The following is a 288,358-nucleotide window of genomic DNA, read 5'->3' as shown; positions in this document are numbered from 1 at the left end:
ACTACATTTGACCCCAAAGCATACAATTGTAGGGTCTTCAGAAGGAAAAACGGGCTAAACTGTCAGAAGAATTACTTTTTGTCCCTAATATTCTGGAACAGATGGAGCATGTCAACTTCTCCATGACAAAAGCACACAAGCATGACTGTATTTGTGCCTTCATATATAATACATCCCTAAACAGTAAGATGGTTTATTCAGTTCAGCAAATATTCCTGCCCTGGCCAAGTACTCACTTGGTTGAAGCATTGTCCCAATACACCAAGGTTGCAGGTTCGATCCCCAGTCAGGGCACATACAAGAATTGACCAATGAATACATAAATAAGTGGAACAACAAAAAAATCTCTCTCACTCTATCTCTCTCTCTCTTCCCCCTTCTGCTCTCTCTCTCTCTAAAATAAATAAATCAAAAATTTTTTTAAATTAAAGATATAGCTGACATCTGATCCAGTAATTCTACTTCTGGGTATTTATCCAAAGAAAACAAAAGATTTTACTTCGGGTGGCGGGCACACAATGCAATATACAGATGACATATTATAGAATTGTACACTTGAAACCTACATAATTTCATTAACCAATGTCACTACAATAAATTTAATTTAAAAATTTAAAAATATATTTAAAAAAGGAACGCAAACAGAAGGCTTCTCCAAGTCCTTCACAGATATCCTCACAGCAGGCAGGCTGGCTTCCCCCACAGCATGTGATACAAGAGACCAAAACTTAAGCTGTAATACACGTTTCTGACAGAGCCTTGGAAGTCACACTATCACTTCTGTGTCCTGTCAGTCACACAGACCAGTCCTGATTCAAAGCGCAAGGGGTTACAAAAGAAGTTACAAGGTTCAGCGGAGCTCTTGGGGGCTTTCTTGGGTATTTTGTGTGTAGACCTTGGCGCCAATTCCCATGGTGAGGCAGTGTAGTGTCCTCACCCAGACACCTGACTGTCCAACACCAGAGCTGAGTTAGGAGAAGCCATGCCGCTGAAACTCACGAGGTTCAGTGACCTGAGTCAGATCCATCTAGAAGTCTCAGTTCGTTTACTTCACTAAATACTTACTAAGCACTTACTATATGCTGGGCACATTTCTAGTACTTGGAATACATCAGTAAGCAAAACTCAACACCAGGGAAACAGGGAAGTGTATTAATTCATCATCCGTCTCCTTTCTAGACTTTGAAAAGAAGAGAGTGGTAGCTTCTAACTTCTGCACTTCTTGAAAGTCATTCTGTCAATTCCAGAACCTGGCCTTCCTACATGTGAAACCAAAACAACAATAACAACTATTATTCTTATGTAAATGACAGTAATATCAGTAGGACATTTACTATGTGCCAGATATATGCTAAGCAGTTTACACTTATTACATCATCTGATATTCTTAACAAATCTATGAAGTAAGTACTATTATCATCAGTATTTTTTTTTTTTTTTTGTAAATGAGGACTCTGAGGCTTAGGTGAGTAACTTGTCCAAAGTCATATAGCTGGTGAATCCAAGATCTGGGACTCTAAACCAAAAACTGTCTTACATCAAAATCTGTTTTCTTGAAGTTGCCAGGTCATCCCCTGACAGACACTGAGACGCAAACTCCTCCAGAGGCCAGGTAAGCGATGTAAGGGGAGACAACAAACGAGACGACAGGGAACAGTGAGGACACTGGTCAGCCACCAGCTCATGTCCATCTCAAGGCATAAACATTGACATTTCTCTAAACCACTGCACTGGCCAAATAAAATACATCCCAGGGCCAGATTCAGCTAGCAATACCAAGGTTCAAAGTTTAGATATCATATGTTAAATTCAATTAATTTCTCAACCACAAGAATCTGTTAACAGCTTGGTTTTCCTCCAGAGTTTATATTTAAAATATTGGTTTCTCAGAATGAATGAGACAGGGGAGGATAAACTAAGACTTCATTCTTCATTTATTCATTCAGCACATTTATTGAGAGGCTTCTATGTGCTAAGCTCTGGGGTTACAGGAGAGAATATGACTGATGTCATTTCTACGTCTTGAAAATTAGGTCTAGTTAGTGAGCTTCGCAATGATACTCACGAGGGGACACACAGTGTTCCTCAAACTTATTTTAATATTTTGCAAGACCTAATGTTCCAAGAAAAAGAGTCTGGGAAGTATTTTGTCTTAAAAGCATGAGATGCAAGATTGCAGCACATTAGCTAAGCAAATATGCTTGGCCTGGCCAGCAGTGATTTATAAAGCTTTTGGAAACATCTTCAGGAAGGGCCTGTACTCTGCTGTTGGACACAGACTCCACTATTATCTATCGGATGGCACCTGCTCTGCTTCAAACATTGTATCACCTAATGGCTCCTGAACGGATTTGCATTTACAGCCCCTTTTCGCAGCACAGGATCCCTGCTGATTTGAAATCCTCTTGGCATCTCAGGAAAACTTAAGAAAGAACGGAAATTGATGATTTAAATATTCCAGATAGAGATAAAGCCAGGGCAATGACTGGAGAGCAAGGAAGACTTGCCAAGATAGGAAAACATCAGAGACTCTGGAAAACTCTGTAGAATAGTAGGGAGCAAAAATTTTGTTATGGGAAAATGACCTGGAAGACAAATCCACGGGCAATAAAATGAGATTCCTGTTACCCAGAGTGCAGTCCAAACAGAACACCCCAAGGATAAGATTGACAGATAAAATACAGAATTCCTCACTAAATTTGAATAACAGATGAACATTAAATACAATTTTTAAGCATAAAAATGTGTCGAGTATTGCATAGGACACATTTATTTCAAGAAATTACTTGGTATTTACCTGAAACTCAAATTTAACAGGATGTCATAGATTTTTATTTGCAAAATCCAGCAATCCTACTCAGGACACAACTAGCCAGTGGCTTGGTGGCACCTTGTAGATTTCACTTTTTTTCTAATGTGAAGGTAAAGAACTAGTGGTCATTTCCCATGTTTAGATGCTGCCCTCAGGGGCCTGATTTTGATGGACACTGTACTCATTAAAAATGCAGGGAGGCTGAAGTGTACTGATTTGAGAACAGAATCAATGGCTTCGGGCCTGGGAGGGAACCTTACAAGCCATCTAGTCCCACTCCCTGCAGAAATCTTACAGAAATGGCCAAAGTAGTCAGCTGTAACCACATCTAAAATATCATTGCACAGGGGTTGGCCGTAGGTCCCTGGACTGGAATCCTGCTCCTAGACAGAAAGAAATACTCAGAGGCTAGCTCTACAGAATACCAGCCCAAATCTTGGCCAACGGCCAGAGGAAAAAAAGAAAACTGTCAGGTAGCTTTTGTCAACATCACCAAACGTTTGCTATACTTCCTTCTAGATACTTAGGGAAAAAGAAAGCTTTTTGTTCATTATTCGGTTTTACTATAAAATTACATCTGATCACACACACAAACGTCTGCACCCTCAAAAACACACTCTTGGCCCTTTCTCAGACCAGAGTTTCCCCACTGGAATGAGGGCCACTGTTGCACTTTAAAATTAAGTTGGAATTCTTTGAAGAAAATTCGCATTAAGTGATCCATCATCCTTAAGGACTTTCAAAAACAAAAAGGAGTATCACTGTGCAAAGGTTTTTTCCCCTGGACATAGCGGTATTGGAGTTACAACAGTTTTGAAAAATCAGACTTTCACCTTAGGAAATTCCAACAGGAAAGGGTGAAGGTTGTGGAGAGTTTCCAGAGCCAATTTTCCATCTCTCTTCCAGATGGAGGAAATGTATGGGACACAGGGGGCTGTGTACCTTTGATTTTCTTTCTTTGCTGATTACTTTTGCCCTGAAGCTCATCTGTGTTTTTACATGGATGAACCTGAGTTGCATAGGAGAGTGTGTGTGCACGTATGTGTGTGTGAGTACACATATGTGTGTGATGAACACATTTGGTTCTACTAGCTCATGTGATATGGAGACTTCTTCCTTTGCACTCCAGTTCCTTTGGTAATAGGGGAAAACTAACAAATATAAATATTCTTATACTTGGGACTTGATAGTTAGTTTTATGTCAACTTTGCTAGGTCATAGCACTTACATATCTGGTCAAACACCAGCTGGAGGTTGCCATGAAATGTCAGTAGACTCTGAGTAAATCACATTATCCAACACAGTGTGGGTGAGCCTCATTCAATCAGCTAAAGACCTTAAATGAAATAGACCGAGGTCCCCTGAGGAAGAGAGGCATTTTGTCAACTCTCTGCCTCGGACTTGAGCTTTAACATTTTCTCTTCCCTGAGTCTCTAGCCTACTATCCTATTCTGCAGATTTCATCTTGCCAACTTCCCAAATCATGTGCAGCAATTTCTTAAAGTAATCTCTTAGTAAATCTCCAGTTAACTACACACACACACATACACACACACACACACAGTTTTTACCCCAAATTTTGTCCAATGAGATGGCCAGATTTTATTTTATATTATGTAATCAGTTCATGAAATCCTTCTGGAATCTATTCTGTAAGTTCTGTATAGCTTTCTGGGCTGTCTTGATTTAAAAGATGCATTCAGAAGCCCACCTTTACGCTCAGCCATGGTCAGAGATTTCAAGAAACTGAATGGGTCCCCTCCTTTCTTCCCTCTGCCACTTCACTCAGAAAGAGTGAATTCACCTACAGACATGCCTTCTCCCCCCACAAGCCTGGAACTTGGATTTTAGTATCAGAGATAAGAGGAGCAGTTTATTTGAAAAGCTAGCCAAAGGCAAATGCTGCTACTCTCACTATATGTATGAATTTTTTTGCACAGCTGCAGGCTTCAAGGGAGCTTCGATGAGGGGGCGAAGAGCAGCAGGCAGGATCCCAAACTCTCCAGAAACTTCAGGGACATGAATCAGAATCCAGCTCTCAGTGCTGAATCGAAGACCCTCTGCGAGCACCATGGAGCCAGGCTAGGGGATGAGTGGGAGTCTGTGGCCAGGCATCCTTGGACGACATCGCTCTTGTCCAGATGGCATTAAACAGTTACGCTCTGCTTCAAGGGAACTCGGAATCACATGTGCCCCGGCTGTGTTAAAAATCCACCAGTAAGGTTAGCCCAAACACTTCCATTCTGCTTTCCTAGGCACGGGTATCAAAGTTAGTGCAGGCCCCTCGACACCATAATCCATTATTAAAAACTGAAAGCAGCTGCTTGGAGTTCTAAACTTTCTATACAGAGAAACGCATCTGGTCCCAGTTTGCTGCAAAGAAATCAGTTTTGTTCTTTCTCACAGACCAGCTACAGAAAGCATTGGGAGCAGCCCAGTTCCCCCAAATGAAGGGCCATCATGCCGATCTCAAGGCTTCAATCACGCTGAGGAATTTCCAGCCCATCTCCACTGCCCATGCCATTCTACCTGCAGCCTGGGGGCCTCGGCCGAGCAGGAACTCTGAAACCCCAGCAGTTCAGACAGAGGGGGTCTGAATTAGCAAAACAGCTCCAGCCCCTCAGAGAAATTTCTGCACAGATCATGTGTATGAAGAGGGGGAAAATCATTTGTAATGGATTGTCTCAGCACCAATTTTTTATGTTTGTGCAAAGCTGAAGTATCGACTAACTTTCTGTTAATTTCAAAGGCAGGGCTCAGCCATAATTTATCCCTTTGATTCCACTGACCATCAGCAGTTGTGGCCACTTTCTGCCCGGCTGTGGAGAACAGTTAAATGATGATGTCCTTACCCCTCTCTGACTTTTCTTCCAGCCTGTTTCAGCAGTCTCACCCAGGCACTTCCTGTCTCCCCAGTTCCACTGTCTGGCACTTATTTCAGACAAGTCAATATGTTTAAATTATATCTGAACTCAAGGTGATTAATCATAAAGCTTTATGCTTTGTAATGTGGTTTTTTTTTAACTTCGGGTTGGCATTCCACTGAATCACAATTAAAAAGAAAAAGCTATCTGTGATGCATTGTGAGTATCACGTGAGTGCTCAGGCTGGGAAGCCTTTCTGGACAAGCACAGGGAGCACAGTGCAAACCTCTGCTCTTTCGGGGATCTGAGAGGGTCAAGATGGCATTTCGGGAAATGTGAAGCAGATCAAAGGAAAGATCCATATGAGCTGACTGGATCCCAGCGTACAGAAACAATCTAATTCGAAAACATAAAAGTCAGGTGATGAGTTGTCTCTTTAATGCATTTTGCAAACATAGCAAAGGCTTTGAAGTTCACCACATAATTATGCCACAGGACTGTATTGGACACACGTTACTGAAGATTGATGGGTGTTTACTTCAAACGAGTTTTAATGGTGGTCTTATAGCACATGACCTTGGTATTCAGTTTCATCATTCCTATCTAGTCCAAGGCTTGTCTGAATAGGATGTAATCATTCCTGACACCCTCGGGTGTCAGTTGGCATTCAGGCTCCCATCCCTCAGTGAAGAATTCCCCACCCATGCAGTGAATGAAGAGCACTGTCAGAGACACTTCCAAAAGGCTGGAAAAGGTAAACCTAGGGTTCAGAACTAGGAGCTAAAGACACACCAAGAGATACAACTTTTCTAAAAACATGACTAACTGAGACACATTTCAGATTTTATAAAAATTACACAGTGTTGAATCAGGCTAGGAAAGAGATACTCTGGGTATGTTAAGCAGGAAGAGACTTAACGCAGGGAATGAAGGGGCTTTCGCGATCACTGGATGGGTGGAAGGGGCAGGTTCTGGGTCGGGCCTCCTGGGAGACTCCCAGAGCCATCTGGTGCAGACACGATGGGAAGGAGGAAGAGCACCGGAGCGGCCGTTGAGGGGCAGCAGCTCATCTCTTTCAACAGCATCCGGCAGCAGGATCGGTCTCACTAGCTTACAGCCGTCTTCATGCAACGGGGCCTTGATATAATAACAAAACGCAACCAAACAAAAAAATCTCGCCCTAACCCTCAGGCTGTTCTCTGTGATGTCACTCTAAGACATACAGCACAAAAAATAAAACAACTTGCATAACGTCAAAGGCAGACATTGTAGGAGGACTAACAATGTGATTACCTGGGCAGATTCTCAAAGAAGGCAAGCTCAAAATGGACAGCTGTCTACATTCAATCACAGCACTGGAGGGAGAACTAGTGAGCAAGCATTGCTTAGTCTTGGCAATGTATAATTATATTTGTGATCAAATTCTAGGGCACAGAGTATATAAAAAGTATTCTAGGGCAGGTGTGGGCAAACTATCACCCTTGCCTCTATTTTTGTCAATTAAGTTTTATTGGACACAGCTATGTCTAGTTGTTTACCTGTTATACTTTTATTACACATAATTTTTATTTTCATCAAATCTTTTTTTAACATTTTATTTTGATTGTTGTTCAAATACAGTTATCTGCATTTCCCCACTACCACTCTCCCCCGCCCCCCGCCCCCCCCCCCCCCCCCCGACTCCAACCATCCCCACCTCCTTCCCCTGAACCCACCCTCCCTTGGCTTTGTCCATGTGTCCTTTATAGTTGTTCCTGAAAATCCTCCCCCTTTTATTAACGGTCACTTTTGCATACCAACAGCAGGCAGAGCTGAGTAGTTGTAACAGAGAGAGTGTAGCCCACAAAACCATCTACCCCATTGGAGAAAAGTTCTCTAACCTTTGGTTTAGGGTCGCAAGGACCACGTAGACAAGTCCTAGATGCCAGTTCTCAATGTCAACACAGAGTGCCAGAAACTAGCTGCCACCACGCCACTCAAGCACTGAGTGACAATGGAGGACTATGTTTTCCACAAGCAAAAGCTGTCTGGTATTCTCCTGTTTGATAACGCAGTCCTGCTGTTCTGTTGTCTTTTGGACTGAGCAGGAAGCTCTTAAAAATGTTGCCTAACAAAAGGAAAGCTGTTGTTCAAAGGTTCTAGATTCAAAAAGGCAGGAAGTTTTCTAGATCAGAGCTTCCAGCAGAATTTTCTGCAATGACAGGAAGGTTCTATATCTGTGCATCTGATACACTTGAATATTAATTTTGATTGATTTTAATTTAAATAGTTATCTATTTCTAGTGGCTACTGTACTGGAAATCATACATGCAGTAGGAAATCATAACCTGTGTTCTCTCCTGGCTGTTTTATCAGTCATTAACACCTTGTTTAAAGATAAAAGATTTCAGTGTAATTGACAAGGATATGAACAGGCTCCCAAATCAATAAAGATCTCAAAAATATTTTATAAAAAGGGGTCCACGTAAGTCTTGTATAAATAACCTGCACTCGGAAAATACCCTCTTACTGGCGGCACATAAACTCTAAGCTGCAAAGGCAGCGGGATGGTGGAGTGAAAGCGGGGTGTTAGGCTTCAATGTCAAGGACATTTGCACTGTTTCGGAGACCCTGGTTTCTAGGGCTGTGGATCTCCTTTTGCATGAACTAGAGTTCAAGCTTTTGACTTAGTTCATAAATCTTTTAAATTACTGGTCGGTTCTAAATATTCATATTTACAACCCACATTCTCCTTTCTGGCTCACATTTTATTTATTAGTTAGGTTTGGATTTCCTATTAATTTAAATGCTGTTCTTTCTCACTCGACAGTCAATAATTTGGGGAAAGTTACTTCAAATCTGTTTCTCACCATTCACCATTATCTCAATAGAAAAAGATTTCTAGGTTTAAACAGACGATTCATTTCGATTTTTTGACATTGTATCTTTCTGCATGCGAAAGAAACAGACTGGCAACTCCCAACACACCCACTCATGACCAACTCAAAGGAATATGAGGAGCGACAACTCAGCTGCCAACTTGCCTCGTCCCAGATTCACATGTCTGTCAGATGAACAGGATATGGGCTGCATTCCCCCAGCTGGACATCTGGGCTTTGCAGCTGCCACAAGGCCCTCGTGTGGCTAGGAATGTCAGCTTAAATCTGAACCTGAGTCAAGGGAAGGAGAAATGGCAGGAGTCTGTGTAGTACCTGAGCCATCCCATGTGACCACCTCTACTTCGTACCTTTGTCACATCTCAAAGGATATAATATATACCAGAGGTGTCACTACGTCACAAAATACCAAGTCGCCATGTTCGGGAAGTGAGCAACAAAAACCTGGCCCTGTGGCATTGAATAATTGGCTCTATCCAAGTTTCAGGCCATTTATTCCCACTGAAACTCAAAATAGAAGAGAGGAAAAAATGATTTTGAGTCTGTTTGATTATGTCTCATATCCAGAAAGCTCTAGAAAGTAACACTAGAAGAGTCCTCAACAGCAACACCGTCCATAGATGTTAAACAAGGGAGATGCCTTTCCCCGCCACCTCAGCTAGAAATATGCAGGGCGCCTACCAAGCCTGCCACCGATGGTCTCCTTCAGAGAGTAGGCCGTGACTTGAAGGCAGTCAATGGTTGGTTTCACTCCACAGCAGGGTGGAGCTCATCTTAGGTGTAACAATAGCTGTGGAAAGTCAAAACCAGGAGTCCGTTCAGATTCCAATCACAAACAATATAAATGTGTGATGAGTGCACTTTCTGACTGTGACTATTTCTACAGCGGTACAAGTTTCCAGAACTTGTTGGCTGGAATTTTGGTCTAAACTGATCAGTCATGGTCCCCAAAGTCACTGTAATCAGAGTAACCAACACTCCTGTGTCCCTGCCAATGGCGCTACTGTGCAGACAAACCATGGATGATAAGATTGGCTGAGTTACAATTGGAACAGTCTCCCATGGGCTATACTGTGACATGCAAGAGCCCTTGTAATTTTTGTCAAAGCAGAGATTCTTGCTAAATGCCAGTGCTACTGTGTCTGGACATGCTTTCCCCAGACACTTACCCAGGGAAAGCCCCTCAGCCAGGGCAACTGTGGCATAAGAAAAAGGACTTAAAGTCGAAGGACCCGCAACCCATAAGCCTCTTAACCTCTCTGTGCCTCACTTTCCTTGTTTTAGGAATCAAACAAGATAACATTAATGTTCCTGTTACATGCTGCGCAATTGAAAAGCGCCACCTAAAAAATGCCATGATCTTATGATGAAACAGAAAGGCGCTATAGGACCTCAACCAAAATGCATAGCAAAACCAATTATTTTCAACTTCTCTGCTTTCTGCAGTTCTAACCGCCTCCCTTCAACCACTTCTTAGGCCCTGCATGTGATATTCATTCTGGCTGCCCCATTGTAGAGGGTGTGTGTAAAGTCAGCATTAATGCTTGTAGGGATGAGGCTTATCCCTGTGGCTCACTAGAAATTTATTTCCTGCTGTTGTTGCAGTAACTCCATTTTTCCCAAAGGGGCCATGATATAAAGGAAATCACTATGTAGCTAAATCAGCCTGCAGCTAACACAGACAAAATCCCCAGATGAACATTCAAATTCCAATCCATTATACTGCTACTTCTCCAACCAGTGCCATACCCACTTGCCCTGTGTTCTGGGCTGAGTTATGTCCTCTCCAAATTCATAGAGTTCTAACCTTCAGTACTTCAGAATGTGACCTTATTTGGAGATAGGATCGTTATAGAGGTTATCAAATTAAAATAAGGCCATTTGGGTGGGCCCTAATTCAATATAACTGGTGTTCTTATAAAAAGAGAAAATTTTGGCCCTGCCTGACCAGCGTAGCTCAGTTGGGCCACATCATCCCACAAAGCGAAAGATTGTCAGTTCAACTCCCGGTCGGGGCACATGCCTGGGTTGCAGGTCTGTCCCCAGTTGGGGCCCATGCAAGAAGCAACTGAGAGATGTTTTTCTTACACATCAATGCTTCTCCCTGTCTCTTTCTCCCTCCCTTGCCCTCTCTCTAAGAATAAATAAATACAATCAGGGGTTTATTTAAAGGAAAAGTTTAGAGACATATACATAGGGAGAATGTTATGTTAAGATGAAGGCAGAGCTTGGGGTGATACTTCCACAAGCCAAAGAATGCCAGAGATTGCCAGCAAACTACCAGGAACTAGGGGAGAGGCATGGAACTTCCTCACAGCCCTAGAAGAAACCAATCTTGTCAGCACCTCAGTCTTGGACTTCAAACCTCCAGAATTTTGTTACGGCAGCCCTAACAAACTAATATATTCTAGAAGGGTTATCTTTAACAGGGAGAGAGACAGACACACAGACAGACAGAGACGGAGACATTGATGTGAAAGAGAAACATCAATCGGTTGTGCAGCTTTGATTGCGTGGCCCAACATCAGTTTTCCAGGAAGAAAGACACCCGTCCTCAGCTCTTCCATTAGCCTTCAAAGCGGTGCTCCCATGGGGAGCTGGGTGGTAAATGAAGTAAATGGGTCAGAACAGGGCTTTGGAGTCAAAACTTAGTTCACATATCAGCTCTTCATTATAATCCAAAGGGGAAATATTTAACCACACCGAAGTTCAATTGCCTTATCTAAAAAAATATACACAGGAGGGAAGGGTTCGCAATTCAAATTCCATAGGACTAGGAAAAAAATAGTTAAACGACACATCTATGTACAGAGCATGTTGTGCCCAAAATGACAGCTGGTTCCTTGGCCTCCTCTCAGGTCTGAGCCAGAGTGGACTAGCCCCTTTCCCTCTCTGTGCCACATGTTTGACTGTAAGGTGAGGCTAATACCCTCCTCACTCTCTTACACCATGTTCCCTGTTCCCTGCTACACTTGGGCCAGGGCAGGGTGGGGACACGGGTGGGCTTGGAAGGGAAGGGGAGGAACCCCTGGGCAAATTTCTGCCTTTGTAATCTCTGTTCTGTGAAAGTAAGGAAACACAGCAAATTTACTCACGTCGGTGTTCTGCTGGCCAGGACTGAGGCACACAAAAGGAGGCGACAAGCTAGGCCTGGACCCCAGACTTTACAACACTCAGGCAGCAGCTGCAATTAACCCTGTACCCCAAATGCTCAGTTTATTTGGAACTTACTGTTGCAAAGTATGTCAAAGCATTTAGAAATACCTCTTTCCCTACACTCTACATGCCCCCCTATAAAGTCAGCCTATAAAGTAGAAGCACAACCATCCCTCCAGAGAGGGCAAACTGAGAAGTGGGAACTGCTAGGGGGTAGAGGGAGTTCGCCAAGAAACTTTTGGGAGAGTTTCAGAATGAAGCTCCTATCTCAGGACTGGGGAGGCTGAGTCATGGGCTGTCTCTTTAAGGAGCGACTGAAACCTACAAACAGATCACTCCCAAGCCTGTGCCTCTCTAGCCCTGAATAGACTTCCTTAAGCCCCAATTACACTTGGCCCCACCCTGGGTTTCCTACGCTACGAGGGACTTTAGGGATTTGGGCCCAGAGGCCACCACTCTGGGCTTTGCCCACGTGAGTCTCCACAGCAGGGAAGGAAGAGGATGTTCACCAGATGCACCATTCAGAGAGCCAACAAAACAAAGAAAATGATCACGATGCCCCACTCTGAATGGTATGGCTTGGTTTCTGGATTCAGATGATTTTAAAATTTACCAAATTTCCAATACCCAAGCATTCATTTATTTGTTCCACAAGTATTTTTTATGTACTAGGCACCACGCTGGGCATTGGAGATATAAAGGCGGATGACACAGATATGTCTCTGACCCCATAAATACTATAATCTAGGAGGTAGGAGAGGCTAGTGGAATGTTGGGGAAGTAGAAGGTAACACATCATTTACTTTGGGTTCCCCAGCAGAGAATTCTCAGTGATGGCCACAGAGCAAGAAACCACTAAATGATGAATGAATAAATGAGTGAAAGCTAACTAATATTTATTCAGTGTGTACTATGTACTAGGCACTCTTCTAAGCACCTTAAGACATTTTATACTTGTGATATATTTAATGAATTAGTGCACATCATTAAATATATGCAATTCATTAATTTAGTAAATGAGTAAATAGTATGCATTCTACTCTGGATGTGTTTTGGGTCTGTAGAAGGAAGGACAAGAACAAACAACAGTAACAGCTGAGCTTTAGGTCAAGCATCAGGAAATCTATATAGCCCTGATCAGTGTGACTCGGTTGGGAGTCAAACCTCAAACCGAAAGGTTGCTGGTTCAATTTCTGTTCAGGGAACATGCTTGGGTTGGGGGCCAGGTCCCCAGTTGGGGCAGTGTGAGAGGCAACCGATTAATGTTCCTCTCACACATCAGTGCTTCCCTGCCTCTCTTTCTCCCTCCCTTTGCCTCTCTCTAAAAATAAATAAATATTTTAAAAAAGAAATCCATATAAGCATGGAAGGAAATAGATTTTGTAACAGCCAGAAGAATAAGCTGAATTCCAATCATAACTATACGTCATAGCTGGGTAAATTTACACAACTGGCTTATGCCCTCTCAAGCCTCAAATTCCTCATCTGTGAAACAGTTACTACACACACCTCATGGGGCTCTCGTGAGAGTTACGTCTATCAGGTTCTGTATAAGAATGTCCCTGAACTGGGAGGCACCCTCAAAACAGTGGTTGCTATGTATTTAGAACTTAAGAGGCAGCAGAGCATAGTGGGAAGTTAAACTTAGAATCCAAGTCCTGGTTCTAAATCTGGGCTCCATTAGCCAATGGAAATATGTAAACAGAGGGATTAATTGAGATGATATGGGTTAAGATGCCTTAGTACAAAGCTACTGTGGTAGCAAGGGAGGGGAAAAACCAAGCCCTTCCTGGGAAATGAATCACAGAAGGCTTTCGAAGAGTTTCTAATAGTCTTTCTGAGCTAATTTAAGTGGGTTGAATGAACTGGGTGAACTCCCAGGTCCCTCCTCTCCTGTAAGCCTGTGATCCTCTCACAGGGGTATGAGAGTCACGGGTCTGACTCTGACTGCCTGAGGATGAACAGGCCCCGCCCGGTCACAGGCTCCTGGGGTCCCCCAAGGCTAACGCGAGTTACGTGTAGATGAGGAAAGCAGTGGCAGGGCAAGAGAGCAGGCAGGCCAGAGTGGCCTTTCTTCACCCTCAGAGCCGGGCATCTGCAGGTCCAGGGCGAAACATAAATCCACACTCAATTTATGACTCCTTAGGTCCAATGTCAGAGAAGTTGTAACAAACTGGAAAATATGTGTAGCAAGTAATTATTTGACTTACAGGGGAAATTGCAATGGGCCCATTTGTCTAGTATTTTAGACAAATAAAAGCTTTCTGGGGGTAGGGAATGGGTCTCTGAGTCCTGGTTTTACTGCCCTGGTCAGGTGAGAAGGGTCCTCAGAACTGTCCCTATGGGAGCAATGCAATGAGTCACCTGAGGTTGACTTTCAGATTCTGCATGCTAAAATTAAAGTCAAAACCAAACCACAGAAGTTCTAAGACCCCTCTGTGGGCCCCACAGTCCCTCATCCCATGCTGATGCTCTGTGTTACAGATTTTGTCTAATCAACTGACATTCTAAGGATTGGAAAATTCAGTAAGAATAACAGTGTGGTGACGATTTAGTCTTCCCCCCACCCCGCCCTTCATAAAAACACTATCCTCTGTTTGGTCTCCACTCAGGTCAGGACATTTCACTAATTTGCTAGTCATTAAAAATATATTTTTATACCCAGCCTGTAATATTATACTCCTGAGTGATTATGAAAGCTCCCAACAGAATTGCAGACTCGAAAATGAAGGATGGGAAGCTGAACTGCAATTATGATACTTTAAGTAATTCTACAAAAGTAATTCCACTGTTAAATAATTTATGGTCTTTGATCTTGTCACAGATCTACTGAAATCTTCACATCACTCAAGCTAAATATTTTCAAACAGAAAAAGGATAGTTAGCTTCCCGCCTACCACCCACTCATCCAGGCTGATGGTGCAGAAATAAAGTTTCCAGATGTTTGTTGTGAGAGGTCAGACCCCAGGAGGGGCGTATCTGCCAGCTTTCGGGGACCTGCCAAAATCAAACACTTTGCCTGGCATGGACTCCGCTTGTTCAATTGGTATGTCTCTAAAAGTATAACTGGGAGAAGGTGAGAGAATAAATAACTTTAAATTAAGTTAAATTCATCTGGATTTTTGCAAGGACTAGACTTGTGGCTCTCAGCGGGCAGGCTGTGTCAGAATCACCTGCAGGGCTCACGAAAGCACAGGTAGTCTGGCTCCAGTCTGCAGTGTCTGATCCAGGAGCTCTGGGGTGGGGCCCAGGAATTTGCCTTTCTGGCAAGTGCCCAGGCGACACTGATGTTGCTGGTCCTGGCAGTGCATTTAGAGGACCCAGGAGCTAGGAGGCTTCCGTTTCCTCAGACACAGTGAAATTGTGACCTGAAGGAGGCGGAGTTCTCAGACTCCATCATAGCTGTCTCAGGAAGTCAGTGTGACTGAGAAAAGGGGCAAACCTAGGTCCCCCGAGACCAAGTCTAAAGCTCATTTTAAGAAAGCAACTCCTTTTTAGAGGGCCCCCTGTCTTCGCAATGAACCCTCAACCCCGTGACCAAGAGAAGGATACTGTTCTTCACCTAGAAGGGAAGCAGTGGGGACTGAGAAGCTTTAGCATCTGGGAGAAAGGTACCTAATTGGTAAAGTCACCATACTCATTAGGAGAGCAAGGAAAAAACAAATCAGGAATAACAGGTTATGATGGTTAAGGCTCTTCCTTCTCCTGTAACTGCATTTTTTCCTAAACAACTGTCATAATTTCAGCTACTTAATGTTCACAAATAAGTTGTTTCCCAATTCAGTTTGGGTTGCCTTCATTTGCAAACTGAGGCCAGACCTTGTCTGGGAATTCATACGACGGCAATGATTGCATGGGATTTTTTTGTTAGACCTACTGTCTTTAAAAAAAAATAAATAGAGAGGAGAGGGTTCAGGCCAAAGAGATTATTTAGCTTTAGAAACAAAGAAAGCTCCAACCAGATGAAATTTCCCAGGCCCTCTGCTGATTTGTTTGCAAACCTGCGCTAAGGAATCCTTGAGAAGGGTTAGGTGATGATATCAGTTCCCTGATAATCTCCCTCAGTAATTACCCCCATTTTTTGCCTCAGGGATCTAGAGAACTCAAGCTAAAGCAGGTGGGTTATTTTGCAATCATTTTCCAGATAACTGCAGCTGAGTCTATCTGGACAGGGTAGAAAAAGAACACCTATTAGTACAGAAAATGGTGAAGCCATTTGAAGGAATTGTTCATTTATGAATAATCTCTAAAGGTAGTCGCTGCACGGAGTGGAGGGGAAAAGTAGCTGAACTGTCTTTGGCTTGTTTTTGTTTGGAAGGAAATATTCTATTTTAGCACTTCCAAACAAAAGTAAACTATGGGGAGACATCCAAAGGCTAGGAAGCTGAGCTGGTAATGGTAATAACATCAAATATTTACTAAGCACGTATCCGACCTTCCCAACAAACCCACGAGGAAGCACGGGCCTGGGGAGACTGGGTAACAAGCTCAGAATCATATGGTAGGTGGCTGAGCTGGTCTCCAGCCCTGTGATCTGCCTCTGTCTGACTCCAAAGCCCCTGGTAGGCCAGAAAGACAGAATTTGCAAAATAAAACAATTTGTTTTCTATAAAGCGTGGTTGCTACTGAGGGGAAAGGTGAGAAGATGCAAATGGAAATTCCTTTGTCCTGTCATTATATACACAGGTGGAAGCCATAAAATAAGACCTCCTGTCTCTGTGGAGAGCAAATGCCCAAGGTCAGATTCAGGGAAGCTACACGTATGGGCCCCAGAACTCAAGCCCTGCCTCGTTCCACTTGCTGTCATTTGAGCAGTCATTGTCTGTAATTCTTCCTCGCGTCATTCAATCTATTGAAGGAATCAGTGCTCTCTGCAAACCACTACTAAATGTTCTGCCTTGCTTGGAACCTTATCAAATCTTTTCCCAGACTTTAATAGCCCACATTGAGAAACCACTCAATTTATTAAAACAATAAACTCTCTTAACTCAGTAATTCTGATCATTTTCCAAAAGGCTGAAAATATGGTTAGCATATTGCAGTTATGCTACAGTTGAAGGTCTCAGGTGTCCCTCCAAACCTGGCCCTCCCATGTGTTCCCCATCTCAGCTTCTCAGTCCACAGTGTATATCACCCCTGTTGCTTTCTTTGCCCCTCTTCCTCTGCATCTGACCCACCAGCCACTCCTAAAAACTATCTCAGATTGTATCTCAGTCCCTTCCCCCCTTCTCATCTCCATCACCACCTCCCAACCCCAGAATACTGCCACCTCTCGTCCAGCTAAGTCCAACCACCTCCTACCTGGTCCCCGCACAGCAGCCGGGGCCTTGGTTTCCACCTACCCTTCAGAAAATCCTTTTTCATTTTTAAATTCAAGCAACAAGTACATAAATGTGCTGTGGGAGAGTGAAAACACCCCCCAAAGTGATCTCCATCCTCACCCTGGGCCTGTAAATGTGACACACGAGGATATGATCCTGTATCATCCAAGTGGGCTCTCAATACCCTCACCAGTGTGCGTATAAGAAAAAGTGGACAGAGATCAGATGGACACAGAAGAGGAGAAGGCGATGTGACCATGGGGGCGGCAGCTGGAGGGACACAGCAAACCAAGACCCCCAGCAGCCATCAGACGCTGGAAGAGACAGGAAGGGATACGCCTCAGACGCAGTCTTGTCAGCACCTTGACTTTGGCCTCATGAAACTCATTTCAGGCTTCTGGACTCCAGGACTGTGAGAGAATAAACGCGTACTTTTTGCCACCGAGTTAGTGGTAATTTGTTATAGCGTCTACAGAAAACTAATAATCACACGCAATCAATGTAAAATTCAAAAATTATAGATAAGGTTTAAATACTTCTTGACTATCTCCTCTCCCCCCCACCCATCAAATTTCCCTCATCTGGGGTACCACTGTCATAAATTTGGGGTTTTTATCAGTCTAGTCTTTTTTTATGTATTTATATACATGATGTACTACAGAAAGAAGCCATTTTTTTTTTGTTTTAGTGAACCCAAATTGCTTCCCAACATTTACAGCTTAGTTTTGTCTGCTTTTGAACTTCACATAAATGGAATAATGCTGTGTGTGTTCTTCTTTGACTTACTTTTTCACTCAACATTAAGGTCTTGAGATTAACCCATGCTCCCAGTACAAATGTATAGATCATTTGTTTTCCCTATTGTAGTATATGCTGTTGCATAAATACACCACAATTAATGTGTCCATTTACATCTAGAAGACTTACGTTAGGAAAGACTAGTTCCATCACAATATTCCCCGCTTGGAGCCCTCCACTGGCTTCCTACTGCAACTGTAGTACGTCCAACTCTTCCATGGCCCGTTTGCCTCTCCCACCTCATGCCATCCCACGCTCCCTGATGCTCCACCCTCTTTGGGTCCCTTGAGCACAATAAATTAGCTCCTACCTTAGGACACTAACTGTTGCCCCTCCCTGACCACAGCATTCTCAGTGATTTGCACCCCTGGCTCCTTCTTATTCAAATCTTCTCAAATCTCATCTCATCTCTGTCGTTTCTCCCCACACAGCCCAATCCAAATTAGTCCTATCCCCAGTTATTTGCTCCAAAGCCCTCAATTTATATTTCTCAGAGTAGCACCCCTTACCTGTGTGTGCCTGTGTTTTGCTTCCTGGTCTACTGTCTGCCTCCCCAAACTGAGGGTGTGACCCCATCTCATCCACCACTCTCTCTCCAGCAGCTAGAACGGAGCCCAAGCATGGAGTGGAGTGAACATTCAGCAGATTTTTGTTGGATGGATAAATGAGTGGATAAAGCTATAAAGAAATGAATATATGGAGTGGATGAGAGCTAACCAAAATTCATTTGCCTATTTATTCCTTCCACAGATACTATCAAGTGCTCATTTTTTCAGAGCCCTAAGGTGGTACAGGTGAGGAGAAGACACAGTTTGCTCACTCTGACAATTTCATGTTCTATAGACTTGGTCAACGAGGGCTGATCCACAGCTCCGTGAGGAGCTGTGAGGGTGTTTACTGAAGGGGTTTTAACTTTATCTCTAACTGTATGCTCTTCTGTGTTTCCAAGCAGGGTGGAGTGTGTACTCTCAGGGGTGACTAAGCCTCTAGCCTATTATCAGTGAAGCAGGGGTGCTGGTTACCACACCAACCAGGCCTCTCCTCAGCCAGCAAGAGAAAATGAACCCAAGCCTGTCTGATTATTTGAGCAAGATTCCAGCAGGTGGATGGAGAGGCTGTCCCCAGCTAGGTCTGCATCTGAAAGAACAAAACATCATGGAGACACCAAAGACCAGTTTAAGGATTCAAAAATAAACCAAAAAAAATTTTTAATTGCCTTATCATTTACTTCCCAAACTTTCAGAGCCTTTTATTACACTCTGTGAATTCAATTTCATAATTTGTCTAGTTTGAATTGCAGACATGTAGCATCCATAATTCTTTCTAGACAGTCCATTTCTTAGACTTTATTTCTTCATTCTTTATAGCCAGAAAAACAATAACTGAAAACTGTGCAGGAGAAAAATATAGCAAATCATTTTAGGGGTATCTCATGTTCCTTTTCTCTGGAGTGTTTTTCCTCTTGCTTAAAAAAAAGGTTTTCAACTATTAGCCTTCTTCTCTTTTAACATGAACTTCAAAATCCAAACACCAAATTAATATGACAAAGAAAAGTAAAAGAGAATGACTGTTTATAAGATTCATCAACTCTGGAGGCCTTGGGGAACAGGATGGTGCAGGAGGCTAGGCATGGACAGTGAAACCTCCCACGTCTAAACCACAAGTCTGAGGCCAAAGCTCAGCAAGCAATACCACTTGGAGGTACACATTAGGTGGCCTGGTGCATCCAGTAGGTGAGGGAGCCTGTGGGGGAGCATTTGCACTGGAGGTAGAGGAAGCTGGATTCTAGTCTTTTCAGTACAACTCACTCCATGCAGAACAGAAAAGAGGGATGACCACCAGCACAACCACATTTACCAAAAAAGTCACCCTGTCCCTAAGAGTCCCACTATAATTGCCACCAGGGACCAGACAGAAATATTCATGAGTGCAGTTGGCCAGGTTAGGACCATGCCTGTTTGGAGAGCTGATGTCCCTCCAAAGGGGATGGGGTCCCTATGACCACACAGGTATTGCTACATTGTCAAAATTTCCAAAAGAAGTCAGAAATGCAGAAATTTTCTAAAAATCTAGTTCTAATGTTTGTAGTACATTTATATCCTTTGAAATACTCTGCGGATCACATCAAATTTGTCTGTGGACTTGATTTGGCTTGTGAGCCATCAGCTTGTAACCTCTCACCAGAGAGCAGCGCCCTCAGTGGCACCATTAATTTAATCTCTGACATCCATAGTGTCCCTTTCTTATAACAAATATTTTGAAACATCTGTCTCCCTTTCCTAAGATAAAATTTACAGAGATAGCATAACCTACATATATACCTAATTCACACATTTAAATACAATGTTCTAGCTATCATGTAAAAGAGAATTAAAAGACGAGTAATGTATACAAAAAAATGTATGTACTTCAATATGTAACTGCACAACTAGGGACACAACAAGGGACACAACTACCCTGGAAGGAACAATATAATCATCAGATGCTTAGCTCTTTAGAGCAAGTCCCTGAGCATGTAATAGCTGCAAATCGCTGAGAATATATAGTATGTTGGTTAATCATATATAACTGTTTTATCTACATGAATGTCCACTATGATATTTATGAGCCATACAGGATATGGGACAATTCTCTGTAGCATAAAACTGTCCTTGCATTGCTGTTCCATTGTGACAACCAAAAAGTGCTTCCAAAACATTCCAAATGTCCCTTAGAGGCCAGTGCCACCCCTGTTAAGAAAAAATGACAGGGAGATCCAAGATGGGAGGGGAGCCAATGGAAGCTGCACAAACCTCCTCCCAGGACCAATCTGGAATTACAACTAAATTGTAGAGAAATTACCTTGAATAAGCAACTGAACACTAGCTGGAGAGAAGCCTCATAACCAAGGAAAAACAGAAGAAACCACTTCACCACAACATGACTTGTAGGGAGTGCAGAGGAGGTGTGAGAGGGCTGGCTGGGCTCTCATGGGTGGTAGCTGAGATTCCAGAGGGATATTTCAGTGGTCAGGGGGATCACCCTGAGAAGTGTGGAGTCCAAACCCCAAGCTGGGCTCCCCAGCCTATAGCACCAGAGCCAGGAAAGGAACCCTGATAACATGCAGCTGTGTTTCTATCCACCAGGGAGAGATGGCTGGAGACACAGAAAGCCTCTTAAAGGGCCAATGCACAAAATTCCATTTGCATCCACTTATCCTGGAATCCAGCAGAGAGAGGGCAGAGTAGACTACAGACATATGAGGAAAGTCTGGGGTTGGTGGCTCTGGGGAGAGAACTGAAGGAACAGCAGCCAAGATCCCTCCTGCAGAGGCCATCTTTCTCAGGCAGAGCACTCTCCTCCAAGTGGCATTAACTTGAGGAGGAGCAATAGCCCACCCACAGGAATTACTCTGTTCCACCCTAGAGCTTAAAGTGGGCTGCTGAGTCAGCTTGAGGTTATATCAGTGATTAAGTTTAACAACTAAGGCAGATCTCTGGGAGCTCTGAGACTTTAGCTGACCCTCCCTCAGGCTCAGTGCTGGTAAAAGCTGGCCTTGGTGTACAGCCTGGTTCTTTCTGCGCACAAACTGGGACAGTCATTGGCAGCATCTGAATAGACCTGCTACAGAGTCTTTGCAGATCTACGTAATACAGAGAAACAAACACAAAGAGGAAACCCAATGGGAAGACAAAGAAACAGGCCCCGAATGAAAGAACAAGAGACTCCTCCAGAAGAAGAACTAAATGAAAGGGAAGCAGGCAATTTATCAGATAAAAAGTTGAAAGTAATGATTATAAGGATATTCAACAGCATGAAAAAAGACACAGAAACTATAAAAAAAGAACCAATCAGAAATAAAGAATGCAATATCTGAAATAAATAATACACTGGAAGGAATAAACAGTAGGTTAGATGAAGCAGAGGATCAAATCAGCAATTTGGAAGACAAAGTAGAAAAAAACACCCAAGCAGAGCAGCAAAAAGAAAAAACAATTAAGAAGAATGAGGAGAGCTTAAGAAACCTTTGGGATAACATGAAGCATAATAACATCCACACCATGGGAATACCAGAAGGAGAAGAGAGTTAGCAGGGGGTTAAGAACTATTGAAGAGATAATGAGAAAACTTCCGCAGTCTGGTGAAAGGAAAAGACACAAGTCCAAGGAGCTCAGAGATCCCTAACAAGTTGGATCCAAAGAGGCCTACACCAAGACACATCATAACTAAAATGGCAAAGCTTAAAGACAGGGAGAGAATCCTAAAAGCTACAAGAGAAAAGCAGGAGGTTACCTACAAGGGGGCACCAATTAGGCTGTCATCTGATTTCTCAACAGAAACACTTCAGACCAGAAGGGATTGGTGTGAAATATTCAAGGTGATGAAATACAAGGGCCTACAACCAAGGCTACTTTACCCAGCAAGGCTAGTCATTTAAAATTGAAGGAGAAATAAAAGGCTTCCCAGACAAGAAAAAGCTAAATGAGTTTGTTAATACCAAACCAGCCCTGCAACAAATGTTAAAGGGCTTGCTTTAAGAAGAAGAAAAGGAGAAAGAGGAAAATAGTCTAACAATAAAATGGCACTAAAAACGTATCTATCAATAATCACCTTAAATGTTAATGCCTTAAATACAACAACCAAAAGTCATAGGGTTGCTGAATGGACAAGAAAATAAGACCTGTACAGATGCTGTCTCTAAGAAACCCACCTCAGATTGAAAGATATACATGGACTAAAAGTAAAGGGATGGAAAATGATATTTCATGCAAATGAAAGGGGAAAAAAAGCTGGGGTAGCAATACTTATATCCAACAAAATAGACTTTAAAACCAAGGCTATAGTAAGAGACAAGCAAGGACACTACTAATGATAAAGGGAACAATCCAACAAGTGGATATAACCCTATACAGGAGCATCTACATGTGTAAAGCAAATCTTGATGGACATAATGGGACAGAGTGACAGGAATAAAGTCAGGGATTTTAACACCCCATTGACTTCAATGGATAGATCTTTCAGGCAGAAAATCACCAAGGAAACAGCACCCTTAAAGAACACACCAGATCAAATGATTTAACTGATATCTTCAGAGCACTTCACCCCAAAGCAGCAGAATATATACATACCTTTCAAGTGCACATGGAACATTTTCTAGGATAGACCACATGTTAGGACAAAACAAGTCTCAATAAATTTAAGAAGACTGATATCATATCAAGCATTTTCTCTGACTACAATGCTATGAAACTAGAAATCAATCATAAGAACCCTGAAAAATACACAAGGACATGGAAGGTAAATAACATGTTATTAAACAGTGAATGGGTCAACAATGAAATTAAGAAAGAGATCAAAATATACCATGAAACAAATGAAAATGAGAACACAACAATCCAAAATCTGTGGGAGACAGGGAAAGCAATCCTACGAGGGAAACTCATAGCATTACAGGCCTATCTCAAAAGAACAAGAAAAAGTTCAAATAAACAATCTAACTTTAATCTTAAAGGAATGTGAGAAACAACAACAAAAAAAAGCCTAAAGTGAGTAGAAGGAAGGAAATAATAAACATCAGAGTCTAAAAGATGATACAAAACATCAATGAATCCAAGAGCTGCTTCTTTGAAAAGATAAACAAGACTGACAAACCTTTAACCAGGCTCATCAAGAAAATAAGAGAAAGGACCCAAATAAATAAAATCAGAAATGAAACAGGAGAAATAACAACTGACACCAAAGAAATACAAAGGAGTGTAAGAAAATATTATGAACAACTATCTGCCAACAAATGGGACAACCTGGACAAAGATGGACAAACTCCTAGAAGTACACATTCTTCCAGAACTAAATCAGAAAGAATCAGAGAATCTGCATAGAGAGATTACACCTAGTGAAAGTGAAGCAATAATCAAAAAACTCCCAACACACAAAAGCCCTCTTGGGTGGCTTCACAGGCAAATTTACCCAAACTGTCTGGGAAGAGCTAACACCTCTCCTTCTCAAACTATTTCCAAAAATTCAAGAGGAGGGAAAGCTGCCAAGCTCATTTTACCAGCATTATTCTGGTAAAGGCCAGAATTATCCTAATTCCAAAACCAGATAAAGACACAGAAAGAAAAAGAAAAAAGAAAACAAAAAAAGAAAACCTAGTTTTTCTTTCTCTTAAAAAAGAAAGAAAATTACAGGCCAATATCCCTGATGAACATAGATGCTACAATCCTCAACAAAATATTAGCAAATTGGATCCAGCAATACATTAAAAAGATCATACACCATGATCAAGTGGGATTTATTCCAGGGATTCAATGTTGGTACAACATTCTCTAATCAATAAATATGATTCACCACATAAACAAAATGAAGGATAAAAACCACATAATATATCAATAGATGTAGAAAAAGCATTTGATAAAATAAAGCATCCATTTATGATAAAAAAAAAAAACTCTCAGCAAAGTGAGAACAGAGGGAACATACCTAAACATAATAAAGGCCAGATATGACACACCCACTGCCAGCATCATACTCAACAGGCAAAACTATAAGCATTCCCCATATGATCAGCAACAAGACAGGGACATCCACTTTCACCTCTCTTATTCAACACAGTACTGGAAGTCCTAACCAAAGCAATCAGACAAGAAGAATTACAAGGCATCCAAATTGGAAAAAAAGAAGTAAAACTGTCTTTATTTGCAGATGACATGATATTGTACATAGAGAACCCCAAAGATTCTACCAAGAAACTACTAGAACTGATAAGTGAATTCAGTGAAATAGGATACAAAATTAATATCCAGAAATCAGTTGCATTTTTATATGCCAATAATGAACTAACAGAAAGTGAAATTAATAAAACAACCCTATTCACAATTGTTACAAAAAGAAAAAATACTTAGGAATAAATCTAACCAAGTATATAAAAAACCTGTACTCGGAAAATTATAAGATACTTAAGAAAGATATTGAACACGATACAAATAAGTGGAAATACACACAGTGTTCATAGATAGGAAGAATTAACATCATTAAAATATCCATGCTACCCAAAGCAATCTATGGATTCAACACAATGCCTATCATGATTCCAATGATGTATTTCACAGAACTAGAATATTTCAAAGACATATGTGGAACCACAAAGGCCCCACATAGCAATACCAATCCTGAGAAAGAAGAACAAAGTTGGAAAAATCATGCTACCTAATATGAAAATATACTTTAAGGCCATAGTAATCAAAACAGCATGGAACTGGCATAACAACAGACACATAGATCAATGGAACAGAATAGAGAGCCCATAAATAAACTCACACCTTTATAGTCAATTAATATTGGACAGAGGAAGCAAACACATACAATGGGCTAAAGATAGTTTATTCAATAAATGGTGCTGGGAAAATTGGACAGATAAATGCAGAAAAATGAAACTAGACCACCTTCTTATACCACATACAAGAATAAATTCAAAATGGATTAAAGACTTAAATATTAGACCCAAAACTATAAAAACCCTACAAGAAAATATAGGCAGTAAAATATCAGACACTGATCAAAGCAATATTTTATCTGATATATCTCCCCAGGCAAGGGAAACAAAAAATAAATAAATAAATGGGACTACATCAAACTAAAATGTTTTTGTATAGCAAAGGAGACCATCAACAAAATAAAAAGAAGCCCACAGAATGGAAGAACATGTTCACCAATACACCTGATAAGGGGTTAATATCGAAAATTTATAAAGAACTACAAAACTCAACACCATAAAAACAAACAACCCAATTTAAAAATGTGCAAAAAGATCTGAATAGACACTTCTACAAAGAGGACATACACATGGCCAATAGATATATGAAGAGATGCTCAACATCACCAATCATCAGAGAAATGCAAATTAAAACCACAACGAGATATCACCTCACACCTGTCAGAATGACTATCATGAATAAGTCAATGAACAACAACTGCTGGAGAGGATGTGGAGAAAAGGGAACCCTTTTGCACTGTTAGTGGGAATGCAGACTGGTGCCACCACTGTGGAAAGCAGTATGGACACCACAAAAAATTAAAAATGGATCTGCCTTTTAACCCAGGTATCCCACTTCTGGGAATATATCCAAAGAAACCCAAAAATCTAATTTGAAAGAACATAAGTGAACATAAGCCCCCATGTGCTCATTGCAGTATTATTTACAATTGCCAAGATATGGAAGCAGTCCAAGTGTCCATCAGTAGATGAGCGGATAAAATAACTATGGGACATTTATACAGTGGACTACTACTCAGTCAGCCATAAAAAAGAAGAAAATTTTACCCTTTGCAACAGCATGGATGGACCTGGAGAACATTATGCTAAGTGAAATAAGCCAGTCAGAGAAAGATAAATACCTATGATTTCACTCCTATGTGCAATCTAATGAACAAACTGAACTAACAAACAGATTAGACTCAGACTCATAGATGGAGAGCAGATGACAGCTATGGGGGGCGGGGATGCGGTTAGAGGGTGGAGGGGTCAAGCAAAAAGGAAAAAGGACTCATGGAAATGGAAAATAGCATGCTGATTGCAGGTGGGAAGTGGGTATAAGGGGGTTAAATGGTAATGGAAAAAGTACAATAAAATTTTTTTTTAAGTTTTAAAAATCTAAAAAAAGAAAAAATGACATAGACTGACCAACCAAAGGCTGACCAATAATTTTTAGTCGTTAATTGTCTGTACAACCTGGGAAAGTTTGCTTAACCTCTTCAAGTTTTCATTGGTAAAATGGGGAAACAGCGATACCTACTTCGTAAGTATTTTTGTGACAAGTAAATTCTTTAATAATTGCAAAATGCTTAGATAATCAAGCTCCAAGCAAATGTTATCTTTCTGTGTCACTACTGGGTTGATATCAGATGGTGGTAGCTCCAAGACGTACGTACTTCCAGTCTAAAGCTGTTGCTATTACTGAGTGTTCTGTAGAATTCTAGAGCGTGTTAAGGAAGCATGGAGGAAGAGGCAAGTCCTATAGAGATGCAAGGCTTTATTCATGACCCCCAACAATGTTTTCCATCATTCTGCTGACTCTAATCTAGTTAAAAGAAAGCCACGAAGATACCCACTTTCTAAATTTTTTTCCAAGTTGCTTCTGCTTCAGCACTTTCTATTTTTATATTAGAAACTATCAAGTAACACTGTTATCATACATTATGCAAAAGTGATTTTCCCAACTTGTTTCATGAACTCTTTGGGGCAAGGCACACGTGTTTTTCTTTTTCTATCACTGCATAGTAACTAACATGAAACAAAGGACAGTGGGGGCTCTCAACACATGGTGGTCACATACTGGTAGAAATTATCTACCTACCTACCTACCTAAGTAAACTTGTGGCTCAGGGCTATTTCCTGTCCTCCTCAAGATACCCACACATTTCCTGGAGTTTACGCGGCCACTTCTAGTCTGGGTGGCAGCTGCCATGGGATGATCATGCTCCATCTCAGGCAGTGCCACCTCCATGACTGCCCCATTTCCACATGCTTTGTATCAATCCTGGTTGAAAATCCAGCACCATTCTTTTTTTTTTTTTTTTTTGGATGTCTGACATGCCTTTATTCAAGGGTGGGCGATCCACACATGCTGCAAGCTGCGTGTCCCCCTGCGTGTCCCTGCGTGTCACCTGTCCCCTTTGTGCAGCACCCCAGAGTGGCCCACTGTATGTCTCTCATCATCCAGGGGGATGCCCTACCCCCCTTAAATACTAGATTATGGACAAAGCTAGCAAGGTGCCAATAGAATTATGCGACGAAGCTTCATACTATGCATGCAAGCCCACTCAAAGCTATGGGAACAGTTTTTCAGACACAGTCTCAAGGCTATGAGAACAATACTTATCAGACCCGTTCCAAGGTTATGGGAGACTGCTTCCCTTACTTGCCTGGACACCTGGGTGAGGAAGCCAGACTGCCTCCGTTTACCCTACATCTGGAGTAAGTTAAAACACAAGGAGACTTAACCATGCCTGACATCAGTTGGAAAGCCAGGAATATAGGCAGGAATGGAATTAGTTGGAAGGCAAAAAGTGGGGAGTGGATCTAGAATCATCTGTGAAGCAGGGAATGGTGGGGTGCTAACTTCTACTGGAAGGCAGGGAGATGTGGGTAAGAGAGAAGCAGAGCTAGCAATCGGTTGAAAATAGGGAAGAGGTGGGTGGAGCTGGTATCAGTTTAAGTTTGTTTTTGAATACGATGTAAGAGCATCCAGTTTTTGTTGAATATGTATATTTTGTCTTTTCAGGATGGGCTGTTGAAAAGTCTGCCCACTCTGCAGTGTATAGCTCTACGTTCTCTGACATACATCAGTTGTTCGTGTAAGTGAGGGATTAATCCTGGGCACTCTACACTCTTCCATTGTTTTATGGGTCTGTTTGTGCCAGTGCCTTTCTAGTTTGATTATTGTAGCTTTATAGTATAGTTTGAGAACAGAGAGTGATATCTATTACTTTGTTCTTTCTTCTCTAAATGTATTTGCTTATTTAAGGTATTTGTTGGTCCATATACATTTTAAGATTTTCATTTCTGAGAAGAATGTGAGTAGTAGTTTCATAGGATTTCAGCTGAACCAATTAATTGCTTTGGGAAATACCATAATTATAACAATTTAATCTCTCTAATATATAGAAATGGTTTATCTTTCCATTTTTTGTGTTATTTTCAATTTCTTTCTTCAATGTCCTATAACCTTGAGAGTACAGGCCTTTCACCTTTGTTGCTGCTAATTCAGAGGCATTTATTTCTTTTTCATGCAATTGTAAATGGGATTATTTTTTCACCTCTTCTCTGTTTTTTATTGTGTATGAATGTGACAGACTTTTATACCATCAGTACGCATTTTGTTTCTTAATGAATCATTTTATTAATTCTAGCACCACTCTTAATTGCGACAAAACCAAACCAAAACACAAAGGCCATTGTCACAAAGAATGCGTATGTGTTGGGGGTTTTACTGAAGATCTGTAGTAATGTGGAATAAAGTTTGCAGCACAGTGTTGCAAATAACGTATATTTTAATATTAAACCCCTATTTCTCTTGGAGGTGGGTTTTTTTTTTTTGTCACTATGTCATGTTGCATGACTCCCCCCTCTCCTCCCAGTCTTCCTGACATCTAGTTCCAAAAAAAAAAAAATCTTCCATTTTATTTCATTTTGCAGAATAATTCCACCTCTACAGTCTCCACCCCCTAGGCTAGACCCCTGCCACACCCACAGCCTTCTTCACACCCTGCGTTATCTGCTCCAGGCCTCACACTTTCTGGCACCCCAGTAGATCGGCTGGGGGCGGGACACAGTGTCAGTATTCTTGGTGCTGCTGGTACAAATTATGCCACCCTTTCAAAAGGCAGAAGAGGATTGAGGTTAGGGTTTAAAGACAATGCTGGCTCTAAGTAATAATATTTTTCCTTTGCTTAGAGGACATTTGTCTCTGAGGCACTATGGCTTGACCTCAGAAGTTGACCAGATGGAGACATCTCAGGTTTTCACTTTATTGTGAGTAGTTATTTAAAAGCTACTCCAGGCTAAAAACATGACAGGTTCTTAAAACATAACAAATCAGTACCCATATTAGCTCTAGATAATAATTCCATGTTTGCTTTATAGACAGAATTTGTCGATCTGACCCGGCTGTCCCTTGAAGAAGGTGACTGCTAGTGAGCCAGGCCCTGACGTTCTGTGTCTCAGGTTCTCATTCATCAGAGAGAAAGAGGGACCAGTGAGTCAAATACACCCAGGATTACAAACCGTCACGTGGTAAAGTGCAAAAAAGAGCTAAGAGGCACTAAGCATGTTTAAAAAATAGCTGCAAAAATAAAACAATTTTATCAGGACATTGTAAGGTAAAGATGTTTTGTATTTCTATATTTATATTTTCAACATTCCAGCTATTTCCTATGAGAAACTTAAATCTATCAAACTAGGTAGACAAAACTAGGGTAAAATGTAGCAAACACATTTTAGTGAACTCACCAACTAAAATATTTTTCCCCAAAAATCTAGACCCAGTGCCCTACTTGGTTCAGTTGGTATTAACCTATGTATTTTTTCTCATATTATTGAACTAGATAAATACTGACACAACAGAATACTCTGAAATAAGCCTAAAGCAAGCCAGTAGTTCATTTAGTTCAACCCAGGGATTTTCATGTTAAGAACAAACAAAAAACAAGCTACCAAACAAAAAACTTCTCTCTGACATTGAAATAGTTTTCCTCTCTAAAGTAAAGTAAACATCCGTATTTTTCTTCACTTAAATGCTGTGATCCAGTGATTAAAGGGCCAAAAGAGAATGATTTCCTTGGCCTCTAAAATGGTGATTAATCCTAACTAAAGTTTTTATTTCTCTCCACCCCCAAAAAAGAGAAGAAGGAAAGTGACACCTTTAAAAAATAACTCAAATATAGGGACTATAAACTAAAAAATTAAAAATTTGAGGTGAAAACCCAAAATAAGTAGACACAATTGACAGAACTAGACAAAAAGAAGGGTGGGGCGGGATCTCTTCCAGGCCTGTGTTCATTCTTAGTAGCACAAGAGACACTTTATATTTCTTGGCTATGTTTAAACCATTCAAGCACTATTGCTATAACATTTTTGTCACTTCATAACCTTTACTTCACAGTTTCAACTTTTAAAAGAACTTTTATTCATCACCCCGACTCAAAACCTCGTAGACACATTTTAAGTATGCTGCCACCAAGTGGCAGTTCTGTACAGTCCCCTGATTCAAACAAAAACCTTTGGTTTTGCCTACCACTTAGAAGTATGGCACTACTAGCACCTTCCTCTGTGTAGACTTATTAGGCCTCCTTACCAACTTATTTCCTCAACACTATTAAGTCAAAAACAGCTACACTTGCAGTCACCTAATAATATATTTCCATGTCCTTTAGCAAAAATTCCTTCAGAATGAGAGTACTAAGTAGAAACAGTATTGTCGTCTATATATGAAATACCAATAGCTGTGTTTAAATGGGTAACCTCAAAGATTATATTTTAGAGCAACTTTTAAAAAATAAACATCTAAGTCACAACTAAGTACCTTGTCACTAATTCTTAGCTCTTCTTTAACCTGATCTGAATTGCTAAGCTTGACATCAAAATCCCTTCTCAGCAATTTGTCCAAAACTTCTGAGTTCCCTCAGATTCAAATATCCCTCTTGGCTCTGCTAACACCCATACATTCCCTTTCTGTCTCACTAACGGATATTCTAGGTTCTCATCCAGGCTGTTGAAATGAATTCAGTGCTCAAAACCTCTTCTTTCTTTCTCTTCATGTGACAGCAGAGAGTATACAAGCCTTCTTTTTCACTCCTCTACAACTATAAGTAGCTAAGTTTCCACTTTATTCATTTTTGTCCCAACTTTCCTAATCCCCTTGCAGCTATTTCCAATGAGCATCTGGCAGAACTTGTTAAAACTAATTTCTATAGAGGACTTAATTAGTCACATCGAGCTCTCAACTACCTGAGCAATCTACTCGGATCTTTCAGCCTTGTAAGTGTCTCAATGATACTTAAAAGGCTCAGAAACTGCTTTCTGAGCACCAATATCCCTTATGCAGAGCAGGTATCTTTTATGACAAAAAAACTGTGTAATTTTTTGACAAAGATTTAACTGGTTTCATGATCGGAGAGTATTCCCAATTGCTTTAGGGTGTATTTTACAATCCATTCAAACTCAAAACAACTTTGTACATTATCTGTAGAAGAAAGTGAATATGGGATAATTATTTAAGTATTATTAATAAATTGACCACAGAGGTTCTCTTCTTCTGATACAAAATGTCTAAACCTCCCTTTTCCTCTGCTTTTACATTCTCTCCCCCCCTCCTCTGCCTCCTCCCTTTCCTCTCTTTCTCATAAACTTCCCCTCTGTGCAGCCTTTCTCAGTGCCTGGTGTTGTCTGCACTTCTGCTGACTGAGCTCAGTACCCAGACTGCTTCCACTCCTACTTCCAGGACATGAAGGCAGCCTCCATGCTCAGCATCTCCTAAAACCTCTGCCTGATCCCCGAGATTCCAGCCAGACCCGCTGACAGTCCTGCCCCATGAGAAAAAGTCCACTGAGACACAACTGTGTATTTTAATTGCAGAAGAATAAAGGTTTGATTCACCCACTAACATTTAAAATTCTTACATTTTTCGCTCTCTCCTTCACTTCCATTTCCACAGATCTAGAAAACAGGAAGATTGCCTGTGATTCGAACTTCGCCTCCCTGAAGTTTTTTTGCCTGTAACGTCAGGGGATTGGACTAGTTGAACTGTGAGGCACCTTCCAGCTTAAAATTAACAGATGCCGTCCTTAACAAAATAAATTCAAACACTTTCTGATTAAAAATAATAATATTTAATGGGATGCCATGTATGGGCTGCCTGCTGTGCACCAGACACTAACGGCCTATGTAATCACGACCATAACTAACATCGGCTGTGCGCCGGCCACGTGCACAGCGCACTTGATACGCACTGTCTCGGACCCTTCTCTGACAACAGGATGAGGCAGGTACAATTAGTACTCCCATTTTGCAGACGAGGAAACGGAGGCCCAGAGAGAAGGGAAAACTCGTTCCAGGTCACACACAATCAGTAAGTGGCAGAAATGGGATACAAGCCCAGCCTGTCTAACTTCAGCAGACAAGGTCTCAGTCACTACACCCAACTCAGAACAACGCTATGAAAGGTGGTATTATTACGACCACCCTCGTAGTGAGCAAACATTCTCATGGCGAATTACCTCCCAGAGTGTACCAACTGGTCGTTACACAGAAAGTGCAATGCTTTTCACTGTGGTTGGTTCTTAAAAACGAGAGCATCATGATCATGTGCAAATTGATATCCAAATAGCAATGTTAGAAAAAGAAAACTGTTTAGGTAAATATCATATCAATAAATGTTTCACATGAATTAAAGCCATAATAAAAATGGTATAAAACATGTTATAACATGTATAAAATGTTAAAATGTTATCTGTAAGAATAGTCATTAGGATATAATCAATTTTTATTTCTAGATATTCTTTTTACCAATCTGCCTGCTCTTTATTCATATTTTACTTCATCTTATGAAACATGAGTCTATAATCTGATCTTTCCAAACCCTGAAGGTTTTTTAAGGTCTTATTTTGCTATCTGTTGGTTCTATTGTTGGTTCTTGTTAATGCTGTCTTATTTCTTTATATGTTTAATGATTTTTTCCATACCAAAAAGCAAATAATCCTTAGAGTTTACCTGTGGAAAATTTTTGAGGCCTAACAAGGAAGGTGAGTTCCTCAAGAAGAGGTTACCATTCGCTTCTGCCAATGAGTGCGTACATTACCAATACTAGTACCAATGCTGTAAAACTTTGAAGAAATTTATCAGCTTAACATATGTGAATTTGGTCTGCAAAGCTTCTTAAGAGGTGGTTTGTGGTTATCGATTTTAAAGGACATTTTTCCCCATTAGTTCATTGCCAAGGTTTGGAAAGTTTTCACTGAGGTCCCCCGAGTGGACAGAGATAATGTTAGCTTTATTTTAATTCACCTTTGCACTACAGGGGTAGCTCCCACGGGGTTCCAGCTTTCTGGAGGGTCTGCTATTAGATTCCCTACCTTAGGTGAACCCTGAGCTTTGTCTTTCAAACCCCAAGCCTCACAAGGTCTTGAAAAATGATGATTATATTTACCCAGAAAATTCCCTCATGGCTGTGCCTGATTCCAACCCTCATCCAGTCCTATGCCTGGGTATGCTTTATTTTCCTGTAAGCTCATGCACAAATGATAAAAAGATTTCTTAAAATTTTATTTATCGCATTTAGTTGTTTTCAGGGGAAGGTCAGTCCGGGCACTTGTCCATCATTTCGCCATCTGGGCAGGTTATTATATGTCATTGAAACACAATCTCCATATACATAAGATGGGTTCAATGTCAATAACAAATCCATAGCTTGTTATTAAGGTTGAATGAGATTTGCTATGTGAAAAGCACTTTGAAAATTGTCAGATCCTACATAAATATTAGCCATATTGCTATCCCTTCCTTTACTCCTTCACAATAACTTAAAAAAAAACTCCTACTGTGTATCAGACACCACTCTAGATGCAAATGGCTTAGCAGAGATAGAGAAAAGAAAGAGGAAAAGATAGGGTAAAGAAAAGGGCAGATACAAAGTTACAGCACATCTCAGTATGTTAAAGTTTCTGAGGCCCAACCCACATGAGGAAAGCAAGAACCACATATTCTGGTTCAACCCCACTGGTGTCCCTGGGCCAGGCAGGCCTTGGGTAGACCTCCTGAGAGCATCGCCATAGAACAGGATGTTCTGTGAACTGGCATGGGCAACACCAGAGTCAAACAGAAAAAAACACCTGGAGAGCTAGGGTGAGAATGAATGGAGGATGACTGCTTTTCATCACAAGTTGTCTGAACTATGACTTCTTACTGTGTATATACAGAGATGGGCAAGAGTGGGCTTATAGTTGTCAGTTCCTGAAACAGTTAATTCTTGTATCATTATTTGTGAATTACTGTATTATTTATTTGTACGACAGCTGTAAATGTACTTTTGTCTACCCCTACATATTGCTTTAATAGAAAATAGTAAGAAAAAACTCCTACAGTCATACTCTTAATGTATGGCTAATGAATTCTAATGAGTAACATGCACCGGGAGACATTGCAAGTTCCTTTTCAGACCATGTAATAAACTGAGTATCACAATAAAATGAGTTGTGATCTTTTGGCTGGCGGAGGCTTCAGCTGTCATTTTGTAAAAAACACACCTGTGTGCCTGTAGAGTTATTTGTGAATGAGTAAGTGATTCACTCGATGAATGAATGAAATAAAGTCATGTTAGAAAGGCAGTAGGTAGTGCTTAAGGCTAGGACACACACAGTAGGTTATTACACAGGAGTTACTGACACACCCCCCTCTGGGAGCATAGAGCTCTGTGTCAGGGTGGAGCCTTGGTAAACTGAGCCCGGGCTGCTCCCAACAGCCCTTTTTTTATCTTTTAAAAGATTTTTATATAATTTTAGAGAGAGGGGAAGGGAGGAAGAAAGAGAGAGAGAGAAACATCATTGTGTGGTTGTCTCTCCCTGCCCCCTACTGGGGACATGGCCTGCAACCCTGCTGGCATGTGCCCTGACTGGGACTCGAACCTGCAACCCTTTGGTTCACAGGCCAGCACTCAATCCACTGAGCCACACCAGCCAGGGCCCAACAGCCCTCTTGACTGGACCCCCTTCTGCAGTGAAAAGCCTGCTTACTTCTACAGGCAACTCTGAGTTAAAAGCGCAGGTTTGGAACCAGATGTGGGGGTGCAAATTTTATCTCCTCTTCCTATTAACACTATGACTTTAGACAAGCAATTAAGCCTCTAGTTTCCCTGTAAGTAATGTAGAGACTGGAGTACCTGCCAAAGAGGCTTGTTATGAAGCTCTACTGAGTGAGTACAAGCAATACAGCACTGAGAATATTGTTTTTAGACAGTAATTGGTCAGTCGATGTTTGCCATGTTCCTGCATCACTCAGTTTGGGCACATTTGCAAAATGGGTTTCAGTGTGTACAATGCCTTAGCTCTAGTGTTTATTTGGGTTTCACAGTCCTGTGGACAAAGCACTGAAGGTGGAGACTGAAAACTTCTTTCTCAGGGACCACCCCACCATACATCAATATCAAGTAACTTGGAGCAGGTCACTTCACCTTCTTGAGTCTCAAGCTTCTTTGGCTCTTAAACCAGAATATTAATGCCTCACCGCCTTGCTCTGAAGGTGAAATGAGATTATGCACGTAAAAGCGTTTCCTCTTCACTGTGAAGTACTACACTATCAGAAGGTACTGGAAGTAACTGCAGAGCATAAAACATAAATCCATTCCTACTTTTCTCCTATACCCATAGACACAGGAGGCATTCAGTAGATTTCTCTGAGTTAACAAATAAAGTTGTCAATAAATGAGTGTTTTTCAAAAGGATTTATGAGTCACCTGCATCAATATTACCTGGGGACATTGTTTTAAAAACATCCTGGGGAGTGGGCTACATCAGTAGTTCTCAACCTTCACTGCACACTGAGCTGACCTGAGGAACTTAAAAAAATACTGAGGTCTGCCCTGGCTGGTGTGGCTCAGTGGATTGAGTGCCAGCCTGTGAACCAAAGGGTCACCAGTTCGATTCCCAGTCAGGGCACATGCCTGGGTTGTGGGCCAGGTCCCCAGGGTGGGGCATGCAAGAGGCAACCACACACTGATGTTTCTCTCCCTGTTTTTCTTCCTTCCTTCCCCTCTTTCTAAAAATAAATAAATAAAACTGAGGCCTGTGTCCCAACCCCAGAGATCTGGGTGAAATTGTTCTGGGGTATATTGGGCTTCAGGATTTTTAAGGTCCCTTGGCTAATTCTAACATGTGGCCAAGGTTGAGAATCACTACTCTAATTAAATGAGTCTTAAGTAAGGCAGACACTGATATTTTGCAACCCAAAAGTCATCTCCAAACCCCTTCTCCCTTGCCACTCCCCTCCTGAAGGCTGGAAGGAGAAATAACTCATTTTCTGAACTCTCACTAAAATTAGGAATGACCATGGGCCCAGGTCTGAGCCAAAGTCAGAGGTCTGCTGGGTCAGAGGAAGAGGCTTCTCTAGTGCTTTTCTTGTTCTAATAAAAAGAGATGAATGTACCTAAGGCTTCCTGCTTCACCCTCTTCCTGCCTTGAACAGCCACGTGTGACTGGACCTGTCGCAAACCATAAGAAAAAGGCTAACCGAGAGAACCCAGAGATGTCAGCCTCGACATTGCTGAGCCTCTCTCTGAATCAATTTCAGCACTCGCTTACCTCTGACCTTGTTATGGGAGAAAAACAAACTCGTAGTTTGTTTAAGCCACCAAAATCCAGCTTTCTGTAGCATGCAGATAAACACAATTCTAACTGACAGAAAGCCATTCTGTCTAATTTTTTTTGTCCCAATCTTCAGAGAAGACGCTAACATATTAAATGCTTTTATGGAAAAGTGTCTACAAGCTTGTTTACAGAGTAAGGACTTTGCCTGGGAAGGAATCTGAAGAGAGGCTTACTTGAAGGTGTGGCCTCCTCTAATTAAAAACTCAGAGATTGTCCTACCTGTTGAAACACCCATGATGTAAGAGGGAGAAGGGGCTTTCATTGAATGATTTTCTGGAGAGTTCTCTTCCTTAATTGTTCCTTTACAGAATTGCACAACATGTAGATGAAGCACAGGCATTAGAGAAAAAGTGTGCCCTCCCCTCCCAACTTTGGGAGGCTGCTGTAGGAGAATACAGGCAGACCTCGTTTTATTGAGCTAAACTTCACCACAAGGCTCTCTTCCAGAAAAAGATTACAGCTCACTTTACTGCAGTAATTGCTGTATTGTGGTGGTGTGGAACTGAACCCACAGTATCTCTAAGGTACCCCTGCACCTAGGTTCACCCCTGGCTGAGTCTGGCAGCTCTTTGTGCACTGCCTGGTAGGAGCTAGCTAGTCTGGGGGTGTTTTCCGCTCTCAGCTGTCTCATCTTCCCTCAGAGTCCCAGGGTTCTATCAGCACAGGTATGTCACTCCTCTGAGCAGCTGACACTGCCTGCAAGATGTCTGTCGCCTCTAGCAGGGTACCCTCATGAGAGCAAAAGGCCCCATTCTCATAATCTTGGTCAGAGGCTCCCCAATCCAAAAATTCCTATAAAAAGGGGGAGAAATAGGAGAGCAGAATTCCTCTGCCAGAGCACAACTCGTAGTGTCCAACTGGGCCCAGTCCCCGTAGGTCTCTCTGTGGGATGGCAAATGAAAGCAGCTGTGCTCATCCCACTGGGGACCCCCTGCCTGTAAGTTCCAACCTGCATCTTACAACATTTGCAGTTCATTCTTGGGCTCTTCACTCCACCGTAAACCAAAAGGTTCCTGGCACTGATTCGGGCTATCCAGGCTTCTTTCTCCCCGATCCCACCTCTTCCCTTAGGATCTCTATTAGGCTAGTCACTCAAACTCTGTTGCAAAATAATATATTATCTTAGATGTCCCCTACTCAAAAGAGTTTAAAGGTACTCTCACACTTATAAAATTCAAACCTTGTGAACTGGCGTGGAAGGCTCACCATATTGTGAACCCTAACAACCCTGTCCTCACTCCCCCCACCACTCTCCAGTGAGGCAAACACAGTTTGCAAATCCCAACAAGATTCTTTAAATCAAGATAAAGCGCAGTACTTGACAAAATTGTTTAATTATTGGCATTACCTGGGGCAGTTGTTTAAAGTAGTTTCCCAGCATCTACTCCCAGAAAACTTGATCCTTTAGCTCTGGGATAAAATTGGGAGATTCGCCTTTTCACAACTATGAACTGATTTTAATAGCTCAAGCAAGTTGTGAAATACGATTACCAGTCAAGTGGAAGCAATACCCTTCTCCTGCCCCGCTGTGTTCAAAGCCTACCTGTCCTTCAGAGCCTGACTCTCAGTTCTCGCCTCCCAGGCCCTCAGACCCCTGCAGTCTGTGGCGCTCTCACCTCACCTGGCACACACCTTCACCTGGCACACACCTTCGCTTGGCACTAGGCCAACTTTCCTATGGCCCGTGTTTCTGTTTAACCTTTCATGTGACTGTGTACATTGTCTCATTAATCCAGGGGTCCTCAAACCGAGGTCTGTATCAGAATTACCTAGGGAAGTGTTTTCAAACTACAAACGTCAGGATGGCTTTGCTCCTGTTGACTTTATCTAGAAGACATAAGTGATGCCAAGGCAACTGTATTTTGAGAAAGCTGTCCAGATAATTCTGTTGAGTCCCCACCCCTCCTTTACCCCACCTCATGCCACACTTCTCTGGGGATTCTTTCACTGACCGTACTGAGATCCTTGAGGGCAAGGACGGTATCTGGTACTTCTTTCGAGTTTTCACATGGTTTACCTTACCACCTGGAGTTTGGTGAAATGAGTGTTCAATCAAGATGCATGGCCTGTATTAATGATTGATGATTGGCTGAAAAGGGTAAAAAATGGCATCTGTAGAGGCCAATAGTTACTTTCCATTCGTCTTCTGTTCCTAGTCCATGTATTCACACTAAACCTATCTGCTACAAATTCTGAAGTGTCTGACAAATCTACTCGTTCCATTGGTGGGAATAATCACCAACACTCAAAAATCATTAAGAGGAGGCATATACATTAGAAAGATGAACAGCCTCTCACTTCTCCCAGAGCACCAAATCAAGGGCACCTCTACCCGTCCCCAATGTCACGCACATTGGAAAATCTGAGGCCATATCCAGAGGCATTGTCAATGTGGGCATCCAACCACCATGGGGCTACCTCAAACGCTGTACTGACATCCTTCAAAAAATCTTTCTAGCTAAATTGGAATTTATTTGGCATTTATTGGAATTTATTTTAGCAAGCTAAATTGGAATTTCTTTGACTCTTCCATCCAACAAGTAACAAATCCAGCAAAGAACAGCGCATTGTGGGTTCCGTCCTAGTAATCAGACAGGATAATATGGCAGCCCAAATGGTACACCCTGAACTCCAACATCGTGGGGAGGGAGGTCTGTGCGTGCTGAAAGCCTCTTCTCTCCTGGATTGTCAAGGGCCCTGTTGCAGTAGCTCCTGGATTGTCAAGGGCCCTGTTGCAGTAGCTCCCTAAATGTGAAGTTTGCGTTGTTAACAAACAGCAACCGGGCATAAAATCTCATGGCGATTGATTTGGCATGTTGGTTTTAGGGAAACCATCAGAGCTTGCAGGGAAAGCGGGGTAAGACAAGTAAGTTTTGACTGACTAGGAGACACTGGCAAGGACTGATTAAGGCATGCCAGTGAGGGTTCTGGCTGGCAACACGAAAAGGCTGAGAACCAGAGAGAGTGAGGGGAGGGGAAGGTGCTGAAAGAAAGTGATTTAAGAGTTGGAGGGACATTAAGCTGACTCTGGTTGTCATCATTTCAAAAAGGATTGGGCACACGGATGTGACGTGTTTGAGATTATGAAAGTGGTGTTCTAGGAAACTGTGTAAATCAAATTCCCAAGATCTAAAAGGGACCAGCCAGTGTAAATCACCAGAAAGAAACAAAGTCTGATTCTTATTCAGAAACTACTAGTTTAAGTCACATAGGCAGACCATCCACCACAGACAGGGGGCATCCAGCCTGCTTGCTTCACTCCAAACATCTGCACTCACTCACTCACTCACTCACTCGTCTGCACTACCAGGACGCGACACCAGTGGACCCTCTCATGATTAGACTTTATTCCTCAGTAGACCCACGTCAGCAGTTCAACCTTTCACTGGGCTGAACTCGCATCATGGAAACCGCTTATGTAGGGGACAAATTGTTTTTCAATACCGACTTATTAAAAATAATACATCCTTGAAAAGCCAATGAAATAAAGAAAGGAGGAAAGAGAAAGAGAGAGGAGAGACAGATACCGAGAGAGAGAAGGAGGAGAAAAGGAGAGAGGGAGGGTTAGAGGGAGAGATGTGAGGAGGAGGAAGAGAAGAAGGAACCCAATGCTTCAGTCATCGTGTCTGTAGGGTCCTGGAAGTCTCCGTGGGGAGGTGTGGCCCGAAGGGAGTAGAAACTGATAGTAAGAGCCAAGAGGCAGAAAGACACTGATGGATGCTGTCTTTCTCGTGGCCACTCTCAGGTTCTAGCCTTGAGTGCCTTCCCCTAAGTCAAACAGCCTCTCTTCCAGTGCTCAGCAGCTCTGGCGGCTACTGCCAGGGCACTACCCTGTCAGCAAGGTCCTCAGAGTGCTATGTGCTTGGAATCTGCCGGGGGGTGCGGGAAATCTACGACTCCAGCAGTAGTTCATGTTTTAACAGAAACGAGAATCCTCTGTGAATCCCAACTTCCCAGTCAAAGGAGGATGCTATGTAAGCTACTATATTTATGTAGCTATATCAGGTCTCTTCCAAAGAGAGCCAGAGTGAGTTAAGAGTTCTGCAAGAGTAAAACTTGGGGCCTCTGAGGGTTATTTCTAGGAGGAAAAGCTCCCAGGGGGATGAGAAAGAATTGCATATTTTTATTTTCTTTCTTTATGTCTATATAAAGGGTTCTAACTGTGCTAATCTCTCATTGTGCAAATCTCTACAATTCTTGCCTTTAAAGCAGTCCCTTCACCTACTTACTATCATGATTGGGCACATATATTTTGAGGTGTAAGTCCTGTAAATTAACAATAAAATTAAAAAGCAAACTGTGCGGCCCATTTTACCCAGGAGCTTTGTAACACACAATGGAGCAGTTCCGTCTTCAGGGTCACTGGATGTGAGTCTGAGCCCACGCTCCGTGGTTAAGCAGCCACATAGCAGAGGGAAAGTGCTATAAGGTAGCCAACCCTCAGTTCCTCATCCAGACAATGAGAGTATTAAAGAGCTGCCTTACAGGGTTGTTTTGGGAATTAATCATTTAAGTGATACTTATTATCATGGTGACTATTAAGTCTTGCCAGCTCTTGGAAGCCCCTGTATTAGGCTTGGCCAGGAGGCTAAAAGCCTAGGTTTCATGTGAGTTCTACCATAAATGAGCTATGTGGCCTTCATTTTGTCTTTTCACCCCCTAGGTTTTCGTTTCCCCATCTGTTAAATAAAAGCGTTCAACTAGCTGATGCTGGGCTAGCTAACTGGAAATACATTGGTTCTTCTGTGGAATATATTTTTTTTGACAGTTGGAGAAAGCTGATCACCACAGAGAGGTCACGTGAGGGAAGTGATGCCTCCCAGGAATCTCAAATAAATATGATCTTGATGACTTTCTTAAAAGCTCAGTTACACTGAGTTAGACACTCCTAAACTTGGCTGAAAGAAGTCTTAAACATGGTACTTGCAAGACGTGAACTCCATGTCCACCGCACTTGCTGGGCCCTTGACAGACCCTCCCAATTTGCTAAAAATGTTGGTATACCACCACCTGCCTGCCCCCCATCCTCTTGTCCCGTCCCCACCTCCCAAACCCATTCCAATGAGCCAAGACCTCCTGCAGAACTGGTTCAGTGAAGTTGCTGGGTGGGGAAGTTCATTACAAAATTAACACTAGATGGTTCAAGGAAATCACTCAGGTCTAGCATTAGGTGAAAAGTAAAGGCACTTAAAAAAAGAACCTGATTTGGACAGAATTTCAAAACAGACACAAACATCATATTTCTCAATGATGAGAAAAATGTGAAATCAGAATCCCACTGGGTGTGGTAGTATGAGGAGGGAGAGACAGGTACTTTCTCTGAGGCTAGGAGCTCTAGAAAGCTGGTACAGGGTGTGACCCCAAAAGCAGACTCTTCAGACCTGTAGCGTAGGTGCTCGGCAGATGCCTACCGAGCAGAGTTCAGAGCCAGAAAATTTGGATCTCTCTAAAAAAGCATACAAGGGGAGATAGTTCAGCAGTGACAGTTTTTACAGAATTCAAGAAAACTGTAGTAAAAATGTATCCTGGTATGTGTTCATACTTGTTTTAATCTTCCTGACCATAACAAAATCAAAGATCAAGAACTGGCAGGTACTTCACGTGTTATTCTGTCCAAAGCTCAGCCTCCCTATAGGCAAAGTCTTACCCTCATTTACCCATGAATAACCAAGACCCTGAAAACATTAAGTTGAAGTTATGTGGTCACACCTGTAGTTAATAATGAATAGGACGGGGAGCAGAAGGTACAAGGGTTGATGTTTTATAAAGGCTCTTTCTGTAGACTTTTTGCAATCATTTTGGTAATCACCTGAAAGAAATCAGTATCAGTTTAGTTCTTTTGGGCACTAGCCCAGATCAGTGCTTCTCAAACTTGAGGGTGCATCAATCACCTGAAGGACCTGGGAACCCACAGACTGATGGGCCCCAACCCCAGAGATTCTGACTCAGCAGATCTGGGGTGGGGCCTGAGAATTTGTAATTCTAACAATTTCCCAGGTGATGCTGATGCAGCAGATCTGGGAATGGCCGAGATCATTTCTTGGCCTCTGTTTCCTTAGATCACTTCTTGGGGTCTGATTTTTTTAACTGGCGGCTGCCTTGGTCCAACTTACACTATCCAGGGCAGAGAGAGGAGCACTTCCCACACAGGCTGAGGAATGTGGTAACAAATCTGCGGCCAGAAGGAAGAGGACCATGGCATGATGGTGTAAGCAGAGGTAGGGGAACAATTCAAGTTAAACACATCACAAGAGCTGAGGAAACGACGCATGTGTTTATCTGCTTTCAGAACTCCAAAAACTCTACAAACAGGCTTTGCCTCCCTCCACCCTGTGCTGAACCCTATGGGGCTTGGAGTGGGTACTATTTGTATCTTAGAAATATACAAGGTTTCTACAAATGTCTCCCTCCCTCCTTTACTTCTGGAATCACTGAGTTAAATTTTTTTTAAACTAAATTAAAGTGACAAAATACAAGCTGGAACTCACATCAAGCCCTTTCCCCCTGAAGGCCACCACTCTGCTTTTCCTGAGCATTTTCCTAATGGAAAGGAATGGAGGCCCATCTTGGAATTTTCCCAGGTGTTCCTTAGAGGGGTGGACTCCTGCAGTTCGGGCCCCAGCTCCACCCTGTCATCAAGTAGGATCTTAGTGTCTGGCCAGCACAAAGACAAGGACAGTTGTGAAAGTCGAAGTGGGGGACCCATCCATCTCACCGTCAATGGCATGCATCACTCAGATGCTTCAAGCCCTATATACACACATCATTTTGTGTGATTTATGGCCCTAATTAGATCCCAGTGGCAGCATTCCATCAGCTAACAATGCATATCCTAATCACCTTTTCTTCATACAAATGATTTCCTTAACTTTGCATGCATAACTTAACAGCTTTTATTTTAAAAACTCATGTTAACAGCTTTCCTATAGTAACCAGTAGGGGTGCTATGATAAGAATCTAATTTGCTGTAAAAATGACTCATTTGTCAAATAAGCATTAAAATAATTGTTCCCCTTTTGACTGTTACCCTGCTGTTTCCAGTCATTTTCCAAAACTAAATTATTTACTCATTTGAAAGTTCAGCTGTGCATATTTTAATTGATATTCCCTCATAGGACTCATATTGTTAATGACAATAATTAACCCGAAAAGGCTGCTAAATAATTATGCTGGAAAGATATGAAGTATTTGCACAGAAAGTATAATCAGCATTTGAAAAACTATCAAAATGTAAAACTTTCATATTTTATGGCAAAGCACAGTAATAGTTCATAATCAAATTAAAGAGAGGAAGGGAAACTGTAGATTGTATGATTTGATGCAGAATACTTTATGTTTTCAATATAGAAGAGTAGTCTAGCTAACAAGAGTACTCTGTCATCTCAGTAATCTCCCAATATTACTACTCTAGCTGGCAATATAAATTGTGCTTCCGCACTTAGCATTGCCTGGAATGGGAGCAAACTAGCTCTTAATAATAATACCTATCACATATGCACCGCCTCTCTTTTAGATAAGTCTCCCTCTGATGGGCTCAACCAGATGCACACACTTCCAACAGAGACCCAAGAAGTAGACAGATTGTGCCTCTTCCCCAAGAAGGCAGCTGCCTCTCAACTTGGGAAGTTCTCAGCAGAAGTGGCAAGTCGTTCATTCTCTGCGACCCAAAGAGAGCAAAATTCCGAAGAATGAGCTATTATCTCTGCAACCTTGGCAAATTAGACAAAGAGGGGCCACAGAGAGTCTTAGACTTATTAATGTGCTGTCTTCCCTCATCAGTATATTAGGGTTCCAGCCCCTAAACCCCCACAAGGTTGACAATGCCACAGAGATGGCTGGAGACGATTCACCCAAGTGGACAGCTGGGACTTCGACACACCTTGGAGTCTTAAAAGAGGGGTCAGGACCTGGCTACTTATGTTCCACAATGCTTTTGAACTAAAGCATAAAAAGGCTTTATAAAACCAGGGGCGTGCCACAGCTTCAGTTGAGGCCTCCATGGATATACGAGGTTTGGCAAAAGTAGGTTTACAGTTGTGCGGACACAAAACAGTTTATTCTTGTATCATTATTTATTAATCATTGTATTATTTTCCATACAAATAACTATAATCCTACTTTCCCCACCTTGTATTGGTGGGGGGAGGGGGCAAACTGGACATCAAGAAATGCCTTTGTCATTGCTTCATCCCTTTATTTTTACCTTGCAGTTGGTACCACGGATAACATAATAATGTTGTAATAAAAGTGATGCTAATACCTGACATTTATATAGTTCTATTTATTTTTGCTCACAGGTGCAAAGACTAATGCTAATGGGAGGCAGAAGAATAATTTACAAATACACGATGGCGCCTGACTTCCACAAATACCTCCTGTAAGCAGTGAGCACATGGAATAAATGGATGGGTGAGTGGTGCTCATTATGCTTGTCATCAAATAAAATTGCAACTTGCATAAAGAACAAGTGATTTTAATGTATATCTAGATTGTTCATTTGTCATTATCTGCATCATATCTTCAATGATTATTTTTTTAAGTAAATATTAATTATGCAGCTGTTTTGTGCTTATCACCGTCAATATAGTGGCCAACAGGATAGACAGGGACCCTACCTTCAAGTTGCTTGCATTCTGGCAGTTAATCCAAAGGGTATATAAGTAAATTTATTTCTAGTCAAGCAACAGGGACGTTTTTTATGCAATCCCTCTCTCCAAATATGTAGAAATAACACAAAGTCATTATTAAGCTAACAGTTAAACATTCATGAACTAGAAATGCAAACAGGTGAGCTTGGCTGGAGCAACTGGCCAACTGGGCTCCAGGTCTGGAAACAAGCATTGAAGCCAGGAATTCAGCTCCATATAAAATGAAAGCTTGAAATTAGAAACTGAGCTGAGGCTCCCATATTGACAAAATAAAACCTAGAGTGGGAATGGGAGACTACAGCCCTATTTTGCCTAGCTTCATAGCTGTGGATATAAGAAGAATAGAGGCATACTCTGCTTCACAAACAAGAACTGAGTTAAGTCATCCATCTAGCCAGTTGCTTAGATCTGCCATATTTCTAATATCATCTTAAAGAGGAGTAAAAAATGCTATTATAAGATCTGATCCTGAACTTGGGGCAGAGGGAAGAAAGGGTAAGATAGAGGTAACCATAAACCCTCTAGACAAGGAGAGATGACCACTGAAGGACAGAAACACAGTTAAAGGTCCCCACTCAATACAAGACTCTAACAAAATTCCAAAATACATGTGATAGTGTAGCACTAAGAAAGATGAAAAATTAACTATAAAGGACACATGGAGAAAATCAAGGGGGGATGGAGGCAGGCAGGGGGGAGGTGGGTTCGGCTGGGGTGGGGTGGAGGGATGGGGAGAAAATGCAGATAACTGTAATTAAATAACAATAAAAAAATTTAAAAAAAAAGGTTAAAAAAGATGAAAAATTAGCACGAGGAATGTGAATTCATGCCAGACAAACTTGATTCTACGGAACAGCATAACAAAGAGTTTAAAATAAGTATATTTAAGGTGAAATAAGTATATTTATACTTATATTGAAAATGAAATAACAGTCTTTGTTTAAAAGAGGGCAAGACATTGTGAAGCAAGAACACATTTCACAACATAAGAACAGGTGAGTCTGAAAAAGAACCAATTAGAAATACTGGAAATAAAAACACATAGTCATTAAAATTATAAAATGAAATTAGATGGACAGATTAAAATCTAGACTGGCAACAATCAAGAGAAGGATTCTGGACTTGGAGGATATGATGAAGGAATTTGTCCATAACGAGGCGCCGAGAGGTAACAACACGAAAGGATAGCTAAGAGATACGGATTACAGACCAAGGTGCTCTGACACAGGAGCCAGCAAACAAGGGCCCAAAGGCCAAATCCATCCCTGCCTCTCTCTGCACATACAGCCTGTGAGCCAGAGTGCTCTTTCAGTTCTTAATAGTTGGAACAGAATAAAAAGAACAGTATTTTGTGACCCACAAAAATTTAGTTTTCAGAACCCGTAAGTGAAGCTTTGTGGGAACACAGCCACACTGGTCTGCTTTTGTATCTGGTGTGGCTGCTTTTGGACTACAGTGGTAGGAGCAGCTGCAACAAGAACAGAATGGCCTGCACAGCCTATTAACATTTACAACCTGGCCTTTTACAGGCAAGTCTGCACATCCCTACGCTAACATCCCAGGAAGGAGGAAAACAGGAAAAGGCACAGAAGCTATGTTTGAAGAGACGGTAAGTGAGAGTTTTCCAGAATTAAAGAAATCCTTGGTGGTGAGAGAGATTTAATACTCTGCTTCTTAATTCTTCTTTATTTTAAGAATATTAAAGGGCATTTATTGGGCCATCACTGAGCTTTATAATCTAAGGTTCACAGCCAATTATACTATTTCATTGAACTGACCAATTAATCAGACACATTGTCAATCCAGTCAACCATCTGCTGTTGGTTCACTGAAATGATTGTTAAATTTTGCTCAATGGCATCTGGAAGCTCGAATTCTATAAATCTCAAAAATTCTCTAGGCTTTTACCCATCCATTTCACTAAATTCCTGTCCTCTCTTGAGACATTATTTCATGAGTTATCTCACTCACTCAACTCCTTCTGCCAGACATGCCCTTCCCACAGTTCTTCACACTACTATCCTTCATAATTCACCTAAGGCATTATCTTGTTCATCCAATATTAGTTCTTCAAATATTTATTGTCTGCCATGTACCAGGCGCCCTTTTAAGTGCTAAGGAAACAAAGGTAAATGAGTAGTAATCCCTGCCTTCAAGGATCTTACTGTAGTTTACACTCAAGCGGATAAGTAAAACACACAATAAGAAGTGTGTAAAATCAGGAGCAGAAGAACATATGAAGAGTACATAATACTTTGGGCTTGGTGAAGTCAGAGAAATTTTCTCAAGAAAGATCCTAGTTGGGGCATTAAAAATGAGTCAGCATTAGCTGGACAGGGGTGGGGAGGGGTGGAAGAGAGAGAATTCTAAGCAGAAGGCCTATCATGTGCAAAAGCAAAGAGGTAGAAGAATGCATAGAACTTGATGAAGTGTGTGCAGTTGGAAAGCAGACACTGAAGTGGAAACAGTGCTTTAGTACTAAATGAAGCTAGAAAGGCAAACGAGCTAGATCGCTAAGAACCATTTTAAGTCATACCAAGAGACCTGGAGATTTTCCACAGACAGAAGGGAAGGTTTGGGAAAGCATCAGGCAGAAAGAAGTGGTCATATTTTAACTTTAAGAAGATAGAAAGATTCCTCTGGCAGCAGTGAGGAGGAAGGCTTAGTGGCGGCGAGATAGGCACGGTGCAGGCTGGTAAGTCGGGCTGCAGGAAGCTGAAGGACTTCTACCCTATACATTCCATTTCTGTGAAGTCAGACAGAAGGTCACCCAAATGAGAAGACGGTTGCCTAGGATGTGCAAAGATGGTAGAGGAGCCTTGCCATAGCTGTCATGAAAAACGGGAGAAAGGGATAAAAAGCTGACTGGGAAAAGAGAAGGAGGACTGCCAAGCACATTTATGTTAGAGGCCTTGAACTTTTAGCAGCCCCATCACACAGCAGCCTAGCACAGAGACGACAGTGAGTCACAAATCACGATCCCATGGTTGAGGACATTACTTGCAAATATGGTAAGAGGATAATGAGCCTAAAGAATTCAAGAGAGTAGTTGAAAGTGGCCCATGGGACCAGGATGAGTAGGACACCAAAGTCCTACTTCAAAGAGCAGCTATGGGAGTAGATGGATGACACCAAGTGGGAGCTAAAACAGGGAGTGAAGTGGTGAGGCAACTGAGCAGCCGGGTGGTACTGTGTGATCATGTGGATGACATTTCCACCCTGGATGGTGGAAAATCATAACTTGAGGATAGAGAAGATTGAGCCAGATGCCAGTGTATTCAATAATAAAGAAGGAACGAAACAGATGGTGAAAAATTACAATAAGGAGAAGAAGGGGCAGTATAATTGGATGGTGTTGAGCCTCAAATGAGGAAAAATGATTATATGTATGATATATGTGATATATACAAGTGATATATATTACATATAATATATACATGAGTATGTGTATGTACACACATATATGTGATATTTCCAAAAGGTATCCAGCCATGTAATATGAAAAGTTGAGACATTTGTTGAAGATACAAGATACAAGAAATGTACATAGGACAATGACGCCCCAGTCCCCTTCACTTGGGCACTTGGGACCTCACACAGTTCTCCCAATTGCCATCAGTTGCCCCATCCTATTTTCCTGAATCTCATCAACAGTCTGAAGCCTCTTCCCTTTCAAAGGTGATTTTAGTTTTGGGAAAAGCCAGGAGTCACAGGGCTCTAAATCTGGGCTGTAGCAGGGCTGGGTCACCTGGGTGATTTGATGTTTCACCAAAAAAACTCTGCATGAGACATGTTGCATGAGTGGGCACATTGTCATGATGAAGCTGCCAATCACCAGTCACCCATAGCTGCAGCCTTCTGAGTCATCTGAATAATTTCCACAGAGGAATGTGCAAGCTTAACCCAAAATCTGATGCAGATTCATTGCTCTACTTGCTCAGTCATTTCGAATGCAACAGCCACACAGTACACATGCTCCCCCAACAATATCTACTGCCCCCCACTGACTAGTACAATGAAATCATCATTGTTCATGTATGTGCATTCCAGTCCACTCTCCTTGGCTGCCAGGTTACATTGATACCACACACACTGGTATGATAATATTAACAATGGCTGGACTTTTTCCAGACAGACCTTGTATATCATTCATTCAACAAATGGTCATAGAGCCTTCCAAGTACCATGTGCTTGGTGCTGGGGACATATAAATGGAGAAGACATGGACTCTCTCTTGACGGCACTCTTTACCCATTCATCATAAGCTATGTTGGGACTCTTTCCAAGCACTGTCCCTGCAACCCCATGGTGGATGCTGAGACGACTGGGGAGACTTCCAAGAGGATACTGAGGTTCACTACTAGTCTCTGAGTGAAGACATAGGACAGTGGAGGCACTGACTTCATGAGTCTCCTACAAGGGTTCTAGGGCACTCAGATAAATAAAGTAGTGCGGTCTGCTGCCAACTCTCTGTGCAAATGCAAGAGAAAGGGAATCCCACACACGGTGCCCCAACATCTACCTTTGCCAAATCCTTTTTCCAAGGTGCCAACAATAAGCAAAATGAAGAAGTGTGATTAAAAGTTCCTCAGAAGTAGTAAGTAGTAGTGTCTTTTTTTTCTGTACCTAGCTGCACTTAGCGCAGTGCCTGGCACATAGTAGATACTCAATAAGCATGTGTTGAGCTGAAATGAACCCAACAACTGATACTTCTATGACATTTAACAGCTGACCAGGTAACTCACTCTAATCATCCCAGGATTATATAATCTCTGCAAGGTAATCATTCTCATAACTACTTTCTTGAATGTTTAGAGTCAAGATAATTAGAATCTACCAGTTAGGATCAATATAATTATTTCCCTCACTTAACAGGTAGGAAATGTGAGATACAAAGTTAAGTGACTTGCCATGGGTTACACAACTAGCTTCTGGTGGAGCCCTGACTTGTGTGGCTCAGTTGCTTGGCCATTGTCCTGCAATGAAGGGGTTGCTGGTTTGATTCCCGGTCAAGGCACATACCTGGGTTGCTGGTTCAGTCCCCAGCTGGGGCATGTATAGGAGGGAACTAATTGATGTTTCTCTCACATCAATGTTTTTCTCCCTCTCCTTCTCCCTCCCCACCCTTCTATCTAATGAATAAAAAAATAAATAAAAATCTTAAAAAAAAACAAACAACTAGCTAGCTACTAGTGGAGACAGGACTAGAACCCACCAAATTGTGGGCAATTTCTGTCACAAAAGGTTGTAGTCCACAGAGCATAAACTCCTTCATGGTGAGTGTGAGAAAGAAGTAATGATCATAATGTTATGTGCTATAATAGTATTGATGGGATAGTGATGATAACATATTCATCATCATCATCATCATCATTATCATCACTAACTGCCCTTCTATCCTGTGCCAGGCTTTATCTATACAATGCTTAATGAAAAAAAACCACACCAAACCCGTAGGGTTCCTATCATCATTCCCACTTTATAGATGAAGAAACTGAGAATCAGAGAGGCTAATTAATTTGCCTAAGGTCACAGAGCAAGAGACAGATTCCAGCTCCAAACTCAGTTCTGTCTGTGACCAAAGTCTAAATTATTTCTCATTCTGTTCTGCCTCACAAATCATCCCAAGTCTGCCTCTGAGTGCTATGTTGCCTGAGTCTTTATCCTAAGTGTTCTGAAGTTCATGGCCAGATAGAATTTTGGTAGTTGTGTCATATCAGTGCTGAAAGTTAACCGTACTTACTGACCATTACTCATCATTACTTGGGGAATAAATAAGACAATGAACAGAAAACAGAAAGAGAAAATACTCATTCAGTGTTTCTGTCTTTCTCTAAATATTTTGTGAGTTTTCACCTTGTGCTGGTTCCTGTTCTAGGCACTGGGGATGAAAACAGGCAAAACCCCCATCCTCACAGAACGTCCATTCCAGCAAGTCCTTGGCTCTGTGGTCCAGGCTCTAGTCACAGGAACCCCCTTCACTCATCCAGGGATGTTTCCACTTCCACAAAGGATGCTCATGCTCTCAGCCCCAAGATCCTGAGGAGAAGCAGGCCATCTTGTAATCAGAGCCCGCACAAGGATGTCCAGGGACTGCATTTTACAGAGCCTAGAAAATTGTACCCACACAGCCACTTGAGAGAATCTGCGGCCATCATTTCCATGACTCAGAGGGGTGTGCATGAACGTGAAGAAAGCAGATGGCGAGCAAGCCTCAAAACACCAAGGCTGAATCACACATGCTCTAAAGATCCACTGTTCTACCAACCTCAGCCCCAAGCTTACTGTGCGCTGAACTAAGGGTTATGTTGAGATCGTGCCTCTCAACCTCAGTCATCTGAAACGGTTGTGTTTCCTTTTAAAAGGCTTTTGTAATGCTGCCCACTCCTCCTCCCACAAGGCAGTCCTCCTCTTTGCCAAGCCTATTTTTATGGTCCGTTTCCAAAACAAGTGCAAAATAGTATTGGCCTCAGATGAGCTCTCCCTCTCGCTGGCCACTGGAACACCATCTGCAAGTTGAGTGGGAACAGTAAACACTGTAGGTTAAGTAACTCATTACTAATATTTTCCTTGAGCTCTGAAACTTTTTAAACAAACAACAACAACAATTGTATCATAATAACCTTCCAGAGGTTAACTGCCGGCAGGTGGTCCAGCTCAGTTGAAATGCAAACCAGACAGCTGTTTGATTATAAACTGTTGATTCTTATGGATATCTGGGGAAAACTTCTTGCCCAAAAAGGGTCTTCCCTTAAAGATCCCTAATGAAACAACACATAAATGTCAAAATGACAAAAATAAGGAAGTGTGTCATAGACTAAGCATTTTAATGTCCTTTCTGGCTTCCTCCAGAGTGTACTCTGGATCTAGCCACATTTAATGGCACAGAGTCTTAAAGAGGTGGTGCACAGCGTGAATTTTTATGACCCAAATAAAACTTGGAGAGGGTCACTTTCTCTGCCATAGTCAGTGTCCTCAGCAGATGTGTGGAAGGCTCACGTTTCAAACCAGCCACCCGCGCCAGCATTTCACCTGGACCCGGAGGCTTGCACTCGGGAAGATGTAAGGAAACCCTGAGGTGTATAGCATTATCCTGTCCGTCTCCAAGCCATTAAGACATTGCGGGGATTCCCCTGGGAAGCCTTCGCAAAGCTAGAGAAAATTCCAAGGGCTGATAAAATGGTCCGAGAGTGGCGGATAAAAAGTTTCTAATCAAAACCTTACATTAGCACCACAGGGCCCCAGAGATTGATGGCTGTGACTGTTTTCTTCCCTTGATGATGAAATGGTACAAAAGGAAATCACTCCCTAAATCAGTATTTAATTACTGGTCTATTATATTACAATCTGAAATGTTTCAGAGAGCTCAGAAAAGAAAACAAAGTTGAACCTTTTTATACTGAAATCTGCAGCAAGTAGTAAAATACAGAACCTTAGAGTTAGGATTCTAAGGAAAAGCAGGGAGGCAATGGCAACCTCCTATTTTTTTTAAATAAAAGAGACATAAGGAACCACAACAAAAAGTGTGGAAGAGAGAATTTCACAGCTCCAAGTTCAGTTGTGCAATAAGTCAGCAGCAGTATGAGATCAGAGTGTGTCGGGGTGGAAACTTTTTCGTTTGACCCATATTTGATGGGGTTTTCCTGACACAACCAATAAGAAGTGGCTCTGAGCCAAATCCCCAAAGAAAGAAATGAGCAGCAAATAAAATTTTTTTAAACAAGTTTAGAAAAAAGAAGCACCCAAGATGTTTACCAAGCCCTTGATATTTTCTGCTAGTTTGTATAAGGATAGTAGTGCTTCATTCAAAATAGAGTCCAAAGCCTTTTGCGGGCTTTCCGTACAACACTGGAATCAGCCTATGGCTACTTTTAAAGTCCTGGAGGCTCTGAAGATGAGACAAATGTAATTTGATAACTATTTACTGGAGGTCAACATGCAGTACATACTCTGCTTGGCCATGTGGAGGTACAAAAATCAAGACAATTTTGACCTCAAAGCTTTCCATCCCCAAAGAAAGAAAAACACCTGAATAACTAGAAGAGAAAATATAAAAACGTAAAGGCATGAAGACTTTCTCTGTACTTCATTAGCATGTTTGTTATATTTATTATTTAATTAGGGAGCTTCCAGGAATTCTACATGGGGGAAAGAAACTTTGAGCTTAACTTGAGAGTTTGAGAAGAATTTCAATCACGAAGGTTAATTCCAGAGTAAGCTCAGAAGTGTAAGAGCAGAGAGTAAAAATGGATACAGAATTTACCTAGTCATTGCACATTTCTTCACATTGCTATTATTTTTTTAAAATTCTAAATATAATTAGTGCCTCTGTATTTTTTTTTATTTTAAAGAGTGTTTACTTTTTAAACACGTTCACATGGCTTTCTCTCTGAAGTTACCTACCCTAGAACTAAGCTGCCGCAGGCCTATTAGCTAGCTATAGTTACTGATGATGTAGCCATAACCCTACCCGCAGAGGTTATGCCCCACAATTTGCATTCCACATGTGGAATATAAATGTACGGTTCAATCCTCGCTGGTACACAAAGGTGATATTTGCATTTTTGGCATTCCCTTTCAGTACCTTCCTCACACGGCCCGGTGAGCACGAGGGCTCCACACTGCTTCGCTCTTGTTTGTTTTGCCTCTTCTGCCCTCACCACCTTCTAGCTCCTCCCACCCCATGGCTTACCTCCCATTTCATCAGGGCCATTCTCTCATTGAGAATTGTTAACTCTTGAGATTAGAAAGACTTCAAGGAAAGTTCTGCTGCCGACCCAAGTAAATGCACCTGTATTAGTATTTTAGGGCTGCCATAACAAAGAGCCACAGATTGGGTGGCTTCAACAAAAGAAAGTTCTTTTTCTCACAGTTCTGGAAGCTACAAGCCCCAGATCAAGGTGTTGGCAGGATTGGTTTCGTCTCTGCTTGACTTGGAGATAGATATCTTGTTTGCCTTCGCAGGGTCTTCCTTCTATGTACGTCTCTTTCTTCATCTCCCCTAAGGAGGACATCAGTCATATTGGATTGCCACTCGAAACAGGTACGAGGGGTTATGACTTCAACATCTAAATTTGGGAAGGGGGGATACAATTCAGCCCATAACAGTTCCCGAGTCACTGAATTTCTCTGATTATCCATTCTCATCCCTGTAGAAAGAGCGGATGTCCTAGGCATTTTTCAGTTCTGCAAAGACATGGGTAGAGACCATTACATTCCTACTGCGTGTTCCCCTGGCTACTTCCTGTGGATATCACCAGTTTGTTTCAGGGCCTGATATCATTATCCAGTAAAGCATGGAACTCCCCACTTGACACCAATGAGGGATTTGAGATTCAGAATGGCCAAGTGATCTGATAAAATCATCTCACTTAATTGAAAACGATGGGATTTTTCTGACTTCTAACGTAGCATCACAAATAAATGGGTGAAAATAAGCCAAGTTAAATGTCATCCCTCAGGCTAAAAATAATAAATTTTAACATCAATTTTCTAGATATAATTAACCCTAAAAAAATAACCCTAAGGGTGATAATTTAAGGCAGATCTTGGCAAACGGGTATCTTCATGATGTTTTCATGACGGCCAGGAAGGATCTGCTGCTCGAGAATTTAACTCCCTTACTTGCTGTAAGACGGCTAGAAGTTAGCCTTAGAACACAAGTCCTCCAAGTAAATACTTGGTTTTGTTTAGTTTTATTCGTTTTGATTACGGAAATTCTCAAACAAATACAACAGCAGAGAGATTATATAATGAGCCACCACGTGCCGTCACCCAGCTGCAGCAATGATCGGTGCAAGGTCAGCCTGACTTCGTCTCTCCCAGCAGCGCCTTCCTTCATGGGTAACTTTGAAGCTACTCCCAGATGTCATACACATAAATATTCCAGTATGTGTATCTTTAAAAATTATATAACCAAAATATCATGCCTTAAAAAATTAGCAATAATTTTTATATAAACATTAAGCTTTTAAAAGTGTACCTTAGATTTCTAATAACAATTCTTTAATAACATCAAATATCCATTCAGTGCTCACATTTCCCCTATTATATCAAAATTTTTTGACAATTTGCTTAAATTGTTTCCAAGTAAGTTTCAATGTATTAGTTATCTACTGCCGCATTATAAACCATTCCAAATCCTGGTGGCTTAAAACAACCATACATTAGTTGCATTGTTTTTTATAATGTTTGAGTGATTCTTTTCCTGGTTCATGCAGCTGTATTCAGCTGGCATCTTGCCTGAGCTAGAATAACCAAGGCTTTACTCTCATGCTGACGGTCTTGATGAGGACATCTCTCTCTCTCTCTCTCTCTCTCTCTCTCTCTCTCTCTCCCCTCACCCCCCCCATGTACTCTCTCCAACAGGGTAGCTCTACTTCTTCATTGGTGGCTCAGAGTTCTAAGACAGCAAAAGCAGATGATGCTGAGCCTCCTAAGACTCTGGCCCAGGACAGTGTAATTGGTAAAAGTAAGTTAGGGTCACTCCACATTCAAAAGGAGGAGAAAGAGACACCATCTCTTGAAAGGAGGAGGACACAATTTTACAGAGATGAAAGAAATTGTTGGGACCATCTTTATAGGAAAACAACCCCATTCACCCACTGAAATTATTTGAGATGTTTTTTGAATCATTTTTAATCTATATGTTACTCCATATTACTTTTCCTCTTGCCATTATTTTAAGAAATTAGTTTTTTGTTCTCTAGTTTCCCAGAGCATGGATTTTGCTGATTGCCTCTCCCTGGTTTTTCTAATATATTCCCTCTATTTCTTTTATTCCCTGAAAACTGGTAGTTAAATATAGAGGTTTGATCAGATTTTGGTTTGGTTGTCTTATTTTCAAGATAGAGCTGTGTACCTCCATTAGGAGGCACATAACCTAATTGTCACGTTTACTGTGATGTTAACAGACACTGACGATCACGATGTGGATCACGGGTCTGCAAACTACAGCTCATAGGCAACCCCAGCCAGTGCACCCTGTATTTACAAATAAAGTTTAACTGGAACAGACTCATGTCCACGTGTTTACGTATTGCCCATGGCTGCTTTCACGCACCAGCTGTAGACTTGAGTAGTTCCAACAGACTAAAATATTTGGCCCATAAAGCTTAAAATATTTGCTATCTAATTCTTTACAGAGAAAGTTGGTTGACCCCTGCTCTAAATTCACTCAGATTGCAAAATTGTATTTGAATTCTATAATTTCTCCTTTTTATTAATTGAAATATTCCTATAAAGAGAAACTTCTCAACTATCTGGTTATCTAAGGTACAGATAGTACAGGAAAGTCAGGATGCATGCTGGATTCTTTCCCTCTGCTGAAGCAGTTTTGAATATGAGGTAGTTCCCTACTGTTCCTGAAATGTGACATATGAGGTGTGGAGGTTTAGGGTTTGTTTGGGGGTTGGGTTTTTTTTGGTGTTTTTGTTTGTTTGTTTTAAAGTATCATTATAAACCCATAGCTTTAACATATTCCTCTGCATAAATCACTGCATTCAATTCAATTCTTATTAATTGTTCAAACTGCACCATCTTTTCTAAGGGTTTTAATTGTCTTCTGAGTCCTTTTAAAATAACCCCCATATTATTGAGAGTTTTATTAGTACCCGACCAAAAAGATGTTCCCGGCTTATCTAGATCTCCTTCCCCACACATGGAATTGTCCGTTTCTCCAGGGAGATGTGGTCTCTTGATGAGATCTGGTATTTAGTGAGCAGAATCCAGATGCATGGGGTATGCATTTCCACTGCCGTGGTTACTGTTTATAACTCTTTTCTGACGCTGAAGATTGAAACTATTTATTTAAAAAATATTATGAATTTACACTGATTCTTCTGATTCAAATTCAGAACTACAGGATTTTTACTTTATCTCCTTGATCTTACATCTTTATTTTCTTAAAACACTCTGAAAAATCCCAATTCCAAACAAGGCAAAACGAATACTCGTGTGAATTACCCCGTAGACACAAACAACCATTACAGGACAGCAACATCAGGACCAATAACACGATTGCCAAAAAGTTGAAGATTTTTGTTTGTTTGTTTGCTCCCTCAATCCATTTATTTAATTCTATGGTATCCAAAGGTAAAATGACACATCCCTGATAAGTGAATTTGCAGCGCTTCTAACACAATTAACATTTAAAAATAATACCATCTGTTATTATAATTATTAATCTACCACTTATGAAACACCAATTAGGACTCAGTAGAGGCCTGAAGAAAAGCTCAATAGTTTGCATCCCTCACAAGCTTTCTTTTTGAAAGGTGGATAGATTCCCTGTGATATGTAATGTAGCTGTAGAGTCACAGTATTTTTCTTTCTTTTTCCATTGTGTTTTCTTTTCACCCATCTGTCATCCCTCTCCCCTTTGGCAACCATCAACTTGTTCTCTGTATCTATGAGTCTGTTTCTGTTGTGTTTTGTTTATTCATTTGTTTTGTTTTTTGAGATTCCACATATAAATGAAATCATAAGATACTTGTCTTTCTCAGTCTGACTTATCTCACTTAGCATAATACCCTCTAGTTCTATCCATGTTGTCGCAAATAGCAAGATTATCTTGGCTACTGCTAGTAATGCTGCAATGAACATAGAAGTACATATACCTCTTTGAATTGGGGTTTTTGTTTTCTTCCAATAAATACCCAGAAGTGGTACTGCTGGGTTGTATGACAGTTCTATTTTTAATTTTGTGAAGAATTTCTATTCTGTTTTCCAAAGTGACTGTGCTAATCTACAATCCCATCAACAGTGAATGAGGGTTCCCTTTTTTCCACATCCTCACCAGCACTTGTTTATTGATTTATTGATGATAGCCATTCTAATAGGTGTGGGATGATATCTCATTGTGATTTTGATTTGTATTTCTCTGATAATTAGTAATGTTATGCATCTCTTCATATGTCTGTTGACCATCTGTATGTCCTTTTTGGAGAAATATCTATTCCTGTTCTCTGCCCATTTTTTAAAAAATATTTATTTTTTAGAGAGAAGAGAAGGGCAGGAGAAAGAGAGGGAGAGAAATATCAATGTGTGGTTGCCTCTCATGCATCCCCTACTGGGGACCTGGCCTGCAACCCAGGCATGTGCCCTGACTGGGAATCAAACCAGCGACCTTTGGTTCACAGACTGGCACTCAATCCACTGAGCTACACCAACCAGGTCTGCCCATTTTTAAATTGGATTGTATGTTGTTTTCTTTTGGTGTTAAGTTGTATGTATTCTTTATATATCTTAGATATTAATCCCTTATCAGATATACCATTTGCGAATATCTTCTCCCATTCAGTATGTTGTCTTTTCGTTTTGTTGATGGTTTTAGTTTAAGATACATTTTGGAAGTTATATGCTTTTTATTAGAGTATATTCCACTGAGATTATTTAACCAAATCATTCTGTTAAAAAGTTAAGCTAATTTTTTTTAAATGAAATAGGACATTTTGACATGATCATTTCAAAACAACTCAAACTGTTGAAGCATTGTTTTTATTACCAAGTAATACTTGAAACAGAAACCAGGGATCCTCACCCCATCTCTGAACCACACCCAAGACAGGATTAGGAATGGGGTGAGGCTTAGAAATGAGGTGTGTACATTGCATATTGTTAAAAAAAACCCTATTTCTTAGAAGACATTATTATGTTCTTTCATTTCATTTTATTTTCAAGATGCAAATTCCTTTAGAAGAAGTAATAATCGGAGCTATTACTAGTAATTTACCTTTTCATATGAATGGGCTGTGATAGGAACAGGGGAAGAAGTGTGAAGTTACTATCTACCCAAGGAAAGGGGAGTTAAAAAAGAATGTGAAGGAAAAGGGGTAGGGCATGAAGATCCTCAGATTTTAACTCAAAAGTCTTTCCTTCCTCCTCCTTTTCCCAAGGGTCACCCATGATAAGGCAACCAGAGAAAAGGCTGAGAGAAATTTAATGGTATTCAGCACTCTTGAGCCTCCTTTAAATCACTGAATTGCTTTTGAGAGACATGACTTCTCTCCTCACAGGTTCATTTCTGTTTCCTTCCTTTTTCTCTTTCCCTTTCCCCATTTCCTCCCCCTATGGTTTGAACTAGGGGTTGGCAAACTATAACCAATGGCCAAACCCAACATCTTTCATTGTAAATAAAGTTTTACTAGACCCCAGTCAGGCCCATTTGTCTATGTGTTGTCAATTGTAGATTGCAAGTGCTAACGGCAAAACTGAATAGCTGAAAAAGAGACTGTATGAATCTAAAGTATTTATTATTTGACTCTTTACAAGAAAAGTTTGCCGACATCTGCTCTTAGCTATGGGACCCTAACTTCAACCTTCCAGGATATGACTAAACCTTTATGAGCTCAAAAGATTGCTAAGCTTCCATTTAAACTTGCCAATCAGAATAAGCCCACTACCTAAACAGGATAGAATATGAATTCTAGAAATTGAACTAAACACAGGTTCAAGAGCAGTGCCTGCTGGGAGTGATCCAAAGTCATAAATTCCATTTGTAATTTTTTGAGCATTCTGAAATGATCTAAAAATTGTCTTTATCTCAAGATACCCAAATATCTCAATTAAGGATGATAATGACTACTATCATTATATACTTTTCATGTGCTAGGCACTATGCTAACACTTTACAGGTAATGTATTGTCTTCCTTAATTCTTATATCAAGCTTAGGAGGTGGGCACTATGATTATCCCCATTTTATAGTTGAGGAAACAGAAAGAATAAGAAAGTTGCCTAGGGCCACAAAGCTGAAGAGCAATGGAACTGAAATGCAAATGAAAGCCTTTTCAAATAGAGTCCACGCTTTAAAGCACAGGTGGCAAACACAAGGCCCTCGGGCTGAATCCGCCCTCCACCTTGTTTCATCCGGCCCAGCACCTTGTTTCTACCAGGCGGCGGCTGAACTCCTTGCCCCTAGTTAAGGAGTAGTTACATTTATACCGTCCTAAAATTACATTCCACCCTTTGAAAGCAACCGGTGAAATTGAGTTTGACACCCCTGCTAAAGCCACTAAGCAATGCCACTCCTATGCCAGGACACTGGAGTTGGCCATAGTCTCAAGTCTAGAATCTGAAGGGCTCCTGAGAAAGAACCAATCTTTCTTGACCAGGGCTCAGACTGCCTAGAAAGAGAACTGTTGTGAAAGACACAGGAAGGGGAAGAATCTGTCAACAAAACAAGGAGGTAACTTCTTTCATTAAAGAGTCTTCCAGTTAAATATGGCAGCCTGACCACAGATGTATAACTTTTCTTCCTCCTGAGTCCCCACTAAAATGATAATAAAGGAATAAAAAAGATAGATATTCTCAAAAACAACGAAGAAGGAGAAGAGACTTACCAGATGACAAATTTGTTACATTTTGGAAGGAAAACATATCAAGAAGGAGTGGTGACCAATTTAGCTGAGCAGGGAAAGCTAGAACCAGATGTCCCTACAAAGGGAGACAACACAATGGGAGGAGCATAACGATCCCCTACAGAATCCCCAAGAAACCCAGGAACCAATAGTGCTGCAAACTATACAAGGCAGGGGTCAGGCTCAAGTCTAAATACAGACTTAGATTTGGGGTGGCAAAGTCTTCATATAAAATGATGACCTTCCTAAATTCCTTTCCTCATACCACATACTCTACAGGCAGGAGAGTATAAGTGTATCCTTCTTAAAGGAACAAACTAGAGAGGCTCCAACTATAGCAAAGGAATTGAGTAGGATGAAGAAGTAAAAACTGGGAGATTAAGAAAGCTCTGTGGGCCTGTCAACTAGCCTCCTTTATTTGTCCTGTCTTAAGAACTCTTACAGCAACGTGTGCACCCCACCCTCAGTGCGCCCACTGTCGGATGCTTTGCTGGGGATGGCGAATAGCCCAGACTTCCGCATGCTGACATGTGGGTCATTCTCTGATGAAAATGCCACTATCTATGCAATAACGTCACAGTGAAGCCCACCTGTGAACAGGCCCACAAAGCTTCCCACCACCCCATTCTTAAATAAGAACATGTACCCAAGGATTACCAGATTTGAGGAAAATCTCTAACATAAAAGATAAAAACAAACCAAGATAGAAGAAGGGACCAAGATGAAGCATAGATAATGTAAAAACAAAACAAAGTTTTACAAACTATAATTAATAACCTCAGAGAGATAAGGGAATATTATATGATTAAATAATAATTAGATGCTATAGAGGAGGAAAAATTAGAGAAAAAGAAGAATCCTTGAAAACTAAATTATGATAAATAAGCCTCTTTTGAAAACTCAGTAGATTTGGAAAGTAAAATCATGCAAACCTCCTAAAAGAAAATAAAAGAAGATGAAATTATGGTGAATAGGAGAGAAACAAAGAAACATAGAAGATAAATATGGTTAATCCAACATCTAATTTGTAAAACTTCCATAAAAAGAAAACAAGAATGGTGAGATAGAAATTATCAAATAGATAGTGTAAGAAAATTTTTCCAAACAAAAATTATAAATCTTTTGATGGCCCCATACTTTTAAAACTCCAGGTGAACATAAAATATCCAAGAAGAAATCATTTTAAAGACCTATACTCAGGCACATAATTGTGAAATTTCAGAGTAAGAGTGAAATAAAAAATTCCAAAAAGATTCCACTCAAAATACCCAGTTCATGTGCAGATATAAGAATCAGAATGACATAGGACTTCTCAGCCACAATAAAATGCAGAATGACAATGAACTAATTCCTTTAAAATGCTTAGTCAGAAGTGATTTCTAATCCAGAATTTTTTTTCATAGTCAAATTAAAATTGAGGTGAAAGAGGAGGGAAGACTTCTATGAAAGACTCAGCTATAACTTTCCCATGTTTTAAAGACCCCCATACCCTTTTTAGGATGCTACTGAAATAGGACCCTGCTGATGAAAAGGAATATACTAAGGAAACATATTTAAGGAGATCTCAACGTAGGGGATCCAACCCAGAAGAATGGCAAAAGGAAGTCTCCATTATGGTAGCTATGCAAGAGCTGAGCAGGAGATCTCCAATCTTTTACAATGGAATGAATTAAATAAATTTAAACATTTGGAGCAAACAAATAGTTAAGAGATGTATAACAGATCTGACAGACCAATTTGGGGGAAAAATAAGATTCGGTGCTAATCTAAAATGCTTTTCACCAAATATTTGCAGCACTCTACCTTTCGGACACGTGGTAGAACTGTTCTTCAAAGGCATCTTTGGTTGGTGGAGCCATGTGACTAGTGCAGAGCAACAAGCTGTAAGCCGAAGTGATGTGCATCACATCTGTGCCAGATCACTGAGAGCTGCTTTGTGACCCTCCGGAGCACTCTTCTCTCTTTCACAGAGACTAAGTTCCAGAGAATGGTTGCCCCAAGGGCCTTGGACTCTTAGAGACTGTAGTGAGCAGGGTCCCTACCCAACCCCCTTTGCTAGCCCACAGTGGACAAACAATGTGAGCAAGAAGGAACCTCTACTGAGCCACTAAGATGTCAGGGTCATTACTCAACAGAATCTAGCCCATTCTGAATCCAGCCCAAAGAGCCCTGCTTTGATTTACCCTATTTTGATAATAGGGTAACAACAGGGAAATTATTAGAATCATAGTATACTACTAATCCCACAGTGCAATATACTTATCATTGTGATCATGGAAATTCTGACTATTTAATTAAAATTTTTGATATGACTATATTGAGAGGAAATAAGTGAGGTGGTGATTTAGGAGACCTAAATCATTACCTATTATAAATGCAGGGCCAAAGATAAAGTATAAAATTGATAAATTAAAATATAGTATATAAAGAATATTATTTTAGCAATGTGTAGATAAACACAAGAAAAAACAGTTTAGAGTATTGAAAGACATATGCCTGGGTAACGGAAGTGAGATTGGGGTCAGGGGCTGCTCTGTTATCTAGAACCATTTGATTTGAACTGTGTGCCTATATCACTTAGAAAAAAAGAAACTTTAATAGTGACTCTAAGCACTATTACAAATAGTTGAGTATTAGTTGGGTTCCTCCCTCTTTGATTAAATTTGTGCCACAGAAGGCAAAGTTGTACTTTTCCAACCCTATCTCTTAAGCCTTCTCCTGGACTGCCCTGTGGTTCCAAGGCCCTGGGGTGGGGATAGGGGCCTCTATGTCAAGCCTGAGCAAAGGTGTCTGGCTCCTTTCGGAGGGGAACAGTGTCATGAAGTCTGACTCATCTAAAAAAATAAACCCCTTGCTGAGCCAAGCCTGGTATTGCTGCTGGGGAGAAGCAGGAAGCAGCCAAATGCTTTTCTGGATGGATTCTAATCCCTGGCAACGCAGCAAACACTGGTCTGAAATTAACCCCTGATCTGTGAGTTCCATCATTGTTCATAAGTTTACTCATAAGTAAATATAAGGTTGGTCAAGATAGGGTTTCAACAAGACCCACCCTTTCAGTGAGCTTATCTCCAGTGAGGTAAAACCCCAAGGTTCAAAGAGCTCAAAGTAACCTGCAAGGTTGTAAGAACAACCTTCTCAAGCTGCCCCTTGGTCTAGGTTCAGTGCCTGCAAGAGAAGAGTGCCTACCCATGTGAGTGAAAAGAGCAGGGCTCCACAGGCCACCCCAATTCATGGCTGGAAACACTCCAAGAATGAGAGATGGTCAGAATGGATGTTATTTCTCCAGAAATTACTAAAAAAAGAAATACTAGCCTTACTGAGGGCTAGAAACAGTTCTAAGTGCTTTATGCATTATCTCATGCAGTTGGTATTATTCTGATCGTCATTTTACGGATAAGGAGACTGAGACACAGAAAGGTTAAGTATCTTGCCCAAGGTTGCAGGACTAGTAAGGTGCAGAGGTATAACTCAAATCCAGCTATGTCACTGGATCTAGGGTCTCAAGTGAATCACAAGTAATATTTTGAGGAAAAAAATCATTTGCCAAAATTCCACATCAAAGTTTTGCACCAGATGGGGGGGAGCTGCTTTTCAGGTATGCTGTTGCTACTCCCACTTCCACAAAGCATGGATGCATATGTGAAACAATCATTCCCCCGACTGCTCAGGTCTACTATTTATATGAAGCTATTTAACTTAATTACAAATAATTTAGGCTACAGATGGGAGCAAAGCAACATTAAGGATCTTGATTTTGAAACCGTTCTAAAATAGCTTTTAAAATCGAGGAGGCAAATTGTCTTTCCAAATGGAAATGAACGTGTGACGCAGTGAAGTCTTAAAGTTATTAGCATCTTCTGCTGAGCCCCATCTAGTCCCTTTGTCATTTACACGACGTACAGTCTTTAATTTCAGCCCCATGATCAAAGAGATGAAACTCGAGAAGCTCGCTATTAAAATCAATGGTTGTATTTGGCGAGAGAACAGCAGCAACATGATGCCTGCTTCTCACCTATAACAAGGGGAGACCAGACTCTCTTAATGGTTTCAGGCAGAGATGCCCAGCCCAATTTTTAAAGGAGGAGTGTGAAGTCACTCACACACACACACACACACACACACACACACACACACACACAGTTCAAGAGAGCTCAGCCTTGCCCATCCCATTCCATCGTACCTGTGAGGGCTCCATTGCTGAATGCAATGCCAGGAAACATGTTTTTAGGAATTCAAAGTATCACATTTCATAATTTGATTTAAATCAATTATCCCATCCCTCCCTGGAACAGACACAAGCTCCAAAAATACAAAATGTAAATGGAACCAGCTGCAGCAAAAGCCTTTTTTGCCAGGATGGATTTCAGTCAACGTAATCAGCCTCCTTTTGGAAGTACGTTATTGTTGAGAACCCGAGATTGCGTGAAACACTTCCAGTGTCCTGGGAGGGACCAGAAAGGAACCAAGTATGGGAGGGGAGAAATATAAGGAGCTAATCTTCTCGTCCTGGCCTGCCTTTGCCCCAAACTCTTAGGAAGAATTAATTCACTCCTCTGGGGGTTACTGGGAGACTGAGGATACTGGCAGCCTTCAAACACTATCCTTAATTTATGGATATTTACTAAACCACATAATCACCCCAAGTTATCCCATTACAGGGCTCGGCAGAGCTGAGGTCTGCAGCTCTGAGGTGAAGGCCACTTGTGAAAGGTTTTGTGAGTGTGTGAGTGTTTATTAAAGAAGGCATGAGCACACCCCATAATTATTTAGGCTCTCAACATGCTGCCCACCATAGGGTTTGGCATCCTTCCCTTGAAATCCTTCCCCTTAATTGATTTACAATAATTCAATTAAAATAATTATTCTAATCAAACTTCCTATTTTTTTGGCAGGGTCTATGGGGGCCTCTGCCCTCAATCTTATTTTAACATTTTCTTTATTTGTTTTCTCACCAGACTGATTTTGGCTCTCTGAGTCTTTGGAAAATTTTAGGTCATTGAGTAATCATGGCACCTTTCTGGAGCTTTCCACTCAAGACAGAGGGAATGAGGGCAAGAAAGATATCTAGGAGACGTTATATTTTGAATTTTAGCCGAGTGGGGGCCAAGAAACGACCGAAGATCACGTATGGTCTTCTCACCCACCTATTCACCCAGAAGGCTGGCCAGTGTGCTAAAGCCGTAAGGGGAGGATGGGTGGTAGTCTCCTCCCTCAACTCTGGTCTTTTTTTGATGTCCTCACTTTTTTTCCGGTAACTGTTACACTCTTGAAGAGTATAACAGTTGTATTAGGTCACAAGAATTCTCATGTAACTCTTCTAATTTTTTCAAATATCAGTGTAACAGTTATGTTATTCCTTCTACACAACTAGATTGGAAGCTAGGTAGGGCCGATCCTCTCAGGCCCATTTTAAAGATGAGGAAAAGCAACACAGTGGTAGAGCCCGAAAATAAAAAGAAGGAATGAGGACTAAATGGTAATGGAAAAAATACACAATAAACATTAAATTTTTTTTTTAATTTTTAAAAAGAAAAGAAGGAAAGAGTTGCGGCCCACGGAGCCTGAGTGGAAATCCAGGAAAACAAGCTATGCAAGGACTGGGACTCTGGGTCATGGACTCTGGCTACTTGTTTGTGGTGCTTCTCTGTAAATCCTGCTCTGGGTAGAGCCCAGCTCAGGATTTATATTAAAAGCCACATGGAAAAATCAAAGGAAGAAAAAGAGGCTTTGGGAGAGATCATTAAAACGTCATTCAAAAGGAAAGGAGGCAGAGAGAAAGTTTCTTCCAAATCTCATTCTTTTCCAAATTTTTCTATGCAGGATTATGCATCTCAGGTGAGCCATCTTCCAGAGGGAACCCCTTTGCACATACACACTTCCTCCATCAGATTTGTATGAACTGCAAACAAATTATATGTATATATTGCATGGGAACAAATTTTAGGTACATATTTACCTATGACCCAGCCCAAACTGCAACTTCAGAGAAACAAGCATTTTATAAAGTGTACCATTCTTTCTTTTATTCCTTTTAGATGTTATTTTAGGGGTCTAGAAAGATAAAAATAACATCAAAAACAAAAAACTTTTATGAAAGTAACTGAAGGAAATGGAACTAAATCATCTCCTAAAGCCATTTTTATGCACAAAGCCTACTCAAACACAGTAATGGTTTCTGCTGTAGGAAGACATCTGACCAGCTGACCCATTAAATTGGGGGTATGAGTATTACCTGGCAAATGTGCAGAACATGCGGAGTCCTAGATGGTCCTGCAGGTATTCTGATTCAGTGGTTCTGAGGAGAAGCCTAGGAATATGCATTTAAATAACAAATCAGGCTAATTCTGGTAGCACATGACCCACAGACCAGATTTTCAGAAACACTGCCTTGGACAGTTTCCCCTGAAGACTATTTTTCTCTTTCTTTTAAAAAAATCCTTACCTGAGGATATGTTTTTCTGATTTCGGAGAGGGAGGGAAGGTGGGAGAGAGGAACACTGATGTGACAGAGAACACCAGCTGGTTGCCTCCCATGTGTGCCCCGACACAGGATCGAACCCGCAACCTTTGGGTACACAGGACGACACTCCAACCGACTGAGTCACATGGCCAGGGTGGGACTCTAACTTATTAATAATCATGAAGTTTATTGGGAGTGCTGTCACCTATCAGGGCTTCTTAGATTAGACTTTAATAGAATACTGATTTAAAGAATAAAGCACTGGACTACAAGGCCAAAAGGCCCAGATTATATTCTCAATTCTATCACCAAAGAGCTGGATGGCCTCAACTCTCTTGTAGTAAAATGAGCTAATAAATGCAGTTGTCATTATTATATGGGGTGATTAACATTACGGAAGTGAAATCTATATTCTTCTTTCCTGAACAAAAATCAGCAGCAAGTACTATGAGACAGATTCCTGGTGTGGTGCTCAGTCTGGGTCTGGCATTGGTTTACCTGCTAGATATTAGGAGGACATATCCAAATCTGTTTAATGCAAATGGAATTTCTCATATACCCATTCTGAGCCAAACCAAAACACTGAGCAAGGAATGAAAGAAATAAGACATGCACCCTTGCCTTTCCTAGAGAGTTAATGTGTAAGCTCACAGAATTCATTCTATACTAGAACTCTATTAGAATTAGGAATCACTCCATATTAGAGATAGGCAAAACCCACACGGGACCGAGAAACAGAGCAGAGAAACAATGTTCAGCATGGGAGGACTGTGTCTGGGAGAGCTCTGTGGAGAAAGTAAGTGATGATGGGTAAGGTGTTTACAAGACATGATCTTTGAGTTCATCAGAATGAAAGAGTCTTGAATTCTGGCTGTTGACTAAACTTGGGCAGACTTCCTGCGGCCATGGGGCATAATAATTTGTCCCTCCTAAACTGGACAGGATCTTTTTTCTCTCCTAGATTATCTTCCCAAACTGGGCTGATGCCAAGTTTAAGCGCACATACATGCACGCACACAACCACCATCCCTTCAATGGTTTGTTCTTCCTAGCACGGACTGTGCTTTTTTCACTGGAGATAAAAAATAGGATGAAGCCATGGCATGGCTCTCAAAGTGTCCAGGAGAACCACACAGTTCAGCTGTGAGAATTTCACAATAGCTACATGTGTAGCCCAGTGAGCTCAGATTAAGTAACCCAGGAAGATTCCATGTCTTTATACTTCTCTTTTTTTCCAAATTTACTCATTCTGCCCAGTGGGAGAGTGATTGGAGAGGATTAGCACAGTATTAACAGAGTATTATGATTTTGGTGGAGATCCTGGAGTTCAACTGTCTGTTGGGAATCCTGGTGCTAAGTAACTCATAAACCACTGGCAGCTGTGTGATCCTGGAAACTCTATAGAACTTTGCCTGCCCTCAGCTTCTCATCTGTAAAATGGGAACAACAAATTAATACATGTTAATACATTAACGCACGGAGAACAGTGCCTGTAAGCTCCATATGGGCACCATGTAAGTGTTCACTATCAAGAGATCTCCTCCTCCCATACCAGTTGTCAGATGCTTGAGAGCAGGAAATCCGTAACCCCCAACCCTATCACAGATGGGCACCCTCAAGAGCATCTACTACGTGCAACACGTTCAATATGTGCATTTGTATGTGGGCTTGCCTGGGAGTGCTTCCTTTAAACAAATCTGCATTTCCTTCTGGCCCGAGGTCTGCTGTCTTCAGTGAGATGGAGAACAGCTGGTGAACACCCTTTTCTATTGCCCTTGGCACTTCATGACCATTCTCAGGTTACCCATCAGGCTCTTCCTTTCCATGTGAATCCATGCTTCAGCACTGCCACACACAGATGCCTTCCCAGCCCTGTAATGATCTCCTTTCCTGGCCCAGAACCTGCCCCAATTCTCTGGGTTCACGTTGCCCAGGAGAGCTCCAAACAGGACAAGCACACACTTTTCTCCAAAACACCTTTTCCAGTTTTGGTCTGGAAAGTGCTCTGGTGCATATACACTGAAATACTTCTGAAAACACGATTCCATATACTTTCTTACTATTTCCTGAACCTTAACCTGATGGATTAAGGTGCCCCAGATAGAAAGGAGCAGGCTGTGCTCATAACTGAGAAAAGATACGTGAGCTGATAAATATCTTTGCCCACTACAACTTATATCAGAGCTAGAAAGCAGGCTTCATTTCATTCTCCTTTTCACTCTTTATTGTCTGTTCTCTTTCCAGATTCTGAGGTTATGCGCAAATTCAGTAAGAAATGGGTACTAATCAAATTGTGGTGTGTGCCATGGGCTCAGGAGTTGGGAACAGTTTTGATATTTATTAGACCTGCCCTGGATCTTTCTGTCAGTCTGCATACTAACCTGGTAAACTTGTAACATGCTGCTGTGCACATATTCTCACTTTAAAAATGCAGTAAGCATTTCAGGTCAAATATTTTCTCAATTATTTTGATTTCTCAATAATGACTTTTAGGATTAAAATTATTCAATAAGGCTGCAATTAGTCTTAAAATGTGTTTCTTGGAAGGAATGACCTAAGATATTATCAGCTTATCTATCACTATTCAACATTAGAATAACTAACTGGTCACTTAGCAAGAGCCTAAGGGAATCCAAGATGGTAAGTTTTGACTTGGAAGATGAAAAAGAAAGGAATTTGGAGTACAGTAGGTTCCTATTTAATGTCAGGAGGCTCTTCAAACTGCAACTGTCAACAAAATGACATATAACAAAACCAATTTCACCAAAAGCTAATTGATACAAACAAGAGTTAAGTTCCTAAGGCATATTTCTGCTTACACAAATATCACCAAAATTCTAAATAAAAACCTAAGACGCTATTAATGTTAAACACTGAAATAAATGTGAGCTATACACGCATCTGAGAAAGATGAATAAACACAAGAGAATTATTTTCCAACCACTTAGTGCAGTTCAGGGTCGCGGGGGCAGGAGCCACCTGGAACAGGACGCCCTTCCAGCACGGGGAGCACCCTCGCCCACACTCACTCGGACTGGGACGATCAGACACGCCAGGTCCCCTCACATGCATATCTTTGGGATGTGGGAGGAGACCAGAGTCCCCAGAGGAAACACACACACACACACACACACGAAAGAATACACACACACGAAAGAATGTGCCAGCTCCACACAGATAGTGGCCCCAGCCCGGAATTGATTTTTTTCCTCACTGTTAGAAGAAAATGATGTTGAACAAAATGAATTTATTCGAGGACTTGTACTTTCCCAACAAACACACGTGGACAGAGTTACACAGTGTAGTCTGGACAGTTATTATGGGATGTGAGGGCACTCGATATTGGAGAGAATAACAAATGGAGTGTCACAAAAACGAATTAGTTTTAGCAAGATAGAGATATCTAAAAAGTATACATCATCTGTTTCACAAATTTTCTCATTCCTGAGCTTAGGGAATAATTCTAAGTTTCCAAAGTACGTAAAAGCTACGCAAGAGGCCAAAGTCACTAACCAACCAGATGAAGCAAACCAGCTAGCGTCTACGTGGCCTGCTAAAGAGAAACCCAAGGAAGTGCAGGCGTTCAGCTCAGTATTTTGGTGAAGGGAACTGAATGAAGGATTGGCTGTCTTTCTTCCTTCTGGGATTTGTAGATCTTTCATTACTGTATTTTGCCTGCCCTAAGGATGTTCACATATTAACATCTCTAACATTAGGATGCATCTTACAATCAATGGCACATCATAGTTTAATTGACAATTTGTTTTTCCTTTCATAACAGAACATAAAATAATGCCATCTATTACATTCGATGACACCTTAGATGTAATGAAATATGGTATATTGGAAGGGGGATTAATACATGGGAATATAAAAGAACCCTCTGCCATCTCTTCTCTGGGCTTCAGCCACATCGGCACAGCCCTCCAAGCCTTTGTCTTAAACCCATCAAGTGTTTGGAGAGCCTATGACTTCCAGGCACAGTGATTATGCTTGTGTGGCTACATGAAAAATCTTGTCAGAAAGGGAAAAGGCAAGCTGGCCCTATTTATTTTAGTATGTCTTCAGCTATTTTAAAGGGTTTTTTCTTACTTGCATGTTGGAGGTCTTTCTACCAGTTTGGAAAAGTGCTTCCCTTCCTCAATTCCCCAAACACACCAGTTAAATGTTAAAGCTTCGGGGTTTTCTATGTGGCCCTCTGTTTCTGTTAGATCAGGGAACAGCCACTGAGGAAGGAAGGAATGCTTTCAGAGTGTCACTTACACCCCAGAGGCTCCGTACCACCCACGGTCTTCCCTCTCTGCCTCTCGAGTGAATCAGAGCAGAATTAAATATCAAAACTCACTCAGACACTCCCAGTTTCTCCAGGCCTTCGGTCCAGCCTTTGCCACCTGGTGGGGAATATGGCTTAGCTGAGCTGTGGGAATATAAAATAGAGTTGCTCTTGGTGCCTTGTCAATCAGCATCCAATCCCACGCAAAGGCAGATAGTGCAGCCATGTGCCTGCCACATGTAAAATGTTACTCAGCCACCCTGGAGGGAGGGAACCACTCCTCCAGGGAAATTCTAATAGCCCAGGCATTTGACTCAGGGATTCAAGTTGGGGAAGAGAGGAGAGGTGGATCAGCAATGAATCCACGGCGAGTATTAATGTTCCTCCGGCTTCTCCTGTCTTGACCATCCAGCTCTGCATGGGGAAGAAAAAGAAGGAAAAAGGACATACAACAAAAAGTAAAAAGGACAGAAGAGGGGAAAGGTGTTCTCTTCGGGAAGCATAGACAGGAAGCAAGGGGAGCACATTCTCTCAAAGTCACACTTCTAAAAATAAAATCTTAAGGTACTCTGTTGACATCACTAGAGCTAAAAAAATACAGGAGAAAAGACAACAATGTGAAAGCAAGAAGCTAAGAGAAACCTTCTATGAGAAAACCTGGAAGTAGAGAGTGGGCTTTTCTCTTTCCCGTAAAGAATGCCACATGGATGCCACGACTCTGTTTAGGGAAGTGGCTTAGTCAGGAGCCATGAGATGGAGATAGGAAGAAGCTAAGCTACAGTCATTCAGGTGGACTTCAAGGAGTTCAAGCTCAGTCACAGAGAAAAATTAAAAATCTATTAGCTACATTAACTAGCTAACAGAAAAAAAAACATTCATACCTATGTGTGTGCCCAGTGAATGTAATAGGTGTCTCTGTGTCTGTTTGCCTGGGAAAGCCCTAAAGGAGGATGATACCTTCCTGAAATCCTCCCTCCCCATGTTATTTCCCTTTAAATTACATTTGGTAATACCTACAGAGTATTAAGACACTCGCTGATTTATCGAAGGAACTCACAGGAATGAAACCATCTTCAAACTGAGACTTCAACCGAATTGACAGGTGCTGTAGTTCCCTGTGGAAGAGCTCAGACATGCAAAGGAGCTTGGCTATCGTTGTCCTAAATTATCTGGAATAAACTGTCCAAGTTCCCCCACTTTAGGATATGAACACATCTCTTCCTCTGGGGATTGTGCGAGAAGCAAACACACCTTTACTTGTCTAATCTACTGCTTTGTGGTTTTAAGGAGGGGAGAACAAGTAATGCATCCTCGTCAAAAAGAGTATTTTTCTTCTCTAATTGAAAAAGCTTAAGAAGAAATCCTTACATGTGTAGAGAACCTTCTACTATTCTAAGTACTCTCAGCTGTTAGCACATTTGATGCTCACAGGCTTTATTAAAGCCCATAAATGAGATGTGCATTTACAGTTATCTTAATACCACCAAGCAAACCAGCAATAGTTCTAAAACTATCACATACCACTTGCTCACAGCCTCAAGTGATCTTTCCATCCACTATCCTCCCCTTCCCTAACGCCTTTTTCCCCTCCTGGTCAGTTCTGCCTCTTTTACTTTTTTTTAAAGCCCTGATTGTATTTATTTTATTTTTTTAATCCTCACCTGAGGATATGTTTATTGAAAGAGAGAGAGAGAAACATCAATATGAGAAACAATGATCAGTTGCTTCTGGTATGTGCCTTAACTAGGGATCAAACCCACAACCGGGATCAAACCTGCAGCCTTTTGGTTAACCCAGGGTTCTCTTTTACAACTTTTACAACTTTTATTATTGTTGTTATACATACAGGTATTTGCATTTCTGTTGCCTCTGAAGATCTTTATCCATAAGATGGTAAATCGCCCCCTCTCCTCTCCTCGCTTCCCCTCTCCCCTCTCTCTTCTCCCCTTCCTTCCTTCCTTTTCTTCCTTCTTTCCTTCCAACTCTCTCTTTTGTACTTCCATAACGCTGATCAAATGATGCCCACATATTTCACAACACATTTTGTCTTGTTTCCCTTTCATGACCTCCTGCTTTTGGCCTTACTCTTTGGTACTTATTCCTGTTTTCCCCGTGATTTTTTGTACAATGTTTACTTGCACTTCCTCGCCCTGGTTCTATTTCTGCTGTCACAAAGATAAGTTGATGTTAGTCTCAAATCATCAACTTCAAAATGGAAATTACTTATTTGTACAGAGAATCATTCCACAATGTTTCTTCTTACAACTCAGCCTTTACTCATCACCCCTGCCACAGGATTTTAAAGTTGAAAAAGACCTATGAAATCTAATCCAACTATCTCACTTACAGATGAGTAGAATGATCTGAACTCAGATCTCATCATCTTTGGTCTTTGCAACATATACTGATATCTCGCCCAGTCACATCTCCTATCTGAATTTTACACTTGACATTGTCACCTAGTGGCCCAAATGTACTCTGAACTCATTCAAATTCCTTCACTGAGTTCCTCCCCCTTCCTAACTCCCCCTCACTCCAAACCCTGCTGCTCCTCCTTAGTCCATATACTACCATCCATTACATGTCATCCTTGACTTGGCATCTTCCTGATTCCTCTCCCTTCTCTCTCCATCCCCAGCTCATCTCTTGATCTGTCCCCTTCTCTCAACCTTCATCACTAGCCTAGTTCAGGCCACCAACATCTCTTACCTGAATAACCACAACAGCCTCCTAAGTTCCATGCTCCCCTCTTGTCCATGTCCAATGGCAACCTCACCTCCTTGCAGCAGCTAGAGGCAATTCTCTAAAATAAAAACCTGATTATGTCACTATACTGATTAAAACTATGAATGAACCCCATTGCCAGTAAGGGAAAGTCCAGACTCTCAGCTGGGGTACAAGGTGGTCTGCATTGTGGCCTCTCCTCATCTCTAATTTCTGCATCTTTGATTGAAAAACTAGAATGAATCCAAAGCCTTGCCCCTTCTCCTGTACTTTTTCTGAAAACATTTACATAAGGAATTCCTTTCTCTCACATGATTCCACTCCAGGAAGACAAACAACTCAATTAAAAAAATGGACAAAGGACCTGAACAGACACTTCTCCAAGGAAGACATACAGAGGGCCCAGAGACATGTGAAAGATGATCAGCACCACTAACCATCAGAGAGATGAAAATTAAAACCACAATGAGGTACCATCTCACACTGGTCAGAGTGGCCAACATAAACAAATCAACAAACAAATGTTGGACAGGATGAGGAGAAAAGAGAACTCTAGTACATTGTTGGTGGGAATGCAGATTGGTGCGGCCACTGTGGAAAACAGTATGGAATTTCCTCAGAAAACTAAAAATTGAACTGCCTTTTGACCCAGCAATTCCACTGCTGGGATTATACCCTAAGAACCCTGAAACACCAATCCAAAAGAACCTATGCACCCCAATGTTCATAGCAGCACAATTTACAATAGCCAAATACTGGAAACAACCTAAGTGCCCATCAGCAAATGAGCGGATCAAAAAACTATGGTACATTTACACAATGGAATTCTACGCAGCAGAGAGAAAGAAGGAGCTTATACCCTTTGCAACAGCATGGATATAACTGGAGAGCATTATGCTAAGTGAAATAAGCCAGGCGGTGAGGGACAAATACCATATGATCTCACCTTTAACTGGAACATAATCAACAGAAGAAAAAAGCAAACAAAATATAACCAGAGACATTGAAGTTAAGAACAATCTAACAATAGCCAGAGGGGAGGAAGAAGGGATAGTGGAAGAAGGGTTTTCAGGAACTACTATAAAGGACACATGGATAAAACCAAGGGGGAGGGTGGAAGCAGGGGAGGGAGGTGGGTTTGGCTGGGGTGGGGTAGAGAGATGGGGACAAAATGCAGACAACTGTAATTGAACAACAATAAAATAATGTAAAAATTGAAAAAAAAAACCGAAAAACCTATGGTACATTTACACAATGGCATACTACGCAGCAGAAAGAAAGAAGGAGCTCCTACCCTTTGTGGCAGCATGGATGGAGCTGGAGAGCATTATGCTAAGTGAAATAAGCCAGGTGGTGAAAGACAAATACCATATGATCTCACTTGTAAGGGGAACCTAATCAACAAAGCAAACAAACCAACAAAATATAATGAGAGACACTGAAATAAAGAACTGACAGCAACCAGAGGGGAGGGAGGAAAAGGGTAATGGAGGAAAATAGGGGGAGGGCCATCAAGGAACATGTATAAAGGACTCACGGACAAAGTCAAAGGGGTTCAAGGGTGTGAGGTGGGGATGGCTGGGGCGGGGCACTGGTGGGGTGAAAATGGAGACAACTGTACTTGAACAACAATTAAAACAATAAAATGAATTTAAAAAGAGAACTCCTGTTCTCTTCTGTGTCTCTCATGCACCATGTCGTTGCTCCCCCCGCGCTTTGTGTGGGTAGCGTCATTATCCTCCTCTGGCCTCTAGTCCCTCATCACTCGCACAGTATCGATATAGCATCTTCTCTGATTTATACTATTTTTCCTCAGCTTTTTATCTCTTAGAGATATCTCTTATCACTTTTATCTCATAGAGATTATTTGCTTTCTATTCTGGGTTTCCTCTGCACCTTCCCATTAATGATTTGAGATGCCTGCCCACTAGACTGAAGTTTAAAGGCCTCACTTTTCTTTCCTTTTTGATACAAGGGCCTGTACTCACCCACATAACATTTGCTCACCCCTCTCTCAGCACCCCCCGGCCAAGCTGATCAACCAGCACTGGCAGTGACCTGCTGTCTTATGTGCAAGAACACAGAAAGGCGCCTGCTCCAGCCAGGAAATTAGAATTCATCCAGAGCAGGGAGGTCCCCGGATCTGTCCATTCACATCGAGCCTCAGTTCCTTCCTACTGATGTTTGTTCTTCCTTTTACAGCCCCAGCATCATTCCTTTTGGCAGAAGAGATGAATGTAAAATAGGACTGATGTTTTCACTGCACTGGTCATTCATCAACAGTGCCCTGGTGCTGCCAAGCACCCGGCCAAAATGGTTTCTTTTCTTCTTATTCCATGCTTAGTTTTAAACCCTTTTCCCTCTGCTAAGCATTTTTGAAAGCCTCTGTTCACTTTGAGCTTCAGCTTTCTGGCTTTAAAGTTCTTTTTCTTTTCATTTTTTTCATTTTCTTTTTCATGCTAGACATTTTCTTTTATGCATCCCCAGTTTCAGGTTTATTCTTTTGAATTTTGTACATCTTTAAAAATCTAAGTTCATTGGAGAATGACCTGCGGAGCCAACCCGGACTCTGTGGGTTTCTTTTCTTTTTCGATCTCACTTAGATCCACTCCTCTGAAATCATCAGAGCAATACCAGGGTGGAATCAAGGCTAATTTAGCATGGAGCTGTTTTTCATTTACTTTTAAGGTACTCATTGTAAACTTGGTTCATAAGCCATTGTAGAAAATACAGAAAGTCAAAAAGAAAAAGACTAACTGTATTCAGAAGTTGGTCAACTAGGAGTAATCATCACTGATATTTTGGAGTACATACATGAAGGGTTTTTTTTTTCCCTGTGATTAGCAAAACAATAGGACCGTTTGTTCACCCCATTTTACTGCTTGCTACATTCACTTAACATTCTACTGTGCACATCTTTCTGTGTCAGTGAATATTGTTCTACAACATCAATTTGAAAGACTATGTAGAACTGCGTAATATATACAAGCTATTATCGAATCAACAAATACCTCTATGAGACTTAGGTTGTTTTCAACATCTGGTGTTTAGAAACAACTGTATAACAAACATTGTTGTGCATTGTTTGTGCATATCAGTAACTATTTCTTTATGATTCATTCCCAGAAATGGAACTGCTCGGGCAAGGGTATATGAATCAAATTTTGGAGGTATAAATCAAAATCACTTTCCAAATGGGCTTTCCATTCTCTGTAAATTTACAATTTACATTCTCCAGAGGTGAGCGTGTGTACTTCCCACATCCAGGATAATAATAGGTATTAAAATTTTTTAAAACTTATCCAGTTTTACAGGTGATATATTATTTGTTGTTTTAATTGCATGTATTTACTAGTAGGTAATAATATTGTCATATTTATTGACTCTATTTTTCTGCTTTTGTGAAATATCTGTTCATATCCTTTGCAAATATTCTTACTGGAGTCCTTGTCTTTTTCTTAAAATACAGGCATTCTTTATAGGATATAAGTAGACCTATCTTTATAAATATTTTATTCCTAGTTTTCACTTACTTGCAAATTTTCATTATTCTTTATGAAAAGTATTTTTTATTTAATAAATGAAATTTATTATTCTTTTCTTAAATATAATCTACCTTTGGTACTATGACTTACATGTCTTCACCACCAAAAGATGATTTTTTTAAAGCATCCATATTTTCTTCTTGTACTTTTATGAATTCTTTTTTCTAATTAACTATAGAATTCATATGGAACTTAATTTTGTATTTGGCATGAGGTCAGAGAGATTAATTTTTGCCCCAAATGGGTAGCCATATGTTTCAAAACCATTTATTAAATGATCTTTGCCTCCACAGTGATTTTAAGTACCATACTTATACACAAATTAATATATTTAGTTAGGTCTATTTTTGAATATTTTATCCTGTAGTGTTGAAAAAAATTATCACTTTTAAATCTTATTCAGAAATGAGGTAAGATATTGTTTCTCAATAAGTTTGCTGTTTCTCTCAAATAAGTCTTTACATTTCTCATTAAGTTTGTGTGAACACATTTTACATTTCCGGTTGCTCTTATCAATGGGGTTGTCTTTCTCGGCGCATTTTTACTGGGTCATCGCCAGCACACAGGATCTAACTGCGCTGGCTGTTGTGCTTCGCAGCTCGGACCCTCCCGCCTGGTTCGTGCACTCCTTTCCTGAACTGCTGGGTGTTGATGGGTGACAGGTGGAAGCTAAGTCCCTCTCTGGAACTTCCCTTAGCAGGACAAAGCTGCTGCCCAAAGTCACATTCCTCCCCCAGACAGCCCATGCCTAATGATTGATAGGTTAGGGGTATCAAGGTCTAGACTCCTTGATTCAAAGAAGGGAGACTCTCAAGAACCACTCCAGCTCCAGAGCCCCCCACAGAAGTGGATGTAGTTCTTGTGGCAACTGCATCACAGTCTAAAACCTCCTACACGTCCCCTAAGGTATTGATACTAAGAGCACTCACCAATAAAGTTCCAGTATGTAAGCCTCTGTCTCAGAGTCTATTTCCCAGGCCACAGGTCAGTCCTAAGAGAGTTGTTGTCAGGAGTGATCTGAGAAAGAAGACTGAATGCAGTTGTGATGCAGTTTTGGAAGGGGATCACCTGCTCACCAGCTGGCAATGAGGACCCCATGCCCGGTGGTAGGTGGAGCACTGAAAACTACAGGCTTGCTCTAGCAGTGCAATTGCTGAAACTTCTCACTAGTGACAACCTGGGATAGGATATCCTGGGAAGAAAATGCACTGGCAGGTGTGGTAGCTTAAGGTTGGAGAGGTTCTGAGGAAGTATTAATTATAAGGACAATGGAATCTAATGGCTTGCTGAGTGGCTCTGAGGCACTGGAGAAAGACAAGAAAAGGCTGAGGGTAATTAATCACTAATTGAAGGCTAAGTGTAAAAATCAGAGGACCTCCCTGGCAGCATGTAAAGAGGCTCTGATTTCTGATCTCCTGGGGGAGGCGGGGGTTAAGGATCAACTCCAAGACTTAATTATAAGAGTAGCAAAGCTCAAAAGAAAGTTGAATTCGCAGCCCTGGTAAAGATCGCTTTGCCAAGGTCAGGGCCCTGATTGGTTAGGAGTGGGAACCTGAAATTTGAAATGTATCATTTGAGTCAATACACCTGAAAGCCGTTACACTCCAGATCTTCCTGACCTCTCTGGACCTACAGAAGTGGCCCATTGCTTCATATTTTCTAGAGCACCCCTTCATTAAAGAAGACACAGAGGCCCCTGTCCTATAAAGCAACATATATCCTCCCCCGCCTTCCCTGCTGGGAGAGAGAATAATACTCAGGGTTAAGTCACAGGTAACCTAAATGATGCTGTGCTAGACCTTCAAAGGAAGGAGAGAAACTATCTCCCCAAAATGCTGTAAGACCCAGCCGACTTATACTCATAGGACCTGGGATGCCAAGGGCTCTGGAGCGAGAGTAAATGCAGAACATAAAGTTGGGCAAGGGAGAGTCTTTCCGTATGGGGCCACTATACTATAACACAGGATCTAACTTAATATCCTGGCCCAGGAAATCACACTAATGCATTGCGAAGATTCTTCTTGGAAGATCAGAGAAAGAAAGAACCCAAACTAAATGAGGTAGAAATGCCAAAACTGCCTTAACAGATGGCAGATGGTTTAAAAGCCCAGGGAAGCAGGCATGCTACTGTGAATATACCATGTAGGGCCAGAAAGTTCACCTGTTGACTATGTTCTGCATTAGGGTCCAGAGGACACCCCATTCACAAAACAATAAGGCAGTAAAGCATGGGCCCATGAGAGGGGCTGTCCATTGTAGGCCAGAGCAGAGGAAAGGAGAAGTTGTTTAAAATCTGGGCTCAGTCATCTACAGACTCACAGAGATCAGGCTGACAGCTCTGAGGGGGGCAGTTAGAGGGTAGAAGGGTCAAGGAAAAAGGACTCGTGGACATGGACAACAGGGTGGTGATTGCAGGGGTGAAGTTATAAGGGAGACAAATGATAATGGAAGAAAACACAATAAAAATAAATTTTAAAAAACTGGGCTCACTGGTAGCCATTAAGATGAGAGAACCAAACTACAGAGGCCTGGTAGTGACACTTAACCATCAAATGCAAGAAGGGTACATGAACACAGTGAGTTTAAAGGTCCACGTGGCAGCCAGGAGGGTCCGACTCATGCAGAGCTATGTAGATGGCATCCCTATGAGCACAACAAACCAGCAGCCAGTAAGGGCAGTGCTCAATATAAACAACCTAAGAAATCGTGGATGGATGACCAGGAGGCCTAGGGCAGATACCTTCCATAAAAAGGCATGATCCCTTGCCCAGTTACTGAGCTTGAGTTACTTTTCTAACTCAGAAGCCATTAACTCAAGGAGAGGCTAGCCACTCAGAAGGAAGGACCCTGCCACACCAAGGCAAGTAGGCATAATAATTTCCCCAATCCTTTTCTAGAGAGACGGATAGCCACTTACTCTGGTAACCATATACTGCGGGAAGTGAAATAAACTATCACTCAAGGACTTCTGAGCTGAGGGTCTGAGCTGATGTCTGGGCCCACAGAGTATCCTTACGGCCCCGTTAGAGTGGGAGCTCTCGGGAGCCAAGTAATAAATGTAGTCCTGGGTCCAATCTCGTTTACAGGCCCAGTGGGTCCACAAATCCACCCCGTGAAAATGTCCTTGGATGCCAAGTGTACAAATGAAATGGACACGCTTGGCAACTGGCAGAGTCCTTACATGGGTTCCTTGGCCTTTGAGATAAGAGCTGTTAGAGTAGGAAAAGTCAAGTAGAAGCCTCTGAAACTTCCCCTTTGCAGCCAAAAATTATAAATAAAAACCACTATCATATGCCAGGTAAAACAGCAAAGATTATTGCCACTCTAAAGACTTCATTATATCTAGGATGTGGGGGCTGGGGGTAGTGCCCATTGTACCTATTTAATTCACCAGTCTAGCTGCTATAGAAACTAGACAGATCCTGGGGATGATGGTGGGTGACATCGAACTTTGTAGCTCCAATTACAGCTGCTGTGCCAGATGTGGTACCTTTTCCAGAACAGACTGACATGGCCTCAAATATGTTGATACACAGCCATTCATCTGAGAATCCCTATTTCCATCCCTACCACCAAAGAATGATCATAAATAGTTCTCTTTCACTTTGGAACAGACAACAGAATACATTAACCATCCTGCCCTGTCGTGCTGTAACATTAGGAGACTGGATCTACTGGACATTTTTCAGAATATCACACTGATCCATATTGATCAGCATGAGTAAGAAGTAACAAGCATGTCGGAAGCCTTAGAAAAACACCTCTCCAGAGGGTGGGAGATAAACGAAGATACAGGGACTTAGCCATATCAGTGAATTGTTTAGAGATCCAGGGATGCCAATTCATGCCTTCCAAAATAAAAGACAAAATTCTGCATCTCACACCTCCTATCAATAATGAGGAAGTGCAATGTCTGGTAGTCGAGGTTCTGGAGGCAGCATTTTCCATATTTGAAAATATTGCTCTGATCCCCCTATTGGGTGACATGATAAGCTACCAGTCCGGAGTAGATCCCAGAGCAGAAAAGGGCTGTGGCAAGGCAGAACAAGTTGTAATGAAAGCAGGCCTGCCAGACCCTGTGGAATGAGAGGTATCGGTGTGGAGGAAAGATGCTCTATAGAGATTATGGTAGGCCCCAATGAAAGAACCACAGAACAGGCCCCTAGGGTTCTGGAACAAGGACATGCCACCTAGAGTGGTGAAGTGATGTCAATTGAAAAACGGTTCCTGTGTGCTACTGGCTTCTGGTAGAGCGAACTACTGGCCATCCAATAACAGTGTAGCCAGAGCTGCTCATGATGTCCAATAATCAGGCATTGCACCATTGGCCAGAATTGCTCAACATGAACTAAGCTCTGTCAAACCTAGCAAGTAATAAAGTCAGGGAGGCCCAGCAGCAAGGCCTAGTAAGGTGAATGTTGTCCTACAAGCAGGGCCAGAGAACACAAGCAAGCAGCACAAGCAGGTGGCCTAAACCCCCAATTCATTCACTGCTATTATACCAGTGCCTCACCTTCAGCTCAAATGTATGGTCATGTGGGCAGAGTCCTTTAACACTCTCCCCTGGGACCAAATGACAAGGGGGGAAAATGCTGAGCTGGGGTCACAGGGTGAAAATGGACAGGACTATACAACAGCCCCACTCAGAGGTTGTCTAAAATGTCAATAGTACAAAAAATCCTCCCAAGGGGCAGAACTTCAGAAGATGCACCTGGTAATTTGTGTAGAATGAGAAGTGGGTCAAGAAAACAACGTATGTGGACTTAAGGCCAAGGTGAATGGCTTATCTGGTGTGTCAGGAGTCTGAGGGAGAGAAATTGAAAACTAATGGACAAGAAAAGTTCAGGAAAAAGCATGAAGATGAATTTATAGAAGCAGGTATGAAATGTGAAGGCCTTTCCCTCTCATGTTAACTAACCCACTAAACAAGCAGGCAAGCAGGATGCCCTGTCCAACTGATGCTATAGCCAGCCTCTGCATCAGCCACTCCAAAGCTGGCAGAATGTGTGTAGAAACAAAGTAGCCACGGAAACAGGGAGATAAGGGCTGTGCCTGGGCCTGAGGGCATGAACTCCCAAATTCAGAACTGATACAGCTACTGCTGCCACCAAATGTCGAATCTACCAACAATAGAGACCAAAGCAGAGTTTCTGAAATGGCACCATTTCAGACAACCAATGATTACATTGTATCCCTTCTATCCTAGAAAGTGACCGACCTTGATTATAACTGAAACACATTCTAGGTACCCATTTGCCTTTCCTGTCCACAGGCCTCAGCCAGCACCACAATTTTCGGGTAGACTATTTGATCTGCTGACCTATATCCTACAAATACTACTTCACAGCAAAGGAAGCACAACGATGGGTACATGGTCATTAGATCCAGTAGTCCTATAACATATCACATCAGCCAGAAGCTGTCAGCCTGACAGAGCAGTGGGATGGCCTTTTGAAAGTGTAATCGAGGTGCCAGTTGGAGATGACATTCTGTGAGAATGGGGCACCCTCTCCAGCAGGTAATAGTTACCCTAAATCTATGCACATTATACAGTGCTGCATCCCCGCAGACAGCGTATATAGGTTCAGGGAAAAAATAGCTGGAAACAAAAGTAGAACCACTTACCATCGTTCACAGTGACTCGCTTGAGGGAATTTGTGACTCCTGCTCCTGAGCTCTATAGATTTGGTAACCCTGGGTCCCAGGGGAAAACTTCCAAGGTGACACAGCAAGAATCCCATTAAACTCTACGCTATGACTTCCATATGGATGGTCACCTCAGGATCCTCCTGCCAAGAAACCACCAGCCAATGAATCACTAGGGAAGTGACCTAATCATCAGGAGGAAACAGGGCAGCTGATATACATTGGGCCACGAAGTAATGTTCTTGGAGCCCAAGTGGTCTACTGGGGTATCTCCCGGCAGCACCTTGTTCAATTTTGGCAGTAAGTGGACATGCACACAGCTATTGCCTGAGAAGACCATGATGACCAGGGGCTCTGCCCACTCGGACATGCAGGTCTTATCCACAGTAAACACCTAGACCAGCAGAGGTGCTGGACAATGGCGAGGTGAAGCTAAGGTGGGTAGTAGAGAAGGACGGTGGATATCAGTTGCCGTCTTGAAACCAGCTACAGAAGTAAGGGTTGTAATTCACTCCACTTACCTACCTCTCCTAAGCCTGTCTTTTCTTTTTCATTAAAATCTTCTTTTATATTTATTGATTTCTTTTTAAGATTATAGTGTATTTTTCTTTCTTTAGCTGAATACTTGGCTTATTTATTTTAGTCTTTCTTATTTATTAATTAAAACACTTAAGATTACACATTTTTCTTTGGTAATAGCTTTGGCTATATTCCATGAGTTTTTGTGTGTGTGCAAAGTATTCTCATTTCATGTGTAAATAATCTGGAATTATACTTTTATTTCTCTTTGAACTAAATTTAAGAGTGCTTAATTTCATTTTTGTTATTTAACTAAAAATTTCTCTGATATATATTTTCATAGGGTACCTTTCTCAAATGTTTATATAAATTCAGTAATCTAGTATCTTTGATTTCTACAGCCAAAACACTTGACTTAGTGGCACATTGCTACACACAAGTGATTTCTTAGATCGTATTTTCACCTTATAGAATATTCTTGGTCTAGCCATGATTTCCTTCTCCATCCTTAAAAGAAAAATTCTGGCAGGTGTTATAAACCGTCCTCCAACTTGCTACAGCCCAACTTCCCATTCACACTGCCAAGTTCAAACCTCAAACCAAGCTGCTTTACTGGAACTGTTACCACAAGCAAAATGCCTCCTAAACAAACTTTCAGTGTTTTCTATACTTTCCCTTTCATTCATGAATATAACAAATAGAGCCTCTGACCCTGGTCTGCACGTGTAAAACCCGCCACGTTCTTCTAGCGGTCCTTTCCTCCTGCTAGAACCTTCATGCCAAATCCAGTTCCTCTGTGGCTCTGAACTTTACATTGAACTCCTTGCCTTCAGAAATATGGAGTACTTAACTAGCACCCTCTCACTGAATTCATAACCAGGGTTCCCACAATATATTGTCTATGGGCAGCTGCTTTGTGCCTCAGGAGAGAGACCCAAGATTGAAATCCAGTATGTGACCCACAGATTTATCCCTGTTGCTTCTTCCCCTTCCAGGAGCTGCACAAATTCTCTTTTCTTCTGAAAACAGAAAAACAAGCAATGCCAGCAATGCCCCCATATATTTTGCTTTCCCCCTCTGCCCACATTCCTTATCCCCTTCCCATTTTGTACCATGACACAATACTAGAACATTTCATTTTCAAAGGTCCAATATGAATGATCACTAGCACTCCTATGTTGCCACAACAAAAGACAGATAAGAAAAATCTCAGGTATCCAGCTAAATTCCTGTAGTTCTGCATTTTGAGTCCTCCCCCACCCTAAGGAAAAAAAAGTTGAGACCAGCCCAGGCCCCAGCAAACAGGTGACTGCCGAGACTTTAGTACAAGGCAACCCACCATGATGAGTCCAAGGTGAATTCCTGCAAGGTGCAAGCAGAGCCAAACTGAGAAGCACATTAAAATGGAAAGAAAGGCCCAAAACAGAACAGTGGTTTCCAGGGAACACACAGAAGAAGCAGTTGTCACAAAGCTGGCACAAAGAAATGAGGGTCTGACAGAACTACTCTGTACCCAGCTGTGGTGGTGGATACATAGATCTACAAATGTATCAATATCCATAGAGTGGTTCACCAAAAATAATGAGTTTTACCATTTAAAAAAAGGTAAAATAAATGGCAAGGCCGGAATACAGAAGCAGAGCCAGAGTTCAAATGTACTGGACTGGAATGGGGATACATCAGCAAAAATGACCACTAATGTCACTGAGTATCTCCTACTTCCCTCTGCTGATCAGTGTGGATGGCGAGTTGACGCAGAGTGGTATTATCTGCATCTGCCTGCTAACAGAGACGCATTTTTTTGTGTCAGATTCTGCATGTCTTATAGCCCCACTGCTTTTCCCAGCCACCTCCATTTCCTGATGTATTCTATTGGCACCACTGAGGAATCTCACAGTTTACCACTCATACATTTGGAGGTTCTCTTGGCTGGCTTCATCTCAGTATGTGCTGCTCATTCTCAGGCAGAGCTCATCTTATAAGAATGAGGTGAAGTATGTAGAGTAGATATTGTGCCCATCTTACAGATGAGGAAATAGAGGCATTAAGATATTAAGTGACTTGTCCTAAATTAGTGACAGGGAAGCATCTGGACTAGAATTTGTATCTTATAACTCATCCAATTAGTTATCTTAGAATTACGCTGAAGTAGGTAGACTTGTATTCATTCTCAATGGAGCGTCAAATGGAAAGCAGTAGATGTCTAGGCTTCAGTACTTACATAGTTTGCACAGACAGAAACTCACCACCATTTCAAATCAGATACGCGCATCCTGTAGTCATGCAGCCGAGGGCCACCAGTACAGTCCCTTGTCAATATCAGATGACTGTTCTTAGTTTTATCCTGTTTTGCCTTCAACCAGCAACATACCCAGTTCTGTAACCTAGAGCTTCTTTTGATCCTCATTAGCTTTTCCAGTGTAAATATTAAATGGGTAAAGTTCAATAATTCTTATAGATGAGAAACAGCTGCCAGAGCCCCTAGAAACAACAGCCTTGCTCTATTCTCTGTTCAAACCCACGGGCCCCTTATTCCCTCCAATATTAACCAAGTTCCAGGGTGTTGTGCGATGGCACTACTTAGAAGGGAGAAATTGCTTCTAAAGTTAAGGACACAAGGATATAAAGGAGACAGATCAAGCTTTGGTGTTGATCTCTCTTGTGGTTCAGCAGTATTTTATAACCACGTCTATACACAGCTCAAATGCTTTGGCAGGGCTACCTGCAGATGAAATGCTCTGCACCTTTGTACATACAGCAAGGATGTGTGAAAATGCACACTTCCCGACATGTCAGACCACTTGGACTCCTTCTGCCACAGGACAGCTGCAGGCCTCAGGGATGCACGGCAACCTCTGATGACACACCCATGATTGTGGCTACACCCACCAAGAAACGTGCACTTTCTACCAGTTTTTCTGGGGCATACAAGCATCAGTCAAGGCGGTTCCCAGCTTTGAAGGCTTCTTGGGAGAATCCATTCTAGAGCAGTTCACCTGAGACACTAATCCTAAAGTCACCCACTGAGCTTCCATGAGGAAGAAACAACACAGAAAGCTTTTATTTGACAATGTTCGAAAATAAGAAGCCCAACCTCCAGGAACTTATGAGCAATAGAGACAACTGAGATACAGACATGTGAAAACTGCGCGTTTTGGAAATCAGGATGAAGAGAATCCTTCTGTCTGTAACCGCAGGCACAAATGTGCACACACACACTCACACAGGGGCTCTAGTGTTTCTCTAACACAGCCATCCTAAACACTGCTGTTTATCCATGACACTTCCCAATGCCATGTCCTTCATATGCTCTATGAATTTGCGGAACTCCCATTGCCTAGCAAGTAGAAGGTGGTAGTGTTCTCCTCCTACGTCCTCCTATTTGACTGTAGTGCTCTTACCTGCTGAACCCTACCTTACTCTGACATTCCTGAGACGCAGTGGTCCAGACAACCACTACCAATAGATCTTCATTGGCAAGGGAGTAGAACCCTGCTTAAAAGTTAACTGCCCACATTTTGCTTTTTCTCTACTTAGCATTAATATATTGATTCAGTCATTCGTTGATTCAACATATGTTGAACTACTATTACATACCGTCCACCGTGGGGATAAGGGAACAAAAATGAAGTGAAAAAGCCCAGGTAGGAGGCCATATCAGGTGAATGTGGGCAGGGAGACATGGGCATGATTTGAGAGTAAAAATATAAGTGGATGATCAGGTTTAGAAAGAAATTGATGACTATGGGATTGGGCATTTCTTGTTGGAAATTTCTTTATAATAATTAAGTAGACATATCTATTGGGCATTTGGATAAAAAAGGAGAAACGTATGGGTTTCATCTATAGATCAGGGAGCCATCAGAGAAATTGGGCTGAGAAGGCTGCCAAGACCAAACAAACCTGGAGGCATGCCAGACCATGCGGACTGAGGACACGGTGAGGACGCTGAGGAAGGTCAGGCAATTGGAGGAGGAACTGAGAGAACATGGAGCCAGGGCACCTAAAAGAGCAGAGGTTTCCCTTTTTAGAAGATGCAAGACATAAAACATTCTTATTTTAATTCAAAAATTTTCTCAATGAAACAATTCAAAATATTCGTTGAGGGTATACCTTAAAGGAATAACTAATTTTACAAGGGACTGTCCTCACCTTCTCACCTTCAAGAATCCTGCGTCTGAGGGACGTGTGCACATTAACAGACATTATATGCAAGCATCTTGTTTCTCACCAACAGTGAGTAATGACTGTGGATTGATTACAAATTATTCAAGTTACTGGCATAATGAACAATACAGGAGTAATGCATTTGCATTAGGATTTTGATCTTTTAGTCTTTAAATATATGTGTTTCTCTACCTTAGCATGATGTGAAGTTAAAGGTAGCATTACCTCCTTGAAAGCAGACACTGAGGCTTAAGTTTCTAGAATATGGTCAGGACCAGATGGAGTGTTTGGGAAAGACAGCTGAAAGCAATATAATAGGACAGAGTCTGAACTGTGGTCAAAGAAGGGGAAAAAGGTCAAACCTAGAGCAGCAGTGCCTGACAATTAGGTCAATGGGATGGAGCAAGGCCATCAAGGGATTAGAAATCATGAAAAGGACAAATAGGCCAGGAAGCAGAATGAATACAGGATGCAAAGGGGACCTTAGCAAGGGTGAAGGAAGAAGGCAAAATTGCCAAATATGGGCTGAGTGTGGGAGAGATTCATGGCTCAGGAATATAACTAAAGACCCAAAGGAATGACGGGATTAGATCGAAGGGCTAAAACACACCAGAGCCTGAAGTTCCAGCTACAGCAAAGTCTTGATGAAAGAAGACAACTCCGTGTCTGACTGGCAACCAACTCCACCTGCCAGGTGGCAGCACCCCATTTACCCCCTTTGGAGACGCACATTGACTTGTGATTGAGCCTGACTGTGACCAGGGGTAGACCGTTTCCCTTTGTCCACTAGGCTGCAGTCACTGTTGAAGACTAGGTGTGGATGATATATTTGTAAATGTGTAATAGAATGTTAAGTGACTGGCATTTATCTATATAATTAGATAAGTAAATGAATGAAATAAACCAACACTAATCAGGGCAGCTGAAATCCAGGGTCATTAGAAAATGTTTCTTATTAAGAGAGAGGCACGAAAAAGGGGAGGATAGAGAAGACTCTCCATGGCTTTCCCCTTCTATTCCTTTCATTTACTTTTAATTTTTTTCCTTTCAGGTTAAAGCTGACTCCACATCTTAAGGGACCGACACAAGCCATCAAGTTAAATGATGTCCCTGATAGCTCTGTGGATCAATAGTTATATAGGCCTATTCCTCATCCGAGCTCTGTCAGGGCCCAAATTATACACTGTACATGAAAACCACCTCCTGGATTTACTGCCCCTACACCACCCAGCCATGGCAGGTGGCTTACTGCCCTGCTCTTATTTCTTTTAAGCTTTAACTAAGTCTTTGCTACAGATTTTTCAGCATTTTCAAAGTGATAGGGCTGCAGTTAACCGAGTTCTCCTTCCTTCCACAAAACAGTAGTCATTTCCTTGGCTTCCCAAGAAAGTACTTAATGTCATAGTTCTCTCATGGAGGTATGAGAAATCCTCACGTGCACACACAATTGGCAGAGACTGAAACAGAAAGGCAGCGGATGAGAACTTGGCCATCTACAGTGTTTTTGATGCTCCTAGGATAATCCACTAGAATCTGGACCATTAGCATTTGTGGGAGAGTGACAGAGGAACTGACACCTCTAGTTCTACTTCTGACAGGTGCTAAATCACTTCATCTCTCCACACCTTGGTCCTTCTCTCTCTTGACTGGGAATGATTCCACTTCCCCACATTACCTCACGGAGAGGACAGTCACCTAAATCAACTAGAGTATAGGTAAAAACATTTCATACTCTTGGGAGGGAAGTTGTCCTATAAATTCCAGGTTCTATTATTATTTAATATTTCTCTATCTCAGATTGATCTGGTCTCATGAATCACTTTCTAACAAAATGGACTTGAGCGATATTGAACTGTTTCTGAGCTTCCTAATCTCCCGATTGTGTCAGATGTCTGGAATTATAGCCCTCTGAAATAACGTGTGAAGCGTGCTTCAAGAAACCCAGACTAGCTCTTGTCTGTGGTTAGGCAACGACATCAAACGACCTTCTAATCAGAGTCCAGGGCAAAGAGGTTCTCCAGAGGTCAGCCTAGTAGCCAGATTAATGAGTGCCCTTGTCTCCCTGAACTATGATCTTCAAACGTGTCTCAGTTTGACCCATCTTCCTCATCTTCTTGTGTGTATTTTTGGAACATCTCTGTTTGGTGAATAGCAGTAATATCCACTAATTATTTTTAAAATAAATAAACAAGAGACCCTGTTTTCTGTCGGTCCTGTATGTGGATATGGTTTCAATGTACATTCTCCCCATGTTTTGTGAAGTTGGAAATATTTTATTTTATACTATAGTTCCCCACTACCCACTTGCTGACTCAGTCATAATCTGTCTTGATAGCATTAGCTGTTTAACAATAAGTAAAAGTGATGCAGTCCTCTAATCTCCAGCATAATTCTCATTAGCTACCGTGCTCTTGCATCCAAACATACCAACCCAATGTTTTCCACACCATCCTATTCCAAGTTCCTATAAGCAAACATTTCATTGTGACCTGTCATTTTTAGCTCATTTTAACCAACATTTACTTAGCTAATTAGAAACAGTTGAGTACCCTCAATTTCTAAATCTGACTCAGCTATAAAACTGTGGGGAAGTGGTCGGTGCCGCTTTTGTATTTCCAGGCCCAGACCACAGTTTTGTGGCCCTGGGTACAGGTCAATTTCTGAATGTTTGAGTTTAATCAGCATTCAATTTTGCAATCTGTGCAGAAAATGAATTGCAGACTTTCATTGACTCTCATGCCCGTAGGACAGAGGGATGCTTCCCATTGTTACTCACAGAGTCAACTCCGATCATTTTCCCAGGACTTGCTGGCACTGCCTGGGTACCTCGAGGTCTGGAATGGGTCATTGGGTCTCTGGTGTATTCTCCATTGAGTGTTAGCACAGAGCAATGGCCCTCGCCTTATTCCCTGTTTTATGTTGAATGCATTCCTCTTTTCCCTCTACCTCCCTGGACTGCTGTAAAATTCAAATGAAGTAATAGAATAACTAGCATATACAGCTTTATAGAATTGAAGATTTCTTTTCTTATAAATGGGAGGGAAACGCCTCAAAATTTTAAGTTCGTTTTTAATAATAATGGTAAATGAATGTTTTATTCGGTTTTCTTCTATTGCTGTGGGGTAGGTTCTTCGGAAATACTGGCACACCCAAGATGTTAACGGGTTCTCCACTAGTCCTCTAAGTTCAAACTATTTCAGTTTTATGACCACGACCCAGCCATCAAAATAGAATCTCTTTTCATCATGTGGACTGATTCGCATTCATTGATACCCCACTCCAACTGTACATCTTCTCTAAGTTTCTTATTCTGCTTGTAGCTACATCGCTATGCTTTTGAGTTGGCAGCCAGTTCAAAGTTACCCATGCACAGCAAATGGCTTACGAAGTAATATTGGTCTTGATGTCTAATCTTAAACCCAAAGTCGGTGCTATTTAGTTTTATCCTTTAGGGATTCAGTCCACAAGCAGGATTATAACAGACCAAGCAAGTCTTCCTGAAACAGTCACTGCTTTAGGAGTATAGCCTTTAATTTGAAGGTACTTTCCCCAGCTGAAAGCTATAATAATGTTTCATTCCACTTGGCAACAAAACAAAGAGCTAGAGGATTTATAAAGTGAAAGATCCTCTAATAACTGAGTGAGAGATCAAATTTGCATTATTTTATGTGACTGGGTGACACATCTCATCACCTATTCTGACTTTGGGACCTTATTAATAGCCAATTTGCACATACAAAATTGACATGATGACCCAAATCAATCATAACCATGATGGGAAATGCTCCGCAGGACAATGACAAAATCCATCAGCACCCAGGTTGCACAGATATGGCAGGCTGTGAAGGTAACCTACCTGAACATCTCCTATTTCTGAAGATTAACTCAGCTACTCTGACAAAGAGATTTGTGCCCTTCCTCACGGGTCTACAAACATCTCTGACACAGCACCCTGGTAAATAAAGGGAATGACTCCCCCAAGTAGAGAGGGACAGCACACAAAAGCCAAAGGTACTTGTGGTTGGTTTAAAAGGATTCATGGAAAGGCCGTGGCGATAAAATGAGTTCCAAAAGAAACGAGTTTTGAGCCCATCAGACCACGGGTGCTTTGTAGACGTGCACATCAATCCCCGTGCTCACACGTAAAGAGACATTCACTAGATGAAAACTCTGGTCTCACAGGTCACCCTTTACTCATGTACCGTCACAGATGAAAGATAAAAAACACTGGCCTGCTTCTGTTATGAAAGAGCCCTGAGAATTTTGTTTCTTTTTCTTCCCTCTTCCTTGGACCAGAGTAATGATGCAATCCTAGATGAGAATATTTGCTTTAAAAGTGCTAATTTGCATTTAAATGGGCGAGCTTAGGGTCTACACTGGGGGTCGGGCAGCAAAGCGTGTTAGCAAGCCCATTTGGTTTCCATGTGACTGACTCCTCTACTGATTTTCAGTTGGCTCTAAATTCAGGCAGAGAGAGGGGTATTATTTATGGGTTCCTTCAAATTCCAGAATCTTCATTTGATCTCCACAGAACTCATTTAACACACTTACCCCGACCTTTCACTAGCTTGGAGAAATAAACTCATGTAGCAGCTCAATTTAGCAGTTGAGTGGCTATCCTCCAAGGAGTAAATCAAGGGCCTGGCTCCTTCCCTGCTCAGGTTCTGTTATCTTCAACATGTGATTTCCAAAGCCACCATAAAAGTCAATGCCATTCTAGCAAGTCAGAGAACAAGGGATCTTGGAAGATGTACCTAGGAGGATTTTGAGAGCCAGGCCTGGAAGTGGTGCATACCGCTCCTCTTCACACTCCTCCAGCTAGAACACAGTTACATGGGCACAAAAGGAAGGCTGGGAAATGCATTAGAAACATGCTCAGGAAGAAGAGGAAATGGATTTGGTGAGCATCTAGCTGTCTCTGCTACAGTGACAGTCTTGAATTAACAAAAGGCCAATTGGTCAGGTTTCCCATCGTATCAAGATAGTTGCATTTGGATGGAGACGCCTCAAGAACAAACGGTATGAGAATTTTCAAAATAAAATACAGCCAACACTGTTATCACGCAACCAATCAAATGGTATAAAGACTTGCTAGAGGACAATCTTGGGACTTACACTGTCTATCACAATGACGCATTCTGAGCCCACTAACCACTTCTGTGTCATGCCACCACCCTGCCTTTTTCTTGGGTGCCAGCTTTTTCCCACCTTGCACTCCACTTCCCACCCCAATCCTGACTTCCCAGCTCTTGAATTCTTTCTTCATTCTTGCCCATGGTATTACCCCTAGGTATCCCCTAGGCTCTGACACTTACACTGTTCTTCTGTTCATTAACAAGTCCTGATGATCAGCACTCATTCCTCAGGCTGAGGTTTCTGGCCACAGAAGCTGACTACTCAGCCCATTTCTGGTCTGAATCAATGAGCTCAGACTCAACACCAGCGCACAAGCCTGCAGAGGTTTTCCCACTTTCTACAGAAGAAACAGGACAGGTATGCTTTAGGAAAATATATTGTTCCTGACTTATAAAATTCCCCACCCAGGAAGATTTTGAATTTTCGCTGTCAGAAAGCATTCTAAATACAGTATGGGATTTTACTCTGATCCAAACCTTATAATAATTCCAAAGATGTTGGACCATTTTCATCCCCATTTTAACAATGAGGGAAATAAGACTTAGTGAAGCACACTATCTTACAAACATCACATCGAAGGGCTTCTGTTTAACGCGGTTACTCCTGACTCCTAAGTTTAAGCTCTGGAAAAAAAGCTATGTGTGTGATTAGCAGTGACTAATGTTTGAAATGAAACAGAAGTACTCAGGGTTAATAGCAGGTTTCTGGGTGGTAACTTTGGATGTCGATCTGGTCCCGGGCCTTTGGTTTCTCCCCAAAGAGACAACTATTAAAGAGCAGTATTGTAGGCCAGCTCATTGACAAGGAACCCCAGGCCCCATCATTTCTGATTAACCACAATCACATTCTCAGATGGTTCTAATGGACTTCACTGTCCTTGACCTTTTCTGGGGTATAGTTGTTACTTCTTGGTCCAAGTTATAACATACTTTCTGTTTATTAGTCATGACCTGATTTTTCTGATAATGTGAGAAAATTTTGCTCAGCCCCAAATGTCTGCCAGTGATTTACGAATGGCAGATAAGTATATTATCAGGCTATATTTAACACAATTTGAAATTCCATTTTCTTTCAGTAAAAGGCAGCTGTTTCCAGATGTGAGGAATCGACCTCTATGTCTGACTGATGTGGTGTTTGCAGGATACATCTTGTAATACTATTACGTCTTTTTGGAGCTTCTTGAACTAGATTATTTGCAAGTCAGACCCTGCAGCTTTCTAGTGAATTGTTATGTGTATGGCTTCAATCACCTTCAGTTCGGGTATGACAATAGGTTGACCATCCATGGTTCATCTGCCCCATATGGTTCTCTCACTACCTCAATGCTGCAGCCACTTGGTATTAGGAATCTTGCAAACATTTGCCAACAATTCAATCACACATCGTATTTGAGGAACACAGTGAGAGTTAATTGGTGCTACTGTCAGTCCAAGAACATTTTATTTGGTTTTCCTGGAATTACTTATCTTAATTTTTAAAATCCTGAATTTCCTTCTATTTCTGTAATGTTTTGAATACTGAGTTAATTTTTGTGTGCATTTGTCAATTATTCCTATCAACTTATCTTCACTTAAGTCACTCAATGTAAGATACTAATTAGCTGAGCAATTTTATTGTTTAGTCTGTCAGATCCATGGTTATTTTTATACCACATAAGTCTTCCCAGGCTTTTGGTAGCTTTGCCAAATTTCTGTCCCTCTGTTTGACTACATTTCAATCCATTTACCCCTTTGCTGCTATGATATGAGTTAATCTAAGTAATTTTTCCTACTGCTGTAACAATCCAATAGTAAATGCTTTATGCACTTACTTCAGGCCTGACACGTCATTTGGCTATTGAGGTAAGGTATAATGGCCTAATTATTGTAGAGTAGAAAATTTTGGAAACGTGATATCTTTCATTAGGTCAGAGCATAAAAGAAATTTAAAGCCACAGTGTAATTCCTATAAACAATCTTTAGGTGTCTTGGTTTTCAAAACCTATGAGAATTCAGTTCAAAATTTATACCTTCCTTTCCTTTTTTTCAACGCTCTCTACAATTATCCAAATTTCCATTCAGTGTACCCAGAACTGAGTGTTCACATCTGATAGTATATCCATTTCTGATTCAATAACTAGGTATCTCTTTACCATGACTAGTTTCAGATTTACCACATTTTACTCACTTAGCCTGGCTGTCAGTTCAAGACATTTGGTAATAAAATTTGGCCGCCTTGTAGGTCTGCACATCGTCCCCTCCATTCTCAATAGAGAGGTCTCCACTAACCACGCACTTACTGATCTTCCGTTAATGCCCCCTCAGCAATCTGGCTTGAGCGGATGACTGACTCTGTCGACCATAACACTTCGGACAGTCACAGCTCGCTGGGCTTGGGTGTGCCTTTCATCTCTGGTTCCAGACCATCAGGCCCAGACGGCTTCTTGCAAGTATTTCCAGAGTGTGTGGCCATTCCTGAGTGAAAAGACCATCAGTCTCTCCACGGCATCACCTCTAATTCTCCTTTCTCTGACAGAGAGACTAGTCTAGCCTCATGATGAGCTACTAAAACCTTTATGGGGTATCCGAGCCCAATGAAGAGACTGTGGCACAGCTTGCCTCTCACGCACAAGGACACTGAGCTGGGTTTTGAGAGGCTTATAATTAGTATAATTATTTTATTTTGATTGCTGAGGTTAACAACATGGGCAATGCCCAAGTATATTATCATCATCAATTGATGAGTTGGAGTTTTAAAAATCTGATTACATGACGTGTGCTCAGCCATACCACCCTGTGTGTTGCTCTTGGGGAATAACTAATACCTTGTTCCTTAAGATGCTTAAATAATTTTGCCCCCAACACTGTGCCAGGTGTGCGCATATCTGAAGACATGAGCTCCACGATCATTCTTCATGTGGGTGTGTCTGTGCCGGCATGAGTGCCATTTTTGGGGGCATCCAGGAGAGCAGGAAGCTCCCCATTCAGTCGATCAGGAGTGTTCCAGCAGGGCGAAAACATCCCTGCAACACAGACGGCTCTTCCCTACGGTACTCTCCAGAGGGAACCGATAAACAAGTAGTTCTCAACTTGGGTCATTTTGGTAATGTCAAAATTTGACAAAATTTTGATAATCAGTTTTGGGTGTCACAACTAGGGGTGGGTGAAGTATGCTACTTATAGCTAGCGGATAGAGGCCAGGGACACTGATTAAGCTTCCTATAATGCAGGAATAGCATCCCCTCCCCCACAAGAGAGAATTATTTGGCTCAAAATGTCAATAAAGGCAAGGCTAAGAAACCCTGTTAGACCAAAGAAGAAGACTTTACAAGGTTAAGTAAAGTGCATAGGATTATCCAAAAATAATAAGCTTAAATAATTCAACCATTCTGAACTATTCAACAAGGACTATAAAAAACAGTAAGCTTCATTTGTTGAAGTATCTAAAAACTTAAAAGATCTCAGCTTGCCTTTTAAAAGTTAAACATTTTAGGCATATTGAAAACTCCCTGAAATTAGGACTGGAGATTCAAATGAACAATCTGCCTTTATCACGGTACCAAAGGTTCTTTCTCTCATAAAGAAAGATGGGACGATGAATCCTCTCCACTCCCACCCACATTATTCCACACTTATACCAGGAACTCCTCGGTGAAACCACGCTGTGTGTGAGATAGCCAAAATGCAGAATTTTATTTAAAGATGATCATTCCCCAAGGTTGTAAAACACAATCCCTACTCAGGGTAATCAAAAATGAAGGGCTAGCCTTGTATTGCAAATTGACATATGGTTTATGTTAAAATAGGCTACTGTGGCCTGAATTCTGACTCTTCCCAAAATTATTCCCTTCCACGTTCACTGTAGATCAAATACATGAAATAAAAATTAAGGTTAATTCTTGACCATCTAAAATTAACACTACTTTCAGGAGTAGATTTTTAGTCATTCAGATCTTAGCACGAGGAAGTTACAAAAGTTTTCTAGGTTTCTTACACCTACTTCCAATGATCATGGGGAAGACAAAGAGATGAAGCTGCAGATGAACACATCCCATAATCATCTAATCTTCAAAAATTAAGGTGTCTGTTCAAGGAGGCTCGGGGGTCCCAAAGCCCAGTTTCAGCTAACCATGCCACACTGGAAGGAATCCAGAGACATATTTGCACAGAGGACAACAGTGAGGACATTTGTCCTTTGTTAGCAGCCTGGGCTTTGGTCCCAAACCCCAAGGTGGATCTCAATCCCTGGTGAGATCTACTGCCTGACAGACATCTTCTTGGTGAGATGAGACAGGCTAAATGAAGTAGCTTTCTTCCCTCTGAATATTATCCTAATTTCCACTTAGCTTTTTAAAGGATATGGGAAGAGGGGCATCTATTCCATAGTGGAGAGGGGGCATCTTTTACCTCCAGTCTTTTAAAGGACTGAGCATGAAAGAATAGGCTATACAGGGAGAAAGAGAAACAGACAGATGGGGCTTACCAGGCTTTCCTCTAAGCGGACAGTCTTCACACAGCCCTGCCTTACCCCTCCAGACCCTAAGAAGGAGCTGTATCCAGAAAGACAAATGGGGCAGTTGCCATGAGGTGGGCTTATTTACTTTATTCTGGATAAGACTGTACTTCGTAGAAAATGAGACTCAGTGAATGCCCTCAAGCCTCAATAAACCAAGCACAGCCAAAATCCTCCTGTTTGGAAGTGGAATCCAAGTGAGATAAGGGAACTGTAACGTCTTTTAAGCACCGTCATTGAAATGATTAACAGGGACTTAAATTAAAGTGTGTAGGAATGAGGAATCAAGTAATTCTGGGTTTGTGGGTTTTAAGAACAAACAAGCCAAATGGAGAAGAAGCATAACCAGGAGACAACCTGAAAGTTCAGAGCATCAGGAAAAAGGAATCAAGGGGTCAAAAAGGAGGGTAGAAAGTGGCTGTGAGAGAACCAACAGCAAACAGCTTTTTCAAAATCTTACTTAGACCAACCTCATGTCTGAAGGTCTTTTCACAACGATGGCTCTGTCACCAAGGTAGAGCTGCTCTGCAGGGATGACTCCTCACCCAATCAGATTTCTTACAGACATGTGCACCCACATCCAGAACTTCTTACCCAAGCACCAGTAGTTCAAGGTGCACCTCAGGCAAATGTAAACCATGGCATTGTATATTACAGCTCCCGTCTGTCACCTATGGAAGATTCTGGGCTGCAAAGCAGAGACTGCTGAGACATTAGGACAACCCGTAAGACAACCTCAATGTGGATTTACGGCCAAGCGTCAGGAATTAAGATTGGCTGCAGCAAAAGGTAGGTAGTTTAAATAGGTTGACAGTTTCTGGAAACATTCAGAACAATTACTTGGGGTTAACTGTACAATTATGAGACCCCACTTCAACATGATGTAAAGGCGAATGGTGGAGAGGACATCCACGTTTGTTTATTATTTCCAACGGTGCCACGCTTGGTTGGGTAGTGGAAGAAGGACCACGGTGTGTAAGCATAGCTTTTCTTATATACCAAAAATTTATTTCCAGTTACTCTTGTTTGGTCCCAAAGTGGACAAGCCTGCTGTTGGACTGATTTGAGATTCATAAGTACTCTGCTAATGAGGACAGGGAGAATGAAATGGAGTCAGAAAAAATGGCAGAAATGTGAAAAACAAGGGGCTTAGAGAATCTACCTAGAATATACCCAGCAAATGCTCCATTCTGTCTTTATCGTTGAGGATTTTTGCCTCACATGAGCTTAATCGGACCAATGTACCTTTCCAGTATGTCCTTGAAAGAGACAGTCATGGGGGAAGGTCAGCCAATATTAAATGGGACTTGCAGAATTACTGCATGCAGGCTGGGAAGAGTTAATTTCAAATGCTTTAGGTAAAGGAGTTTGCTAAGGACAGCAGTTGGGGAAAACGCTTCCGAAGTAAATTTGCCCTTGGTACGAGGACACAAATGCGAGGCTGGCTGCTACTCAACAGGAAAGTAACTTGAGCTCTTATCATCATTCCTTCAAATTGAGGTCAGTCCTAAGGATGTGTCCGCAGCTCTAAAGATACACATTTGGGACACCAATTGTATGGGGCACCTTGCTGGCAAGCCATAAAAGTAACTGGGCACCCAGCAGATCTTGTCTCTGGATTCCGGAACCTGCCTTTACCCTTCTGGCCCTCCTCCCCACCGCTATTTTCTGTCTCATCCTAGTTAACCGCTCCTCTTCCTCTTTTCTCCTCTGTGTGTCTTGCACCCTTCCCTGTGGGGCTGATTTGACAACGGCAGCCAAGCTTTAGCATCTTAATTTGGTTCACTTGGAGTTTTCCATTAGAAAGCTTTCAGGAATTTCATCTCACATTTTAATTCTGATCAAACGGCTCCCGCTTTGCCTCCCTCCTAGACTTGCTATAATATGCCAGAGGAGTGTTGGGTTCTTCACGTCTGTAACAGGCCCAGAACTCCACAGAGGGAGGTTTTATATTTAAGACAACAGAATAACTCTCATTACATAAATAATAAAGGAAAAATGAGGCTCCCCATGCAGAATCTCAATAAGCCTCCAGTATATTAAACATTCAGGAAAGAGATTTGCTGCAGACGTAGCCTGGGAAGCAGATGACACTAGGTGAAGTTCAGAGCTGCCAGTGGCCACAGCAACTTAAAATATCTCCAGCAGCATTCTCATTCCTATGTTAAGAAACAGCATTCTCAAAGCAGATCAGCTTCCCTCTGACAACCACACTCTAACTCACTGACCTTCCCTCTATTAGGTGTAGGGCTTGGGGAGGCACTTCTAAGATATCCATTATCTTACTTAATCTTAAGCTTGCTCTAATTTGGGCATTTTTTCCAAACAATAATGTAGCTCTGAAATGAGGCAGACCCTGGTTTGAATCTAGCCTCTGTCTATTGTGCTATTTCACAGTGATTCTAGCCAAGCTGCTTAAATTCTTAGAACCTCAGCATCTATTCTTAGAGAAATTAGGATTGTGTGTTAGTCAGTTTTTGCTGGATAACAAATAATAACAAAAACTCCATGTTTTAAAAAAACATTGCCTCTCTTGCTCACAGTCCTACCAGTAGTTGCAGGCTGGGGTCAGCAGAGCGTGGTTCTAGGCTGTGGGTTGCATACACATTTCCTTATTCTCCTAGGACCAGCGGCAGCCCAGGGAATGTTCTCATTGCAAGCCATAGGAACACAGAGGGGCAAGCCAAACTGTGCAAGTGCATCCAAAGCCCCTATTCAGCTCATGTCTGCTGAGAGCTCCTTGGCCAAAGCAGTCACATAACCTAACATAAAGCCCAAAAGGAGGAAAATGCACTGTATCACCCCTCCTCCCGTGAAGCTTTTGTAAAGCCACAGGGGGAGTGAAAAATTGAGAGCCAATCTTCCACAATTGAAATAATGATCACACAGAGAAGTTGTAAAGATTAAATGAGATCAAAATATGTAAAGCCCAGGACAGAGTACTTGCTAAATAAATGACAGTTATTACTATGGGTTAACAACTAGTGTTTCTGATATCTGTGCCTATCGACACAAAAGTTCCAAAATGAGACAGTAGACATGACTACCCTTTAATGAATTTTATTAACTATAATTACTAAGACGTAGCCCCAGGCTTATGCTCCCTATCTCTGTGCAACTCTGGTGACACAAATAAGTCAGGACAATCTACCAGGAGGTTTACGCAAACTCAGAAGCTGAAGACATTTGTTCTTGGAACCCCAGGCTCCGTGTTCTGAGCAGCTTCCTCCAACTGCTCTGGCCCTATTTAACACTCAGTCCTTGTGTTCATTAGAAACCTCTGGAAAACTGATGGTCCCTTCTTCCTGTATCCTTATAGGGTTAACAGGAGAGCAGGTATGGTGGTGTGGTGGCTAATTTCTACCTGGTCTTTTCTCACACAAATCTCTGTCTGTCTTTAGTTTCTATAGGAAATGGCCTTTCAATGTAAGGAGACAGGGTAATCTTAGAGCCCGTCCCTCCTACCCCACTTTATATACATACTCGTATACCTCCCACCCATCCTTCACAAGGAATTTAAAACCAAATTACCTAAAAAATAGGGACAATTGGACTTAGCAGGGACCTGAGATGTTTCAGAACATCTCACAGCACTCCAGCAATGCTGAGTCTTTGGACCTGATATGACATTCCTGGGCTGAAAAGGCCATTCCATTATCCCTTTGGTGGACTCAAGACATGCTATTTGAATTCTTTAGGACTCCTATTTAGCAATTATGAAATGCAATTAAAAATACACGCCTAGAAATATCACTGATGGGGTCAGATGAGATGGTTACCACTGAGGAAATATTTACTGAGTGCTTCTGTGTGCCACATCCTAGGGGTGAAAGACTTGACCACTTCCCTCCAAAGTTTGTAAGGTGGTCCCAGGCACATAGTGGGAGCTCAGCAAACCATAACTGTTAGTATCATGTCCATGTATCTGGCAGCAATGTCCAAGTATTTAATCAGTATCATAGTACTAGAACCCTTATAGAGGAAGGAACAGCAGTCTTAGAACTGTAGCAGGTGCTGGAGGCCACGTGCTCTGCAGGATGGTGGGCAGCATGGGCAGGGTGGCCAGGAGTAATAATCAGGGAGGCTGGGGCAGCATGGCCACACAGCAAAGTCAAGGCAGCAACTATTTGCCACCCAGTAAAAGTTTTGACATTTTAACTACTGCTATGACATTATCAGAAATATTATTCTATTTTAAATAATAAATGTATATTTATCATTTAAAGTCATATCATAAAGTTTTGATATTTGTTTTCTACCTAAATGTTACAATAAAGGAATAATGCTCTCTTATATATAATGCTTTTTCTGACCAATGATGCAAGGTAAATTTACCCTGAATGAAGCTGATATTCCAGTTCCAGCTCTGAGGTGTACATGGGATCTGGCCAAGGAAGAGCCATTCTGCCACAGGCCTCAAAGGTCTCTCCCCAGCCACCACACATGGCCCAAAGCAGAATCAAGTGACTCCAAAGTCAATACTGAAGGAAGTGTCACTGTGACACGTGTTAGGGAGTCCAAGGCAGTGTGTTTGGATACTCTACCCTCCTGAAGGCCTTCTGCCCCCTGAGGACTCACTTCCTCAGCAAAGTCTAAAGTTTCTCTGAAGTCCTCCAGTCAATAAATGGCAAAGAGGGACAAGGAGAGCCAGTTGCAGGAAAGAGGAAACGCATACTGTAAGAGATCTGTTAAAGAACAGAGGAAGAACCCTCCACGGTGTTCATCCCACACACGGTAAAACAATGCCTGGCGGTGGCACCGGCCATCTGCCAGCCTCATGTGTTTACCCGGCAGCACTCACCTCTCCCCAAATTCTGATGATTACAGTAAACAAAGCAACACACTTCAGAAAATGAAGATATTCCAGTCAATGAAAGAGTGAAGAATCAGAAATTTCCCATGCATGATGGAGAAGATTCTTATAAGAATCACAGCAAGTAATGGCACATTCTTATTTAATTCAGGTTTAGGGTCATGGCACTTCAGAGCTTACAGAAATCATCTGGCCCATTTAATCTGGAAAATCAAATGCCAGTGAGGTTAAATGCCCTGTACTAACTGAGGATTCTTGATCCTCAACCCATAGGCTGGTTACATCGTGCTGACATTTCTTTCTCCAAACAGCAGAAAACAAGCGCGCACACACACACACACACAAAAGAAAGACACTGAAGAGTGATCAGTGCATCATGAGCCTGATGAGCATTCTTGGAAAAGATCTGTGATAAAATATTCTCCAAAGAATATACAAACACGGACATTAAGTTTATTATTCTAGTTTCCAAGACAACAAAGAACAAAATTAGAGAAAAATATAACCAAGAAATCTTCCCCCAAGTTTTCATCCAAACCACAATGACCACTGAGGATGAAAGACCTCTTACCTCTGAACTGTTGGCCCAAGGAAGGTACCTCTGATCACAGAAACCTGGGCTGCCTGCTATCACCAAAGTACTACAAAGCAGAAGTATTCGCCACCAGTGCACTGCAGACCAGAGTGATCTGAGGATTGATTCCATTCACATGTGCCCAGAAGATTTGTGTAGGAGGAAGCAATCCAAAGGCCAACTGCAGAGTTCATTTTAATAGCACTGAGGTTTGTGTGCATGTCTAATCGTGGGATCAGCAAATTACATGCCTGATGCAGGAACCATATAACCTTTCTGGCATTGTGGAACAATTGAGCGCATTTGGGAGAAAACCTAAGAATAGAAAACCCACCAAGCAGAAGGCCAGGTTGTGAAGCTGTTGCGCTGCTGCAATGAGCAACGTGTTTTTGAGCATCTCCTAAGCCTGGGGCTTTGAACTGGGCACTGGAGGAGAATTCATTTCCCCCCAAAGTCACTACTGAGGAAACTGCATTTTCCCCTTTAATAAATGGGCAGCCCTCATAGGACACTCAAGAGGCTCATCATCAAAGGCAGACTGGAGGATATAGCAGGGAAGCAGGTCTAGAAAGAATCTCCTTCCACCCCCAACTACCTGGAGGTGCCCCCTTCAGGCTCTCATGGAATTGAAAGGCCTTGAGACCCCTATTTAAAGGCCCTAGTCATAGACTAACATGAATTAGGTAAACTGGCAAAGCTGGCAAAGATGGTGAGTTAGAAAAGGAAGAGCTAACAGTTACTCATTATCCTGCTCTCTCTTTTGATGGCCCTGGTGTCCACTCCTCTCACCAAAACATCACCATCTCCACACATGAACACCCGTACATGCACACACACATGCACACAGAGGAAGTGCCAATTTGTGGAAATTAAAAAAGGCCTGGGCAAGATTAAATTCTAGAACTTTGGTAATAGTCTACCTTGAGAGATGTTGGAAATGACAGGAAATCAGAAGACTATACTGTCTGAGAAGCCTCTGACCTGAGTTATGGAAAAGAAGTATTAAGAGATCCTTTCTCCAACAGAATCCTCTAGAACTTAACAAAGACCTCAATATACAAACAGTGTCAGCAATACGGAAATCTTTTCTCCTCTTTTTAATACTTCTCAAGGATACACTCTGTCCTGAGGGCTAATTTTGGAACACCCGAGAAGTCAGGTTTTGTGAGCTCACTAGACTCTGAGTTCCTCAAAAGCACAGACTGTAGTTCTGTCATCCGTGGACATCAGTAGCCAACACAGAAGGGGTCTACCTAGATGCCTATTATTGGAATGGCTTACCCACTCCATGTGCCCACCTACAAAGAGGTATTCACTTCCCCAGTGCATGCTTCTGCCTTTTACCTGAGACTAGGCAGAGCTCAGTAACCCATCACTATTATCATTTACATTAACCTGGTAGCAGTGTGTGAGAGATTTAATAAGTGGAACAGGACCAGATCCCACTTATAGGGATAAATAGCAGCCTTAGAGCTGCAGTAGGGTGCTGGATGTTGCCTCCTATGCCAGTATCATCCACCCATCCACTCAACAGACACACATACACCAGGCACAATGACTGGCACAAAGATACCTCCCACCTATGTTCTCTCCCTGCAATAGGCATCCAGCCGGTCCTAACTTTGAACCAATCAGTAAATAAACACTGATGCATAGATGCTAAGCCATCAAGAACCTAACCAGTTAGTGGAGCAGCTGAGACCACACACAGCAAAGGAAAACTGGGCAAACAGCAAACTTACAAGGTCCTCAGTGAGGGGAAAAGTCACTGGATATTTTAGTGTGGAGAGCAGGGAATCTGCTATTCAGCCTGCTCCAGCCTGTTAGATCTGGGGCTTGGTTGGAGATGCTTCTCTGAAGGCAGAGAGACTTATAGCCCTGGGCAGAAACGTAAAACCGGGAAAAAGAAACAAACACTGATTGAGCATAGGGATGGGCCTTCAAAGTCCTCACTCCATGCAAGTCTCTCAGTGGCTCTTTATCATGAACTTTTGTCATTTTCTTAGGCTGTTCAGCATCCAAGCCTCTCCTCTTCTGAAAAAAACCTTCACTGTCGAGCCCCAAGCAGGCTTTAAATGTGGAGCCAGCAGCACCAAGAAAAAAGGGCCTGAGAGCCGAGCAGCGTGGGACAGCTGGGGTGTCACACAGTAGTGCGACCAGAGGTGGCAGCGCTCCGACTGCACTGTTCCCTCAGGGGCACCTTACCTGAGGTGCTGGCTGCTGGTTCCCGTGGCCTCTGCCCAATTTCCAGTCCTGGGTCCTCAGCCTTCTCCTCAATTCTATGAGTTAGCTGATATCCTTCCAATGAATTAAGTTCACTAGAGTTATGTTTGGCAGCTTACTACAAAGGACTCTAATGTACCTGGAACACAGGCATCATTTGCTTTTTTTTTACTGATAAAAGAAACCAAGGCTCTAGGAATCTAAATACATAGCCAACTAGTGATAGAGGTAGGGTTTAAGCTCAGGTCTTCTGACTTCAAACTTAGGGATGTTGTCTCTGTGAATCAGACACCCCTGGTTGCAAGTGATAGAAAAAATGACTAGTGGAGCAACAAGGATATGTATTAGCTGAATGGCTGAGCAGCGGAAAGCACGCCTGGCTCTACTCCCCAAAGGGTTCTGAGTCTATCCATTGCTGATACCTGCTCTCACCTACGTGCACTTCACTCCTAGGAATCTCTTCCACAGTGGTGGCCTCCTCCAGGCTTATATACTCATAACCACAAACTCAGTAGAAAAGGGGGAATTATTTTCCCCAAATAGGCTGACACTGGTGGAGCAACAGTTCTCAAAGAGAATCACAGCACTTTACCGGAAGAAAGGCGAATGGGTACTGAGTGGCAAAAACTGCAGATGCCTGCTGGTATCTACTACCTCTACAGTATGGGCGGCACTCATCTTCTTGGCCCTTTGCCGCACTGCAATAGATCCTTTCTCCAAAGCGAATCCTGCCACCTGCCCACCAACCACAGCTCTCTCTTCTTCCTACCAACCAAAAGCTTCTTCCCAATTCTTTTATACACATTACACATAAACTACCCAATTCCATAGCCTTTGCACTCATCTCTGGAGGCCATTCTCAAAGCTGTGTGTTGAGGGGAAACTCAGAGAGCCTCGAGAATTGACTGGTTCATCACGGCTTTACCAGTCCCCTGAAATCCTCACTTAGAGGTGGCTAACCACTCTGTGTCCAAGTCAGGAGGGACTTGGTCCTAGCATCCCACAGCAGAGGTTAAGGGGCCAAAGCGTGTCCAAGGGAGAGTGCTAAGGGTCAAACTGCTAAGGAAAATCATGTCCAAGCAGTTTATGGAGAAAGAAAGCCTTGAAGTGGGCGTTTAGAGCTGGAACTTGCAGCCAAGGGATTAGAAAGCCATGGAAAATGAGAGCAAGGAACAGTGAGAAGCACCAAGTATGGACTGATGTTGAAGATGGCAGGCAGATTAAGAGAAAAATGTCTGTGTTTCCTTTGCTGTGCAGTAGAGTGGGCTGGCTCTACATAAGGGACAGACTGAACAGAACCTTGACCTCCGTGGAAGGCCACCTTTAAGACCCTGCCCAGTTTACTCCCTGGGTCTAGACTTTTTCCTCTCTGCCCTGACTCTAAAGTTTGTCCTAGAACTGAGCCTGTGCCAAGCAGCTGATCTTTACTTGAAATTGCAAAACTTCAATATTTACCAAACACCATGTGTTAGCTAAGCCTTGGGCAAGGGGCTGGTGATACACAGATAAAGATGTAATTTTCAACCTTGGAAAATTTTTCTGAGGGTGAGAGAAGCAGCTGAGCTTTTAAAAAAATGATGACAATATTAGTTCCATAATAGAGGTTTATATAAGGCTTCCATAGGAACTCATAAATGAGCAATTAACCCAAGTGCCCTTAAGGCTGTGGGAGGAAACAGTAAGTAATGAGGGTGGAGGGAGGGCAAGTTGGACCTGATCTTGCACGGGATCACACAGCTTTGAAAGGAGAAACAACAGGAATTAAGGGCTGGATCCAAAAGAAGCCCACACCATGATCTGAAGTTCCTCCCTAGAGCACGAGCCCTCAGTTCTGTATGCTGGCTGCCTGGCGTGGGGCCTTCTACCTGGAGATGGCTCAATAAATATTTGTGAATTAAACAGTGAATGCTGTTTTGCCTTTGGAACAGAAGGTAGACCTGCAAGACCAAAGGACACTGCTTCCTAACACATTACCACAGCATTTAATTTCTCATTATGATTCTCTGAACATTTAATTAATAGTTGTTATGGGAAGAGGAGAGCAAAGTGATCATTAATAGCTATTGGCCAGAACTACTACTGAATTCAGTCCAATTATGAAATGAACTAAGTACACCCAAAAAGAAGCATGAATTCCAAAAGTGATGAGAGGCCATGATCAGCAGGGTCTCTGAGGGATATTCTTAATCTGAGCAGCTGTAAGGGAAGGTGTGTGCGAAATAGGAAGAATGGAGGAATGATAAATGTTAAATGATAAATTTGGTCTGCACTTCCTGGAAGGGCCAACATTACCATTGGGCTCTGTTTCCTCCCAACCAACAGCACAGAATAAAATAAGAACAGAAGAAGAGTAAAGGCTAGAGCCATCTTATCCAGGTGCCAAATGCCCAGGATGCCAGCAGCCCCCGGGGCTCTAGCACTTCTGAGGTCAACAAATTCCCATGACCTGACAGCTCTTGATTCCTCCTTTAAAAGGCAGCATGCTCATGCTTTCAGAAAGATGACTACGGGACTGCTTAATACATAAAGAACCTCAAAAACACTTGTTGTTTGGGCAGTTTGGGTGATGACCACTCCACTGATTCCTAGGGTTAACCTACCCATTTGCTACCACTGTTCCCACCAGGGATCCTCCTTTGCACACTCTTCCATGCACACTTAACCCCCTACACCAGCTGGCTTCTCTCCACAAACTACCTCTTGTCTACAACATGGGCCTTAGATTTTCAGTCTTTAGAAATTCCTAACACCCAAACCATTAATAAAGCTAATGTTTATGTTTTCTTTTATGAAGAGCCTTTTATGACTATAAGATCCTTGGCATTATGTAGCTAAAATTTTTTAAAATCAAATCACTTGAGACTGCAGGTTAAAGAAACTCTCAATATATAGGTTCTGATTTTTTAAAGAAAAACATGTAATTTATAAAACCTTATGCTAAAGAAGAAATTAAGAAAAGCTGGCACACAATTCCTGCAAATAATAATAGTAACTGGGAAAATAGGCTGAAGAGAAGAAAGGAAATGTTTAAAATACCCATGGTGTCTATGACTTTACTCAAGCACTGATTGGGATAATTCTATACCTTTAAAGTAGCTCCTTTAAGAAAATTCAATTTTCTACCCCCTAGGAAATGATGTTATCCTGAGAGTTATGTGATGCAAAGGTGACATTCTGTGGCTGAACCAAGGAATTGCAAGGGTTTGATGCAAATATCCTGGGATTCCCTCACCCTTCCCTTCAGGTCTTCATCCACTTGTAGGCTGAAGGGTCACAGTTAATCTAATAGACTACTGCTTTACATTTTACAGACTAAACTGCAACAAAATTCAAGTGTAAGCCTATCTGCTTTCTTTGCACCTTAAGATCTCACAGTCTACATCTGCTGTAAATTACCCCTTCATCAGAGGCACTTCATGGAGCAGAAAAGAAAGAAGGTTGGAATCAGAAAACTAAGTCCCAGCTCTGTTCTTCCTAGATGTTGTGTTGCCTTCTCTGGGTCTCTCTTTTCTCATCGGCACGTTATGCTATCCATAGACCATGGAAAGGTGTGAAGGATAGAAGGACAGGACGTGCAGTGCAGTGCTGTACCAAGACAGGTTTTCCACTTCTCAATGGAGAAGCACCTCTTCAGGCAGAGAACTCAATCCATTTGCAGTATCCGTACCTGCCAGGTAAACTCAAAGCAGGTAGACTTTCCTTGTGCCTTCCATGGGTCTCTCCAATCTTCCTTCCTCCATTACTAACATGAGTACTGGAAATGTCTCAGGCACATAATGAAAATGCTCTCTTCCTCTCAGAAAGCATGTTGCAAATACAATGTCTAGTTCATCTCCCAGGGCATAGGTTTCCAGGGTCAATACATTAACATGTCACTGGGTGGCATATAACAGCAGACTGAACTTGAATCCAGATTACTGAATTCAGCAGACTGGTTCCCCCCTACTTTATATCCCAAGTCACAGGGCAATGTTTGCATTGTCTCATCTTTTTCTTTTTGGAGGCCTGGAACTACCAGTAAGTTACTTAGCTAAGTATTTTCCAGAGTGTAGAGACTTGCTTAGTCCTCCAGCCAGTTTTATTTTGACAGGCAGAAGTTTCATTTTCCAGATGTTCTGTGGGAGCTTAGGGTTTTTCTTTTGCCCCTCTGAAGCAAAACCCAAAACCACTAATGGACTGAAACCTTAAATAGATTAACTCCCAACATTACCTGGCTCAAAGTCATCTTTGTATCACTACAGCTATCCTTTCACCCACTGCACTTCTTTTACTCTCATTGGATTTCTACCTTCCCATCAATAAACAAAGAAATAGGAAAGAGCAAAATGAGGTGGAGATTTAACATCAAAACCTATGACTTACTTTTGTCTTTTCCATTTCTTCTGTTAGAAGAAGAACACAAAGTTATATTTGGGGGGAGTACAGAAAGAGAGCAATGCATCAGTTATTACCTGCATTGAAATAGAAGTGAAAATGAGTATTTTTTTGAACACTAAAGCTAGATGAAGGTCTGGAGGGTGGGGAGAGATGACAGAATGGTGAAAATTGCTAAGAACTGGGCTGACTTTGTTCTCATCTGTTTTCATGAATACATAATTTTTGGAGTTTTCAGTTATATTGAGAAATGTTCTCCCTGTCTTCTAAAAGATTCCAAAAACTTTTGCACTTGAGGGTAAGCAAACACCTGACAACCCAGGAATTCTGACAATGCACTAAAGGAGCAGGCTCACAGCACTGTGCACGACCAAAGGGTTTCAGGTCCCCTCACACTGAGGACCAGAAAACATGTTTTTCTAAGAAGGTGGAGTTGACACTAACTTAGAATAGAATTAGACACAAGTGGCCAGTTAGAACTCATTTTATAGGAATCAGATATTAGAGAGAAGACTGGCTGCGGACAGGCCCGCAGAGTCCTGGTGCTGAGGGTATGTGCGTCCCCTGCACATGGAAGCTCTTCAGAGGCTGCCTCCTTGTGTCTGGTAAAAACCAGAAACCTGGTATTTATGCACACCCTGCTGGACATCCCTCACTGCAACAGTCATGCCTTCAAAGGTTAAAGAACGGAGCTCTGATGCTTTGTAAAATTCCAAAGGGAACTAACTTATCATGGAGTTCAAATGTATTTGGACAGGTCATTTAGGCTTTGCAGGTCATACAGTCTGTCACAATTTTTGTTGCAGAACATAAGCAGTCATGGATAATATGTAAACAAGTGAGTATGGCTATGCTCCAATAAAATTTTATTTACAAAAACAGGCAGAGGGCAGATCTTGATCCATTTGCCAAGTTTGCCAAGCCCTATGTTAGGCAGCAAAGAACTTCTCTAGAGGAGAAAAGTGTTTCTACTAAAGCAGGAGTTCCTACTGAGGACTCTTATTTGGTGCTTTACATATTCATCAGATACAGAGTCCTTTTTATCAGTTAGGAATGCCTTTGGCTGCAGGTATCAGAAAACCCAACTCAATTGACTTACACAAATAGCAATTTCTTATTTTCGTGTAACAGGAGTGCAAGGTTAGATGGATTCTGCCACCACTCTGTGTGGCCTCCCTCACTGCTTCCTTGGATGCAGGCTCCTCCTCCACCATTCTCAGCCTATCAGCTGGTCATCTCTCATCCATCAGATGGCTGATGCTCCAACAAGCATCACGTTTGACTCTGAGAAGGTAGAAAAAGAGAAGAACAAATGGGTCAACCATAATTCCCCCTCCTTTTTTTAACCAGAAAAGGAAAAGTGATTCCAGGTACACCTCTAACCCAGCTGATAAAAGATTCCTACTTATATCTCATTGGCTAGAATTATGGCATGTGGGTAGCACAAAAAGAAGGGGAATTTGGTATTTGCTTTCGTAGCCTTTGAAGCAGGAAAAGCAGAGGGGGAAAAGGTGTTGGGGTGAGAACTGAGACAGCCGAACTGCACCTCTGTGCGTAGTACTCTGTGTTGGTGGTAAGAATAGCTTCCTAAGGCAGAAGTGCAAAGGTGCGCTAACCACGGAGAGCTGTAAGAGTGATCCCTGGTGAGAAGGTTCTGCAAGTTGCCTCTGTTAGCGAAAACCTTGCCCACAATGTACTGGTGCTTTTAATGGGCTTTCCTGGTGTTGGTATTTTAGTCATATTGATAATGATCACATATCTACTAATCAATATTCCTATTACCAAAACTTGCGACTTTCCCCCACCATTGACCCAAGAAAAATATGGAAGAGGGTCTGCTGTCTATGACTGTATATAAGGCGAAAGATTTATACAATCTGAAGAGAAACCAGCATATCTATGACTGTATATGAAGAGAGCTAATATATGTAATCCTCTCAGCCACAGAAAGGCGAAGGCTAGACATAAAATACTAAACTGGTCACAGCTGAGGTTCTAGGGAGGACTTTTGGTGACTGGAAAGAAGTTATCTCAATATTGGCATAATATCAGGATTAAATTACTGATTACATTTTTGGTAAGCGGTAGCCCTGACACTGTAATGTCCACAAGAAGTCAGCACTTTGGTTTTTAGTCTTGTCTTGAAAATAGTATGACACATGACTTCAAACCACAACCTCGTAGTTTAACTCATTTCAATTTCCAGGCTTTGCTTTTCTGCTAACAGTCTAATAGTTCAGGTTCAGAGGCAACCTTCAAATTAGTGGAGTTATTCTTTTGGGGATGTTTGCTCTGTAGGAAACAAACAGAACAGTTAAATTAAGAGTAGGTAATTTTCTGAAGAGCGATGGGAAAAGAGATACCCAACCATACAACTGTGACACATGCACAGAAAACGCCCCCACATCTGAGCTGCCTCTTATTTTCAATGCAATAAAAATACAGCCATGGCCACAGGAGTTCTGCAATTTGACTACGAAATGTAGATAACCACAATTATCTGCAGCCTGTTTCGAATAATTCCTTTTACTGTCAAAGCAAGTTCATTACTATTATCTCACCTGATCTTTATGGCAAGTGTTTGGTGTCTACCTGTTTCTGTCAAAGGGGAATCCAACGCAGAGGACAATCTGCCCAAGAGCTTACACAAACTTCCTGTGCCCTTTCGTCCTATACCAATGGAGTGTGTATTATTTACTTCCAAAATACAGAAAACTGGTTCATCTCCTTTTCAAGATCACACTGCATTTCCATGTCAATTTTTTACCACTTTATGTAGCCCTTTAAAATATTTAATTAAGTGCTGAACTTGCACCTTGCTACCTAGGCCCCTGTTTTTCTCTCATTCTGTAAATGAATGTGAGTCTGAACTGGTTTTACCAGCTCTGAAATACCTCTTTTGGGTCCCCATGAAAATAATGTGCTGTCACTTTTAAAAAGAAACAAGTTGGGTCACCTCCTGGGGTTTTTCACTCTTCAGGACCCAAACTTCACAGATTAGATGAACTCTCTCCTATTTAGGGGCAAGGGGGTGGGGAGTTAACTTTCCTGTGTCAGTGCAACACCTCAGTGGAGAAATACAAAAGAAAAGGAAGAGTATCAAGTGGGTAATGAGAATAAGGTGAGGCCAGGTTTCAGGGTCCAAGCCACACCTCAGAGACAAGCTAGGCTGAACCCACCCATGACTCCTTCCTAAAACACGAAAATTGCTTAGGAGGAGCCGCCCCTCCCAATGGCAGCCACATTCCTAGGCCTCACGCTCCCAAGCCTGCCTTCCTAGCAGGGGCTTTCTCTGTGCAGCCCATCCCCTTTCTTTTGTTTTCATGATGGTCCATTTGGCCCACTAAAGCCAGCTTTTTGCATATTAAAACTTCATTTGTTTAAGGACAAACAGTTGGAGGTCTGCTTCTCAGGGGCTGAAGCACCACAACACAGGAGCTGGCTTTGGCCTTGGGGGCTGCCGATTTGGCAGGTCCCTGATGCTGAGAGACCAGCCAGAAGCTGCTCACTGTCAGGACTCCAAAAGGCATTACCCTGAGCTCCAAGGTGGAGCTGTTTACCAATACCGTGATCTCTCCCCAGATGCAGTTGCTACTGCAGCTAATTAAGAGAACAATTAAGACCAAGGCAATCAGTCAAGTACACAGACCTCAGTCATCTTCCCAGCTCTCAGATGCTGCACTGCTCCCAGAGGGCTGAACCGTATTCAGTCATTCAGAAAATGACAGGAAGAAGCTATTAAATATCTGAAAACCATAAAAATGCAATCATACCGTTCTTTAGCTGAGCCATCCACCACAGAGCAATGCCCAGCAACTTTAGAAACTTAGCAGTTCTCTCGAATTCACACACTCACAAATAAGAAGATTAATCAAAGCAGCTCAAATCAAAATTTAATTACAAGGTGGGGATGGGAGAAGCTGTGCTGGCCATTCTCCTGCTTTTTTTTTTGGTTTATGACTGATCAATACCTCTTGTATCAGCCAAATGCATGACAAAGTCCATGGGGTATCTTTAGAAAGGAAGTAACAGATTAAATATTGAGCTAAACAATTTAATCTTCTCCTGGAAGAATTTTCAGATATTTGTAAAAGTAAATCCTATTAGAGGGGAACCATCTCCATGTGCTAGACTATAGATCCTCATTGGGAGAAGTTCATAAACACAGATACACAAGCCACTAAAACAAAACGTTCCTAATAACATAGCAAATAGAGACCAGATAAAAAATTGCCCTTAAAAAGAAAAATATATCACACACACACATATGCGTCTGCCCAGAAAGTTAATATGCATTTATATGCAAAATAGAGGTATTTATTGAAGAAGATACAAGATATAATAAACATTGTACATAGGGCAATGGCGCCTCAGGCCCCTTCAAAGTAGGTACCTTAGGACCTCACACAGTTCTCCCATTCGCCATCAGCTGCCCTGTCGTATTTTCCTGAATCTCATCAACAGTCTGAAATCTCTTCCCTTTCAAAGGTAATTTTAAAGACTATACTTTCAGGGATCATTTCTATAGTTCATCAAAGGTAATTTTAGTTTTGGGAAAAGCCAGAAGTCATGGGGTGTCAAATCTGGGCTGTAGAGGAGCTGAGTCACCCAGGTGATGTGATGTTTCACTATGAACCTCTGCAAAAGACATGATGCATGAGCACACGCATTGTCATGATGAAGCTGCCAATCACCAGTTGCCCACAGCTGCAGTCTTCTGAATCACCTGAAGTTTCCACAGAGGAATGTTCAAGTTTCATGCAAAATTTGATGCAGATTCACTGCTCTACTCACTCACTTTGAATGTGACGGCCACACAGTACACATGCTCACTCAACAGCATCTACTGCCCCCACTGACTAGTACAGTGAAGTCATCATTGTTCACTCATGTGCATTCCAGTCCACCCTCCTTGGCTGCCAGGCTACATTGATGTCACATAAACCATTTTCATTATGTTAACAATGGTTGGACTTTTCCTGTACAGACCTCGTATACCATTAGTAAACTTACTGCAGAGCACTCTAATTTTCTCCTTTTGAGTACTGGCTTTATCTCTCAATAGGTAATTATTCTATTTGAACCCTCTCATAAGAAAACTGGAAATTTCTGGTGACCTGGAGCTAAGAAATGAGGCTGATCATCTTAGAAAGAAGCACCATAAGCAATGTTATCAAAACATTTTTTATTACAGACTTCTGGCCAAGATGGAGGCATAGGTAGATACACTGTGCCTCCCTGCACAACCAAAAGAAGGACGACAACAAATTTAAAAACAATAAACAAACAGAACTGACAGAAAATCGAACTATATGATAGTCCAACAACCAAGGAGTTAAAGAAGAAACATTCATCCAGACCAGTAGGAGGGGTGGAGACGGGCAGCTGGGTGGAGAGGACTCACGGCAAAGTGGCGGCTGGTGGACCCTGGTGGGCAAGGCAGCAGCTGGTGGGGCAGGCAGTCCCACATTCGCATGCAGATAAACCAGGAGGAACAACTGGGGAGCGAGACAGACCACGTAACCCAGGGTTCCAGCGTGGGAAAATAAAGCCTCAAAACCTCTGACTAAAAAAATCTGTGGGGGTTGTGGCAGTGGGAGAAACTCCCAGTCTCACAAGAGAGTTCATTGGAGACACCCACAGGGTCTTAGAATGTACACAAACCCACCCATCCTGGAATCAGCACCAGAAGGGCCCAATTTGCTTGTGGGTAGTGGTGGAAGTGCCTGAAAGCCAGTAGAGAGCTGAGCAAGCAGCACTGACCCCTCTCAGACCCCTCCCCCACATACAGCACCACAACAAGCAACTTGGGTTGCCCGGCCCTGGCAAATACCTAAGGCTCCACCCCTTATTACATAACAGATGCAACGAGACCAAAAAAAAAAAAAATGGCCCAAATGAAAGAACAGATCAAAGCTCCAGAAAAAACACAGCTAAGCAAAGAAGAGATAACCAACCTATCAGATGCACAGTTCAAAACACTGGTAATCAGGATGCTCACAGAAATGGTTCAGTATGGTCATAAAATAGAGAAAAAAGTGAAGACTATGAAAAATGAAATAAAGAAAATGTACAAGAAACCAACAGTGAAGGGAAGGAAATCATGGCTCAAATCAATGGTTTGGAGCAGAAGGAAGAAATAAACATTCAACCAGAACAGAATGAAGAAACAAGAATTCAAAAAAATGAAGAGAGGCCTAGGAACCTCCGGGACAACTTTAAACATTCCCACATCCGAATCATAGAGGTGCCAGAAGGAGAAGGAGAAGGGCAAGAAATTGAAAACTTATTTGAAAAAATAATGGAGAATTTTCCCAATCTGGCAAAGGAAATAGACTTCCAGGAAGTCCAGGAAGCTCAGAGAGTCCCAAAGAAGTTGGACCCAAGGAAGCACACACCAAGACACATCATAATTGCATTACCCAAGATTAAAGATAAGGAGAGAATCTTAAAAGCAGCAAGAGGAATGGAGACCGTTACCTACAAAGAAGTTCCCATAAGACTATCACTGACTTCTCAAAAGAAACCTTACAGGCAAGAAGGGACTGGCAAAAAGTATTCAAAGTCATGAAAGGCAAGGACCTACATCCAAGATTACTCTATCCAGCAAAGCTATCATTTAGAATGGAAGGGCAGAGAAAGTGCTTCCCAGATAAAGTCAAGTTAATGGAGTTCATCATTACCAAGCCCTTATTATATGAAACATTAAAGGGACTCATCTAAGAAACAGAAGAAGATCAAAAACTATGAACAGTAAAATAACAACAAAATCATAACTATCAATAACTAAACCTAAACACAAAAATAAAAACAAACTAAGCAAACAACTAGAACAGGAACAGAATCACATGGAGATCACATGGAGGGTTATCAACAAGGATGGGAAGGAGGAGAATGGGGGAAAAGATACAGGGAATAAGAAGCATAAATGGTAGGTACAGAATAGGCAGGGGGAGGTTAAGAATAGTATAGGAAATGTAGAAGCCAAAGAACTTATATGTATGACCCATAAACATGAACTAAGGGGGTAGAATATGGGGGGGGTGTGAAGGGCAGAGGGAGAAAAATGGAACTATAATAGTATTATCAATAAAGTATATTTTAAAAATAAATAAATAAATAATAAAACATTTTCTATTAAATATCTTTGTTCAATTCAAGTGAGTTGTCCAGACACTGCTCTTTCAATCTCCCCAACAATATCTTCATCCACGTGCACAAAACCCTTGTACTGTCTGCTATAGACCTTTGTTGGAACTGGCCAAGAACAAAAAATACCCACATCTATATACTGCTGATGGGATAACCTCAGTTTCACCACATTAGCTCTTGCCAGACTCAGCCCAATGTCACAGATAAGCTGCTGACCTACAGGTGGCCAATTGCAGGCTACTTTCCCTCCTCATTTGGTGTTAAAGACCAGAATACTCCTCTAACCTTATTACAAAATCCATCCAATGCTCAGAAACTGAATGACCAACATCCACTCAGTTCAGGGACATTTTTTTCTTTCTTTCTCCTTCTTCTTTTATTTATTTATTTATTTTTTGTGTGTTACTGTCTGCTTACAAGCACACATATACTTACATACATTTACACTAAAGAAAGCTCATGTTTTAAGCTAAATATGGTGCTACTCTTCTGAAATGTATAATAGCTGTAGAATGATATGCTACAGTCATTTCCTGATATAGAATGAAAGCCAAAATACACATTCTTTTAAGAACTAAATTCTGCAACAGCTTTATTTCTACTATGATATTTTAGTGCACCCATGTTACCATTAAAATTTTTTTAACTACCACCTCAAATATCCTTCAGCCAAACTACTACAATTGGAAAGGAATTTGTCCAATTCTTATTGCTTCTCCTTTCCTTTGAGATGGAAACCAACTGATCCAAAATCAATTGCTCAGATCTCCACAAGGAGAAGTTCAAAACTTTTCATTAATACTCCAAATTTAAGTTATGTCCACAATGGACAAAAATTGTAGGAATTCAAGGGGGAAAACAGAAGGCAATGGTTTTCAAACTCTGCATTTTTCTCTGAGTAATTCAAAATGATTTTACAATGATTTTTCCAGGCCATTAGCCCAAAATGTCTGATAACTATGACTATCTTGAAAAGGAAAAAGAAATTAAGCAGGAACCCGCCACTGAATTTACAGAGATAGTTAGGCCTTTATGTAGCAGCCTTTTCACCTTTGCCTGAATTGTAAATAGATTTTTTTTTTTCTATCAGAAGAACCACTGGTCTCTACTGGTAAGGTACAATCTTTCTAGACAGTATTTTTGACAAAAAAAAAAAATCTATCTCTACTTAAATAGGAACAACTGACCACCAAATTTTTTTGTTAACTACCATTCAATGTCAAATAAAAAGGGAAGAAGAATGCCCTCTATCAAAAAGGAAAGCATTTCATAATAGACAACAATATACCTTCCTCTCCAGAATGACAAAGATTTGTTCACTTATATTTTTTAAGCAAATTGCTTAGAAACTAGGCAGAAAAATATCAAGCTAACGAAGAATAAAATGTTCTAATAATTCTTGAAGAGCAGAGAGGAGAAAAGAAACCTTTCCCTACATATTTTCACTTATCCCCTTTCTGCCAAAAATATTCACACAGAAGCCCTCTGGGCAGCCATTCCTCTGAAAACTGAATTCTTAGCCTTCATATCACATAAAAAACCAACTTAGAGGTGAAAAATCTGAGTCCAGACTGTATTTAGGCATACTATTCATTATTTCTTTACTAACCAAACACAAACCAAGCTCATGCACTTGTTCTGAAACTATGTAAATGTTTAATTGACTGCAATTTTTCATACTTGTTTCAACATTCAGAAACCCACCGGATTTACAAAAATAATCTGAATAATTTTTGCAAAACAATTCACTTTACGTATTGTTACTAGGATATTCCTGGAAAACACTGTTTTGATATGCAGCTTGCCTTGAGTATCTCAAAAATAGGTCCAAGGAAGTTTCTACTAAAAAATAAAGAAAGAAATGTCTAAGAGGAACACTGTTATCATTACAAACCTCTGGTTTCAGAGCTTAATGATATTTGAGCAAAACTGGGTATTTTTATTAGTCAACGTGCATTTTCTGACAGTATTTAATCTGTTAACCTATCCTGCATACTCAAAATAACAAAATGAAGAGTAATGAAGGGTATGTGCCCAGTCATAGGCAATGCTATGTGAATCTCCCTTCTCCTTACGTCTCAAAACTCTCCTAGTTTTCAAATTTCCATGGCAGTTGTAAGGGTGTTTATGAAGGAAGAATCAAAGAAATCGGGAAAGCTCAGAATCGACTCAAGAGACTCTAGGATGGACCACGTAGCAACCTATGTTTTTATCCCATACATAAATTATGATCAAAATCAACTGCAAAAAAATATGTCTATCAAAGCCATTGTCTTTCCCAAGAATTGGTATTCTCTCTCAACTTTCCTATTTGGGTTAGTGTAACCATCTCTCTTCCACTTTCACAAATCGGAATCTTGAAGTCATCCCTGAAACTCCTCTCTCCACCCAACTTTGCCCTATTCCCAAGTCTCCTCATTAGTCAGTCAAGTTATTCCTCAGGTTCAGTCCTTTCTCACCATTTCCACGGCCGTCCGCTTACTCATACTTGAGCGACTAAGACAACTTCACACTTGGTTCCCAACCTTACTCCAGACTGCCACACAAATCCAGAGGCCACACCACTGTTAAACCAACTTCTAAAACCCTGTTGCCCTCAAGTTGTTCTGTCTGTAGACCAGCAAAGATCCCTGATCTAAATTCCACCTCTCCTACTATCATGTTACTCCATTCTTCCCAAGTCTGGGAGACATGACTAGCTGTCCCCCAATACTTATGCTCTTCTTCCTTTAGTAATTACAACACCCAATCATAGTTGGGCACATCGCCACCTGAATAGAAGCCAACTCTTCTACACTCCTTTGCAACCAGGTGTGCCCTTACAATCAAGTTCTGGCCAATACCATTATGAACAGAAGTATTATGAGCAATTCCAGGTTCATGCCCTCAACATGTAGTGTGTGCTGGTGACCCTTCTTTACCCTTCAAACCTAGACTGGGATGCAGGTATCATAGCAAGATCAGGAATAGCCACTTTGCACTCAGAAATGGAAGCCATACAATAAGGTATGGTAGAGACACTCTACCAGCCCTACCAGTTCTGTGTTTTCAGATTGTTAAGTAAAAAGACAATATTCACATTTTGTCTAATTCATTGTTAAGTTGTGGTTTTGCAACAACAACCTAACCCATACTCTACTTTTTACCCCAATGTACCCCCTATTGTTTGATAAAATTCAACAGTACCAATTTGGTAAACTTATTCGTAAGTATATAAAACCACAGGAACTGAAAGAATGGCCTGGATTTTTTCCATTCAAAATCACATTCACTTTTGGAACAGAGCTCAACACACACTAGCAATATGACAATGTAAACTGTTTATTAAACTCTCTGGTTGAAATAAAGAATATTCCTTTATACATATTAAACTTTCTGGTTGCAGTTGTTAGAACTTAAAGAAACTTAAGAAAAGCATGGAAAAAAACAAAAGCATGCACACAGAGGCATCTAATGGTTCTGCGGGCTCTCATGCATATAAGAGCCTCCCCCATGCCCATTTCTCAAGTTCGCTCTGCATGCCTGTTTCATTCCCCCCCCCCACCACAAACCAGCTCCCTATGCTTCCCTGTTTGAAGGTGGTATACAGCTGCCTAACGTTCCCAAGTTTTACATATTATAATCCAGGCACCCAAAGACAGAAACCCTTACTCCCTTATTGAGTTTTCCCATGTGGTAATCTAGGCAGACCCTGAAATCAGAGCTATATGAAATAAAATTGACTAACCACTGTTAGCATATTTGCTTTTTAAATAAACCTGCTGAGCCACTGAAACATGTAAAAAGAGTCCCTAATAACAATTACATTTTGTCTTGGTCAGCGGCTCAGGGATGTGCACCCATACCTGCCATAGAGCTGAGATGCTTATCAAAGAGTTCAATGCACACAAATGTATTAGAATGAAAGAGATTCACTCCCTTTCCACTGTCCCCAAGAACCATAAACTCAATGTGGAAATGCATGAAGGCAGCCAGCTAGGAGACATTAAGAGAAGCCATAAAAATGTACTTAGTGTCCTAACATCCTATTTGCTAACATACCTATGCTCCATTCTCACAACCTCAAGGGACAAGGCATTTCTTGTCACTCAAACCACAGAAAAAATGAGTGTGGGCCAAAACGGACTGTTTCGTTCAGACTCTGATGCCCTCATTATTTAATAACAGGTTTTACGGAAATGGCCGGCTATAGCAAGCTAGTTACTTATGTATAGGTTTGTTTGTTTGTTTTTGAAGGCCCTCCAGGGAAATCAAGATATAGCTGCAAAGTCATCTTTTTCTGCCTCTGATTTTATTCTTTAGGTTTTACCTAATTCCTCTTAAGCTCTAAATCTCTAGGTTCTGATGAGTGTATATGGATGCTACACAATTATGTTTAAAAATCACACTAATGGTTACCTACTTTCTCATCTAATCCTTTCAACAGATTTGAGATAGATTATCATACCATGTTTTAATCAACTTAATATTAAGATAGTTGATGCACAAAATGCATCCATTTTAATTTCACAGTTCAATGAGCTTTGAAAAATATACATCTGTATGAATATAATCAAAATCAAAATATAGAACATTTCACCACCTCCAAAAAGTTCCATTATACTCCCTTCAGGTTACACCCCCTACCAATCTCAAAAACTTTGGCCTCAGATAACAACCAGTAACTCTTTCTCCATTAGAGATTAGATTTGTTCCTGTTTCATATAAATGGTACTCTCTTATGTCTGACTTTAGTACTCTTCTGTAGGACTTTTTTTTCGCTCAGCATTATGTTTTTTGCAATTTATCAATGCTGCGTGCATCATAGTTCATTCCTCTTTATTGCTGAGTGCTATTCTGTAATATGGATATATCACAATTTTTTTACCTATTTCATCACTGAGAGATATCTGAGTTGTTATCAGTTTTAGGTATTGTGAATATAACCACTATGAAAAGCCCTGGCCAGGTAGCTCAGTCAGTTGTAATGTTGTTCTCGATATGCTAAGGTTGTGGGTTTGATCCTTGGATGGGGCATATATAAGAATCAACCAACAAATGCATAAATAAGTGGAACAACAAATCAGTGTTTCTTTCTGTCTCTCTCTCTCTCCCCCAAATCAATAAATAAAAAAATTTTGACAAACACCATGAAGATTTGTGCGGACATGTGTTTTCATTTCTCTTTGGTAATGCCTCTTAAGTGGAATTCCTGGGTCACATCATAAGGATGTGCTTGTGCAACATTTGTACGACACAGCAACACCATTTTCCAAAAATGGTTGTATTACCTGCTCTACATCCTTAGCGAGACTTAGTATTGTCAGTCTTTTTTTAAATTAAATTTATTGGGGTGACATTGGTTAATAAAATTATATAGGTTTCAAGTATACAATTCTATAATACGTCACCTGTATATTGCATTGTGTATTTACCACCCAAAGTAAAATCTCCTTCCATCACCATACATTTGACCCCCTTTATCCTTATCACCTCCTTCCCACCTCCCTTTCCCACCATACTGTTGTCTTTGTCTATGAATTTTTGTTTCTTTTTTTGTCTTTGTTCATTTGTTATTGTCAACTTTATATCCCACATATGAGTGAAGTCATATGATTCTTGACTTTTCTGTCTGAATTACTTCACATAGCATGATATTCTCAAGATCCCTCCATGTTGGCAGTATTTCATCTTTTCTTATGGCTGAGTAGTGTTCCATTGTATACATGTGCCACATTTTCTTTACCCAGTCATCATTGTTTCCATGTCTTGGCCACAGTGAATAATGCTGCAATAAACATAGGAATACATATATCTTTAAAAATAAATGTTTTCAAATTTTTCAAGTAGATACCCAGAGGAGGAGATGTTGGGTCATATTGTAACTCTATACTTAATATTTTGAGGAAACTCCATACTGTTTTCCAGAGTGGCTATACTAGTCTACATTCCCACCACTAGTGAGTGAGAGTTCCTTTTTCTCCACAGCCTCTCTAACACTGTTACTTGTCTTGTTGATAATAGCCATTCTAACAAGTGTGAAGTGATATCTCATTATAGTTTTGATTTGCATTTCCCTAGTAGCTAGAGTGAAGTTGAGCATCTTTTCATTTTGTGTGTTGGCCATTTGTATATCTTCTTGGGAGAAATGTCTGCTCAGGTCCTCTGTCTATTTTTTTAATTGATTTATTGTGTTTTAATGTTGTCATTGTTGCCAAGCTGTATGTGTTCTTTATATATTTTGGACATTAATATATGGAAGGTTCTGTTTGAAAATATCTTCTCCCATTCCATTGGTTGCCTTTTTGTTTTGTTGACAGTTTCTTTTGCTGTACAGAAGCTTTTTAGTGTGATATAGTCCTGTTCTCTTTTTTGCTTTTCTTTCCCTTCCCTTTGAAGTCAAATCCATAAAATTTTCTCTAAGACCAAGGTAAATAAGTTTAATACTTATGTTTTTTCTATATAACTTATTGTTTCAGGTCTTACATGTAGGTCTCTGATCCATTTTGAGGTCCCTTTTGTGTATAGTAACAGACAGCACTCTAGTTTCATTCTTTTGCATGTGGCTTTCCAATTTTCCCAGCACCATTAATTAAGAGGATTTCTTCCCTCCATTGTGTGTTTTTAGCTACTTTGTTGAAGATTATTTGCCTATATACATACGGGTTTATTTCTGGACTCTCAATTCTGTTCCATTGCTCTGTATGTTTGTTTTTCTGTCAATACCATGCTGTTTTGAGTATTGTCACTTTCTAGTATACTTGGAAGTCCTAGAGTATGATACCTCCAGCTTTGTTCTTTTTTCTCAGGATTGCTTTAGCTATTGGGGGTCTTTTGTGATTCCATACAAATCTGATTTTTTTCTACCATTTCTTTAAAACATGCCAATGGGATTTTGATGGGAATTACATTAAATTTGTATGCTGCTTTGAGTAATAGGGTCATCAAAACTATGTGGATTCTTCCAATCCGTGAACACTAACTATCTTTCCATTTCTTGTGTTTTATTTCATTTCTTTTAATAGTGCCTTATAGTTTTCAGTGTACAGGTACTTCGCACCCTTTCTAAGTTTATTGCTAGGTATTACAGTCTTTCTGTTGCAATTACAAAAGGACGATTTTTTTATCTTTTTCTGAAATTTCATTGTTAGTATATAGGAATGCAATGGGTTTCTGTACATTGACTTTGTATCCTGAAAGTTTACTGTATTTATTGTTTCTAATAATTTTTGTGGATTCTTTAGGGTTATCTATATAAAGAATCATGTCACTTGCAAAAAGTGACAATTTTACTTCTTCATTCCCAATGTGGATGCCTTTTATTTCTTTCTCTTCCCTGATTGATCTATCTAGGACTAGGTTAAATAATAGTGGTAAGAGCAGGCAACCTTGTCTTTTTCCTAATCTTACAGAAAAAAACTTTGTTTTTCACCACTGAGTATGGTATTAACTGAAGGTTTGTCATATATGGCCTTTATTATGTTGAGTTCTTTTCCTTCAATATACATTCTACTAAGTGTTTTAATTTTAAAAAATGGATGTTGTATCTTGTCAAATGTTTTTATGCATCTACTGATATGACCGTACAAATTTTATCCTTCATTTTATTAATGATTGATTTGCATATGTTGAACCATCCCTGTGCTCCTGGAAGGAGCCCCACTTGACAGTGATGTAAGTCTTTTTAATTTTAGCCATCCTGTGAATCTATATTAGTATGTAATTATGGGTTCACACTTCCCTAATGAATAATGATGCTAAGTATCTTTTTATGTTTTATTAGCCATTCATATGTCCCCTTTTGGAAGTATCTGTTCAAATGTTTTGCCCATTTAAAAAAATAATTTGTGCTCTTATTATTGAGTTATAACATTTTTGTGTATTCTATATACAAATGCTTTATCAAATATATAAACCTTAACTGTTTCCAAGCTGTGGTTTATCTTTTTCTTTTTAATGGTGTCATTCAAAAATCATAAATTTTTCATTTTGATGAAATCCACATTTATCATTTTTTCTTTTATTGTTCATGGTCTCCTCTATCTAAGAAATCTTTGCATAGTCCAAAGTAGAAAAAGTTTCCTATTGTTTTCTACTAAAAGTTTTATGATTTAGCTTTTTAAAATTTCCAGAATCCATGTTGGGTTAATTTTTATGTATGATGTTACAATGATCAATATTCATTTTTTCCACATGAAAATGCATTTATACCATCAAAATTTTTTGAAAATATTCTCCTTTTCCCTGTTAAATTTTCTTGGCACCTTTATCACAAATCAACTGACCATATATGTGGCGATCTATTTTTAGAATAACTGTTGTGTTTCATTGTCTGAACATGTCCATATGTCTGTCCTTATGCCAATCCCACACTGCCTTGGTTATGTATCCTTCCTGCCAGCCTTGAAATCAGGGAGTTATTCCTATGTTTCAAACTTACTTGGAATTTATTAGGTATTTTCTACTCCCATGTACATTTTAGAATCAATTTTCCATTTTCCATTTATGAAATGCATACTAAGACTTGAGATTGCATTAAGTCTATATATTGATGTAAGGAAAATTGACACCCTGACAATATTAACTCTGATCCATGAGCAAGATGGATCTATCCTTTTATTTAGGTCTTCTTCATTTTTCTGTCAGCATTTTTTCAAATACTTTGTCATTTTTCTTTTTTGTCTTTCTCTTTTCCCCCTTTGATTCTTTTTTATTTATTTTTTAAAATATTTTATTGACTATGCTATTACAGTTGTCCCAACTTTCCCCCTTTGGCCCCCTCTACCTGGTACCTCACCATTCCCTCCAGCAATCCCCCCCCTTACTTCATGTCCACGGGTCATATATATATAAGTTCTTTGGCTACTTGACTTCCTATACTGTTCTTAACATCCCAGTGTCTATTCTGTATCTACCAATTTGTGCTTCTTAATTCCTGCACCTTTCACCCCATCTTCCCTCTTCCCCCTCCCAACTGATAACCCTCCAAATGCTCTCCATGTCTATGATTCTGTTTCTGTTCAGCTTGTTTGCTGAGTTTGTTTTTAGATTCAATTGTTTATAGTTGTGAATTTATTACCATTTTAATGTTCATAGCTTTGATCTTCTTCATTTTCTTAAATAAGTCCCTTTACACTTCACATTACACCGGTACTTGCCTTATTACACCGGTTATATCAGTAAAACGTTGAAGAGAAGTGGAAACAGTTGTGATCTTAGAATGTCTTCAGTTTCTCAACATTAAAAATAATACTAATTGTATGTTTTTCACAGATGCTCTTTATCGGGTTTGGGAAGTTTCCTTTTATTTCTAGTGTTCTGAAAAATAAAACTGATTTTCAAATGTTAAACCATTTGTACATTCCTTGAGATAAATCTTACATAGTTGTGATGTATTATCATTTTTATATACTGCTCAATTGAACTTACCAAGATTTTATTAAGGAATTTTTGTCTATGTTCATGAGGGGTATTATTGGTCTATAGATTTTTTCCTCATAATGTTTTTTAGTCTTATATCAAGATAATACTGGCTTCATAAAATGAGTTGAGAGCTCTTCCCACCCTGGCTGGGTATCTCAGTTAGTTAGATCATTATCCTGATATGCCAAGACTGCAGGTGTGATCTCCAGTCAGGGAACATGCAAGAAGCAACCAACGATTGCATAAGTAAGTAGAACAACAATTTGACATTTCTCTCTCTCTCAAATCAATAAATAAAATTTTAAAAAATATTTCCACCTACCTCCTCTATTTTTTGAAAAACTTTGTGTTGAAGTAGCATTATTTCTTCCTCAAATGCTTGATGAATTTTTCAGTGAAGTTACCTGGGGCTGGAGTTTCCTTTGTAACAAGGATTGTGATTGGAATTTCAATTAACTACCAGGTATGCGGCTATTCAGATAATCAATTTCATCCTGAATCAATTTTGGTCCAGTGTGTCTTTCAAGGAACTTGTCTGTCTCCTGTAAGTTGTTGAATTTATTAATGTTTAGTTATTCATAATATTCCCTTTTATCTTTAATGCATGTAAGATTTGTAGCTACATGTTTCCTTTCATTCATGATATTGGTGATTTGCACCTTCTTTCAATTAGTCTAGTTGGAGGTTTATCAATTTTATTGATCTTCTCAGAACCAGCCATTGTCTTCATATTTTCTATTGTTTTTCTGTTATTTCGATTATTTCTATTTTTTCCTAATTTGTACTCATTTTGTGTTTAATTTGCTCTTTTTTTTGCTTCTTTAAGTAGAAACTAAAATCAGTTTTTTGAACCTTCTTCTTTTCTGACATAAACATTTAATGGTATAAATTTCCTTCTAACACTGTTAGCTGCACCCTATAAATGCTGATAGGCTGTATTTTCATTACCACTTAATTTAAAATATTTTCCAATTTCCCTTGTCATTTTTTTCTTTGACCCACAGATTTTTAGAAGTGTGTTAATTTCCAAATATTTACAAAATTCTAGCTATCTTCCTGTTAATGATTTCCAGTTTAATTCTGTTCTAGTCAGAGATTATACTCTATATCATCTCAATTCTTTTATAGCATTGGAACTTGTTTCATAGCCTAACATACCTTGGTTAATGTTCACATGTAATGCTCATACTTGAAAAGAATGTGTATTCTATTGTTACATCAATATTTTTGATGGTTTTATTCAAGTTTCCTATATTTACTGATTTTCATGTCTACTTTTTCTATCAATTACTAAGAGTAGAATGTTCAAATGTCAGCTACAATTAAGGAAAAAACCATTTCTCCTTACAATATTGTCAGGTGTTGCTTCACGTCTTTTGATGCTGTGCAATTAGGTGCATGAATGTTTATGGTTGTTTTATGTCCTTAAGGGACCAATCTCTTTAGCATTATGAAATGTTGTTATCTCTAGTAATATTTCTTTTCTGGTCTATTTTGCCTAATATTAATTAAACTACTTTTAACTTTCTTGTGATTACAGTTTACACACTATATATTGTCCCTCGTCCTTTTTTTACTTACAACATATCTGGCTTTATATTTAGAGTGTTTCTTTTACATATCACATAATTCAGCCTGAGTTTTATATTAACCTTACGACCTCTATGTGCTAATTCTAACATTAACATCATTCACACTTAATGTAATTATTAATGTGGTTGGGTTTAAGTCTACCATCTTGCTATTTTTATGTCTTCTAATTTTTGTCCTCTTTTCCCTCTTTTCCTGCTTCTTTTTATATTACTTTATTAATTCAGTGGTTTTTATTCTGTTGTATCTCTACCTCTGGCTTATTTGCTATAACTGTTTGTGGTTGTTGGCTTTTTTTTAATTTTTGGTTCTTGGGTGTGTTTTATAGATTATTCCAGGATTTTCAATAGGCATCTAACAGTTATACAGCTTACCTTCAATTGTATCACACTAATTCAAATATAACATAAGAACTTTATGGTGAATACTTCCATATCCTCTCTCACACTCTTTGCACCATTTTGTCATACATTTTACTGCTATATATTTTATAAGCCTGACAACATTTTTGCTTTAAAAAAGTCAACTATATTTGGAAGAAATTTAAATATGGGAAAAATGTGTTTTATATTCCTCATATTTTTACCATTTTGAGTGCTTTTTATTTCTTTGTGTAGAAATAAGTTTCCATCTAGCATCATTTTCTTATATCTGAAGAAATTCCTCTTACATTTTTATATCATGGAAGTCTGCTGGCAACATATCGCCTCAGCTTTTATTAGTCTGAAAATATTTTTATTTTGAATTCAATTTTGAAGGATATTTTCACTGGGTAAAGAATTCTAGGTCCACAAGTTTGGCAGGGTTTTTTTTCTTTTAGAACTTTAAAGATATTGTTACAATGGCTTTTGTAATGCATGGTTTCTGATGAGAAGTACACAGTTTTTCTTTTTCTCTGTGACCTATTTTTCTGGCTACTTATAAGATTTATTCTTTACTACTGTTTTCTTCAATTTAATTATATGTGCCTTGGTGTGATTTTCTTTGTTAAGTAGGCTTGAGTGTTAATGAACATCTTGAAACTGTAGGCTTATAGTTTTTCTCAAATTTGAAAACTTGGACCACTGTTTCTTCAAATAATTTCTTCTGCACTCCCCTCTTTCTGGGAGCCCAATTATACATATGATAAAACATTCGATATTGTACCATAGGTCACTGAACTTCTCTTCATTTCTGTTTCATTCTGCTTCTCTCTGTATTTCCTTTTAGATCATTTCTATTACTATATCTTCAAATTCATGAATGTTTTATTTTTTGTAGTATATAATCTATTAATACCACTCAGAGAAATTGTCATTTCTGATATTGTATTTTTATCTCTAGAAGTTCCATTTGCTTCTCTTAAATGGCTTCCATTTCTCTCCTTATCATATTCATAGTTTTCTTTAAAGATGTTAACCTAGTAATTACAATAATATAATCATCCCTTAGTATCAAAGAGACTTGGTTCCAGGAGCTCATACACATACAAAAATCTGGGGATGCTCAAGTCCCTTAGCTGGTCCTCTGTAGCTGTCAATTCTGCCTCCACAATTATGAAGGACAAGCTGTACTTTAATATTCTTGTCTGCTGATTCCATGTTTTCTGTTTCATTGACTGATTTTCCTTCTGGTTGTAAGTCACAACTTCCTTTATTCACATGTTAAGTAATTTTTTATTGAAAGCTGCAATTACACATTTTGCATTTTGGAGTATCTGAATATGGTTGCCTTGCTTTCAAGAAATTTAGGATTTATTCTGGAAGGCACCTAAATTACTTGCTAAGTTTGGTGCTTGTTTTTAAGGCTTTTTTAAGTGTCTCTAGAAAAGTCTTTATTCTAAAGCTATTTTAGCTCCACTACTAAGGTGTGACCTTTCCAGATCTCCAGTGAATGCCCTGAATTACCAACAAAAAACTTTTCACTCTCTCTAGTTAGAACCTGAACACCTCCAAGCCCTGGGTTACCTCCAAGAAACATTCATCTAAAAGCTTGTTTTATCAAGTCTTTTGCTCTTTTAGCAAGAAGATAAAGTTTGTCCCTCTTATTCTACCATGGCCAGAAGTAGAAGTCTGCCTTACACTTTTATTTGAATTCTTTATCATTTTGTTCTTGGATTCTAGTCTGGGACAAATGTCGATACAATAATGACTGGCTTTTTTGAGTGTTGACTACATTTGAGAAAGCAGGATTAAATTAATTGCTTTTTTGTGGTCCCTACAATAAGTATGTACTATGTAATACTCCCATTTTAAAATTAAGAAAAATGGGTCTTATGGAAGTAACTTTCCTATAGTCACATAGCTAGTAAGTAGCAAAATGACATTTGTAATCCAGCTCCTTCGAACTCTACAGCTGGACCCTTAACCAATACGTTTATCTACCCAATATTCTCACTCCATATGATAATACTCTAAGCATGTACACCATTATATGTATAAACTAACACTACATGACATTATATAATACCAAAATGTTTACACCAATGTCTGGAAATTAACTGCCATTTTTTCGGCCAAAAAAGTATATATACAAAGTGAGGCAAAAGTAGGTTTACAGTTGTGAGTACACAAAACAGTTTGTTCTTGTATTATTATTTATTAATTATTGTGTTATTTCCCGTATGAACAACTATACACCTACTTTTATCTCGCCCTGAATATTTAAAAGTAATATGTAAAGTTGGGTGTAGGTGAACTTTGTACTTATTGGTCAAGGATATCAAAATTCTTAAAACTGTTTCTGCAAATCTTAAACAATCGTAATATACTTCCTTTGTTATTAAATTCATGTTATTCTATTTTATGTCCTCCAGGAGATTGTAAATAAGCTTCAGGAGAGGAAAATCATGCCTTAGTCCTCTTTTGTACACCCTTCATTGTCTAGAACAATGCCTTCTGTATACGAGGGGGGACCAAAAAAATTACTTTCTGCAAGGCTGGCCCCTTGTAGTACAAGCTTCCCCCACTAGGTGAGTGTTCTAGGAACCCATCTACACCAGTGTACCTGTTGTGAGAGGCTATGTTCAGCTTCAGTGCATTTTTTTTGAAGACTCTTTCAACGTGTTTGCCCATTTCATGATGGGTAATTAACAAGCACACCTGCCCACACTTCTGAGTGTTCGGCAGTTTTTGACCAAAAAACAGCATGACCCCCATGCCCTACCCTCCCTACTCACCCAGTCTCGCCACGAGCAACATTTTTTTCCCCCTGGATGAAAAAAGTCCTCAAAGGTGGAAGAGGTGAAACAAAAATTGGCAGAAGCACTAAACTGCATCAAAATCGATGAGTTCAAAAACTGGTCTGAGCAGTGGGAAGAACATCTCCATAGGTACATTGCTCAAATGGGGAGTACTTTGAAGGTGACTGAAGCTTAAACATGTAAGAATAATACACAATTTTTTATAAATTCTTGGGTTTTGGCAGTACCCCTTCGTAATACATACCAAATTTTATTAATTTCTTGATTACTGATTGATCAAGATAAGCTTTTTAAAATCTGTACTGTATTTTTTCCATCACCATTTAGTCCCCTTACACCTCCCAGCCCCCAGCAATCACCACACTGTTATCCATGTCCATGAGTCCTTTTCCCGTTTTGCTCAATCCTTCTACCTCCTAAACTCCCCCACTCAACTAGCTGTCATCTGCTCTCCATCTATGAGTCTGTCTCTCTTTTGTTTGGTAGTTCAGTTTGTTCAGAAGCTTTTTAATTTAATTGGCTTGATTTGTAGTTTGCTTTTAAGTATAGATCCCAAAGGATACTTACTACTTACTATATTAGGTATTTCTTGCTAACTCTTTCTAGATTACAAGCTCCCTGAGGGCAAAGATATGTTTTACGTATCTGTGTCTCTGCTCAATACAGAGTATGGATCCAGAGAAGCTCTAATACACAGCCAATTGCTTGTACAGGCACGGGTCCTGAAACTGAAGAGCTCACTGGGCCTGTAGGCCCCTGACTAGCACAAGCTGGGCCAAGCTCAAACCATCACAGTATTCTGCGTTCCACAATTCTCTTCAGTTATGAAAGTCCTAAATAGTAATGGCGTAATCTGCTATATCTACATGTACACCATCGTTTAAAAAGCACTTTCATTTCACATGTGTTAGCCATGTTCTAGTCAAGAAAACAGAACTTGCTAGTTGTCCTACAAATAGAGGAAAGTTAATACAAGAGAATTGGTTAAATTTTATGAGGTGCAAGTTAGAAAAACAATCAGGGTCATTGAAGGAACCTTGGCATTATCAATAGCAGGAAGCCACTATCACTCTTATGTCTGGAAAGACAGTGGACGAAAGTGATGAAACAGAGCTCAGAAGTTGGAGCCATCCACCGGCTGCTGGAGTCAGGAAGGCAAGGATTACCCAGGAATGCCAGAGGGAGCTGAGAGGAAGAGGAATGCCCTGGCTTCTCTCCACCAATGCTTTCTAATACTATGCTGCTATCTCTCATTGGTCAAGTCACTCAAGAAGTCAAAGGACAGGGAAGTCTGGAAAACAAATGTAGCTTCCTATACTACAGAGCAGAACAGGGGAAGGCAGAGAAAGGACCTGAGAGCAATCAGGCCGTTGATTCCCCATCTCATCTCATTCTGTGGAAGGGAAAATGGAGATTTTGAGAACTCCACTGACTTGCTCAAGGTCACACACCCAGCAAGTTGTGGAGCTAGAATTTCTTTAACTGCAAACTAGTCCCATGCATTCTTTTTCTATAAACTATGGTTTCCTTTTACAATAGAATAAGACACAATGAAAAATGTATTTACTTTCCTGGACTGTTATAACTGCCTCTTAGCTGGTTTTGCATTTTCTATCTCATCCACTTCTCTGTTCTCACTACACAAGACTGCATTTCTCCAGAGTTTTATTTAAAGTGGTATTCACTTTGGAAGTCCTAAGCTCTACAGAGGATTATTCTCAGGACCAAGACATCCTCAGGCCCAAGCCTGCTGGTATACCCCATTCCTCCAGCCTGTCCCCTTGGCTCCCAGGGTTCCTTTTGCTTCATTCCCTCACAGCACACACTACAGTGAGCAGACATTATTTGTTGCCTGTCTCCCCTCTTAAACTTATGAGAAACAATTCTCAGTTATCTTGATACCCTAAGAAACTGACATGACATCTACTGCACTGTCAGTGCTAAGTGTCAGTGCTCTGTAAGTGCTTGAGAAGATGAATGAATGTAACCAAAGAAATCCTCCCACCAGATAGCTGAAGTTTTCAGACTGGAGGCTGCTAATCTGTTTAAGTCTGTGAAGACTGTAAAATGTTCCAGCTGACAAAAGGCTAGAGTCACTGGGAGAAAGAATGTTTATTTCTTTAGTCCCAGGGTGTTAGCTTAGTTGCCCTAACTTCACAATCATCCAGTACAAGGTTGTTGGAGTCATACCTTTTCATTTAGTCACACGGATGAGAAGAATGAGCACAAGAAACTGGCTGCATAGATTGAGAATCTATTCAGATGCTGATATAAAAATAATTGAAAAACAAAGCCTTGTTTTATCACTTTCTCTACAGTGATACACAGAGGCATTTGTGGACCCACAACAATTTTGAAAGCACAGTTCCAGGGAATAGTGCTGTGTAATCATAAAATTACTCTTGAGATAAGATTTAATTATCATTTTCACCTCTCCAACACCTTTCACAAAGTAACACTTAAAAGCTTTGCAAGACAAAATATTACCCTTAAAGTGATAACATATAACAATGAAAGGACAAGAAAGACAAACCAGCAGACCAGGCTTTCATGGGAACTTAGGTTCAGGACATTATTCAAAATTATTACAAGTGACTACCATCTAAGGGAGTTTATAAATTGGTTTCAAAGGGGGAAGCTATTGGGAAAAATAAATGAACCCTGTTTCCTAAAAGAGGTATTTTCTTTTCTCCAGAGAGCTAATGCAAGCTGCTGGCTACCACAAGAAGCAGTCGCTGATCACAACGTAAGAAACATGTCCTCAAAATCATCCTATTTTCACTATAAATCACAGTACATTCAACATTATCGCTGAAAGAGATGTGCAAGGTAGAGGGTGGGAGCAAGTGGAGGCCCTGATCTGTTTTCTAAGGGAGGGGACCTGTACAATGACAACAGATATTTGTCAATATTCTTAACCATCCCGCATAGAAATATAAGATTATATGTGATGCCTTATTTGCACTCATAAATTTCCAGCTCATTTTAAAAGTGACGAGCAAACTGCTAAGGTCATGTAAAATAGGTAAAATCTAAGAAACTGTCACTGATTGAAGGATAGTGAGGACATATAATGAGTAAATGCAATATGCTATCCTAGATTGTACCCTGCATCAGAATAAGGGTATTAGGGGGAAAACAGGTGAAATCCAAATGAAGCCTCGTGTTTAGTTCATAGGAGTACGCCAACTTAACACTGGAGTAAACTGGATGAAAAGCATGTGGAACCCTACACTCAATCTGCAACTTGTCTTAAATCTAAAATTATTCTTTAAAAATAAGTTTTTCTCTGTAAATTAATATTTTTTAAATTTGTTATTGCTGATACCATTACAGATGTCCCTCATTTTCCCATCCTTTGCCCAACTCCACCCAGCCCCCACCATCTCCCCTCCACTGGCCTTCACCACACTATTGTCTGTGTTCATGGGCTACGCAAATGTGTTTTTTAGATAATCCCTTCATCTTCTTTCATTTTTTAATTTTTATTTATTTAATATATTTTATTGATTACGCGATTACAGTTGTCCCATTTTTTCCTCCCCTTTATTCCCCTAAAAAACAAAAACAAAAATGAACTAAGCAAACAACTAGAACAGGAACAGAATCACAGAATTGGAGATCACATGGAGGGTTATCAGCAGAGAGGGGGTGGGGGGAGAATGGGGGAAAAGGTACAGGGAATGATAAGCATAAAAGGTAGGTAGAAAATAGACAGGGGTGTGTTAAGAGTAGTGTAGAAAATGGAGAGGCCAAAGAACTTATATGTACGACCCATGGATAAAAATAAGTTTATTTTTTTAAACAAGCAGTAAGCAAAGTCCACTGGCTATTCTGGTGGTTTTCTCACTTTGATAATGACAAACTGAATACTTCTTTCTAGCTTCCAACTTTCCAAATACGGGGAAGTGGATCCACCAGACAACATGGAATATGAAAGGAACAGGGCAAGAGTTAGCTCATGAATGACCTGTAAGTTGGAAGGAGAATCTGCCACCATTAACTTCTGAGTGATGCCCTTAGTTGAGGGATTTAGCTAGCCTGGGGCTCTTGATGGACTTCCTAATTTGCTGATCAATTCAAACGACAACCAGGCTGTACTTAGAAATGAAATAAAAATATTTCGTAATTCATTTGCATACGTATAAATATACACTTTTTCAATGTAATGATAATCCACACCATGGCTTTATGTGCTCACTCTCTTTTCTCAGAATACTGAAGAACAAGCTGCTAAGAGGTATGTCCCCAAGTTTTGACAGGGTGTTTCATCTTGAGGTTTAAAGGGGAAGGCTGAGATTGAATTATAGAGGCACACAGGTCCTGGTAGGAAATATATGGCATCATTAAATTGAGGACATTTTAATAAAAGACTGATTCCCAAGGTATGGACAAAATTTAGAGAAATCAGCAAGAAACAGTGCAGCATCTTGGAGCCAGCAGTTGTGAAGAGCTTTTAAGACAGCTCTTGGGAAGACATCTTTAACCTGAAGGCAAAAGGGGAGGACAAGTTACTGGAAACTGTGAGATGAATATATCTAGGTGGCCACCTATAGAGCACCCACTAGACACAAGCCAAAGGAGTTACTACGCTGACCATACTCTCCTCCTGCCCTGATTCTCTGCTGATGCCTCCCATTGGCAAATCTAACTAGAAACCAGAGCACCAAATAGCCCACGGCAACGCCCCACACAGGATAGTCTTCTGAAGGCTCAGAACAAGCTGGAGAAGAGGGGAGACCAGATATGGAGGGGCAATTGTATCCAGACTATTGACTCTGTTGCCTGCCTTGTCCTGAATTTTCATTGCTATTGCACCTGTTAATAATAATGCTAATCTACTCATTGCTCAGGTGCAGAATTTTTCTGAATTCAATGTGGCCAAATGATTTTGCATTTTTTAAACTCTTTGATGGAGGTCACACCACACTCTGACAAAATGCAGTCCCCTCTGCAGGAAAAGGCATTATTTGCCAAATAACTCAGGCTAGCAAATCGCAGAGACTGCTGTATTCTTTCAGAAATAAAGTAGACTTGGAAAGTACCCAGATTCCCTCTGTGGCCTCACCTGGCTTCAAATAATAGTCTTCTTCCCTCTTTTAAGTCTGTCTTTTATACTCCCTTTATCTATGAAACCCTTTAAAGAAGCCAGTAGCAAAGACTTCTCCCTGGAGACAAAAAGGAGATGGGGCAGAGGAACTGTGAAAGCATCACTGGAACACAGAAGAAACAAGTGCCAGTAACTGCAGACTTCTGGCACTTAGAGATTCACCAGGGTTTGGATGGTCTTTTCTACTATAAGCTTTAGATTTTGAACTATGTGTAAGAAAAACTCCGAAGTGGACAAATACATATATAACACAGAAGAGAGAGAAGTGGGACCCATGACCTGAACTTGGTAACTGAGCTAAGGAAAATATGTCTAAGGAAAAAAAAAACTGGGTGGGATCAAGAGAGAGGTGAAGTCAAGCCTCATTTTGGATGTGGGGTAATCACATTCTCCCCATCAGGGGCAGTGAGGTATGGGAAGATGTGTGCCAATGAGCCGGCCAAGTGGTCAGACTGCTGTTCCCAATACACAGGCAGACAGAAAACACATGTAACAGGTATGCACTGCTTCAATACTTAGATACCAAGAAAGTCACATGTCCTTAATGTTCACATGCAGTCACTCCAATGCTAACCTAACCATCCCGGGTTAATAGTGTTTCTCTTTCCCGGACATTCCTAAGAACACACAGGACGCTCAATCCATAATGTTAGTCTTGGCTTTTTCATCTCACAGCAGAATCTGTATTCATTCTATCACTCACTTATTCATTCATCCGATAAATATTTATTGTGCACCTGCTTTGCATCAGGCACTGCTGCGAATACTGAGAGTGCAGCAGAGGAAACAGGAAAACAAGATCACTTACTCTCATGGTCCAAACATTCTAGCGGAATGAGGTAGGCCAAACAAACAGAAAATGGACAAGATACGTTCAAAGATTAAAACACCTGTGAAGGAATTAAAGTGGGATGGACTGTTAAAGAAGGTCTGCTAGTGGGAAGGAGATTACTCTAGATTGAGTGGCCTCAGAAAGCGTCAGTGACGAGGTGGCATTTGCGCTGAGATCATAAATGACAAAAAGGAATCAGTCAAGCAACAAACTGAGGCATGACTATGGGGAGCTCATGCCTGGAACAGCAAGTGCAAAGGCCGGACCAATCCCCATTAGGACGCAAATTTTAATGGACTCAGATAACCCTGACAATGGCCACCTGGGAGAGAAGGATCATGTCCTTGGAAAAGAAGTTTTACCTCTTCCCGCCACAGTGCAAGAGGGGAAATTTGCTATACTTCTGGGGAACTAATTTCATTTTGAAGATATTTTTTGCAAAACAAAGGCGGCTGATAATGAAGTTATTTGACCCCTCCACTGGTAAAAACTAGACCGTCCACAAAGCCTCAAATGGCTGCTCTCTTAAAATAAAGAACTTTGGTGTGCCCGGTGTGGTTCTCCCCAGGCAGGGAAGGAGAGGTAGAAAACTAGCCGCAGCTCCTGGACACAGACATCACGGGACCTTCACTGGTACCAGCGGAAAGTGATGAGATCTTACAGTACTAACAAGAAATAAACATTTCGATGCAGAGCAGGTCACAGTCAGCAATGGGGTGGCTTTAAAATGTCAACAAGTCCTTTGATACAACTGTCTTCACAAAATGGAGCCTAATTCCTATTCCCTTGAGTGTAAACTGAACTTGGTGACCTGAGGAACAGAATGTGGTGGAAGAGAAGTAGCATGACTCCTAGGGCGAGAGGACACAAAAGGCAGTGTGGCTCACTGCTTGCTCTCTCTCTGATCACTCGCTCTGGGGAAACCCAGCTGCCACGTCATAAGGACACTCCAGCAGCCATTTGGAAAGGCCCATGTGACAAGTAACTGAGTCCTCCTGCCAAGAGCCAGGCGAGTGAGCCATTTTGGAAGCTGACCCTCTAGTCCCAAACTCTAAGATGACCGCAACCTCAAATGATATGTGATTATAATCTCATGAGACACCCCGAACCAACGAGCTAAACCACTCTCAAATTCCTCACCCACAGAAAACTGCATTTTCTGAGGTAATCGATGTTTGTTGTTTTAGCCACTAAGTTCTTAGGTAATTTGTTATGTGGCAGCACAAGCAGTGAGGTCTGGAAGCATTTGTATGGGGCTCTACAGGAAGGCACCAAGCCTCAGAAAAAGGCTGTGCTAGTGATTAGGACTCAGAATCTATCCCCAAGCTGGCACGGCCCGGGGCCACATCTACTATACAGAAAAGCAAGGGGAAACATATCTGGAGTTATCAAATGTGTCTCACATATAGAAAGCACCACGTTTTTTTCCTATTTGGAACTGTTAATTATCATACCATGCTTATATTTTTATTGTGTTTTATTTTTTCACACAATACAAGAGGCAACTTATTAGTCAGTTGATGGGGACAAGAAAACAACTCTAATATCAAATCTGTCACAAGATTAGGGGAGGTGAATGTAAAAAATTCAACTGTGAGTAAAAGACATCACCCCTGGGGCAGAGAACTTCAGTACCTTCAATTCAAGCTTGTTCGTCTGGTGGCAGATAGAATCCTGCCATTTTGAATCATCGGATTTACTAGCACTAGATGACATCTCTGCATGTGCCAATGTCTTTCTGTAGGTTAAAAAAGTAAGAGAATGCAAACAAGCAATATTATTTTGGAACCAAGAGATGTTATTATCAAGCTTAAACTTCTTTACCCTCATCACATCTGCTTCCCAAAATATCAAAAATATCAAAAATCAGGAACTGTCAAAGGCAAATCAACTCAGATGCGCCTATTCCGAGACTAGCATGTCAACAGTGTTTATACCCCTTCTTACACCACACAGTCTAATTACATCTGATTATATATTTAAGGAAACTTCCATGCACTGTAAACACTACAAAAATATATCCCTTCAGGTTCATGGTTCCTCCATCTGGCAGAGACTAGGAGTCCCCCAGTCACCTAAAGTCCTTGACTAGGACACTTCACCTATGAATAAAGGGATAGGAAATAAATAACAACAACAATCACTTATGAGCCATGTATATTTCTCTCTTTTTTTAATCTCACAAACTTTGTAGGAGAAATTTTATTTTTGTTGCAAGCCCCCCCCGTCCCCAACTCCACAGTAGTGTTAAAGCAATTTGCCCACCTCTCCATACTCTGAAAACCTCCAGCCTAGGAGAGGTGTAATGGCAACCTGAAAATCCAGATGGCACCTGCACTACCAAATACGGCCTCCCCACAAACAACTGGGGTAACCAGCGATGCCACGATCCTTTGCCAGATTCAAAGGCAACTGTTAAGGGTGGAAAAACTACAGCCAAAGAAATAAGTGAGCTGAGTGTTGACTCTAATATGGCCCTTTGTAAAGAATTTTTTGGCTTTTGAGTTTTTTCCCCTTCTTCCTTAGGTAGCTTTCCAGTGAGTCTTAAGAAATTCTTGCAATTCAGATTCTAATCCATTTTTCCCTGTGTTCCTATCACCAGAGTCTTGGAGTCAAGTGGTTTAAATTCCCAATTGGCAAGCTCCAACCATTTCAGCTTGGGTTTTTATTCCCAGAAAGACTAGGCTTCAAAATCACCCAGTAAACAAGAGCAGCATTCTTAGAGGGCTTCTCTCATGGGAGAGTTCATGATTAAAGAGTAGAGCCACTGGGGAGAGCTGGGGATCTCAGGGAGTTTAAGGAAAAGGCAAAATATCTGCAGAGGAATGTTATATTTTTATACAGAGAGAGACTTTCCTTAGAGTCCTCTCTAACAAAACAGAGAGAAATGATTGTCATTTTTCTAATATTTAAATGAAGCGTATGATAAGCCCAGCAGTGAATTCAGTATTTCAAGAACACAATAAAAAAAAGACAACTGACACTGGTTCCCAAGATGGTTTTTACCTTCCACTCAGTAATAATGAATTATCAAATCACATGCCCATGTGTTTGTACATTTATTCATTTATTAGAGCATCTTTTACATTCCAGGCACTATGCTAGATGGTAAGTGAGCACTGTTGAACAAAGAAAAAGACATGACTCCTGTACTGATGAAGTTTACAGTCTAGAAGGGGAGACAGAAATTAAATGGATATGTGGGAGAAGAAACAAAAAGAAGAAAAACTGATGACTAGACACACGTATATTAAAATGGTACAATTGACCCAGTCAGGGAAGCCAAGGAAAGTATCCATGAAGGAAGGCTGATTGAACTCACTTCTGAAGAAAGAATACATGAGTTTCCTGACAGTTAAAGAGGGGAGATAACATACCAGATAAAGGGAGAGCATGTACAATGGACCTGTGGTAGAAAAAAAGAACAGCACATTCAAGAAACTAAGTGTTGATTGGCGTTGCATTGCAAAGACCAAGAAGAAGCCTAGTGTCAGAAAATGCTAAACAGATGAACAAGGGACAAACCACACAGGGCCTTTGAGACCATGTATGCAAAGGATTAGGTTCATGCCCTAATATAAATGGGAATCTATTGGAGGCTTTTAAGCAAAGTGACACAATTAGATTTTTGTTTTAAGGGTATAGCCTTCTGGCTATAACACAGAGAACAGACGGCAGAAAAGGCCAGGAAAGATGTAAGAAAACTAGTTGGTACTACTACTGTTCAAGCAGTAGTTGTTCGAGTGAGATGGATGTTTGTGCCAGCATGGTCTGTGGGCTCCAATGCCAATATTGACCTGTTGTCTCTCAGCCCCATACCTGCCTTTAAATACTGTGAACTAATCCGCTGAGCTGGGAATCTGGGGAACCACACTGCCCAGGTTCCCTTGTCTACCACCATTTTGTTCGGTTCTGCCAATAGGAGGCAGTGGCAGGAGGACAAAGGATAAAAGAAAGAAAAGATTCCCACTCTGGCTCTGACGAGGTGGACATTGCCATCGGTTGCAAGTGGTTGCTGTTGTGGCAGCAAGGATGGGGTAATTCTGCCTGCAGCAGTCTGGGCTGAGGCAACATCCTTTCGGGAGTTGCAGGCCTGGTTAATGCACCTCTTCTTCAACACATCCAGACTGACTGCCAAATGTCTCCCACAGAGCAGCGGAAGATGCAGATTTAGGGGCTTTACCCTGGGACATCAGCAGCTTCTTATGTTTGAGTGTCACCCCCTCTTGCTTTAGCTTCTTCCAGGCCGCCTCTCTACCTCCTTTTGCTCTTCCAACCTTCTCTACAAACTTATAATCAATTCCCTTAGTTTTAAATACCTAGGGAGGATCTAAGATGGCGGTGCACTCACCTCCCCCCAGGACCAAACTAGAATCACAATTAAAATAGAAAGCGATCAACCTGAATAACAAACTGAAGACTAGCTCAACAGTGCCTTGTAACCAAAGATTTACAGAAGCCACATCAAGATTGGTAGGAAGGGCAGAGACACAAAAAGGGCTGGCCCCACTCCCAAGAGCAGCAGCTGAGATCTTGGAGGGATATCTCAATAGCAAAGGTTTCCCCTGAGGAATATGAAGTCACAACCCCACACTGGGCTCCCCAGCCCAGAGCATCAGAGCCCAGAAGAAATGCTCATGTAACATCTGGCTTTGAAAGTGAGTGGAAATTCTGTCCACCAGGGAGGAACACGAGTCTGCTAGAAACACAGGTGACCTCTTAAAGGACCAACACACAAAATCTTGCTGACAGCCTCTCACCCTGGGCTCCGGTGGAGGGAGGATAGAACTGACTAGAGTCATGTCAGGAGAGACTGGGGTTTGTGGTTCTTGGAAGAGAGCTGAAGGGACAGCCACCAGGATCCCTGTGCTGAGTCCCTTTCTCATACCACAGATGCTGTTTTTCTTGGATAGAGCACTCTCCTCCTTACAGCATCAGCCTGGGGAAATGCAATAGCCCCACCCACTGGACTCCCTGTCCCCTACCCTGTGTACTACCCTGTGGAACTCTTGCCCTGCTGAGGAGTCAGCTGCCTAGACCAGGGTATAGAAGTCTGAGAAAACTGAGGGAGTGTCAGTAACTGAGTTGTGTGGCTTTGGAATGAGGCCATTCCCCCCATCTTCCCACGAATCTGACCAGCTGTGCCTCACCTACAAGTGAGATCTGCCAGCCCCACCCTCTGAGCTCCTGGTAGCCCCACCCCACTGAACTCAGACTGCTGGACACACTGAGTGTGTGGCTCTAGGACAGGGGCCATTTTTACCTCTCACGTCCAACCTCTGCAGAGACTCCCCTTCACACAGCCAAATCTTTGTCTGCTTGGGTCTCATAAACTCTGCTGGACTCACCAGGATGACTCTCAAAAACCCTGCCCCACCACAAAGGTCTATGGGCACCCATCAGGGGCAGCAGGACTCAGTATGTCCTGGGACATTTGCTAAGTGGCCTCAAATCCAGCACTAATATCAAGTTTAAATCTATATCAATCTGGTGAACACCATTCACCCCTTACCTGGCGACTCACTGGGAACCTACCTCATGCAACTCAAATACCACCACAGCATCTTTCAGTGCCTGAGCCTAATAAGCAGGTGGCAAGTGAAGACAGGCAGAGGTGGATATTGGGGCACTGTGGGCCTTTTGTTGACCTGCCCCCAGACTTGGTGCTAGCGGAAGCCAGCCTTGGTACACAGATTGGTCCTCCCCACACACATCCAGGCTCAGAAGAGGCAGCCACAAACTGTGGATCACTTTGTAGCTCCAAAAAGGTGGCCCAGGGCCAGTCACAGACAGTGTCTGGCCTTGACTTTCACCAGAGTCCCTCACAAGACACCCCCAAACCAACACACCCAGTGGCCAGCTTAAGGCAACATCAAAGCAGGACTTAATTAGTTTCACAAGCAGCATATTCAAAGGGAGATCATACCCTGGGGGGGAGAGGGGGAAGGGTTGTCAGGAACATGTGTAAAGGGCACATGGACAAAACCAAAGGGGGGTAGGATCAAGGGAGGGAAGTGGAGATAGCTGAGGTGTGGAGGGAGTTGGGGGGGGGGTGGGGAATAGAGACAACTATACTTCAACAACAATAAAAAAAATTTGGAAGAAAAATAAATAAAAAAATATATTTATGTTATTTCATCAATCTATCCAAATAAAAATTCATGAATAAAAAAAAAAGATACAGTAGCTAAATGGATAAGAAAACAAGACCCATATATATGCTGTCTACAAGAGACCCGCTTCAGGTAGAAAGATACACACAGACTAAAATTTAAGGGATGGAAAAAATATTTCATGCAAATGGAAAAGGAAAAAAGCTGGGGTAGCGATAGTTATATCTGATAAAATGGACTTTAAAACAAAGGCTATAATAGAGCCAGAGACACTACAGAATATATGTTCTTTTCAAATGCACAGGGAACATTATCTAGGATAAATTACACTTTAAGACAAAAAAACAAATCTCAATGAATTTAAGAAGACTGAAATCATATCAAGCATCTTCTCTGACCATAATGGGATGAGACTAGAATTCAATCATAAGGAAAAAAACTGAAAAATACACAAATACATGGAAGCTAAATAACATGTTATTAAACAATGAACGGGCTAACAATGAGATCGAGGAAGAAATCAAAAGATACCTTGAAACAAATGAAAATGAGAACACAACAACCCAGAATCTATGGGACACGGCATGAGCGGTCCTAAGAGAAAAATTCATAGTATTATAAGACTACTTCAAGAAACAAGAAAAAATCTGAAATAAACATTCTAACTTTACACATAAAGGTTCTAGAAAAAAATAAAACACAAAGTGAGTAGAAGAAAAAGTATTAAAGATCAGAACATAAACAAAATAATCTAAAAAAATACAAAAGACCAATGAAACCAAAAGCAGTTTCTTTGAAAAGATAAACAAGATTGATAAACCTTTACCAGACTTATCAAGAAAACAAAGAGGACAAGTAAATAAAATCACAAGTGAAAAAGGAGAAGGAACAACTAACACTACAGAAATAGAAAAATTGTAACAAAATATTACAAACAATTGTATAGACAATCTGGACAAAATGGATAAATTCCTTGAAACATACAATCTCCCAAAACTGAATCAGAAAGAATCAGAAAACCTGCGTAGACCAATTACAATTCATGAAATTGAAGCAATTAAAAAAAAAACTCCCAACAAACAGAAGTTCTGGACAGAATGACTTCACAGGTGAAATTTACCAAACATTGAAAGAACTACCTACACCTGCCCTTCTCACTGTTCCAAAAAATCAAGACAAGGAAGGACAACTAAGTTCATTTTCTGAGGCCAGCATTCCTAATCCCAAAACCAGATAAAGACACTTCAAACAAAGAAAACTATAGGCCAATATCCCTGATAAACAGAGATGTTAAAATCCTCAACAAAATGTTAGCAAACCAGATCCAGCAAATTAAGAACAAACTGACAGTAACCAGAGGGGAGGTGGAAGGGATAATGGGGTAAAAAGGGGGAAGGGTTTTCAGGAACATCTATAAAGGACACATGGATGAAACCAAAGAGGGGTAGGATCAAGGGTGGGAAGTGGGGATGGCTCGGGTGGGGGGAGTGGTGGGGGGTGCAGTGGAGACAACGGTACTTGAACAACAATAAAAAATAAGTTAAAAAATATATATCTGAAAAAAATAATAAAACCATACCCTAAAACTCAAAAAAAAAATCATACACCATGATCAAGTGGGATTTGTTCTGAGGATGCAAAGTTGATACAATGTCCACATCAATAAATGTGATACAACACATAACAAAATGAAGGATAAAAGTCACATAATCATATCAATAGATGCAGAAAAAGCATTTGATAAAATCCAGTACCCATTTATGATTTAAAAAAAAAACAAACCTCTCAGCAAAGTGGGAATAGAAGGAACAGACCTCAACATAATACAGGCTTTATAGGACAAACCCACCGCCAACATCATACTCGATGGACAAAAACTAAAAGCATTTCCCTCAAGATCAGGAACAAGACAAGGATGTCTGCTTTTACCACTCCTATTCAACATAGTACTGGAAGTCCTAGTCACACCAATCAGACAAGAAGAAGAAATAAAAGGCACCCAAAGTGGAAAGGAAGAAGTAAAACTGTCATTATTTGTAGATGACATGATACTGTATATAGAAAACCAAAAAATTTCAACTAATAAATGAATACAGTAAAGTAGCAGCATACAAAGTTAATATCCTGAAATTGGTTGCATTTTTATACACCAATAATGAACTATCAAAAAGGGAAACAAAAAAATCCCATTTACAATTGCATGAAAAAATACCTAGAAATAAATTTAATAGAGGATGTAAAAGACCTGTAATGGAAAATTATAAGACACTGAAGAAGACACAAACAAGTAGAAGCATATACCATGTTTGTGGAAAGAATTAACATTGTTCAAATGTCCATACTATCCAAAGCAATCTATAGATTCAGTGCAATCCTATCAAGATTCCAATGATGTATTTCACAGAACTAGAACGAATATTAATATCCTAAAAATTTATATGAAATCACAAAAGGCCTTAAATAGCCACAGCAAACTTGAAAAAGAAGAACAAAGTTGGAGAATCATGCTACCTGATACCAGACTATAAGGCCACAGTAATCAAATAGTATGTTAGTGGCATAAAAACAGATTTTATATGTATATATAAAATGATATCTCAATGGAACAGAATAGTAGTCCAGAAGTAAACCGATGTTTTTATGGTTAATTAATATTTGACAAAGGAGACAAGAACATACAATAGGGTAAAGACAGTCTATTCAATAAATGGTGTTTATAAAATGGGACATATACATGCAAAAATGAAACCAGACCACCTTCTTACACTATACACAAGAATAAACTCAAAATGAATTAAAGACTTAAATGTAAGACCTGAAACCATAAAAATCTTAGAAGAAAACATAGGCAGTAAAATCTCAGGCATTGCTCATGGCAACATTTTATCTGATATATCTCCTCAGGCAAGAGAAACAAAAGAAAAAATAAACAAATGGGACTACATCAAACTAAAAAGGTTTTGCACAGCAAAGAAAACATCAATAAAATGAAAAGACAACCCACTGAATGAGAGAACATATTCGCCAATAATACATCTGATAAGGGGTTAATACACAAAATTTATAAAGAACTTACAAAACTCAGGACAAAACAATAAACAGCCCAATTAAAAGGTAGGCAAAGGACCTGAATAGACACTTCTCCATACAGAACATACAGATGGCCAATAGGCATATGAAAAGATGCTCAATGTCACTAATCATCAGAGAGATGCAAATTAAAACCACAGTGAGATATTTAATCACATCTATCAGAATGTCTATCACCAATAAATCAACAAGCAACAAGTGAGGATGTGGAGAGGAAACCCTAGTGCACTGCTGGTGGGAATGCAGACTGGTGCAGCCATTTTGAAAAAGTTTGGACATTCCTCGAAAAATTAAAAATGGAACTGCGTTATGGCCCAGCAATTCCCATTATGGGAATATAACCAAGGAAACCTGAAACACTAGTTTGAAAGAATATATGTGATATATGTACCCCTATGTTCACTGCAGCATTATTTATAACAGCCAAGATTTGGAAGCAGCCCAAGTGCCCATCAGCAGATGAATGGATAAAAAAGCTGTGGTACATTTACACAATACTATTCAGCTACAAAAACCTTTTGTGACAGCATGGATAGGCCTGGAGAGTATTATGCTAAGTGAAATAAACCAGTCAGAGAAAAACTAATACCGTATAATTTCATTTATATGTGGGATCTAATGAACAAAATAAACTAACAAAATAGAAACAGACTCATGGATACCGAGAACAGACTTACAGCTGTCAGAGGGGAGGAGGGCTGGTGGGGCTGGTGAAAAAGGTGAAGGGATTAAACAAACAAAAAACTCACAGACACAGACAATAGTATGGTGATTACCAGAGGGAAAGGGGGAGGAGGTAGAAGACAGTAAAGGGGGGATCAAGGGTGACAGAAGGAGACTTGACTTTTGCTGGTGAACACACAATATACAGATGATGTATTATAGAACTGTACACTTAAAACCTATACAATTTTATTAACCAATGTCCCCCCAGTAAATTCAATAAACATTTTTAAGAGAACACCCAGCCCCCTACCAAAAAATAAAATACTACAATGCTTATTTTTTCCCTAACACAGCTCAGAAATTTAAAAGTGGAACAAATATATCAAATTCAACCTTATTCAAATTTACTTATTTAACCTATTATAATCACATCAACCTTCCTAACAGAAGGCTACCTACTTGAGCCTATTTAGAGAATTTCATTGATAATACACTACTTACTAGGGGTACACATCATTGACAGTAATCTCTATTATTTAGTCTTCTTGAGAATGCCCCAAATCTGCCTATCCATTCACTGTAGACCAATCACTAGGAGCTATTCAGCATGAGGCCCTAATGTACCTGACACTCCTTCAGTTAAGTAACAATAGGAATCATGACTCCTTATATGTAATTATCTTCTCTGACATGCCTAGACACCCCCAGCATCTCCAACAATTTCTTATGATTTCTGAATTCCTCACTTACTTTGGCATGATCCTCTTAATTTTATTTTACCCACCAAACTTTATCTAAATGAAATTGTATATAGTAGACCTCTGTGAAGGTAGAACTGCTCTTGAAGAGCTGGGAATCTTGAGATCCATCCTATCCTGACCTACCAGTATCTCACCTACTGGCGAGGCCCTGGAGACACCTCCCCCAAACCTCTATTACTCCAGTACATTAATTTCCTCATAATACGGCATCCTCCTGGAATAGTGATGGGGTATGAATGGTACAGAGTTCAGTGGGATCACTCTGGATCCAAACACACTACAAAATAATGAAGCCTAAGAACGAATCAGATTTTGTTTTTGATTTTTTGTTTTGGGGAGTTGTTTTATTCTTGGCTCTTAATATTCAACAAAGAGATTTTGAATGTATGTTATATATCATAATCCTGAGAAGAATTAAAGAAAGAGAAGAAGGAAGAGGAGGATAAGAAGGAAAGGGAGAATAGGGCATTGTCCTGTCCTAAAAGAACTTAACAACTAGTTGAAGAAATTATATAAAAGCCATAGAGGATTATGAATCTTTGCAATCAGTAAACATTGAGGACTATGTAAGTAGTATAAGCAATGCATTATATTGGCACTCAAGGTAGGAATAGATTGCTTAATTGTGGGATAAACAAGGAAAGCTTCAGCAAGTAATAACATTTGAACTTAGTCTTTTAAGATGAACAAAACTTAAACATGTGGAAAAGTGTAGGAAAAGTATGTCTACCTAGAAGAATGATGTCATTTATTTAGTCACTGATTTATTTTTCAAATATTTATTAGTAATTTTACATAATCTTAGCTCTATGCTAAGTCCTGAGAAATACTGTCCAAAGGTCTAGATATTCAAGGACTTTATTATCTAATAAGCAAACATGTAGAGGAAGGAGAATATGACTTTTTGTGGGGACAAAAAATAAGGTATTTGGATTTTTTTAGCCATGAGTTCATAAAGGAATAGTGGAAAAAGAGAATGGAAGGGTAGTCTGGGACTACAGTAAAGGGAAATCTTTAACATCAGATTAATATCTGGAGTTTCAACCTTTTGTTCCAATGACTATGGCTGTGTTACAAATTAATCTAAAATTTATTGCTATGAAACAGTCAATTAAGCTCATGGCTTCCATGGGTCAGAAATGCAGACAAAACACAGTGGGGACAGCTTGTCTCTGCTCCGTGATGTCTGGGCCTCACCTAGAAGATTCAAAAGCTGAGACCTGGAATCACCTAAGTCTCATTCATCCACATTCTGGAAGTTGATGCTGATTGTTGGCTGAGGGTTTCAGTTCCTGCCCACAAGGGCCTCTCCAGGTGGGCTACTTCAGGCTTCCTTATAGCACAGGCCTGAGCTCCAAGGGAAAGCACTGAACAAGAGGGAGATGGAGATGGAGGTGATGGAAATGGAGATGATGAAGATGAAAGCAGAGACAGAGATAGAGGGAGAGGGAGGGAGGGGAAGAAGAGGGAGAGAGAAGTTGTATCTTTTTATGACCTAACATTAAAAGTCACACATATTTTCATCATATAATTTTGGTTGAAGCAGTTACAAGCCCCCTCCCATTTTCAAGGGGAGGCTTCACATCTTAGTTGGAGGAGTGTTGTCACAATGTAAAAAGAACATATGGGAGAAGTATCAGTCAATAAGAAGAAAACAGATGACTGATTGACAGACAGACAGACATAGAAATATGAAAGATTAATCTTTGAAAAATACTGTCTACCACAGCTTTAGATAACTCAAAATCATTTGAAGAGAAGAACAATCTAAAAAAATTGTATTTTATTCAATATGAAGATTAATCTGACATCAAGCACAGAAACAATGAAACAATGACCAAAGTAGAACTTAAGGAAAATTTGGCATCTTGGCTTCTCACGCATGAAGTCCATTATTCTGAGTTTCATTCCTTTTCTGCCCACCAGTCTCTGTCGGTAATCTTAGTAGTATATGCTCCAAAAGGCTTCCTGTGGATATCAGTCCCAGAAGATTCTCCTACAAAAGGACTCTGTGTTCAGAAGGAGGCAGACACACTGCTTACTTAATCTCCCTCTTGGAAATTCTCAAGGTATCTTAACATATTAAAACCTCTCAGAAAGTCAGGAGTAAAAAAAAAAAAAAAAAATCTGTTTAACATTGTTTTATCCAGCATGTCTCCAACCTCTTTGACACTGACCTTTTTTTTTGCTTTTCACTAATTAATATCCTATGAAATGGGCCTAAGGTCACCATCCTGGCTGCCCCTAGGTGGAACAGCGAAAAGCCTGGCAACTAATCAATCAATAAGTACTCATCAAATGCCTGATTAAAAATAAGACTCTGAAAACAAAGGGAACATGTATTACATTAATAATAATTTTAATCCAATAAAGTAAAATTTTAAAATAATAAAAGCAATGGAAACTTTGAAGTTGTTTCAAGAACGTCTAAGAAAGGTCTGAAAGAAAGACACAAGATTTCGTTGAGAATTTAGTTTTGTTTGTTGAATGTTTTCATACCTGTCAGACCTCAAGGGAGGTTAAATTGTTGGTAAAATCTATTATTTTTAAATGAAAGATGAAAAAGTATTTCTTCTCCAAAAGTCACTTTGTTGACATATAACCATTGTTTGCACACAAAGAAAATTTCAAAAGAAAGTCTGCCACCAGCAAAGAAGCCCAGGCACAGTGGAGTGAACTGCCAAGGTGGTAGGAGACCTTCCGACAAATCACCATCTGCGTCTCCTCATGGGGCTTCAGCTGGCAGAATGGCGATGTTTTGGAAGGGCGAGGCTGTGTTGCAGGCCTCTGTGCGAGTGGGATTGATCCCGGACAGAATCAGCAGCTTTCCTTTGCGAAAGCTTCCTTTCTTCTGACCTGTTCCCTTTCACCTTTGCCTCCTCACTCCTTTCCAAGGCCCTTCCTTCTGGCATTCTCAAAAAAATACTTCTGTCTGAAGAAGGTAAACCCACTCAAAACTTAATATCTCCTGGCTTGCCAATGTGCCAAGCAAACATCTAGAACTCAGACTGCTATTGCTGAATGAAAAAAAAAAATGAAAAATGAAAACTCTACAGAAATTAATTCTTGTTTTTCAATCTCAATGAGTATTTTTAATCTATTTTGCCTCAGGCTTTTATACCCCCCCCTTAGCCTCTCTTCTAACAGCCTCAACTCTATACACAATCTTCAAACTACTTACCTATCTGCAGTCTCATTTCTTTTGCATCTTTAGCTGTTTTTCCAAATCCATTCTGATCAATGCAAGACTCCACCTCTCCTGAGCCTACATACAGCACTGCTACAATGATGAAAGCCACCACAAACTCTGATCCCAGATGTACAGGGGCCAAACCTCCAGCCTCCAATACTACCCTTGTCCTCGGTTCCCCCATTCACTTCAGTGACTGTTACAAAATTCCCCACTCTCCTTACCACCTCTACGGCACCTACAACACACCCTGAGTCTTAAGGGAGACTGAATTCTCCCCTTCAGAAAATCAAGCTACCACGTGGAAATTCCTGAACCTACAATCACCCTGCATCTGTGATTCTGTATCTGTGTATCTACTCTAATTACATGCTACTCTATAGTCTGCCTACTATGGCCTGGCCACACTACTCTTTCTGTTCCTTGCACAGGACAAGCCCAATCCCACCTCAGAGCCTTTGCTCCGGCTGTTCTCTGTTTGGAATGTGCATGCTGGCTCCTCTTTGATATTCAGATATTTGCTTAAATGTCTTCTCAATGAGGATTCTTCAAACCAATTTATATAAAGTAGTCAGCCGGACCCTCTGTCAATTTACCCAAAATCCCCTGCATAGCTCTTAGTTAACAGATCTGATATTTACTTGTCTATCATCTGTTTGCTACCTTAAATGGAAACTCCAGGAAAAATGGTATTTTTCAGCTGTGTTCACTGATCTGTCTCTGGCACCTGTAACTGTGCCACACATCGAGTTAATGCTCACCAAATGGATCTTGAATGAATTAATGAAATAATCACTTGGAGACTGTGAGCATGCGTACACTACTAAGGAAGTGTAGCAGATGGTAGGGCAGTGTTGAGTAACCATTCAAGATGTGTTCTCATGTATCAAAGGTATGGCCAGGTGTTGTTCTCCTGCTTGTTAGTTGCTTAGGTGCAACGATGGGACAGACAGACAGGCAGTCAATAATAGGTAGATGGTATTAAGAATGGTTAGGGTTTTGCCAGATGAGTATCAAGGAGTGAGAGAGAAACCAGGGAGTAAGGTCTTCACAAAGAAGGGCTTGTGATATTGGATTGTGGAATCTGTGCTGGGAAAGGAAGGAATTATGACAAGGCGGGGGGGGGGGGGAGTGAAAGAGTGGAATATGGACAAATAAATTAGGGGTCCAGAGGAGGATGAAAGGCTGATGGATTAGGAGGTACTGCTCATAGAATGGCAGGTTTGACAAACAGCTTTCAGAGAAACTGTGATTACTCAGTGGAGGAAGAAAGAAAAGGGGCAACCATGTTGTGGCCTGAGAGTGGAACATCTACAAGGCCGTAACACTTTACCTGGCCACCACTGACCACCTCTTGGCATACCTCCTGTGCATTTTTATGCCCAAAGGGTCTTTGTCCCATGTTTTGCCTTAGTTGCATCACTGAAGGCTCCTTCTGTTTGTCTAACTTTGGAACATGCCAGGCCCACCAAGAAAGGAAGAGGTAAAGAGGTAAAGGAAGAAAAATGGCATCTTACTGAGTATCCAGTAAGATGCAGGTTATTTGTCTCCTTCTCAATGAAACTTCTTCCTGACACCTCTCTCTACTCTGTAATCAGGATTAGAGAATTTTGCTTATGCATTAGAAAGTTCAGGACATTTTCTCTATCACGTCTAGATCCACTGCTTCAAAACATCTACGTATGGGATTGTTTTCGCCACTAGACTCTGAGGGCAGGTTTTGCCAGATAAGTACCATGTTTCCCAGCACAGAGCCTAGGGCTCAGCGTATAGTAGGCAATCATCCACTTTAGTTGAATAATGAATGGATAAACAAGTGCATAAATTATTTCAGGGAACAGCAGACTGGCATGAATGCTCTGACCCGTGCCAGGCAGACTCCTGGAGCATTTGGTCTCCTGTAAGGACCAGGAGCCATGATGCTTCCTCGTCACCCCTGCTCCATGACACCAACCCTGCACACCCCTGAATGTGAAACAGAAATGAAAGGCCCCTCTGAGATGGTCCGGACAACATGCTCACAGAAGCCACCTCCAAAAACTGTGAGGCCTTTGGCATACACCATCTATGAACACAGCTATTATTGATGAACTGGTATTTGCTCAGTTCTCAAAGGTCCTTGGAGAAAACAAACTCTAGGAAAGTTCAAAGTACGACTGAGCTCCATGGGAGGCAGCCCTGTTTGTTTCTCTAGAAATAGGTCTGCTGCTCCTACTTGCAGTTTGACTTAGAATTGCCAAATCATTACTTCCAGTTATGAGCATTTATTGTGAAAACTAATGAGGTGCCTCCAAAAAAATATTTTCACAACTTGTTTTTGAACATTCTGAGAAGTTCTCTCCTGGAAGCTACAATTGGGGTCTTTGTGAGAGGACCTGCCTCCTGCCCCGGCCAGGTGTGCCCGGCCAGCTTCACGCTGACGGGAGCACCGGCCGTTTACCAAGGGAGATCATCTTCTTTCTGGGCCTGAAAGGAGCCCTAGGAAAAGCAGAGCCAGCACGCAACCCCTTTGCTTAGACAGGGGAAGACTTGCCTCACTGTTCTCAGGAAACTCAGCCTCTGCTACAGTTCCCCGGGATGAACATGAGTGGTCAAGTCAAGCGGAATTGGCCCTCTTAGGGCTTCTTACACACTCCAGATGCTTTCCAGATCTCTCTTCCCCGCAAGGGTACCCACACTCCGTGGTGAGATGAATGCCTGGGCCAAAAACCGAGAATGTGTGCTCTGTTTCTCAACCCAGAGGTGGCAATGCTAGCAAAACCTAGGGAACTTTTAAAAATGTACAAGTCTGGACTCCCTCCCAAAGATTCCAACGCACTGTCTTCTCATGCTGGTAACTATAGACACAGTCATCCACCCTTACCTGAGGTTTCACTTCCCCAGGCATCAGTTACCTGTGGTCAATCTTAGTCCAAAAATATTAATATGAAATTCCAGAAATAAACAACTCCTCAGTTTTTTATTGGATATAGCTCCCTAGGCAAGGGAAACAAAAGAAAAAATAAATGGAACTACATCAAACTAAAAAGTTTTTGCACAGCAAAGGAAAATCATTACAAAATAAAAAGACAAGCCACAGAATGGGAGAATATATTTGCCAATAGATCTGATAAGAGGTTAATATCTAAAATTTATAAAGAACTTACAAAACTCAACACCAAAAAAAAAACAACCTTATTAAAAAATGGACAAAGGACCTGAATAGACACTTCTCCAAAGAGGACATACAGATGGCCAATAGACATATGAAAAGATGCTCAGTGTCACTAGCCATCAGAGAGATGCAAATTAAAACCACAATGATACCATCTCACACCTGTCAGAATGGCTATCATCAATGAATCAACAAATGCTGGCATGGATATGGAGAAAGCAGAACCCTTTTGCACTGTTGGTGGGAGGCAGACTGGTGCAGCCACTGTGGAAAGCAGTATGGAGATACCTCAAAAAATTAAAAATCCATCTGCGTCTCGACCCAGCAATCCCACTTCTGGGGATATGTCTGAAGAAACCCAAAACACTAATTTGAAAGAACATAAGCACCCCTATGTTCATTGCAGCGTTATTTACAATCACCAAGATATGGAAGCAACCCAAGTGTCCATAAGTAGATGAGTGGATAAAACAACTATGGGACATTTACACAGTGGACTACTACTCAGCCATAATAAAAAAAGAAGAAAATTTTACCCTTTGTGACAGCATAGATGGACCTTGAGAACATTATGCTAAGTAAATAAGCCAGTCAGAGAAAGACAAATGCCATATGATTTCACTCACATGTGGAATTTAGTGAACAAACTAAACTAACAAGGAAAATGGGAACAGACTCAGAGAGAGAGAGAGAGCAGGATGACAGTGAGTAGGGAAGGCGGTTTAGGGGGTGGAGGGACTGAGCAAAAAGGAAAAAGGACTCATGGACATGGACAACAGTGTGGTGACTGCTTGGGGAGGGGGATGTAAGGGACTCAATGGTACTGAAAAAATAAAGATTAAATTTAAAAAATAACAATTCATAAGCTTTACATTTCCACTATTCTGAATACTATGATGGAGTCTCATGCCATCCCACTCCCTCCTGCCCTGGACGTGAATCATGTTTTTGTCTGGCATGTCCATGCTGCGTATGCTCCCCGCCCGTCAGTCACTTAGTAGCCCTCTGGGTTATCGAATTGACTGCATCACAGTGCTTGTGTTCAGGTAACCCTAATCTTACTTAAGAATGCCCGAAGAGTAACAGTAGTAGTGCTCGCAATGCAGATATGCCAAAGAGAAGCTGTAAAGTGCTTCCTGTAAGGGAAAAGGGAAAAGTTCTCAACTTAATTAAGGAAAGAAAAAAAGTCACATGCTGAGGCTGCTAAGATCTACAGTAAGAACAAATCTATCCATGAAATCATGAAAAAGGACATAGAAAATTCATGCTAGTTTTGCTGTCACACCTCCAACTGCAAACACCTGTCATTGCAAAGACATTGTACCATCTCACACCATCACAACAAGAAGGGTGAGTACAGTACAATAAGGTATTTTGAGAGATATCACATTCATGTAACTTTTATTATAGTATATTGTTATAACTGTTCTATTTTATTAGTGGTTTCTGTTTTTAATCTATTCCTGTGCCTAATTTATAAATTAAACTTGATCATAGGTATGTAGGTACAGGAAAAAGCATAGTATATCTAGGGGCTGGTATTACCCAGGTTTCAGGCATCCACTGGAGGGTCTTGGAACATATCCCTCACAGATAAGGGGGGACTACTATATTCTCTTATGTTCCTGTTATATTTGTCATGCTAATATGAAGAGTAAAGCACGAGCACTTTAAATTATTTTAAAGTTTATGGTGGGCACAGTAAAGGCAGCTGTCAGCAGAAAATTATTCTGATTGGTTGGAGATGACAAAGGTTATATTCATGGGTCAATTCCAGTACTCAGCAGTGGCTGCCACGAACTGAGAAGGACCCTGGGGCCATATCCAAATGTAACATGAAAAAAATGCCAGGTCCAATTATTGACGTCTGCTGTGGCTTAGGGAAGGGACAGTGATGGCACATGTGCCTCAACAACTAGATCCTCTGAGAAGCCAGAAGCAAGGCTCAGGTCTCCAGCCTCTGCATTCCAAGTAAATTCCCTTCCACAAAGCCAGAAACAAGTTTGAGTGATTCATCTGCTGGACAATACTTATTTAAAGATATAATGGATAGGGCTGAAATAAAATTTAAAAACAAATTCAAACCATGTACTTCCCCCAATACCAAGCAGAAAATACCCTCACAATGAGGAAAAGGCAGGTTTCCTAGCAGAAACACAGCTAGGATGTACAAGAGAGTGTTAGCAAAATGATGTCTGCCAGTTCACAGGATTTTCTTTGCATTGCTCAAGGGTAAAGTGAAAATAACAACAGCGTTTTGAACAAGTTTAGATGTTCTGTTACCGGAGGGAGCTACAGAAAGCCTGCATTCTCTGAAATGGAAAGGAAAGAACAAAAAGGCACGCTGTGCATTTTGCTTACTCTCAGTTACTTCACAGCATTTCTTAAACATCTGAGGTGCAACCTGGCGGGGAGGGGTTGCTGAATATCATTTTAAATGAAGGCAGTTTTCAGGTTTAAAAAAAAATACCTTCAAATAAAGGTTACTGGGGACACCCCAAGGTCAATATCAGAAATTGGTCCTCTGAGGTCTTCGCTCATTCTGAGTTGGCTGGACCAGCGGCAGCAATGAGTGACCAACTGCACCCACCTTTTCTCCAGGCGGGCACTTCTGAGGACCCATCCTTTCTAGAGTTTTCCCTCCAGCATCTAGCAGCTTCTCCGTGTGAAATTACACCCATTCTGGCATCTCCTTTGGGGGCACTGGTGCACATTTATTGGCAGCTCTGCTGTGCTGTGAGGCAGTGAGACCGCTTCGAGTGAGGCGGTCTGAGCCAGGACGCAGCTCCCAGCACTCTACCTAATCATTTAACCACCCGCACTCAGTTGCTTCATCTGAAAGTGGGGATATCAGCACCTTCTTCACAGGCTGTTGTGTGAGAACTGAATGACATGTTAAAGCGCTCTGTGCATAAAAAGCAAATGCAAAGCATCCAATGCTGAATTTCCCCAGCTCGTTAACTGCAATCTCAGCTCCATCATCATCTCCTCAGAGAGGTCATCCCTGACCACACTACAAAAATGTTTACTCCTCTCCCTCTCTGTTACCTTCCCCTGCTTTCCTGTTTACTACTTACTACTCCTTGACATTTTAAGTTGGATTGTTAGTTGGTTATTTGTTTACTGTCTGGCTCTCCCACCAGAAATTCATGGACAAGGACTTCTGTCTTGTCACCGACTATGACTCCAGGCCCCAGAACTGCACCTGACCTACCAGGCATTCAGTAAATACTTTTTGAACAGGTAAGTGGCTCTTTTCACTTTAGGCCACCTAGCAGATGAGGACAGGGGCATATAACTCTTCTTAGTGCCATATCCCACCTAGCCATCAGGAAAAAAGTAGACACCTACTCAAAGATAGAAGCAATGATTTTATTTAACTCTAATGTATCTGGAACATTTTCATATAACAAGGAAACATGATCAAAAATTCACCTGAATAAATCCTAAAATGGATGTATTTTAGTGTGCCAAGAAGTTCTAAGTTAACAGCTATAAAATCAAAGAAATTTCTCCCTAGGAGTTTTAAGTAGAACCCAATCTGTTTATAAATTTGTTACACAGGGAAAATTCACTAAGAATGTAACCTAGATCAAGCTCAATTTAAATAATGGCTAAACTCTTTTATAATACTTGACTGAATCTGGCCTCAACTGGTCCTTATAGATGTCAGCCTCATAGATAATAGCCCTGTAGAAGTCAGAAAACATGACATCAGAGAGCCTGCTAATCACTTACTGACGTCAACTACTTCTTACTCATGCCAAGGAAATAACTCTGTTCACAGTGCCAAGGCCCACTAAAAGTCTTCATAATGTCCCACCAGCCATTCTGAGTTCATAATTAAATATGTTCAGCTTAGAGAACAGATGCATTTTAGTCAGGGAACCTGGGAAGCAAAATGGTACAAATACAGTTATCTTCAGAAACCACTGTGCCAACAATTACCTTCTAATTGGCCTACCACAAATGAAAAAGAAGATGACAAATGTAGTCAATTTTCTACAAAACTCAAAGGACATTCCCTCCTTTGAGTTTTGAGAGAAGCAACAGCTATTACTTCACATATCTTATTTTAAATGAATGTTCCAGGATTCAAAAGAGCCCATTTGAATCACTCCTGAAATATTTACCAAGCTCAATCACAACTCTTAGAGAAGTGCCCATCCTTAAGTATTGGTCCTGGCCGACATGAGAGCGGAAATAGAGAGGATAAAAACAAGTGTCATATTGTACTGACTGTAAGGAGGTAAAGTTCCCCTTGGGCTAAGCCGGAACCATCACAATATACCCACAGACCTCTAACTGGATCTTCAATTCCCCAGAGAGACACTCAAAGTCCACCCCTTTTCACACCTGCAGTATCACCGTATGAGACGTCGAAGCACCACTAGTGCTGCGCTTCCCTTTCCAGACCTCTCTTCCAATCCACCCACGAAACGATTTCTCTCCTCTTGAAATCCACACTTCCTATTATTACCAAACCACCCTTATTCTGATTGTAGCTGTCTACTGATTGATCCTCAGGAGATCCTGCATTGCTGAGACCAACTTGTGGCTTATCGTTCTTCTCAGAGCAGCACAGGCTTGGGATAAGACTCATCTTCACAGCCTGTCTCCTGCATGTGCTACCTGGGAGACTGTGGCCACCTTGAGAGGCTTCAACCTCTCATCTGTAGTTTAGAAGGCTACCATTCCATGGCTGTTGTGGGCATTAATGCTGCAATAGATGTGAAAAACTTTTGCATACTGCCTGGCACACAGTAAGCCCTCAACAAATAGTAGTTTCTTTCCTTTCTTTTCTGCTCCCCTGCCTTTAAACCTGGTGAGTTCAGAATCCATATTGATGATCCTTTCAGCACTGACTTACTATCACCTATACATGTGGAACTTCAAAAACCTCATCCACATTCTATTTCAACACTTTCTCAGCCATATCCTCAGAGTCACAACACTGGAAACTACCCCAGCTAAAAAGTCCAAACCCCTAAAATTCCCTGCCCCTAATAGTCCTTGCTTCGCCACAAGTTCAGTCCTACTAAATGTATTTTATGCTCTTATCATCCAACCAACCATTCACCCTCTCCCTGCTCTTTTACAGCAGGGCCTCATGCCCACCAACCTACCATTCATGCCAGGCACTTCAGCCTCCTCCTCTGCAAGACCACTGAGTTCCTCAACTCCTTGATCTGCTGCTGAAAATGCCTTGCCACTCTCCAATGCCTGGGAACACTCAGCATCTACTTTCATCTAATAAAATTCTCAAACCATGCAGATTGGATTCAACACTCAATACTGTTTCACTTTAATTGGTCCCTCACTACCAATGAATCTCCCCACATGGCTCTTCTGAACTTCCTTCCACTTACAGCCCCGTTCTCATCTGCAACCCTCTAACTTCCGGCAGTGGCCTTCCCTCCTGAACATGGAGACACTCAAGTTAATATAACAGCAGCTATCACAGCCTCTCTCTAAATGGACATGCTCACTTAAGAATCCCTGGGGACCTCTAATAGCCACATCCTCGACCACTTCCCAGCACCTGATCCTATTCTTCACCACTTCCTTCCTGAAGCTCACTCTTTTCTTGTCATCCTCTACACTGTACTTAATTCCACTGTCTCTCTCCTCCTTAGTGCACTTCCTCCTCCAAACTCTAAAAGCATATATTCCCACCATTCTGAACCAAGGCCTGGACCCCTCTGCCTTTGGTACTCTCTTTAGAAATCTCATTCATCCCCATTAATTTTGCCATTACCTCCAAGAAATAACTTTCAAATTCCATGCCCTCAATTCTACCAAACTCTCCAAAGGATTCCATCAGGATATTCTGTGGGCATCTCAAATGCAACATCTTTTAAAATTTATCTTGTTCCTTTCCCCCACTACCTTTCTATTTCTATTATAACACTACCAATCTTCCATTCATTCAATCATTCTTCACTCCTCCCCTTTTCTCGTCCTTGACAATCTAAACATGTCAAATCACACCTATTCTAACTCTTGAGCCCATCACTGCCTCCTATTCCCATCTGCACCTCTTTGCTTCTAGCTCTCACCTAAAATAATATAAGAGCTTTACAACTGCTTTTCCTTCATCCTAAATATCAGGGTTCCTACCACCAGATTAAGTAGTTAACAAATTAAATCTAAATCAGAGTTTAGCTTGGAATTCCAGAACCTCCATGATGTGGCCAAAACCTAACCTTCCAGCTTAATCATTCTCTACTCTTCTCAGCGAACCTTAAACCAATCTAAAATTGTCCTCCAGTTCACTGTCCCCAAACACATGCTTACATTTCCTGCTCTGCACTTTTGTTCTCATCATTCATCCCATCCCATTTTGTTCTCATCATATTATTTCCCCAAATGTCTGGCTGGAAAAAAATCTTATGCATTTTTCCAAACTTTGCTCAAATGTCATATAAACCCTAAAGCCTTCCTTGACCTGCCATCAAACATGACTTCATCTCTTCCTAAGCAGAGCACTTTGTCCTTCCCTTGCTTATGGGATTTAAAACATTCTGTATGACTTTCTAATGTCTCCTTCTTTTAGAAGTATCACCCTCAGCAAGAGGCTCACCTTCCCCTCCAGCCAACCTGTAACGCCCTCTAAAACTGTCCCCTCTAAGCTACTGCAGCTGATTTGGACCTCCCCTTTCACTTGTCCCCTTGCCTTGCTCTGTTGCTTCTCTGCAGCCTTTCAAAGACTCCAGCCCTGATTGTCACTATCCTCCCCTTTGAATTAAAGACATAAGCTCTTCCCACCCCATGTAGTTCTAGCGTCCCTTAATTCCATTCATGCTGACCCTGGAATATGTTTGAAAATCAAAGGTATGTAAGCTAAACCATAAACCTGCTTCGAGTTCTGTTCTTCAGAGAGCTTGAAATAAGCTTACAGAATTCCTACACGGTCTTTCATACACAGTCTTTAATTTCTATCATGTCATGTCATCATTTTCTTCTTTCCTTCACAATTGAGCACTCATTTGTCTAACTTAATATTAAGGATGAAAGAGTCTAGAGTTCCCAGGTACAACATACCAAAAATGATCCAACCTGTCTAATTTACATAAACTTGATGAAACCTATGCCTTCAGTCACCAAACTAAGATTTTCATTCTCTTGTTTTAGATTACTTTTGTTTTTTAAAATAATCCAGGGGAAATTAGATAAAATATTTAAATAATTACATAGATAAATATAGGGTACAACTAGAGATTTAAAAATTGCATAAACTGTTAGAGGCTGGCAGGCAATATCAAAATTTGGAGAGATCCTACTGACCATTGTCAGAAAGCCTAAATTTGGCCCACAAAAGATACTTTAAAGGTATCAACTACAATGTGCCAAAGTGAGGGGTATACAGAAGTGGAGCCCCACTGGCGGTCCTCACCTAACACTCGGGACCATGTCTCGACACCTTGGTAATCCCACTCCTGAGTGAAGAAGGCAAAGGAAAAGCTCAGGATACCAATGGTGACAGTTCTGGGTTTTAACAGAACTGGTTTCTCACTGCATTGTTTCTACATAAAGAGCTAAAGAGTCTTTTGTTTTCTTGCCTAGGATTACAATAGTATTTTGTAAACAATAAAGTATTATATAACTGCAATGTGTTAGAACCTTGTTTATATAGAAAATTCTTTCCAAATTCCAAATGACTTCAGAATGCATTTTAAAATGTGTCTCCTTGTATGCCCATACAAGGCAGGGCACATTTCTTACTTATCTTTGTATCTTGTCTCCCACAATATTTTTAATATAAATGCTCAAAAGTTCTTATAAGCATAACTAGATGAATTGATACAAAAGAGAAGCCAGAACCAAAAGAGATCTTTAAAATGTAATCACTTGGCGAAGTGTGAGCTTCTATAAGTTACTTCAAATGGGTATTTAAATCAGACTCTTTCCAAATAAGAAACAGAAAGCCCACAGATAAGAAAACAATTGTGTACATTTACATCTTCATCAGATTATATTTCCTCTCATGCAAATCAGCAGAATCAACTTGCATGGAATTTGACAGCAAGTCTTTCAGCAAAGACAAAGGAAAATTCTTCAGCTTCCTTGGCTCAAAAGCAAACTTGGGCTGCGGCTAGAATGGGAGGAAATAAAAGGCAAGAGAAGGCATTCACAGAATGTGGGTCCCTTTCAAGTTTTCATTCACTCTCGCACACTGGCCAATATGAGAGCAGGAAAATGTTTAACTTATGCTTTAAATGGTGGTGAGTGTGCTTTCTATTCAGGGAATCACCTAGCTTGAGACCTCTGTATCCTCACTGCACGGCCAGTGTTACACACACACAGCCCATAGAAACTGCCACAACTTCCTCTGAGTCCAGAGTTGGCTCTTCTACTGAGTGAGAATCTCTTCCCTGGGAGAGACATCAATGGAGCAAGGAAATTGTCTCTACCTCTGGTTGGGTTACCAGGGTTCCCTCTTTTCAAGGCTCGCCACAGCCATGCTCTGAGAAACACTGATCTGTGCTCCCCTCATTGAACTGCCGCACCAGAAACAAGGAGCAGCAAAAGAACAGTCATTATTTGCATTTGGCAAGAAAGGCAGCCGTACAAACTGAGAGGCAGTGGGCATGGAAATGTCAAAGTGAGGGTCTGAATGAGACAGGCACAGCAAACAGAGGGGCAGTCTCAGTGGAGACGCATCCTCATTATAGACGGATAATATCTATCTACGATAGAGAAGTAAAGAGAGAGAGAGAGGGAGGGAGGGAGAAAAACGGGGTACGTCTACTACACCTAAGAGCAAACTAACTCAGGTCCAAATGCTGCTTCCTCCCCCAGAGGTATATAGCTTAATGACTGAGGACCACCCAGACTCTGGAGCAGAACGTCCACAGTTCAAATCCTGGCTCAGCCACTTGCCATTTTATGTGATTTGTATAGATAAGTTTCTTAACCTCTTTGTGGCTCCGTTTCTTCATCTGTAATCCAGTGATGATGATATGATGATGATGATGATAACTATCTAACAGAACTGTCATGAGGCTCAAATGAGCTAAATGTTCAGAGTGTTTAATGTTGGAACAGCGTCTGGCACCCAGTATGTGTGAGTCACTGTTACGATGATGATCTGGTCAAAGTCGTTTCAACACTGCCGGCTTCCTTTACTTATTTAGAAAAGAGAAGAAGCTAAAGCATTTACTTTCATCTCTAATATTCTATCATTGAACCATCAAATGTGTATTATTTGCCACATGCCTTGGGAAAACTGCCTACTCCTGCAGGTGTAGGTAACCCTGTGGGCGAAGGGCCTGCAAATCAGGACTCCTGGTGCTATTTAATACAAAGTAAGCCTCCGCCTGTCGCCAGCTCTTCCTCACACAGCAGGCATTGCCTCAGGGATCTCCAATGGACTGGATTCCGGACTGGAGGCTGAACGCCAGGCTTCAAACGAGAAAGTTCTAGGAGGAGGCATCACTCCCAAAATAGCACTCACCTTCAGTAAGCAAAAACGCTACTGCACAGGACTGTAAGCCAAAATAAAATAACTACGGTGTTTTTTTTCCTTCAAATTTGGCTTCAGGATGGGTCTTTAGCCAAATCAATTAGGTAGAATCTGTCTTCGATCAACCTTCTTTGGTACTCTACCCTGAGCCAGGTCCAGGCTGAGTTGGACTAAACATCAGGATAGGTGAGTGAGAAGTTCTGCAGGGTCACTGAAACATCACTAGAACACGTAACATTTCTACAAATGTCATGAAACGGTGAAAGATTTGCTGGTCAAAATTCTTATCTGGGATTGTACTGTTCTCCAGGGGTGTCTGGAAATGGGTGGAAGGGGGGATTTGGGTAGTCACAACTATAAGGAGAGTACTACTAGCAATTAGCATGTGATGGGTGGGACCAGGAACAATAATCTACAAATCAGAACTTTTCTGTCTAAATTGCCATTGGTTACCTTGTTGAGAAACAGCATTAAATGCTCCCAGAGGGCATGCACTTTCTAAGGATGGCGGTCCAGCTAGCCCTTGGATCCCTGTTCCTACCCGACTGCTAGTAAAATTAGCATGTCCACAGCGACCAGAGATGGACTTCCAGGTAATAGAGAGGACAAGGCTGCCACCCCCTGCACCTGGATTTCAAGGCCAAGCACCTGTTTGTGGAATGGAGGAGTGAATTTTCATCGATATGCTCTAACTTGTCCCCCATATGGTTTCACATTTAATTCTCACAGCAACTCCTTGATGATGAGATAGTCGTTTTCACAGGATCTAGAGGGCTGGGAAAGGAGAGTGAGAGCTATGTGCCACAGGTCCCACCCTGAGCTCTGGGTCCCATGCTGCACCTGAAAACTACAGGTAGCTCTGCGGAAGACCCCACTTCTTTGCATCACGAGCACCAAAGTCCCTGTGGGTGTGACTGCTGGGCAAATCAGGGTTACATATTGGTGCCCTGGTGCGAAGGGGTCTGAGAAAGCAAACAGTGAAAGACAGCCTCTGACTCCTAATAAGACTGAGGAGCTGAATTCCAGTATGAAAGAAACTCAAACACCGGACATCAGAAAGGAAAGGCAAACATGAGAACACAGGGTGGTGAGAGAACTCATCTTTAGGGCCTTGGCTGCAATCACCCCTCAAACTAAGGTGACCACATGTCTGTACACCGGGGTCTGTCTCACACCTGTTGTTGGGCTTCATTATTAATAAAATTCTTTTCACTCTTGGATGTACTACAGTTTGGACAACAAATTGTATTGTCACCCTCCCTAAGACTCACATCTTGCACTGAGCCTCAAACGAAGTGTGCAGGGATTTGCACGTGTGCGTGTGTACACATGTACACATCCCCAAACTGCTGTGAATCGTGCTGCAGAGAACAGGCACTGACGAAATGGACACTACTCCCCCACTTTTGGGAACTGCTTGGGACAATCTGAGACTCCAACTTAAGACTGATTCACAGGAACCACTTCCCTAATAACAGAATTGCCTTGACTTGGTATATGATTTGCTGCTTTGCAGTTGGAAAACTGGGAAGTGATAATTCTTGGAAAAGATTCTTTCCACTGTGTCTGTTCTGTTAAGTGCATTTCTCAGACTCCGTTATTTTATCTTGCTTCCCTCAGGATTCTGCCCTCAGCTGCCTTCCAAGTAGCAATAAAATTCACCTTTTTTGCTTTAAATTTAAAATGCCAGCATATTCTCAGTATTCTAGACTTTTGGAGATTCGTGGCTGGGGGAGAAGAAAAAAAGAAATCCAAAAAGTGTAGAAAAACAAAGTAGAGAAAAGATGGGGAATGGAGAGGAGAGGGAGAAAATTAGAAGAGAAAGGAAATAAAAAGGAAGAAGAAAATTAAATGACAGGAAAAGGAGAAGAAAGAAAAGAGATTCATCTTACACTATACATTACTGAAGTGTTTATTTCTCTTGGACTAGAACATGTGCTGGCAAAGGCCATTCATCAAGCATGGTGGTCTCAGCCTGATTCCAGCAGGTTTCTCCTACTAAACTCGCTCCCAGTGTCTGAGCCAGTAAGTGCTTCTGTCCCATGTCGCAGGACCCTGGAGCCCCCAAGAAGATCAAGAATCCATCCTGCAGACCAATGTCTAGTAGGAGGGGTGGGTATCTGGGTTTATCCAAGCTGACATTCACAATAAACCCTGAACACAGTCCCTTGTGATGGTAATCCTAAAGGGAAACATACCCAAATATCCTACCTGGGTTTTTAGTCCTAACAAAGCAAAATTAAGATACACTTTCCAAGCTACATATTACCTTTACCTGGAAATATTAACTTCTTGAGAAAATCCTTTCTCATCTCAAAAAAATCCTTAAGTCAATCCTTATGGCTTCCATTATTCTCAGTAATGGTTTATTTTTTTAATGTGAATGAATTTTATTTTTTAATTATATTTTATTCATTATGCTATCACATTTGCCCTCATTTTCCCTCTTGGCCCCCCACCACTCAGCACCCTCCACTCCCTCAGGCAATCCCTATACCATTGTTCATGTCCATGGGTGATGTGTATAAGTTCTTTGGCTACTCCATTTCCTATACTGTAATTTACATGCCCATGGCTGTTCTGTAACTACCTATTTGTACTTCCTAATCCCCTCACCTCTTCACCCATTCTCCCTTATCCCCTCCCATCTGGCAACCATCAAAACCACCTCTGTATCCATGATTCTGTCTCTGTTCTTCTTGTTTGCTTAGTTTGTTTTTTAGGTTCAATCATTGGTAGATATATATTTTGCCATTTTATTGTTCATACTTTTGATCTTCTTTTTCTTAAATAAGCCCCTTTAACATTTCATAGACTAATGGTTTGGTGATGATGAATTCATTTAGTTTTTTCTTGTCTAAGAAGCTGTTTATCTGCCCTTCGATTCTAAATAGTAGCTTTGCTGGGTAGAGCAATCTTGGCTGTAGGTCCCTGCTTTTCATGACTTTGAATGTTTTTTGCCAATCCCTTCTAGCCTGCAAAGTTTCTTTTGAGAAATCAAAAGTCCTATGGGAACTCCCTTGTAGGTAACTAACTTCTTTGTTCTTGCTGCTTTTAAGATTCCCTCTCTATCTTTAATCTCAATGAATTTTAATTATGATGTGTCTTGGAGTGGGCCTCTTTGCATCTACCTTGTTTGGGACTCTCTGTGCTTCCTGGACTTGCATGTCTATTTCCTTCACCAAATTAGGGAAGTTTTCTTTCACTATTTTTTCAAATAGATTTCTAACTTCTTGCTCTTTCTCTTCTCCTTCTGGCACCCATATGATGTGAATTTTGGACCTCTTAAAGTTGTCCCAGAAGCTGCTTATACCATCCTCATTTTTTTGGATTCTTTCTTCTTTTTGTTGTAATGTGTGGGGTTTTTTTCTTCCTTATGTTCCAAATCATTGATTTGATTCTTGGCTTCATCCACTCTACTCTTGTTTCCCTATAAATTGTTCATTTCGATTAGTGTATCCTTCATTTCTGACTGGATCTTTTTTACGCTGCTGAGGTCCTCTCTAAGTTCCTTGAGCATCCTTATGAACAGTGTTTTGAACTCTGCATCTGATAAAATTGCTCATCTCAATTTCATATAGCTCTTTTTCTGGAATTTTGATCTGTTCTTCCATTTGGGCCATATCTCTTTGTCTCCTTGTTTTGGTAGCCTCCCTGTGTGTATTTCTATGTATTAGGTAGAGCTGCTTTGACTCCATGTCTTGGTAGCATGGCCTAATGTAGTAGGTGTCCTTTAGGGTCCAGTGACACAGCCTCCTCTATCACCCAAGTCGGGTACTCGAGGTGTGCCTTTCATGTAGGCTGAGTATACCTCCTCTTCTAATTGAGCCTTGGTTGCTGTTGGAAGATAAGCGGAAGGGATTTACACCCAGGCCAGTCAGCTGCAAGGACTGGCTGTGACCACTTACCACCAACCTCCAGCCTCCATGGAAGATGCGCTGTACAGGAGACAGGGTGGTGGTGCTCCTATATGGTCTGTAGTTGTCCACTGGGTGTTTCCTGGGTGGTATAGGCCAAGGTCCACCCCCACCTGTGTTTTGCCTGGGGCCACCCTGCCTGAGCTATAAAGCAGTCTGAGGTGGTTGGTACTTGTTCTGGACTTGGAGATTCCCGGGCAAAGCCAAGCTGTAAATCTAAGCTGTCTACTACTAGTGCCAGGCCTGGGGCTCACTGAAGCCAGCTCTGGCTTGTTTGGGAGGATTTAGGAAGTTGTGAAGCATAAGCCATGACCAGTAATTCATATGGAAAAGCAGCTTGGTTGGGCCTCTAAGTTGGGTGGGTTGGAGTCTCTGGGGATCTCTGAGGCAGGTCAAACAGTGTTAGCTAGGTTGATGGAGTCTCTGATACAGCTGCAGCTTGCTGGCTCTGTGGCTCAGGGTGGGAGAGGCGTTAGAAAAGGGACAATGCTCTCTGTTGTCTTGATGCCAGGCATCTCAGTTTCTCCTAGTATGTCACTGGTACCTTTCAGGCTGCTACCCTGGTGCTGGAGCTTAGAGACAGTGCGTCTAAGTAGGTGAGTACATGTGTGGTTTCTTTAAGAGGAACTGCTTGGGGACTCCAGAAGTTTCTCCAGTGACTCAATCCCTGCTGGTTTTTGCAGTCAGAAGGTGTGGCGACTTATCTTCTTGGCACTGGAACACTGGGCTGAGGGGACTGGTGTGGGGCTGGGACTCCTCGCTTCCGAGATATCCCTCCCCAATTTTATTCATCACGCATCGGTGGAATCAGCCAGTCCTGCATCTGCACCCCTCCTACCAATCTGGATGGATGTGCTTCCTTTAATTCTGTAGTTGTCAGACTTCCGTTCAACTCTATTCGTGATGGTTCCGAGTGACGGCTGTTCTATATTTTAGTTGTGGTTAAACGAAGAGACAAGCTATGTCTGCCTATACTGCCACCATGACTGGAAGTCTTCTCAGCAATGTTTTAAAACAATGGAACCCAAATACATAATCCTAAACTAACAGAGGGGAAGTCACACTTCACACATGAAGACAATGCTACTTCTGGGCAGGCGGTGGGGGGACTGGGTGAAAAGGTGAAGGGATTAAGCAAAAAAAAAAAAATCTCATAGACATAGACAACAGTATAGTGATTACCAGAGGAAAAGAGGGAGTGGGGGTGGGAGAGGGGATGGGGGGATAAATGGAGATGGAAGGAGACTTGACTTTGGGTGGTGAGCACAAAACAATATACAGATGATATATTATCGAATTGTACATTTGAAACCTGTAATTTTATTAACCAATGTTACCCCAATAAATTAATAAAAATTAAAAGAAAAAAAGACAATGGCACTTCTCAAAATAAAACACACCCTATAACCCTGCTATGTTACCAGGTGGCAGAACAGCATTTTCTCTTCCTGGTTACAGGTGATTTAGACCCTGAAGCATGTTATGATCACTAAATATTGAAAGATTTTTTAAAGCTTCTGTTTTAACCCACAACCACATTTTGATTTGTACATGTCTACAAGGATAGAGAAAGAGAAAATATCACTTTCTTTTGAATGATCCAACCTCACAATTAATAATTGAGAATCTCTTTTTCTCTTTCTCCCTTGCCTTTTTTTCTCTCTGAACTAGAGTGCACTCTTCAGCTTGTTAAGCTCAGCTCACTCCCACTGATAATTCACTAGAGATCATAATTTATGGACAATTGAAGCTGCAGAAACATCTCTTAGAAGGAATAGAGCAGATCCATAGCAACAATTCTTCAGGGGAATATTAATCCCCGGCTTTATGTAGTGCTAAGTGTACAATAGTAATCAGAACTTGAGTAGAAGCTGCTAATCATTGAGGGAAAAGGCTGTATAAAGAATTCATAATGGAATTAGCCTGCGGCAAACAAAGAAAGACAAAATTAAATCAGCCATCAAATTGCACCAAGGAATTTTAATTTACAGGTTAATGTAGGATTATGTAACTAATCACAGCTAACATTTTCAATGAACAACCAATAAAATCCTGCTCTTTTTTCCTCTCTAATCTTGCTAATGGTATTCCAATAACATGCTTTTATTACCCAGTAATATGTTAGAAATGATTCTCAGAAATTTTAAAAGTCTTCCCAATTGTCAGAATTAGTATAAAATCATAGCTTTGAAATAGTCAAAAGTGTGGATCTAGGAAGATCCACTCCTCAGTTCAGTCCAGACCCAATAATATCTGGGTGAGTTTGCATAAAGCAGATTTACATAACCATATAGCTTTAAAGTATATGCATGTTTTTCATGCAGTGCAGGGAGCTAAAATGGGACAAAAGAGACTAAATTAAATATGTGAAACTAATTTGGAGCACAAAGTATATCAGTTAATTCTAAATAAAACCACTGCCATAGATTTATGTGTCAATATTGCAGACATATCCAATGACATACACACCAAGGACCGCTCTAACGGAGTTTTCACGGTTTATAAATGTGAACATCATAAAAAGAAATAAGGTTTCTAGGATAAAAAGTTGATTAGCATTTCCCAAGGGAGGGGGGGTGGACTCTTGTATCCTCCCCAGTTATATTTTGATATCAACCAATGCATGACAAAGACAGAAAAAAAAACCCTCTACACAATTTGAAAAATTATATGAAACCCGCTGCTTCATAAATATAAATATATTAAAAAAAGATAGCATAACTCTTTGCACATTGGCAAGGAGAAACTCCAAAATTATACTGTATGCTTAAAAAGACATCAGTTTAATCAAAAAGATCTTTTTCCAACATATGGCAGAAGGAAAATTATTATAAATGGAGTAAAAAGTATGTTCATAAGCTTTACTTCATGAGGGAAGAATGCTGGGAAGAAAGGCGACGGCATTCTTCTTGCATATGTTTTTCTTGTCGAGAACAATGTGGGAAAGTCTCATTTTCCTTTAATCTAAATGTTCATTTTATGGAAGCAGCAACATTCGGCCCAGTTATTAGCAAAGGAGTTTTGTTGCTTTATAAAGTCTAATTTTAAGATGCTCACTTCCAAAAAAACATTATGGTGTCAATTGCACTACCCTTCAGCAATCCTGTAATAACTTTATTCAACCATTTCTAATTATAATTATATTTTCAATTCCTTTTAGCTATAGAAACTCTTTATCAATCAGAGCACAAGACAGAAAATTACTTTATTACAGCTACAGCTCGTTAGGCTGAGTGCTCTTAATGAAGCAGCCTCATAATCAGATGAAAATCATGCTGGAGAAAACTTGCATCATTAGTCTGGGCCTTAATTACCAAGAAATATAGTCACTAACAATGATATTCCATTTCATGATATGGTGCATGCACCTTCTACACTAGTTGCAATTAATAATTCCACCGACTGCTACAGAATCTTTTCTATTTATTCATAACAATGGAGGGGGGAATTCTAAATTTAATTGAGCGCCTCAGATTGCACTCTCTTTCTCCCTCTCTCTCGTGTTCAGATTAAAATGTCACAAGGCTAATATTCTATCTTACAATAATTCATCATTTTAATTACATATTTTATGTATGTGAAATGTCTTTTTTCAGCTTTATAGTTGAGGTTGACATTTTGGGGGATGCATCCAGGAAAATGTGTGACTTTTTGTGAAGGTGGTCCCTCCCACCCAGGACCACATCAAATAATTTAAAAAATAAGAAACAAAGTCACTGCCGTCAGTCCGTCAACTCCAACTATGTTAGGGAAAACTGCCACAAGAACGGGGACATTCACTTAAATTAATATCGGCGTCTTCGGACAGGCCTCGGAAGGCAGGATGGCGATGTTCTGGGAGGGACGAGGCCCTGTGTCACGGGTCTCTTTGTCAGGCCTGACTGATCACAGACAGAGTCAGCCACTCTCCTTTGTGAAGGCCTCCTTTCTTCAGCCTCATTTCCTCTCACCCTTTCCTTGCCTCCCTCTCTCACCAAGATCTTTGCATTTGACCTCCTGAGAAATGCCTTCAGCCAGGGGAAGAGATCTGGTCCCTTTCCCGCCCGCTGGGTTCTGCACAGCACCAGGTCCCAGCAGAGACCCACCCATTTCTCCATCCTCTCTTCAGGCTGGTTTAATGCTGGAATTCAAGGTACTGTTGCAACTGCTGCTCTTTTTCAAATGCAAATTAGGTTACTGTGTGAGGGCAAAGAGCACTCCAGGGAGGGCAGAGGGCAATGGGCTTGGCATAGATAAATGAGATCCCCATTGACCTCAAACCTAAGTGTGCCTACCGCTGAACTTCCTGCCTGACATCGTCTTTCATAGGCATTGTTGCCAAACAGCTTATTTGATTAATCTGGGCTGCACTTTCCCCAATCATTTGCCTTATGAGCACCAAGCAGGTTGAAAAATGAAATTGATAGAAAAAGAGAATGACTTGGAAAAATCCACAAGCCACAAGACGAAGAGTTGGCTATAACACAAGAATACTAATTTTTCAAAGAACTAAGCATCCAATCTCTATACCATGAACATAAAGGTCCCCAGTTTAAACTAATTAGTGTTGAGCAAGCAGTGGCCCAGTTCCTGAGGGAGCATAAGGAGGCAAAAATTCTCCCCACCCAATTTCAGACCCCACATAAACAAATGACTGAATAAATTAATAAAGAAAGACCTGCCACAACAAAAACACCAGTCAACGATTAACTTAAAGATGGTAAAGAATTCACTGTGTTATTAGTGAATCTTTGTTTGTTTCTTCTGGCATTATTAAGGTTTGAGGGAAAGTAGTGACAGGCAGCATCGTATGTCGCATAGACTTCACAGGGAAAGAGGGCTCAGAGGAGGGATTTGGAAGATGAGAGCCAGGAGGACCAGAGAGTTGTGAGGCAGAGCAGGAAGATGTGAGCTGCTTGGAGAAGAGTGCTAGGTAGACGAGAGGAAGTGGACCTAGACCAAGGGAAAAAAAAACACAGGAAGCAGCAGGAAATGAAGGCAGGAGAAGATGGGACATTAACCGGAACCACACAAAGCACATTTCCATAGGAAAAACGACTGGCATTTTGGACAGCACAATGGCTTGCAGAGCAACCTGAGGTGGATAGGATCCCCAAAGAAAACAGGGTTGCAAGGCCCATCCTGACACCCTTAGAAGCAGCCACAGGAAAATCAAGTAAGAGTTAAGGGGAACTGGCTGGGTTTCCACATTCTCCTATTAATGCAATGTCAGGAAAAGACCTCAGCATTATTGTCCTCCCCTTCAATCACTCCTTAATGTTTCCTCCTAACAGCACTTCACTTAAGCACAGAAGTCACTGCAGGTATTTCCATCTGGCAGTGGCTACCCACATGGACACAAGAGAGACCCCAGGGGTGCTCAAGACCTTTGTCAGGGGCTGTCTCCTACTTTCTGGTGTTGCCACTCTGTGCCTGGCAATGTCCACATCCAGTTCCACAATGAGACAAGAGTACAACAGCTGGATCTGAGGAGGCTGGGGGCTTCTCGTACTTGGAGGGTCTTCAGAGGGACGCACCCAGCCCAACAGCCCAATCACCCTTCATCAGTACAGCGGCTGCAGCATGAGATCCTGGGCTCTGCCACATACTAGCTGGGTGATCTTAGGAAGGTCAGGGTGTGCCTCAGCTTCCAAATCCCCAAATAAGGGCAATAACAGCATTGGTTTCACAGGGCTGCTGCAAAGGTAACCTGAGATGAGGCACGTTAAAGTGCTCAAACACAACCCGGCACATAGGAAGTTTGAATGAATGCTACCTCTGCTCCACGGCATCAATGCCATCATGATAATCACGACTACAGACAAGAGGCGGGCGTGGCTTGCTCTGAAATGGATTTAAGGATTTCAAACAGTGGTTTTAAAATCTGTCTACACATTTGAAAAAGTCACCTTCCCTGAATTCCGCCTCCTGCCCAATTAGATCAGAATCTTCTAGTTGGCAGTCTTTGAAGCTCTTTGAACTCCAGTGTGCAAACAGGATTGAAACCTACTGATATGGAGTCTCAATGCCTATGCCTGATATTTAAACATGACATTTCTAGCTAAAAGCCCTGTATCTTGGTAAGTGGCAAAGCCCTTGTCTGGGTCTCCCAGAGAGCAATGGGAATGTTGTAGCTACACTGTGAGATGTGAGAGTTTAGAGCATTTATGGCCCATGAAGGAGCAACCACAGCCTTGGCTGAAGGAATGTGCCTGTTGGCTTTCCAGCTGGCAAAGCGGTCCATTTCCAATATACAGAACATAATGCATGCAGCCAAATGTTCCCACAGGATGGCCACCTGTGACTTCAAAACTCTTCTGTCTGGGGCCAGGACACGCACATGCCACAAGGCAAAAGGTTGCCTATGAGCACCAGGGGGAAACTGTCTTCCCCTGTGGTTTAATAAGGGCAGCCTTTGCAAAATCTGCCCAGAGAGATCATATTAAGGCTATAAGGGAGGAAATGACTACCATGCTAGTCTCTGAGAATGAAGATTAATCTGTCAGAATGGACAAAGTTAGATTCAGGCTAACCCTGAATGAATGTGACAAACCTAATTGTTTAAATCCTTAGTGATCTTGATGACTTTGGCAGCTGTTTGACACTTGCATTTACAGGATCTAGAAAAACTAAAAATTTCAACCACTTAGACTCTTGAAACCTAAATAAATCTGCCAGCCACTCAAAAGACAATCCTCTATTTATTTATTTGCTTTTAATATTTAAGACACTTCCGCCACAAAAAGACCTCCAAGACCATGCATGAAATAACAGAAAAACCACAATTAAAAAAAGCAAGAACACTGAGCAGCATCTAAACTCATCATTCATTTCAACTTATATTGTTCTTCCGGCAGGAAGGGATTTACTTAGATGGTGGTGGTTACTGGAAACCCAGGGAATCACTTTAACCCCAGGAGTACAGGTTGGCACAGCCCTCCTGCCTTTGCAGGGAGTAGGGAAGTAAGGAGGGTTCTAGTCCTCTCCCAATCGGAGACATGAAAAGCCCTTCTTTGGTTGCTTTTTCACCCTACAAAAGGATCATGGGAGAGAGACAAGCTAGAAGAGAAAATAATCAACAGTGGTTAGGAAATACTAGCAGACTCATTTACAACCCTGAGGTTTAGAATGGAAACTCAAAATAGACCGACACACCAAAGAACTTAAAATCAAACACAAAAAAGAACAAATATTGTATGATTCTACTTACATGCGGTACACAGAATAGCCAACATCATGGGCACAGGAAGTAGAATAGTAGTTATTAGGGACGTGGCAGGAGGTTGGGGGGCAGGGAGAACAGGGAGGTGGTTAATGGGCCCAGGGTTTCAGTTTGGCAAGATGAAAGAATTCTGAAGATGGATGGTGGTGATGGCTGCACATCAGTGTCAGTGAACTTAATGCCACTAAACTGTACATGTAAAAATGGTTAAAATGGCAAATTTTAAAATATCCATATTTTACCACAATAAAAAAACACTTATCTTGAGGTCCTAAGGAAATTATTTAACATTTCACTTATTTCACTTCAGTGATTAAAAGAAAAAAAAATACAAGAACTTAAGTTCTCCTTTGAAATACCAGAAATCAGAAAGGGAAGATCTGAGGTGTGGGAGAGAGACCGCCCAAGTCAGGTGCCCTGGGCTGAAGACTTCTCTGTGACCCAATGCGCTGAGTGAGTGCGGGCAAGTTACTGCATCCCTCCAGTCCTTGTCTTCCTCGTCATTAAAACCAGGGAGTTAATGATCACCAAGTCCGTGCCAACTCTACAGTCCGCAATTCTACACTTTCTTTCTGTTCCAGCATGGCAATATTTTTATAGGAAATATTTCATGGAAATATTTTTATAGGAAAACCACAACAGTCACTACAGGCGAATGTCAGTATTCTCTCTACTGGCTAAATAAAGAAAAGAGGAAAGAGCTGGGGACAATTAGATAAAGATAACAACTCCTTTGACAAATCCGCAGGTGAAGAACCCACAAAAATATGCAAACTCCAAGAGTGAATATTATTTTTTTAATGTTTCACTCCTTTATCAGGAGATATTTTTACCTGATGAAAGTGTTTTCTTTTTCCTTCATGCAGACTATCTAGGTACAAGTCCTTGGGTCTATGCCTGCCCTTGAATGAGTGGTGGGCCTGTCCCTTAAGACTCAGTAGACCAGAGTTCATACACAGACAGGTCACTGCCACAGCAGAACTGTCTCCACCATCACTGGGCTGTTTCTAAACTCTCACCATCCCTCTATCCTGCAGTTTTGGCAATCGATGCCATGGTTTCAAGGGACCCATATCCCAACCATAATTTACATTAAGTATCTTTTCATCTGACTTGGTCCCTTCTTTCCACTTTGACCCACAAAATGTCTGGAAAGCAGGAACTCCACTATGTCTCTCCTTGCTAAGCCCCTTAGCATCTAGGGGAAGATAGAGGTTAGCATCAGCTAGCCTCCTTCTAAGGGCTACTAACCATGCAATCTGCATTCCATTCTTTATGCCAGTGATTCTCAACAGAAATAATTCCACCCCCTTACCCACTCCAGGGACATCTGGCAATATGTGGACACATGTTTGGCTGTCACACTGAGGAGAGGGGAGCTACTGGACTCTACTGGGTAGGGGACAGGGATGCTGCTAAACACGCTATAATGTGCAGAATAGCCTCCACAACAAAGAATTATTCCACCCAAAATATCAATGGAGCTGAGAAACCCTGCTTTAATACAATTGAAAATTTCACAGAAATTAGTTTAAAACTAAAGCTCAAGAGATTAAGTAGCTACTCCAAAGTCACCTAGCATGGAAGTAGATGGACCAGGAATGGATCTCAAGTCTATGGGTCTAAAGAGCCACTGTCACACTTCTCCAAGGAAGACATACAGAGGGCCCAGAGACATACGAAAAGATGCTCAGCATCACTAGCCATCGGAGAGATGCAAATTAAAACCACAATGAGGTACCATCTCACACCAGTCAGAGTGGCCAACATAAACAAATCCACAAACAAATGTTGGAGAGGATGCGGAGAAAAGGGAACCCTAGTGCACTGCTGGTGGGAATGCAGACTGGTGAGGCCACTGTGGGAAACAGTATGGAATTTCCTCAGAAAACCAAAAATGGAACTGCCCTTTGACCCAGCAATTCTGCTGCTGGGATTATACCCTAAGAACCCTGAAACACCAATCCAAAAGAACCTGTGCACCCCAATGTTCATAGCAGCACAATTGACAATAGCCAAGTACTGGAAGCAACCTAAGTGCCCATCAGCAAACGAGTGGATCCAAAAACTATGGTATATTTACACAATGGAATTCTATGCAGCAGAGAGAAAGAAGGAGCTTATACCCTTTGCAACAGCATGGATGGAACTGGAGAGCATTATGCTAAGCGAAATAAGCCAGGCGGTGAGGGACAAATACCATATGATCTCACCCTTAACTGGAACATAATCAATAGAAGAAAAAAAGCAAACAAAATACAACCAGAGACACTGAAGTTAAGAACAATCTAACAATGGGCAGGGGGGAGTGGGGTGGGGACAGTGGGAAAAGGGGATTGCAAGAACTATTATAAAGGACACATGGACAAAATCGGGGGAGAGGGTGGAGGCGGGGGAGGGAGGTGGGTTCAGCTGGGTTTGGGTGGAGGGATGGGGAGAAAAGGCATACAACTGTAATTGAATAACAATAAAAATTAAAAAATAAATAAATAAAAATAAAACGGCTGGCTGTCAGGAAAAAAAAAAAAAGAGCCACTGTCTCTCTCCAAATGAAAGAATGAGCAGAGAATGAATAAAGTCAGCCCACTACTCTGTGCCAGGGAAGCCGAAGAAGGGCAGATTGCACTAGAGACAGATGCAGGCTGACCTGAGACCAACTCTGGGCATCACCGTTTATGCCGCAGGTCAGATGCTCAGGCAAGACGTGCTCATTGCCTTCACTGCTCGGGAGCGGCCCACCTCAATGGAGTGCAGACAGAGAGGTCGACCAAAAGTCCTCGCGTCTCCACGACACTGCCCAGCTCCAGGGGGGTTGGGGAGGGCACAGCTATGACTCCTCAGACTGGATCATTAGAAAACCGAGAGCTGGGGTTGCCGAGCTGCATACACAGAAACTCTAGGGCAGGGCTGGCTGCCTGGGGAGGTGGCCCCTACCTCTTGACTTGCCCTCTTGGGTCCTTTCTTTCAGGAAATGGAGATGAATGAAAGAACAGTGATTGGGAATGGTCCCCGAGTTTCCGCTTGTGGGAAAGCCACCTCTCTACTGGCTAATTGCTTTCAGTCCCTTTGAAAAGTAAGCCATTCATTAAGCAGAACCGCACACAAGATGGTGGTGGTTTTAAAAGATAACAACTCCCCCCTCCACCACTCCCCAAAGATCGATGGTGACAAGAGCCAAACTTCATGATGAAGTGAGGTGGGGAAGGCTTGCTTCTAAAGACTGGTCAATGAGGCCCCAGCTTGGGAGGCCCCTCTCCTCTCAGTGCCCCCTGCCCCCTCACATGTCCACCAGACCCTCAGGAACAACAGCCCACTGTCTAAGGCACTGCAGACTGGTGATCTGGGTGAAGTAATTAAGGGCTGCTTCTGTCAACCATTTCTGCTAAAAAGTCTTATGTATATTTAACTCCCACAGGCCCTGTGTATTAATTAAGTCATTTTTACCTGCTCTTTCAAATTTTTCTATAAACGGCCTTGTGGAGAGAGAAGGGACATTCTACGGTATGTTACACTACCAACATTAAAAACCTATCTGTCAGGGGTTTGGAAAGTGCCTCCTAGGGGCCTAGCACCTCACCCACCAGTAAGGACCACTTTCCCAGGGTACAAACCGTAGCAACAGAGATGGATATAAGCCTGCAGCAGCCTCTTAAGGACACCACAAGGGCATTGTGCTTCTAGGGTCATCCCCAAAGCACCCATGCCTAGGGGAGCTTTTCCCCCCACTCCTGAGCAGAACAAACAAAACATTAAATAATACATGAATTGTCAGTGTTGTTTACTATTAATTAAACTTATGACTTGATTTAGATTTCACTAGTTTTTCCATTCATGTTCTTTTTCTGTTCCAAGATCTAATCCAGGATAACTCACTACATTCAGTCAACTTCGGGAGTCGCCTCTTATCTATGTCACTTCCATTCTTTCCAGGCTCTTCATGACCTTGACACTTCTGAGTACTGGTCAGCTATTCTGTAGAAAGTCCCTCGATTTAGGTGTGTCTGATGTTTTTGTCATGGTTAGACAGAGGTTACATAGGCCAACAACCCTTCCCATCACACCCTAGCAGGAGGCCTTTGATATGCACACATCCGCACACCACCACTGGATATGCTCACCTTGACCACTTGGTTAAGGTGGTGTTTACCAAGTGTCTTCACTACAGACTTACTATAGGCCCCTTTCAACACTATTCTTTTAAGGCACAACACTAAATCCAGTGCACATTCAAGGAGGAGTGAGGTATTTTCAGCATTTCACCACTTTCCTGCCTTAGGACAGACTCCTCACTAAGAAATAGAAATCCATTAAAAAAAAAAAAAAAAAAAAGCACAAGCTGGAAGTCAGGATCTTGGGCTCTAGTCTCAGCTGTATGACCCAGGATGTGCCACTTTGTTGCAGGCTCCCCTCTGTGTGATTGACAGGGTGGCCCTGCCCTCCCCAGGGGGTAGTTGAGGGATCAAAAGGGCAAGATGTGGGAAATGAGTTTCAGCGGCCACACTCCACCCCATGGCCCCAAAAGTTACATTCCTGCCACCTTCCTCGTGTTTCCCCTGCAGCAGTTGCATGCTGCCCTGATATTGCCAGGCACACCCAGGGCTCTCCCACTTCTCGCCTCTGTTCCCTTTACCAGAAACATGCTTCCTTCAGTACCAAAGAACTTTCTCCCTCACTTCACCCACCTCTCCACTCAAACGTCACCTCCCCTGGAAAATCTTCCTTCACCCTGCTACTTAAAATAGCATCCCCACACACTCCATCCCTTCACCCTGCCTGGTGTTTTCTGCAGCTGTCTGCACTACCTGCCACAGTAGTCTGGTTTCTACTGTTTGTCTTTTGCTCCTTGAAGAGCAGGGGCTTGGTATGCTTTATATCCTTGCTGAATCCCAATGCCTAGAACACAGCCTGGCCCATAGTGGGCTGAGCCTCAAGAGACATTTATTGATGAAAAAAATACATGGGAAAGTTTTGTTGTTATCTTTACAGTGTTTGATGTCCTTGGAGATTCATAAACCCTTGCAATAACTCTACAACATCACACTACCTCTCACCAGGCCTAGAACTGCTCTCTGACCTATTAATGCCTCTAATTACAACTTTAGATGGAGACACCTCAGACAACAGAAAAACTACAATACAGGGATGGAACAAATGGTTTTCTCTGCCACGACTCCTGTGGTCCATGGGGATTAGCTGCCTGAAAACTGTTTTGAGAAAGATTCTGAGACCAGACCTGGGTACAGTAGGAAAATGTGCCGTGACTGATTTGTAATTTTGTAATGTCTGCTATGAATAAATAAATGGCAGCAGAGACTGACATGACATATGAATATTCCTGATCCTCAAATCACCATTGTAAGTAGGTATGGTTTTCTAATTAATATGAAATGACTGCCACTTAACCAAACTCCTGTTACGGTTATTACCTACATTAGGGATTGGCAAATTTTATATTTTATACTAAATATTTTAGGCGTCATGGACCCAACAACAGTCTCTGTAAAAACTACACAGTTCTGCCATTGTGGCAAAAAAGGAGCCATGGACAATACATGAACAGTGAGGGTAGTTGTTTCCAATAAAACTTTATTCACAGAAAACAGGCTTCAGCTATATTTGGTGGGCCACAGTTTGCCAACTCCACCTTCCATGGATTTCTCTTCAAAGAATATCTTTCACCTCCCTACTCTCCCCATCCTCCAAAGAGTAACAACACCTTTAGAGAAACCAAAATTATTATTCACCCCTTGCTAGAGCTGACTCTTTGCTCTAGAGTCCACAGAGATTATTTACACATCAACATCTTCTGGCACTTTAAGAGTTATCAAAAATGTTACCAATCACCAAATGTTTCATTAAATATTGCAAACATCTTTAGAAAAAAGAGGTTTCTTTTTCTAAAGAAACACAGCGGGTTTCTTTCACCAACGATTTATTTCAGACATAATTTCAGTTTAATTAATAGGGGATTTCATTGTGACCTGGAGGGTGTGAGAGTCAGCAGAGTCTGTGGTTTGGTTAGAAGAAAACTAGAAACCTGTCCGTGCCTGTAGAAGGAAAAATTTACAAATGAAGGAAAAAAACAAGCTGGCATTTTTTTCTGCTATGAACACCAAGCCGATACCCTCATTAAAGACACCAGTGGAGCATCTTGAAAAAGTACATTAAAAGGATGTGGAGAAGAAACCAAGACTTAAAAATTGGCGGGGGGGGGGGGGGGGGGGAGGCTTGCAAGATAAGATGCAGCTTATTTATTCCCTGAAAATAATTCTGTTTCTTAGCTGTATTGTATCTGTATCTGTGCCATATGGCCTTACAAAATCCTAAACCAGCAAAATCAACAAATCAACAGTAAGACTTACTAGACCCCTCCTGCATCCTATAGCAAAAGTCAAGAGATACAGTCCCTGCACTCAAGGAGCCAAGTCTTCCTCAAAGTGGCTTTGTTTGAACTTCCTGGCATTCTGAAAATGTATAATCACTTATGTAAGCAATAAAGCTTATTTTTGAGGGGTGCATTTGGAAGGGGAATGTTGTTTTCAATTACCAATAAGCAAAATGCCTCGTCCACATATCCCAAAACACCAGGTTACATTAGTCTCAGCTTTAGTATCCTGCCAAAGAGAAAAAAGTCCCCAAATACGAAGCAAATACAGCTGTCTAATATTGCTGTTCAAATGCCACTGCATTAAATAAAATTCCATGCTGTAAAATTTTGTAAGGTGCTAAAACAAAAATGATATAATAAATATAAAACATCTGCATTTTTTTAACAAGACATTTGGAAACCAATTTCATTTATATTTAAACTTGTTTTGAAGCATTCTTAGTTTTGAAAAACATCCTAGTTATAGTATATTACATTCCCTACCCCCCCCCAGGCAAAAGATTAAAGTGCTAACACCCAAGTCAAGGACAAGGAATGAAGGGGAGGAGAAACCACCACAGTGTCTTCCAGAATGAACCTTGTGTTTGAATCTTCAGCTGGTTTTTAGTCATTGAAACATAGGGGCGGGGGAAGCAGTGAGTGCCCTCCATCATTAGCGCTGAAAAATGGATTTTTAACACATGCACAAAAATGCATTAAAACAACATTAAGTTTCTGGCAACAACGCAGGCACATACACCGGAGGAAGTGGAGAGTTTACAGCATCTCAGCCTCTCTCCCTGTGCCTGGATGGAGTAGTTCCTAACACACCAAGAGAAGAGTAAGACCACCTACCGCTTTTGGCTCAGGCAGGCTTTGGTATGGAGGGGAAGAGCTAAAATATAGTGAGCTCTGTCTCTGTATCAGGCTGGGAAACCCAGGATCTGAGCATCTGGGCACTGGACTTAGAACAGCTCAAAAAGGTCCCATATTTCCTTTGGAAAACCAAAGAAACAAAGACCAATGACGTCTGACGGAGCGGAAGAGGGGAAAAAAACATGTGGAACCAGTTGCTACAATTTTAAGTACCTTCATTCTCTGTTGTAGAGAAAAGGATGCGTACCGAATTTTGCTGTGTATAAGGTGTACCCCCATTTTTGTGTGCATTATACACAGGATTATTATGCCCATGGTATGTACTCATCATACCCATATATAATGTGCATCCTTATTTTTCCCTCAAAAATTTGAGCAAAAAAGTGCGCATTATATGTGGCAAAATACGTAAATACCTGAATTCACAGATGGGAACTCCACCACCAGTCACCTACCCAAGCACCGTTTTATCTACGACACCCACCTTTTGACCCAAACACCTGCTATAAAGCTGCAAAATTAGGAGCCAGATCTTTGTTTATTTCATGGCTCACAGCAGTATGAATAAACTGCGCTTGGAACAATCAAGAGAAGAAAGTCTGGCCTGAGGAATGTTCATAAATGAACTTTCACTATCAATGTTAGCTAGCTTTCACTGAGCACCTTTTGTGCCAGGTGCTTACAAACACTGCCACATTTCATCCTTGTGACTACTGCTGTTGTAGGTAAGCATTACTGTCACCTTCCGAATCAGGAAGATGAGCTTCAGCGGGGCCGCATAAATTGACCTGGGTCATACAGCTGGGCTGCGGCGGAGCAGAAAACTGAACCAAAGTCGGGACAACTACAAAACCACTGCAGGACATTCCTCAGGGGCTGGGAAGTGGGGAGTGGGGTGTCGTCCACGTTTTACATAGGAAGTTTGCTCACTTCACACTAAGGACAGGACCTTTGGATGGAACAAAACCTACTTAACAGAGTATCGGAAGAGAAATGCAGTTAGTATCTCCAGGGTAAGACTGCATTTCGAACCGGGTTAACCACGCGTCAAGGAGAACTAGAACACCGTGCCTTGATGAACAGTTGGTGGTGGTTTGTGTATAACACATGACAGTGATGCATAAAAGCATCTTTCAGGGCCATTTGCAAAGAATTTGCTCTCGTCAACAACCTTTTCTATGATCTTACTTATCAATCTGTTTGGAAAACTTTCTCTTCATAATGAGTTTGAAAGTTATTTTATCCCATCCTCTACTCAATTTACATGAAAATGCTTCATGAATGTGTTCCTTCAACACCATTCCACATATAGATCTATCTACCAAAAGTTTAACTTTCTGTCCTCACTCAACCTGGGCCATGGTGTTTTTCCAATTACCTAAATAATTCAGGGTTTTGGTTTGTTTTGCTGTTATGGGGGTTTGTTATGTGACTGTGATGGACCCTGTGATTTTTCTCCTTAACATCTATTCACTGCTCCCAGTGAGGTTTGAGTGGACTGCCCAGACCCCCAGCTCCAGGAACCTGTTTCAGGTTGTCACAATAATCCCATCACTCTTGACATTGTCAACCCAGGCCTAAATCAGAAATCCCAGGGCTTGGGAGGACCCGTTCATGGTGAAGCTCAGGATTCTTGTTTGATGCTCCTGGGAGGAGACTTTCCCTCTTCCCAGATGTGAATTAGGAAGCAGGTAGCTCCATTCACAACTGTCTTGCTCTTTTGCAGTAAAGAGGGAAACCAGACTGAGAATAAACTGAGAATGAAGTCCAATCCACACACAAAGGAGCTAGCTTAGAAAACCTTAGAGAGTCAGAGTCCTGACTGAACTACATACTAAAGCTCGACCTCAGACTGAATACCTCAGTTACGTGTACTATTAAGCCCCTTCGTTGTTTAGGCCCATATCAGCTGAGTTTTGTTTTGCTTGCAGGTAGAATTCTACCTGATGCATTGGATTTTCTACAGCACTTTGAGAATGTACTAGGCAACTTCTAGCACTGGATTCTACAGCATCCACTCAATACAATGGAGTTGCATCTTAAGTCAAGAGTTTAGAATAATAAAATCCCATAAAGCAAAATTTATTATGAAAAAAAATCCCTAAAGATGCTATACAGTAATTCTCATGTACATTCAAATTTGAAACTCAATTATAGGAGAAAATGCTTACACATGCTCTATTTGACTTATTTTGCCCATGGATTAGTGTACTTCAGATTCAATATTCCTACACTGAAACCTACTCCTTAAGGAGGTATTCGAGGTCCTTCCCAATCTGACCCCATCTACCCCACTTGCCTCATCACATTTTATGCCTTCGTGCTCTTGCACATGTTGTTTCCATTGAGGTTCTTTTTACACTTCTCTTCGCCTGGTGTACTCCTACTTATACTTCAAGGCCCAGCTCAAATACCACCACCTGCCTTGAGTCTCTCTTTTCGGGAATCTTAATCATTCTTTGCTCTGGACTCTCGTGGCACTTTGTTCCCATCTCTATCAAATCACTTACCTTGTGGCATGTGTCTTAACCTGTTTACACATCTATCCAACCCACAGCCCATGAGCAATAACAGAGTGGGAACACGTCTTATTCGATGTTGTATCTCTTACTTTAGCATATAGGACTGGCTCAGAGAAGGCACTCAGTCCGCTTGCTGTGTAAATGCTCTGAATCCAGTTGACATATCCTAAATCCACCCACTCCTCTCCACCTTCACTACCCATGGTCGAATTCTATCTTACCTGGATGACAGCAACAGCCTCCAAAGTGGTCTGACTGCTGGCATTCTTACCCTTTTCAACCTCTTTAGGGCCAGAGATGCCTTTATAAAAATTAGAAAAATGCACTTGTTCCCCCAAATAGAAATGCCTAACACTTTCTTCAAAAGACAAGCTGCCTGACCTTCTGAAAAGTGTTTGAGTGCTCACATGGTTTCATATCATTTTTTTAAATGTGCTCAAAGATGCTCCTGAAATCCTGTAAAATATTGAAGAGAAAGCCTTGAGGGCAAGTCAAAAAGCAACCAACATCTTTAGATAGCTTGCCCTAGTCTAACCAAGGTTATAACTGCTTAAGAAGTAAGAAATTCTGCCAATGGTTCGTTTATTTATGACTACGGGCATATCCATTGCCCCTTCCCACTCACCCACCTCCCAACGCACACAAGGTTGGATGATTTAATAGGTCTTGTGGCATGGAGGATGGGCTTTGGGTTCTTTTCTGGGCTCTGCCACTTATTTGCTAGGTGACCTTAAGCCAGTCAGTTACCTTCCCTTGGACTCACTTTCCTCTGCTAGACAAATGGAGACAGGAACAGCCCACAGACTCTGTGAGAAGAGAATGAGAGCCCCAATTCAGAGCACCCAGCACAGCATCAGGAACACAGCAGATGTTCCAGATGTATCCATTTGCTTTCTTTTCACTGAATTAACTGTCTTTGGGAAAATCAGCCTGTTATTTTGGTATAAAATAAGGTAATTTCATTATTTCTGACTCAAAGTGTTCCCTGGCTGGTAAATTCCACGAAGTTCAGCCACCCATTGGTAGACTAAAAGTGAAGCACTACCTTGAGACTTGTTTCCCTCCCACCCTACAGCCCATCTACCAGCAAGGCCTGTTGTTATGCCCCAATAAATATCTCAATCTGACAGTCTCCCCTCCCGCCTACTTCCCTGTCCATTTCATCACCATCGCTCAGCTGGATGTTGCAACAGCCTCCTAACTTATCTCCTGCCTCCCCTCTCATCTCCCCACAGCCTCCACATAGCAACCAGAGTGACACTTCTGCTAACATCCTCCCATACCTTCCAATGATATGAATAACAATAATGATATCTATAATTTATTGAGCACTTGCCTAGTTAAACGGCACAGGTCTAAGCACTGGCACATATTATTTAATCTAAAACAACTGTCCAGTGCCCACCAATAGAGGAGCTAAAGAAAATGTGGTGTGTGTGTGAGAGAGAGAGAGAGACAGGGAGGAGCCAACCACGAGAAAGAAGAAAACCCTGCCATTTGCTCTATCACGGACAAAAGCGGAGGGCGTTATGCTACGTGTGCGAAATAAGCCAGACACAGAAAGAGAACTGCCATGTGACCACACTTATATTTGATCACACCGAGAAATCAAACTCGTAAAACCAGAATGTAGAATGGTAGCTGCCCAGGGTTGGGAGGTGGGGAGGAGAAATGGGGAAAAGTTAGTCAAAGGCACAAACCTCCAGTCAGAAGATGAGTAAGCTCTGGACCCACTGTAGAGCACGGTGGTTACAGCGGGCAATTCTGTACTGCGTACCCGAAACCTGCCAAGAGGGCAGATCTGAAGTGCTCTCACCACACACACACACACACACACACACACACACACAATGGTAACTATGTGCAGTGGTGGATGTATTACTTAGCTTGACTGTTGTAATCCTTTCACAATGTGTATGTATATTAAATCATCACATTGCATACCTCAAAAAATATCATGCTATACAACCTAAACATATACAATCTTTATTTGTCAATCATACCTCGAAAATAAATAAAACTATACAAGGTAGGTACTATCATACCCCGCCCTTTTTGTTTTTACATGTAAAGGCCATGCAATTAGTGACAGGAGCTAGGATGAGGCATAAATCCCTTTCCCTTTCTAAGAGACTCTATAAGACCTATCCTCCCGCCACTGCCTGCTTCCTCACTTTACCTTCGAACATTTCCCCTCCCTCCATGTTCCCTAAGCTCTGGAAACTCTGCTTTTTTCCTCCCTCAAATATACAACAGCTCAATCATTTCTCAGGTTCAAAGACTCTTCACTGAGGTTCTGCCTAAAAGCCATCCACTTGGAGAAGCCAGCCTTGACCACACTGATTGGCGAGATAGATACAGGCACTCCTATCACTACCATTATAACCACCGCCATCTCAGGAGTCCAGGAGGGCCTTCCTTGAGGACCTCTTATTGTTTTTGCTGCAGTTTTAAAAACACAGAGAGGATACTGAATCTCAGAGAGCTATGATTTATCATTTAGAACATCAGGTAGTTCATAAATCCCCTTGCTTCTGAGTTTGATTCTGAACAGGAAAAAGTGCGTATGAAAAGAGTGGAAAGTCCATGGAGTATTTTTGGAAATTGCTTCTTAGAACCCTGAAAGTTTTTTTTGTCTCCCAGGGAATGAACTACTCTCTGAAAAGCTCTGAACACCGAAAACTGGCTGTACTGAAAACATTTTCGCACAAAAAAGGGCTTATTTTAACTTTTCAAAAAATATTTGTGTTTCTTCAAATATTCCTACAGTTCTTTTTAAGGCAATTCAATTTGGGGGGAACATTATGACAATATGCTGCTTCATGCCAAAGAAAGCTTTTCATTGGCCTCTCTCGTGTTTCTGGCTTTCTTTTTCCAGCTGTTATATCAGATATAATCATCCAAAACTGCGATTTGTCATCTCCATCAAATCTCGTTCATAATTCTCCATGTTGCAGTTTTATGAAAACATTTATGGATTAAAACTCAGAGTAAAATGAAGATTTCACAAATTAGGGACAAGACTAATATTCCTCAAAAGGTTGAATTACAAGCCAACCTGAGAAAACACTGGAGTTTCTCCCAGATGTTGGACCCGCAGTACTGCCTGTTCTACTGAAACGGGGGGTGGGGGGGGACAGAGACCATCCGCGCTGCCAGGGCAGCCCGGGGATTTGGTTCCCTCCCATGAGTAACTGGAAGATTGCGGGACAGTAGTGTGTAAAAAACAAGTGCTTAGATCACCTGACCTGTCAATCTTAACAGAAGGATCACAGTTAGGCCCTTGATCAAAGTTGACTGAATGGTTATTATATACTTCCAACCTACGATCACTGCCCATGGCAGCAACATAATGATCACAATAGCTACCATTTATTGAGTGACTACTATGTACCAGGCAGTGCTAGGCTGTGCTATGTGCAGGCAGTATGCTAGGCAATTTGCATACCTTATTTTATTGAATAAATATCTGTTGAGTAGGTGGAGGTTCTTTTAGAATGAATTATGTGAAACTGACATTGTCGTAGGGAAAAACGTTCCAGGAGCAGCAATTTCATGCAGTTCATTCTAATACATGTTCTGTATCTCCCACCTGACCCAGCACAATGCTTATTACACACAGCAAAGTTCAGCAAGCTCTTATTTATTAACAGTGTTAAATAGAAAGAGCCTTGGGGCCGAGGGAGGCAGAGAACAGCATTATTTTATGCAAGATTCAATCCAGCCACCTCTACTGTGTTGATCTCAGCCCCACAGGTTTCATCTGAAACGTCTCAGGCCACCCACCTGCCTCCACTCCCCAACAGTGACTTAGTGAAACAGTAAAACTGGCCCATGTGCTCCCACCCTGTGTAACTACAGGGAGCGATGGGTCACTGCTGGTACAATTTCCACTCTTCCTAACTATGTCCAGGGAACCTGCTTCTCTCTCCAATATCACCATAAAAGGCATTTTATGTTTAAGTAGCTACAAAGGATCACACCGGGAGGACTGAATTTCATGCTGGGGTTAGCCTTAAAAACTACATTGTAGAACCTACATGTATATCAATTAGTAATTTTTATCTTTTTTTAAGAAATGAAATGAGATCACTAGAAATGAGTGACAAGAAAAAGATTCTACTCCTAAAGAAGTTAGGAGGAAAATAATGCTCAAAAGCCCCAACCAAAACCTTAGAAATTTAAACTATCAATAAATATGAACAGAAAAGTAGGTAAAGCCATTCGAACAAGGGGATATGAAGTTATTCCATTGTAAAATGTTGTCTGAAAGAGTGTCTTTGCTCAGTCCCTTCTCACCAAAGTCTCCACATCTTGCCCCTAACCAAGAAACAAAACTAAACAAAACCAAAACATGCCAGAATCAAGAGGCTCCATTTCACTCAAAAGATAAATTTAAAATGAAGACCAATGGCTGAAAACAGAGTATATTTCCATGCTACCCACTATCCACTTTAATAATTATAGCTCAGAATCTTAGAAGATCAAGATGACAGTCTAGATTTGGTGTGTTTTGAATGAGGAATAATTTGCCATTTGGGGTGAGGGACGTCCAGAAAGTCCCTAAGCCAATCTTTCTAGCCTGCCTGTCATGAAAGTAATAGAGTAACATCTGCTTGCCAGCTGTGAACATGAACCAAAGGATTATCTATAGACATCAGACGCCCAACTGCCCCAACCTGGTATGCAGGACTACTGGAAAAGTGAGGATGAGATAGGAAGGGAGCGGAGGGGAGGGGAGGGGAGGGGAGGGGAGGGGAGGGGAGGGGAGGGGAGTCCTTTTCAGAACCCGGAGCAAAGGAAGTTCACGTAAGGGATCGTTGTGGCCTACATATGTTTCTACCTCTTTTCTCCCCTGCCCTGCCCCACCTCCTTATCTTTATGAGTTAACCAATGAAATTAATATGTTCCAGGTTTTAGTCACTGGAATATCGAATGGGAGATATGTGTATGGGCCCAATGACAGCAATATGCATGACCAAATGATATTATATTAATTTTCTGAAAGAAAAAGAAAATGAAGCAGTTGTGGTATAAATCTATGTAGAAATGTGATACAGGTTAAAAGCTTCCTTGTATGCACTAAGTGGTACCCAAAGCACCCCACTCTCCTGTAAGGAGAGTGGCTACTCCCAGCCCAGACAGGGTTCAAGATAGTACAGATTAGAACACAGTCTCCACCAAATGGACACAGAGCCGATGCCACGCGGACATGATCAGGCTGCGAAAGGCTATGTCCTCTTGGCCAAGCACTCTGCCTTGTGAGATGGGAAGTGCCGCAGCAGGAATTGGGATACAGCAGTTCTGCACAGGGATTCTTACTGTAGCAGCTGTCTGGCACAGAAACCTGTTCGCACCTCCCCGGCTTTACAGCTTCTGAAATCTCTCAGTTATCACCTCTGAGCACATAAGTCAAGTGCAGCACCAAAAGAAATCTCATAAAAGACCATTGGCTCTTGCTCCCTTCTGCCAGCCCAACTTCATCCTGTACCGCATCCCATCCCTGGAATGGACAAGTAGTAAACATTTTATCTTAGTCTCCTCCAGGTCCAAGCAAGAAATGTATGACCTATTCTAATAATCATCAGAGAGACTAACATTGCTGTTAAGAGCATGGGCTTCGAAGACCAATTACTGGGTCAACCCCTTGCCTTAGCAAGTTACTAAACTTCCCTGTGCCTCATTTCCTCTATGTAAGACAGGGATAGTGATTGAATCTGTTAGGGTTGTTGTAAGGATTAAGTGAGGTGATCTATTTGAAGGACTTAGAGCAGTCCCTGGTACTTTGTGGGCAACAATAACTGTTAGCTGCAATCATCATCGTCGTCATTCACATTACCATCATTTTCCCAGCACCCATTTCTAAAGAAGTAAAAAACTCTGGTCTCCTGTAGTTTACAATCTGGTATGAAGTTTAAGTTGACACCAAACACAAGAACATAAAACCAACCCGAGTTAAGCCAAGCACTGATTAGGTGGCACAGACCATCCACTTTCCAGGGTCTAGATTAGGAGGGGGGAGCAGAGCAGGAAGAGCTGGGGAGGCTCATGGGGGAGGGAGGGCACTGTGAGGCCTTGCACAATGGCAGCATTTTTGATTGTTGGAAGAAAACAGAGGGAGATTGCAGAATTCATTTGCTTTGAAAGATTCTTAGGTGAGGGGGCTCCTGGTATTTATAAGAGGTGGGAATTGTTTGAAGAGCTCTTCCCTCAATTACCTCTCTGGAAAAAACTTAGTTGTGGTAAAACTGCACATTTAACACAGGCCCAACTGCAAACCACCAGGGTAAATTCCCACGAAAGCCGCTTCCCCCACCTGGTCCAGTCTACACTGTAGATAGAACTGCCACATTGGTACTGAAAAGGGTGCAAGCTCCCATGCAAACTACATATTTGATTAGGGCCTGAACTCTTTGTCGAACCATGAATTCAAAATAATTTAGGCAATACATATAAATTTAATTTCTTTGTTCAAAAACTCCACATCTGCAATGATGCCGGGCAAACGCGGAGCTCTCACGGAGGCCCACAGAATAAGTCTCCTTCTAACTCATCTCTACTGTGTGGAAATCATCTTCAAGGAAAGGAATAAACCTATTTTAAAAACAGCTGAGTCCTTTAGATCATATACCCTAACCAATTTATGGAGATAAGTGGAATTCAGTATTACAGAAATTTTCCCACTCCTCCAGAAAATGTAAATGCCAGCTACAAAATAGAAAGAAAGAAAAAGACAAAGAAATCAAGAATAAAGCAGCACAGAAAGAAAAATCAAAAAAATTCAAAGACAATTGAAGAACCCTTGACTTATTGTCCCTTCCTGCCTTACCCCCTTCACCCCCATGCCCCGCTTGACCCAAAGCAGTGGTATATGGGAACATCACAGAGTAGAGGAACCCAGGGAAAAACAACTGCTGAAGAAAACAGAAGTCTTTCTACCATCTGGACTCAGAGAAGCTATAGTTCTCTACAGAAACAAATCGCCCTCTTTCTACAGTGGGGCAGCGTCCACTGGTGGCTTTCTTTTCTGTGCCGCACACTATTTCAGTGAGTTTCATGTTAACCTGCAGCTAATTACCAGGACAGATGAAGAAAATAACAAAGGAGAAAGAGCAAGAAAGGGAAAACAAAGTAACATTGTGAGTTATTGCTTGTGTCCTATTAGTGAATACAAAATAAATGAATACAAAATACTTTTTTAAAAAAATGCATTAGGCAGATATTGGCTTATGATGGGGTCAATATCACGATTTATTTAACTCTGGGGACAATAAATCTTGATATTGACTAAAAACATAAGTCAATATGTGTACTGTTGTGTGCATTCTATTACAAAAATAGGTTTTTAACTTTAATGGCCCCTTCTTCAAAGTGGAAAAATAAAAGAACTCTCTCAAAGGCCCTCAAATCACAGCAACACCACCATCTGCTGAGCAGGGACAGATGGTCTGGCCAAGCTTCTAAGCATCATGTACCATTGGTCAGTAGATCTGTTAATATGGTAGACTGAATTGCTGATCCTGATTCTTCACTCCTCCTATATCTTTTTTTTTTAATTTTTATTGTTATTCAATTACAGTTGTATGCCTTTTCTCCCCATCCCTCCACCCCACCCCAGTCCACCCCTCCTATATCTACAACCTCTGATGTTCATCCTACACAAAACAGAGGCCACTATTAGCTTGAGCAAAACTAAGAGTTTGCCAGTTCCCAGACCAATATTTAATAGACATAGTCTGCTTGTTTTCATGTGGCTCTGTCATCACCATTATAAAACAATTCCCTTCAAGCAGATGCTATTCCTTCAATGTGAACCCTCAAGTAAGTCCACAAAGAGCAGACCAGAGCCCACGATACAATGAGGACCGAAGCTCAGCTGGACCTACAACTGAAAGCACAATCACCTATTCAAGCTCAGCCTAGATCACTGCCTCTCAAGTCAATCCACAGATATGGGAGACATAAAGGCTTACTGCAAATCCACAGGTATGGGAGACATAAAGGCTTACTACAAATGCAACTGAGATTTGGTGGTTGGTTGTTATGCAGCAATAGCTGACTGACACAGTTAGCATTCACAAAGTAATCATTATTCACAGATTCCTTACTCCCTTATAAAATCTTCAAAGAAAGCTGGAGATACATGCCCTGACTCTAAGGAACTTACAGTATGATAAGGGAAACAGAACACCCACATGGTGGACTGTCTCCCTTTAGTGTGTGTTCCAAGTAACCTAGACAAATGTCAGCTATCCCCCCACTTCCATAGCCTGGAATAATAACTTCTTCATATCCCCACATATCCAGGAGTTGAACTCAGCCTCCTAAACAGTTTCCAATATAAATACAGTCATTCCAAGTACTGGGGATATTTGTAACTTTTTCCCCCCCTGAAGATCAGGGAGACTTCAGGGTGCTATATAGGACTGCACATAACATTCTACTAAAATCTATTCTGGACATTTCATTTTCCCCAAAACCCTCCTCAGTGATATCATAACAGGGCTTCTCTCTTTTTCCTCTTCTCTGCCCCAGTAGTCGGCTTTTCTTCTTCCAAATGAAGAGCTTCAAGTTCCTCTCCTGATTTACTATGCAGAAAATTTCAACTATGCTCCAGCTACATCCCTGAACTTGTGTTACCCAAATCACTCTGTTATTAGCAAATGCTGAACCCTGCAACAAATACCACTACCCTCTTTAGAAGGCAGTTCAACTATTTGAAAAGATTCTTTGGTGTCTCAAGCCCTACCCTAAGGGACTGATCAAAGTCTTTTTCTTTTTTGAGAGAAAAATTATAAAAAATATATTTTAAAAACCCTCCAAAGTCATTTTGATAAGTTAAATTGTCCTTATATCATTAGAATAATTCATTAATTTTTTCCAATAGGTATTTATTGAGCCAGGCACTCTTCTAAAAGCTGAAAATATTGTAGTGAACAAGGGAGAGAAACTCCTTGGCCTCATGAAGTATATTCTTGAGAGCAGACACTAAGAGTTAAACTCAAAGATGAAGGTACATGAGGCAGCAGTAAGTCCTATGATGAAACTTAGTCCAGGGTGAGGGGATGCACATGCTATGCTACACGGGGCGGTCAGTGACCCGAACTGAACCTAAATCTCTGACTGCTTACTAAGTTCATCCATCCAGTAATTATTTATTGTGTACCTACTGTAGTGAAGGAATAGTGGTTAGTTGCTTAGAGGCACAGAGAAGAATCATAAGCAGATATTCTCCTTAAGGGAATTTAGTCACGTCAAAAAGATAAGATATATATTTTTAAAAGACAAACTATCATTTAAGATAGAAAGTAACATGTGCTAACTGGATAGAATATCAGGAATTTTGAAATAATGAAAAACCCCACACTGTGAGACAATGACAGGTCCTTTTAAATTTTTAAATATTTTCCTGAAGAATCTAAGGTAATTTTATCAAAGTGGAGGGATTATTCCACCTCAAATTTCCAGATGTTGTGAGATCCTTTTATATCAAGTATTTGCCATATACAGTTTTATGTGAAACCAACAATGTCCAAATCTTGGACATATAAAGAAAAGTAAACGATTTCCATATTCTTGTTCTCTCTCCTCTTGTTTATCGAGTGTTATGAGAGTGGCAGACAATTGAATAAAATAGAATTTTCAACCCTTGTTTTTAAAATTATGCTCACAATATAAACCTCTACAGTTGGAAGCACAGAATGCACCTTAGGCTGGGGATTCAGTAGAGGTGGAGCGATAACGTCTGAGAAGTCAGAGAATGTTCACTTGTCAGGCGGCAGTAGCCCTGAATGCTCACCGTGGTCTATGACTGGTTGACTGACAGACACAAAAGGTGGATGGACCACGCACAACCAATGTAGCTGCACTCTCAGTTATCTTTCTACTGATTTCCGTAGATGCCTCCTGATTTACCGTATCTCCAGCTCAGTTCCCCTGGGCCCTTCTAAGAAAAGGTTTACCTTTCCCTGCAGAATGGATTTGGAGTTTGTAGGTTATGGAGAAAGATTGAGTTTGAAGAATGTGACAGACACTGCTAATTATGTGTCAACATCCATTTTCCCAGTTTTTATTAAATAAAACTCTAGAGTTTTAGCTGAATGCATGGCTATCTAACAAAACAGTACATTTCCCAGACATTCTTTTGGCTGAATTTGGCCATGTTAACTATGCTCTGCTAATAATGACAGGTGAGCAGAAGTCATATATCCTAACTCCAGGGTGTACCCTTAAGGAAAATGAGCATGCACTCTTCCTGTTTTTTCTCCCTTCACCTCTCCCTTCCCACTGGATGGAAACGGCACAATCTTTAGAACCAGAGGTGGAAACCACATATTGAAGATGGCAAAGGTACCCTACCAAGTCCTAGATCTCTGACTATTGTGTTAGAGTGAAATAAATCTCTATCATAGTTAATCCACTACACTTAGGCATCTCTTTGATATAGCAGCTTGCTCTGTACCCTAAGTAATATAGGAGAGATAATAATATGGGGCCATCGAACCATGCAAAATAACTACCCAAGTGAACATGTTGTTGTCCAGGTTTATGAAAGTGGTGCTATCAACAGAAGAAAGATTTTGCCCAAGTCTGGACTCCGCATTAATCATCTGGCTATTTTCTCCCTTGGATGTGGCAATATGTGCCCAATTTCCACACATGACTTGATGGTGCTCATGCTATGGGCTCACTACACAGTCCTCTCCTAGCCAGAAGAACAAGTCGTTCAGCAGCACTGAATGAGGAAAGCTACATTCCGGGAGCCAGGACATGAGGGGTTAGAGACTCTAATAAAGTGGAAACCTCTCTGTTGCTTTTTGGCTCTAAAACATAATGCTTCTTGAGTTTCTTAGCTGATATGTTCATCCTATCATGTTTCCTAATACAGAAGAGGAGTTATTTTGTGAGCTGTAGTTTCACACAAACTATTTCCCTTTACATGAGGAGGAAAGCAGCAGAGAGCAACTCGGAGGAACAGAGATTTCTTTTCCTTGAAATTAGCCCCTCTATGGGGGAACCTAACAAATAGAGGGGTTTCAAACTTAATTACTGAAATTGCCCAGATGCTTTACCTAGAAATATGAACAAAGTTTTATTGCAAGAAGTGGTTATATTAGGGCTGGGGGTGAAGGGTAAAAAAATAAGAGACCTCCTGAAATCTGAGGGAAGGAAACGAAGTAGAAGTGGGAGGTGGGAAATGTGAGAGCTGGCCACAATGAGTGCTTCTAGATTCAAGGTGGTTCTCGGGACCCATCAGTACATATACTTGGGCCTTCCTTCTGCTCTTCACTATTAACCTGTCTCAGCTACTCCCACAGGACTGCCATTGTGTTTTTTCCTGCCATCAACTTGGGTTCTCAATATCCTAAAAGACCAAGAGTACAGGCAATTCCCAGAGAAAGTACACTAAGGGTGAACCATGAATCCCCAAACAATCCCACCACCCCAGAATCTGGGGGGCAACACAGATGCCTAGAATTTTCAGGATAAGTTGGGGGGCGTGTGATGAATTCTTTTTTTTTTTTTTTGAATTCTTGATCTCTTTTCTAGCTCTGTGATAAATACCTTTGGCCAAGGTCATCTACGCTAAGAGATCTTAATTCATCTATTTATTTATTCATTCAAACATTCATTCAATAAACAATTTATGAGCACTTGCTCTGTGCCATGGTCTAGGAAAACAAAGTTGAAGAATAAAGGATCTCTTTACTTCAGAAGCTCACAGGCAAACACATGAACAGTTGCTTCCCAGAGAGTTGCAATATTTGAGAAAATTGGGGGAAGAAAGTCACATATAACTCAAAATACAAATTTAAAAATAACTGGTCAAAATACAGTTTAAAATGGTTTTAATGTAAAGTGATGTTTAAACTAAATGTGAATTCATTTACATAAGTAAACTTATTTGCACAAAACCATCCACATGTCTTAAAGAGGTTCGCCAATGGCAGATAAAATGTACCAGTGTGAGCTTGCTTTTGCTAGGTAACCTCTCCTTATTGCAGACGGTATCTGCCATCTACCCACTGTGTCACTGTTACTAAGGATCTCAAATGCCAGGTTTTTAATCCTCAACATCTATTTAATATTGTTTAATATTGTAGAAGATGAATCAAGGATACCTTCTGTTCTGAAAGCACCAAAGAAACATTCTCCTTGTCCATCAGGAATAAATCCAGATGCATTCTTTATGCCCACCACCAATGGACCTAAACCAGCATTGCACCATCAAAGTTGTTATACTAGGATCATTATGTGGTTTTGCCATTTCGTTTTCAGTCAACCTCATGGATTCACTAAGAATGCAATGAAATTAATTTATCTTTTATTTTTAAAACCTTAAACCACACAATCTACAAACTGGTCAATAGAAACCTGGGTGACCAAAAATTGACAACATGGATATGACAAAGCATGTACTTAGCACTATTCCAGAACAAAGACGGGAATGGCCAGAGTCACGGGAAAGGCGGGGCTGGGTGGGACTCTGTTGGGGAGGGGCGGGTATGTGTTGAGGAAAAGCTTCATAGAAGAAGTAACTCTTGTGATGTGACTGTCATTGAAAATGAAAAAGAAACTATGCTTTTTTAAAGCCAAGGTAAGTAAGTTATAGGAGTACCTAACTGCCCTAAAACTTGAGGCTCTCTTACAAAGAAGAGAAGGTGTGCGCATGACAACCAACGTGAAGTCAGACGGCTCCTGTGTCATCCATCTGATAAGCCACGGGGTAGGCCCTGTGGTTAAGGAGTTTTCAAAACAAGATAATTATTTCCATAAACTCCCCCTTCAACCTATTATCTCTCAAAAAATACCTAGAAGTGTTGTAATAACAGATGGGCCTTCAATAAAGCAAATCCGAAGTTCCATCCAGCCAACTTTTATTGTCTCCCTATAATAACAGGATAGTATGTGATCCATAAAAGCAGTAGCTTTTAACCACAATTCAACTTAGTCAGGTACCTTTCAAGAAAAAATTAGAAGTCAAAATATTGTTGGTTCCTTTTAACAAAAATTACAAAAAATAGCCCATATAGGATTTTTTCCCAAATAACTGAAGAGAAAAGGGCAAAGCAAACAAAAAAATGAAAAAAAAAAAAAAAAAAAGCCCACCAACCCTGGCAAAAGTTTTTCTCATTTGAAGTCAGGACTGACTGGAACTGCCTTGCAGAGCATTTCGCTTCATGTACCTGTAAACAGATACAATGTGAAAAAAAACACGACACAACAGCTTGCTTATCCTCCTTATTCTTTCCCAGACACTGTAATGACCTGCGCCTAAGAGGAGGGAAGAAAGCCCTGTTTTATTATCTTTTTCATCTTTTTTCTCTTTTTCTCCCTGATAACCTTAAAAGACTTCCCTTAGAACTAATATGGGACTCATCACTTGATGATGAATTTGCATGTCGATCGGCATCCAGTGTAGCAGCCCTCAGATTAGGGACATTCCGCTGCACACTAAAAGGCACAAAGAACAAGAAGTGCATTTCCATCTGCCCTTCCTTTCCAGTCAGTGCATTCCCAGCCGTGTCTATTGATGAGTACTTGGAACAATACCAAAATGCAGTGGAAGATCAATCCTGCTGTTTACTTCGCTGAGCTAAAGGAACAAAGCACAGAAGAAAGGCCTTAAACCCAGCCATCGTAAAGAAGCACGATGAAGGATGAAAAATGGGTCTGATGGGCAGTTGCACAGAGTTAACGTATTTGGAAAAGCAGCAGCTCCAGCTGAGATAAAACCAATGATGATCTGTATTTTGTACTGTTATCTTCAGGGGATAAAAGCACTTCTATCAGATAGCATTGGAGGCAGACTTGAAACACTACGGTAAAGGGCTATGTTCCCTGCCAGGGAAGGAATAAAAACTCCCATAATTGCTGAGGAGTGTTAAATATCTGATTGTGCATGCCTCTGTCCTCCCATGGTGAGGCAACTCAACCAGGCCCTCTTTTTAACTCTACCAGCCCCTGCTAACCCAACAGTTGGCTGGGCCCTGCTGTCAACAAAGCAACAGGATGCGGGATTTTACGTGGGTAATTATAATTTGTAATTGTAATTTATGGGATTATTTGTCTATAGGCCTTTTTTAAGTTATTGCAAATGGGAACCCAGCAACTTCACTACTGCAAAAACAAGAGTTGCAGACAAGGGGGTGAATAGGGTGAAAGTAGAGAGGCAGAGTCAATGTTCAAATACAAATTATTTTTTTAGGTTTATTTATTTATTTATTTTTAGGCAGAGGGGAAGAGAGGGAGAAAAAGATCAATGAGTGGTTGCTTCTCACGTGGTCCCCACTGGGGACCCAGCCTGCAACCCAGGCATGTGCCCTGATGGGAAATGGAACATGCAACCCTTTGTTCGCAGGCTGGCACTCAGTCCACTGAGCCATACCAGCCAGGGCCAAATGCAAGTATTTTTCCGAAAGAGAAGGCAGGGTTACAGGCCATTACCGCAAAGGTGGGAGTTTTCTCTTTCTGAGTAAAGAACAGATGCAACATACAGCTTCACCGCTTGGTGAAAGCACGTGACAATGGCCAACCGCAATGAAGGGGCATTGAAGGCAGAGAGTGTTTGGGAGGCAAAGGCCAGGAATACATAGGCAGAACTGGGCACATCCCATCTGGGGTACACTCCTCAATTCTCCCAGAGCTAGATCCAGCTTATCCCTTAACCTCAAAACTCAAGTGTGGCCCAAAGACCAGCAGCAGCAGCAGCACCTGGGAGCTCGTCAGAAATGCAACATCTCAGGCCCCACTGCAGGCCTGCTGAACCAACACTCAGGAGGCAAGGCCCAGTAAGGGTTCATAACCATGGCCTTAGATTATTCCACAAAGAACCGTCCTGACTCCTTCAGCCCTCAGCAAACCCTCTCTTCTCTGAATTTTGTTTCCTTGTTGTTGTGCCAATCACATGCATTAACATATGCCTGTGAACATAGAAGTGACCCAACAAGCCTATGCTGACGTGCTTTGGTCTTGTTGCTGTTTGGTGGGTCCTGAATCACCCATTAGATGTCAAATTCTTTGAGGACAGCATCTCTTAGTCTTCTTTGAACCTTTCTCAATGAGTAGTGCACACTGGTGCTTACTCATTGTGGAAAGGTTGCTCTGGGCACTGCGCTTCCTGTTTCTATTGAGGGATATTATAATAACTGGTTTTGGGTAGATTCTTCACTGACAAGGAAAGGTCAATATCTTCATACTTTCATTACTCTGACAAAAGGACATCGTGGCCTAAAGGGAGAGTGCCTGGGCTTTCTGACTATCTTCAAGTGACTCCGTTTCCCCTCTCTGCAAATTAGGCATGGAAAACCATAAATGCATAAGTAAATATTTTGTAGAAATATTAAAAATTAACTAAAAAATTATCTTTGAGGGGGAAAAAAGTCCTGAGTAGATCTGTGAATTTGCAAAAAGTCAAATGCATCCTTTTAACTCAGCTTTTTACGAGCACATCTAACATTACATACTAAGCATCATATGGAGGCGATCTAAATTAATCCTCAAACAACTTGCTTCTATCTAAGCAAGCTAGATATAATTTACCCTAAAGTAGGGTAAGGAAACTGAGGCCCAAAGAGATTAGATAATTTGCTCAAGGCTGCGAAGTTATGCAGCAGAGTAAAATCTCTAATACTTGTAGACTCCAGAGGCCATGCCTTTTCTTTCACATCCAACTACAGAAAAGAAAAAAGAAGAATTAGATGATGCATTGAAATGCAACCTGAAGGTCATATGCAACTGTAGGCCCATGAGCTTTATCTTCCAGAAGACAGGCAGGCTCAATGCAGCAAGTTTGTAATTATATAGGGAAGTGAAAGAAATATCGTGGCATAAAACCAAGTCTATGTAATATCAAATAGCTGGATTTTTTAAAATGAAAACAGTCCACCAATCATCAAAATATTTAAATAGTGGGTCCTTGAGTTTTCCACTTTTTGCTAAATGTTTGGGAGACATAGAGACATAACTTAAAAGTCCAAAATTTCTGAAAGACATTTTCCTCCAAAGACGACATTAACAAAAAAACACATCAAGAATCTAAGATATTTCTTTGTGTTCATATTATCTGAACACGGAAAACACAGTAGACACCATACAGAACATTAAGGGAGACTCAATTTCAATCAAGAGGGCCATAATATAAATTAGAAAGACACAATCTAAATTAAATAGGCACAGGCTAAATTAGATAAACATCATCATCAGAGTTCTGATTCCTTCCCAGCAGAGATCATGGGAGAGTAAGTTTCCCAGAGTCTCTGATATACAGAAAGGTCTGCATTTTCCAAGTCTATAGGTCATTACATTTAATTTTATTATACACCAAATACTGTGTCCAAATACTATTTTTCTAAGTGAGTCTAGCATAACATGGGACAGAGATGTTAAGGATGAGAATTATACAGTTTGCCCTTCTGTTTCATGAGAATCATAGTTTTGAAGGGAACTTCACCTTGACAAAAAGTCCTACTCCTCATCCAGTTAGCCACAAAAGGCAGAACGTCCAGCCTTTCTTCTTGAACTCTGTGTTCTTCCACCAAAGAGTGAGCCCAGTGCAGATGAAAAGTGCCCTCAGTGTATTCTTCCCAGAATTAGGAGGGTGTGGTGGCCCAGATGTGTGGTACCCCAGACATCTCCACCCAAAGTGGCTTTAGGAATGAAAGTGAGACAATTAACACATTGTAACTGTATAGTTCTCCAATACTGCTTTTTCTTCCTTAGCTATGAAAGCCTCTGAACAGCCTTTGCCATAAAGCTCTAAGATGCAGAACAGTTAGATGGCTTGTTCAAGGTTACACACTGAATCAATCCAGAAGCAGGACTAAGAAAAGCTCTCTGGACACCCGATCCACTGTTCTTCCCTCTGCCCTGCCCCAAAAGTATATCCCCCTCACACAGCACTGGCCAAAGAAAATATAATGCAAGCATAAATGTGAGCCACATGTGCCATTTTACATTTTCTAGTAGCCACATTTTAAAAAATAAAAACAAAAAGTAAAACTAGTTTTAATAACAGACATTAACCCAATAAACCATCATTTCAACAAGTAATCAGTATTAAAAATTGTTAATGACATATTTCACATTCTTTTTTTGATATGAAGTCTTCAATATCTGGGGTGTGTTCACATTTTCAGCACAGCCCAATTTGGACCAACTCCATTCCAAGAGGTGGAGGGCTACATATGGCCCCCTTATTGGGCAACGTAGCGTTATGGTGTCTGCCTGAAATAGTTCAACAGTAAAGCCCTGCCAAGTCCAACCCTGGATCAGACAGCTCCTTCGCAGTCAGAACTGTTGAACTGGGACCCATCCAAGAGCCCCATTGGGAAGCGTTAGAAAGGTTCCCAGGCAGCCTCCAACCCTAAAGAGACTCATCCCCGATATAAAGCCCGGGAAGCCTATTAACCCCTCTCCTCCTTACAATACCCAGTAAAACAGCATTTTCACACAGCCACTGGCAGGCCTTTAAGGGGGCATTGTAGAGGAAAACTGCATCATAGTCTCTTGCAGATTATTTTATTAAGAAAAATAAGGAAAGTATATTTAGTGTTTCAACAAATACCTATCAAGTGACAACTATGTGTCACCAACTACAGGCATAAAGAGGACATAAAGATACAGCAGTAAACAAAACTGGCCACCTGTGGAGCTTATGTTCTTGTGGGGATGACCTGGGAAATAAATAAACACACATACAAAAAATAACTACAATCTGTGATATGCCTACAAAGGAAATGAAGAGGATACAGAGAAAATGGCACCCGGTGATTGTCCACTACATGCCAGGCATTGTACCAGTCTCCTTTACCTCTGTTAGCGCTAATCACGGCCACCATTTATTAGTGCTTAAAACACAGCAGAAAATGTTCTAGGCTATTTATATACATTACCTGTTATCTTCATAATAATTTTGCAAGTTAAATCTTCTTACCTCCATTTTACACATAAAAGCCCAATGTCCAAAGAGATAATTACCAAAGGTCACACTACCAGTAAGTGGAATAGACAGGATTCAAGCTCAGAACAAACAACACCATTCTCTCTTTATCCTACCATGCTGACGTTCATTTTTATAATGCAAATTTGTTGGATAGCAGTAAAAAATAGAAATTGAACCAATCCTGTGTGGACTAGTCAGAACCTTTAAGAACTGAACTTCAAGCATTGAAAACAGAATTTCCGTGAAGCCTTGAAATGAGAACATCAATTCAAGCATCAGGAAATTGTGGGACATGGATAACCAATGGGCTGCATCTCCCAGGCCAATTCTTGAGGCTACCTGGAAACAGTGGCAACATGTAGGCCATGATCGACTAGCGACGTACGCCATGGCTGGGGACGAGTAGAAGAGACACACTTGCTATGCATTTATCATCCCTACGTCTGACGGCAGACCCTCACAGGACCCGGAATCCTGCAATGCTTCAGTGGATTCAACCTGAGACCACACTTGGTTAAATACCGGTCAAGATCAACAAGCTCTGTCTGCCCTGACTGAGAGTACATTCAGCATCCCTGGGCTTGATCATCAGACCTGAGACCCTCACAGGACCCAGAAGCAAACCCCATGCACACTGGACTGCCTACAAGGCAATTCCAACCCCAGACCACTCCTAGCTAACATCTTACCAAAAGTCCAGTGAGGCGGGTTTACTAGTTGACAACTAAAGTACATTGCAGTTGTAACTTACTTGTAACTTGTCAATGATTTATCTACTACTAATTACTTCAGTATAAACTGTGTTTCATCTATATTAAAGTGTCCATTAATCATTTTACACTAATCATGTTGTTGTATTTTTAAAAGCCTCCAATTAAAAGCACAAGCACCTAAGCAAGAGGAACCAAATAGGTCTTTCCGTCCTATTTCTAATGCCCCTAATGGGTAGGCCTAAGAAACATCACTTTAGGCCAGCAGTGTCCACATGTGACACTGAAATGGAAACAAACTAGGTTACCAGTGTCATTTTTCTCCCCACAGGATGGTCTACCTAGAGCATATGTCCCACTAAGCCAGAGGAGAATTTCTAAAGACCAGAAGAATCACACATAATAGAAAGTAACCCGCTATGCAGCTCCTCTTCCTCCCCATCCTCTCTAATCCCAGAAAATGGCTATATTACCTTTCAATAGCAAAGAGACCACCTCAAAATCTTCTGTAACTCCTACCTCACCAACGTAAACCCTGATATTGCAATGTTTTCCACAACAGTCAGTCAAGGGAACGTGAAAATCTCTCTCCCTTCCGATCATGGCACAATCACAGAAGAACATAATCTTTGGATGAGCAAACTTCCTCTTCAAACAAAAGAATATTTCTGCCTGGGCGGCAAGAGACATTTAGCACCTCTAATATGCCCTGTTGTTGAAGGTGAGCCTTCCAGGCTTCAGTGATGGGGATAATTACAAGGGGATTTGCAGTCAGGGCCTGCAGGTGGGAAGGAGGGAGGGAGAAAGGGAGGAGAAAAAGCAAGAATTCCAACAGCTTTTTCATGTCAGTGAAGCATCGTCATGCTCAAAAGGAGCATCGCTTCTTTATGACTGACCTCTCTTTCTCAAAAGTCTTCTTGGTTATGAAAAGATGCTTGTAAGTATGATTCCCAGTTTGAAATGTTGAAACGTCTGAGAGACTTTAGCAGTTCTTGGCTAAAATCACACACAGAAGTGTGATTGCCAGGCAGGCATTCTCACAGCCTCTGCTATCTTTATTTCACATTATCATGCAAACAGCCAGGGGACGTGGAGATAGTCATTTTACAGATAGAGCTGTTCACCAAAAAGAAAAGCAGAAGACTGACTGCTTAGAGAGTTCAGGCAACCACCAGTCCATATGCTTCAACTACCAGCCACTCGGAAGCCTCATTTCAAGGACAAAACATCAGAAAAAGTGAGATGTAAAAGGCAAAAAGACAGCTCTCTCCCATCAAAGGTGAGCATCTCTGTGGACAGGCACATTTCCAGTTCAGTGATCCGAGCTAGAAACCAGGGCATGGACTGTACTAAAGAGCTTGTACAGAGCCATCTGCTCCAGTGAGCAAAGGGACACCCTGCCCTTGTCTCAGTGCACCGGGAGATCTTGTCAACCTCTCCACCACCTGGAACCTCTGCTGGGCTCGAGGAGATGGTAGGGCATAGCTCCCAACCACGAAAAGAGTGATAACGTAAAGTGGAACATTTCAGTTCCCCTAACACTACATGAATTTCAAAGTGTACTCCATCTCCGGATTCCTTTACTTTGGTTGGTTGCCTGGAAGATTAATTTAAGCCATCCTCCTCTGCATCCCATGTAACCAGATGTCAAGACCTTCCATGGGAAAAAGCAAGACAGAGCGATGATTCTTCAAAGAGTGGTATATTGAGGTTTATTATCTCGGAAATAGAGCAATGTTGAGTAATAACACGTAATGTTTTTGTGTTATGTTACTCAGAATAGATATATTTAACCTCTTTTTTGAAATGAAAAATATCTTCCCTGAACCCTGCATCTCAAAAAAGGGATTACACTTCACACCCTTCCCTGCATGCCCAGGGAACAGTCCCACTTCCAAGACAACAGGTGACTAATCCTCATGAAGTGACCAGGAGCAGAGGAGAACTGCTGCTGAACTCTGGCTATTTTATTACACACTTCAAAATACATTTCATTTTCTGTAGTTCTTTACTCAAAGTATTCACACCTACACATTGTTTAACAACACATAACTTGTACTCTCAGTTCCCTTTCACAGGGGAGTATGGTCTGAAGCACAGAGTATTTCACAGGCACAAGTAACTCATTTCCACTGTGCAAACGAAGCATCTTTGAAGAAGGGGCATTAAGAGACTTTCCAGAAACCAAACAGGCACGTCCAACACTTAGGCTCCATTTCCCCAAAATGTTTGAACTCTGACGGAAAGGAAGGAAGAGAAGATAAAGGAAGCAACAAAGAAGAAAGGAGAAAGTAGAGGATGAAGACAAGAGAGAAGAATGGTCTTTGATGCCTTGGGCACTTTTCCCACCGCCGCCCTTTTTCCACATACGTCATGAAGGAAAGGAAGCAGGGCACGAAGAGGGGAAAGACCACTGGCAAATTCAGAGCCACTCCTCCTTTCAACACATAACCTTCCCATCCACTAATGCCCTTCCTACCAAACCTTTCTTTCCTCACCTCTCTCTTTCTGTCTTTCTCTGTCTTAACATTTTCTTCTTGTGTCTACTATCCTCCTTCTTCTCTCCACATTTATACTCTTACTGAGTTTCCCTTCAATTCAATTTCCAAAATTAGTTGCTTTTTTCCAAAACTGAACACAAGACCTGTACCCAGAATAATCTTAAGAATTATGAATGCCTCTGCAGACTTTTTCTACTTTACAACGAAAGTTGCCCCCCTCTTGCCCCCCCACCCCAGGAAATCCCAAATTTCTGTGAACTGAAAGTCCACCTCCTTCCCTCCTGAGATTTCCCCACATGCCCAAGCAGGGTCCCACCACCAATCAGAGCATATGCCCCCCAGACAGGTATGGTAAACATATGCTGGGATCAAAGATGCTATTAATAATAATACCATTAAACAGGCCCTGGCAGGCTGGGGTTAATCTAGAAACATGCATGCTCATAACACATGAAGCCCATAATACATGGATAAGGGAGAATGTTTATTCTCCAGCTCACTAGCATTCATTTATATTCCTAAGTCTCCACCTCTCTCCCGATGGAATCATTCAGCACAACAGGATTTTCTCTGCTCAAACCCACCTTCACTTTAAAAGAACTGAAAAGGACGGGCTTAGCTCCTATCGCTGGCATCAAGGCTTTTCTCTTTGACAGCTGGCCCAGGGATCTACAGCTTCATCTCTTCATCTGTTTTTTCTTCCCCATACACACACGTGCAAAATTCACAGCATCCTCATTGTAAGCAATTTCAAATTCTATTATTGGGTTCACATTGACCGAGCATTCGATGCTCCTGCAAGCCAGAATGATGGCATATTAATTTTTGACTAGTCTGGGCTGAAAAAAGCTGGCATCCCCTGAGAAGGGAAACAGAGGCTGGTCTATTTCACCTCTGATTTGACTTTAATAGAAGCTGCTTCTGTGTGGAAATAAGGGTAGTGGCAAGAGTTTGGCTCCAAAGCTGCCACTCCTGCAAACAGCTACCCTTAGCTCTCCCTCCAGCCAGGAGCAACAGCCGGAAAGGGGCATGTGAGGTCTGCGTGTGTGATGTGAACAGGAGGCAAAAGCACATGCCAGACAACGAAGTAACCCAGAGCTGAACATGCTGAGCCTTCTCTGCAGCCTCTGGTTACCAAATCCAGCCTGGAACCTCCCCAAACCCAGACAGGAACATCATCTCCAAGGGGCCTGTCTACAGTACTTTCTCCAAAAGGCCACCGCCTGAAAAAAAACAAAAGTCTACATGGGACTCTACCACCCCCAGGTTACCCAGAAACATCCCCTGCCCATCACTGTTGCTTCCCAATCCTGATTTGCAACACTTCAGGTGGCTCCTCTCATCCTAAAGTATATTGAGAAATTCTTAGATATAATTCTCAAGACAAAACTTGTCCCACTCCCTTTCATTTTTGACAGTGCCTTGTACCACATTCAAGAGGAAATGGAGAGTAAACTGTGTTAAAATTAAGCAAAGCACTGCTAATACTGTTGTATCTTTCTAACTAATGATATTATTAATGTATCAAATGCAGGACAGAAGTATTCAGGTTACTGAGGAACTTCTTAACTTTAAAGAAGTTGTGGACCCCAGGGTTTTTAAGCAGGTCTTTTGCTTTGTGCCTAGAGATGAACTCTGGTGCATTAAACTACATTTCACCCAGCTCAATTCAGCCATTCCTTCACAGATGTGACCTCAAACTGGTGAGGACATCTGTGTTCCTTCCCCCAACTGGCCTCACATGCACTCGTGAAAATAGATTCGCTCCCCAGCGACATCCCCTGCCTGTGTGAAACAGCGAGCGTGTCTGGAGGTGACGTGCCATTTCAGCTTCTGTGTTCTTAAACATGCAGTGCTGCATTCATTCACCATTCAACAAAGAAATGGAGCCTGTATTCCCTACCAGTCTGGGTGCCAGATGACTGAGACACACAGGTGAGTAAGTGCAACCTGTGCCTCTGCCTGTGAAGCTAACAGTAAATCGTTAACCACATGTGAATTAAGTAATTGCACATTAGAATAAGTGACGTGAAAGACAAACAAGGGTCTAAAGTAGAAACTACAAGCTGGGACCAACTTTGAACTACCTTGGGCAGGTAACATTTAAGCAGAGACTAAAAGGATGAGAAGAAATTCACAGTGCTACAATTCAAGGCATCAACTTCCAATTATGTTCAAGGAGAGGAAAACACAAGAGCAAAAGCCCTGAGAAAGTAAAGAATTGATGAGTTCAACGATTAACAGAAGCCTAATTTGCCTGGTACATACACAGTAACTAAGGGAGAAAATAGGGCAGGACGAGATGCCATCCGCCGTCCTGTTATGGGCGTGCCCATTCCCTGTCGGAATGCAAGAGGAGGAATAAACTAGAGATGGCTTCAAAGCTACTCTAATTTGTACAAAGAAGCAATCACGAACTTTGAGACTTTACCTAATGTGGGTAATAAATTGATTGTGGCATACCTCAGTCCGGAACATACCACACCATCATCTTGAAACACCATGCTTGAAAATCTGAAGTAAAGACCACAGGCTGTGGAGTCCTGCAATGCTGGCTCCTACTCCTGGTCCCCATTCCTTAGCCTCTCTGAGGTCCTGTCTCCAGCTGACACATGAGCAAATTTACTAATGGAACTGACTTAAGAAGACACATCTTCACTAAATGCTACTGTTAGTAGTAATCCTTTGGATATTTACTTTTAAGTTGTAAACTGGTTTATACTTTAATCAAATAAATAACTGCTGCTTAATCCAGTCTTAGACCTCGCTTGCCAACCAAACACAGAAATGGATGCTCTACAGTAGTACCATCCAACAGAAACAGAATGCAAACCAAAAACGTGAGCCACTTGTATAATTTCAAATTTTCTAGTAGTCACATTAGAAAAAGGCTTTAAAACACAGAAATAATCTTAACATATTAAACTCAACATATGTGAAACATTATCATTTCAACATACAATTAATGTTCTAAGAAATATTAAGGACATATTTTATATTCCCTTGTTTTGTTCTGTCTTTAAAATTGCGTGTATGTACCACACTTGTAGCACATCTCATTGCAAACTAGCCACACTCCAAGTGCTTGGTAGCCACATGTGGCTACCGGCTAATATGCTGAGTAGTGTAGCTCCACAGAGAAAATCAGAGTTTAAGACACTCTGCTCCATGATCTGTCTTTAATATAATTGCAAGATTGATGAAGGTTAAGAAAAATAAACCAGGCGCTAAAGGTAAAGCCAATCCCATGCTTTAGAAGTCCATTCTGGTTTCTGAGTATTGATGAAAGTTTCAACTTTTCCACCTCTCTGAACTAGTCATGTGGCATTCATTAGTTCACTCAACAAACACTCACTGAGCATCTTCTATTGTCCAGGTACCAGCTGCAAGGGATGAAGACGTGAATAAGCATAATCCCTGCTTACAGGGTGCTCAAAATTTGGGTGGGAATCTTCCGGCCCAAGTCAGCACATCCTCAGGATGTCTTCCTCCCCAACTAGAATTTGGGAGCAATGCGTTCTGGTTTTGGTTCCTCTACTAACAAGTTAAGAATCCCTGAGAAAGCATTTTCCTCATCAGAGATTTTGCTTCCTTAACTGTAATATTGTGAGTTGATCTAAATAATCATGAAGCATCCTTTTGGTCTGAGATTGCGGCTTCAGCCTGAACCCCATTAGCCTGTGTTGTGTCCTAATGAGTGTGGGAACATAGGAGAGCAAGCTGAAGGGAGGCCCCCCCCTACACCTATCCCCAGAAGAAGATGCAGCTTTGTTCACTTCTGAATCCTTTTCCCTCTGGGCCTTCTGTGGCTACAGGAGTTGTCTAGCTTTGCTTTACTTTGCTTTGTTTTAATTACATTCAAAATTAGCAAAACAATCCCCATGGTCTACCTGGAAGAATAATTGGTCTATTCGGTACATCTGACTGTATGGGGAGACCACCCTTGTCATCATACCAGAGCCCCACACATATTCTGCTCCCAGGTAGATGATGTCTAAGAAACCCAGGGAGCTCATCTAGCCCATCATTAACCTCATTTTGAGACAGCCCCAGAGGCAGTCCTTTAGCCACCGGCACAGCCGGCTGTCAATTGTGTCAAGCCAGTAACATATTAGTTAGCAGGGGAGCAATCCAAAGAGGTAGTCATAGATCCAAATGCCTGAAAGATATTCTGGAATGTGGTAATTATGTCCTGCAGCTGCCAAGGGTGTCCCTCTGTGAGTTTACAGATAGTAGTTGTACCATGGAAAGAAGAGGACAGATAATAGCAGCCAAGATGTTAATAACAGACAACAGGTCTTGGTTCTAACTCACCAAGACAGTCCTCAACACTTAAGTCATGATTCATCCTCAGGTTCCTATGTCTGTTCCCAAGATACCCTGGTCCCCTTAATATGGGTACTAGGTGTCCATATACCTGAACAGAGGAGATAAGGGACAGGGGAAAGGGGGTAAAGTTAAAAGTAAATGATATGAGAAGGACAGAACACACTTGGTGGTGCTAAGTATTTTGTGGCTCTGTTTTTACAAGTGAAATGCCCTAATTTCCATGTCTTAAAAAAATGGGAAAATTCTCATATTTTATCCCAAAACAGCTTTTGCTTAGTTTGTTTTTCCACTGACAGTAAAATGGAGTAAGATGGCTTCAAATGACCCGGAGTTCCAAATTAGTGGGTTCACTAATGTGAGGGGAACCAAGGGCTCTGAAATATTGGAAAATTTGAGTAAATCCAGTAATGTTCCCCTTTCAAGAAACTTAACTGTGTTGTTCACTGAAACTCACACACCTCAGCCCCTCTGTTTGCATCAGTGTCCAGTGTGAAGTTCATCTTCCACAGCTGCGTGGGCATTTGGCTGTCAGGCCCTGCAGGCCTTCTTCCCGGTCACCACAAAAAGATTCAGATCTGCGGCACAGATGTGCGTCCTGAACCTAAGGTAGCCATTGCTACTTGATCATAGTATTTCTCATTGAGTCCATCTAGACTCAGTCTCAGAACCACTCTCAACCCAGAATCCTAGACACCACCTACTAATGGATCCGAGTTGACACGTCATCCTAGCTCAGAGTCTCTGAACTACAAACAGACCACATGTATTAGTCTCCTATTGCTGCTATAAAACATAATCATAAGTTGAGTGGCTTAAAACAATACTTTCGTTAACAGTTGTAGAGGCCTTACATGTGTGTCCACAGGGCTGCATTCCTTCACCAGGTGTTAGGGAAGAATCACTTTTCTTGCCTTTTCCAGCTGCTAGAGGTCACCTACATTCCTTGGCCTGTCTGTGGCCCCTTTCTCCTCTTCAAAGCCAGCAGCATAGCATCTTCTCTTCGTCTCTGAATTCCACCTGCAATGTCCTTTTTGCCATGTGAGGTAACATATTCACAAATTCTGGGAATTAGTGTGTGCACATCTTCTTAATGGGGCGGGGGGCACATTATTCAGCTTACTACACCATGTCTTATAGAAAGCTCCCTTGCAGAACTACAGAAAAGGCCTGCTGATAAGATTTATTTGGGGAATTTGAATATATAGCAACATGAACTAAGAAGCTGATTCACCTTAACATCTCATTAGTAATGAACCAAATTCACTAATCTTTGACCAAATGCAGAGTTAAAATATGTCTTTGGACCAATCATCCCAAAAATCTATTAAGATATCTCACTAAAATTTTTTTTTTACCTGCAGGGTATTAAGTTTGATTTTCCCTTTTTTCTGGCCTTCTGGTCTTGTATTCTATATTAGTTGTAACTGTCCCTTTAATGTGCAGCATTTGAAAAGTAAATTGAAACTGAGCCACAACTGAATGTGTTGCCTTTTGGGGCTTCAGTAACTACATGACAATTTGCCAGGACCTCAGGCAAAAGGATGCAGCCCTTACTGTGCCCCTCTCTTGTTTAGCTTTTTATGAAGATTCCTATTTTTATTACATGTAATGGAGGTCAGTTTCATTACTGCCAATCTGCAACCTGCTACAGTCACTCTGGGAGACATTAGCCTGTCACCACTGAACCAGCGGGGTCTCAGAAATCTGCAATAGGTCTCGCTCTTTAGCTTTAAGAACAAAAAATGAACCACAGAGAGCACAACATTATCTTTCAACACCATCCCCTAGAGAATGGCAGTGATAAATTGACATCATCCAGTGCCTGCGGAGGTGCAATATCATGACCAGAGGCAGACCTAAACGCACTTTCCAGACCCAAAGAAACTTGGCAGACCCAAAGAAACTTTCCAAAGAAATACCACCACAAACTTGAAGCTGGGCTGAAGTTCCCTCTAAGAAGACGCTTGTTGCACAAGAATAATTCAACATGGAAAGACATGTCCAATATTCCACTGTGGGAAAATAATGTTGCTTTTGCTTAATATATGTATAAATAATTAGAAAGGAACACCAAAATATTAATGCTGATTAGCTCAAGAAGGCTATTACAATTGCTTTTTAATTAAAATTTTTGCTTGTTTGTATTTTCTAGATTTTATGCAATGAAAACATTACTTCTGTAAAATTAAAAAGTTTTTTAAATAATAATAATCATCAATAGCATTCATCTAGGCAACAAGCTCACGGAGTCACATACAAGCCTTGAATAAATCAAAGAGGCAAGATTGTGTTTAAATTAGTGTTAAGTTTGGGTAAATTTCTTAATAATTTTGAGCTACACATTAGGCATGTACTAAGTAGTAGATACTGTTCCTAGTGATGGGAATCCACTGTTGAAAGAGGTTAGCAAAGTCCCTTGTGGGAGCAGAAGGAAGACAATAAAACACGCATTCGAATGTCAAATAGTTCTAAGACGACAATGACAAAGACAAAACAGGGTGCTGTGATAGGGAGTGTCTAGGGGCTTCTTTACGTTGGATGACCAGAGAAGGCCTCTCTGATGAGGGAACGTGGAAGCAGAGACCTCCATGAGAAGAAGGAGCAGGCCACAAGAAACGCAGGACGAACATTTCAGGCAGAGGGAACAGCCAGAGAAAAGTCGTACAATGAGAACAAGCCTGATGCGTTCATGGACAGAAAGAAGGCCAGTGTGGCCAGAGCTTCATGAGCAAGGAAGTAAGTAGGACTAAAGAAACTCAGAGAGGGAAGCAGCAGCCAGATCACAGGCGCCCTGGAGATCAGCATTAGGATTGGAATTTTATTCTAAGGGTAGGGGAAATCACTGCGGGTCTTTAACAAGAACATGATTTCCATTTTCAGAAAATCAGTCTAGCTGCTATGAGAGGATTGGATTAGAGGGTGAAAGAACACAGCAGTCTAGTTAGGAGGCTACTGCAATAATCCTGGTGATAAGTGACAGAAGTTTGTACTGAGATGGTTACAGCGGAGATGGAGAAAGTAGATGGATATTGTGAAATAGAGCTTATAGGGCTTACTAATGGATTAGATGTCAGAGAAAGAGAAAGAGAGAGAGAGAGAGAGAGATGAATCAAAGAGAACATGCATTTATTCAGCAAGTATCAATGAGTACCTAATACATGGTAAACACTCGCCTAGTAGAGCAGCTGATGAATGGTGGCCCCATTTACTGAGATGGGCAAGAGTGAGAGACAAACAGATGTGAGATATAGGGAAATGAAAGTTCTGCTTGGGGCAGGTTAAGGTTAAGATGCTATCTTCATTAAGGTAATTCCAGGTGCTCTTACAGACAAACACCAAAATTCAATGGCTTAATACAATAAGACTTTATTTCTTGCTCAGTTAAAATCCAAATCAGTTATTCTTGATTTGTAGGCAGCTGTCCTCCAAGTGGTGATTCAGAGGTCCATGTTCCTTTCTTGTTATGGCCCATCCATCTTCAACATTTGGCTTTAAAAGTCACTCGGCTCATCTGTATCCATTTGAAAGATAAAGAGTATAGACAATCACATGTGAGAGGTTTTAATGGGCCAAACCTAAAAGGGATGTACATCACTTCTGCTCACATGCCATGAGCTAGAAATCTGTCACACAGACACACCTACTGGTAAGGGAGGCTGCAATGTGCAGTCTAGGTGTGTGTTCAGGAAGAGGAAATGATTTGGGAGACCTCCCAGTAGTGTCTACTAGTCAACCAATAGAGAAGTTAAGTTGCAGTTGAATATATAAGTTCAGGGGAGTGATCTGAGATAGCAATAAAAATTTCAGCATAATCACTGTACAGATGATATTATCTAGCTATAGTGTGTGTATGTAGAGAAGTGAAAGACTTTGGTCATGCCATCCTTTGGAGGTCAAGCAGAGGAGAAGCAGCCAGCAAAAGGAGATGAAGACTGAGCTGCCAAGGTTGTGGGAGCAAGACCAGAAAGTAGCTACTGTGAAAAAGATGAGAAAAATGATTTCAAGAAGGAGGGTAGTCAGTTGTGTCATGAGCTTCTGACAAAATGTTAACCACCGGATTTTAAAATTGTAAAGGTCACTGTGACCTTGATAAGAACACTCTCAGTGGAATAGCAGAATTGGGAGCAGATTGGGGGAGAATGTGAGGTAAGGAAGTAGAGAAAGTATAAACAGCAAAAAAAAGACATTTTCTGTGAAGAGAAGCAGAGAAAATAATGCAGTACAAGTGAGCTTTTGTGTGTGTGCTAAGATAGAAAGTAGAGTATGGTTCGATGCTCATGGGAATAATCCTGTTTGAGAAATAGTTGCACAGAAAACAAGAAAATTATGGCACAAAGTTCTTTAGAAAGAGTGGGTGTGGGGTCTAGAACACACATGGATGGTTGGATTTAAATAAGGACAGAACCGTAACAAAAGGGAAGCTGGAAGATGTGAATATACAAACAGATGGGGAGAAAATGCAGATGACTGTAAATGAACAATAAAATAATTTAAAAATATAGATAGATACAGATGCACACAGATATAGGTGGCAGGAAGTAGGGAAGTTCTTAGCTGATTTGGTTTTCTTAGTAAAATGTAAGGAGATAACCAGGAGAGAATACAGGAGACCTGAGGAAAGAGGGTATTAAGTAACTTGATGGGAAAGGAAGTATTACCCTACTAGGGCAATATGGTAGGAACAACAGCTGCATGTGAGTTCATTTGAGATTTGTGGTCCTGATTTGAGTATGTAATCAGTTGGCCCAATGGTATGGTTTCTCCAAGAAGTTTTGGCTACTCAAGTGCAGACATGTAGGAGGCGACTGGATGGCATTAACCACAGCCAGGTTTTGTCAGGAGGACCCAAGTCAGAGAGAGGCAAAGGAGTCAGGGGTGATTCTAACCACGAACCAGGGAACCCTAACTGGAAAAGGTAGGAAGTGTGGATATGAGGACAAGAAAAGACAGTGAAGTGGGGGAAGTACCCCTGGCCTGGAGGTCTCGATGAAGGAGGACAGTGGTGAGGATAAGGTCGTGAGCGTGACCATGAGATTGGGCAAAGGAGTTGGAAGGATGAAAGATTTTGAAGGTGAAGGGGTAAAACAACTGAGAGGCCACAATGCTCGTGGATCAAATACCTGAATACTTAAGTCACTACCTCCAATAACAGAAAGAGGACTAAAGGAGGGAAGAAGAGGAATAAATGCATCAAGAAATTTGGTAGATGTATGAGATAGTTTCCATTTGCACTGCTACCCCACCACCTTGGAATATTTATCCCCTTTGCTCCATTGTTCCAGGATTGCTGAACACCAACCTCATCCCTTAACGGACTCAACTCCTGTTGACAGCATCATCAAACAGCCCTCTCCATCCCCCCCCCCCCAATCACGCCTTCCCCTCTCTCTTCAGTCTTAAGACTTGTAACAATGGAGCTCCACTGTTACTAGCCCCAGGCACCCTATGCTTGGGATTTCTCTTACCCTAACCACCCTTTTGTAAATAGTGCCTTTATTAAACTATTCACAAATTATCCTAATTTGAGTAGGCCATCTGTTTCCTTCTGGGAGCCTACTGAGAGCAATATGAATACCTACCTTATAGGGCAGTTGTAAAGATTATGGAAAATGTACGCAGGCATCTAGCATAGCATCTGGCCCATTGCAGACACTCAACTAACAGTGGGGTAGTGGGGGAGAGCAGTCGTTTTCGTTGTTATTAGCATGAAACTATATACTCAGGTCCAGGTAGGTCCTCTAATTCATAACTAGTCATCAATTCACAGTTAAGCACCTGGTTTCTGGTAGTACCAAGGAACTCTCAGCCAGCCAAGTCATTCATAGCAATTATGTGAACAAACATATAACCCCCCCAAAAAAGAAGGAAGATTTCAACAAAGCAGTTGGCTTCTAGAGTGATCTCTGCAGACAGGCCAGCTGGCATCATGGTAAACACGTCTTCATCCTGTGCAAGTTGGAGAAGTCTGGAGAATAAGAAAAAAAGAAACCCCGTACCTTGCATCTCACACACACCTCCCCACTTCTGCACTCTGCAGCTCACTCTCGTTCCAGGGACCAACAGTGGAATGGCCACCTTACCATCATTTAGTAATAGATTTTATTTTAATCACAATGCAACGTAAATGAAATTGTCTATTGAGGAACCAACAAAATTTCTAAATTTTGTTAGAACAAGGGACCCAGGGCCAAGAACAGAGGTGGGCTTCAAAAAAGTAGACAGCATGGATTAGCTGGTTTTACAGATGCTGTCCAGAAGCTGACTTCACAGATGGACAGCTGCCCCCTTCAAAGCTGGCGTTCCACCTCTGGAATAGGGAAGGTAGAAACCACTAGCTCAGGACTTTTAAGTGCAAAGCTCAGTCTAGAGACTCCTCATTTTGGTGACACATTTGGACAGTTTGAGGAAAAACAGATCAAGAGAGCAAGAGGAAACTCAGAAGGAATTCAACTCATTTACCTATTTTACAACACAAACGGAATCATGTTCAGTGTAAATCAAAACGTACAAGATTGATTTCTTTCTGTGGCCCACCTGATCCACACTCCTCTGCTTACAACCCTCAGTGGCTCACCATTGCCTTCTGGCAGAAACCCAAATCCTTCACGTTGCCTCAGCCTGCCTCACTCTTCGTGGCCTACCCACACGTGACTTCATTTGGTTTTCAGTTCCTCTCGGACTTCCTCTCCTCAGTAGTCTCTCTCTGGCACCAGAGCACTGCACTTTGCACGTGCTATTTCCTATTACTGCCCCCCTTACCTATCATGCCACTTACCACTAGGTAACTTTTATTTATACTTTAGGACTCAGTGTATTTTATTTCCTCCAGAAAGCCTTCCATGGCTAATTATGTCAGCCCGTAATTGGCTCCTCAAGCACTCTGTACTTACAAAAATAAAGCATTCTTTAATTACTTTTTGATGTCTGTCTTCTGCATTAGAATATTCCATGAGGGCAAAGAATGTGATTGCCTTGTTCTAAACTATATCCCAAGTATGTGGTACATAGTAGTCCCTCAGTAAACATTTGTTACATAAATGGATGCGAGAATAATGCATATAGAAAAACATTATGCAGAACTGTGAAAAATATGCAAATCCTCAACCATGTCCTTTAAAAACAGTATGATGTAATCCAGAGTAGACAATATTGGAAATTGCTTCTTTGTTTCCAATTTAGGTAAATTTGTTGGTCTGTAAACAGATCATTTCATTTACTATACAATGTGATTTAAAAATAAAGTCCATTACTAAACAATGGACTTAGTAAGAGAGTCCTCAAGAAATAAACTGGTGAATACTGGAATCCAAAGGATTCACCGACAACAAAGCATTCCACATCAATCCTTTATTTTTTAATGAGGTTAATGAATGGTATTGCAGAAAAACGTTACAGAATTCAGAAGGCATTTTATTTATTCAACAAGTATTTATTGAGCCTTCACTGTGCATCAGAAGCTGGGAATATGGCAGTGAGCAAGAGCTCTGCCTTTATGTAGCCCACAAATGCTCTCCTATATGTAGCACCAAATGGAGAAAGGAAGACGGAATGATAGTACATTGAGTTGAATCTGTCATGGCTGATTCAATAAATAATAACTAGGTAGAAGACCTAGATGGTTGTCACATTTCTGGTAAAAGTGAGTTTTAGAAAGCATTGCATTTTAACAATCATAAAAGCACTTCTTATCTTTGACCTAGTAATTTGACCCTTGAAATTTATAATAGATCTTTACCACGGGAAAATACAAAAGAAGTAAAAATATGCAAATTATATCACTGTTGTAGCATTTTTATAACAACTAATGGAGAAAACCATCTGACTGTACAACAACAGAATAACGTGTGGTATACCATGGCATGGCCGTGACATGGGATATTCTGCAACTGCTTTACGTATTCATTTTGAAGATTGTTGCAATCTGATGTGTTCTTTTACAATCAGACTACAAATGTCTGTCTCATGATTACAAAAGCAAGGCTTATCATATTTGTGGTGAACACAATCGGGATTCAAAAAGAAAAGTATGATTAAGACTTATTAAGGATTAAACTCTTACTGGCATTCAAAACATTGAACTCTAGTTCTATATAAAGACAGAGAAGTGGTTACCTGTCACTGATATGAAAAAAGACCTGAAGTTTTCATTCTTGCAGGTTTACGATCAGCAAACAGTGCAAGGTGGCTATTAACCTGACAATAAGCAGAGTGTGCTAATAAAGCTCTTTGGAATGACTTTGTCCCCTGCATTCCCTGACAATCAGACCGCACTTGGGGAAGGCTCTAGCTTTCTGTGTCATGCCTGCGCACGCTCTGACAAACCAGATTAGTTCCAGGGGACAGACCAAGATGAGGGGAGGTCTGCAAACACCTCCCTTTCAATATAAAGCATTGTTGAGGGAAGAGGGGAATATTAACTTGGAGATGTCATATTTTCATGATTCTCATCTTGTGGATGGAAGTTTTATTTAAAGGTACTTTTTTCATCCAGTTAAAAATGAGGAGGGATGAATACCTTTTCTTTTAGTCAAAAAGCTTAATTTCATCAAAGTAATTGTAGCACATCCCCACCTCTATGAAAATTCAGAATGTTCAAAACTAGACTCTACCCTCCCTGGCTGCAGGCTGTTACCCCCTCTCTGTATCCCACCCCTCGTCAATGTGCATGCACAGCACAGTCTCTCCAAGCCACTCACAGATCCTCAAATGCACACTACTCTTCCAGGCCTCCCTGCTCTTCCCATTCTCCAGAACTTCCCCCACTGCCTTGCTGATTCCTTCTTCCTGACTCACTTCCCCCACCACCCAGGAGTGCTTAGCCCTTCCTTCTCTTCACTCCCATAGTACCTGGTATGTGCCTCCACTGCAAATTATCACTTTATAATGGAGTGATCTGGTTAATCACCCACCTTCCCCACTGACTGTGAGTTTCCTGCAGTCAGGAGCCTGCCAATTCAGTCTCAGCCCCGGTACTTGGCACACTGTCTCATACTGAATAGATGCTCCATTACAACTAGTCAATGAATTAAACCCCTCTTCCTTTGCAAAATCCACTTTAACCATTTCCCTCATGATGTCTCTAATTGCAGAATACCTCGGACAAATATTGAAAAAGCACTACTTTTGTTAGTGCTTTTGTAGAGATCAAGTATAAGATGGTCTCTTCCTCCTCCCCTTTTTACTCCTTCAGCAAGAGTCCCGCCAATGGCACAGCCCCTGAAACCACTACAAACGGGTGTAACTCCCATAGGCTTAAAACACAAAACATAGGCAGGCAGTTTGACTCACTCTATGAGCTCTGCCATTGTCGGGTTGTTGGTTTAAAAAAAATACCATTCCATCTGCCATAAATCTACATTTCCCCGAAATGAAATATAATACCCCCACTTTCCTCTAGCAGTCAGATAATCATCTCCTTGTTTTACGGGAAATGATTTAGAAGAGAAAAGAATTGGTCTGACAGTCTCATAAGTTTCAGAAAGTGCTTACCCTGACGGTCCCTTTCTTGCTTGTGCTATTTCTTCTCATTTCTCTATATACACACAGAGATGCACACACTCACACAGTGCACACTCTCACACACATGCATGCACACAACTACACATGTTCACAGTGCAATCTAGGTCTGTCATATTAAGCCAAGACTGGAATCATGCCATTAATAGCCTGTGTTAGACCTCAGCATATTCTTCTATCTCTAAATTGCTTCCTGACTATTATTCTTTGTCTTCTATTTTTCCAGCTCTCCAGCTCTGACTCAAGTCCACGAAAATAAATACTTTGAATATTATACAGCCCTTCAACCCTGACAGTAGAAAACACTTACCTGGTACTTTTACTATGTTTGAAAGGCAGGGGAACCCACCTTCTTACTCTGTTTTAACCCTTCCTTCAATATTTCCCCCCGGAGGCCACAGACACAATTGTCCATCTGCCTCCCGGCCAACATAGCACATCTATTTCTAATGAGAGGTAGTCGTTTCTGGAACACTCTCCCAAACCCGCCTTTACCTGGTGCTTAGCAATGTTCACCTTGAGAAGGCAGGAGACAGCACCAGGTAGGTGATGGGAACATGACAGAGGCCACCACTACTCATCATTTCCCCGACATGGAAAACGCCTCGGGGTACTCAAGAGAATAAGAAACTTTTTTCTCTACCACTGATGTTTATTGATTTGTCCAGTTCATTGGGAGCATCCCTTAATGTTCTGCTTTCATGTTTCTGCTTTGTTGCAGGGGCAGAAAAGAATACTGCAAATTGATCTGTCTTCCCAGCCTTTGTTGGGAATGGACTCCTATTACTTTACTTTCTCAGGCCTGTCATCGCATGCTCACATTCCAAGGCATAGGTAATCAGCCTGCCTGAACACTGAGAGCCAAGCTGATTAATTTCCAGCATTCTCGCCCGAGTCCATTGACGACATGCCTGTTTGATGATCTCTGCAATAGATGGCCACTTCTGATTGTTTGACCTTTGCCCTTCACCCCGGAGCAGCCTATTTTAGCCCTGTTTAAGTTGCCAGCAGGTACACTGTGTCTACACCATGCTTGAAGAAAACCGTAAAGTCTTGGTGCCATGAAAGCCTAGAAGAGCTTTTAAGAGAAACCCATCTCCATTACCAGTTGAACAGCATTCGAGAACCAATCATATATCCATTAAACAAAAAGACAAGACAGTATCCATAACCTGCAATATTACTCCTGTAATCTACCCATTCATTCTGATTTAGCTTATGTGCTAATTATGATCAATGGATTTCCACAAGAACATAAAACTATATCACAGCTTTTAATTTCTCATTCCACCATTTCCCAGAATTCTGTTATTTTAATTACTTTATACTCTACTTACTTCTAATAGCTCAGAACAAAAGGGTCATCATGACCGTCACCAATATATCTCTCTACATGTATAATTTTAGGCACATTGCCCCCATTATTAGGTTAGATGGGTTTTATTTTTAGTTTTTATTACAGAAGGGGAGCCTTTTTAACAATTTCAGAGATGTATTTCATTTATCCCAAAAAACCTTTGGTTTTAAGATAGGTTGGGGTCTATTTATAGAACTAAGTCCTCAAAAATGCACATAATTTACATCATTGTTCACTAGGAACCACGTAGTTAGAGAGCTAATGCAGGTTCACTTGGAAGCCATTTTTTAAGATCACACTAACTCTCTTCCATTCCACAGGAAAATGGAAGGTTATGAGAACACCAAGGTCACCCAAGGACAAGTCACATATGCATTTAATTCAATGAATCAAAAATGTGTCCAGATTGAGTGTGCATTGAATAGCAAACTGAAGTGAGAAAAGTCTTGAGAAGAAATGTAAATACACTGAACATTCCATACACTACTAGAGGTCAGCATAGAGAGGTGGGCATATAATTGTACCAAATTACAAGTATGTCTCCTTTCCAAAATGGCACAGAAAGGAGCATGTGTTGTTTTTGCAGAAACACAGAATTTAAGAGCTTTGATGGACTGTTGAGACCACAGCCCATCCCCCGATTAATAAATGAGAAACAGGGACACAGAGGGAAGAGCTGAGATGAGTCCAGGCCTACTGCCTCCCAATGCTGATGCCAGCGCGGTGTTCTTGTCATTGAACCGAGACATCACCTTTTCCCCATTGCCTGAGCCACTCCTCTTACTCCAGCTCTCTTCATAATTCTTTCCACATTTCAACATAGAAATATTACACACTGCAAGTTTACAACCCTTTGTTCAAGCTATCTCCTTGAGAGACAATATAAGGAGCTTATGGATCAGTTTCTGAAATCTGGGCATCATTGAAACATAAATACATTTTCTTTCAGTTTGTGGTCAACCTGATTAGTGAGATTCACTAATTATGTTAAATAATGATTCCAAGGAAAAATGTTTAATAGCTTAGTTGTTAGCTTTATTCTGTCACAGGGAGATTTTTTAATATATTTTATTGATTATGCTATTATAGTCTCCTTTTTTTCTCCCCTTTATTTCCCCCCCCAACGTACCCTCTTCCCACCATCATTTCCCCACCTTAGTTCATGTCCATGGGTCATACATACAAGTTCTTTGGAGAAGCCACTTGCCACAATGTCATTATCTGAAAATAATTTTACATTTTACAATATGAATAACCACTTGCCTTAGCATCATTACCTGATCATCATATATGAAGATAGTTGACATACAACTTCTGTCAAAGTCAAGTATCTACAAATGTGTGGGCCTGTTCTGTGGCCTCCCTTCTATTCCACTGATCTGTTCGTCTTTATGTCCATACCACACCATCTTATTATTAGAGTTTATAATAATTCTGGATACAAGAGGCAATGTCTCCCTCCTTTATTCCTCTTTTTGAATTGTCTTTGACAGATGTAGAATTTTATTCCTCCCTATAAATTTTAGTATCACATAATCAAGTTCCATCAAAATCCCTGACAGAATTTTGTAATAGCATTAAATTTACACATTAATTTAGAATAAATTATGATTTCTATTATATTAAACTTTCCCATCCCTAAACATGGTATAATCCCACATTTACTCAGGTCTTAGATAATGTTTGGTAAAATTCTCCATAAAAGTCATTTTTGTTAATTCCTATATATTTACATTTATATTTGTTCTTAGCTTACAGATATTGTTGCTTTTGTAACTAGGAGCATTTCCCTATTATACCTTGTAATTGGTACTACAGCTTGATGATCTCTACAATACATGGCCTCTTCTGACTGATTTTTGCCCTTTAGTACAGAACTGTCTCTTCCAGTACCTGTTTAAGTCTACAGAAACTACACTGTTTCTACAATGCCTTTAAGAGAAACCATAGTATCTTTCAATGTAACAGAATAGAGAGCCCAGAAATAAACCCATGTCTCTATGGTCAAGTAATATTCAACCAAGGGGAGAGAAGCATAAAATGGAGTAAAAAGAGTCTCTTCAACAAATGATGTTGGGAGATCTGGACAGTTACATGCAGAAAAATGAAGCTGGACCACCAACTTATACCACACGCAAAAATAAACTCAAGGGGAATAAAAGATTTAAATATAAGTCACATTATATAAGTCCTAGAGGAGAACATAGGAGAAAAATCTCAGATATTCCTCGCAGCAATATTTTCACTGATATGTCCCCTAGAGCAAGAGACATAAAGGAAAGAATAAACAAATGGGATCTCATCAAATAAAAAGCTTCTGCATGGCTAACAAAAACATCAGCAAAATTAAAAGGGAACAAACCATAAGAGAAAATGTATTTGCAAATGATACCTCAGACAAGGGTTTGATCTCCAAAATATATAAAGAACTCACACGACTCCACTCCAGGAAGACAAACAACCCAATTAAAAAATAGGCAAAGGACCTGAACAGACACTTCTCCAAGGAGGACATACAGAGGGTCCAGGACACATAAAAGGATGCTCAGCATCACTAGCCATCAGAGAGATGCAAATTAAAGCCACAATGAGATACCACTTCACACGGATCAGAATGGCCATCATAAACAAATCAACAAACAAGTGCTGGTGAGGTTGTGAAGAAAAGGGAACCTAGTGCACTGTTGGTGGGAATGCAGACTGGTGCAGCCACTTGGAAAACAGTATGGAATTTCCTCAAAAAACAAAAAAATGGAACTGTCTTTTGACCCAGCAATTCCACCACTGGGATTATACCCTAAGAATCCTGAAGCACCAATTCAAAAGAACCTATGCACCCCGATGTTCATAGCAGCACAATTTACAATAGCCAAGTGCTAGAAGCAGCCTAAGTGCCCATCATTAAATGAGTGGATAAAAAAACTGGGGTACATTTACACAATGGAATACTACATAGCAGAAAGAAAAAAAGGAGCTCCTACCCTTTATAACTGCACAGATTGAACTGGAGAGCATTATGCTAAGTGAAATAAGCCAGGCAGTGAAAGACAAATAGCATATGATCTCACCTATAAGTGGAACCTAATCAACAAAACAAACAAGCAAGCCAAATAGAACCAGAGACATTGAAATAAAGAACAAATGGACGGACAGTAACCAGAGGCGAAAGGGGAGGGGGATAACGGGGGAAAGAGAGGGAAGGGTCATCAAGGAACATGTATAAAGGACCCACGGACAAAACCAAAGGGGTGTAGGATTGAGGGTGGGAGGTGCTGGTGGGTGGGGCAGGGGAAAGTGGTGGTGGGAAAATGGAGACAAGTGTACTTGAACAACAATTTAAAGAAAGAAAGAAAAGTCACCCTTGAAAATAAAACAATGCTAAATGAATGAATGAATGAATGAATGAAGAGAAACCATAGTATCTTAGCTCTATGAAAGTCCAGGAAAGGATTAACTTTATAAACAGTGTTGATTTTGTGTATTGATTTGTGATCCAACAATTCTGTTAAATTCTCAATGGTCTGCATATTGTCTCAAGTTTTCAACATAAGCAATCACATTGCCTAGAAATATCATAGTTTTATTTTTTCCTTTTTAGATCATTTTTTTCTTTTTCTTGTTTTATTGCACTGGTTATGATTCCACCACAATGTTAACAGAAGCCACAAAGTAGACATCACTGCCTTCTTCCTGACTTTGATGGAGATATTTCTAAAGTTTTACCATTAGATACTAGATTTACTGTGAGTTGTTTTTTTAGTTTGGTTTTGTTCTTGTTTTGTTTTGTTTGCTATATATGTATTTAATACAGAATGGATGAAAAAAACCATCAAGGATACAGGTGCCAGACAAAAACTCTGTATGAGATTTAGGGTGATCTCCCTTCTTCCTAACTTTTTTAGAATTCTCATCATAAATGAATATTGAATTAACTTATATGAAGCAGACTAATTTTTCTATGATGATTATTTTCATATCAATACAAACCTTAGTCAAGATGCATTATTTCTTAAAGATTCTGTTAAATTCAATTTGGAAAAAAATGCTTCTATATTCTTTGAAAAAATGGTCTACAACTCTACAATTTTATTATGTCCTCATCCATTTGGTGCCAGCAATGATTTCCAAATGCATTCAACAGCATTCCCTTTTTTATAGCATTACCCATATTAGGTAAAGATCATCCAGTCCTTAGAGATATGCTGAAGTTTATCTCTGAAACCATTTGGGTCTACACCTGTTAAAAAGCAATGCTCACAATAATTACTGATTTATTTGGACTTTTTTAAATACAAATTTTCATTTACACTTTTCTAAAAATTATCCATTTTTCTAAGTCTATAATTCACTGTCAAAAATTGTTCACAGTACTCTCATATCTTAAATCTCCACTATATCTGTAGTAATAGTTCTTTTCATTCTCCACTTATCCTTTTATCTTTCCTTTTTTTTAGCAGAGGCCTGAGAGAAGTTTATAAGTACCATTGGGCTTCAGTCCTAGCACCAAATAAATCATTTGATTTTGTTGATGATCTCTTTTATTTCCTATTTCATCAATTTATGCTCTTATCTTTAGTATATCTCTCACTCTATTGTCTTTAGGTTTCCTCTGTTCTTTATCAAGCTTTTAGAGGTGATTACTTATCTCACATATTTTCAATACTTCTTGGTAGCTAATTAATGTTTTGAAAACTCAAAATTTACCTCTATATACAAATATTGCTATGGCCCACAAATGTCACATGTAGTACTTTCCTTGTCCTTCATATGTATTACTATTGGCTTTAAAATTGTCTCTTTGAAATATGAGTTATTAAGACAGAATTTCATTGTTGCTATTTTTGTTATATAATTTCTAGTTTAATTTTATTGAGATAAGAGAACATAATCTATTATTAACTCATTGATATTTGTTGAGTTCCTTAGAAATATAGTACATACTTGATTTTTTATTTATTTTTTCTTTATTTTTCAATTGCACTTAACATTGAATATTATTTATATTAGTTTCAGGTATACAGCATAGCAGTTAGACATTTATATAATTTACAAAGTGTTTTTCCCAATAATTGTGGTACCCACCTGGCATCATAGTTATTATAATTATTGACTATATTTCCTATGTTGTACTTTATATACCCATCACTATTCCTAACTACCAATTTGTACTTCTTAATCCCTTTACCCAGCCCTCCAAGCCCCTCCCACCTGTCAACCATCAGTTTTGTTCTCTGTTTCTATGAGTGAGTTTTTGTTTTGTTTTAGAACATAGCAATTTTTGTAAATGCTTGAAACTACTTGAAAATAATGCATATTCTCTGTTTGGACACAATTTACTGTTCAAACTTTTTATATTCATGTTACTATTGTGTACACAATAGATAAATGTGGGATAAAATGTGTAGAAATCCCCTACAATAACTGCAGATCCAATTTCTCTCATATTTCCATTAACTTTTGCTTCATATATTATAGTACTATATTGTTCAGTAACACAAATTCATGATTACTATGATTTCTTGGTGTTTGTTCATTTTATTATTCTGCAGTTTTCATAATTACACCCATTAGTGCTTTTTTCTTAGATTCTACTTCATTACTGATACTGCTGTACGAGATTTCTTTTGGTTAGTATTTGCCTGGTATATAATTTTCCCGTCTCTCTTTCAACAATTCTATATGGCTTTACTTTAGGTTTCATACATCTGAATATTAGTTTTGTTTCATTTGGTTTTTATTCTAAGCTCATGTGTAACTACAAAATATTTTTAACAAATTTCTCTCCCATTCCCAAACACATAGACCTTAGCTTTATGTCGCCCAGAGTTCTGCTTTGACCTGTTTTAACATACACATACACAGATGCATACATACACACACACAAAGTGAGGATTTTGAGTCAACAGCTATGTAAATTTACTAATACATTTTATCGATCTCTGTATCAATCACTGTTCTTCCAGTCTATGTCTTTCCTCTAGCATATTTTCTGTCTCAAAGTGCAACCTTCAATATTCTATGAGTATCAACTTTTCTTAGCTTTGGTCTATGTGTGAAATGTCCCTGTTTTGTTTTCACACTGAATGACATTTTAGCTGTATATAAAATTATAGATGGGAAGATATCTTCCCTGAGCACTTTGAATTCAGTAAGTATCCTCTAGCTCCGAATTTTCCTGATGATAAATGCTCCTTTAGACTAATTGTCCTTTCTTCAAATTTAATATTTCTTCTCTTCCTCGTAGTTTCTAAAATATTCTTTAAATCCTTGATGTTGTAAAGAGTGAAGATGTGCCTAGATGCATATTTATTCATATAGCTCAGCTCCTGGGAGTCTATTTTGATCTGAGTATTCCTGTCTTTGTTCAGTATGGAAAATTATCAGCTATCATCTCTTCAAATAATGCTTCCCCAGCATTTCTTCCATTTTTTTCTTCTGGAAATCTGATCAGATGTTATGTTAAACTTACAAATCCACCTTTTATGTCTCTCTTCTGCTTTTTTTTTAAAGATTTTTAACTTCTTGTTTTTCTTTGCTACATTTTGGGTAATCACCTCTGTATTGACTTCCAATATACTAATTCCCCCATCATCTGTCTTATCTAGAGCTCACCTCATCTACCCAGGGTCTTATTCTGATGGTGATGGGTTTACTTCCAAGATTTACTTCTAATTTTGGAACTTATTCCTTTTCACATGCAACCTTTAGGGCTTTGTTTCTGCCTATTCTTTTTATGGCTATTATTTCTTTCCTAATTAATATAAGCTCTCTAAAATTACTTATTTAAAGTTATTCTGGCTATAAAAGTTACTTTTATTTGAATAAATTACTTTTCTGATTTTTGGTTTTGTAGGCAATCTTCTTTGTCCCTCAGTTTCTTGGTGTGATTTAAAATTTAACTTTGGAGGCTTATGTAAGTGAGAGGATATTTGTAATTACTTTGTGCTCACTCCCCTCCTGACTTCATCCCTTTCTGTGTTTACCTGTATCTAGCCTCCTATAGCCACAGTCCAGGGCTTGGCTTGACAAAAACAGTTTGAGATTCCTGCTCCTCGATGATTTAAGGGAATCAGCCAAAAAGCAGTTTGATTTAGTTCAGTGTTCGAGACTCTAAGCCCCCTCTCTCTCCTAGGCTTGTAGATACTTTTAAGCTGTGGTTCTACCAGCAGTAGTAAACCTGGATCCAATTCCCCATCCTTCAACTGAGCTCTTTTAGTCTAGCTGGAGCCAAATCCTCAGTCACCTCCACTTACTTCTCAGCCTAAAGTCCAGCATGAGTTTCATTCAGCCCTATATACTACCTTAGGTAGCTGTTCTATCTCTGATCTATAAGGTTGTTTGCCTTCTTTTTGAGATTAACTATGTCTTTTTCGGATTTGTCTTATATAGTTTACATATAATGGTTATGAGGATGGGTCAAAGTATGAATTCCACCTGCCATCTTGGCCTGTGGTTCCAGCTTCAGGTTTATAACCCTCTCCAAAGTACACAACCTGCAGGCAGGGCCCCTAGCTGACTGACCCACTACTGGATCCCTCACAATAGGTGCTCAAAAAGGGTATGTTAAATAAATGAATGAACACAAGTCATTTTCCAAGGCCTTTGGATAGCATGTTTCGGTTTTCTCAGTACAAGCTCCTGAGGACAGAACCCATGTCTGACCTATCGTACTGCCTAGTTTAGTGCCCAGCGTATTGCAAATGGCCCATAAATTATTTCAAAGGGCCAACACATTCCTCCTGTCGACCTTCCACGTGGCAAAGGTGGTGATGCCCAGGTACACATAGTATTGCTTTAGAGGGCTAAAATTACCGTCTTCCAAATTGTTTTATAAGATATTTGTTCTTCCTTGTACATTATACTTTTTAAAAAAGGATGCTTCTTAATGAAAAACTAAGAATAGTTTTCTTAGTTTCATCTAAGAATAGAGCAGGTCAGGTGACTGTGGGATATTTTCACTAGAATAATATAAAAGTGGGACATGTCTAACTTTAATTAATCAAGAAATCAAATTTAAAAACAAAAAAACCTTGCCCTGCTATCTCACAACAATATCAGGGACCAAATGCAGAGAGAATACTAAGCAAACACAAGTTCTCTAGCTGAAATAACATTTTTCATACCACAGACCAAAGGACAAGGGGACAAAGAAGATGTCCTTCTTGATTAATTACCTTTGGAACCAGGCCCAGCATGAGGAAAGACTATAGTCCGGTGATAAAGCTGCAGGTCTAATTTTTGTCCCCTCTGCCCTCCCAAGAAACAATTCTCTGTTTTTCTGAGAGACAAACTCACTTAAGCGCTTTAGACCATGATATCCATAAAGAAGAGGCATTTCCATAAATTTTCAAAATGAATTCACAACCACCCAGTTGACAACCATTTCATTCTGTACACACTGAGCAACTACTGTAAGCCAGGCCCTCTGGCAGTTCCAGATGGTGGGAAAACAACCCATGAAGGGGAACAAGCTATATTCAGACAAACCCTTCCACACAGGCTGCACCTGCGTAAGTGCTGCAGGCAAGTCAGAGAGGAGCAGATCTGCAGGGGCCAATGGATACCACAGACTTTATAAGGGAACCTGAAATGCAACAGGCCTTGAAGGTTGGATAGGATTCCTGTGGGAGACTCTTAACTTCTCTGGGCCTTGGTTTCCTTATCTGTTAAGTCAGGGATTTTGTTAAATAATTTTACTAAGATTGTTTCCAGCTGGAACATTAACTGGTACTCTTCTTTACTCATCATAACAACTGTTACCCTTTCAAGAGGCATTGCTAACTTAGTAAACAACCTCCATTGTCTAGAAACTTCTTTACAACAGAATGGGAAACTTCAGAGACATTTGCCTCCAGGCAAAGAGAAACTTTTCTACTTCAAAAGGTCTCCCACCTTGGAGTGAAGGCTAAGAGAAAAGCAGGATTACCCAGAGCTCCCTGAAGGGCTAAAAATGGGACCCCAAGGGGTCAATGAGAGAAAGAAACACAAAGCAGTGTATAAGCACACTTTGACATAAGTAGGTTGATCACTTGCTTCAATGTCTGATCCTGATATGGATGCATGGAAGGTGCCTTCTGAAGAAAAATAGCATCAAGATTGACAACTGATTAATACACAAGCTTGATTATATGCAAATCATCGCTTTCTGTTGACTTAATTGTGACCTAATGTAACATGTATAATTAACACGTGTATTTAAAATAAATGTATATTTAATTGATATGCATATTTATAAAATGAATATTTACATTTATATGTTGTCTTTTTTTTAATTGGGGGTGAATTTCTTTCCCACAGAAGTGAGAGATTAGCAGGTCCCATCGTGAACTAAGACAGAAAACAGAAAGAGACTTGAGAAGTTGCCTTCAACAAAGCCTGATTCTAGACCTGCCCTGCCTCATTGCTGACTCTCATCTCTGGGCCTGTTTCTCCGTCTGCAAAAGGAAAGATTACACAGAATATTTCTAAGTCACCTTCTAGCTCTATAATTCTATTATTTTTTTATTATTGTTCAAGTACAGTTGTCTCCATTTTCCCGCCACCACTCTCCCCCACCCTCAATCGTAGCCCACTTTGGCTTTGTCCATGGGTCCTCTATACATGTTTCTTGACAACCCTTCTCCTTCTTTCCCCAATTATCCGCCTCCCTACTCCCCTCTGGTTACGGTCAGTTTGTTCTTTATTTCAGTGTCTCTGGTTATATTTTGTTTGCTTGTTTTGTTGATTAGGTTCCACTTATAGGTGAGATCATATGGTATAAGCTCACAGGAGCACAGCATGGGTACACAGCATGAATATAACTTGTTCCCCTTCATAGACTGTTTTCAAACAATCTGAAATGATCAGAGTGCCTGACATACAGTTGGTGCTCAATATGTATAGAAACAAAATGGTTGTCAGTTGGGTGGTTGTGAATTCATTTGGAAAATGTATGGAAACCACCAAGATATGGAAACAGCCCAAGTGCCCATCAGTAGATGAGTGGATGAAACAACTATGGGACATTTACACAGTGGAATACTACTCAGTCATAAAAAGGAGGAAATTTTACCCTTTGCAACAGCACAGATGGACCTGGAGAACATTATGCTAAGTGAAATAAGCCAGTCAGAGAAAGACAAAAACCATATAATTTCACTCATATGTGGAATCTAATGAACAAACTGAGCTAACAAGGAAAATAGAGACAGACTCATAGATAAAGAGCAGGCTGACAGCTGTTGGCGGGGGAGGTAAGTGGGTGGAGGGATTAAGCAAAAAGGAAAATGGACTCATGGACATGGACAATTGCCCACGTGTGGTGATTGCAGGGGGGAGAAGAGTATAAGGGGGTTAAACAGTAATGGAAAAAACACAATAAAAATGTTTTTAAAAAGAAAATAAACATATGGAAAGGTCTCTTCTTTATGGATCTCATGGTTTAAACTGCTACAAAACATGGGTCCTGGACCACTCCCATTCTCTCACTGAGAGCAGCGCAGACATGCGGGCCAGGAATGTTCACTGGCCGGGCGTGGGCAGCCTTGGACACCAGGGCCCTGTGGACAGAGCCCCTCACACAACCAGCTGCAGTGATCTGGCAGTGCACCCTGGCTCTGGGAGAGGGAGGAAGCTGCAGCGAGACAATGGAGATGCCAGCCCCACAAGTGCGCACTTCAGAAAGAGAGAAAGCCTGGAGCTGGAGAGACGGGGACCTGTTCACATAGCAGCCTTAGCCTCCAAAAGGGCAGGTAAGAATGGAGGGGGTCTCTGGGATTTGGATTTCAGTCTTTTGTGGAACAAGGGGATTTTTCTGTGTTTTGCAGAAGAGAATGGCTTGGAGCAGGGGAGCACACACCTCCACCAAATTCAGCATCCTGGTAATAAAAAACCTTTCTCCTTCCCTACCAATTACTGTGTTATGTTTGAGTACAGCTGCAGGCAGCCAAATCCCACTTTGCCTGGTGACAAACAGAAGGCAGGACCCTCAGAAAGTGGGACCCAGGCCTGGTCCATGTTGAAGGGAAGAGAAAAGAAGGAATTGAATAAGACATTGCCCTAGAAATATTATAAAAGTAAATGGGATCTTTGATGAGTGGCTCTATGAAGGACAGCTTTAAAAGCATGCAGTGGGCAAGTGTACCACCTCCATGGGCTTCGGAAGACACAAGTGTGTTCTGCATGACACTGAGTGGGCTCCAACTCTTGGTGACTCTGCGAATAGATGATGTCACAATGTCCTGTCCTCTACAGACAAAGCTACACAGAACAAAATGAAATTCTCTTCCATCATTCGCACAAGTAAATTCTTTCCCAGTCTTTCAAAAGTAAAGTGACTTATCATAAAATATTGTATGGGCCAAATGATTAGGAATGACGCTCCCCAAAACAGCTCTCAGTATGCTATGCTTCTGGCTATTTTTTGGCAGCATGGTAGAGGAAAAGAGCCCAAAGACCTGGGTGTGCCTCTGCTCCACTCCCGGCCAGGTAGCAATCGTGAGTAAATTGCCTTTTTCCTTCCTGACCTGTCTTCCCTCCTTTAACTACTTTCCTTTTTGGAAAATGTAACTTGGCTCTCATCATGAAAATGAATCAAAAAACTGTTCCAGATTCAATGCTAGAATCTTATGCAAACAGAAAACAGCTACCTTAGCAGTATGTATGGTATTAGGGAGAGAGCGGAAGAAACGAATTAACTCACCTGGGGAGGGTCTGCTGAGAAAGTTGGGGCTTGATGAATGAGTGACTTTTTAAAGAAGGTAAGGGGCAAAATGTCGCCAGGGCACACGTAGTAGTTATTTGGTCTTCTAGACCCTACTCCTCTGCCTGTGGCGCTTCTCCAACTGACTGGGCAGCAGGCAACTTCCCTCTGCCGCAGGGCCAAACAAATCTAGAGAACTAACCGAGCCAGGGTCTCTAAAACAGCCCCCTCTGCACACCACACTAATGTCTGAAGGTATCGGACCCTCGTCCCAGCCCTTCCCTTGCTTGCTGAGATGCATCAGACTCATCAGACTCCTTAGGCTTAGACAGACGTTTTTCATGACGAATGCGGACACACCATGGAAGCTGCGTTTTAGCCACAAAGCCAGGCAACACTTAAGCCACTGTCCACGTTAGGGACACTAAGCTTAAAATCAAAAGAACCTTAATGACAAACTTTGTTGATAAGTTTAAATCTGCATGTTACTCACTCGCATAACCTCAGAAAAGAACAGCATACAAACTCATATACACACACGTGCACACATACAGCATTTTACTATTTGTTTCAACACGTGCATTTCATCTGGCAACAGTGCCTTTTGCAAGCAGATGAGGGAGAAAGAGACGTTAAAAGATGAGCTCCTATTGTTCCACCAAACAACTTAAAACTGATCAAAGCCTCAGAGGAGAGAAAAACAAAGCCAGGTCTCTGAGGCTTTCCATCTACCCCTTCAGAAAATAATTGGCATCCCAGGCCATACTTAGAAAAGTATTAAAATTTGAGCAACACTAGTTTACTTGTTTATATGCATCCCCATAGAATCCCCCACCACAGCTACAGAAGCTTCAAAGGCTCCACAATAAGACCCGTCAGGATGTGGGGAGAGGAAGAGAGAAAGACACTGTTGAGTGTTCGGAGACCCAGCCCAGGCATGCAAGGCTCTCAGGCATCTGGTTATCCCAGCCTGACACTGAGACCGCGATTTCAAACTGTTTAATTAATTCTGATAATACCACATCACAGGTGCTGCAGGAAGTATGTTAATTTAAGATCACATCTTACCAATTCCCACAGGTTTCATTCAAACCTAATAAATGAAATAATCTCCACCATGTGCGCCTTGCTTACCTAATTAGGCATAGGGCAATGAAGCAGTATCACTTGGGGTACATCAGTGCCACTGGTAACCTTCAAAAGCATAACTGTGACCTGCCTACGGGCTGCTTTCTCAGGCTTCCATCACACACAGATCAAAGTCAAGCAAATAAGGGACCACACTGCCCTTTCCCTACCAACAATCCTGTATTTTTGTTCTCTCGAACAATTTTTTTGTCTTTTTAAACACATTTATATGGCTGGATCCTGTGAAATCTCACCATGTTTAAACTAAACTTTAGTTAATTTCATATTAATGTAATAATTGCCAAAAGATTCAGATTATCTTTAACCAATAGGTTATTCCCAACCAGTGGGTTCTCTCCACATTAATGAGGAATAAAGGAAACCAATTCTATCCAGACCAGCGTGCTAGAAGCAACATAAACACCATTATGCCTCCCCCCATCTCCTCACTCCCCCCACACATACCCACTTTCGGAAACTAACGTTCTGTTGTGGGATGGGTACGAAGCTGCCTAGAATTCTCTCACTGCCACCCTGCACGTGGCTCCCCCATCACTTCCTTCATGTCCCTGCCCAAGCAAGGCCACCAGCAAGGCCCTTCCTGACCATCCAAGTAAAAGAGCAACCCTTTCCCTACAGCTGTACCCTGGCCCTGTAGCCACTCCCCCACTGTAGTTCACTTGGCCTGGCATGGGCTCCAGGCATCAGCATGTGTTAAATCTCCCCCAGATAAGAGCTGAGGATTTCTGATGCACAGAGTCCAACAGACTCAGTCAGGCCTGAGGTGTCAGTTAATGGGGATAGACTATTTTGAGCATCTACATGATCAAATAGATTAATTATTCCCTAATCATAAATAGATTAAGGCAAAAGTTATTTTCACTTCACTTTGTTCTACATAGATCCCAGTGTCAGACACCCTGCCTCCCATCCCCAGTGGAAATAATTTATCTTAATTCCCAGTGAACAATAGTGACAACTGGCCAATGAGTATTCTTCTTTGCCCTGGTGTGAAAACTGACTAGATTAAATAAATTGAGATAAGGTATAAAAATATTGCCTCCAGTACTCAGCAGCCTTGCCTCCAGCAGCCTATTCAGCAGGAGGTAAAATACAGAAAAGGAGAAGTTGCACTCAAGACTTTCTGGGTAACTTCAGATTTTGAAGCATCACTTTCTCTCAACTACTAAGACATGGCTCTCTACCCCTTGGCTCGAACTCTGATTCTCCCTACTTCTTCCCCCAGCACACCTGAAGTGGGATCTGACAGAGAAAGTCGGCCTTTACCAGATGTAGGGCCCCAAACAGTGGTTTCTCCACAGCGGAGAGGATTTGCAGAGGGGCCTCGCATGGCAGCGTCCCTCTCCCTCCTGGAGAGTGTGGTACTGGGCTTCAGCGTGGCCCACTATTCACACTGTTTACCGGAGCACTGCCGGACTGGTTCAGCTCTCAAGTTTCTAGATTCAGTTAGCTTCTCCCATTTTCCATTTTCGGAGCTTGGCTTTGAACAAAAGTTGAACAAATCTTTAAACCTCAGAAGGGAAACCCAGAAAACACTGCCAGGTTTCTCTAACCCCTGCTTGAAATAATCAAACCCCCAGCGTATGCCCAAACTCCGCCAACGCTGGCTCAGCCGCCAGCCCCAGCCTTGCTAAAAAATTCATAACCACAGAACAGCTGGGCCACAGTCTGCTTGCAGAGCAAAGCATCCACTATCAGGTTTCATCTAGGCCCTACTGAAGAACTAAGAAGTTATTCCTGACAGAGACTTGAAAGAGGAAATCTTATTGGCTGTCTGCTCAGAGTCACATGAGGACAGATTTGATGGGAATCCCATGCATATTCCAACTAGATAAAAAATATTATTCATTCCTAAAATGTCTTCAGAGACTCCATTAATGGAGAAATTCCAAGTGGCAGAAATAACCAAAAAAAATCAACTAATATCTACATACAACTGAATTAGGATGGATCGGGGGAAGGAATGCTTAATATTTAGGCCCTCCCTAAAATCATGTTTCTTTCCTTTTCATAATGAAAGATAAGAACTGGCTAGGGGAATTAACAGGGGAAAAAGGTACCCCCTGGAAAATACATGGTACCAGTTAAACACTCCTCTTCCCTAACAGGAGAGCTTTCATTAGGAAGTTGCCATATTTTGACAATTTCTATGGATACTTGTCCTGCCGTGAATTTCCTCAGTTATGACAGGCTGTAGTAAGTCCAAAAGACATCTTGTTATTATGCCATCAATATTCTATGCAGCTTAAATAGGGATATTTTAAATTTATTTAAACTTTATCCTTTCTCCAAAGATTTGGTCTAAGGAAGAAATGGAGAAGTCATCTCCATCTCCTAGACATCTCCCAGAAGTCTATTGTGCCCACTCCAATAGAGAGCCCGAATCAAGGTTCTCAGATTCAAGAAAGTCATCTTTCTGATATGAGTGGTTTTTGTTATTTTTTTAATGATGTAATTGAGGTTTTTTGCACTCACACAGTCACAACTCTCTGTTAACGAGCGCATCTGTACCTGTGTTAAGTGCAATAATAATCACTGCTCATAGTGTGCTCTTGAAGTCCTACAAGACTCTTCATAGTCATAAAATAAGATAATGCTCTATATTTTTATTGTGTCCTCAGTCTTTGAAAGCAAATTATTTAGCAATAACATATAATGTGATTCTAAGTTAATTGCTTTTATTTCCATTTTCCTTATATGCTAAATAGTGTGTCCAACAAACATACATCAGATGAACGAGTGGCTGGCTGGCTGGCTGGCTGAATGGATAGATGGATGAATGTAAGGAAGGCAGGAATGAAGTGGGCAGGCGGTGTGGGGGAGGCAGTACTACAGCCTAAAAATACACCATCTGCCTCAAACTGCTTCAAAGAAAAGCTTGGTAATTCATGGATCAGAGGTCCCACTCCTCATTTTTCATATTTCTAGTAACCCACATAAACTCATTGTCTATTTCACAATCTACAGAACAGCCCTGATAGAAATAAAAGGTGAAGAAAGCAAGGCACAAGATTTAAATTGGACCAGCCCCAGTCAGGATGCCACAGACAGTGCTTTGCATTTTGCATCAGATTTTCATGTTTCAAAACACCTTCACGAACACTACTTTGGATCCTCACCACAACCCTGTGAGAGAGATGTGGCAGGTGAATCACTGCCATTTGCAGATGAAGCAGCAGCAGAAGCCAACAGAAGGTAAATGCCTCACTCAAGTAATATGGCTAGTTTGATGTGATCAAAATTAGACCCAAGAATCTTTTCATCCCAGTAGTCTTCTCCATCCTGAGGAAGTTCTCATGTTAAGGAGAAAGTATGCCCTCTAGCCAGGAATAAAAATGATTGAACACCAGCTGAGAAGTCTACAGAACACTAGGCACACACAAAGTCTACCAATTTTCCAGAATTAGGATACTAACACTATCCGAGGCCATTGTTCTTGTTCCTTCCCTTCTGCTTCCTTCTTCCCTAGTCCTTCAACATCTTTCCTATTCTTCCATGAAGTGTTCCCACTTACTCTATCCCAACCACTTTCTCCTCCTTCAAGCTCTTACACTTACCTCTCATGGCACTTGTCACATGTAACTTGGCCACAACTCTCACCTCATCTTGAATTCTACTTTACATCTTGAATTGTCTTTTATGTAATCGTGGGTAGGCCCACAAATAAGCTGTACTTCCTCAAGCACAGAGAGGACATGGAGTGGACATCTGTTGTTTGCAGCACACAACTAATTACTTTCATCCTCACCAGCATCCAAGCCCCTGCATTGTTGAGAATCACCTCTCTCCACTCTCAGTCCCTGTGGCTTGAGGGTAGCCAAAACCTTCATTCGGCCCCAGCGATGGATGCATGATCCATCCAATCTGTGAGGCTCAATTCTGAGACTGCGGATGGCAGAGTAAAGTAGAAGCTTGATTTCTGGTGAGATTGCCAATAGGAAACATAATGTAAGTCTGGAGGTTCTGGAGTCCCATGTGGTACCCAAGTCCAAATCCAACAGAGAAAGCAAAACCAAGGGATCAGCAATTCTGGGTCCCAATGAGAACATCTGAGTCACCAGATCCAGCTAGACTCAACCCTTGGATTTCAGGAGGCACGTGAACTACGAATTCCCTTTGTTTTAAGCCAGTTAGAATTGGGTTCATTTAGGATCCCCTTATTTCTTTACGGAGGAGTCTTTGGTGGGCAATATGAGTAGCAGAGAGACTATGGAATTTTCTGGGAACTGAGTATGCAAAGCAATCTTGTTTATTACAGGTCAATAAAAATAGCAAGATTTTTTTAAATGCTTTTTTTTTTACACTTGACAAAAGGTTGAAAAACATACTGCCCACAGAAAACACAAATAATAATAATTATATAAAATTATGTTAATATGTTAGTCATAAAAATCATTATTATTACTGTTCTTCATCAATTCTTAGATGCACACTATTCTCACATTTTAACATCCCTGAAGTCAAAATGTGTCACATAATCAATGGGATCATATAATCTCTGGGCCTGAACCAAAGTCTGAATTCTTCCAGAGAGAATGTGTTCCTGCCCATCAGAGTTATCTGAGCCTACCTGAAATTAATTTCTATATCACTGGTACACCTCAGACCTGTGTGAGTACCAGCTTGTGGCTCAAATTCTGAGAGAAATTTGGGTTTTCTTCCCCCCGTAGAGTCTTGGCACTGAGACATGCAGGATTCCCGGCCAGCTGTTCCAGAGAATTTTTCTTTACCCCTCAGTCAGTGAGTTCTTTGCTGTCCTGCCTTTTTGTAGGGGTCTCCTATTAGACATCCTATCTTGGATACTTTTTTCTTTATGCAAGTCAGTACATAAAATAATGGCGCTTTTTACAACCGATGATATCTTGACTTTCATGAATTACAGTATTATTATTAGAATTGGATTCAAAAAGCAATGATGACTATGAATTGGGAAGTAGGAGAAGCCCCTTGAATTAACTAACTCCTTGATACTCCCACTGGATGTCTTTCTCTTACTAGGAGCCAGAGTCTGGGCTAATGGAGACTATGTAATAAACATGTTTCTAAACCTCAGTGAATCCCAAATAAGGCCAGGGATATCATAGTCGCTCAATAAATGTTTAGTTTCTGGATTAACTAATTTAATGCCTGATTAGAATTTTATAAGCCCAAATACAACCAAAGAAGCAGAGGGAAATGCACCAGGGCAGCTCTTGGGCTGAATGCCTTCAAAACATGAGCTCAAGAACAGCCCAATTAAATATCCCTCCATACTGTGTCACACCACTGGGAGTTCAAGTACTCACATATCTGGAGGCACTAGATGTTGCAATTAAAATGGTTTCAGTCCTTGCGTTTGAACTTTACTGGATACTCGGGTGGTCTCCTACGTACACACTTTGGTAACAGTGGTTGAAGTACCAAATAAGATTTCTTTTCATTCAATTGAACTTCCAGAAATGCCACAAAATTACTTTCCAGTATTACAGAAAATGATTTCAGAGAAGGTTGAACAAGATGCAACCTTTCACCCTCTAACTCTATTACCGCTGGGGTGAAACCTTTGTTAAATCTAGATTTATAACCCTTCTCAGTTCATATTGCCTAGTGGTTCTGCGAGCACGGAGCCTGCATTTGTCGCCAAAGAGAAAACATTTGCTCAGTGAATTCTTTTGGTCTTTATCTCCATTCTCTTGAGGATTGTTAGAAAACAGAGCATTGACTCCCGGTCTCTTTCTTTCTCTCTCTTTCCCCTCAGAGCCTCTTGCCATATAATCAGATTGTTAAAGACAAATTGCTAACCATCTCTCTCACACACACACCTCATTAAAGTGGTTGCACAATTTTCTTTCATTCTTTCTCCAGGGTTGCTGTAGGAATATAGCCATTTATAATAACTGCCACAGTTGAGTGTAACTGCTGGGCTCAGGTGAGAGTGTGTATACACTCTTTGTTTTGCAAAAGGATTTCTTTCAGGTACAAGTAATTTAGTTCTGTTTCCTTAGATGAATGATTGGCATAGTAGGAGACCTTAGGTTACCTGGGGTTCAGGATGGTTCTAATGAATCCTATTGAAATTCCAGGAACTACAGGAGAGGCTTCTGAATGGGCACATCTTGTAGGTGATTTGTTATCATCATCTTCATCTTGAGCATTATTAAAAAGCTAATGTAAAAGGACAAGAGTAGGCCTTGTCCTCACCACCTCAGTTCACCCAGTTAAAATCCCAAGTTCATTCTCTCAGAACCCAAAAGTGAGACTCCAGAAAGAGAGCACACATGTGAGGCAGGGCACGTGCCCCAAAGTCAGCAGGTCTCGAGCAAGACTTCCTTCTACTGCTCTCTTGTTTCATGGCCTTTGAGCCTCAACTTCCCTGTGTCTGAAATAAAATGCCCTCCAACCTACCTAACAGGGATCCTAAAACCATTCCAAATTTGTGTGGAAGCGCTTTCGAAAGTGTAAAGCAGCAAACATGTCGAAGAGCCCATTATAAATAAACATATTAATGGGCTCATACACAATTAGCCAAACAGCATTTTCTATATGACCTGAAGGGGCTTTTGTATGTCACTTGAAGATACAAAAAGAAGAGAGAGGGAAAAAAGCCAGTGACAATGTGTTTCCTAGGATTCTTGAGGGTCCAGAACCAAGTTCTGAACATCATAAGCCATGACATTTAGTATCCTCTGTGGAGCCAATAAAAATACCAGGTTATCAGCTGAGCCACTTACCAGGAAGGTCATGGAACCGAGAACAGTAACTACAGTTTATGAAAAGGAATAATCTCAAAACCCAAACATGGTAAATGCAGGAACCCTCGCTGATGAACATTACAATAAGAAAAACAAGAAGGGAAGCAAAGCCTCTGAGGCTCATCCCAGTAACAGGGGCCCTTGGCCATCCCCAACCTTTCCCATCAGCCAGCACCAAAGCCCTTGGATCCACCCCGTACCTGAGCCAATGTCCCCATGTCTGACAGCAATTGGCAGCCCTGCCTGACTAGCTGGTGAGATGGAGCTGCTGTGGGAGCTGAGGCAGAACACAGAGGATCAGTTTCACAGGCCCCAGTCATGAGACCATGTCACATTAGCCGCAGTTGGATGCTTTTGAAGACCTTCTCTCCACCTTTCCCCAGGGCAAATATTGTTTGCCTTTTGCAGGGGGTTAGCAAGCAACCCTCTGACATCACAAGCTCTTTCTATTCTAGTTTATCCTGTGTTCAACTCACCCACTTAAGGTCTGCTTAAGGTTGCTCACAACCTCCTTTTGCACCAAAGCTTCCAAACTCTTGCCCTGGCCCTTGCACAGTTCTACTCTCCTGACCTTTGTGCTCAAGGTTTCCACCTGAGGCCCCAAACAACCTATTCACCTTTTCTCCGACCTGCCACAATCCTATGTCTTTTGTTTCAGGCATTTGTTCCCCAAATCATCTCACTCCTTCCCATTTCCACGCCTTTCTCACACCATTTCCCATCTAGCAAACTATTTTCCTCCTCTCTACCTCTCCAGATTCTGTATTTGGATGTAGTCTATCTGTATATATCTATATGTATGTATATCTGTATGTATTGGGTCTTGAAGACCCAATACAAAACCCTCCTCCCCCATGAAGTATTCTAGGGTTGCTGTACCTACGGTTGTTGGCTATCCTCTGAATCTTTATGGCCCCAGCCTTCTGTTACTCAGTTTGGGATAAATGTCTTTTGTATAACAGTGTTACACTGTTACTCTTATAATTTTCATTATTTAATTTTTTTATATCTTAATAAAAATCTTGTCATTATTTTTTATATCTCCCAAGTGCCTAGGAACTATGCTTCAATTAGAGCAAGCCTTTAACAAATATATATTAATTACTCTATTGAAATTGTTAGCTTTATGCTTACTCTAAAAACATCCATCTATCTGTGCCAAGAAATTCTAAGGTAAGAAGCAACATAGTAGTGGTAACGAGGATCCTCTTGAGGCAGACCACCAGGATTTGAACCTGGTGGCCCCACTCACCACCTGTGTGATTTCAGGGTATTATTTAACTTCTCTATGCCTAAACCTCACCCAGGGAGCTGCTATGATGCCTAAATAAACTAACCCACATAAAGCATTTAGGTTCTTACATGCATAAGCACTTCATAAAAGATACACATATACTAAAAAAGAAAAAGATAACTATTATTAGAGTACAGGTCAAAAATACATTTGATGTTTGCAAATTTTATATCTTATATTGCACTTGTACTAAGAGCTGAGAGAACATATAAAATGTGAATAAATTTATGTTTTTTAAATGCCTAAATTAACTCAAAATTTGTTTCCTGTGTGAGCTGATGTTTTATAATTTATTGAGGATCATTAAATACGTTTTGGTTCACTCTCCAAGATTTGGGGTTAAGTTTTACCATCTTAGGATCTTTAAAAGAGCTAAAGTCCTTTGGTTGAAAAAAGAGAGAGAGAGAAAAAGGAAAAAAAGCAGTCTGCCCTCCTCCTATCCTTCAATTGTTTTCATTCCTCAAAATGGGGTTTGATTATTTTTAATAGGGAAAATGTTGCCATAGAACAATTCAAAATTGATTTATTAAAATTGACAGATTATCCAATCCTTTACCATAAAAGGATGCACCCACACTCTTTGACAAGCTTTCCACCATGAAATCTGGGGTTGTGAACGCCTTCCTAGAATGCTATCAATTTAAATGATTGAAAAAAACAAAACATAATAAGTGACAGATTTTTCAAATCAGATAAAGATGGGAACCAGATTATCTGTCTGGGGGTGATAGATTGCAGCAATAATAAATTCACTTGAAGACACTGGATCAATTTTTAATCAAGCCAAGAATTATTATTGCAGAAAGATAAAATGACCCATGAGAAGATGCCTTAATTTTCCACCAATCAAATTATAGCCTTTCTAAATAAGCTGTAATGAGATCCATGGAATATCCAGGTTACACATCCCACCTAATTACCCATGTTCCCTGTCATGTAGTGATATACTAGTGGTAAACTGACCTCTGAATTTGCCCAGATGAAAAGGTAATTAGTTTTTCCACCAGGCTGTAGTGAAAATAACAACAGTGACACATGTCATCTCCTGCCACCAAGTCACAGTCTCTGAGGTGTCTGTTCTTAAAATATACAGGATATGACCTACTGGGTAATAAACTACACAGTCATTAAGTGAAGCTTGTGTCTGACAGAAAAACAACCACCATCCCTAAGTTGAGAAAAAAGGGCCTGAAGGTAAAGCAAATCAGTCTATACTTGACACTAAACTTTATCAGCAGGGGACAATGTTCCCTTCCCCACCCTCCCCAAGGATCCACCAGTCAGGAAATGGAACTTGTAATTACTGACGATTGAGAAAACCCTGCAGAGAGATCTGTATGTTCCATCTGCCCTGCTGCTGGTTCCCATCTCTCCTTTCAGAATTTGGGATCTCTCCCAACTCGGGTTCCTTTCCTCATCCAAAAGTTGCTGTGAAGACAGAGCATCAGCATCCCTTCACCATTCACTCACTCAACAAACACTCCCCCCTTTGCTTTCTCTAGTTCTTGAAACAGATAATCCAACCTGCCTGGATCAACCTTCTTCATCAAATCTATTTGCACCTCTAGCATCGGGGTTCCTATATTAATCAGAAATTCATTCAATTTATCACTTATTTCAGTTCACTCTTAGTTTCCCACTAATGCTTATATGTGCTATAAAGAGAATTAGTAAATTAGTGACCAAGGTCATGTTTAGACTTCCAGTGTTAATGATAATTAGTTGTTGGTTTAAAAAAAAAAGTCTCTAATTTATTCCTATCATTAAATCATTTGAAGAACAGCTAACATTTCACCAAGAGTATGAGAATTGCAAAAATCTTACATTTTTAAACAGTGCAAGGCCAACCCAGAGTTTCCCATCTTAGAGCTCTCAGAAAGACAGAATCTTTTAAAATAATAAACCAACTGGGTTGGGGCAGTGGAAGAAACTGCCATTGTATAAGCAAACCCACCCACCCTGGGAACTACAACGAGGATAGCAGCTGGAGGGGCACCAGTCGCATATGGGAAGTAAGCGAAGTGAATGGGAATGTGGAGAGGGCCAAGCGTGCGCCCCATAATGCAGCCAGCAGGCATTGTCCCCTCTTTGACCCCTCACACACACACACACACGGAGCCATAGTTGCCCCACCCTGGCAAATACCCAAGATTATTCCCCATATAACTTAACAGGTGCACTAGCACAGAATCAAAGCAGCTCCACCTAGACACAGGGAGATAGCCACAACCAAGAGACAAAGAAATATGGCCCAAATGAAGAAACAGAACAGAACCCAGAAAAATAACTAAGCAATGCAGATATAGCCAACCTATCAGATGCAGACTTCAAAACACTGGTGGTCCAAATGCTCAAAGACCTCACTGAATACAGCAAAATCATAAAGGAAAAAACTGAAGGCTCTACTAATGGGAATAAAGAAAAATCCACAGGAAACCAACAGTGAAGGGAAGGAAGCCGGGACTCAAATCAATGATTTGGAACATAAGGAAGAAAAAAACATTCAACCAGACCAAAATGAAGAAGCAAGAATTTTAAAAAATGAAGACAGTTTAAGATGAGTCTGGGACATCTCCAAAAGGGACAACATGTGCATCTTAGGGATGCCAGAAGGAGAAGAGGAAGAGCAAGAAATTGAAAACTTACTTGAAAAAATAACGAAATAAAACTTGCCCTAATTTGGTAAAGGAAATAGACATACAAGTCCAGGAGCACAGAGAGTCCCAAACAAGTTGGGCCCAAAGAGGTCCACACCAAGACACATCATAATTAAAATGCAAAAGGTTAAAAATAAAGAGAGAATCTTAAAGGCAGCAGGAGAAAGGCAGAAAGTTAGTCTTTGACTTTCTCTTTGCCTCAATATGAGAACCTACAAAGGAGTTCCCATAAGACTGTCAGCTGATTTCTCCAAAGAAACTTTGCAGGCAGGAAGGGGCTGGGAAGAACTATACAAAGTGATGAAAAGCAAGGACCTGCAACCAAGATTGTGCTATCCAGTTAAGCTATTATTTAGAATTAAAGGGCAGATAAACTGATTCCCAGATAAGGTAAAGCTAAAGGAGTTCATCATCACCAAGCCCTTATTATATGAAATGTTAAAGGGACTTATTTAGGAAAAAGAAGATCAAAACTATGAACAGTAAAATGACACCAAACAATTATCAACAACTGAATCAAAAAACAAAAACAAACTAAGCAAACAACTAGAACAGGGACATAATCATACATCTGGAGATCATTTGGAGGGTTACCAGCTAGGAAAGGGGAGGAGGAGAATGGGGGAAAGGTACAGGGAATAAGAAGCATAACTGGTAGGTACAAAATAGACAGGGGAATGTTAAGAAGAGTATAGGCCATGGAGAAGCCAAAGAACTTACATGCACAACCCACGGACATGGACTAAGTAGTGAGGAGGGTCGCTGGAGGGAATGGGGGGAACCTGGCAGAGGGGAGCAAAGGGGGAAAAATTGGAACAATGGCAATAGCATAATCAATAAATTATACCTAAAAAAACAGTAATCCTTCAGGATGGGACTTACATTGGAATTCAATGAATGCATTTACTAGAAAATTTTTCCTCCACTAATGTCATTCCCCAAGTTTCTCTTTTTAAAAATAATGACAAAAAACTGCCAGTTATTCTAGATTACATTCAATTTTAGATCTCAACCCTGATAATCCCAAAATTTACTTAATAATAGCTAACAAATACTAGTTGTTTGTTATTTTTATTACTTAGCATATTACATATATTATGGACTAAAAGTTTGTGCCACCTCCAAATTCATCTGTTGAAGCCCTAATCACTAGTGTGACAGTATTTGGAGGCGGGACCTTCAGGAGGGAATTAGCTTCAAAGGTGATCATAAGAGTAGCGCCCCCAGCATAATATTAGTGACTCCCCTTACATTACAGGGAGTCAAACTCATTTTCACCAGGGACCACATCAGCCTCGCAGTTGCCTTCAAAGGGCCAAATGAAATTTTAGGACTGTATAAATGTAACTACTCCTTAACAGTTATGAGAGAGCTCGGTGCTGCCACCAGGTAGAAACAAGGTGCCGGGCTGGATAAAACAAGGTGAAGAGCCAGATTCGGCCCGCGGGCCTTGTGTTTGCCACCTGTGCCTTACAAGAAAAGGAAAAGACACCACGGCTTTCTCTCTCTCCACCTTGTGAGGATACAGCAAGATGCTGGCTGCCTGCAAGCCAGGAAAAGGACCCTTCACCAAGAATTAAATCTGCTGAGAGCTTGATCTTAGACTTCTCGGCCTCAGAAATTTGAGAAGTAAATGTCTTGTTTAAAGCATCCAGTCTATGGTATTTTGTTATAACAGCCCAAACTAAGACATAAATATAAATATATAAATAATATAGCTGTTATAGTATACATTATATTAATATATAATAACAGATAATGCATAAAATAATATAAACTAACATTTTTTCAGGCACTCTGTTAATAGTTTTGTATTTATTGCCAAAACTCAACCCAACAGCTCAAGGGGTTACTCTTCTGTTCTAATTTTACAGATAGAAAAATCAAGGTTTGAAGAGGGTAGCTTGCACCAGGCCCCATTAGGGATGAGAACCAAGACAATGTGTCTTCATACTTACCCACTAAGACATAAAATCAGCTTCCTGGGAAGTTGGTCAAGTCCATTTGCAGTTACTCTTTAACTAGGATAACTCCTGGACAACAGCCACTGCTCTGATGTCCCATTAGTGATTTTTCCCCCATTCTTAGGATATCTTGGCTTTGGATGGTACTGCCTCCTCTAAGCCCTCTTAGAAATAATTGGCTTGAGCACCAAGAGAGTTAGCCAATGTAATGAATTCCAGCAATTTATCAGTTTTGCTACCCCTTCCTTGCTAATTTATTAATAACAGCTCAACAAAATTGGCATGCTGTGTAAATTCTTACATATTCTCTTTATCTTAAAATATTGTCCCTAGTATTCTTAAAAGGTAATGCATTAAGATTTATAGGTTATTGCCAGCAAGAGAGCTATAGCCAATTGACCATAAAAGCTAACTATTATTAAATAATTCAATGTGACCATTGTAGTGAATGGAATATCTGCTTGAATATGTCTTTTGAATATCAGTATTCCAAGTATCCCTTTGCCTTGTCGCACTTGGTCAAACCAATGTTTATACCTTACCTGAATGCTCCCTCAAAGTATATTTTTATGGAGGAAACCAGATAATTAAACACAGACAATTATTCATAGATTTATTTTACTTATCTATTAATTGTCTGAACACTAGCAAATAGCTCAAAGATTCAACAGTAAATACTTTCACAAATCTGTATCAATAAAAAACATTTTAAATGGTAGAGCATTACAAACTATCAATTCGCATAGTTCCATAGTTAATATAAAAATAGTATTGTTACCCTTATGTGTAGATATGGCAACAAAGACTTGATGTTCACCAAAAGATTTTCTACACTTCACTTTCTCTGACTTGCCTCCTATCATTACGCAGTATTGAAAACATCCCTTCATGGGGTGACCACCTATCCCAGTTTACCTGGGACTGTCCTGGTTTCAGCACTGAAAGTTCTGTATCACAGGAAATGACTCAGTTCCAAGCTCCTCCTAAACCTCCTTTCAGCCACCGCTCCCCAACACTAATCCATTCTGACACCATAAAGCCTACTCTCAAAATGTGTTGAAAGCACCACTGATATGCAATGTAAATGGTTTTTGTATGATTCCCAATAGGCAAAGTGCTTAAGAAATTGCTTCCAGCACACAGACAGACTATCCATTTTCAAGCTTTTTTATCTCATGGTACATGTAAACTAATTATTAAAATTCTACGGCACACCAAAAAATATATTTTTTGCTGACCTGGCCCAAAATAGGTATATTTTTATTGGTTTACAAAATATAATAATAGTAATTATCTACCCTTTTTGCTCCAAAATGACTTTTTAAAAAATCAAGTGCCTATACTTGTATATAAGGATTTATGGCACCAAAAATTAACCAGACACTAACTTATCATGCAACGTGACCAATAAGATTCAATTCTGCCACACGACCTGTACACTTGTGGTTCAAGACAGGGCATTCACACCAAACGATTATTGTCATGTTTAATGTTGTCATTTGTTCATTTGACAATCTAAAAAGAGGTCAGTGTCCCTAAATATGTATCGCATGTTTTAAAAATTCTTGCACTACACTGGTTAAAAATCACTAATTGATCAATGCAATAGGACCTGCCAGCCAAGGCTCTAGGTGCTGAACTCCTTTCACCTGAAAACTAAGGCACGATGATAGCGGCAGAAAGGATTCAAACTTGTTCAGACATAACATTCCCTTTCTTCTGCTTAAGAAAGGCCAATGAGTGAAGAAGGTTTTAGCCTTTCACCAAGAAAGTAAAAATAGAAAGATATTAAATATTGGGGTAAGAAAGGATAATGAATTTAGTTTTGAATAAGGTGAACTTTTAAGTATATTTTATTGATTGTGCTATATTATGGTTGTCCAAATTATTTTGTCCCCTTTAACCCCCTCCTCCCTGCACCGCCCCCTCCACCCTCGGCATCCCCCCCCAGCCCCACCACAGTTCATGTCCATGGGTAGTACATACAAGTTCATTGGCTTCTCCATTTCCTATACTGTGGTTAACCTCCCCCTTGTCTATTTTGTGCCTACCTATCATGCTTCTTATTCCCTGTACCTTTTCCCCCTCCCACTCCCCACTGATAACCCTCCATGTGATCTCCATTTCTGTGATTCTATTCCTGTTCTAGTTGTTTGCTTAGTTTTTGTTTTTGTTTTTTAGGTTCCATTGTTGATAGCTGTGAGTTTGTTGTCATTTTACTGTTCATAATTTTTTATCTTCTATTTCTTAGATAAGTCCTTTCAACATTTCATATAATAAGGGCTTGGTGATGACAAACTCCTTTAACTTGACCTTGTCTGGGAAGCACTTTATCTGTCCTTCCATTCTAAATGATAACTTTGCGGGATAGAGTAATTGGATGTACAGGTCCTTACCTTTCATGACTTGGAATACTTCTTTCCAGCCCCTTCTTGCCTGTAAGGTTTGTTTTGAGAAATCAGCTGATAGCCTTATGGGAACTCCTTTGTAGGTAACTGTCTCCTTTCTTCTTGCTGCATTTAAGATTCTCCCTTATCTTTAATCTTGGCTAATGTAATTATGATGTGCCTTGGTGTGCTCCTCCTTGGGTCCAATTTCTTAGGGACTCTCTGAGCTTCCTGGACTTCCTGGAAGTCTATTTCCTTCAACAGAATGGGGAAGTTTTCCATCATTATTTGTTCAAATAAGTTTTCAATTTCTTGCTCTTGTTCTTCTCCTTCTGGTACCCCTGTGATTCAGATGTTGGAACGTTTAAAATTGCCCCGGAGGTTCCTAAGCCTCTCTTCATTTTTTTGCATTCTTGTTTCTTCATTCTGTTCCAGTTGGATATTTATTTCTTCCTTTTGTTCCAAATTGCTGATTTGGGTCCCAGTTTCCTTCCTTTCACTGTTAGTTCCCTGTATATTTTCCTTATTTCACTGTGTGTAGCCTTCACTTCTTCCTTTATTTTGTGACCAAGCTCAATCAATTCCGTGAGCATCCTGATTACCAGTGTTTTGAACTCTGCATCAGACAGGTTATCTAGCTCCTCATCACTTAGTTGTTTTTCTGGAGTTTTGATCTGTTTTTTCATTGGGGCCATATTTCTTTGGCTCTGGGCACCTGTTACATGGTAAAGGGGGGAGCCTTAGGTGTTTTCCAGGGCGGGGCAACCCTCTTTGCTATGTTGTGGCCCTGTCTGTGGGGAGGGGTCAGAACATTGCTCTGCTCTTGTCCCACTTTCCCTCACTTCCCACAAGTAGATCGTGCCCTTTCAGGTGCTGATTCGCAGGTTGGTGTGTTTGTGTATGTTTTAGTACCCTGTGAATCTCTCCAATGAACTCTCCTGTGAGACTGGGAGTTTCTCCTGCCACCACAACCACAGATTTTTTTATAGCCTGGGGCTTTGAGTCTTTAGTTTCCTATGCTGAAACCCTGGGTTTCACAGTCTGTCTCTCTCCCCTCATTGTTCCTTCCAGCTTATCTGTGCACCAATGTGGGATCACCCACACAGTCCATACCACACCCTCTCCACCCCTCCTACCAGTCTGGATGAATGTTTCTTTAACTCCTTGGTTGTTAAAGTTCCATGTAAATGTTTTTCTGGCAGTTCTGGCTATTCTTTGTTTTTAAATTGGTTGTTATCCTTCTTTTGGTTGTGCAAGGAAGTGGAGCATTTCTGCCTATGCCTCTGTCTTGGCCAGACTGAATAAGGTGAATTTGAAGTGTCTTTGAGAAAAACAGATATATTCATTACATATTCAGATGTAAGTATCTGGGGCTGAGATTAAAGGTGGCACAAAAGAGGCACGCTTAGGAGCCACTGGAGTTATAGGTAGAAGCTGAAGTGGATGAGATGAAGTGGAGTGGGTGCGATGACCTAGTGAGAATGAGTGAGAAAAGAGAAGCCAGAGGATGAATATCTTGCCTGATCTCATGTATCATACTGATTCTTAAGGTACTCTGCTCTGAATTCCACTAATTTAATTTCCTGTATCTTCACCTTGCTGAATTTTAACTGGTCAGTAATTCTTTTGCTAGAAGGACTATTCTGAACCAATCCTGACCTCCTTAAGGCATTTTCTTTGTAAGAACACACGAATGTTTGTCCTGGATCCCTGAGGTAGCTAACACTCTTATTTAAGCAATTTATTTTTTTTCCTTCCTTCTTTCTCATTTTCTTTCTTTTACACACACACACACACACACACACACAATTAGTGAGCACCAATCATGTGCCAGGCATTTTTCCAGACACTAAAAACAATAAACCAAAAAGCACAGTATTACTATAGTATATACTCAAAAGGTATAGAAGAGTTATTTTTAATATTTTTTAAAATTTTGCCTTGTTAAGAAAACAGTAACATAACTTTGAAGTCTCTGGAACTTCTTTGAAAACGAAGCAAAAGAGCATCATATAGTTACTGAAAGTATAGCTATTCTTCCTAAGTCACTAAGCACTAGAGCGCTCAATAAATATAGGATATGTTATTAAAAAAGAGACATTAGAGTTTACAGAAAGCTCAAGGCTCAGAACTATATTGACACAGATCTCAGCCCTCATCTCTTCCAACATAACCATCTACCCACTCAGCATTTCACAAAACAAACCTGTATCATCCTTTGTAATATCTGTACCCTATTTGGTGCTTTGAAACATTCTGTCTAGTGGCAGTAAGTGTTCCCGTGGGCTACTGTGTCAAGATCATTGGGATACTTTCTGAAATGCCTCTACTTGTTAATGGAAAGAAAGTTCACTGATAATTAGGAGGCATATGGTTGGCTGTTTTTGTAGAAGCTGGGCCATTCAAATCACATATTAACATGTCCTCCTAAGTTCCAAAAAGCCAAGAAAAATGATTCTTAATTAAATGTTTAATGTTTATTATAGTTAGAATATTAGTTTTAGGTCATATTTATGATACACTAGATTTGTACTTTTTATGTTATTATATAGACTTTATAGTTCATTGAGATTTCTTGTATAATCAATGTGTACAATGTATTTGAGCCCATCTATGAGACAGAGCATAATTTTATTCTTTAAAATTATTACAAGGGGTTTATTACTGTTGCATCTTTACTTTTATGACATATTTTTGCCACATCTATGGTTTATTTAATGGCAAGTCCTCGGTCAGAAATGCAAAGCCCTGTAATGACATTGTTCTTATGGGAAGATGTGACTGCCTTATGATAGTTTCCAGGAATGGTTCTTAGTCAAAAGCAGAAACTGTGCTTTGAAAGGAGCAACTCTCCAGGGGGTGTGTTATGCACGCCCGCACGTATAAGACCCCTTCTCTAATCAAGATGTATCACTAGGCACACTCTTCCAACACTCGGACTTGGAAAGACACAGTAACTCTTTTGACATGTTTTATACCATTCACACAGGTTTGGTGATGGAGAGGGAATTATCCTGTGATTATCCACACGTCCACCACATACCCCAAGAACGAAAGTCATGCTGGCATCCCAGATACCATTTCCCCGTTGCATACAGCAGGAAATCGCATTAGTCCCTGGATTCTGCCCACGTTTGGGAAGTCCAGCTGCTTTCTCCAAAGGAAGGACTTGAGGAAGATCAATGGTACGATGGCACAGAGACCACCTGAAGAATCCGCAACACCAAATTCAAGTCAGGGACTTTAGTGTGACTCTGGATGTGCCTTGATATTGCTGATTCCTAAAACGTCCACGTTTTTCCCACAAAGGTTTCCTTTCCTATCTTCAGCATATATGTCCAATTCTTCTAAGAGGATTACCTGGAGGGTACTATTTGATAACACCTAGAAAATTGCAATTTTTCAAATGAAATGTACCCAGTCATTCACTTGAGAGAAAGTTTTTTAAATATGGCAAGTGAATGAATAAAAACTTCCAGATGCCTGGAAAGGCTGGGATACATAATAGGATGGAAGGTGTGGACAATTTCCGATCAGCCTCTAACAAACCAATGCATTTGAAAGAGAACAAGATCAGGCCATGGAGCTATGTAAACTCATATATAATTCATCCTTCCACATTCAGAGGTTAAGCAATGTAGTAGCATTTTTGATTGCTCAAGCCACAGGACATACCTTGACTGGCAGTGGTAGCAGCAAGAGTTCATGCCAAGGAATATGCCCACAAGCAAGGGTATGAAAAGCCCCCTATCACTCTGGGGTAACAGGTGTGGCCACTGTAGTGGCAAGATTGGCTGGTCAGGAACATAGGTGTGAAAGCTGGTGAATCACATCAGGAAGAATGGCAAGTGCCTAGTACATGTATCAGTTAGGATTCAGCTGCAGCCAACAGAAACCACTCTAGTTTCAGCATAAAATGATTTATTGCTAGCCATTAGGTGGCTTAAAACACCTATGCAGAGCCTCCAGGAATAACTGCCAGGGCCCCACCACAGCAGAGAAAACTGTCGCCAATGCAGCCGCAAGTTGCTGAGTGCAGAACATGGCAGCCTCCGGCTTGATCAGTGCCAGCAAAGTGAAAGCCTCGTGCCCAACCCCTCACACTGTTCCAGCTCTGAAACCTCGCCTTGCACACAGACAGAACCAACAGTAAAGAGAAACCAAGCTCTATGGGAGCCTTTGCAAGTAGCTTTTTGTTTTCCAGTATCTGCAGCCCAGGACGTTGAAATGGATGTTACGATCCCAGATGGGGGGCGGGGTGGAGGGATGGGGAGAAAAGGCATACAACTGTAATTGAATAACAATAAAAAATTTTTTAAAAAAAGAATTAAACATTTCAGAGAGGAAAAAAAAAAAGATCCCAGATGGGAAGTGTGGAGTTTATACTGGAAAATCAAATCAGCAATAGAGCAAGGGAGGGTCAGGGACTTGATGGGATGCAAGAGAGAAGAAAATTTGGCTTCTCATGCAAAAAGGTAGGCCACACCAAAGGGGGAAAATAGCAAAGCTGTATACTTACACAAGCAGCCTGGCCTACAGACCACAAGCTTTAGTCAACAGCTCGAATTTCTCCAAGAGGAAACGCTTACTAGCAGGATTTAGTTTTTGTTTGCCTATCTAAACAGGCATCTAAGAGGCTCCTGGTAAAACCCTTTAGAGAGCCAAGGCTATAGAAGAGATGGGATGGAAAGAGATGGTCTTCACTGAGACCCTGACCATAGACTTGTTCAATTCAAGTCATGTCATCTTTTTTAGCCCTTCACAACGTCCTCCCCCTATGAGACAACACGCCACAACACTCAGGATGCAGCCAGGGGTTGGCATGTTGCAGAAGTTCCACCATACGGGAGATGAGGACAAGTTCACTTGTTCAGCCAGTGAAGTAAGCAGCCTCAGCCCACTGTAAGGTCAGCTACAGCTGTCACTGCCTTGGACTTCTCCTGGCAGGGTTTCACCTGCTGGACAGTAGAATGAGGTTGCCAGATCCTGGCCTGCATAAATTAGCAACAAAACCCAGGCTTTCCTCCTGTGTGTGTATGCCTGGCCTTTATGGGGCAAAGCCTTTAGGAACACTTTTAATAAGACTTCACCCATCTGAGTTTGGGGAACAGATCTCTGACACCATGGCACCCCAATATGTCTGAGGGCAGCTCTACTCTTGGATCCCAGAGGTTGTCCAAGTGACTATGAGTCGTTGTTATTTAAGACATCTCTACATACGTTATTTGTTCCTCACTACAACCTTATAATATAGGCAGAAAAAATGTAAGGATTTCCATTTAAAGATGAAAAAACAGGGGGTTTAGTGTAGATGAGGATTCTACCCAAGGTCCCAGGCCAGACACCAGGCCCGCTAATAACAGATCCAGAGGTGACACTCGAGCCTCCAAGCAGCCTGGGGCTTCTGCTGCTTAGAGCTGGATTCTAGGATAAAACAGGGAGGGGGCTACTCAGAGGCCCACCCAGAGTTGGAACTACAGATCCTCGGGAGTCAGAAGTCAGAGCACTGAGCCTCCCCAGGAAATACTGAAGGGCTTCACTGCAAAGAAGCCCTTCTAAGGCACGCCTACCTTCTCTGAGTCATACTGGTACAAAATGATTTCATGTAATTCTGAAAACAATTTCACGATTATATTGGAAGGAATGGGGAAAGGAAAGTAAACAAAGGAAGTGAGAGAGTTTAATGCCAATTTCCAACTTTTTTCAATGTCCACATCCTATTGAAGTCTGACTAGCCCTTTAAAAAGTACTAGATATACTTACTTAATACTAATTTTGCTTTCAGAATTCCCCTTGAGATAACAGAAGATACCTTAGCCAAGGCATAAGGATGGAAATAAGTAAAACAGAAAACCCATTTGTCCTTCAACCTAACACTGTCAACGTTTGTACTTCCAAGGAAAATAGAAGCTCAAAGAAGAAAAAAAATGAAAAAAAAAAGCAGAAACAAATAATTTTGACCTTTAAAAAACAAGTTGCTGTAAGGAAATAAATGACTTGCTTTTCATCATAAATTGGCTTAATAATTATAAGTAGTAGCATTTACTGCGGGCAAACTCATGCCAAGCACTACTGCTAAACCTATGAAATACATTTTACTTCACACCATCCCTAGGAAATAAGTATTTTTCCCATCTTACAGATGAGAGAAATGAGGGGCAGTGAAGTTAAGTCAGGTGCTTCTCAAACTTAAGTGCAAATTTAAAATACAAACTTTGATTCAGTACATTTAGGTGGGACCTAGAATTGAGAACAGTGGGTGCAAGGTTCAAAATCATTAGGTCCACTCCTCCCAATGCAGTGGTCCTTGAAGTGTGACCTGGGACCAGGAGCTGCATCCCCTGGGAATATGTTAGAAATGCAAATTCTACTCTGGCTGGTGTGGCTCAGTGGACTGAGCACTGACTCCTGAACCAAAGGTTCGCCAGTTCGATTCCCAGTCAGGGCACATGCCTGGGTTGCAGGCCAAGTCCCCAGTAGGGGCACATGAAAGGCAACCACACATTGATGTTTCTCTCCCTCTGTCTCTCCCTCCCTTCCCCTATCTCTAAAAATAAATAAATGAAATCTTTTTTAAAAAAAATTTTTTTAAAGAAATGCAAATTCTAGGACCTCACCCCATATCTACTGAATCCAAAACTCTAGGGGTGGGGCCCAGTGATCTGTGTTTTAGTGAGCGCTCTAGGGGACTCTGATGGTGCTCAGATTTGAAGTTAGCACACTACGCCACACAATGGTTTCTCCATTTTTGCAAGTCTTTCCTACCACTTTGTATTGAAGTCTTGGAAGGTCTTTGAGGTTTTGACATATTACAATCCCTCTGAGCTAATTACTATCATACAAAAGGTAATCTGTTCAAACAACACTGCGAACGTATTACCTCTCGCGACTAAATGTGCATTGCTTTCATGTTCTCCACACCAGACGAGGGTGGTAAAACAACTTATGCAGCCGTCAGATGGAAGGCAAAGGAGGAACTTAACTGGCTTTCCAAATCAAATTGTTTATACGCTCCAGGGTTATAAAGTATAACTGAGCTGCTGCAGGCATGTACTTTATACCTAGAAAATGATCATTCTCCTAGGCCTAAGCAAAGAACTGATTTCTGTGAAGGAATGGAAATGTTTTCCCGGAAAATTCCCCAGCCCAACAACAGCGATGCGATCATTTATCTTTCACATTCAGAACCACAGAGCTTCAGTGTTTCCCCAAGGCAGGCCTCAGTGGCTCCCAGAAATAAAATATATACACAACCCTGAAATGGAGACTAAATGCAACTCGAAAAAATGGAAGACGAGACAAGCAGAGTAACATTTTTCTACTTATCGAGCCAAAAATAATAGTATTCCATTCTGTTCAATTTACAGTCTATTTAAGGCCTGCTTTGGTACTTACTTTATCTGACCCAACACATTCATCCTCACTAACGCGTCCACCTCAGGCTCGCTCTGGCCGGACTCCAGTCAAGATATTTCGTAAGTTGAAAGTGTGATAGGCTCCTGATGACAGCACATATTTTCCCCCATCTGCACTAAATTCAAACCATTCTTCACAGCCATATTAGACATGAGCAAAGTCGCTTGTAGCCAGTAGAGGTCCTTTGATTGTACTTTTAAAACAGCCCATGAATAAAATACAGTTGGATTACCCAAAGAAAGCTGGTAACTAAATATGACAGTCTGAATAATCAGGAGAATTCTAACATTTTATCTGGAGAACATTCTCCCCCAACGCTATTGGAAGTTCTGTTATATTCAGACTCATGATTTCAAATACTCCAAAAGAGTCACTTTAGGTATCAGAAGATACCAGAAACAACACAAATGTAGTGTTGCCAGTGAAGGAGCAAGCATGAGTGTGCACGAGTGTGCACATATGCTAGACCAAGAGAAGAGGCTTTGGTGGAAATAAACCAGCTTCAGAGTCTCTTGCTGTACAACCCTCTCTCCCTAAATTCCAGCCTTTTCTCTAAAGCCCAGACTTCTCCACTGTTATCTTTAGATATTTAATTAATTTGCACCCATATCCCCGGAACTCTAATTCCTTAACCTGCATCTGAGCCTTGCCGCAGAGAATCAGATACATATTCACACTCTCAGAAGCTGGAGATCTTACCATATTTAACAAGAAGGACCTCTGACAGTAATTGGAGTTTTGTATGAAGGTAAATAAATGGTAAGATCATAAGAACATACTCCAGTGGCCATATGCATCCTGGAAATAACAACATCAGAGAATAAATTTAACATAAGGCCTCAGTGGAGATGAATTTTCTATAAACAAACAACGTGAAAAAAGCTTCACTTTTGTCATCTGTTATTCCCATTGAAGAAAAGATGAATATTCTGTTTCATATGTTTGTTACCAGAAGCTGCCGCTTCATTTATTTAATAGGAGGATTTTCATTTCCCCACTGGGTAAACCAAGTTATCATCCTATCTTGGCCAGCAGTGGACAAACAATCTCACCCAGCAGTGCCTTTTAACGCAAATTGTTTAAATTGTTAAATGTGCTGTGATGTTAATACTTTAACTGAGTAGTTTAAAGGTAATTTATCTTTTTCTTTTATCCACATTGAAATGGAGCACCGTCTCCTAGGACTAGGAAGCGTTCTCTAGAACAGACTTTCTCAACCTCATCACTGGCGACATGGGGGATAGACCACTTTCTGTTGTGGGGACTGTGCGCGATAGGCAGAGTAATGACCTCGCAAAGGGGTTCATATCCATATCCCTGCAATCTATGAATATGTTACATTACATGACAGAAGGAAATTCAAGTTAACAGATAAAATTAAGTTGGCTAATCAGCAGACCTTAAAATAGGGACATTGTCCTGGATCATCTTGGTGGGCCCAGTATAATCACTGGGGCCCGGAAAAGTGACAGAGGGAGGCAGAACAACTGGTCAGAGATGTGACGACAAAAGGAGGAGAGATTCCAAACATGAGAGGGACTTGACCTGCCATCGCTCTTTCTGAAAATGTAAAAGGAGCCACAAGCCAAGGAACACAGGCAGCCTCTAGAAGCTGGAAAAGGCGAGGGAATGAATTCTCCCCGAGAGTATCCAGAAAGGAACGGAACCCTGCTAAACACCTTGATTTTCACCCTGTGAACACGTCAGACTTCTGACCTACACAACTGTAAGGTAATAAATTTGTGTTATTTTAAGCCACTAAATTTGTGGTGATTTGTTATGGCAGCAATTGTTATGGCAGTCCTTGAATTAAAAAAGTAAATAGAGGGGCCATTCTGTACAATGTTGGGTATTTAGCAACATCCATGGCCTCTACTTTTTAGATGCCAGTGGGAGCCTCCCACAAGTTATGACAATCAAATGTCTCCAGATATTGCCAAATGAACCCTGTGGGGCAAAAATCACCCCTGATTGAGAACCACTACCCTAGCATACCAGACCTGTTTATTTTTAGAATAGCATTTTCCTCTCACCACTAGGGCATAAATGCACACTTAATCTCAAACTTTTGGGCCAAGTCATTTTAATATCCCAGTATAGTGCAAAAAAAAAAGTCACTTTTATTTTGAAAAAGAAATTAAACAGAAAAAATACATCATCACTCATTTTTATACTGGGAAAAAAGCAAGTCTCACTCTACGGGAGACAAGTGAGAAGGTGTGAAAGACAAAAGTTAATGTCGGATCCACGCAGGGAGTTAGCCCATTACCAGTAATGTTTAAATAAACAGTAATAGCAAGGAAAATAACTAAGGGCTTTATATCTATCACCTCCTTTAATCCTTAAAGCAAGCCACAACTTGGGAGTACTGGGACAGTCCAGCCTCATCTGAGAGTTACCATAGCTGACGCTTCAGAGACGGAGGTGAGGTCAACTCCTATTCAGGGTCAGAATACATGCAGAGAATATAGATGATTCTGGAATGGAGGTCTAGCCCAGCAGACTGGTGTTCTGGGAATGCGCAGAGCTTGACTGGAGGGTAATGAGGCCTGAACATAAACATCAGAATCCAGTGCTTTGTCTCAGTCTCTTCCAATCCTAAGACGCTCCCCATTTAACTGGGTGTTCACAACCACTTCTGATAAAAAAAAAAACACACACATGCACAAATCTTGGGACATTTTTAAAATAAGAATTAACTATTAAAACTTGTGGTGATTCCTTACTTAAAGTTAGAGCTGTTCTCCCCACCATTCCACCCCCCCTCAAAAAAACCCTATTCGGTTCTTGGTTAGTAATTTCTGACTACAACCCCAGAAGCTTTAAAAAATTCTATGTCGCAGGGAAGCGTGAGCAGGACACCTAGAGAAGCTCTCCCTCCCTGTCTGTGTCCTGATACTGAACAGCCAGCCCTTAATTTAGCCTTAATAGGCTACATGTTCCTTTGGCTTTTCCATTGTCATTCTCTTAATATTGAACAAGTGCTTTACTGCAGACCCAGCTTGAAACTCATCTGCCCTCCCATTTGCTCTCCAGACTTCGCAAATGACAACGCAGCCATCACCATCCCAAGGCAACACCTTGGGTGGCCAAGCGGCCGTGCTCACGTTAGGACCAATTCCATCTTGCATTCTCTTAGAGGATGACCATCTCCTAGAGCCACCTCTTCAAAGCATTAGTCACTGGACGAATTGAAAATTCCACGTTTTCCTGACGCTGACTCGTAAAAATGACTGTTCAGACACGAGTGCTTTTTTCTATTCACCGGGGATTCAGAAAGGGACTTGCACAGGTGCACTGGGGGAGGCGGGGAGACAAAACAATTCTAAGAACCATCAGCGAAGCTTTCCCGCACTGGATGATAACTATATCACATCCACATTATCCATAAAGGGCCATTCTGCTAACGTGGGTTTTTTTCTTTTCCAGCTCTGCAATATCTGGCTCACTTTACTATCATATTAAATGTAAAAAATCAATGCTAGACCCTTTGCCTTTGCAGAGTCCAATGTCAGGAATATTTCTTGCTTTACCTGAATTTCCCTTTCCTCTGCTTTTTAATTTTTTTTATCTTACTCCAGGAGGTAATCAGCCTCAGGGTAAGGAGACAGAAATGCAATGCTGCATCAGGAAATACCATTGAGATCATACTTTATTACTGTCGTGCCAACAGCACCTCCAAAAATGGGCAGTATTTATTTAAATTGGTTGAATGATGAAGTTGTTTATTACCTTAGCCTGAGCTAAAAATAAATAAATAAATAAAGGCCAAACCATTTCTAACATCCCACCAGTAATTAGGGAGAATAAAATGCAATTTCAATCTGAACAAAAGACCCTAAACTGCTACTGGGATGCCACGGTCCAACAGAAATCCTTTCAGTGGCTAGAAAGCCTGCCTGCCGTGCGGTCTGCTGCTTTTTCTGCAGGCCCAGGAGTGACTGGTCAGCGTAAGGTCTGCTTTAGGCATCAAAATGGCAGGAAGGAAACACAGGGCAAGTGGGGCATCAAACCTCACCACGAAGCGGAACACTATCAAATTGGGTTCCTCAGTAGTTCCACCTTTGGATCTCTTCAAGCTGGGCTAACAAGGCCCTGAGTGGATCCTACAGGGTTACTTGTTGTAGTTCATTGGGGCTCGAGGGAAGAGAAAAGGAAAAAGCCTGAGGCGAGTTTTCTGTCCCCATTTTAAAGGAAGAGGCCCAAACCAGTGCTAAGGATGTTGATTATTTTCATTCTTAGAGAAAAAAAAGGGGGGGAGAAATTTAAAAGTTGAGTCCATTGTTTAGGAGAAATGTATTCAACAAACATTTATTTAGTACTTCCCATGTAAAAATGATAGGCTCTGGCAAAAAAAAATCAATATATAAGACATGGTTCCTATTTTAAAGAATCTAGATATTTACACAAGTAACTATATTACATGCTCACTATAGGAAGAAGGTACAAGCGAGTGCTCCCGTGCCACCCGCATGAAGGAGGAACTGGGGAAGGTCCGGGGAAAGCCATAATATCTGAGCTGAGCCTTGCAGTCTCACAGTGACCGTAACAGCCAGAGAGGACATGGGAGGACACTCCCAGCTGGGATCAGAGCCGAGAGCCAAGGCTCAGCAGCACGGGCACGCAAAGCACATCTGGGGAGTACACAGTGCTCCCTACAGGCTGGAGGCAAAAAGTTGAAATGGAGAATGATGTTCCCTGATGCGTATTTCAAACAAGTAGCTAAAACTAATTACAAGCACATAGTGTTGGGTGTGGCCAACATATGCAACAGTGATGCCCAATGAATCATGTCCATGTATAATCCTCTCACTTGAGTTGGGGTGCAAATTGTGACTTGCATCTAACCAATAAACTATGTCACAAGTGACAGGATGTCACTCCCTTGATTAGGTCATGTTATGTCACAGGCTGTTACTCCCATGATGTTATGTTGTACTTATTAGACTTCTTCATCTTCACAGAGAGGAGAGAAAGGCTCCTGCTGGCTTTGAAGCAAACTGCTGCATTTTGACAAGGCCATGTAGTGGGCAACCTCTAAGAGCTGAACGGCATCCTCCAGCCAACAGTCAGCAAGAAAAGGGGAAGATGGATTCTCCCAACAATCAGAGAGAGCATGTATATAGATCTTTGCCCAATCAAGCCTCAGATCAGACCAGAACCCCCACCCACACCTGAATTTCAGCCTACTAAATCTTGATAATGTAAATAAGCCTTGCCGGGACCCTGGGCCACAGAAACTACGAAATAGTAAACGGGCCTGTTTAAGCCACTAAGTCTGTGGTAATTTGTTCTGCAGCATAGAAAACTAATAAACTAATACAGTGAGTAAATAAATATTGAAAAGAATTGGCATCAAGGCCAGGAAAGTGAGGCCCTTTAATATCACACCACAGGAACTGAATCCCTTTGTGGACAAGTAATTAGTCATTATGGCCCAATACTCTGTTTTGTTTTGGACAGTCACAGCCTTATTAAATGAACTGACATATGCAGAGTGTTCAGGACAGTGACTGAAATATATAATACATGCCGTAAGTATTAACTATTATTACCATTGCTATTACCATTATTCCTTGTCATGAAAAAAATTTTTAGAGATAAAAGCTGCTGTTCAAGACAAAGGTTCTCCTTAGGTTGCAAGTTTTTGGGATCTTCGAGAATCTGACAAAAATGACATACTAACAACCACCAAAAAAAAATGCACATATTCACATAGAGACAACATTTTGCTTATAGTTTCAAAGGACACTCAGATAAAAAACCAATGTTCTGAAGAATATGGAGAATGTGGTGCTCTAAGGCAGGGAGGAGAGTCTCTGAAGACCACAAGAGACAGGGCTCTTTCGGAACTCTGATTTTACCCTTAGTTCTGAGGCCGAAATTTTGCAATACACTATATACTTTGGCCTGTTTTTCTGCTCCGAAAGGGCACTGTTCTAAGGTAGAGAGTATTCTCACTTCCAGCTCTTTTGAGTGATGGCCAATATCCTATAATTTCAGATTGCCAAGTGAGAAGACCCATAGCACACTTAGCATTTGAAAGCTGGCCACAAAAAATTCTCCTTGGGCTACACATCGTATGCTGCTATCCTGCAATCCAGGGTAACAGCATCAATATCCCACTGAGCTCCACCCCTCTCCTGAAGCATTGCTGTCTCCCAACGCTGGCTGAGAGAAATCTAGGTGACTGGTCCAATTTCATGAGAGCCCACCATCCACAGCACAAACAGAAGTCGCCCATCCTTCACTGAATGATCCATATAATTAATCCAGGGATAAATGCAGGTTTCAGAGACTGCCTAAGAACAACTCTGTGCTTTTAGGATTGTGTGGCATTCACAATTAAACTGGAATTTTAGCTTTTTGCCTGGGAAACAAAATTTAAATGGACATGGAAATGTAATAAACAATGTATGGACCAATGCACAAAACATAAAGTGCGTGGAATTGTAAAAAGTGAATCTCATGTTTGCAACACATTTCACTGAATTGTTCTGAAATACGTATTTTGTGTGTATTACATTCACACAGTGCACTGAAATTAATAATCAAATTTGCACATCATTTTTAATTAAATCCACATCTGTCCTGACCCCCAGCTGTTGGCCCGGTGTTGATGTGGAATACATCTGGCAGCCCTCAGCATTCTCCACAGTCACCCATCCTCTTAGTCCCCAGATACACCTGCTTTCTGCAGCTGGTCCCCCAGCAGGTGCAACGGAAAGCCTGGTGGATGGGCATTATATACACTCCTGCTACTCAGCATCTGGGAGGTAAAAAAGAGCCCAATTCCAACGTCAATGCCCCTTCCTTCAGTAAAAGTGAAAACCATCCTGTGTGATCTAAATGTGCTGGAGTCCCCATCAGTCACTTCCCCACTCCAGGAAGAAATGCTTCCGGTCAACTGGGCATCAACAGCTGTACTAACGTCTGTTATTAACAAAGGTCCCCACAGGAAGCTGGGCCTTTGTCATTCTTGGTTTGTCTGAGATTCTAACCCCGCAGCCAGTGGCCTGGATGCTCCATCTCCATTTGTCCTAATGAGCAAGGCACGAATCTCCTCATGGTCCCCCACTTTGTAACCATTAACCACCTGGCTTTCATTGAGGAGCCCACAGACCAATGCTTCCCACAGTACTTCCAAATGAAAAACATGTGGAAGCAACACATTCTGTGAGAATTACTATTTTGCAATTCCTTGTTGATAGAGTAGTAGGTATTTCAAAGCAAGAAAAAAATGAGAATAATATTCAGGGTCCTTTTATTTTGTTTTGTTGTGTGTTGGTTCTTATTATCCCCAGCCCTGAAGTTTGGAAAGGTTTCAGATTATTTTTCCTGTGGTGATCTGAAAAATACCTCATCATACACTGAAAGCATCCATACAATTAGTCCAGATATAAATACAGGCTCTAAAACTATGCTCTGTGGCACCTGACTTAATGGATTAATGCAATAAAGCCACAGGTTACAATAAGGAATTTCAAAACAATTCAAACCATAAAGCTAATAAAGATCTGTTTCAAAAGCAGCTTTGGATGGAAATAAAGCACTAAGAGTCACTTACTCATTGAACAGTTTTGGTTACACTTGCAGAAGTTCACAGAGGATACTAGTCATCTAAAGTGTAAGATGTGCTGGAAATAAAATATGTAAAAATGGCAATTTATTGACACGCTCACGTCCACACCATTGGACTTACTCCCCACGTCGGTATGGCAGAGTTCAAGTACCATTCCAGTAGAAATTTTTGTAGTTTTTTATCCACATTCCAAGCTATCTGTACAGTCCAGGCATTAAGCTGGCTGCCTGTGACAGACTGACCCTGGGTCAGGAGCCCAGGCTATTGTTAGCTACAGTGATGTCCCCAACTTTCTCGAAAGGGTTTTTGCATCACACTGTGATACTTAAAGGATTCTACTTATCCCCAGGTAGCTCCTGATGCCCTGGGTCAAACTAGTCCCTTCACGAAATGACTGTTCCATTTCAGCTTCTTTATTCTTTTTTATGTAGTAAAGACCCTCATGGTCTTCTCCTTGCTTTCTCCCACTCAAAACTTCTAATATTGCTGAAAATAGAAGGATGTAGACTCTGGGCATAAACATACCTACCCACCAACAAAACAGGTGAGGGTTATGTCCAAAGAGCATGAGCTACAAGTTCTAGGATCTGTGCACTCTATTTCCAAAGGCAGTGTTCCCAAGGAGGAGGAAAATGGTGCTCTACATTCTTAGTGCCTGCCATTTATGTGGTATGTGCCCAGAGGATGTCTTCAGACATAAAAGGCCAAAAAAGACAACCACATCCTTTGGCAAATGAAAGCTCTGCATGTGGTTTTCCTTATACAAAAAGATTTATAATATCTTTTATAGATAGTATCCAATAAAACCTTAATGCTTTGAGAAGTCATGAGGGAGGAAATGTTGCTTGGTCTCTTCCCCTTGGTCTGTGTTGTGATTCTAAGACAAAGACAAAGATGCTGCCAGAAACCTGATTCATCCACTTTGGCAACCGGGTTGCGGGTGGGAAGACTACAAAGCAAGAACTGCTTTTATGTTATTCTTGATATTATAGATTTATCACTATGCTGGGTACCTTCCCTGTGACTCCCAATGCCCTTTCCCTTTCCACACTTGCCCACTTACCTCTATGTCCCACGAGACTGACACATATATAAATAAATATATGTATGTTATGTGTAGGTACATACATGTTAAAACAAGGTCTGTCCAGAAAAAGTCCAGCCATTGTTAATGTAACAAGAATGGTTTTGTGTGGCATCTGTATAACCTGGCAGCCAGATTATGTAGACGGGAGAGTGGACTGGAATGCACATGTGTGAACAATGACATCTTCACTGTACCAGTCATTGGGGGCAGTAGACGCTGTTGAGTGAGCATGTGTACTCTGTGACCACTGCATTCAAAATGACTGAGCAAGTAAAGCAACAAATCTGCATTAAATTTTGTGTCAAGTTTGAACATTCCTCCGCAGAAACTATTTGGATGATTCAGAAACTATCTGAATGATTCAGGAGGCTGCAGCTATGGGCAAATGGCATTTGGCAGCTTCATCACAACAACACATGCCCACTCATGCATCATGTCTTGGGGGGGGGGGGTATTGGCAAAACATCAAATCACCCAGGTGACTCAGCCTCACTACAGCCCAGATTTGGTGCGTGACTTCTGGCTTTTCCCAAAACTAAAATCACCTTTGAAAGGGAAGAGATTTCAGGTCATTGATGAGATTCAGGAAAATCCAAGAGGGCAGCTAATGGAGATTGGAAGAACTGTGTGAGGTCCCAAGTTCCCTACTTTGAAGGGGACTGAGGTATCATTGTCCTATGTACAATGTTTCTTGTATCTTCTTTAATAAATGTCTCTTTTTCATATTACATGGCTGGATACATTCTGGACAGACCTTGTATATATAAATATGTGTAATATTTATATTATATCTATGTCATATATATATATTACATACCAGAGACTCCCAAGCTCTCTGGCTTTCAGATGGTTTGGCCCATAGAAGACACTGGAAAGAAGAGAGTGAAAACAAACTGTTTGCTCCTCCCACATTTCCTAGAGGTGACTCTGGGGTGGCTTCAGCTCCCATCCAGTGGCCCTCTCCATGGAGCTGCCATCCTATCCCTCCATACTGCCTGTCTCTTGCTTCTTAGACCTCCAGGTGGTAACCACTCCCCACTGTTCTTCCCCAGAGTACTGACTGTTTCCTTTAACTCTGCTTACACTTTGTGTTCACTGTGCAAACTCCTAGTTTGAGTGTACCATTTATTTCTTGCAAGAATTCTGCCCAACACAGTCAAAATAGTATCTAAAAATCTAGATTTGGGGAACCTAAAAATATTTCTTTTCTAACAATAGTTTATAAACAGAATGTTACAGTACAGATATGCAAACCATAGGAGCCATTGCCCACTTGAACATTCCTTCAACAATATCCACTGAGCTTCATGGGCCAGACGGTGTTCTCAGAGGAAACAACGCTATCCTGGCTCTTAGGGATAATCTACGAAGTGTCCTCAGTGATTTCCCTGCTGCAGATGTTATGCAGGGAGCAAAGGAGAGGCACTGCACAATTGTTCAATGTGAGGTAGAAGGTAACTCGACAAATTAGCTTGTGGCATGGAAGACAGTAGACAGAGCATCACATATCTATTGTTCTCAAATGTGGTTATAAATTGGAAACACCTACAAGCTTTTTAAAACTACTGATGAGGCACCTTCACCCTCAAAAAGTCTAGTTGTTAGAGCACCGAGATGATCTGTATTCATTGTGTCTGGACTGGGGCAATTCTGTTGGTCTTTGAACCACACTCCGAGTAGCAAGGAATATCTACCATAATTTACTTAATCAATCTCCTATTGATGAACATTTAAGTTCTTTTTAATATTTTACTATTATAAATAACAATGCAATGAACATCTTTGAACACACATATTAGTAGAAATTTCTGAATAATTTACTTTATAATATATTTATAAAAGGGAAATTACTGAGTCAAAAAGGATGTAAACTTCTTTTAAGTTCTTAATACATATTGCTAAATTGATTTCTATAGTGCTTATGCCAATTTACATTCCAAACAGCAATGTCTGCAAACGTATTTCACTGTATCCTTGTCATCATTGAAGAATATCTTTAATTTTGACAAGTTGATAAGCAAAAATAGTATCTCGTTTCAATTTTCATTTCTTTATTAGGGAAGTTGAACTTTTTATGTGTTATTAGCCATTTACATTTCTCCTCTGTTGGACCAGTCTTAAATTACTCCCTTGTCAAATGTTTCAACTAAGTCTGTCATTGATTTTTTCCCTTTTTATGAGATTACATATCCAATTTTATAAATGAAGTAGTAGGAAAAAAATAAAAGCTCCTTTAAAGAAATTCAGTTTATTGCTAAGTTGTGAAAACATATTCCTATACTGACTTCAAGGAAGTGCCTTCCCTGATAATGCAGACAAGAGAGATTTCTACACAAAATTGAAACTGTACACTTTTTTCTTTGCCATAACATTTGTGTGTTTCAGCTTGTAGCAGAGAAAAGCAAATTCCGTATTCCATTTTTTCAGGGATGGCTGTTTGCTTGGCAGTTTTTAAATTTTAAAGGAAAAAAGGAAAGGAAAAGAAAGAGATAAAACTCTCATCCACATTCCTCCAGACCAGAGTACAATAGCTGCATGAAACCATGGTGATGTCACAGTCAAACACTCATACCAGCGTACACACTCAGCAAATGGTACAGTCAAGGAAATAGTTCAAAATACAGCAAGGACTGCATACTCTGAATGTTTTAAGAGTATATTTTCAACATGATAAAACTGAGCTATTTACATCTTAGTTAACAAATGTGAACTGGGAACACTGAACTCAATATATATATATATATATACACACATATATATGTGTATATATATGTATATATATAATATATATTCAACATATTCCAAGAAATTGATGGCTTGATCCCTGCCATTGGCTAGCTTAAAGTCATGTTACTCAAACTCATAATTTATAAGATAAACTTTTTTTTATTTTCAGTTACAGTTGTCCCGTCTTTTTCCCCATTGCTCTCCCCTATCCTGCTCTCCACTCCCACAGTCAATATCCCCATTGTCCTTGCCCATGAGTCCTCTATTCATGTTCCTTTGCTTGCCCCTTCCCCATCTTTCCCCCATTACTGCCCTCCCACCTCCTCTCTGGTCACTATCAGTTTATTCTTTATGTCTAAGTTACTGGTTCTATTTTGTTCATTTGTCTGTTTTGTGATTAGGTTCCACTTAGAGGTGGGATCATATGGTATTTGTCTTTCACTGCCTGGCTTATATCACTTAGCATAATGCTCTCCAGTTCCACCCACGCTGTCGTGAAGTTTAAGAGTTCCTTCTTTCTTTCTGATGAGTAGTATTCCATTGTGCAAATGTACCAGTTTTTTGATCCACTCATTTACAGATGGGCACTTAGGCTGTTTCCAACACTTGGCTATTGTAAATTGTGCTGCTATGAATATTGGGGTGCATAGGTTCTTTTGAATTGGTGATTCAGAATTCTCAGGGTATAGTCCCAGCCATGGTATCACTGAATCGAAAAGCAGTCCCCTCTTTAGTTTTCTGAGGAAAATCCAAACTGTTTTCCATAGTGGTTGCACCAGTCTGCATTCCCACCAAGAGAGTACTACCGTTCCCTTCTCTCCACTTAAGATTAATTTTTGAGGGAAACTCCATACATTGGCAGTGAGGATGTAGTTGAAATAATCTCTCTGGAAAGCAATTTTTGCTATATTCAAAATCCTTAAAATCACTTATATTTTTAAATTAGTAATTTCACTTCCGAGAATTTACTGACAAAACGATGTACGAAGACTTTCATGCACAAAGACACCTACAGCAGCAACATGTATACAACAAAAGAATGCCGACGTAAAAGCAGTCTACCAGTTTGCTCATTTAGTATGACCAGCACTATGTAAAGTAAAAAGCTAAGCATAGGGAAAAATGGGGGAAAATGGCTGGAAGGGAAAAATAGCAAAATGTTAACAGGCAATTTCCTTTAGTAAACATTAATAATTATAGTAATATCTGATACAGGGTTTGCCTTTAAAATAAATAAATGTATACGTTGCCAACATTGCCCATGTCTGATTTGGTTTTGCTCACCCGGGGTACTGCCCCGACTGGAAAGGGGGGACTATGCTGAGGAACCCTGAGCAGCCAGAAGTTTCCTCTCGGTTTGAGCCCTCGGGGAAGCCCTATATAGCACGTCTTCACGTGGCTCTGTGGCTCCCACCCCATATTTTATTTAATGACTACTCTGCCCATGTGGATTTTTTACAAGTGTTGTCTGGCAGAAAGTCGTTCAGGCCCCCAAATTCAGAAATGGTTCGTGGTAGACACTTCTATTCTGAAAAGACCCCTACCACCCAAGCCCCCCACCTTGGAGCAGGAATCCCTTGCAGACAAATATATATATGCTTCATTTATATCCTCTGCCTCTGTGTTTCTCAAGTTCAATGTCACTGACTTTATGGGCCAAATAATTCTTTGTTAGGAAGGGCTGTCATGTGCATTATAGAACATTTAGCAGCATCTTTGGCCTCTGTTCACTAGGTACCAGTTGTAACACTCAGTTGTGATGACCAAAATGTCACCAGACATTGTCAAATGTGCCTGGGGAAAAAAAATACACACACACCCCTTCAGTTGAGAACCACTGCTCCATATCTGGCTCCACGAATGTAGCAGATGCTCAATAAATACTTACTGAATGAAATAAGAGAGGAGAAGACCAGTGGAGAGGATGGCCCCAAAACTAATGGGTGAACAAGAGACTGACTCCAAGTACCTTCAGGCAGAGAAGCCCTAAATCCAGGTCCAGGTCAGTCAGATCACCACTTGGGGGCTCAGTCTCCTCAGCTGGAAAATGAGAGGGTTACACTAGAATCATAATGATCACTTACAGTTCAACTTTAAGAACTTTGCCCAAAGCCTAGAGCATAGTAGATGCTCAACAAATATTTACTGATGGCGTTTACTGGATGCCTACTGTGTGACAGGCTTTGGAGTAAGTCTTTTACATGCATTATGTCATTTAATAGTTCCAGTCGCTCTCTGAGGTAGCTACTAAAATGTCTAAGTCAATTTTACAGATGAAGATAACAAGGCCCAGCAAGATGTATAGTACCTATGTCTAGCAATGATATTGGAACCTGAATGGACCTAATTTTGAAGGCTGTACTCATACCCACCATACATACCACAACATACAATGCCCCAGAACAGACGGAGAAGAAAGATCTTAGAGTAAATGGGAAGTTAAGCCCTGGAGTATTCATCAAGGAGGTCAAGAATCTCAATGTTGGCAATGAACCTGAGAGACCTTCTGGTCCAAGCCCCAGAGAATTCTGGATCATCATGGACACACCTAAAGAGTCTAGGGGTCATAAACCCAAGGCTTACTGGAGTTAAGAGACTGAATGGGACCAGGTGGGAATAGCAAAAAAAAACAGAGAAGGCTTTTCTTCTCTGAGAAGGTACAGACATTTCTCACACCTAGTTAAATCTGTGCTGTCCAAGAATGTGGGTCCAATGCTGTCAGACATCTGCTCTGTCTCAAGAGACACAAAAATCCTAGAATTCTCAAGCTAATTTTTTTTAAGTGCTGGCACTTGGTTCAGAATTTAAGAAGGAAAAAATGTGAACGCCAAAGAAAATAATTGGTGAGCTAATCAGTGAGCTCCCAGACTTCCAGTTTGTAGCCTCTAATTCAGTTCTTGCTCTACTACCTCCCGTGACTTAGAGATCACATCTTTAGGAGTCAGCCCATTCATTTTTGAACAAATATGAAAAATATCAAATCTGCCTTCTTACTCTTTTTTTGGTCCTCATTGGAGATGAGGCATAGAACCCTGCAGATGTCCTTCACTGTGCGCTCTCTTGATTAATGTCTTTAGCTATTGCTCATATGCATTAAACAAAGTCCCCACCACTGGGTCGCCCCCACCCATTCTCCCACCTGTCAGCATGTACCTTCATGAGCCCAGCACAATTCTTCACCCACTGTTCAGCAGTCACTGAACAACATGCAGCATTCACACTGTCTTCGAATGCCAAGTTCTGTCACAGCAGCCTCATATCAGGGTTGGGTAGCTTTTGTTTCTGGTGGTGACACCATACTTTAACAAATGCTAAGTCTGCACCAGACTCCTTGATTCCCCCTACCCCTCATCAATCTATCAATACGGCTCAGCAGCCCTACTTCCCAAAGAGCTCCAGACTCAGAGGGCTCTTTCCAACTTCACTATTGTCATCTTGCTCCAGGTCATCATCACCTCTTGCCCAAATGACTAGCATCACTGCATTCACTCTTACTTCCCTTTTAAACAGAATAATCCTATAAAACCTTACCTTCAATCATGTCACTCACCTGCTTTATACCCTCCAATGGCTTCACCTTGCCCTTAAAATAAAAAGCCAATTCCTCACCACAGACTACAAGGCCCACACACTATTCGGGCCTTGCTTCCCCTCACCAGATCAGCCCCTACCACACCGGAGTTATCACCACTTCTCAAATATGCCCTATTTATTCCCACCTTAGAGTTTGCACTTGGCGTTTTCATTGACTGTAAGCCTCTGACAGTTTTCCTATGTATAGCTCCTCCCTGGTAACTCAGGTCTCAGCTACAATGGCATCTGTACAACAAGACCTTCCCCCATCTCACAACATAAGTTACTGACACAGCCCCTGACCATCATTACATCACTTTTGTATTTTCATCATAGCACTGCACACTATGTAAAAATATCTTGTTTACTGATGTGGTTATTTTTTATAATCTATCTTCCTCCTATTGAGTATAAGCTCTCAAAAAATGCTGTTCAGTAAGTATAGGTTGAAAAAAGGAGGCAGAGACCCTGTCTGTTTTACTCAGTGATGTACACCCAATGTCTACAGCAGTACTACTCATCAGAAATATACTGTGAGCCACATATACAATTTTAAATTTCCTAGTTGCCACATTAAAAAAGGGAAAGAAAAGCAGGCTAAATTAATTTCAATAATTACTCATTTTATCAAATATAGTTAAAATATAACCCTTTCAACATGTAATTAATATAAAAATTATTCATGAGATAGTTTACATTCTTTTCTTCATATCATGCCTGTGAAGTGCAGCATGTATATTATATTTACAGAACACCTCAATTCACACTAGCCATATTTCAAATCTTCAATAGCCACGTGGCTTGCAGCTGCCTTACTGGAGAGCACACTTCTAGAAAAGTATATAGCACACAGAAAGTGGTCAATAAGTATTGACCGAATGAATGAGTGAACCAAAACCTCTGAGCCAAGAATTTCTGTTAAGCCACTCCTCCGTCCTCCATGTTCATATCATTTATTTGTTAGTTGATGGGTTGGTTGGTTTAGTAATCTAAAAGCAGGACTTTGCTTTTGTTGTTACCTATTGTAAATGTTTCTTTAACATTCAACCATGAGTCTGGCCTTTTGAGATCACTAATATTCTAGATTCTACCATTTTACGTATTTGCTAATCCTCCCAGGTTACGTCATGCTCAAATATGGTGGCCCTATCATCCACACTGAGAAAAGTTTGGGCAGGCCTGGTCTAAGGTACATTCCTACAGGATGCCTCTAGAGCCTTCAAACATTGCAACACTTCAATGCCTTAGTTTAGGACCTAACATTATTCTCATTTACTTGTCCTATTCTTCAAGTATATTATCATCTCCATAACGCAATAATCCTTTAAAAACCCAATAGATCCTTTTAAAAAAAACCCAGCAGTGTATGTAGCTAAATAATGACACAAATGTATGGCATCTCTGGATTTAACAGTCTTAAATTCAATTACTACATATCAATTTATGTGGTAATTCTTTGTGGGCACTAAACAGTGGGTGAAAATGAATTATTTAGCTGATGAGGAAACCTAGCAGATGCTCTCCCATTCCTATTTCAATTTATGCTGTGGTTCTCAAGACTTCAACTACATAGTAACTACAATTTTAACCAATAAATTTGTGTATAGTGAAAAATAATCTCAAAAAGGAACTGAGACCATTGTTATGAACTGAGTAATTCTCACCAAAAATAAGCAAAGAATAAAAAGTGAAGTACGCACGGAGTTCAGCAACGATTCCGTTATGTCATACATTTGTGCTGTGCCAGGCACTTGTGTACTCCTTCATTTAATTCTCCCTAAAAGTCTTTTGATATAAGTTCTACTACTGTCATCCACATTTTAATCCTAATTGAGCTACCCTACATAAAATGTGAACCTCCATCTCTCCCTATCTCCTGGGAGCACACAAACCTGCCTCCCGTTTTCTCGCCTCCCACCATCAAAGCGTTTCCAAACTGTGGTCTGCAAACCACCTACATCAGGGTCACTGGGCTACATCTTTAAAGCGCAGCTTCTCAGATCCTACAATATTTCTAGTGCATCAGAACCTTTGATGATGAGACCTGCGAACCTTCACATTGAACAAGCTCCCTGAGTAATTCCAATGTACATTAAAGTCTGTAAACAACTGACCCAGGGTCTACATTACAAAATATTGTAAAATAAAGAAAAGCCCTTCCGGAAGTGTTGGGTGTTCCCACTTCACACACATCAGAATCACATGAAGAGCATCTTCAAAATAAAAACTATGTCCTGCCCCAGATGGTACAAATTAGGATCTCTTGGGGGTTATACCTGGCAATATGAATTTTTAACACCAATTCTTTTGGCTCTCAAGCAGCAGTAGGCCACACCCTGATCAGCTGGTGAACACTGTGGAATCCCTGGTATAAGTCTGTCTGGTTCATGTGGTCAAGCTTCTGCAAACTTTATGCTAATATCAGTAAATCAGAATTTGTGGTTGCATAATTTTACAGAGAAAGAAAAGAAACTGTAAGATGTTATACCTTGCTCTTGAGAAGTTTATTTTCCTATATGAAAGCAAATACTTACTCGAACCAAAACTTTGAAAAAGAAATAATAAGCACTCTGGAAAGACATGTAGGTATGAATGATACAACCCTTAATAAGAAGAAACTCTTAAGTTATTTGGTTGAGTCTCTGAATTCAATGAAAGAAGTTCTCTCATAATCCAATCTCTAAATATTATACAGGTGACAGTATTTTTGGAACTTTTCATGATTTCCACTCATCAAATGCAAGATATTTTCTCTCATGCAAGAGCCACTCCTAGAATTCCTGGTATGATCTGCTTATAAGGCCCCATGGAATCCAACTCAACAGGATATTCAGGTGATAACAAAGAAAAAGTGTGAATCTTGGCAATGAGGTGCCAGTACTGATCAGCTGCCAATTGACTCATAAACTGGCTCACAAAATGAAAGCACAGTGCCATTTTTTGAAGAGGTCAGCAACAACCCAGCTGACAGGAAGTGCCAAGGAGCCTGGATTAATTTATTTTTAAATGTCTAAACAACTAATTAAAACATTTAGAAAGAAATCTTGCTCCATACTCTTGTCAGTGGAACTACAGGTCTCTCTGCAAATATCACAGACATACCATACCACAGTCTATCAGTATTTGTTGAAGGCCTTTTGTGGAGCATCCTGTAGAGAAAAACCAGACCCAAAGAATTAACAGGCAAAATAAGGCTCCACGTGGCCATAAAATAGCAACAGGGCCTGGGCAGGGATGGCTGCATCCAGACCCCAAACACAGGGTCCTATATTTTGGCTGCTAGAAGAAAGTCAGTAGGGTCAAAAGCCACGGACCCTACGAACCAGAAATCTGAACGCATCAGAGCAAGCCATCTTCTGTGTTTCGTCACAGAGCACAACAAAGGAACCCGGCTCAGGAGGAAAGACACGAGGTCCACTACACACTGGGACAGGAGGCTTTTGCTCTTTCAAAATGAGCCCAAGAGTACAGCAGGTCCCAAAATAATGTCATTTCATTCAATGCCATTTTGTTATCATGTTGATGAGATGCCCCAGGAATTTTTGTTTATATAAATTAGCCTACGGTAAAACTGGCTTTGTTTTACATCACTTCACCACAGTTCCAAGAACCTATCGACAACTTCAGTAAGGACTTACTGTATCAGTTCTCCAAACAGCAGAGTCAAGTCGACTGGGGAGAATGCACGATGTGAGAAGTGGAGATGTAATAAAAGCCAAATACACACATGATAGAAGCCCTTTCATTTAACCTCACTTAAGCAGCTCACCAGATTAACCAATACCCCCCATTTCCTCTCCAAAGCCTATAGCCAAATGCCAGCACATCCCACATGCCTACAGCCAAAAGGCTACTCCGCAGTGTTCCTACGTACCTCCACTTCTGCCAGTCATGCTAACAACAGACCCAAACTGTCTACGCCAAGTGTACCTTCTATTGTAAGTACGCAATTTGTCCGAGTGTATAAAAACAATGAAAAAGTAGAACTAAAAAGTTATATCTCTAAAAACTAAACAGCATTGAGAGGATGTAATGAGTTGTTTTTTTAAAGTGCTGTGAAATTAGGGGTAGATTTAACTGTCAAAGATTGAGAATATTGTAAAGATCTAGAAAACAGTATTCACATCCTTGTGCTTTAAAGGCCCTGAAAGAGGAAAACGGAGATGTTTGCAGGTTTGTTTCATACAAGGAAGATAACTCAGAACTCTAATTAGCAGACCCATGCTCAGAGGAAAGGCCCAAGTGCTGTATGAAAAAGAAGAGAATTTCACTTGGTGTTCAAAAACTAAAATAAAAGTTGAACATGATCCCATTAGCAAGAGTCAATCACTATTAACATTTTTATGCATATCTTTATTATTCGTTTATTTAACATATTTTAAAATAAATTTAAATATAACAATTTAAAAAGCACATATACATACATATGTGTATATATACACGTGTGTATGTATATATAGGTATGCAGGGGTTTTATTATTAAAAATGCCGCTTTATAATGTATTTTTATTCATTAACAAATCATGACCATCTTCTGATGTCGATAAATATTTATCTACACTACCTTTTTACCAGTCTTGTAGCATTCCATTTTATGAACAGACCACAATTAATTCAGTTAATCCTCTGTTGCTGGACTTCTGAGTCGATCCCCACTTTCTATGGTAAACATCACTGCCACCATTGTGCACAGCCTGCACTGTTTCCGTAGGACACGCTCTGCTGGCTGTAACTTGATAGGAGCTCGAGTTCTGTTCTTTCCTGTTCTTGAAAAGACCAATGAGGCTGCAGGATGAACCGTGGAGCAGATCAAAGCACACTCTGTGCCAGTCAGAAGCAGATCCTTTACTTTTCCTTCAATTACCTACAAAAGGAACATGAGCCCTATTTTCCAAGTACCCTGAGTTCTTAAATTGGTCTTTATTAGGTACACATCTATAATTTGGGGGTTTATTTAATACAATATCAGCAAACTAAGTATCATCCCTATTCTGATCTCTTAACATTTCTTGAGTTCCCTCCCATGGGGTGTTAATGGCATTTCCATTGTATGAGTGTTTTGTGGATTTGTCCTCAGGAAACTTAAGACGGGCCTGCACACTCATAATTTAAGAGAACATTTGTCATTTTCCTGGCTGCAGAGCATTTCAACCCCTTTCCTATGTCTCATAAGTCCCTCATTTTACCTCTGCAGACACTGGCTCGGCCCACTAGCCAAACAGCTGAGGTGCGGCAGCACCGTGACATGGCCAGGGAGATGCGCCTGCCTGGATCCGCACCGGCTGCCAGCACGGAATTCTTTCTCGGTGGCAGCCAGCGGTGGTGCCAGTGGTATTCTCAACAGACGATTCTGTAGCATGACTCACTCTGGGATTCTGAGGGCAGAACCTTTGCTGCTGGCGACTTAGAAGCCTGTTTTCCACAGCAGCTAGGCCTCCAAGAGGTATCTTCACCCCTATTATGTTCACTGCAGCACTATTCCCAATAGCCAAGACATGAAACAGCCTAAATTCTGTCAATGAATAAAGGCAATGTGATACACACACAAAAATAAATAAAATATTAATCAGCCATGAGAAAAAAGGGAAATCTTGCCATTTGCAACATGGATGAAACAACAATATTATGCTAAGTAAAATAAGTCAGACAGAGAAAGACAAATACTGTATAATATTACTTCTGTGTGGAATCTAAAAAATCGAACTCATAAAAACAGCATCAGAACGGCAGTTACCATAAACTGAAGGCTGGGAGAAGTGAGGAAATGTGTGTCAAAGAAAAAAATCTTCCAGGTAAAGATGAGTAAGTTCTGGTGATCTAATGTGTAATAAAATTAATAACATTGTATTTTATTGTATTAATAACATTGTTAATAACACTGTATTATGTACTTGAACACTGCTAAGAGAGATTTTAAATGTTCTCACCACAAAAGAGAATGGTAATTATGAAACAAAATGGAGGTGTGATCTAAAACTACAGTGCTAACCCTTTTATAATATATTACATGTATGTTAAGCTTATAAACTGACATTAGGTGTCAATTATCTCAAAGTTTGAAAAAATAAAAAAAGTTCTCAGAGAGGTATCTGTACACCGATGTTCACAGCAGTATTATTTACAACAGTCAAAAGGTAGGAGCAACCCAAGTGTCAAACAGGTGAATATACCGCAGGATATTTTCGGCCTTACAAAAAGAGGAAATTCTGATACATGATATAGCATGAATGGAGCTTGCAGGCATTCTGCCAAGTGAAGTGAGCCAGTCACAAAAGACAAAGAAGGGGGAACAGGAGTGCCAAGGGCTAGGGGGAGGGGAATAGGGAGTTATTGTTTAGGGAGGACAGAGTTTCTGCGACAAGAGTTCTGGAGCTGGAGGGCGGTGATGGTTGCACGACAACGTGGATGCCACTGAACTGTACACTTAAAAATGGTAAAGAGAGTAAATTTCATGTTGTGTGCATATCTATGTGTATGTATTTATATATGAATTTATATATTTACAAATCTAGGTACGTATGTAAATATATCAATATAAATTCTCAGTTCCAATACCAAGCAAAAACAGACCTCAGACCTGATTTAGCTTAGGGGCTGCAATTAGCTGACCCTGGATCTAATCCAGTGATCTCCAAATAGTGTTCCAAGGAGGCCTAGAAAGAAGCTGTACCTACAGAGCTGCCAGGCAGCTCTTGCGAAAGGTCCATAGGAGGGCTCTAGGGTCCCCACCCTTGCTTCAAACAGAGAAGCTCCTCTCTTACCTGGAGTTCTATAGGCTTGGCTTGAAGAAACGTCTCTAGTGCCTGAACAGATTTGGAAACAACTGCCTAAACCACCTTCATCAGCTATAAGAGATAAACCAAAGGACCAGAGAGGGCAAGTCAGATGTGCAGCAGAGTGGGCCAGAGATTCAGTCCTTACACTGTGAGCTCAGAACTTGTCCGCTGCACCTCCCAGCCTCCCCCCAAAGAAGGCCACTCCCCACTAACACAGCAGACTCTGGCTTCCACTCAGCAGCTCCGCTTAGGCTAATGGCTTAGATAGAGCCCAATAAATTCAAATGATTTATTCAGCACCTTTTTGTGTGTGCCCAGCAGGTTTCTGTGAGAAAAGTACAAGGCAGGATTCTTCTCCATGGCAGGCAGAATAATAACCTCCACAGAGACCCCTCAGTTCTAGTCCCTGGAACCTGTGAGTATGTTACATTACATGACAAAAAGAGATTTTCCAGGTGCGATTATGGTTAAAGACCTTGACACAGGGAGATTATCCTGGGTTATACACGCGGGCCCAATCTAATCATATAAATTCTTTAAAACAAATTGTTCTGGCTGTAGTCAGTCAGAGGGAGATGTGACTACTGAAGAATGGTCAGAAAGATGGAACATTGCTGGCTCTGACGATGGAGGAAGGGCCTGTGAACCAAGAAATGTGAACAGCTTCTAGAAGTCGAAAAGGCAAGAAAATAGGTTCTTTCTAGAGCCTCTAGAAAGAATCACAGCCGTGCCAACACTTTAATTTAACCCAGTGAGACCTATGTCAGACTTGAAACTTAAAGCACTGAAAGATAAATTTGAGTTTTTTAAAGATTTTATTTATTTATTTTTAGAGAGAGGGGAAGGGAAGGAGAAGGAAAGAGAAACATCAATGTGTGGTTGCCTCTCGAACGCCCCCTACTGGCCTACAACCCAGGCATATGCCCTGACTGGGAATTGAACCAGCAACCCTTTGGTTCACAGGCCAGCACTCGATCCACAGAGCCACACCAGCCAGGGCAAATCTGAGTTGTTTTAAGCCATTAAATGTTGGTAATTTATTAGGTCAGCCACAGGAAATTAACACATGCTCGCTGATACACTGAGAACAGTTTACTTATCCTGCAGCAGCTTACTTATCCTGTGGTCAGCTGGGAGCATCTGCTCAACTTCTCCATTAATAAACACACTGGCCCCTTGGACACCCAGTCCTGCCCAGCAGGCCTGGAAATCAAAACATGAGCCAATCTGGAGATTTCCCAGGGCAAAAAGGAATCAGAGAATTAAAAATCAAAACTACCTCTGTAAATAACACTGAGCTCTACAAGTATTTCAAAAGGTGAGAGAGGAAAATATTATCAATTCAGGATTTCTGGCCCTACATTTCAACACTTGATGGGCAAAGGCCCAGTCTGGGTCATAGTAATGCTAAATACATGGTCTGGTCTCTGCATACTTGTGTGTGTGTGTCAGACACAGGATAAAGGGCTCAGCTCAGCCAGCTCCTTCACTGCACTGATCTGGCACTTCATTCTAGACCGGAAGTCAGCAAACTACCACCCTCAGGCCAAATCCCACCACTGCCTGATTTTGTAAATAAAGTTTTATTGATACATTCGCCCATTGATTTTATGTACGGCCTATGTCTACTTTCTCACTACAATGATTGAGTTGAATAGTTGTGACAGGCACTGTTAGGCCAAAAAAGCCAAAAATATGTATTATCTGGCTCTTCACAGAAGAAGTCTGCTGACCCTACAGTTTGGTTGGGGCAGCCATATGTATACTGGATCTCTGAGGAAAATGATCTCTGAGTAAGAAGAGTTTAAGAGCTCACAAAAGCCTCCATTCCCCCTACTCCCACCCCATGCAGGCATGACATGAGGGGCCATGTTTGTCTTTCCTCCTGCAGTTGGTTTTATGACTCATGTCTGCTGACCCTGTTCAGTGAGGCTAAGAAAGGCAACCACATAACCCAAGGAAATCCAGCTGTGGCAATCCAGCTACATTTTCCTTTGAGTCAGCCGCCCCAGCATGTTAGCAGCCTCATTTGATCCAGTTCTTCTAATCCAGAAGTCCCCAACTCTGTCTACCATATTTTTAAAATATTACACTAATGCATTTTTCATTATCCATAAACCATGTTGCCCTGCAGCTCTCCACCCACGGAATCAATGACCTTTGTTGTTTCAGAGAAAGAAGAAGTGCAAAGTTGAACCAAGAGATTTTTTTTTGCTTGTGTTTTATATTAGATTTCTCAAGTCAGAAGGAAATTACTGTTTTAGAAGTCAGTTTTGTTGAAAGAGAAAAACATTATTTCTATTCAAAAACCACTTTTGTACATATTAAGAACAGAATTCAAGGAAGTAAGCACAGAGTTTTTGCATAAGACACACTCCAAAGAGTCTAAAGAGTATGACGTAAGGGCAACTTCTACCATACAGAGGTACACTTTCTACCCATCTCCTCACCTGTCCAGGCCTGGCAAAAATCTCAGGTAGGTAGAGGGAGAATCCAAAGATATTTAGGCCAATGACTTAGTCAATCATACCAATGTAATAAAACTTCCATAGAAGTCCAAATTAAGGGTTCCAGGGTTCCCTGACTGGTCAACACGTGAAGGTGCTGGGAGGGCAGTGCGTGGGCGAGAAGCTCCACAGCCCTTCCCTCTTCCATCTGGCTGTTCATCTGCATTTTTTACTATATCCGCTATAATAAACCAGTAAATGCAATATATTTAGGCTGGTGCTTCAATTTCTGCCTTCCTCCAATGCTCCCCAAACGTGCATGCATGTACACACACACATACACACATACAGCCCATGCAGTTCAGAAGTAGATCACTAGCAGAGGGAAATGCCTAAGTTGATGGGCCAGAGTTAACATTCCCTTGTTTTCCCACAGGCTACACCTGACACGGGGATGTCCAAAAGTTTCCTAGGAGCCCTCTGGTGGTCTTGGAAGAAGGTAGCTGAGAATCTAGAAATTGTTTGCTGAGGGGTTGCCTGGAATGTGGCAAGAGAATCCTATAGCAGAAGCTGAAAAGCAGGCCACCATAAGCAAAGGTCTGCTGGGAGTTTCTGGCTAAGCCTCAGAGGGTCTACAGAAGCAAGAGGCAAAATGGAGAATCCTAAACCTAGCAGCAACCACCATGCATTGCTTACACCCAGCCAGACCATGATGAGACTCCCCAACCAAAGACACCTACTGCTAACAATCTGCTACAAAGCAGAAGCCAGCTTCCAAAAAGGGGCTAGGATAAGCTGCACCTCGGTGGGAGGTCAACACCAGCCAGCAGAGAGAGGCGAGACCTGTAAGAAACATCCTGCCCCTGGCATGAGAGCGCTATGTAAGCCTTTCCTGTGACAATATGTCACCCAGGGAGAAGGAGAAAAGGGGCTGAGAAGGGAAAGCCTGAAAGAAAAAGATTAAGTCCACAGAATCTGAGCTTATCTGAAAAATATTGCTCCAAGCCAGAAGAAATCAATTTTACTTAGTTGGCAAATTTGACATCTTCGGGTTACTCTGTATAAGCAGGGGCTCTACAACAAGATAACAACAAAAAATAGTCTCCGTGGTGACAAATGTTAACTACAGTTACTGCTGTGGTGCTCACTTTGTAATATAAACAAATATCGAATCATTATGTTGTATACCTGAAACTAATATATGTCACTTATATCTCAATAAAAAATAAAAAAGTCTCCTTACCTTAAGTACTATTTGGGTACAGTGAGTAGTATCCCGCCCCACACCTTACCCCCTCCCCTGCCCCACATACATGCTTCGGTCCACTTTAACACCAGGAAGGAAAGACTCCCTAGACAAAGAAGAGGAAGGGAACACTGATAAATCCAAGGATGAAGAGCACTTCCTCACCCCAGTCCTTGGCTCTGACTGTTCTCAAAGCAGGGAAGTGGGTCAAAGGCTCTGGGCCATGTACCTGCCTGCACAGCCACCACTAAAGCAATGGGGGCAGAGGGCTCTCTATTTCCTTTCACTGAGACTCACTGTTAACATGAGTTTTCCAAGACCCGTGGCCAATTCTATGGGTCCCATGATTTCAGATGAAATCAGCAACTCCCTGTTTCCACAGGATCTACTTTCTTACCTCACCATATAACCGCATCAAGTCAGTGCCCCCCTAAGAAGCCACTTGATTACAGCATTGTGCCCCCTCCCTGACAGGACACACAGAGCGGGGTGCAGGACGGAGGCATGTGGCTGCATAGTTGCAGCATCTCCCTAAAACTGGAATTAATTATCGCTACTTGCTCCTCTGTCCCTCTTAGATCTGCAAAGCGTGGGTCACAGTGACTTTGTTTTTACTGGCCTACCACATATTGAAACCATTCCTGTATATTGATACTGAATATCTCAGCCAAAACCTTGTGAAAATTACTTACTGTGCAGCACAACAGAACAACTTTCTCAAGTTAAACGTCTTGGGAATATTTTATCTTTTCAAGTACATACCAAAAGCAATTAAGTTCAAACTATGGAATACGGTCCTTGCCAGTTTCCATTCTTGACACATATGTGTCTGTGTTTGTAAGTTCAAAAACCTCTTAAAGGATCAAATCTCTAGCTTTAATTTTCTCTTTGTGAGTGAAAAACTTCTGCATCCTTCCTTAAATCATCTGCAAGAAAGTCTGTGGCATGAGGCCTCTACCCAGGACATCTCTAAGGTGGCCTGAAAAGGGTGGACCAACAACCTATGGCTGTCCTCCCCGCTCCAGCAGCCCACAGGGTGGAGCCCACCTGGTTAGAAATGAAACGTTTAGTCACAAAACTCTAAGCAGGAGAAAAGTACAGCAGCCCTCTGCCAAAGACCCAGTCTGTCAGTTTTCACTACACCGGCCCAAATCACGGTGGTTTACGGCAGCCTCACTCATCCTCCCGCTCCTTTCCCTCTTCCTGCCCTAGCTCTTCATATATAGTTACCCTGATTCCAGAGCATTCTCCCATTACTCTCATGGCTTCTCAGATCCTCAGGCCTTACCCAGTGCCTTCATTTTCTCCTTACTTCTCTGAGGGCCACTCTTCCTGTCTTCCTCATCAAACATGAAGGTGTTTGTCAATGGGATGAGCACATGTATTGGAGTGATACAACCTGAATGTATGAGAAAACTCCAGAAAACCTGTTGCAATTCTCCACCCTCCACCCCAAGTTAATCTTTCAACACTGGTTTTCAAATTATAGTCAATCCTCATTAACCGATCCCATATTTGCAAAGTCACTTATTCACTAAAATTTATTTATAACCCTCAAATCAATACTCATTGACACCTGCACGGTCATTCGTGAACATGTGCAGAACAGCCAAAAATTTGAGTTGTCTGGCACATATGTTCCCAGCTGAGGTTAAACAATGTGACACTCTGCCTTCTTGTTTCAGCTGTCATACTGTAAACAAGGGTCTTTTTGCAGTCTATATAAGTGCCGCCTTTTTTGCATTTTTGTTGCTTTGTTGACTTTTCTGTTTAAAATGTCCCCCAAGTATAGTGCTAAAGTGCTACCTAGTGTTCCTGGGCACAGGAAGCCTGAGACGTGCCTTATGAAAAAACCACACGTGTTTGATAAGATTCATTTGGAGATGAGTGATGCTCGTCATGCTGCTGGCCATACATTCAACAGTAATGGATCAACAATAAATAGTAAACAAAATGTCTTTACACAGGAACACCATAAAGCAAGGTTATATATTAATCAGTTGTGACAGAGGCTCACAGTTACTAACCCTGTAGTTCCCTTAAGAGCAATGGTTCAGTATTTGCTACTTCAATGTTCACAGCAACTTGATAAAACATGGCTACCATGAATAACAAGATGGACTGTAAATATATGAGCAACAGAGAAGTCAAATAAAATTTTTCAACATTATACATTCTGAGCAAAAAACACCATCTTCCTCAGAAGTATATTTTCAGAAATATAATTCAGAAATCTGTGTGTATCCAGTGATGGGGTAGATGCCTCCTCACTCTCTGACATTACCCTCAGGAAACCCCAACTCCAGACTCTATCCCAAGTGTCTCTCCCCCTCCCAAAAGCTCCAGGTTCTCTTCTCTGGGAGGCCTTCCGCACTTGCTTCAATTCCTGCAGGAAGCCTGCTAACTTTCTTCAACCCCTAGCTATTACCCTTATAAAATCCTCACTCTAGCCACGATGCACAAAAGAAGTAGATTTTGTTTATACCCACTTATGCTCCTGCCACCTTTGTCTACACATCTATTTCATTGACCCCATCTCCTCTTTGGTTTGTGAGTTTCCTATTTCCTTCAAAAGGCTCACAATGCCTGCTCAAGTGCTTTATATTTTTGTGTTGATTACATGGTAATGCTCACAGGCTCCAAACATTTGTGTTCTCACACAGGTGCCTTTTATTATTTCATCATCCTCCAAGCAGACTAAAATATAATCATTTGTCCCTCTTCTGTCCCTCAATCTGGCTTGTAGGTTTAAAGGGAAATCTTTTACTCAAGCACAGCATATGGAAATGTCAAAAGTCATCATATGTTTCAGGGTTCTATCATGATATGATCATGGGGATTGATGCAAGATACTCAACATTCTAACCAGGTTATATATTTGAAACCAGTTAACTTGTGGATATAAACAACCCAGACAACCTACTTCTTCATAGGTTTTATACTGTCTCAAATGCTTTGAATTTGTCCTTTCTCCCCCTGTGCTCCTCCCCTGGAGTGCCACTTTGCCTCTCTACTAATAGTGGCACCTGCTCAAGTCAGACAGGTTTTAAAATCTCAGCTCTTCCTGCAAATACATGAAGAAGGAATGATTTACTTCAGTCCATCCGGGCTGCTATAACAGAATGCCATAGACTGGGCGGTTTATAGAAAACAGCTATCTACTCCGTACAGCAATGGATGCTGGGATTCAGAGATCAAATCACCAACATAGTTAAGTCCTGGTAAACGCCCACTTGTGGATTCACAGATGGCCGTGAATCTTCTCACCGTGTCCTCACACGGCAGGAGACAGAAAGGCAAGAGGGTACTCTGGGTGTATTTTATAAGGGCACTAATCCCATTAATGAGGGCTTCTCCCAATGAGCTCCCAAAGGCCCCACGTCCTATACCATCACACACACTGGGGGTTCAACATGTGAACTTCCCATTCAATAACATTCAGTCATAACCGTACTATAAAATCACCACTGTGTCACCTCTAGTGAATTAAAGTATCCAGGTGCTGAGCATCAGCGGCTGCTACATCACAAAGAGAAAGAGAACCTCAAGATGGAAGAACACATCATCGTCTATGAATACTTGCCAAGTATATCTATTTAGACATACACACACCACGAATCAAACCAAACCTATAAATCCAACTCCAGTTTACAGGAAATACAGTGGACAGAGGAGCACGTCAAACTACCTCAAGGGGATGCAACCAGCAAGATCCAGACTACTAGAAACTCTACAGGTCAAATAATTTGATTTCTTCAAAACATTAACAGTAAAGAAGAAAATGAAGTAGAGGGAGAACTCACCGATTTGAACAAAAATTAAAACCTATCAACCAACTGCAATGTGTGGACTTTATTTAGCTTAGTTCTTTCTCTGGAGTTTTGATCTATTCCTTTGGGCCATATTTCTTTGTCTCAATGCACCTGTTACATTGGAAGGGGTGGAGCCTTAGGTATTTGCCAGGGCAGGGCAACCCACTTCCCTGCACTGTGGTGCTGTATGTGGGAGAGGGGTCAGAGAGGAAACAATGCCACTTGCTCAGCTCTTACCACACTTTCGGTCATTTCCCCCCACTACCCACAAGCAAATTGGGCCCTTCTAATGCTGATTCCTGGGTGGGTGGGCTTGCATACTTTCTAGGACCCTGTGGGTCCCTGCAACAGACTCTCCTATGAGACTGGCAATTTCTCCCACTGCTGCAACCCCCACAGATTTTTACAGCCAGAGGTTTTGCGGCTTTAGTTTCCCCGCACTGGAACCCAGGGTTGCATTGTCTGTCTCCCCAGTTGTTCTTCCCAGTTTATCCACACATGAATGTGAGACCACCCAGTCCACCAGCAGCTGCTTTGCCACGCATCCTCTCCTCCCCAGCTGCCTGCCTCTGTCCCTCCTACCAGTCTAGATAAATGTTTCTCCTTTGTTTTTGTTTTTAAATTGGTTGTTATCCTTCTTTGATAAGTTCAAAATAGACAGGAGGTTGTTAAGAACAGTATAGGAAATTGAGTTGCCAAAGAACTTATATATATGACCCATGGACATGAACTATGAGTAAGGGGTAGGAGGATTGTTGGAGAGAATGGGGGTACCAGGTGGATGTGGGCAAAGGAAGAAAAGTTGGGACAACTGTAATAGCATAATAAAGAAGATATATGTATGTAAAAAAGGAACCCTCAAAGTGGGTTCTGATCTGAGCACCTTGTACACAACTGACAGGAGAAACTTCCAAAGTGGTTCTTTTAACATGTCAGCCCAATCACCCAAAGAAGTCTCTACAATTCCCTAGTGTCTTCATTTCCTAAGCCAAGATCATACCCCATGGCACCCCGACCAGGTTGGCCTTCCAGAGCTCAATCATCTGGGTCTTCCTTTTAGCCCAACTCTTATACTCTCCAGCACACACACTATGCCCCAAGTGTCTCTCGGTGTCCGAAAATATGGCAGCGTTCACTTCGGCCTGCTCCTCCAGCTGCCGCCTTGCCGCATATCCTCTCCGCCCCAGCTGCCTGTCTCTGCCCATCTCTGCCCCTCCTACCAGTCTGAATGGATGTTTCTTCCTTAACTCTCTGGATGTTGGACTTCCATACAGTTCAATTTTCTGGCAGTTACGGTTATTTTTTGTTCTTAAATTTGTTATTGTCCTTCTTTAGGTTGTGCGAGGAGGCGAAGTGTACCTACTTATGCCTCCATCTTGGCTGGAAGTTAATACAGGAAAAAACTCCTTGAGGGCAGGATCTAGTCTCATCTCTTTATCACTCCACCCCAGGTGCTCTCAGCACCTGCTGTAGTGATCTGTACAGAAAAAACTCTCCTTGTAAGATTCTTTCTCTGAGCATCTCTATTTCTCTGCGCTTCTTAACATGGATGCTGAAGGCAGAGCCTGAGACAAAGATAATCATAGCATGTGTGCTGGAGGGGCGAAGAAGAAATGTGGGCATGGGCATACTCTATGTGTGGGCATACTTTTGTGTGCAGGCACGTGTACCTGTTCTGAAGGTTGACATCCAGGTGAAATCTTGTTTAAATGGAAAAGGTTGTAAGAGATAAGGTGGATCTAGTTCCACAAGGATAGTCTTGGTGACCTCCAGGGAGATTACTGACAGCCTGACCTGATTTTAGTGTTGAAGGCTCTGTACCCTCGGAAACCCCTGGATTGTGGGTGAACCTGGGTAATTGATCACCTACCGCCAAGCCCAATTTCAGCACCTGAGGCTATATCATCCTTATCCCCCTTTTCCTGACTCCTTAAGCCACTATTCATTCACCAGCATAGGCATGAATTAATATACCAACTTATCATAGACTAGGCCACACCAAACTTTATAATTCTTTAAAATAATTTCTACTGAGACCAAAGTGTGTATTTTAGATCTCAGTAAAAATTATTTTGGCAGATTAGAAGTACTTTTTATATTTGAGATGCTTCAGTAAAACATAAGGCAGGTGGGAAATACACTGAGATTATGCCAACACCTTGAAAATGTCATTGAAAAGCAACCTATTTTCTCAACCCACTCTCAACTCACAAATACAGTTAAGGTGAAGAACCTTCTAGAATATGACATAATATCAGTATGTCATACTTGGCTTTGAGAGCTCCTTTCCACAGAAATTGTTTAAATTCCTTCCATCTTCTTGATTCTGTCTTATTTTGATGATTTCAGAAGCCATATTCAGAACTTTGGTATTTTGAGGTCAAATTTTTATGCACACAAAGTAATATTAAAATGCTCAGAAATAAAAAAACTGAGCTATACATAACTTTCAAGCCTCCATGATAACTCTCTGGGTGCCCTTGCCTTTGGTCTGGTGTTTACGACAGACTCTTCAGTGTGGGAATGTGTTCTCTTGCACTCCCATTCGTTCCCACAAGAGAATGACAAAGCCCTTGCAACACTTCTTACCGCCTTCCTTTGAGCCCTCTACCATGCCTAATGCCGCAGAGCCCACATCTGAAACAATCACACATGCACCGACGTGACTGATACCTGAGGACCTATAAAATGTACTGAATTTGGTGAAACATTCAGTTAATATTCTGGGAGTTTCTACATGGTTTGCAGCATGTAAATTGTTCTAAGTAGACTGAAGTGACTGAATTTTTTGCTGGATTAACTGGAGGTTCAGACACCTTCTAAATCCACCATTGCAAGACTCAAAATATGTGACTAAGACTATCTATAAAGTCGGTAGAATCAATTATTTTTTAATGAGAGGAAAACCTTAAATTGTCCCTTCACATTGGCTGCACCATCAGTCGAACATGCTACATAACTTCTCATAGAAATATGATTTGATATGAGACCATCTGTAACCGTCTGGAACATATTTTTCCCAGGACTTTACTTCAAGCTCTCTATAAATATCAGATGTTCTCCACAGAATCTGTGACATGTCTTAGGATTCTTGAATAAACATCAGTTATGCCTCTGTCTCAAATAGTGTCAATCTGAATTGAAAATCTGCCAGCCTTCTTACCATCACCATGACCAGACTTCTTAATTAATCTGCTGATACTGTGAACAGACA

This window comes from Desmodus rotundus, chromosome 5 (assembly GCF_022682495.2).
Source record: "Desmodus rotundus isolate HL8 chromosome 5, HLdesRot8A.1, whole genome shotgun sequence".
In the NCBI taxonomy this organism is placed as follows: Eukaryota; Metazoa; Chordata; class Mammalia; order Chiroptera; family Phyllostomidae; genus Desmodus; species Desmodus rotundus.
Note: the sequence above shows the minus strand (reverse complement) of the source record.